Source organism: Herpailurus yagouaroundi, unplaced genomic scaffold (genome assembly GCF_014898765.1).
Source record: "Herpailurus yagouaroundi ecotype Mexico unplaced genomic scaffold, PumYag 188, whole genome shotgun sequence".
NCBI classification, from domain to species: Eukaryota; Metazoa; Chordata; class Mammalia; order Carnivora; family Felidae; genus Herpailurus; species Herpailurus yagouaroundi.
In genome coordinates this window covers 4,078,304-4,366,661 of record NW_024412419.1, presented here as the reverse complement: position 1 = coordinate 4,366,661, position 288,358 = coordinate 4,078,304, and the positions used below count along the sequence as shown (strand labels likewise).

The following is a 288,358-nucleotide window of genomic DNA, read 5'->3' as shown; positions in this document are numbered from 1 at the left end:
TTTTTAACGTTTATTTATTTTTGAGACAGAGAGAGACAGAGCATGAATGGGGGAGGGTCAGAGAGAGAGGGAGACACAGAATCTGAAACAGGCTCCAGGCTCTGAGCGATCACCACAGAGCCCGACATGGGGCTTGAACTCACGGACCGCGAGATCATGACCTGAGCCGAAGTCAGACGCTTAACCGACTGAGCCACCCAGGCGCCCCCCAGGCGCCTCTTTTAAATCCACTGGATGATTCTTCCTGCCAAACGTGGTTATGAAAGAGAGGCTTGCGCTGCCTTATTTCCTTTAAATCGAATCAAACCCGCCTGTGAACCCATCCTCCCTGGCGTGTGGATGGTCAGTCTCCATTGTTTCAGGGGGGCTCCTCTGTCCTATAAAGGGAGCCCCATAAGTGTGTGGGCAGGCTGCACAGCCCCCCGGGATGTTGGCAGGTGTCCTGTGTCCTCCCACCGAAGTCACTGCTGATGTCTTTTCCGTCTCCGCTTGAACAGCGTCCTGAAGACAGCTGCTTCTGCTCTCACAGCTCAAGGTGCACACAGGTGTCGCATGCTGGGATGCAGCCTACCAGGGGGCACTACCTCGACGCCCAGCAGGGTCCTCTGTCTCCCCACAGAGGGAGGAGGGAGGTGCTGTGGTCGCCCCTCTATCCGACCGCCAAATTAAGTAACTTACCTAAGGCCGTATGGTCAAAGGCCCAGGGACTGAATCAAGCCCAGTGGCCGAGTCCAGCGCCCGGATCCGTGCCCTGCCCCTGAAGACGCAGCCTCTGCCCCTAAGCAGGACAGGGCACCAAACGAGGTGGACGTGACGAAAGGCAGACTATGAGCCTTGGGATGAACGCCTCTACCTTGAATTGCAAAATAAAGAACGTCTACATCTCAAGTGCCCGTGGGGATTCAGTGTCAGAATAACCAGTTTACATCCCGGCTGGGCTACTTGCCAGCTTCATGATGAAGAGAACTAACAAACCAACCAACAAAACAAACAAGCAAAAGGAGTTCAAACACAAAAAGAGCAAACAAAGGAAATGAAAGGGAAGGGGGGAGTCTTTGAAGCAACCTGATCGGAGTCTGAGTTCTTGCTTATGTCCGAGGGGACTTGAGCAGTCCCTCACCTGCACTGCACTGCATCTTGATTTCCTCATCAGTGAAATGGGTATATACATACCTGCCAAGGCCCCTGGCTTTGTGCAAGATGGGTGCCTATCCTTCCCCCGTGCCCTTCTACACCGTGGGGTGTGTGCCCGGGCCAGACGCTCAGCGGCAGAGAGTGAGTGCAGCAGAAACCCGATGCCCTGCTCACACTGCCCGCATCACAAGTGTGTGAGCCAAAGAAGCGTGGTCGTCATTCAAGCCACTGCCCTCTGTGGGGGTTTTCTGTCCTTACTCGGCTCTCAGAATCGAGACCGTGCGACGGGATGGCGTGAAAGGGGTCTGTAAACAGTGGAAGCCCCGCTTCCCAGGCATTCATGCCAGTGGCATGAGGGCCAGGTGCGGTGAGAGGGACAGGCGCTGGCCACGTGGTGAGTGTGCAGCGGGGGTGGGGGTGTGATCAGAGAGTCGCCACTGCTGGTCCGGAGCAGGGACGTGTCGCCCGGTCCGGGGATGGTGGAGGCGGGCCCGGGCAGCGCAGGGACACAGAGGGACAGCTGCGTGCACCTGGTCCTCTGTGTGCGTCCTCCAGGATGCGCCCTAGGACGCCCGAGAACCACAGTTTCGTGGGGTGGGGGGAGCTCCACATAGAACACCTGCCCTGCCCGCCCCAGTTTCCAAAGGGCTTTCTTTTTAGCCAACTTCCTGAAAATGAAAAAAAAAAAACAAAAACACCCCAAGACAAACGTTACATGATGTAATCGGAAGAGTTGGCAACTACCGCAGGCAAAGGAGAAAAAAACGCAGCAAACAACGGAGAAAAAGCAAAGAGGCTTCTGCTGGCAGAGACTCGGAGCACGAATGTTCACTGTGCTTGAGCGTAGAGACACGTTTTCCAAGCCGTCTTTATCTCCTACCTTTCGGGAGCCTAAGGTTGTTTGAGCCTGGCCTAATTTCTCTGAAAGACCCTGGGCCTAGGGGCCTGCGCTCATTTCCATAGCTGTCCTACATTTCTTTTCTGATTCCATCGAACGATTGTCTGCTTTGAATCCTAAGCCAGATATACACTTAAAAAAAAAAAAAAAAACACCTAAAATCATATTAAGGATCAGTGGAATGCAGATCTTTGTGAACGTTAATGCCCTGAAAGCGAAGCTTGACCGTTTCTCTACATGTTCCTCTTTGGTTGGATTGATTTCCCACTATCGTTGCCACCACTTTCGACAACTAGACAAGCTCAGGATTTAAGGAAACAAACGAAACGAGGGGCTGAAGGTCCCTGCAGACCAAAAGCAAACCCAAACCTCAAAAAGCCCTTGAAGAATCACAGGGAGGCTGTGTCCAGAGACAGCGCCCCATCCGGGCAGCCTGGCGGGGTCCCGGCGGGGCCTCGTGGGGCCTCCGGAACAGGCCGCCATGGGGATGACAGCAGCGGTGTGTGTCAGAGGGCAGAGGAACCCTGTTGCCCCCATACATTAGTCAGGGAGCACCTCCTGTTGACAGCAAAGGTCAAGATGACATTGGGCAGTTTTCTGTCGTGTGTGAGCCAAGAGCCAGGAGGTTCTGACGGGATCGGCCACGTGTGCACACGAGGGCAGGACTCGGACCATTTTGGTCTCCGGCTCCTGGTGCCCCGAGCTGCTAACCTGCCAGTTGCCGGTGTCCATGAAGCTCGGAACAAGCACCGGGGGGACAAGCAAAGGCTCTTCTCCCAGGCCAGGCACAAGCCACCCTTCGGAGCTTCCTAAAGTTTTCAACAGTGAGAAGGCAAGGCCTTGATTACACCCGTCCCGACCCAGCCGTATCTCAGATAATAACGATAGTTAACGAATCCTCTGAAATGCTAACTTGGTTACTAAGTCTGAACTCAGGGAAGCAGAATCATCCAAACAGCCGTCCAGATAAGAACCTCATGAAAATGTGTTTGGGGGACGAGGGAGGGGACACCACCCTCGTCTTCCCAATCACGTCACCTTTGTATTGCAACGTCTGGGGCCAGTCCCCTTGGGACGCTTAGCTGAATGAAAAGATGGTCCAGCAGTGGACGGTCTGGGGTGGGGGTAGCATCTCCAGGGAAGAAGACAGACTCCTTGGCCCACAGCCAACACGGTGGCCCCGATTTCCAGGGCTCTTCCGCCTTGGGGCCATCTTCACTTGATCTTAGCCAAAAGGCCGAGAAGCGATGGGGCCATCTTCAGAAAGTGCTCTGTCCTCTAGCTGAGAGGCACGTGCTCACTGAAGTCACCTGAGCTTGGCCATCGTGAGCAAGAGCAGGAACTCCCATCGTTGTTTTGAATTTTGAGCTGCCCGATCTGCTGGGGGTGAATTAGAGCTAGAAGCTGACTGTAATGAAACATAGCTCATTAGAAATATAAACAAACAAACAAACAAAAAAAAAACCACTCGGTATTTCCCCAGGTGCCTACCCCATACTTGGTTTCAGCTGTTTGCTCAACAACCATGGCAGGTATTTCTAGCTCTGCACTTGAATTCTGTGTCTACACTCGAAGGTTATTAAGGCATGTTTCTGAAGGTCGCAATGATACATTCCAGCTAGAGAAGGCGTTTTGGTTTGGTTTTCTTCATTTGTGTGGCCTTGTTTTTGTTTTGCAGTGCAGTCACACAGAGTCAAACCAAGATGAGTGGTGGAGCTGGGTGTCGGGGGTGGGGGGGTCGGAACTTTCTGCACCATGATGCAGAGCAGAGCCGACCTCCCCGCTAATCTAATGGTTCTAGAGGAAGTTGCCTAAGGCTGGCCTGTGCCCTGATGCCAGGTGGACGAGTGGGAGAGGGAGCATGTGCCATGGTCTCCTGTGGGGCCCAGGAAGGAGAACTCACATTTCTAAGCTATTTACACAGCATCAGGAGCCCCACAGACTTCCATTTAATTCACGGTTTGCCAGGCGGCAAACCCCGCAAGGGAAATATTTCCAAATGGGAAAACTGAGCCCACGAAAGTGAAGAAAAGAGCCCTCACCTCTTAGGTAGGGATCAGTAGACCTAGGGTTTGATCCCAGGTCAAGTTTAGCTGAACAGTGTCATCCTGTCTGAAACATTTCCTGGACCTACAGGTACAACTGAACATGTTTTGACCCATCACACTTGAGACACAGGTGTTTCTACTATCACACAGTCTGCCCTCCCCCCCCCCCCAAAATCTCTTGTTCTGCAAACCTGAACGGTAACAACAACAGCGTTCATGTCACTGTGGGTTCCCCAACACCGAGCAAGAATGCAGCCTCAAACCAAAGACCTAGAAAACATTATTGAAAACACAAAAACAAAAACAAAAGACAGCAACTCCAGCAATCTGAGTAAACACACACACACACATACACACACACACACACGCCATTTACGTCTCCACTGGGATTTTCATTACTTTTTTAAGCAATGTGTGAAATGTCTTTTCAGCTTTATTAGAGGGCTTAACAACATGGGAAACATCACTGCTGGAAGCCAGTCAACCACACACTGCTTGCACCAAAGGGGAGACAGCCCTGGAGAATTTTGAGCACGTTTCTCAGTCTCGAATTTCGCAAAGCCTCTCTCTCGAGTTGTAAGTTTGGCCCCTCCCACTCTGCATCACTACAAACGTTAGTTACATAGGAACGGAAGGAAGTCCCAGTTTATGCTGATGGCGTCCTCCCTCTGACCGGTGGTACAGGAGCTAACGCACAGCACGGCAAGGCATGCGGTCTCAGTGTGTGTACATTACCCTTGTTTGTCTGCGTGTTCTTTCTCTCCCACTACACCTGTCCTATAGAGGGGCCGTCGGCCACTCAGAGCGCCTCAGGGTGGATGACTCAAATTGAGAGTGTAAAACACAAACGAAATTTTAAAGACTTGGCATGAAAAAATAAAAGGTAACACCTCCTTGACAATTTTCTATTGATATCACGTCGAAATGCTATGTGGGATCTACTGGGTTTAATGAAATACGTTATTAAAATGATTGGACTGACTCTTCACATTTTTCCTGCAAGCGTCAGGACCTGCAATTAGTACCACTTACAGCTGCGTGTGTGGCTCGCTCGCCGGATCTACTGGGCAGGGCTGGGCTGGACCTCAAGCTAATGAAGAGCAGGGACGATGAGTTATTGCTTTGGCAGCAAGGGAGCCAGCCTGCTGCCTGGTCCGTGGCTGGCCCGTAAACATCCACTTTTGACAAGAGAATTCGGTGTGTCTAACTCAAAACTAATGTTCTTTCCACTGGTCGTGGCAGTTCCAAAAGGAAGGAGAAGGTTGGGCACGGGCTGAACGAAGCAAAGCCAGGGGCCTGCTGGAGGGCTGATTTATGGTGTCCATGTGGCCGGCCTCCCGGGGTGGACAGCCATGTGGAGGTGGATGGAGAAAGTGTTCAGGGAGGAGGATAGCTTGCACATGATCCCTTTCCTGGATGTTTTTGGAGAGGGATTGCTCAGCGCCAGGCATTTCCTATTTTCAGTCATCCAATCCCAGTTGGCTTTATGGACGTCTGTGAAGAAATCACCATTTTGCTGGGTGAAATTTTCTCCATGCAAAGATCTTTGACAATGTAACAGGAGACCCACACTAATGAGTAGAAGACAGCGGTGGTGTCTGAGTTTTGGCCTGGCTACGTAGAAGTCATGGGACTTTTGGAGCCCTGCAGTTGTCTTATCTGTAAACTGTGGGAAAATGCCATTTTCACAGTATTTCCTGGGGGGTTCAGTCAGATTCCCATTTGTATGTGAAAGTGCCTGGCACAGAATGAGATCAAACTTGACACAAGAGAAGATATTTAATCAACGAAAGTACTGTTGGATTACAGACGGTTTGACAAAATGCAAAGAGAATGGGCTTCGTAGTCACCTGCGTTTGGTTTCAGCTCCTTGTTCTGTCACTGGGCAAGCTAGATGGCCTTTCTAGCCTTCGATTCCTTCACCTGTAATATGGCAATGATGTCACTTACTTTGCTATTTTTACAAATACATTAAATAAAGGCTGAAAACCGTTAGTCAAGTGCCTGGTATCTAGTAGAGACTCAATAAGTAGTGCCTTCGACACATTATTTCTATCTAATTCTCAACGAGACACTTGGTTTCTAGCCTCAGGTTTGCTACTTGGCTAGAAATGCCGCTCTCAGTACGTCACTTAACTACTAGAAAGACTTACATTGGGGTGGTAATACGTATCGCACTTAGGTTCACGATCACACATAAACCTTCAGCGAATGCTCGTGAGAGGCCTCTGTGAATGGCCCAATGGATAGAGTCTGGGTCAGTCACAAAAATAGAGTATTCAAGGCTTAAATGTATTTTGCATGACATCCTGCTCCGGTTCCTAAATGGGTTGTTGAGTTCTCAGCGCCCATGTGAAAGCGATGAAGGACACTTAAGCGTTTTTGCCTTTGGCGTGGGCCGTATGAATTTAGTGTAGCAACACTGACACTCAGAAACACAAAAATAAATAAATAAATAAATAAATAGCACCAACGAAATGATTAATAGTGGTATTTGTTTGGTAGGAAGGAAAACTCTAGGTTATGCCACCCTCTGATTTTTTAAACAGAGTCACTAAAGAGAGAGAAGCTGTGTGCCCAAGATCACACTTACATTCAGCTAACACTTGAGGCAAGGCAGCTCACTCCTGCCCCCCAGGCCACCACCCCTCCCTATTGCCTCTTCTCCTCACCCCACCCCCATCCCACTGAGTGTCACCGGCAGTGGTCGTACAGCAGCCTCCATGGACAACTGTTCCCTTCTACCATACTTGCCGATGGAACACCCTAACCTATCACACACAGCTGCGCTTCTTGTCCAGTTGGTAACCTTGCTAACTTTGCCTTGGCCCTCATCAGCACATAAAGAGAAGACAGACTAGAATGTGAATACCAGAGTAGAGGCGGTGCCCTCGTGTGTGCAATGAGGAAATGCAGAGGCGCATTTATGAAAGGGGGTGGAGAAAACGCACGGGAAATAAACGGAGCGGAAAACATAGGGGAAGTGTAATTGGGGGGTTATTTATAACATAAATTGTGTAATGATAGCGTGCCCTTGCATGTCTGCCACAGCTGGGCCGCCGTGTCTGCTTGGGACTTATTTTGCCTATAACATTCCTGATCCACAAACCATAGTTAGTAGTTAGGGATACGTCCAGGTGAAATGCATAATGGTATTTTATCAGCTTTGTTAGTCGTGCTACTTGTGGAAGTGTTTATTAAGAAGAACCCATTTATTTCTACTATATGGATTTATATATGGAAACATATCTATTCACCCATCATTCTGTTTTTTGTTTTTTTTTTAACTCGATAGACATTAACGGAGCATTCCACATGGAGCATTCCACTCCGTCTTCCACACGGAGCATTCCAATGTGGTCATTAAATCATAAGATCTGGAATCAGACTATCTTAATGCAACCACAGAACTTTCTAGCAGACAAATACGAGCAAGTTATCTCATGTTTCTGTCTCGTGGTAATTGTACCTCCATTGACTGAGGGTGAGGCTTCAGGGATTTCCTGTCTCTGGCCCCACTGTGGTCGATCTGTGACTGGGAAGGGTCCTCCAAGGATAAAATAACGAGACGATAGATCAAACATGCTTTTAAATAGATTTTGGGCTTTTAGGAAATAAGAAATAATTTCAAGGATTTCTGCTCCCTGTGGGTAAAAATGAACCTAGGGCAAATGTAGACTCTCTCTCGGGAGAAGAATGGAGCAAAGTGGGAACAGATTATACTGAAGGCAAATACCAGTACCAGAATTCCACTTGTCACCGGAATATTGGGCCATAGATAGATGTGCTAAAGTTACAATTCTTACATTGAAGCTGGGGGCCTAGAAGAAGGCTAACGTGATCCTACGTGAGCATCACCGCTGGTACAAACTTCTCTTTTTGGAAGAAGGCATTCTCAGGTTAAGCCCTTGGTATTTCTAGATATTCTATTCAATAAATATGAACTCATCATGAGAGATCACCAAATACACAAAGGAACTGGAAACAGTGATTGATAGCATATACCAGTTTTAGATCGCAGAGATTATAGGTGTTGAAATGATAAAATATAGAATAATAATATGTGTGTATGGAGTGTTTAAAAATAATAAGACAGTCATAAAAGCAAGCAAACAAGAGGCTACCTGCAAGTTCTGAGAAAGACCTTCCACCTGTAACCACCATGAAGTAACAGTTACTTACACTATAAACACCCATATAACTGGGGGAAAAATAAATGAGGCAACAGTAGATGTTGGGTAATAGGCAGAACAGGACTGTGATCTCTGAGGGTGAAGAAGCACACAAGGTGACCCCGACTTTCAGGATTTCTGCCTGGAAGCACCTGTCGGACCCCGCCAAGGAAGGGTCCCAAGCAGAACAGAGAGGTCTCAGCGAGCTAATAAGGCAGAGTCTGGAGCTAGAATGTGGAGAGGAAGGTACCCTTTAGGGGAGGGGCAGAAGCCTTTAATAGTGATTCTCTGTATAAAGGAGGCAAATGGAGAGGTTTCAGAGAGCCAAGAGTTTGTTTCACGAAAGGTGAATAAAATAGTAGAATCTCATCGAGATTGATGGATTAAAAACAGAAAAACACAAACGAACATGAGGAATAAAATAGAAGTTGGCACTAGAGATTCTACGAAATTTAAAGACTAGCTAATATTATAAATAAATATATAACGCTAACCTAAACACTGTAGAGAAAATAAATTTCTTAAAAAGCATGATTTATCAAAACTGACACAAGAAGAAACTAAAAGCCTGAATACTCCCTATGTCTGTTAGTAGAAATGAACCTCTAAATCAAAAGCATTCAAGACACTCAAAAACTCAAGGTATGGATGGTTTCTTTAGTAAATTGTTTTAAACACTTAGGGAAGAAATGCAATTGTGACACAAACTCATATAACAGAGATAGATACAGCATTTTTTAATGTGTTCAAAAAAGCATTGTAACCCAGAACCAACATTTGTCAAAAATATTGAAGGAAAATTAGAGACCAATATCTTTTATGAATGTACAAACAAAAAAAATTTTATTTTTTTAATGTTTGTTTATTGACAGAGAAAAAGAGAGAGAAAAAGAAAGAGAGAGAGCTTGAGTGAAAGAGGGGCAGAGAGAGAAGGAGAGAGAATCCTAAGCACGCTTCATGCTTTCAGCAATGAGCCCAACATGGGGCTCAGTCCCATGAACTGTGAGGCCACAACCTGAACCAAAATCAAGAGGCCACAACCTGAGCCCTAACAGACTGAGCCACCCAGGCACCCCCCCCAAATCTTTAAAATTTAGCAAATTAAATCCAGTAATATAATAAAAAGATAATACATCTTAGCCAAATCTATTCATTGTCGGAATCAAGGTTAGTGTAATATCTATAAATCCATTAATATAATTCTCCACAAAGGAGGAAAAAACCACATAATAATATCAACAGCTGGGAAAAAGCATTTGACGAAATTTGAAAAAGGACACAATTTATTCATGAAATTCACATTTAAGGAAGATAAAATATGAAACACTACCCCAAGAATTATAATTCTATGGAGTTTTCATTTGAGTAATTATGTTAATTGCTATCTACAGTGAAACCAAGGGGGAGCAAATTTGAAACTTCTTTTGGAGACAAAAATTATCACTAGTTTTCTCGATCAACAGAAATATTGTCAAATATAAATAGTAAAAATGCAATATTGACACTCTTTAGAGATAAAACCAACCCATTTTACTACCAAGATGCACATTTACACAATGAACATTTATCAAACACTGCTCTAAAATTATAATCTTATCATTCTTCATTTGATGTTATGTAATCATTTAAATAATAGCAACAAAACTGAAACAAAAATTCAAAATTATTTTATTTTATTATTATTTTTATTTTTCTATTTGAGAGAGAGAGAGGGAGGGAGGGAGTGAAAGTTGGGGAAGGGGCAGAGGGAGAGGGAGAGAGAGAATCTTAAGCAGGCTCCAAGTTCACCACAGAGCTTGAATGGTGGGGTCAAATCCCACAACCCAGGGATCATGGCCCGAGCTGAAGTCAAGAGTCGGATGCTCAACCAACTAAGCCATTCAGGTGCACCGCAAAATTATTTTATAATAAGTACAAAGTAAAAATCTTGCTATGTTTTCAGATTATGTTAGTGGACTTGTTGACCACAATAAAAATACTATATATACTTACCTAGATGAAGAATAAACAAATGAAAACAACTTATAAGAGTCACATTTAAATAATCTCATTTAAAATGATCTCATTTTTTTTTTAATTTTTTTTCAACGTTTTTAATTTATTTTTGGGACAGAGAGAAACAGAGCATGAACGGGGGAGGGGCAGAGAGAGAGGGAGACACAGCATCGGAAACAGGCTCCAGGCTCCGAGCCATCAGCCCAGAGCCTGACGCGGGGCTCGAACTCACAGACCGCGAGATCGTGACCTGGCCGAAGTCGGACGCTTAACCGACTGCGCCACCCAGGTGCCCCAAAATGATCTCATTTAAATGATCTCCTTTAAAACGTTATGTAATAACTATAATCCTATCCTATTCTCACTTGCGCTGTTGAAAACTCACTTTAAAACAACAAAACTGAAAGAAACAAAGAATCAAATTTATTTCAGTAGTGAGAGGAAAAAAGCATTTGCTACGGTGTCAGATCTGCAGAAAGAGGTTCTTTGGAAGGGGGGATCACTCTGAAGATAGCTTACTTGTGTTTTCAGGGTGTGTGAATGGTGCTTGATGTAGACATTTCATCTGACCAGTGCAAGACGTGCGGAGCCAAGCTTTCTGGAACAGAGGGATGGAGAGAGGTCCTGCTCTCAGGAGCTGATCTCTGGGAGCCGCCTGACATATCTGACAAGGGGGTGAGGGGGAGGGCCTGGGTCTGAGCCAGCAGCGCAGCACCCTGCTCGCGTGGGAGGGTGGAAAGGAAAAAAAGACCCAAGTCCCTGCCATTGGCAAGTGCACCAGAACCGACTCTCTTTTGCTTTTGTGGGGGAGTTGATGCATCAGGATGGGATGGCCCCGAAAGAGGGTCTGGGCAGGTGGTTCCTGGTCCACACTGGGAGCAGGACACTGGATTCAGAAACCGTCACAAGCCTGAAGCTCCTCTTTCCTGGGGATCTCGTCAAACTAAGGATCCCCTTTCTGCCAAATACCTCATTTGTAGTATCAAGTTTACAGATGCTCTTTGAAACTTTTTCACTCTTTCTTAATATTACCTTGTTTGATGCATTTGTTTTCCCTTTAATTAAGATAACTGCGCTACCTCTCGGTCAACAGAGCTCTCAACCCATTATCATAAATTTTTCTCCCAGGGGAAGTAAGCTACCTTTGACACGAGTCGGGGATGTTGCCAAGGATTTCTGAGTTAATTTTGCTAGTGTCTTACAGACATCCAGATCTTTGTTTGTGCTATTTCCCTGGCTTTGGACATCTTCTTTAACTTTACAGGGCAAATTCTCTCTAAATCAGGTATTTGGTGAAAATTAACTTTTTCTTCTTGATTTGAAGTTTCCGGTGGGGTTGTTGCTCCTACTTTTCCTTTTTTCCCCTAACTATTGTGTTGCTGTCTCAGTTGGTAGACTTTTCATATCATCTTTAAGTACGTTGGTGATTTCTTCTTCTTTAGTTAATGGGTATACGTTTGGTTTCTTCTTCCGAAGTTTTAAAATAAATATTCAATTCAACCTCACCAACCAGTTTCTTTGAAATGCCTTTGATTCATCTTTTCGTGGGCTCCTTGTCCTGGAGCACTGATTACATCAGGTTCCCACCATCTGTGTTGTCTTTTCCAAGAACGGCGGCCCAAACTTTAAGGTTTCGCAAGGATCCATCCAAAGACTCAATCTGACTTTCCTCAGCGTTTTATAACTTTTTTTTTTCAGTATAATAACTTCATTCATTCTCTTTCCATCCTTCAGCTTCTTGCGAAAGCAACTTTAGACTTCTCAGAATGTTGGGATTTTCCTCCAAAGCAGAAACTGCTGTTCATTGATCTGATGGATTTTAGAGGATGTTTTCGTTGAGGCTATTTGAAATTGAATGCATTCTGATGTATCTTGTAAAGGCTGAAACTTCCATGTAATGTCAATCTTCCACTCACTGTGTTCAAAGTGTTGAGATTTGTCTCCTTTTGCTCCTCTTTCAAAGGGTGTCTACACGAAACCCAAGTAAAGGGTTGGAGACTTCTAGCTCCTTATGGAGGTTTTATGGGTTTCTAATGATTTGTCCTCTGGTCCAGTTTGCATTGAAGTTGACTCAAAGCCTCTAAATACATATTTGTTTTTCTTTGAAATCAGTAAATCTATTTCCTAGAGCAGCTTTAGTTTTACAGGAGAATTAATCAGAAGGTGCAAGGATTCCCACACGCTCCCTGTCCCCCCCTCACCCACCACCACACGCACTCGGTCTCTCCTCTTATTATTTTACATTGGTGTAGTGTTACAGTTGAAGAACCTCAGTATTGATCAATTATTCTGAACTAAGCTCATAGATGCTTAAGAATTCACTCTTTGTGTGGTACCTTCTTTAGGTCTTGTCAAATACATAATGTCATGTGTCCACCATTAGAGCATCATATAGAAGAGTGTCACTGCCATAAAGATCCCATGCTCCATTTCTTCATTCCTTTCTCTCCCTCCCCCATCCAGAAACCCATGACGATCATTGGTCGTGTTACATTCTCCACATTTCCCCCTTTTCCAGAATGTCATAGAGGTGGAATCATACAGTGTGCAGTCTTTTCTGATTGGCTTCTCTCACTTGCAATGTATATTTAAATTTCCTCCATGTCTTTTCTTGCTTCGTGGGCTCATTTCTTTTTACTGCTGAATAATATTCCATTGTCTGGCTGTTCCACAATTTATTTATCCACTCATCTATTTGAGAACATTTTGGTTGTGTACCAGTTTTGGGGTACCAAATATGTTTGGACACCAAATATGTTTTAAATAAACATTGAATTTCCAAAATATTGTTGCTTTTCTTCCAGGAAGGTAGACCTTCTATAGCTAGTTTGCCTCTTCTTGAATAGTCTCTTAATAATTAAGAACATGACTATAACTCAACACCCCATATCCCATAATAATCCATGGGGATATAGGCCTGATGTGCGATCCCTTGGCCTTGCTGCCCCTACTTGGTCCAGGAACTCCTGAAAAGTTGTGACATGGACCATCATGGCCACCAGAAGGTCCCTCAATGCCATGTCACCTCACGTTGCTGAGACCTTACCAGGTACAACAGATGCTGAACAACATAGGTGAGCCTTACACCTGAAACCCAGCATTGACCTCAGGGGATGCTGGGAAAGGACAGGTGCAACAGCCCTGCTTGTGAATAAACTTCTCCTGTGGGGCCCTACAGGCCTCCTATTGCCCACAAAAGTCACAGAAAACTCCCAACTCTCACCTTCCTCTGTGTATCCAATTACCTTGAGTGTGTGTGAGCAGGGATGAGGAAGGTTTTGGAAGGCCCTTCAAAGGATTCCAACTTAATTCACTGTTTTCACCATTAAAGTCTAAGGAAGAACAACAGAGAGGAGCTCCCAGTGACCCAAGCTAGAACAACTTTGGCAGCAAAATAATAACTGAATTGGATTATCAATGAAAGGATAAGATAAATAATGGGTTCTTATTAATATAAATATATGATTGTCTACACGAAGGGGGAAGAGACAAGCCTTCCTAATGGAATAACCGCACATATCACGGAGGTCAGAACTGGTGCCCACATTTAGCAGCACCCCCATACTTGGTTTAATGCCTCTCTGCCACCGCCTCAAAATTCTTCCTAATTTTGAACAAAGGAACTTCTCGTTTTCGTTTGTCCTGGGTCCCGCAAATTATATAGACTGCGTGGAGAGCCTATAAAACCCCAGATCTCTGGGTCCACCCCTGAGATTCTGTTTCATTAGGCCCGGGGACTGAAAACTCGTGTCCCAAACAAGCTCCCAGGTAGTGTTGATGCAGCGGGTTCAAGAACCAAGCCGGAAGCTGCCTGGAGACCCTTTAGGAAGCAGGGGAAGTCCTCAGAGGAAGCTCTGAGGTAGAAGGGGTGGGTTGCAAAGAAGTGGGGGCAATATTGCATAAAACAAGACAAAAAATGGGTATACTATGACGATAATACTATGCACCTTGGTGGTCGCAAACAGAACAAAAATACACGCCAATAAGGGATGGTAGTCAGGAAAAGGGCCAGAGAATCTTATCATTCTATGTTTCTTTTTCAGGGTATACATAAATTTGGATAATGTTCAGTGAAACATGAAGAGTAAAAATTCAAGAGTAACCCCTGGAAAAATAAATGTAGAGTCCGTAAATATCACACCATTATGAGGGAAACACGGAGTGTGCAAATAAAAACAGATAAAAGAACCCAACAAAACAAAATAAAAAAATGTAATTCAAAAAACCAGCAAAAGGCAATATTCAAAAACTGGAAAGAAGTATAAAGCAAAAGTGCAGAAGATTGGAATGAATTTAAAATGTTAATCCTGGGGCGCCTGGGTGGCTCAGTCAGTTAAGCGGCCGACTTCGGCTCAGGTCACGATCTCGCGGTCCATGAGTTCAAGCCCCGCATCGGGCTCTGTGCTGACAGCTCAGAGCCTGGAGCCTGTTTCAGATTCTGTGTCTCCCTCTCTCTGACCCTCCCCTGTTCATGCTCTGTCTCTCTCTGTCTCAAAAATAAATAAACGTTAAAAAAAAATTAAAAAAAATAAAATGTTAATCCTTAGACTTTTAGTAATAAACATAAACTGACTAAGCCTACTGGTTACAATGTATTTTTAGACTTCAAATTATGTGAGAAATCAATTGTTTTTCTGTTCATAAGAAAAACTACATGGAAAGTTGCAAGAAAAAGAATAAAAAATGCTTATACTGAAAAAATATTCAGAATATGTGATATATGTATAATATGTATATTATGACATTATATATGTATATCTATGTATAAATGGTATAACAAGTAACTATGTGATAATAGAAGACTATTTTAATTAGGAAGATATAATAATACTAAACTTGAATGTACTTCAGAAATGTCTCAAATATATTTTTAACTTATAAAACTATAATAAATATTTGACAAAACCATATTTATAAATTTGCATGCTAGGTTTGATTTAGAAGTCAAGTGGATGAAACATTGGTAATATTATGGAAGATGTGAGCAGTGCAGCAATCAAACTGGATTGAATGGTCATATAAAAAACTCTATATTTCAAACTAAATGCATGGAACAAAAATGTTCTTTTAGGGTGCGCGCATAAATACATCCATAAAGATACTTTAAAGCTGTAATAGAAAAAAAGACACAAAAGCCATGACATACGTCCCCTCTGGAGGGAGACAGGGACATTTGAAATGGAGGAATGTGCAAGTTAGGCACAGGTATTAATATTTTCTTAGGTTTAATTTGTGTGGTGGAGTTTAGAGTGTTTGATCTATTATAATATTTCAGAGCATATACATGCTAGATATCTATCTCACTTTGTATGTGTCCTACATTAAAAGAAGAAAGAAGAGAAAACCATATCTGCAGCATAGACTTATTATAAAGAAATCATGCTGGAAAGGACACAGAATCTGGTAACTAAGAATTGCAAAAATGTCAGCTGCCCGTGTTTACCTACCAAATTCCAAAGACTCGTGGTAACATGGCATCCTTGCTTTCAGTCATTTGAGGAAGATGAACCAGAAAGCGATACTGTAAATAAGTCTTTAAAGGTAATTTTAGTCATTTGTTCTAATGACTACTGTCCCCTCTGTGCCGACACCTCCTTTTATTTGGCCTGTATGCTCCCCGAATCCATTGGTCACCTGGCACAGGAACTCAGGGCAACTCAAAAATAATGGCGCTTTAAGTGGGAAATTTCACGTTCGCCGTTGAGTACGTGTGTACATGTGAATCAAAATCAGTAGGATCTGAGGAACTGTGGTACTAGGTGCTCTCATTTTTTCCCATGGTTTTCCTAATCTTCTCCCAGAGGGGTAGTTAGCTTCCAAGATGGCGCCCAATGAATCTTGGCTCTTGGTATTCATGTCTTTGCATTTTCCCATCCCTTCCTGCATAGACTCAACCTATAAAGCCACAAGAACATTGTGGAAATGATGGGATATGGCTTTCAAGGATGGGTCACGAAGGACACTGTGGCTTCTGTCTTGTGCCCTCTCCATCACTCTTTCTAGGGAAGTCAGATATCATATCATATCATAAGGATGCTCAGTTAGCCTTAGGAGGAGGTCCACGTGGTAAGAACTGAGGTCCTTCATGCCATCACGTGAATAAGCCCTCCTATAAGCTGCTTCTCCAGTCTAGTGACTGTACCTGTGGCCACATCTTGACTTCAATTTCCTGAAAGACTGAGTCACAACTACCCAGAGAAGCAACTCCCCAAATTCCAGATCCACAAAAACGTGCATGTCTATAAGTGTTTGTTGTAGGTTTAGGAGTATGGCATTCATTGTGAGGCAGCGGGTAATGGCTATTAGCTAAATATAACCGAGTCGTGTTTTTTTCTATTTCCGACAGAGTTTAATTTTCACTTTTGGGGTAATTTTTTTTTTAATTTGATCCCAGCTTAAAGTCTTTCAAATACCAGTGAAGGTATGAGATACCCTGTCTGTATTTTGACACAGGGTAAACAGTGTGGGCTTTTGAGTCCTTGCACGACACCCTGGATGACAATTCCCAACTCACAGAACAGCTCCAGCCTCAACTGGCCCCGGTCTAGACTGGAATGAGGAAGAGTTCTTGTGAAGTCACTGAGAGGGTGAAATGTGATACAAATATATGGAAATGAAACAAAGCAAGCTGTGTGCTTCACATTGGTGATTTTCGGTATGGTCCCTCATTCTTTCATCCAAATATTTATGGAACACCTTCCCTAGAAGCTGGGCTGTTATAGGAATAAAGGAGAAGCAGTATGATAAAACTCCCCTTGAGGAGTTCAGCTCCTACTGAGATTTTTGGTAAATTAAAAAAAAAAAACCACTCTGGGGGCACCTGGGTGGCTCCGTAGTTTAAGCGTCTGACTCTCGATTTTGGCTCAGGTCATGATCTCACAGTCTGTGAGAATCAGCCCCTGTCAGCAGGGATGGAGCCCGGCTGGGGTTCTTTCTCCCCCTCTCTCTCTGCCCCTTCCCCTCAAGTAAATAAATAAACAATACACTCTGTACAATAAAAGGAAAGCAGGCTTCTACAGAAAGCAGATGGTTTTCATAGTTGTATTTGGTATTTAAACAGACAACTTTTTACAGTTTATTTATTTTGAGAGGGGGAGAGAGATAGAGAGAGAAAGAGAGAGAGAGAGAGAGAGAGAGAGAGAATCCCAAGCAGGCTCCTCACTGTCAGAGGAGAGCCCGATGTGGGGCTTGAACTCATGAACTGTGAGATCCTGACCTGAGCCGACACCAAGAGTCGGCCGCTTAACCGACTGAACCACCCAGGCGCCCCTACACAGACGCCATTTCTTATAAAACGAACGTGTTTGAAATGATTTTGTGCCCCAGTGTAATATTTCCAAAACCACATCCTACTCACTCAAAACCAAAGGGCAGGGGTGGGGAGAGCTCCCATTCTAGAACAGCCTCTCATTCGGACACGGAGGGCCCTTCCCGGCTACTGAGTGCCTTGTGTTTATAAAATTTGAAGCAGGTAAACACAGGACGCAGCCACCGAGTGTCAAAGGTCAGCAAGTGAAAAGGGACAGAGAAGAAAACAAACGATGGTTAAACCAAAGGAGAATCATCTGCAGAATGGAGAAGTTAGGCAGACCAGCCGTGACCGAAACCAGCTCCTGAAGATGACAGGTCGGCCCACTGAAATGACAATACTCATTACTGTGACGTGTAGACGCCAACCCGCCTTGCCACTCTTAGAAACAAACCTCCTCCGGGGCGCCTGGGTGGCGCAGTCGGTTGGGCGTCCGACTTCAGCCAGGTCACGATCTCGCGGTCCGTGAGTTCGAGCCCCGCGTCGGGCTCTGGGCTGATGGCTCGGAGCCTGGAGCCTGTTTCCGATTCTGTGTCTCCCTCTCTCTCTGCCCCTCCCCCGCTCATGCTCTGTCTCTCTCTGTCCCAAAAATAAATAAACGTTGAAAAAAAAAATTAATTAAAAAGAAACAAACCTCCTCCTTGTAAACCACCCCAAGCCCTTTCACACCAGATTGCCCGACAAACAGACGGAGCCTAGAGTCAAGTTCTGATTGCAAAGACTCTCCTCCCAGGGGAGAGAGAGGCCCGCGGAACTGGCAGTGGGGCCGACGTCCCGAGTAACAGATGACAGAGCAAAAGGAGACCTCGTGTTCCAAACTTGCGCCCTTGGCGGGTTCTGGGCACATCATCCCTTCCCTGCCTCAAGGGCAGGTGGTCAGAAGTCAAACCAGGACGCAGGGCAGAGGGGACCAGCCCTGCAAGCTGGGGTCTCCGACTTCCCAGAGGAGAGGCTCCGCCTGGCACCTGCCTGCAGGACAATGACCTTGAGCAGGACAACGACCTTGAGCGGGGCTGAGCCCTGGCAGCCCCTGCTGCAGGAGGCAGGTTCCCAGCTGTGCTTAGGAAGCAAATCCCATTTTTGTGCAGAGGCTTTAGTGCCTGTGTTCCCTGATCTCCCCGGGGCAGCCCAGGGTCAGAAGTCTGCCCTGGCCTTGGGAGGCCCTCCCCGCCTCCTCGGAGACCAGTGGGGGGGGCGCCCCGCTTCCCGGCCCCCGCCACTCCGATGGCGGAGGCCGCCTATGAAAATTTCATGTCTCCAGGTGCTGCATGGATTATTCATGAAGGTTTCCGAGCTGTCGCTGTGGGAGCCGATTGGCTGCGGCGTTTTCAGCATATTAATGACCGGCCCTGATTTAGTGCCGGGCTGGGGATGCCACCTGGATTGGCAGTCACTGGGCCGGGATCAGCTTTTCCATTTGCAGAACACGTTGTTTGTTATTTCTTTCCAGACGGGCCCAGGAGTAATATTTACCTAATTGACTAATCCAAGTGAGCGGGAGGCCCTCCCGGAGCCTCAAAGGCCTCCAGCCCCCCTCCCCGGCTGGCCTCTGGGGGGGGTCGGCCTCAGGTCACGGGCCTCCTCCCTTCCTCCCTCCCCGGCTGGGCTGCCAGGCCAGCAGGCAGGCGCCCTGAGCAAGGAGACATTACCTCAGAAGGACTGAGTAAGCTAGGCCAGATCACGCTTGGGCCTGGCCGTCGGGGAAGCTCCCCTTCACCCGAGGGCACAGCCCTGGACGCCGGGGAGACGCCAGGGTGAGCCGGGCACCAGCCCCTGGTCGCACCTTCCCCGGGGGCCCCCGAGAACCAGTGCCCACGTCCGCCAGTGACCGTGAAGAGACGCAGCTGGGATCCCAGGGCCCCCACCACCCACCCTCAGTGCAGTGGGCGCTCTGGGCAAACCTCAGCTCCCGTGGGGCGAGCCGAGCACCCCCCCCCAGAGCACGAGCAGTGCAGTCAGGAGGCCCAGACAAATGGGCATTGTTAGTCCAGGGAAGACCTTCCAGAGCAGAGATAAATGCCCCCCCCCCCCCGACGGTGTGGAGGAGGGGGCTGGCAGTGGCAAAGGCCTGGGTGCAAAGCCGGGAGGAGAGGGGCAGAGACAGCTGGCAGGAGCAGATTTGCATGTGTCCCAAGGCTTTGAGTGACGGGTCCCAGAGTTTAGAGGTGAGGAAGTATCTTGTCTTGTGCGTAAGAAGGTGGTGCGTTAGGTTTGTACTGTAGGAACGCCAGGGTCAGGCAGCTGGATGAGGTGCCACAGCCACAGCCTGCTCCACAGGGGTCAGCCGCCCAGGTTACTGCTGCGCTATAGCTAAACATCTGGAACCTTCCACGGGCCCCGCAGGGAAGGGGAAGGGGAAGGGGCTGGAGGCAGCTGGCCTTCTGTCCCGTGCGGAGACCACTAGGTGTTGGGTGGCGGAGAGGCATCCCCGACGTGGCTGTGCTTCAAAACACCAGGAGAACAGAAAGTGGGCGATGTGGAAAAGGGAAGCCCCTGCCCTCACTTGGGACATACAAAATGAGCCCACCTTTGACCTGTCCGGGCACGACCTGAGCCAAGTCCTCCGAGGAGGGGTGGCAGGATTGGGAAGGGGGCTTCAGTCAGGGACAACATGGCTGCGGCAATCTCTGACCACCTTGTGAATCCAAAGGGAGGAACAGGAGAGTGAAAGGCATTAGCAACGCTTAAGCCAGCCTGGCGTTTTTAAAACATTGTACAACCAATAAATACCTTTGGATGCCCTGTGCCACGCAGGAAACTACACGAAGAGGCCTCAATAGTGTTAGGTCAGCTGCCTACCCTCCAGCCTCTGAACGCGAGCTCAGGCTGGAAGCCTTTGGCCTTCACTAAGTCTCCTAACTTGGCGGGGCTAAAACGTACAAAGTGGGGAAGGAGGCAGAGACGGGCCGTGTTTCCTAGAGTCAACGATTGCTCTTGAAGTAAAGCTTTGAAGCCAATGGGGGAGGAAAAAAAAAAAAAACAACAACATGGAACGTCTAAAATTGCCCACCATGTTTCATTGTAACCATGGCACCACGCTTCTTGCAAAAACCATTCCGAGGTTCAGCTGCCAACATCCCCACTCCCGCATTCAAGCTTCCCGGAAGTCATCTTTGCGACACTCAGTGTTCCACAGCCACCCCAGGTACTCCGCCTTTGCCACCATTTTAATAAAGCAATTGGGAGCAGATACAGCCACAAAGGCAATATCTATATGGTAAATATATACATACGTAATTAGATGGCTGCAAAATTATACAGGGTGGTGTTTAAAGAAGCAAAGAGTTCAAAATTGAAATGGAAGCCTGGTAAATAACCCATTATGCCCAAAGAAATCCTGATTGCCTATTCAGAGCTGAAATTTACATGCACTCTTGTTCATTAAAGAATGAATAACTGCTAATTTGCGGCATTACCGAAGCAAAGTTCAGATGACAGAATAAAAAACAAAAAACAAAAAACCCACAAAAAACAAAACCCTTTTAAATCAGAAATCTACCAGCTGTCCCCCGTAAACACCCCACCGCAACTTTCTTAATATACTGGAGACCCTATTTTTAAATTCTACTATCTAATTAAAATACCCAGAAGGAAAAATGATGCAGATTGCAGAAATCAAAATTTAATAATAAAAAAGAAAACGGGAGGAAGAAAATCAATCCGTTTGTTAAAGCAGTTTGTTAAATTGCCTTTTTTTCCCCCCCCAGTATTTATTTATTTGTAGAAGTATTTGTAGGAGAAGCTACCTGGGCACGTTTTGGGGGAAAGAGGCTAATTTTGTTACTCACATATATATGTTAATGGTTAAAGCAAGGAGCGGGAAAGTCATGGAGGTATCAGGACAATGTTCTCCCTCTTAGGAAGCCAGCCTTCTGGGGGCTCTTGGTGGGGCTCAGTAAGTTAAGCATCTCACCCTTGATTTCAGCTCAGGTCACAATCTTGCATTTTGTGGGTTTGAACCCCGCATCAGGCTCTGCATTGACAGCATGGAGCCTGCTTGGGATTCTCTCTCTCTCCCTCTCTCTCTGCCCCTCTCCCACTCACACTGTCTCTCTCAAAATAAATATGTAAACATTAAAAAGAAAGGAAGGAAAAAAAACCCAGTAGGCCACATATGCATGGAATCCCGTGGTATTTGTCTTTCTCTGTCAGACTTATTTCACTTGGCATTATACTCTCTGGGTCCATCCATGTTGTTTAAAGAAAAAATACCAAATGATGTCATTCATAGTCCGTGGAATTTAAGAAACAGGACAAATGAACAAAGAAAAAAAGAGACAAACAAAAGACAGACTCAGCTACAGAGAAGGAACTGGTTGCCAGAAGGAAATTGGGGGCAGGCACGTGATGTAAGTGTAGGGGACCAAGGGTACGCTTACCGCGAGATGAGCGCTGAATAATGTGTAAAATTTTTGAATCCTTATACTGCACACAGGGAACTAATAACACACTGTGTGTTAATTATGCTTCAAAATAAAAAGTTCAGTGCTAACAACAAGAAACAGTAGTGCAGCAGAGGAATCAGACACCACAGGGAGGTCGGGCGTGGTGACGGGTTGGTGGGAGTGGTGACAGGTTGGTGGGAGTGGATGCCCAGCTCCCTACAGCTGCCAGGCCACTGCTCCAGGCCCGGAACCTGTGCGTGCAGCTGTGTCATGGCTGAAAGGCAGTCAGGATGGAGTCAGGATGGTGGACATGAACTGCTTCTTTCTCTGGATGAGACACCGAGGGCAAGGACATGGTCATCGTTTAAGCTGGCACCTGATCCACAGCCGATGATCCCGACGTGTTTGCATTTCACTTACAGATAAGAAACGTTGCACGATTTATCACGCAACCGCTAACAGGTGAAGAATGTGAGCCCGGCCCCTCCATCATTAGCACCATGCACAACTGGCCACGGGTCGACGGCTTTCATATAATGAGCTTCTCCAAATCAATACGAGTGGTGTGAATGCCAGAAGAAAGCATGTGGGGGGCTGGCTGGTAGAGTGCTAAATAACAAAAGATTGAAGATGGACTGCAAATTATAAAAAAAAAAAATGTTTATTGTTTGTTCCCAAGAAAATGTAAAGGAGGACACAAGTTAAGGAGCATTTGCCATTTGTGTATTTGACAAAAAGTAAGTGTGAATTATAATAACCAATGTTAGGGAAGCTTGGCAGAAAATGGACACTTTAGCACCTTGCTCGTGGGAAGGTAACTCTCATGGGCTTCTCTGAAGGTACTGTGAGAACATACATGCAAAACCTGAAAGGATATTCATTTCTTCAAGCAATCCTATTTAATATAAATTTACTGAAGGAAAAAGTCAGAAAAGAAAACAGAAAAGATGTTGAAGATGCTGAAGACTGGAAACAACCTACTTGTCCAAAAATAAAGATCAATTAGTTAAACTATGGAAATATACAATTTATACATTCTAGATGATTTTCGTATGATCATGCACCCTACTGTGGCTGAAGGGGTGAGCTATGGAGTTTGAGCAAACCCTGGCTCCACGGGTTACTAGTTAAGTAGTCTGGGGTAAGCTACCATTTCTCTCCCTTGGGGTACCTGTGTGTAACATGAAATTACTATTAACCTACTTCAGTATTAAATGTGTTGGGGCTCCTGGGTGGCTCGGTCGGTTAAGCGTCTGACTTCGGCTCAGGTCATGATCTCACGGTCCCTGAGTTCAAGCCCCGCGTCGGGCTCTGTGCTGACAGCTCAGAGCCTGGAGCCTGTTTCAGATTCTGTGTCTCCCTCTCTCTCTGCCCCTCCCCTGTTCATGCTCTGTCTCTCTCTGTCTCAAAAATAAATAAACATTAATAAAAAAATAAATGTGTCAATGTGTCTCTACTGTAAAATAGTTAAGTTAGACTCTGCTATATCATGTGTGCGGTAGTCAAAATTCTCCAGAGAAACAGAATTGATAGGATAGAGGATAGATAGATAGATAGATCCATTCATCCATCAGTCTATTCATCTATTATCTAATTGATGGATGAATGGATACAGAGGGATGATAGGTAGGTAGGTAGGTAGATAGATAATAGATGGATGGACAGATGGATGGATGGATGGATGGATGGATGGATGGATGGATTGATGGATGATGGATAGATGATAGATAATAGATAATAGTTGCATAGATTGATGGATGAAGAGAGAGGTAGGTAGGTAGGTAGGTAGGTAGATAGAAAGATAATGGATGGACAGATGGATGGATGGGTGGATAACAGATAGATTGATGATAGATACATAGATAGATAGATAGATAGATAGATAGATAGATATTAGATAAGAGATGAATAGATTGATGGATGAATGGATAGAGAGATGATAGGTAGGTAGGTAGGTAGAAAGAAAATAGATGGATGGACAGATGGATGGATGGATGTATGAATGGATGACGGATACACAGATGATAGATAGATAGATAGATAGATAGATAGATAAATAGATACATTTATTGTAGGAATTGGCGGGCTTGGTTATGGAGGATGAGAAGTCCCAGGATCTGCCATCTGCAAACCAGAGAACTAGGAAAGCCAGTGGTGTAATTCACTCTGAATCCAAAGGCCCAAGAACCAAGAGCACCCATACCCGAGGGCAGGAAAAGTAGGGTGGTCCAACCCTAGCAAGGAAAGCAAATTTGTTCCTCGTCTGTCTTATTATTCTATTCAGACCGTTGGCAGTTTAGATGGTGTCCACCCTCCCTGGGGAAGGTGATCTTCTTTAGTCATTCGATGCTGGTCTCTTCCTGAAACGCCCGCATAGACGCATCCAGAAATAATGACTTACCAGCTCTCTGGGCATCCCTTCGCCCAGTCAGACTGACACATAAAATTGGCCATCACAATGTGTTCAAGTTATTATTATTGGAACTATTTTTATTGTTGTCAGGCAGTCTCAGTGAATGAAACTGTCCGAGTGTGTTTTCAAGTTGAAAAAAAAAGCCTAAGGAAATAGGCCAGGATATTGAAAAAAATATTTATGTCTCTTTATGCTTAACTATATTTTCGACTTGTATATTATTAATATGTATTATTTATACAATATTGTAATTTATTATTTATTATTTAATGATGTGCTCTTACTTTCAGCCTGGTCAATGCTGCAGCGACCATTCCTAAAGCAGATTCTCTTTTTGTCAATCTGAAAGGTAAATCTGATGGAACAGACTAGGATTTGAATTCAAAAAATGGCAATATTATTTTTTTAAGTATTTTTTAAAGTGTTTATTTATATTTGAGACAGAGAGAGATAGAGCGCGAGCAGGAGAGGGGCAGAGAGAGAGGGAGACACAGAATCTGAAGCAGGCTTCAGGCTCTGAGCCGTCAGCTGAGAGCCTGATGAGGGACTTGAACACATAAGCAGTGACATCATGACCTGAGCTGAAGTCGGACGTTTAACTAACTGGACCACCCAGGCACCCCTGAAAAAAATCACAACATTATTTTAAGGATTTTTTTGTCTTTCCTGCCACCGACCAGATCTGTATTTATCCTTCAATCGACCTTTAAATGGAACACTTTTTCTTCTGCTTTTGAAGTGTTACAATTTCAAGGCAGAATTAGTTTTGGCTTTTGCCGTTGGGACCTAGAAGCATGCACCCGGGAGGGCTGCCTGGCTGCTTCATGGAATGCATCTTTCTTGAGAGAGATTCTTGGGGGAATATTACACGAGTAGGGTCGAACCCTCTTCAGGCAAGGGTTGGCCAACAGCCATTTAAAAATCATACCTTTCTCAATTTCTCCCCTACACACACACACACGCACATGCACCCACACGCTCTCAGCCACACACCCCTTCCAAGCATTTTCATTTATATCTGTCAGCTCAGCCTTTGGCCGACCGCCATAGTGGTTTTGTGAAGAAACAATGGAGACCCCTGTCTTCCCCGTGTCACTCTACATTTTGAACGAGAGGGTGCCTTAGTGGCTAATGTAGCATCTACCGTGCTAATGTAGAAATGGCCTGAATATGGTTTTTCAACGAATAAAGTACTCACTTGTCTGAAAATGCACGCAAGACCATGCTTTGCCACCCTCCCCTCATGTGGGCTTCAGGCTGACTTCAAAGAGAAACCATCCCATGTGGTGGTTCTGTGGGTTTCTAGGCTGGAATGTGGACAGTGGTGCTGAATGACTCATTGCTTTGATTGTGATTGGTGTCTTGTGTATGTAAAGAAAAACTGAGTGTTCGTATCAAAGGAAAACAAGGGAGCTTGGAATTAATGCAAGATGTCCTCCTCTCCACCCCAAAAATGTATGCTCTATCTTGAAAACATATCTGTTCAGTATAAACAACATTTCATTAGATGACTCAAGAGATGGTTGAAAATGTCACTCCGATTCAAAAATAGAGCTTTTTTTCCCCCTCAATAAATGAGTTCTGCTTTGGAAAGGTTATAACAAGGAAATTGTATTCTGTGTTGGGAAATGAGTCGATGGCCCTTATCAATGAGCATTTACTAGGTAAATTGATAAACCTGGGCACTTGTACCCGCTACGCAAATTTACGAGGATACCAAATAATGACAGCAGGGGCTGCTAAGACTAGGAGCCGGAGAAGATGAGCTACATGGAGTGGGGATGCTAAGCCCTTGAACAGGATGTGGCCACGGCCTGGTTCTGATGCCCCCCCCCCCCCACCATCTCGGTACACAGCAGCCAACCTCCAAATGCCATGCCTTTGGGGTGCTGCCACCCTCCCCTGGGAACCCTAAGGGCGAGTCGACACCGATTCGGAACATGGTAGATGATCGGACAGAGGGGAGCCGGAAGCCGGCGTACTGGCTCTGTTTCAGGCCGAGTCCACTTGGAACAGTGAGGGACGGTGGAGGCCAAATGCAAGCAGAGAGGAGATAAAGGGAGAGAAACCGCTGGAAGCAGCTCTGACTGTGCGGCCAGGGGACGTGAGGACATGGGGAGGATGTTGGGTGCTTGGAGGAATCCCCCATGGAGCTGGGGTTCCGACCTTTGAGGAGCGGGCACTCCCCTGTAGTTTGCGCAGGTGGATGACCGTTCTAGAGACTGGAACCCAAGGGCTTTGGAACAAACTGCTGCTTCAGGAGGGACTACGTTTGTGGGGATGAAGTTGGCAGGAAGGGGCAGCAGACAGGAAAGGGATGGTCTCTTCTCCAGTCTCTAATACCCCAGGGAGGCAGGACCCAACAGGAAGCCGAGTGGAGGAGGAAACCTAATGCAGATGTCACAGAATGGGACACAGACAGGCAGCTCCAGAGCTGAGAGCCACTGACCCAGAAAACTGCTGACACGGGGGCATCACTAATCCACAGGTGATTTTCCAGGGCCAGGTTAGAGGTAGAGGAAAAATACAAACAGATTACAAAAAGCCAAGGCACATTCAACTTTTCAAGAACATTTCTGTTGCGTGTCGTTGGGCACGTCCATCCGTCACGTACTTCACCCGAGCTTCCTTGGGAAAAGCATTTGACTCACTGGGAATTGAGTTTTATTTTAATCTCATGTTCTTAGTTTGTTGGATCTACAGCAACGCCCTCTGTATATCATATTAATATTTAGATATTCTACTCATACATGGTAATTTTTCCATGTGAGAGAGCCTGGGTCTTTCTTCGTGTGACATCGCATTTTTCGTAACAACTAGCTTATTCTGCTTTTTCTTCCTGGGTGAGCCCTTGGGGACTATATTTTCTTCATCATTGCTTTGAGTAGGATTATATAGTAATAATTCCAGGTTTCCGTGTTTCTTTCTTTTTAAGTTTGGTCATTTATTTTGAGAGAGAGAGTGCGAGCAAGGGAGGAGCAAAGAGAGGGAGAGAGAGAGAATCCCAAGCAGGCCCCGCGCCGTCAGCATGGGTTCCGATGTGGGGCTTGAACCCACAAACCGTGAAATCATGAACGGAGCTGAAACCAAGAGTCGGTCGCTCAGCTGACTGAGCCGCCCGGGCACCACAGATTTCCATGTTTCTGACAATAATTTATTTCTTTCAGTTATTTGTTTGCACTTTTAACCATTCATTTTCCAAGGGACAGTGCGTTGCAGTTCCAAACCAAGTTATAACTTCTTTAAATAAGGCACAAGTTGTGCACTGAGTCACAAAATACTGGCAATAGAGGAGGTTAGAAAATTAAAGCAAAATATCTTAAGAGGCCAGGTGGACAGTGTAAATAAATAAAGTGAATCCATTTTAAATGATACAGATTGGATTGTGAGAAATAAGAAAGTTTTTTTTTTCTCTTTTTATGTATTTGCTGACCAAATGAAATCTTTGCCAGCTTAGGAACAGGTCTTGCTTCCATCTTGTTTTCTCACTTCATCAAAATTATTGGCTCTCTCTCTCTCTCTCTCTCTCTCTCTCTCTATGCATATGTGTGTGTATACACATAGATATGTACATGCATAAATTATCTATCTCTCTCTCTCTCTATCTCTCTCTCTATCTATCTATCATCTATCTGTCTATCTGTAGAAAAAAGTGGAATAAAAATTTGGGCTATTTTATTTTATTTATTTTTTTTTTTTTAATTTTTTTTCAACGTTTATTTATTTTTGCGACAGAGAGAGACAGAGCATGAACGGGGGAGGGGCAGAGAGAGAGGGAGACACAGAATCGGAAACAGGCTCCAGGCTCTGAGCCATCAGCCCAGAGCCTGACGCGGGGCTCGAACTCACGGACCGCGAGATCGTGACCTGGCTGAAGTCGGACGCTTAACCGACTGCGCCACCCAGGTGCCCCCAAAATTTGGGCTATTTTAAAATTCTTATTAGTGTTTCTAGTAAGGTTGATTTTTACTATCCCTTTCTTCCTACTTGACACGTTATTTGGAAATTACGTGCAATATGATTTTTGAAGCCCGAAAGTAGAAAAGGACAAGAGGACTGTTTTCACTAGCGTTTGCGCAGGAAGCACCTACCAGGTGAAGGGTATGGATACCGAGAGTAAGACGCGATTTTAAAAATATCTCGTTCATGGAAGATGGGAGAGGAGCAGTGGGGGGTACAGGTCGTGTGGACAGCGAATGAGGCTGCCTTCAGGTCAATGTGTTTGAAATACCAGCGCCCATATCTCCTCTCTGGGAACCGGTCATTGTGTCCTGACCTCTGGTATTGATTTGCTTTTTGAGTAGAAATCACTGAATCTCCCTGGGCACATTGCTTCAACTATAAAATGAGGATTTATCCTAGAATCTGTGATTACCAACAGGCAGCCTGAAGGCTGAATGTTTCATACGGATACTTTGTTCTTAAGATTAACGTATGGGGTGTAGGTAACACCCTTTGGCTACAAAAAGGAAAACACACTCCCCTCCGAAGCCAGGTGATATTAAGAGACACATGTGTTCTAATCAATAACAAGGCTTCGGAGTGTGATGTAGAAAAATTGGTCAGTAATTCACTCTTGCACTCTTTGGTTTTCTTCCTTTAGGCAGGACCTGAGAGAAGGCAGATACAGATGGCACTTAGAGGGTCCTGGATCCGAAGTCAGAAAATAATATTCTACAAATTGGTCTCACCCTAGAGGAAATCCACCGAAGAGCCTGCAGAATACTCCAGGGGGAACATTTCACATAATTCCTCACTCGTGTGAGTTTCCATTGGAATACAACCAAAGCTTAATAGTGCTTTAGAACATAATATACTATATAGGATTCCACCGTAATGAGATTTCCATCCATACAGAGTGGATTATTTGTTCAAATGGTCTATAAAAAGCCTAGAAGTTTCTTTAAAAAGCAAGGCTTAATACACATTTTCAGGTACGTGCTAAAGCCTTTGTGCCAGCTTATGTTTAGAGATGTATTATTGAGGTAAATAACAGTCTCTGCCACTAGTGATATGCAAAGCTACTGTTTTCAGGCAAGAACTTTCTTTCAAGGTAGATCTGTGGTGGGCAATGAAAATAAAGACACGTTTACGCTAATACGTATCAAATATTTTAGTAGATGTTTTGTTCTGTCGTATTTTCAAGTCCTCTTGAAACAAAGCTATTCAGGTTATAATCCACTTAGATATTTTTCCATTGATATTGTAACTATGTGCCTAAGCAAAGGTTCTAGCTGTTTCTATTTGTTAAGTATGCTATTTCTCATTGTTAAAGACGTTACCTACCTACCTATCTATCTATACATCCATGTGCCTACCTACCTATTATCTATCTGTCTACCTATCATCTTTGAAGTTTTCCGACATTCAAAAAATAATGTGAGGCAATCCATGTTTAAAAAACACATGTACTAGAGTAAATCTAAAAATAGAAATTTTACTTGGGAAAATTTCAGGAAAAAAGATTAATAAAGATCAAAAAATTATATAAATAGCCCCACTACTTTTGAAACTCCATTGAAATGAGACTAAGGCATTATTTTGTGGGCTTTTTTAAAAATAATTTTTATTCAACTTATTTAAGCTAAAAAAAGGACATCATTAAAAAAATTTTTTTTAATGTTTATTTTTGAGACAGAGAGAGACAGAGCATGAATGGGGGAGGGTCAGAGAGAGAGGGAGACACAGAATCAGAAGCAGGCTCCAGGCTCTGAGCTGTTAGCACAGAGTCCGACGTGGGGCTCAAACTCATGGACCGCGAGATCATGACCTGAGCCGAAGTCGGACACTTAACCAACTGAGCCACCCAGGCACCCCAATTTTTAAAATTTTTTTTAATGTTCATTTATTTTAGGATGTCCTTTCAAAGACACAAACCCATAAAGACAAAACGTGTAAGAAAGAAGACAAGTATAGAACTTTGCAAGTTGAGGACAGAGGGCTGCGGGATGATTTAGACCACTTGTACAAGGTACAAAAGAGGGCCCTAGAAAATGTAAGTCATGATAAAAGAAAATGTAAAACTCAATACGAAAGCGAAATTAAAGAACTGTGCCAGAATGAGGAAGATAAAGAGATGACAGCAAGAAAGGGTACAAGAATGAGAGGAGGTGGCCAACAGGTGTAACATCCAAATGACAAGAGTTCTAGGATGAGAGAACAGAGTCAATAGGGCGAGGAAATCATTACTAAATCCTCAAAGACAATAGTAAATCATAAACAGTTCAGTAGAATGAATAGTGCTTCTAGATTGGAGGGCCCATCATATGCATAGTAAAATAAATGAGGATAGACTTAACTAATGTCCTTGAGAAACGTGTTAGCTCTGAACCCCAAAATAAAATCATATACATTGCTAAGGGAGAAAAGAAAAGTCACACTTAAACAGACCCAGATTGGATTTCGCCATCTCTCCAGAAATTAGAAAAGCTGAGACCTAGAAGGCAGTAGAGCAGGTTCTAAAAATTCTGAAGGGATTGCTGTGATTTCTTTTAAAAAGGTAAAGTTAATATTGGATCAGGTATGATTACTGGCAGTAGGCGCAGACGGTTGGGAGTTCGACTTGAATTTGTAGTGAGCGAGTAGAAAATTAAGCAAACAAAGAAGCCAGACAAGCAATCGAAGCAAACGAAAGCAAACAGAGGGCACCACGTGGTTCGTGTGACGACCACCCACACTCCCTCCGAGTGTGAGCGCTGGATGCTGTTGGGAAAGCTTCAGGTGGTGTGATGGGGCGGGACGAAAAACAGAGAGGGTGCTCCGAGGGGGCTAATTCCTCGTTTTAATTGGGGATCCTAACTGATCATGGCAGAAACTGAAAAATTTAACAATAGCAGTAGAAGCATATCATTTAGAGATGTAGAAGTGGGTGCAAAAGAATCAGCAAAAAGATCCGAAAGCACCGGGATGTGCTGTTCTGCATGGGACTACACTCGTTCAGTGCCGCAGAGCTGTGCTCCCCACTTCTACGGAACGTTGTGTATCAAGTTATAATGTCACTAATCACCCTCGATGAGACCTCACTATCACCATAGGTGAGCCAATATTCTTTATACTCTGTGGTTGGCACATTTGGATAGAGACTGGCTGGCCTCAGGGAAGATACTATTTTTCTCCTGATATATACATTTTTAACCTTTTGGTCAATTTCAATGGTCTGCGAACAGGAGAATGGGGTAGAAACATGGTCATCCCACCTGCTCGAATTGGGATTGGTTTTGTTTTGTTTTGTTTTGTTTTGTTTTTGAGTGGTTTTCTCTCTTGGTTCATGATGATGTAGAAGGCTGTCACCACCGATAGGTACATAATACCACGGTTCTTTCCTCTTCCACCTTTTTTCTGCTTCTCATTTCCTGTAGGTTGGAAACCAGTTTAGATCATCTAGTATCAGTGAACAGGTCAGGAGTAAGATCTGAGGGAATATTGTGTGAATAAATGTTTCTGCTATGGAGAATGGACTTTCTAACATTGATTTCCACTGCTCTGGAGCCACCGTCTGATTCTGCCCTTTCTTTTTTGATGTCGTAGGAGGCTGGATCCTACGTGGATAAGGACGCTGGCCTCTGTGTGTTTTCCTAGGTTTCCGTGTCTGTGAGTGGAGAATGAACACATCTTGCTCAGTGTCATCCTTACTTGTGTGAACACCCAGGGCTCCCGATCATCAAAGAGCCATTTCTAGTCACTGAGCTGTTGCTATGGCAATAATCTTCCAAATACAACCACGTTGGGTGAGAAGGGCATGAGACGTTTGTTTTAATCCTGTAACCGCAATTGACGAGAGATGGTGTGTTAGCTAAGATGAAATTTGAAACACTTCGTAAGACTTTTATTTTGAATGGTTTCTTACATACTGTAAACAATTTTAGGAGGGCAGTCCAAACATTACTTTGATCGAAAATGACAAACATCTTTCCAACTGTGTCTTGATATGGCCTGACTCATCGCAGATGCCTGAAACTTATTTGGAAGTACCTGTTTAAGGCACACATAGCTGAGGAATCAATTCGTGATGTCTGCAATGGCCACAGGACTGCCTTAGGTATTTGACAGTGTTTCGCGTTCCTTACTATTTTTGTGTGTCTCACAATCTTTGTTGGAGACATACCTCGCGGAGTCCAGTAGAGATCGAGGCAAGAGATCGAGGCAAGTGAGCCGAGAGATGGGCATGCTAGCTCTTTCCAGGCCTTGAGGGTGGAGTCGGGAGTGAGTCTCGTCAGGACTCGAGGATATCTCTCTTGTAGGTATCACTGCATTTTTCTTGGGCTTCTGAAGACTTCTCCTCTAAGACGAACTTGTGTTTAGGTAGGAGGTGTCCTGCCACAGGTTTTTCTCCATGTCTGCTCTCCCCTCAGCCTTAGGACTTCCCTCCCCACCTGCACTCAGAGGTGGGTCCTCCAGCTCCTGATGTCCACCCGCAGGAGCTGAAGCCAGCTGTCACTTGCTACTCCGTCCTGGCGAGTGCAGTCGGCGAGGGGCTCTTCACCGCTTCCGGGCTCGGCTTCAGTCTTAGGCAGGAGCTGTGGACCCCAGTTCAGAGCTCCTGCCTTTGTCTTGCTATAGAGGCTTCTCCTGGCCTCTGTCCAGGACATCTCTCCCTCCACCCCCTCCTCTAGGCGGCGAGACGTTTTGTCTGTTCCCCTCACCTAGATCTCAGTTTTTCTAGACACGATTTTAAACATCTTTGAAAAGCTTCAACGCTGGCATGGAAGTAGAAGAGAGAAAGTTTGCAAGTGAAATGCGTTTGAAATTGGCCTTGAAAAGCTTTTCTTTCCCCCTGATTATGAATATTTAGGATTTTGAGACCAAAATGTAGAGCAACAGGCTCTACAGTGTTTCCAGCTGGGATTCTATTCACAAACTTATTTCAAATTAATAAGCTCATGTTGTAGAATCCCACAAAACGCTAATGAGCCACCAATGCACCCTACGTATTTCTCCTAAGAGCCGGACTGGCTAGCTAACCGCCGTATTACGGAGAGAGAATCCTTTCTGAGCCAAATGACCTTTGTGAATTGACTGCAGAGTCCCCCAGGGCGTCCGCCGTCCTTGGATTCTTCATAAGAGGTAGGTTCTTTTTCGAGTGTATTTAAGGCAATATTATACATCATTTGATTCTGTGATTGAACGCAACACACTGAGAAAACAATACCATCCCCCAGAAGCGAGCCGCCGTGGGACGATGCCTCACTGAGGATGGGCCTTTGATTGCTTCTGTTATCGGCTTGTAGCAGCAAAGCTGTCCCGTCTTCCTTCATTCTGCGACTCTTGTGGCAATGACAGGGAGAGAGTGGGAATGCTTACGTAGAATCTCCCAGATTGAAATTGAAAATACCCCAAGTAGCTCAATCTACCTAAACGGTTTAGGCTCTTAACTGTGGTATTTGAGAAATCCTTTTACTCTCAAACCGCAGTCTTCTCCCCCAAAGACCCATAATCAAGCAATTCTTCAACGTGCCAGGACCTTCACATCCACCCAGCCTGCTGGGATCTCAGCCTCTCCCTTCCTCCCGTCTTACGTCCCAGTTTCCCAGTTCACTCTGCAGTCTATTACAATCTCTTCTTGTACCCCTTTATCTCGATCCAGCTTTCCCAGGAAAATCCAAACCTTGGTGTAATCCCACCTGGTGAGTATCCTCAGCCTGCTCTGTGCAGCTGAGCGATTGAGAGGACAGAAGGGGGTCTCATGTCAATTGCCCCCAATTTAAATGAGCTCCTGGAGCCACCATGATCATTCCTGCACCTCGTGACCCACTCCCTTTTCCACTCCTTGAGACTTCTGGGTAAAACCTTTCCCTTCTCAAATACTTAGCATTTTGTCCTCACGCTCAGGTGATGACTTGATTTCCTATCTCACTGAGAAAATACCATGAGAAAATACCAATCAGCAGGACGGAACTCCCTCGGGCCCCTCCCGCGTCGCACCGCTGGCTCATTGTGTCCCTGCCCATGCGTTCCTTCCCACCTGTCACTGTGGACACCTGCTCCTGAAGCCAGTGCCTGTCTCTCCTGGATCTCGTATTTTCTCCCTTATGTGGTATTGACTCTGCAGTGACTCTCCCCCTTTCTTGTGTCCTCAACCTCTCTTGCCGAAGCATGCAACGTGCATTTACACTTCATGTCTAAATAAAACAAAGTAGGGGCGAAATGACCAAAACCACCCCTTCTGCATTCTTTTCTAAGTTTTCCAGCAGATTCCATGATTTGAATCATTTCCATTCAGTCTTCCCTCCTTTGCTCAAGTGGATTCCAAGGAGGGTTTCATCTCAACCGATCCATCAGAACAGACCCCTTCAAGATTCCCAGTGACATCATGATGCTAAATCAAAGAGGACTTGTCAGTCTTCATCTTTTTTTATTATTATTTTTTAATTTTTTTAAGAAATCTTTTTCTTAACTTTTTTTAACGTTTATTTATTTTTGAGAGACAGGGAGAGACAGCATGAACGGGGAAGGGTCAGAGAGAGAGGGAGACACAGAATCTGAAACAGGCTCCAGGCTCTGAGTCGTCAGCACAGAGCCCGACGCGGGGCTCGAACTCACGAGCTGTGAGATCGTGACCCGAGCCGAAGTCGGACGCTCAACCGACTGAGCCACCCAGGCGCCCCAGTTTTCATCTTTTTTAAAGTTTATTTACTTATGTTTGAGACACACAGAGAGAATGTGAGTGGGGGAGGGACAGAGAGAGAGGAAGAGAGAGAATCCCAAGCAGGCTCTGTGCAGTCAGTGCAGAGCCCAACACGGGGCTCGAACTCACAAACTGCGAGGTCATGACCTGAACTGAAACCAAGTCGGCAGCTTAACCTACTGAGCCACCAGGGTGCCCCTGTCAGTTCTAATCTTAAATGACTTCTGGTGTGGATGAGTACATCCTCCTAAAAACACCTTTTCCCTATGGCTTCCAGAATGATTCTTTCTTCGTTTTTCTTTTCTTTAATTTTTGCCAACATTATTGAGGTTTACTTGACAAAGAAAAATTGTATACCTGTGTTTTTCCTTTAACTTCTTAGTTGATCCCTCTTCCTCTTCTTTCATGGAATATCTCACATCTCCCGCCTCTCGGTGCTGGAATATTGCCAATGCTTCGGTTTTGAGCCCTTCTTTTGTGTGTGCACGGAATCCCAAGGAGATCTCAGTCAGGCTCCTTGGATATCACCCATTGCCTGATGAAACCTACATTTTCATCTGCAGCTTAGATATCTCCTCGAACCCCAGACTCATACATCTGCCTGCCTTCTTAGCATTCTTTTTTTTTTAATTTTTTAAATATTTATTAATGAGAGAGACAGAGACAGAATGTGAGTGGGTTGGGGCAGAGAGAGAAGGAGTCACAGAATCCGAAGCAGGCTCCAGGCTCTGAGCTGTCCGCACAGAGCCCAATGCGGGGCTCGAACTCACACTGTGAGATTATCACCTGAGCCGAAGTCGGACGCTCAACCAACTGAGCCACTCAAGAGCCCCTGCCTTCTTAGCATTCTACCTGGATGTCCAGCATTATTGGAAATGTTAGAACTTAGTTTGTGGTACAGCAATTCCCCTTCTACTAACAAACAACAGCAACATTTCCCTCTCCCAACACACACACACACACACACACACACACACACACACACGCACACGCCGTTTCTTCCATAGTCTTCCACATCTTAGTAGGTAGCAACAACATCTTACCGTTGTTATAGCTGACGATGGGGTCGCAGCTGGCTCATTTATGTCTGTCACGCCCACGTGCAGTCTATCCGCAAATGCCTTCCTGTCCCCCGTACAGATAGCTTGCTTCCTTCGAGACGGTGTTTGGGAAGCCTTTCCTGACCCTCCTCTTTTAAAACAAGCCCTCATTGGGGCACCTGGGTGGCTCAGTCAGTTAAGTGTCTGACTTCAGCTCAGGTCACGATCTCGCGGTCCCTGAGTTCGAGCCCCACGTCGGGCTCTGTGCTGACCACTCAGAGCCTGGAGCCTGTTTCTGATTCTGCGTGTCTCTCTCTCTCTGACCCTCCCTGGTTCAAGCTCTGTCTCTCTCTGTCTCAACAATAAATAAGCGTTAAAAAAAATACAAGCCCTCACTTCCACCCTGAGATTCCCTTTCTCTGTTCTACAGAGTCACCTGCTTCTCGTCCAATCTTCCCTGAAGCAGTGGGCAGGCTCCATAAAGTCAGGCCCTTCGTCTGTTTCATTCATGAGTTCCCTGTGTCTTGAAGAGTGCCTGGCACTTAGCAGGGAGGCCACTGAGATTAACAAGGCACAGAAGCCATTAGATTAGCGTGTGATTTCATTTCAAATTCAAATATACCTTCTGGGTTGTAATCTTGATGAGCCTACGATTGAACGCTCTACCAAAATACGTGCTCCTAGAGACGTTGAGCACGTTTCTCGTTTTTGGAACTAGTAATTAAATTATCTTCCAGAGGGATGGTGATTTCCATGTTTTAATGTCCGAGATTACCTGATCGATCTTCAAAGGCGTGATAGCACAGGGTTTACTGTCACAAGTAGACTCAGCTGAAATGCAAAAGCACTTCTTTCGCCGTGGTGTGCTGTGTTTATCAACTTGAGGAGTTGGTCTTAGAACCGTCCTTCGTCACGATCAAAGAAATTGTTTTTGAGGACGTTCTCATCTGTGTCTGAAGCACTATTCCGCATGTGGGAGAAGTCACTGGCAACAACATACAACATCCCTTGCTTTAGGAGGCCACTGGCGAAGAAAATCAGCAACAGCAAACATATAACGATGGATATTACCAACTCTGTGATACATAGAACAATGGTGGGCTGAAGACAATGCTGTTGAAGCCTAGAGTTACCCGAGGAAATTAGAGATAGCTTCACAGCAGATGCTGTGCAGAAACCGGGTTCACAGAGACAGGGCCTTCGCCAGCAGGGAGTACGGGGAAGGGCCCCCAGAACGTTGCACCATCGCGTGCAAACTGCACGGAGTGAATGGTTTGGCGCGAATGCAGGTCAAGGTGCCTGGGGCCAGCTGTAAGACTCAACCTGGAGACAACAGATGAGACAGCTTGAGGGGTTTGGGTTTGCTTGTTTATCCCTGAGCATTTTGTATGTACGTGCCAAGTCTTTGTTAAGTGAAGAAGAAGGCAGCGGATGTTTCTACTTCTATCCAAATACTTGTAGAGACGTGGATGGAGAACAAAATAAGTACAGCTGTAAAGAAAGGGTGTGTGCGCTTCATGTATCCCCTGTGCCCGTGGACCCCCCTTCTCTTGTCAGCCGGGGCCATTTTGCCCTCCTGCCAAGCAGAAGCCTGGGTTTCCCCATCACTCACCTGGGCGTGAAAGCTCTGTGTTACTGCTTACTCCTTGCCCTGTGTGCCCCACCTACTCAGGTGTTATAGTTCATTCTCACGTGCCGCAAATGTCTTTCGAATCTGTCACATTGCCCTCAGCATTTCCCAACTGGCTCCCTTTGCTAGCTTTCCTTCTCTTCTGTTCCGCTCCCTTCCATTCTCCTAGGTTTCCAGTGTGAATCTCCTAAATCGGCTATACTCCCACTCAACTTCTTTCTAATATGAGCAGAATTAAGTGCAGATTCTTCCAACAATCGTTGTGCCGGGGCTGACACGTATAAGACGCTCACTAGGCTGCGAGCCCCTAACGACACTTGCATAAGTTCGTGGTCTCCGAAGGCGGGGGCTGGGACACTAACTAGCTCCCTAGGAAACAAACCCTAGGTGAGGATGACCAAGCACACAGTCGTCCGAACTGGGACTTGATTATATGATTATTCTCCCCATGCTTCCGTTTCTGTCAAACTATCCATATCTTCAAGGCTTAGGTCAGGTGCTGCCTTTTCCATTTTCTTTTGTGTGACTCAGAACTGAAGTTAAGCATTCCCTCATTGGGATTCACGTAGAATTTTGCATCCCTTAGGAAAGTTCAGCATCGTCTCTAAGGCATTACAATTATTTATGGATATGCTTTATGCATCTAAAAAACACGTAAAGCGATGTTTCGCAGGCATCGAGAGGATGGTGTGTGATTAGAACATAGGCCCTAAAGCAGACGGCCTGACCTTGAATGTTGTTCTGCCACTCCTGCATGCATGACCTAAAATAAATGACTTAACCTCTCTGTTTCATTTGTCTCCGATGCAAGATGGGGATGATAATAGCACCTATCTCTTAGAGCTGTTGTGTGGATTCGATAAGCGGATACATAAAAATTCAAAATCGTGCCTGAAATTCAGTTAACACTCAATAGACGAAAACTATCAATTTGAGTTTACAATGTCTTAGAAAGTAGCACTTAGCCTCTTGCTGGGATCATCCCAGTATATCACTGGCAGGTGACCGTGGAGGCAAATTGGGAAACGAACTCTCATCGATTCAAAGAGGATGTGTAGTGAAATACGACACAAGAGTAATTCTTTTCTCTATGTTTATGTATATGTTGATCAGTGTGCAGCGTCCTCATGTTAGATATTTGGGATTCCAGTGGAAAGAGGCACCCAGCCCTCCAGGAGCTTACGGTCTAGAGGAGAGAGTACAGGTCAGTGCTTCCGGCTGGGTGGTTGAGGGCTGAGGCCGTGGGGAGCAGGGGGAGGGGGAGGGGGGCCATGCAGGTTCTCACCCACCGCCTCCGCTGGTCCAGGTGCCCAGGTCTCGGTGTCTACCGTGCCTGGGCGATTTAACCTTTTCAATCCATGGCCATCTGTTAGATGCGGTAAGAGTTCAGACTACCTCCCAGAATTCTGCTGCAGCAAGTTTAGAATTAAGGGTGCCAAAGAGAACTGATCTTCCCCTAAAACAGAAATCAGAAGGATAACCTAAGGAAGCATGATGCGCACCAGGAACCTTCTAGATAATGACCGGACTATTATTTAGGTACCGAGTTTGCTCTGCCTAAATAATATTACATATTGTTTATAATTAATATCTCATAGTGATTGTTTTATTCAAGACAGAGTAGAAGAGCTGAACATACAGACTCTGAATTACACCCTGCAGCATTTCACGGGATTCTTGGGGCCAGAAGAGGCACCAGGGGACCATTTTCTATATCTGGGGAAAACAATGGCTGTTTTCGTTGGTTGGTTGGTTGGTTTTGTTTTGTTTTTAGCGGTGTCAACTCAATATATCTATTACAGACAACACATCATGCATATTAATATACTCAGTAAATGCATATTATAATAATATAAATAATAGTATAGTAAAACGTATTTAATATGATAATATATGATACGATGCAATGTAATAGACATAACAAACATTTACTTAATGAGTCTGAAATAAGCAATTATCTGAATTAATGCTTGTAATTCCCATATTATTGAGTTATTATACTGCCCATTGCAGATAGAGAAAGTGTTTTGGGAGTTTTGTGTGTTTTTGTTTCTTTGCAAAGGCTAATAAATGATCCAGCTGACTTTCCATCATTCAACGATTCCGCCTCGTCTGCTCTGAGCGGGTCTAGGGGTCTCCCATTCTGGTCTGTCCTTGATGGGAGTTGATCTACACAGAGACCTCTCTTCACAAGGATGGCTGCATATCCTCCAGGCCTGGGAGGCACAGGGGTGGGGTCGGTGCTCCCGCAGAGGTGACACTGACCCGAGCCCTGAGGACACAGAGATGTGGGCCTTGGTCAGAGGAGGACAGAGCCCAGGCTGAGTGTCCCCAGAGGGCGACATGAAGCATACGCACACAGAGCCTGGTCTGGAAGTGCGCGTTGTTCAGGGCCTTCATGCAGATGAATTCAACAGAGTCAGTAAAGGGCCACCACCTGTAAAGGGAAGGACCCTGACATGTAATCGAAGAGCAGCTCTGCTTTCTTTATGAAGGATATTTGCACTTTTTAAAATGTTTATTTTTGAGAGAGAGAGAAAGAGAGAATGAGAGACAGAATGCGAGTGGGGGAGGGGCAGAGAGCGAGAGAGAGGGAGACACAGAGTCCGAAGCCGGCTCCAGGCTCCGAGCCGTCAGCACAGAGCCCGACGCGGGGCTCGAACCACGAACCGCGAGATCATGACCTGAGCTGGAATCAGACACTTGACCGACAGAACCACCCAGGGGCCCTGTGAAGAATATTTTAAATTTTTTTTTTTTTAACATTTATTTATTTTTGGGACAGAGAGAGACAGAGCATGAACGGGGGAGGGGCAGAGAGAGAGAGGGAGACACAGAATCGGAAACAGGCTCCAGGCTCCGAGCCATCCGCCCAGAGCCCGACGCGGGGCTCGAACTCACGGACCGCGAGATCGTGACCTGGCTGAAGCCGGACGCTTAACCAACTGCGCCACCCAGGCGCCCCAGTGTGAAGAATATTTTAAATGAGCAAACTGGAGGCCTCTCCAGTGGATCATGGAATTGTTAGGAATTCTTAGCTCTATAAACTGTCCATTTGCAAAGGGTGATTAAGCTTGGCTTCTTGGACTTAATAACGAAATACGTGAGTATCAAACACACGTTGCACCAGGGAGTTATCTTTTAAAATAGTAATAAACACGTGACTTGTGCTGAGGTTACCTAGGGCCGCCATAACAAATTATCAGAAAGCAGGGGGCTTAGAACAACAGAAATGGAATTCCCTCACAGCTCTGGAGGCTGGGGGCGCGGAGCTGAGGCGTCAGGAGGGCCACGCCCCCAGTGAAGGCTTGAGGAAGAACACTTCCCCCGCTCTTTCTAGCTTCTGGGGGGGGTCGGCACTCTTGGGCACTCTTGGTTTCCAGATACGCCACCCCTTCTCTACTCCTGTCGTCACCTGGGCTCCTTCCCTCCTTGCATGTCTGGGTCTCTGTGTGGTCTCCTGAGAAGGACACCAGTCACTGGGCCCCAGGGCCACCTTAATCCAGTGTGGTGTCACCGTAGCTAATTACACGTGCAAAGACCCTCTGTCCGAATAAGGTCACCTCCTGAGGTTCTGGGGGGATGTGGGTTTTGGAGTGAACCCTAACCCAGTTCATGCACGGAATCTCGTTGTTCAAAGCGAGGTGAAAAAAAAATAGTTCACATGGACAAAATGTTCTAAGTGGACAGTGGAAAGCAAATAGAATCAAGCTGATAATGGCCCTACGAATTAGGACTCTTCATCCTCGGGGAGCTCCACACCAAGTCGCGCGCGTGTGTGTGTGTGTGTGTGTGTGTGCGCGCGCGCGTGTGTTTTCTTCTCGACATCCAAGGATGTTTCTGATTCCAATGGTGTAGTTTATGTCATCATCTGTCGCTGTAATTCACACAGTGGATATTCACAGCCAAGTTCTCTCAGGTTTGCGAACACAATTTTTCACAGCTACGTTTTCTGTCTTCTGCATCAGAGCCTCGTAAAAGTGCAGCTGCGATTACCACGTGTGTTTTTGCGGGAGCCGCGTCTGAGCGTGCGATGCGCGTCCACTCCTGTACCATCTTGTCTGGAAAAAATCAGGAGACATCGTTGTGCGAAGAGAATGTGACCCACACGAGAGTCTAAAGCTCTGAAGTACACGCACCAGCGTGGAGGTCGCGTGGGCGCGTGGGAAGCCGTGACCCCCAGTTCGGGAGCCGTTTCCCCTTCGAGAGGCGACCGTGAAAAAGCAGTGAAACGAGGCCCCTAATGAGTGAAGCACGTGGATATGAAGACGTCTTCACTAAATAGGCGTCAAGGGACAATGTGAGGAGGCTGGGGCGGGCTCCCAGGGCTGTGGGAAAGGACACATGTGTTGGGATCCTGGTGCACCTTGAGTTTATTATGGCTCCCTCTACATGCTTCTTTAAGGAGTCAGTTAATTTTGCTCTTACACCCCACATTCCTCAGGGTCTGGAAGGAATGGAAAAGTCCTATTAGCTTCCCATTATGTCTAGCAATCGCTCTCCCTTCCTACTTCAGAAACCCTATCTTCTTTAAAGCCGGTGCTCCCACTGGGGGGCTGTTCACTGGTCTCTCTCAACTGGAGACCCCATTGCCAAGCCAGCAGTGTGGCTTCCCCCACTACTCTTTCCATGTTTCTGGAAGCTTCATACGCTCGCTGTATGGCCCCGTCAGTTCCCCAGGAGCTTGCCCTGCAAGCTGGGGGCCTGAGAATTAGGTCTACGTTACTTGTGCATGCCTTTTAACACCCCGTGAATCTTGCCACTACCAAACTAAACCTCCATCAAGTCCTGACTATGAGAGTCCTTCCTCTCAGATCGTTTTCCTTACTCCCTTAATGGGACGCCACACAAAGAGCTTTGTCACAGACTTATTTATCATAGTGAACTATTTGAAACGGTTCCATAAATCATGATCTATCCATTTGGCAGATTAAAGTCTATGATGTGGAAGTTTTACTGATGCAGAGGTGAGAAGAATACTAACGAAGCGTTAAATGTTAAGAAGTTAAAAATCAGAACTGTTTGTTGTTGCCGAGGGATGAGTTTGCAGAACAAGAAGATTGAAAGAATGTACAGCAAAACATTAGCAGTGTTTGCACCTGGCTCTTGGAGTCAGGACTCCATTTTACGTGAATTTAAGTAGGTGAATGTAGAGGCGCCTGGTGGCTCAGCAGGTTAAGCGTCACATTCTTGATTTCGGCTCAGGTTGTGATCCCGGGGTCATGAGATCGAGCCCCGTGTTGGGCTCTGTGCTGAGTAAGGAGCCTGCTTGGGAATTTCTCTCTGCCCGTCCCCCTATCACTCGCTTTCCCCCTCTCTCTCCCTCTCTCTAAAATAAATAAATAAATAAATAAATACACAGATAAATAAATAAATGTAATCATATAGTAAAAGAAATGAAAATATTTGAATTTGACAAGCATTTGGGGACCACTATTTCCCAGCTCTCTGGTACCACTGGGGGCACAGAGATAAATGACTTCCCTATGATGTCCTCAGAGAGATAAAAATAGAGGGAGACATCAGTTTATATCATTATCATAAGAGAAATCCAACCTATCATTGTCTTTGAGTGCCCGCCCTGTTCCAGAAAGAGTGAGGTTGAGAATCTGAAATACCCACATCTCTAGGTATGTATATGCACGGATTACGTATATACGTGCATCACGCGTGCGGTATTCCCCACAGCCCAAACTGGACGATTTCATGAATAAAGTGTAATGGTTTAACTCTTTCAAAAGGCCTGTAACAAGGGGGGACTTTGGCGTCCGTGCTGACATTGAGAGCGGCCACCCGATCTGGTCCCAATTTATTTGGGATGAGCGTTCGTTGTAAATAGCGCCATTGACAAACAAAGTGGCCCACAGATGTTTCCTGTTTGTGTGCTATTCCCCGACCACCTTTGTGTCCCCCCTCCATCAAGCACCAGAGGCAGCTTCTGTACAGGGGGGAAGGGGGAGCCTGGCAAAATAGAGTCAGATTCCTTCCACATCCAGCAGGATCAGGGATCTCCGTCCTCTGGGGAATTAGGGGAGGCCTCTCAGACTTCCTTAACGATTTTCTTTCCATAGGAAAAAAGGAAACAGAATGTTCTCCTTTAGAAGTAGTTTACCACTTTTATTGCAAGTTGGTATTAAAACTTGAGTGAAAAGCAGTCCCTGGAGGGAGGTTTCCTACGACGTCTGAAAATTCGTGTCAATACATTGTGTGAATATCTCTGTGAGGATGGTGAGTTTTGATCTAATGAGCAAAATAATAACTAGGAAGAAACTGATGATAAAAGGGGGCAGAATTAAGAAACTGTTGAGGAAACAAGTGAGGCAAAAGGATGAGTCTGAAACTTGTCCTTCTCTGACCAGAAATTCGAGTTGCCCACTTCCTCCTAATCCCCGATCTCCTGTAAACCCTAACTCTGTCCTGCCATAGGCGTGTGTCACCCATTCATCCATTTATTCCACAAACTCACCTTGTACAAGTCACATCGCAGCTGCTGGAGAACCACGGGTTAGGGCGAAGTCCCTGCCGCCGGGGAGGTCACGAGTCTCCTAGCAGATGGAGGTCTGAGAGTCCCTACCCCCCAGATGGCAACACCCGCCCACACAAGTAAAATAAGTAACATAAAAAGGAGAAGAAACAGTGGTGACTGTTCAGCGAACTCGTTAAGAGCGGGGTCTGCAGGGAGACGAGGTAAATAAAATACTGAGCTCAATAGGAACTTCCAAGGAGGAAAGGGCATTTCCGGAGGAGGGTCCGCCCTGCGAAGGGAAGGGCTCCACGGGGAAATACGTGTGGCTGGACAGAGCTGAGGGGGGAAGGGTGTGGGCTGCAGAGCCCGGGGTGCAGACCCTGGACCAGGCTGCCGGGTTGTGTGACTCAGTTCCTCTGCTGTGAGCTCCGGGTTTACTCAAGCGTCCGTAGACTGGAGTCCACCTAAGAGTGACGATGCTTATAACCGCAGTGCCCTCCCTGTAGGGTCTCCACCAGCATCGGCTGAGTGAGGACGGGAGGGATTCTTTCGGGGCAGTTACTGTGTCTTACGTACTGTTATCTGGATGGGGGATGTTGACAGACCCAGCTTCCGGGTGTAGAGAATGAGACCAGATTCCTGAGGCACCTTGAATGCCATCCCGATGGCTTTGAACATTTCCCCTTAAGGAAGAGCGACTGTTGAAGGAGGTGAAGAAGAGAAATGTGAACAGTTTTGTGTTTTTAAAAAGATGAGTCCTGGGGCGCCTGGGTGGCGCAGTCAGTTAAGCGGCCGACTTCAGCCAGGTCGCGATCTCGCGGTCCGTGAGTTCGAGCCCCGCGTCAGGCTCTGGGCTGACGGCTCAGAGCCTGGAGCCTGTTTCCGATTCTGTGTCTCCCTCTCTCTCTGCCCCTCCCCCATTCATGCTCTGTCTCTCTCTGTCCCAAAAATAAATAAACGTTGAAAAAAAAATTTATAAAAAAAAAAAAAGATGAGTCCTACTGCATCGTGTTACCTAGAATGGATACGACTCTGATCAGGTATTGTCTCCTTTGATTCTCAGCTGACAGGATATATGACAAAGTGCTGGTGATATATTTACTGCTACCGCTGGGTTTGTGATCAGGGATGAGTCGGCTCTCCTAGCATCATGCCAGAGGACCTCTGAGATCTCCGAATTAAAAAAAAAAATCTACAAGCAGAAATAATGACGTTGGGAGAACAAGATAGCAATGGGAACTTAACTCATTGAAACTTTTCTTGTGTCATTGATTTTCTTGGCGCTTTACGTTTGGTCTTTCTTATTCTGCTAGGTGTTCGGGATCAGTGACCTCATTTTATAATGATGGCCTCAGGGCGGTGTGATATTTAAGTACCTGGACTCTACCAGCCAGAAGCCGAGGGATGGCGGGCAAGTTCTCAAGTGTCCCGGTTCCCACTGTCTCCATCTGTGACGGGAGAGTCATAATCCTGCCTGTCTCTCGGTGGCTGTGAGGGAAACAGGAGTTAACGCGCAGGTAGCCTGGGTGTTTTGCTCATAGCTCCGGGTAAGCGTCAGCCCTGATCTCTGCTGCTGTGTAGCAACAACGAGCCCGGAGGTTAAGTGCGGGTTGAACTTCACTTAGCTCGGGTGTGTCAGGACTTGAACCCCAACCTTCTCCGAAAACCGTGCTCCGTCTATCGCTCTGGCTCAGACACATGAGAAGGCATGGAAGAAAAGCGGGGAGCCACCCCCTGCTTCCTAAGGAAGTGAATTGACAAGGGGGAGAATGAGATCAAGGGTGGCAATGAGCTTTCTGAGAAACGATGACCTTCTACCACAACAGGACGCTCAACCTACTGGGGCTTTTCTCTGGTGGTTTGAAGCGTGAGCGGCGACTGCTCGGGACGAAAGAGTGGGGGACACCTGGTCTCATGCACAGTGGTGGTGGGGGGGTTGGGCTATGCTACAGGATAGCGTGATTCCATGGATTTTACCGTGGGGGTCCAGCTCTCAAGCACAAAAGCATGATGCTGAAGTAGGCTACATACAAAATTTCAGAACGATTTTGAATTAAAGGGCTGGAAAAGAATAATATTTTCCATTGATGTGGTGGGAAAATATTTGGAACATTTCCCCCTGGGTATACAAAGAGATTGTCGCTGGGTTGTTGTTGTTGTTGTTTTTCTGATAATAAAGACCAAAATGGTCAAAAAGAAAATCTTGACTGTCAACATAAGCCACTTTTGCTCAGTTTCGTTTAGTTTCCCTTTGCCCACCCCCTCCGCCCCGACACACGCACACACATGCACGTGTCCATGCGTGTGCGTAAGCGAGCCTCCCGTGTGCGCGAATGATAAAGAACTCTTGGACTCAAGCAAATAATTATCATCGGTCGGCTAATTATTTTTTCTAATTAAAGGCTTGAAGGTCAGGAGGGCACAAATGTGCCGGGGAGAGGAAATGCTCGTCAGTGCTTTTAATGTCAAAAGCCCGGGATCTGGCTAAATGAACTTGGTCCTTTGTGAGAAAGAGGCAGATAAAGCCAGGCATTTGCCGCAAAGTGAGCGTCTTCGTTGTGAAAGCTTCAAAGGGGAATATTAGGTGCTTTAAAAACTTCTTTGTTCTCTTCTAAGAAAATAATTACGCCACAATTTATCCTAATTCAGATTTTAAGCCTTGATTAGAGATGGGCAATCTTACCTTCAAATAAAATCTGTAATTTGCTGCAGTGCATGCATTCATTCACTCATTCTTCCTTCTAAATTACAGCAAATTGCACCAATTTTAGCTCCTCGGAGTGTGCATTTAGGCCACTCAGAAGCCCGCCTGCCCCTCCACCTGTAGGCGCCACACAGTCACTGACAGCGACTGTCATTTTAATCAAGAGGAGTGAATTCTGTCATTCAGGACGGCCGTCTAACACGACGGCGCTTTGCCACGGAGAGAGGCAGCCGTCCCGGGAGTCATCCTGGTGGGCAGTTCTAGAGCGTCAGGATGTGCCCGTGGATGTCTGGAGATCATGCTTGTTTTCCTCTGCTTCGTAACGGCTTCTGATCCAACAAGACATGACTTAATTTGATGTCAAGTCCGCAAGCGTTTGAGTGTCTCTGAAGGGCAGGGTGCTGTTGGTGGTGCAGGGAGAGGAGGCGGGTTGGGGGGCGGTAGGAGGGACAGGTGAGACACTCCCAGGCCGGTCCTGTGATGCTCAGGAGAGACACGGCATGTTAAGAAGACATCTGTTGCGGGTCCTGGGAGGAGGGTGTGATGTCGTCAGCTCAGCTGTTTCTGGTGATGTGCGAGGTACTATTCTCACGTGTCCGTCTTCCTGATGAGGAAGCCGGCTTGGCGAATAGCTTGTAAGTGGCAGACGCGGATGTGAACTCCAGACTCTGAACCCAGAACCCCGGAAATAACCACCAGGCTAAAGAATGTACGCAAAACCGAAGACTCATGAGTAGTGGGGCTTTTCTGATTTCAAACTGTACGTGTTTCTGGCTGCGTTGGTTTTCTGCAACAGACTTGGATTTATAGTTGGAGGTTGTTGATTCTTCATCATTGTCGTTATCGATACAGATGGGAGAATTCACTCATTGTAGGGATGACAACCTTAGTTTCGCAAGCATCACTATCCAATGCTTCCTTTGCAACCTTATAATACGAATTAGTTTATGTATTCAGTTATAGAACGAGTAGCGGGTTTACGTGATTTAAAATTCCAGGGGCGCCTGGGTGGCGCAGTCGGTTAAGCGTCCGACTTCAGCCAGGTCACGATCTCGCGGTCCGTGAGTTCGAGCCCCGCGTCGGGCTCTGGACTGATGGCTCAGAGCCTGGAGCCTGTTTCCGATTCTGTGTCTCCCTCTCTCTCTGCCCCTTGCCCGTTCATGCTCTGTCTCTCTCTGTCCCAAAAATAAATAAACGTTGAAAAAAAAATTTTTTTTTAATTCTGAAAGTATGAAATTGCTGGTAATGAAAATCCTCCCTCTCTGCTCTCTATCCTTTTGCAGTCACCCAGAATCCGTCCCTGCGAACCATCTACGTCATTCGAGTCTTCTGTGTCCCCTCACTTTGCTATGCGTATGTGGACAAATGAACACATATTTTGCCCAGTTTTGTGCAAACAGTAAAATAGTAGATGTATTGTTTGGGGCTATAATTATTTCACTTAGTAATAGACCTTGAAGCTGATTCCGTATCAGGACATAAATATTTTGCTTGTTCCTTCTTTTATGGCTTCATGGTTTCCCATTTTCTAGATTTACAGAAACCTATCCAATAAGTTCATATTGATGCTATTTAACGTGTTTACCCTCTGTTACGATGTAACAGACAACCTCCCAAAGATAACACTTCATACACATGCAAATATAACCTCAGGATGAATTTTCAAAGGGGCACCTGAGTGGCTCGGTTGAGTGTCCAACTCTTGATTTCGGCTCAGGTCATGATCCCAGGGTTGTGGTTGTGGGATCGAGCCCCATATTGGGTTCCATGCTGAGTGTGGAGCCTGCTTGGGATTCTCTCTTTATCTCTCCCTTTATCTCCCTCTCCTCTCTCATATATATATATATATATATATATATATATATATATATATATATTTCCAAAAATGGAATTGCTGAAAATCATTAAATTACTTTAATTTTAATTGTAATTGATAAAAAATCATTAAATTACTATCTATAAAGGTTATGCCAACTGTCTTCCCATTAACCAAGCATGAGATTACTACGTCTTTCCCTCTACCTTAGGGGCACATGGCATTGAGCCCTACATTGCTGGCAAGTCTAAGATACAAACTTCATGTCTCAATAGTATTGATTTGATTTCTTTCATGATGAACACTGAGGCATCTCCTTATATGTTAAAAGTAACTTGTTTTTCTAACCTTTCAATTATCTAGACATATTTTTTTTACCACATTTCTATCAATTTGTTGGCACTTTTCTTATTAGTTGGTAGAGGTTCTGTGTGTATTATGGACATTCATCTTACTATTTTTTTTTTTACTATTTTTTACATATTTCCCTTCTTTTGTTATTTTTATATTGACTTTGTTTTTTTTTTTTTTTCATTTAGAAAGTTTTATTTTTATGCAATTATTAGTCTTTCATGGTTTCTGGGTTTTGTGTCATGTATAGAAAGGGTCGTTTCACTAAGCTATCCTAAAAGAATTCTGAAATGATTTCTTCTACATAGATTCACACTTTGAATTGTTTCATTTAAATCTTGGATCCATTTGGAATTTATTCTGTTGTAAGCTGTCGGGTAAGAAGCAGATTTAACTTTTTTCCTACATTGCTATCTTCAAACAGTTTTATTCTTTCTTAAATAATGTATCTTTAAAATAGAATATTTAAAATTATATCGTTCCCCTATAATCTGGTATGATATCTCTGCCACATACTAAATCCTTTTATTTATTTGAATCTGTTTCTGAAAGGTCTACTCTTTATATTGGTTTTACCAACTCAGGTGCCACTAAAATAATGTTTTGTTTATCATAACTTGATGACCTTTTTCTTTTTTTTTTTTTTTTTTCTAATTTAATTTATTGTTAAGTTGGCTTCCATAGAACATCCAATGCTCATCCCAACAGGTGCCCTCCTCAATGCCCATCCCCCACTTTCCCCTCTCCCCCACCCCCATCAGCCCTCAGTTTGCAATCTGTATTTGAGAGACTTGATGACTTTTTTGATACCTGATAGGATTGTCTTTTTCTTTTTTTTTTTAAAGTAGGCTCTATGCCCAATGTTGGACTTGAACTCAGGACCCTGAGATCTGCAGTCACATGCTCTACAGGCTAAGCCAGCCGGGTGCCCCAGGACTGTGTCTTAATCTGCTTGAACTACTGTAACCAAATACCACAGGCTATGGGCCTGGAACAACGGACATTTATTTCTTACACTTCTAGAGGCTGGAAGTCCAAGATGGGGTTGCTGGTGGATTCTGTTTCTGGTGGAGGCTCTTCCTGATGTATAGATGGTGGGCTTCTGCATCCTCACAAGGTGCAGAGAGATTGAGAGCTCCGTTCTCTTCCTCTTTCTACAAGGACACTGATCCCGTCACGAGGGCTCCCCCCTCGTGCCTTCATCGAAACTTAATCACCAGAGGTCGTTCTCAGACACCATCACGTTGGGGGTTAGGGCTTCCACATACAAATTTTGAGGAGCTGCGAACATTCAGTCCGTTGCACGCTAGTTTCAATATGTTTCGATAGGTTTACTCTTTCCTGCTTTTCTTTAATTACTGACTATTACTTTTGTGTTTATTAATCTCTTTCTCTTAATTGCTTATTTTATGAGAGGAGATGAGTAGTCTTCCTCTTGGATTGGAAATGCAATTCATTAATTTATATTTCCTATAATTTTTATGTGTATTTGCCTGAAGACTATTTTCTACTGGATAACGCTGTTATCTGTAGCTCCGAGATATCAAAATACACGGTGTTTAATATCGTTATAGTCCAGATATTTTACAAACTCAACTGGATTTTCTTCCTGACACAGGTTATTTCCCCACACCAGGAGTTAAGCACTTTGTTGGTTTTTATCTCTGTATTCAATTACTGGTTTTATTGGCTTGTATTTGGAGTAGTGGAAATAGAAATGTATTTCTACTTTTTTGAATATGTGAGTGAGTGAATGTGTGCGCGCGCGTGTGTGTGTATGTGTGTGTGAGTGGCTATATTTGTGTCCATTTTTGTGAATGGTTTATGTTATTTGAAATACGCATTTCTCTCCTTTTACACCGTAGGTTTTGATACGCCTGTTAGATTTACCTTTTCCGTAGATCTTTCATATTTATTGTATTTTTATTTGACAAAAATATGAATAACAACTTAGTCTTGCAGTTTCCTTCTATTTTTCTTTTTAATCACCTATATTTTTACAGAATGAATATTAATGCTAAATTTTTTGAAGGATAAATACCCATAGTGCTATAACTTTATCTTGAAATATAACCTTCAGTTAATATAGAAAATACATATTCTTATGGTATGATTTAGATAGTATATGACCTTGGTTTGTATTCGGCTGTCTGATATTAACGTAACAATCTTTATGTTGATTTGATTTTTTTCTGATACAATTCCCTTATTTTTATATTTTTAAATATTCATAATTACTTGCTTAGTAGGGCTTAACAGAGACTGACTTTGAGTTTTGCTTAGTGATCCAATTTGTGTGTTATTAAAATGTGGCTTTAGCTTGTCAATACTTGTTACACTTATTGCTACAAGGGGTTTTAATTCTGCCATAATTTTATATTCTCTGTCTTTAGAGATTTTATCAAAATCTTCTCATTTTTAACATTGTTGAGGAATATAAAACGTTCTCTCTGTCACGAAGCCATAATTTCTACAACTTGTTTTATTCTTATTCCCACAGTTACATGTTCGATACTCAGAACCAGTTTGTTTTTCCTTAATTAGCTTGTTATTAATTGAATTTGTTTTCCAGTGTTGGGAACGATATCTCTAAGTTCTTCCACGCTTACAGTAGTTTGCTGCCTTTCAATTCAATGAAAATGTAGCCAAGTAAAATTTCTTGGACCACACATTATTTCCTTACGTAATATTTTTCTGTCCCTATGCTGTCTTCCACATTGAAGGTGGGAGCCGAGAAAACAGTCTGACGTCAGTTTTCCTTTATAAGTGATTTGCTATTTTTCCAGAACACTCGAAGTGATCTTAATTTTGGCTTCTAGCAATTTAATTAGCTTACACCTCTGTGTAGAATGTGTGGTTTCAATGTTCTTGAAGATACAATGTGTCTTTCCAATACACAGCATGGACTGTTGTTATTATTACTTTTTAAATCGCAGGCAAGTTGTTTCACTAGCTTTGTTCTGCTTCCGAGATTTCAATCCTACATATTGCCTTCTAAAACTTTTCTCTCAGCTCTGCAGTGTCCCAATACAGTAGTAACTACCGCATATGGCAACTTAAATTTAATCTTAAATTAACTGAAAATAAGAATTTAGTTCTTCTATTGAACCATTCACTTTTATTTTTGAGAATAGCCTTTTTTAATGTGTGTTTATTTATTTTGAGAGAGAGAGAGAGAGAACGAGAGTGAGGGAGAGAGAGAGAGAGAGAGAGAGCGAGCGAGCAGGGGAGGGGCAGAGAGAGAGGAAGAGAGAGAGAATCCCAAGCAATCTCCTTGTCAGCGCAGAGCCTGCTGTGGGGTTTGAACTCATGAACTGTGAGATCAAGACCTGAGCTGAAATCACGAGTTGAATGCTCACTCAACCAACTGATTGACCCAGGAGCCCCTCAACTATTCACTTTGGAAGTGAAAAGCAGCTGCTTCTCTTGGATGGTACTGGTAGCCTTTGAAGAGTTTTGCTACATTTATATTTTATTTTTCTCACTTCACGCCTCTGCTTCTCCATTATTACGTTTCCACAGAGTTAACTGGATATTTGAAATATTGAAATTAAAAACAAAGTAATTTTTTGGAGGTCGAGGCTGACAAGTTCAAAGCCGTTGCGGGGAAAATACCCTTCAACGAGGGAGTTTTGGAGGAAAAGGTATGTCAGCTCTGACACCCGGCCTTTACCTTTAGGATTTCTCTCTTCTCTGGACTGACGTGCCTGAGGTTGTCTCAGGGGAGACCGCGAGGTCTGCAGATCTCAGCCCTTTTCTGCCATTTCTTTACATTATGCGTTGTTTTCGTGCCTCCCTGGACTTCTCACCCCTCCCTTATTTCCTCTTTGTAGCAGGTTAGGATTTTCCCTCAGTCATCCACATCTTAGCGTGAATGAGCATGGGAAGTTTTTATTCCGAATCCCTTCGATGGCCGCCGTACGAGTTAATTTTCTGTATCAGCCTGCCCGGATCACAGGGCGTCCAGACCCCTGATTAAGCATCATTTTCGCGTGTGTCTGCGAAGGTGTTTCCAGAAGAGATTAGCGTTCGAATTGGCAGACTGACTAAAGCAGAGACGCTCCCCGGTGTGCGGGGTGGGGGTGGGGGGCTCGTCCAATCCCTTGTGGGTCTGCACAGAGCAAAAAGCCCGAGGAAGAGGTTGAATTATTTCTTGGCCTGTCTGCTTGATCTGAGACATATTCTCCTGCTCTCGGTTCTCTTGCTCCTTAGACCTGCAGACAGGGATTGAAATCTGTACCGTCGACCTCCTGTCCTTAAACTTTCCAACTATATCACTGCCCCCACTGGGTTTCCAGCTTGCAGATGGCTGGTCCTGAGCCTTCTCAGCCTCAAAAATTGTGTGTGAGCTAGTTTTCTCAATAGATAGACAGATTTATTATTATATATATATAATATGTATTATAATATATATTTATATAATATATTTATATAAATTATACAGTAATTATATAAATATAATCTATTTACATTATATATATAATATATATATTATATATATATATATATATATATATTATATATATATAATCTCCTAATGGTTCTGTTTCTCTGGAGAGCCCTGACTCATACACATGAGGAAATAAAACCAATCACAGAGCAAATGAGGAAGTAGGAACAGGGTAAATATTATTCACGAGGCCAATATACCTGTTCACTATTTATGGAACCTCAAACATGTTAAAACCTTGGTAATAAAACAGAACTCTTAGGAGGGAATTGAAATAATACCATATGATCTGAGTTTTCCCTCAACAGTTGAAAAAAAAAAAAAAAAGAACTCATCAAAGTAAGCTTTACTGGGCATATACTTAGTAGATATCCATGTGGGTCCAGTGTTGGGTAGAGGTAAAATGATGAATGAGGTCCTGTCTGTACTTAAGAATTCGTTTTTGTTTTTTTTTTTTTTTTTAACAGGAAAATAACAGCTAGTCAGGGAGTTATTCCTTAAGGTTCTTCATACATTTTATTTTTATTTTTTTAATTTTTTTTAAGGGTTATTTATTTTTGAGAGAAAGAGAGAGACAGAGCGTGAGCTTGGGAGGGACAGAGGGAGAGGCAGACACAGAATCTGCAGCAGGCTCCAGGCTCCGAGCTGTCCGCACAGAGCCCGAAGTGGGGCTCGAACTCACCAACCGTGAGATCGTGACCTGAGCTGAAGTTGGACCTTTAACCAACGGATCCCCCCAGGCGCCCTGAGGTTCTCCTTACATTTTTAATCCGGCTGCCGGAGAAGAGTGCTCACCAGCCGTCAGTGACCACAGACTTTCATCTTCGGACGTTTGGACGTTTGGACACTGCAGGCAGATTTCTTCTCATTTGCTTTCACTCTTGACACAGGTGTTCTGCAAACCTTCCTGACCATGTTATAAGCTACTTCCGAGATTAAAAAAAAAAAAAACATGTAACATCTTCTCTATTTTATGTGATACAGTTTATGTATCAAACAAGCTCTTCATATGAACCTCTTCTTTCCCTAAATGTGGGCTTAATTTCAAGGATTTGCCAAGATTTCCTGGAGACAGCATGTTGCCTTGTGTTCCTGGGAAATAATCAGAGTATTTAAATTACCCTCAAGGGGAAATAATAACATCAGTGCACGTTTTTACAGCCCAGACTGTTCTCCGGCATAGCAGGGAGACGGATAATGTTCTCAATACGAGCTGAATGATGTGTTTCTCCTTGAGTGGCTAAATGTCGTGTTCACTGCATTAATGATGGCGGCTACCATTTATAAAGAGCCGATTCTGGATTGATGTAACTCATTCAATGTATATTTCCAACTGTCCTGTAATACAATGTAACATGCATGTTCTAACTTTATTTAATAGATGCAGTTGCTAAAGCTGAGAGAGTCAAGGGACTCACCCAAGGTCACATACTTGGTACTCACACCAACTTCTCTGATCCAGCAGATGTTTTGTATTCCTACCCTGGACCCCTCCGAGTTGCAGTGAATACTTTTAGGTCTCCAGATTTTCCTTTCCATTTTGTCTCTTCAAAAAACACAGACATTGGGGGGCGCCTGGGGGGCGCAGTCGGTTAAGCGTCCGACTTCAGCCAGGTCACGATCTCGCGGTCCGTGAGTTCGAGCCCCGCGTCGGGCTCTGGGCTGATGGCTCAGAGCCTGGAGCCTGTTTCCGATTCTGTGTCTCCCTCTCTCTCTGCCCCTCCCCCATTCATGCTCTGTCTCTCTCTGTCTCAAAAATAAATAAAACGTTAAAAAAAAAAAAAAAGCACAGACATTGGGAGAGAAAACATCTCCCTTCCCTGCATCAATCACCCGGCCCCCTGGTCAAAACCAGTGTTTGTGGCTTTCCCAGGGATTGGCTATACCAGCATGAACAAGTTTCCCACCCCTGTAGACTAATCAGACAGTCAAGAAAGTTTAAATTTGGTATAAGGGGCCTCATCAGACTTTTTCTTACCAAAAAAACACAAAAAAACAAAAAAACTAAAACTAAAACAGGGATACACTTACTTGCCCTCTTCCCTCTCAGGATTGTTGTTAATCGCCGTGAAAAAATGAATTTCTCCGTAAATGAGAAAAGGTAAAAATGAAGAGAGAAGGTAAAAATGACTCTGAAGCTAATGAAACCAGATTACAGTGCTTAAAACGATACAAAACATAAAAATGACGAGAACAAGGGTGTTAGGTACTTGGTCTGCGATGACAAGGACCCTCATGAGTACAGCGGACCACGTCCCCCCACCGTTGATTCCGGCATGATGTGGTCTGGTGGAGGGAGGACCAGAGACGACGCTGGAACTTCGTTTCTGGGCCAAGTGGTGCAAAGGCTGTGTGGCCTCGGTTAGTGGCTGTTTGCTAAGCTTTCGGGTGTAGTGTTGGGAACACCTCCTGGTGTCTGGGGGCTTCCCTTCCGCACGGGTCTTACCGGAGGCAGAGTCCCTTCCTACTGTTACGGGGTTGCACAGTCAGCCAGGTCCAGCCTGCCCCGAGACCCTGCGCTGTGTCCCTGGGCTCCACTGATACTCTTGGGTAAATCCTCATCTTCTCGGAGTCACGTCTTATAAAACGGGTTCACAGCACCAGCATCCTGGACGTAGGAAGCAAAAGACATCGTTCTATGAAGGGAGCTGCGGTGCTATGTGAATGGTAGGGAGGGTCTTGGCTTGACTTCATCTAGCGTTTTGTGCCTTTTTTTGCCTGTTGTCCATTTTTGGAGAATTCTTGCTTTTCCATCATCCTGCCACCCCTTCCGGTCAGGCTCGGAATCACGGCCGATGCGGTGCCTTCGACTGAACCGGGGTCCTGGTAAAAGAGGCCTCTTCTTAGCAGCTGTCCCAACTCACTGAAGTTTCCCAAGAGAAAATCCTCCGTTTGGCTGCTTTTCCAAATCCCATCTCAATGCTCCAAGCTGGGAAAGAAATCAGGAACCTTTGCTGCGGGACTCCCGTGGACATCGCAGGCAGGACAGAGGCCACGTGTGTGCAGAACCACAAGAGAAGGACGGCAGGGGCCGGTGACATTTCCTGAGTCCTCACTGTTTCCCAGGCACCGCGGCGGGTGCCCAACGCCCGTGATTTAATTTCATGGGCTGTTGAACTCTAAAGTCCACAGGAGAGTGGCCTTGATGCTTTGCTCGCTGTCTGAATCCTAGCAACGACGCAGATGCTTCTGAGAGAAGTGGCACTCACGTATTTGCCTGAATAAATGACTGAATAAACAAACAAGCAGCGATTCGTCCCCGGAGTTCCAGTCCCCAGGCTTCAGAGAACTGAAAGGCAAAGAAAGTCTTCCAAGAACACAAGCCAGAAAGTGCCAACCGGGATTGGAGACGAGGCTTGCCTGCTCCAAAGTGCTGAAATCCCACAACATCAGTCCAAAGACAGAGATGTGGAGGAGCTCAGCGTGAAAGACGTGGAGGTCACGGAGAAAGTGTCAACTTCTTCACGCTCAAAATACGTGTGCAGAATGAATGAAGGCCACACTTGCAGACAGACACAGCTCTCGTGCAGTCCTCATGTGTCAGGTGGAGGCCGGTAGGGGGGATGAGACGCCCGGCCTGCTCTCTCCCTGACCTGCCGCCCTCCCATCAGGGCCCAGCGCCAGCTCATGTGACTTGTATATCTCTCCCATGACTTGTCGGGAGGTCGTTTCATGCATTCGTGCTTCTCTGCCCGAAACATTTCTCCCAGGATTTGGCGTGCTGGTGTGTTTTTCTCCCTTCTCAACAATCTGCTTTATTCTTTTATCTCGTCTGGGTAGAGACAAGATTATTAAGCAGGTCTTCACAGCACTTAAAAGTTTGTGTATTTGAGGGGCACCTGGGTGGCTCAGTCGGTTGAGCGTCCGACTTGGGCTCAGGTCACGATCTCATGGTTCGTGGGTTCAAGCTCCGCGTCGGGCTCCGTGCTGACAGATGGGAGCCTGGAACATCCTTCGGATTCTATGTCTCCCTCTCTCTCTGCCCCTCCCCAACTCGCGCTCTGTCTCCCTCTGTCTCAAAAATAAATAAACATTAAAAATATTTTTTTTAAAGTTCGTGTATTTGAGTGAGATTCTCTCTTGAACTGCTTTAATTGTGTTTACTTTTACTACACCTTAATGGACCTCTTCTGCGAGAACACACCCTTAGCCTTTGTCTCAGCTGGAGCCCCGTGGTCACCATCATCTAGCAGAACTATCCCCGGGCCCCAAAATGTCTTTAGAATCAGGGTTTTCCAGATCTAGACTGTGAGAACTACTCAATGGACGTTTCGGTGGTGGAAATAGAATTTGCAAAGGCCTAACACTGAAAATCCATTGATGTTCAGAAAAGATGAGGAATCCAGTTTGGCTCAAGTGGAAGACAGGTGGGAGAGAAGGTGGGGAATATGAGTTGAGGGGATCGAGATCCAAGAAAATTCACGATTCTGGAGAAGTAACGTAGGGTCACATTGTGATGTATCCTAAACACAAAATCAAATACATTTTCAGGCAAAACAATTTTTTTTTCTAGAAGCATAAGGAATGGTGGAGAAAATGAAACATGGAAAACACTAAACAGAATGCTAGTACAAGTCTCTCTATACCAATCAGATGTCAGGAAAGCAAATCATGGCCTAACTAGAAATCAGCACACCTCTTCGTTACCATTGCTGCTTACCACGATTACTATTAAGGGCCACCACCGTTCCCTTCCATCCAGAGCCCATGGTCTAGACGTTGACACGTGAAGCAGCCAGCTTCAGGGGTGCGGGTTCACAGGGCTGCACCATGAACAGGGGAAGACCACAGCAGGAGTATTGCCTGCTTCTAACAGATGTAATAACCTGAAATTCACGGAGGCTCATAACACGTTTTTTCATGAACGACATTTACGTAATTCTGAAAGATACTAATCGTATTACGGTTTTACATAAGATTTTTTCATAAATCTGTGCCGATTGCAAGATACCACTATGTGTAGAAAGAATATTCAGTCTCCTCTTAAACAGGGAAGTTGGTCCAAATCGACATGGGAGCGTTATCTAGCCATTAACGTGTAATGTTTGATGAGTCTGAGAAAAGCCCTGTGAATATCAGACCTAACTCTCTAATCTATACAGACATCCTTTAGCCATGATAATGATAGGTTAATATTTCATTGGCAAAATTATAGACACCATACAGCACTGTGCTTATGCATTTGCGACACTGTCAAAGATGCATACACATTCAAAATATATGGCATTAAGTATGGAATTTTCAACACTCAAAAAGTGAGTTCCCACAGGAATGGCCATGCAGGTAACTTTGCTTTGTTATTTTCTTAAGGCATCATGGTATTGTGGAATTAGCATGGGATCCGGACTTCAAGCATACTGGGTTAATGTCCTCGGTCTTCCCCTCTGACATAGGGAGATTTCATTGGTCTCTTTGAAACTCAGTCGATTCATTTATACGGTACTTATCCTTTAGAATAAGGATTTGGGGCAGCCGAGTGGCTCGGTCGGTTAAGCGTCAGACTTCGGCTCAGGTCATGATCTCACGGTTCGTGAGTTCGAGCCCTGTGTCGGGCTCTGTGCTGATAGCTCAGAGCCTGGAGCCTGCCTCGGGTTCTGTGTCCCCCTCTCTCTTTGCCCCTCCCCTGCTCTTGCTCTGTCTCTCTGTGTCTCTTAAAATTAAATAAACATTAAAAATTTTTTTTAGAATAGGGATTAAGTATTAGGACCTCATAAAGGGCCAATCTGGACAATAACTGACCCTTCCTGATCCCCTGTTGGCTGAATTCGTCAGGAGAGGCGCTTCTCCCAGGCTCTCTTCGATAGCGCTCACAACACCCTTGGGTGTATTAGCTGCTGTTGCGGGAGTTGGAAGGTCACATCGCTTCCAGCTACCCTGCTTCCTTCAAAGCAGGAGGCTTTGTCTCTTCCACCGTAATTCAGGGTCCGTATTTGGGGAAGCTAATCAGCCTAGTATCACTTAAATATTTCATTTTTTTTAATTGATAATACTCTAGGAATAATAGAAAGACCCACTGCTTCCCCTTTTTGAAATTCTATTCAAACCCTGACGCAAATATTAGCTGTCTGGAGCGATTCCAAAAGCCTTAAGATCATTTCTTTTCTCCCTTTATGAAGCTTTTACGCCTTCCCCGTACTTAATCCATGGTGAGAGATGTTCCACTTTCCTACCAGAGTTTCAGAATGAAACCCCCGTAAGGCGGGCTGGACAATCACGGCAGGTGTGGTCATGGCCGCTGGCCTCAGTCCGTTCTTCCGAGCCCTTTGGGGAAATGTTATCAGTCTGCTGAAGGAAAGTAGTGCCCCTTTGCTGAGACTCCCCTGAGACATATGGCACGACAGGGGAACACGGATGGGCAGGGCGGTGAGCAGTTGTTTCTGTACCACTGGCTTGTTTCCATTTTGCGGCTGCGAATGAAGCTAAAATACCATGCTGGGGACATATGCTTGTCGGCTCTGCACTTGCTGTCTGAAGCTCTGGGCTCCTGTATTCTAATGGTAATTCTGCAATCTGCTCTTTGACAGCTCAGGGCCAGATGACGTGCCTGCCCCCGACAGGGACGTCCTTTCATGAAGCGTTGACTCCTGGGCACCTAATATTGGAAAATCAGAGAGAGCCCACGACTCGCGACTCAGACTGAGGATTCAGGCTGGAAAATAGCGGACTGCCATTCCACACAAAGTCCAGCTTCTGCCCAGCAGGGCCGTGTTAAGAGGCGCTCTGTTGTAGGGGTGAAGCTTTCTAAATTCAACGCTGAGGGCTTTCGGAATGGTTTTTCTCTTTCTGGGTTGTCCGGGAGGAAATCACTCTTGGAAGCCTACGTCCGGGGAAGGCTCAGTGGTCCTCAGTGGCTCTAAGCCCAATACTTGGGCGTGAAAATGAAAGGGGGTGCGGTGGGGGGCAGAAAAATGGGTTTCCAGGCCTGCGATGAGAGACCCTCAATGCCCCACACCCTGTGGACCCGCCCTTTCTTTCCAGTTCCTGAGTTCTCTGTTCCATTAGTAGCTATTCAAGGGTACCGTTAAAGAAACCTGACTCACCTATGGATGTGTGTGTATGTAAATAGATCCACTTATAAAATATATCCATCTATGAGAAATATGCATTGGAAATGTGTAGATGCACGCGTATACACAGATATAATTTTTCTCCAATAATGCCTATCCTCGGTATACGCTTACATATCCTGACTCTCGTTTCGAAAAATCTGCAAAGCACACATTCTCATCACCCTCTCGCAACGGAGGGACAGAGACGTGGAGGAGAGAATGAGGCCGATGAGTCAAGTCAGAGGAGAAACCGGACAGCCCCCTGTTATCAGTTCCTTGAAACCCCAGATAGAGCGAACATTCTTTAAGATGCCTCGTTAGCTTGTAAGAAAGACAAGTCTCCATGTGTCGGAACGGAGGGAGGCTCAGACAGCAGAGATCTGAGAGCACAGCAGAGGCCACCCTTCCCAGAGGCCGGCGGGGGCGGCTGTCCGGGGAGGATCTGAGGTGTCAGCTCGGGTCAGGTGGACTGAACACCTGGGCCCCTCGGACGTTTACAAGTGGAAACGGGAGCTTGGAAAAAGCCAGAACTCCTGAAGGACCTTACTCCACGGGAAAGGATGGCCTAGAAAACAATCCGCTCCTGATCCCAGTGGGATCACTGGAGAGTTAACCTATGGCCTACTAGGCGCTGGGGGAAAACAAAAGAAAACAAACCAAAAAAAAAAAAAAAAAAAGAGGAAAAAAAATCCTTGAGAAATCAAAACTCCAACTTGCAGGGCACTGAGCCTCGGGTGAGAATTCACAGTGTCCACACCGTCGGGGAATCCTGAAGTTGACACACTACCATAAAAGGCGTTCTCAAGCTGCTGTTACCCCTGGGGTTTCGGGCAGAAGCAAGAGATTCTCCTTCCTGCCCGCCCAGGCTGTGAGAAGCTTCCAGAGGAAGAAACAGGTGAACGGGATGGATAAGGACTTTGCGTCTGAACGCTGCACCTGCAGGTGGGACCGGCTGGCCGTCGTCCCCGTCAGCTCGGACACACGCTCGGTGCCTCTCGGTTCAGGAGAGTCTGTCCTCTCTAACCTGCTCCACGGCTTCCAGGATTTCCCGCCGCTCGTCAGCAGCGTGCAGTGCAGCCCTTGCACCAGGGTCCCCTTCAGGCCGATTTATTGCCCTGCTTTGTTGGGGACCAAACAGAGCTCCCTCCGCATCGGGAGCTGGCAGAGCGCCCCGGCCTCGGTCTCCCAACACACGCCCCTCACTCTCCCGCTTCCCGACCTTCTCAGCTTCTCCTTTGTTTCCGTGACACAATCTCTGATTCTCCTCCGAATCTCGAGTCTTGACGTACTCCAAATTAAGACCGCAGAAGTGGATGAAGCCAAGCCCCGCATCTGCAGGAGTTCGCCGTCTGAACTGAGCGCACCATTTCGGACGATCCGCCGTCGGGGGGGCCTCACCCCTTATGTCAAGTTCTTCTTGCAGAAGCCACTGGAGGCCTTGCGCGGTGCCCTCGTGGGGCCTCCCAGGGGCTACGTTTCCCCTCGCAGAAGTGAGGCACACTTGAGTGATTCGTCTCTTTCCTTGTCTGGCCTCGATGCAGGAACCGGTTGGCAGGGTAAACCATAAGGGCCCTCTGCGGTTGCCAAGGAGTCCCGGGCACTGCGGTTCCTGAGCCCAGGCTCTGTGTGGCTGGGGCAGAAAAGCCAGAAGTCTCCACGAATGCACGCTGTTCCAGGGGAAGTATCTTGCAAGGGCCAGAACGTTACTGTGAATTAGCTTCTATTTGCAGAGATTAACAAAATATTGTGATGCAGGTGAGTTGAGGGAAGAAGCAGCTGATTCTTAATGACTTCAGGAAGAGGTCCGTTTAGAGGACAGACTAAGACAACTAGAAAGCCAAAATATGGACCTTGGAAGGGTGAGAAAAGACGGGTGCTTCTGGTCTCTACAAAGGAAAAGATACACCTCAAAATGGTCTCCAGGGACCAAAATGGCAATAAAAACATAAACCTTGAAAATCTTGGTCCAACAGAGGGATCTGCTAAAAAAGCAAAGGTCAGGTTGAGAAATGTGGCTTCCGGCCCAAGCCTATATTCTCCGTCGTGTCCAGTGGCCGTCATCAGTGTGAGAGAGAGAGACTTGGGCAAGAGGCAAAGCCAAAGCAGGTTTGGGACTCCCACCTCGTCATGGACCAGTGAGTTTGGATACTGACACATGGAATTAGCTAGAATCAGGGAGATTGAAAGCTTCCCCCTTTCTGGGGAAAGTGTGGCAGCCTAAGAGCTCTGTAAGAAGAAGAACCTTGCCTTTTCATCAAGTATCTCGAGTGCCTTGCACAGCAAATTATGTAATACGTTTATCCTATTATCCATACATACATTTTTACCTCCTTGTTGATTTATGTTCTTGCTTTAAAAACTCCCTTTTTATTTTATTGATTTTTTAATGTTTACTTATTTTTGAGAGAGAGAGAGAAAGAGAGAAACAGAGCATCAGCAGGGGAGAGGCAGAGAGAGAGGGAAACACAGAATCGGAATCAGGCTCCCGGCTCCGAGCTGTCAGCACAGAGCTCGACTCGGGGCTCCAAGTCATGAATTGTGAGATCAAGACCGGAGCCAAAGTCAGACGCTTAGCTCACTGAGCCACCCAGGTGCCCCTAAAATACTCACTTTATAAAAGGGAACATTATTACCAATTGGAAAGCCTGATAATATATATTTTTTTTCATATTTCTAAGTCTCTGTAGCCTGGGACTCTCAGAATTCGGTTCTAATTAGATGACCACAAAAGATCATTTTAGGATCTAGTTCCTGTCTACGTGTTCAGCCTTAACTTACTACTCTCTACATAACGTCCTATATTTTTCCATAAAGAGCCACTTAATCATGATATTGTGCTTGAGGGGGCTGGGTTCTCTCTGTGCCAAGATTGTGCTCAGGGCTTTAGGGGCTTCATCGAATAGCATAGCTAACAATTCCAGAACTTTCCTCGCCCTTTCCCATCTCTGTGTGCTTTCCCCAGGGTACTGAAATTCCATCTTTCTGTACACATGTCTCCTGCTGTTCAATAAAAACTTTTGGAGGGCAGAGGCTCTATTTTTGTTTCCTCACAGAGGCTAGCGGCGCTTGCCATGTGATATGTATCTAATAAATATTCATTGAATGAACGGAGGAAAGAGGTCATGTTCCACGGAAGTGTGGGCCAAGAACGGATGGGAATGCTGAAGGTTTACCAAGTAGCTCCACCATTAAGATCATAAGGAGTGCAGAGAGCCTGACCCCTGAGGTCTTGGAGAGATCACTTATTTCCTCTAATGACCTGCTATTGGACAACCTGCATAGCATCACTGAGCCTAAGTGTCTTCCTCTCCAAAGTAGATACAATAAACAAGTTCTGATTTTCTGCCCAAATCTGTACTAAGAGCCAGAGACACAACGGTAAACAAAACACAAATAAACACACGTAGCGCCTGTTCTAACGGAGCTTACCTTTTAGTTGGGGAAGCCAAGGCCATTCAACAGAGACACGAATACGAATATGCTACACGGCCACGAAGGCCGTGAAGAAAATTACTGTGGGGTCAGGGGATGAGGAGTAGCTAGGACAGTGGGGGCGGGCCGGAGGTCTTTGTCACCCCGGCTGGTGAGGAAGGCCCTCAGCTGTGCGCGCTCGGTGCCACTGAAGCAGAGACCGGAGTTAGCCGAGTGCGTGAGCCTCAGGGACACCCTGGGGAAGAGTGTGTTGAGCAAGCCAGAGCAAGTGCAAAGATGAGAGAATGCACGCAAACTCGTAGAGAGCCTGTAAAATAAGCCAATATAAGACGACACTCTCTTTTTGTATGAAAACGTTGTTTCAGAGAAGTCAGTGAATTAAGTGCACGTGGTGCCCGTATGTAATTAGGCCATCAAACATGGCCGCCGCGCCTTCATTTACAATGGACGTCCCAAGAACGTTTGTGGCTGACCACCCACCACGAAGGTATTTCTCTTATCGTGTGCTCTGGTCGTGGAGAGTCCCCGAAGGTGGACAGGACTCTGGGGGAGCAGGGCGGGTAAGATTCCAGGTCTGTCGTTTGCTGCCTCTCCCTCTAACCTTCCACTCATCGCCCATTTCTAGGGACCGTCCTCAAAACAGCCAACGTGGCTTTTAAGGAACTGAAGCAGTTCCGTCCTGTAACTGCTGGAAACAAAGACACTCTCAACGTGCAGATAATTTGTATGGCCAAAGCCCAGTGCTTAAGTATTTGAGTGTGTCCAGGAGGTATAAATATCGCTAGGCAGAGCTCAATGAGTTCTGGGAAACAAGAGTCTGGTATATGGGGCAGCTGCTACCAATAAGCCTTCTCCCCGCCTCCCCTTCTGCCCGTGGCCTCAGGAGAAAGGAGAAACGAGGCTGTGGCCTTCCTCCCCTCTGGGAGAGGGCCCCTCAGCTGCTGGCTGGGGACAGACTGACTTCTGCCCCCCACCCCCACTGTGCCCTCCCTCCTGGGAGGTGGGCTCAAACAGGAGGAAAGGGGAGAGACTCCGGTCTCCACGGAAGCTGTGACCTGTGCACGGAGCTGAGAAAGAAGGGCAGTGCACACCAGCTAGGCAGCCTCAGGCCGGGGGATCAGCTCCAGCTCTGACATCGGTTATGGGACTTGAGCAAGTCCCTTCCCTCTGTTCCTCTGCTTCTCCTACCGAGAAACTAAAAATCACCGGCCAGTCTCCTTCTAATCCCCTCCAGCCTTGAAAAAGGCTTGCCTCCCTGGCTTTTTTTTTTTTTTTTTTTTTTTTTTAATAAAATGAGGTAATGGACGTGATGGTGTGAAAGAGAAGGGTCACATGACCATGCGGCAGCCTTTGCCGTCTCCCTCTGTGGGCCCCTTTCCGGGAGCATTTTCCTCGTTGACAAACTGTCCTTCATCGAGAGATCGTTAAAGATCCCAATGAAGTCATTACCATAATATGGTAGAAATACTATTACTGCTAAAAATAATACACACGGGATTTTCTAAAAAGGAAATTATCAGCCACGTGTGTTCCAACACAATGTAATATGTGCTCAAAAATAAAGAAAAGGCTCCGAATAACAGCAGACGAACCCAGATCTGGAGACACGTGACCCTGGCATCAACCTCCACTCAATATCTAACCGTGGCACCTTGCTAATTTGTTAACCTTTTTGATTTTTTTCCTTATCTACAGAATTATAATGAACTGTACCAATAGAGGTAAACTATCAGTAGTAGTCAGACACATAGGTGTTCCCCACAGATGGGATTCCCTCTTCTCTCTTCTTACTGTAATGAGCGTTTGTATAATTTGTAATGACTGTTTTTGTTTTTGTTTTTTGTTTTTTGTTTTTTTCTCACCAGAAGGCTATTGGATAGGATATACTGAGTTGCTCTTTGTGTTTGAATTTCCAAGTCATTTCCATTGGAAAACATCACTGCGGACGCCTCCCTGAACATCTTCCTGGGAGTGGGCTGTTGTTTGTGTTGCCATGCTGCATTCTTAATTATGTGGAATCTCAAGGCCACCACAGGGGAGAGCTGTGTCAGTTCTGAGCCCCGGACAGGGCTGCTCTAAAACAATTCAACACGTTAACAGGCATAAAATACGACAGGCCTTTCTTGTGCTTTGAATTTCTATTTTCCTTCATCACTATTTAGACTAGACCAAGTTTTGACATGAGCTTGTTTCTTATTTGCATGAAAACAAAATTGGGGGTGCCCGGGGGGCTCAGTTGCTTGAGAGTCTGACTTTGGCTCAGGTCATGATCTCAGGGTGCATGGATTCAAGCCCTGCATGGGGGTCTGTGGTGACAGCTCAGAGCCGGGAACCCGTTTCAGATTCTGTGTCTCTTTCTCTCTCTGTCCCTCCCCACTTGTTCTCTCTCTCTCCCTCTCTGTCTCTCTCTCAAAAGTAAATAAACTTGGGGTGCCAGGGTGGCTTAGTCGGTTGAGCGTCTGACTTCGGCTCAGGTCATCTCATGGTTCGTGGGTTCAAGCCCCGTGTCGGGCTCTGTGCTGACAGCTCGGAGCCTGGAGCCTGCTTCGGATTCTGTGTCTCCTTTTCTCTCTGCCCCTTCCCCACTCATGCTCTGTCTCTCTCTGTCTCTAAAAATGAATAAACATTAAATAAATAAATAAATAAATAAATAAATAAATAGATAGATAAATAAATAGATAAATAAATAAACTTTAAAAATTACTTAAAAAAGAAAGCAGAATTGAAGAGTTCTGTGGGGAATTGGCAGGGAGAAAAGGAAAGGAAATGTGGAGTGTCTTCTGTTTTCTTGGCCAACAAATGAATCCCTGGAAAAGGGACACACTCAGTCCCTCCCCTGCTCATGAAGAATACACCCATATTATTTCCACAGCACTGTGGGAGCAGGCAAGGATAGGCCTCTTGACAGTAGGCAAGAGTAGGAAGGAATTTCAAGGGATTGAAAATCAAGATCATGGTTCCTGGGCATTAATGCCAGAGATGAGGTGTTTCAGCTGTTTTTTAGAAAGCTCCTTTTGTATTGAGATTTTTTTTAAAGGAAAACCATGGCGCACCATTTTAAATCATCAATATTTCTTTGACAAAATAATAATCATAGGTAGAGAGGCTCAGAATGAAAAGGTCTCACAATAAATGTATGACAACTCTCAGGACTGGGATGCCCATTGACATGGCTGCCTAGTTCTAAGGTAGCAAAGGATCATATATATATATATATATATACATACATATATATATTTGCCTAAATACATTCAACACTCATGAGTATATCATGACTTCCCCCACAAATCTCAAAAAATGCTCTGCTATTTTGCCTCAAAGACTCTGACAGAGACTTTGGTATCTAATTGTGGGTGTGCTGAACCACACTGTGTTTGTGCCCCAGAGGACATGGATAGTCTTTTCTGATTCCCGGGGATTTTGGTTTATTAGTCAGTGTTAGGTTTTTTTGTAACTTTTTTTTTTTTACATCCTATTTAGTTTTGAGAGAGAGAGAGAGAGAGAGAGAGAGAGCACAAGTGGGGGAGGGGAAGAGAGAGAGGGAGACACAGAATCCGAGGCAGGCTCCAGGCTCTGAGCTGTCAGCATAAAGCCCGACATGGGGCTTGAACCCACAAACCGTGAGATCATGACCGGAGCCAAAGTCAGACGCTTAACAGACTGAGCCCCTCAGGCACCCCTTTTTTCTTTTTTCTTTGCTTTTTTAAAGTTTATTTATTTATTCTTAGAGAGAGAGAGAGAGAGAGAGAAAGAAAGTGTGAGTGGGGGAGGTGCAGAGACAGAGGGGGAAAGAGAGAATCCCAAGCAGGCTCCCAAGCCATCAGCACAGAGCCCAATGCGGGGCTTGAACTCATGAACTGTAAGACTGTAACCTGAACTGAAGTCAGGTACTTCACCAACTGAGCCACCTAGTCGCCCCTATTTTGTTAAGTGGTTGTACCTGGGACCCTGTGCTAGAGTAAGTCTGTCAGGCAGGCCGCGGCCAACCTCCAGTTTTTCTCCAGGAAGCGGGGTGGCCGAGGGATCCCGGGCCTGAAATGGCCTGTGGAGAGAAGGAACGAGAAGTTGGGGAGAACTGGGAAATGCAGCAGCAGAGGGAAGACGGGGCCCTCACTGGGGACCAGCAAACACACCGAACAGCAAAAGCAGCTCTGGGGACCGAGTGTGGTCATGGTCGTTCTCCCTGAAGCAACCCTAGTTTCTTCCCCCCACAGACTTTGCGGTGCTCTAGCCTGGCTACCCCCCAAACTCAGAAGAACCCAACTTCCTTGAGCTGCATGCTCAATGGCTTACTTCATTCCGCTACGGTCATCACTAAAATAGAATTATTGTGGAAATCAGAGTGTTTGTATGGGCACATCTTCTCTGTGTGGCCTCCCCCACCGGGGAAGCCAGGTTATAATTAGGGGCACAGGGAGTTACTGGAATGGTCGAAATGTTTTGTAGCTCAACATTTCTCTTTCCAGGGTGGGGTCACTCTGGCCTCAGCGACGAAGGCCCCAGAGTCTATGGACCAACCGTCTCAGGCTCAGCCACCATTTGACTCCATTTTCTAGGCTTCTCATTAAACCAGACCCTGTACAGCAACACGTTATTTCTTTAGACATGCAAATACCTCAGTCTGGTTGCACGCACGCTTTGACCTGTGTCTCTGGGTGACTTTGTGTGGCCCCGCTCGGTCCATTATATGTTGATTTACAGTTGGTTGTCTGTGGACAGCCTTGGAGGTCTGAGCACTGGCCCCGTCTGATCGCCACTTTCGGCCTCCAAGCGCTTCATAGCATCTACCAATATATCACGGTCTGAAAGGGGGAGCTTGAATTCGGTCATGACACCAGCCTCTGGAGTGGCTGAGCACCCAGACCCATTTTCCCCTCCACCTCCCAGCTGTTCCACCAGGCAAAGCTTGGGTCAGGCTGCCAGATTTTCTAGGAAGTTCTGTTCAGTGAACCTTCTGTGACCTGCCTTCTGTCACCGTGTGTACTCTGGGCGGCGGGGGGAGTCTCCACCCCTGACCAGAATTTACACTAAAAATCGATCCTGCTGCTTCACACTGTCTTGGGAGAAGGCAGAGAGGTGAACAAGGTGAATAAAGAGTCACAAGCTACCCCGTCTATGCACAACTGAGACAGGTGCGGCCAGGCGGCTGTGGTCTCTCCCGAGGTCACAGAACTGTGAGGGAAAGTGACAGGCGCCATGGTCAGCAGCAACATGATGTGAGTCTCTGTGAGTCATTTTTCCTTGGAGACTTTGTGACTCAGCCAGCTGATGGACAAAAATAGCTTTGGTCGGGTAGCACCTTCCTGTGAAGGGATTTTGCCCCTCAAGAATGCTGGGAAGGTGACCAGTGTCTTACCGTGACATCCGGTTGGCACAAGACCATCATCTTAAGATAAACGGTGATGGAAAGTGGAGCTTTCTGATCAGCTCCCTTGTGCCAAGACTTATGTGAAACAGTTTACAAAAGCCTTTAATTTCATCTTTCCAACATCCTGGGTTAGGAGTTATTTCATTGCATTTCTCTTGGTGAGCACATTGAATGTAGACATGGGGACTTCTTTTTTAAATGTTTATTTATTTATTTTGAGAGAGCTGGGGAGAGGCAGAGAGAGAGAGGGAGAGAGAGAGAGAATCCCAAGCAGGCTCCCAGCCATCACCTCAGAGCCTGATTCAGGGCTTGAGCTCACAAACTGTGAGATCATGACCAGAGCTAAAGTTGGACGCTTAACCAACTGAACCACTCAGGAGCCCCTGGGACTCCTTTTAACGCAGATGTTGAAAAACATGCGGCTCTTGAACTGGTGCTGGCATTCCAAAAAATTCTGTTCTGTCCTCATGCTGGTTGGCTAGTGAACATTCACCCCCTGGAAAGTGGGAAAGAAACAAGGAAGGAAGGAAGGAAGGAAGGAGGGGAAGGAGGGAAGGAGGGAGGGAAGGAGGGAAGGAGGGACGAAGGAAGGAAGGAAGGAAGGAAGGAGGGAAGGAAGGAGCCAATGAAGGAAGGAAACCACTCATTGTAGGGCTCCGAGGCAGATCAGCGAGTGGACCTCCTACAATGCGCCTCACAGGCACCCTCCAGTGTGTGGGTCTCCAGGAGCCCCTAGCTCCACTCCTAACACCTTCTGTGTGCCAGGTGACCTCCATTCCAGCCCACACTAGCCCTATGACCTGCCCAGTGACATCCTGACAGGCAGATCATACGGGCTCATCCCTCCTACGCGAGAGGAGCTCTTTCTCGCCTTCCTCCAGCCTTGTGGACCCAGGCGTACTGAGAGTAAGTGGCATCACCATTCAGTGTGATCCTCATTCTGTGTGATCCTAAGCTGAGCCTTCATCACATGCCGGAGACCCTGGGAAGATGTTTCAGACGCTCGACTTTGGCTGTGACTCAGAGCCCCACCCGCAGAGACTTAGGTCTCAATCGTTGCTGGACTTTGAAAAACGTCCCCCATCTGTCTGAGCTGCGTGTGGAAACATGGAAATAAGAGGTCCTGTCCAGCGGTGCTGCTGTGAAGAAGAGGCCGGTGCATTAAATGCGTCTAATATCGTACGTAGTAGATACGTACAATGGCAGACGTACAGTGGCTCCATAAATGACGGCCGCTCTTCTTTGTGTTACTATCCATCGCTTACCTTGGCAAAGACTAGTCTGAAACAAGGCTACGTGTTTCAGTTGGGAGTGTCGACCAGAACACTCACCCAGAAACCTCTGTCTCCCGCTTCCTCTTTGCAGGTGACCCTTTCCTTGCCCGGTCATTTCCGCCTTGAGGGTCTTTGCACCGATGCCCTGCTCTCCTCCCCCTACCCCTGAGGAATCGGAGGCCCCCCACCTGCTCCCGTGCTCCCTTATGCCTTGATTTCCCCCACCCTGCCCGCCCCAGCCCCAGCCCCGGGATTTTGGGCCCTATCGCCAACCCCTTCCTCTCTGCCCTCCCTTTCTTCTTAGATGTGTGCGTAGCTATGTGCGAGAGAGACAATCTCAGACAGGCGTTTGAAACCTTGTTGCTACGTGATGGCACTGCCAGGAGCAGTGAGCCCTGGGATCAGGAACTTGCCAGAATATTTTCATTCCTGGGAGTGACCAAACAGTTTCCTGAGCCCTTCCTAACGGCTCAGCTTGTCCTCGCTCATCGATGGTCCGCAGCTTTGTACGAAGGACTCCATATATTTCTGGAATTCACTCTTTGCATTCCACCAAAATTTCCTAGTATGGTGTCCAGTCACGAGGTGAGTTTTTTCTCGCTTGAGCTCGATGAGAATAAGGCACAAGAATCCCCATCCGGGAGTTTCCCGAGCCTTCTGCACCCGGGAAGTCGTGAACCATACATCCGCCCCTTCCTGCCAAAAATGGGAAAGCTGAGGTCATTAAGGGTTGGCTGCTACACGACATTTGTCTGTTTCACAATGGCTCCTGACACCCGGTCCTCTGTCCTGAGCCGTGTGCAGCGTGGCGGCTCCACGTCAGGGTTCCGGAGCCCGAGGTGCCGGTCTGTGAGCTAGCTCAGCCGGGTGCTCGTTGCAGGGAGCTCGGGCAACTCACTTAAATCCGCTGGACTCCAGTTTCCTCATCTGGGAGCGGGGCAGATGAGCTGTATATCTGCTGCAAAGATGCAAGGAGTCAACACTTGCAAATGATCTGGAAAGCGGCCGGCACTGGGGCAGCTTCGGGCTTCCAAGGGGTCATCCGGAAGGCTACGTCGTGGAGTTTGCAGTCAGGGTGCTTTATACTAACTGCCGAAGCAACGGAAACCTCCGTGAGATACAATAGGGCTTATTTTCTCGTGCGTCATACACCATTTATTTAGCAGGTGGCATTGTGGTGATTCCGGGATCCTGGCCCCTCCCGTCTTGCGGTGGCAGAATCTGCTAGATCGTCCCCACGGTGTTTCAATGGATCCTTTCCCTTCAGACGGTCAAGGACAAGAGAGAGAGACAGTGAAAGAGAGAGAGAGAGAGAGAGAGTGAGATCATGAGATCATGTGGGACATTGTGTCTCCAAGCCTTGAAGTCATTTACACTGCATTTACCATTACCACAAGCTTGGTCCCCCGGCCCCCATGTGACTGCAAGGGGAGCTGTAAAATGTCCCCTTCTTCCTGGCTCCAGGCAGGGGGCCTCTGAGGGCACTCGTAACCATCAGAGCCTGGGTTCAAGACCGAGACGAAGAGCCTGAACAACCGAATATGTTGAAGCTTTGGGGGCAAAAAGCCGGGAACAGGTGCCCCAGGAGTGAAGGCCCACAGCCCAAGTGGCCAGACAGCCATTCACACGGGACTAGTTAGACCCCGACACAGCCAAGCAGACGGGTCACCTGCAGTATAAACCACTGAAGAATCATACTGAGTTCATGGACTGGACCACTGTTCACTTTTGCCTGATGTCCCCCTTCCATCCAGACTGTGAGAAAGCACGAGAAGTTAGAATGAGGCACCAAGATAATAACCAGTATTATCATATCATATCACATCATATCACATCATATCATATCATATCATATCATATCATATCATATCATATATCATGTCATACTACATGACATTATAATGTTTATTACATATTATAGTCATATTATTACATAGATAGAAAATAAACTACCTATGCATTGTATCCCTTCTTTATATTGAGAAGACTTGGGGGTTTCTTCAACGTGGAGATGATAAAAGCCATTGCAAATGCAACATCCAGGCACTGTCTCCTGGTGTGCAGCAGGCTGGAAGTTCCTCGAAAGCACTTAGCCCTGCGATGTCCAGGCAGGAGAACACGGTGTCCAGGATGACCGAGGCTTGCCTGGCTTCATACACAGTGACTAGTGGGGTCTTTCACCCAGACGGGGATGAGCAGAGCAGGACAGAACTCACGGGGGAAGCCTGAGTAGTCGCCTTTCCTGAGCCACTCTGGAAACCCCCAAGCGTAGATGTTAGGGAGCTGGGTGGAGAGCACTGTGCATACTGACGGCAGACACAGGCAGGGACACCCAGGTCAGAGGAGAGACGTCCCCGAGGCCCAAGGAGGAAGCAAGGGGTCCCAGCCACCAAGGCCAGAGAGGATTTTAGGAAAGAGAAGCCCCTTCAGCGGATGTTCTCAGGCTTCATCCTCTTTTCTCACTCCCAAAACGGCCCATTGAATCTAGAAAATGTAGTTGGTTACCCCTTAACAGAGAAGGGCTTTGTTTCTAATGGAAGACCTCCATTTGACTTCAGATCTCTATTTCAAGCGAGCAGTCTTTAGCAATCGCTTAGCCTCGCCGAAGCTCCATTTCCTAAAGCACAACAGAGGGGTTCTTACTAATCTCAATCCAGCCCAGAAGGCTCTTGTAGGACAAATGAGACCCTATACAACGATGTGCTTTAGACGCCTACATGAACGCATGTCCCTAGGTATTTGTCCCCAGACTCGGGTTCCTCAAGCTCAGGGGCCACTCTCACCAAGCTGGTACTTTGTAAAGTCTGCCTAATCGGTGGACGCACGAACGAAGTGTGCTCCTGATGTCTTCTTTCCATGTACAGAAGCATGTCAATGCTTGAAAGATATTCCAACAAAGGGCAAGGGGGAAAAATAGCTTCTGTTAACAGAAGGCACGACTAGAAAGTCATCTTCCAACAGGTGACCAAGTAGTTGACACGATTCTCTGTTTCAGCAGAACAGGAAATTCTCCAGGATTGCTTTATACCTGAAGTGAATGATTCACAAGTGCATTTCTACGTAGTTAAGAAGTTTATTTCTCTAAAAGGGAACCTCTTGCCCTGTTGGAGGGAATGCAAACTGGTGCAGCCGCTCTGGAAAACAGTGTGGAGGTTCCTCAAAAAATCAAAAACAGAACTACCCTACAACCCAGCAATAGCATTATTAAGAATTTACCCAAGGGATACAGGAATACTGATGCACAGGGGCGCTTGTACCCCCAATATTTATAGCAGCGCTTTCAACAAGAGCCAAAGTATGGAAAGAGCCCAAATGCGCATCAACTGACGAATGGATAAAGAAGATGTGGTTTATATATTCAATGGAATACTACTTGGCAATGAGAAAGAATGAAGTCATACCATTTGCAACAACGTAGATGGAACTGGAGGGTATTATGTTGAGTGAACCAAGTCAGTCACAGAAAGACAGATCCCATATGTTTTCATTGTGGATCTTGAGAAACTTCACAGAAGACCCTGGGGGAAGGGAAGGGGAAAAATAGGTACAAACAGAGAGGGAGGGAGGTAAACCATAAGAGACTCCTAAATACAGAGAACAACCTAAGGGTTGATGGGGGGGGGCGTGGAGAGGGGAAAATGGGTGACGAGCATGTAGGAGGGCGCTTGTTGGGGTGAGCACCGGGTGTTGTATGGAAGCGATGAATCATGGGAATCTACCCCCAAAGCCAAGAACACACTTTGCACACTGTATGTTAGCCAATTTGGCAATAAATTATATTCAAAACCTTTTTTTTTTTACGTTTATTTACTTTTGAGACAGAGACAGAGCATGAACGGGGGAGGGGCAGAGAGAGAGGGAGACACAGAATCGGAAACAGGCTCCAGGCTCTGAGCCATCAGCCCAGAGCCTGACGCGGGGCTCGAACTCACGGACCGCGAGATCGTGACCTGAGTTGAAGTCGGACGCTTCACCGACTGAGCCACCCAGGCGCCCCTTAAAACCTTTTTTTAGGGTTAGGGTTAGGGTTAGGGTTAGGGTTAGGGCTGGAGCCTGTTTCCGATTCTGTGTCTCCCTCTCTCTCTGCCCCTTCCCCGAACTAAAAAAAAAGTTCATTTCTCCAAAGAGCAACTGTGCGATTTGAAACCCTGACCCCAACCAGCCAAACTTTCAAGCTCTATGCTTCATATTTTGTTTGCATTTTTTCTGATTTATCTTAACATTCGGCCTGTGATTCAGGGACTTACATCTTCAGCTGTTGATCACCTATTTATCCAGTTTTGAAACCACTGACCCATCTCGTTGATCTAACTGGACGCTGCCGCCCGAAGAGGGGTAGATGTCATAAAACTTTTTTTCCATATTCTGCCCCCCTCCGAGAGCTCCGCATGCCCGTTCACATAACATGCTTCTCGAAGAAATGTTTGTTCCATGAATGAGCCCGTAGATCCATGTCGAAGTAAGAGAGAACTTGTGTTAATTTACACTCTTGCTGTTTCTCAGGGTCACCGTGAGCCATAAGACTAATATGATTTATGGCAGTGTTTATATACCGACGGTGTTTTTTTTTTAAATATTATTATCCCACATAGAATGAAGACACATCGAAAGAACTTATCCATGAAAGTGGGTAACTGTTACTCTCTGCTTATTCATTTCTTTTTCTTAGGTATGAAACACAAAACACTCAAGAATTCATTTCATACATCGCCCCAGGCTATAGCTGAGGCACACTGTTCTGCTCTAAGAGAGTTCCACCCCTTTCTGTCGTGTGAGGGTCAGGATTCAAGGCCTTTTTAATTTCTAAGACTCAGTATCAGGTCCAGTCAAGGTAATGCCGTCTGATGACACAAATTCTGTCAAAGGGTCTCTATTTTTTTTATCAGGGTGAGAAGCTTGCCAGTTTAGCAGTTTGGAATCTCTAAGCCTGTTCGAACCCCCTTCGAGTGGGTTCCATAAAGATATCATATTATATGCCTTTTCCCTACTCTCTGATTTATAAAACACAAAACCCTGGAAGATCATTAATTTTCAAACCAACGTGTCGCTTTCTTTACTGAACTTGTTTTGAAGTTTTCTACCCTTAAAGGGGTTTTCTTTCACGCTCAATCATCCTGATGTGGCTTGTGACAATCTAGTGACATTGTTTTAGGTTGGTGGCAACTATCACCCCGCGGAGTTGCGTTTTCCGGCCTGGAGAGAGGGTGATCCTTGATTGTGAGGAACTAATCTTGTGTTGTACCTTATCTTGAACGTTGCACAACATTTCGTCAGATCTGCTTATTTGGCGTGCCAGGAACAACAGGTATCAGCTCTCCCACATCGTAAACAGGGAAATAATGCTCAGAGAGGTTAGGCGACTCTCCTGAGGTCGCACAGCTCTTGGCAGACCCTTGACTGCAACGTGGCTCTTCCCTACGCAGTTCCTGCAGCTGCTTGTGTGGACGGCCTCCCACACCCTGGGCCAGAGAGAGAGTATAAAGGTGCTTCTGTCCCCGGGCTGAGCCTGTGTGAGGCCCGGCTACACTGAATGTGCTTGAGATTCAGCTACCGCCCATTCCCTGTAACGCATTTTCTGGAATTTAAGTGACTCCAGAGGGTTTCTGCCACTTGTAAGTTTATAATAAACTTATGAAAGGGAGTATAACGAAACACAGTCATTTTCTCATCAGTCATAGCCATCCCCGGAAGCTGTGCAGAGGAATAAGTTGGCCATGGATGTTCCTCCAATAAGAGCAAAAATACATATGGTGGTGGGGGGCGGGGGGCTTGGGGGGGCTCAGTCGGTTAAGCGTCTGACTCTTGATTTTGGCTCAGGTCATGATCTTATGGGTCATGGGTTCGAGCCCCACGTCGGGCTCTGTGCTGACAGCAGGGAGCCTGCTTGGGATTCTCAATCTCTCTCTCTCTCTCTCTCTCTCTCTTTCTCTCTGCCCTTCCCGATTCACACTTTCTCTAAATAAATAAATAAATAAATAAATAAATAAATAAACAAACTTTAAAAGATGTTTTTCAATGATAAGGCTAAAAAGGAACGAATACACATGGAAGGAAAGCTGTGTGCTCTGGGAGCTGGGGACATAACGGTGAGTAAGACAGAAAAGCCCGCTGCCAACACGTTTGGGTGGAAAGACAAGCAGCAGTGTAGACAGGCGGGGGAAGGCGATTTGTTTGCACTGTGCTCTCCTGTCAGGGATTTACTCTTCATGATTAACTACTGTGTCGAGTATGCTTAGCACTCGACCATGAATGCCTTAGGACACCTTGGTTCTAATTTCTGTCTTCAGTGAACTCTTAGTTGGGTATTCAGCAAGGTATTTAACACCCCCTGGATCCCAGTTTCCATGAGTCTGAAAGGAGAGGCGTGAGGTCACTCCTTAGTCCCTTCTGTTCAGAACCCCCCTGGTACAGGTGCAGTGGGGCGGGGGGGCTGCGAGCAGGGCTGAACTTGAGGAGCTGAAGCATCGGGGCTGCTGGAGGAGGCAGAGTGGGGGCCACAGAGAGAGATTTCCAGCAAGAAATGGCCCCATGGCCATCCTTTACTCTGTGCTCACCGTTTCTTTGCCTTTCAGTGCAGGGTCAGGGGTGAGATTTCCCCCAGAAGCTCGTTCTCATTCCTCTCAAACAGAACTCAAGCAGGAGTCACAAAAATGATAAAGGACTGGGGAAATGGGACCCCAGGGGGACTTCCGGGCAATGGATTATTTAGCCTGGAGAGAGAAAAGCTGAGGGATGTCTTCTTGGAAGGCCTTGGGTTACAGCAGGTTAAAGGGAAAGTTCCTGGGCTGTAAAAGCCAAGTTTGGGGCTGGAGGCGAGGTCGGCGGGCTCTCCGAGGCGGGCTGGGAGCTGCCTGAGAGGCAGGGCACGGCTGGCCGCCGTTGGGCGCCCCGTGTTTGCATGTGGGCATGAAGCCTGCCATCCAAGGCACAGCCCGGGGCCGTCCAGCACAGCGGGGTCTCCTGCTCTGCGCCCTGCCAGGAAGGCTCAACCCGAGCACAGAGGAGGGCCGGACAGGTTCTCCCTCCCTCTGTAGAACTTCTGCATGGATGTCGGACACCCAGACATTCTGTCTTCTGTTTGTGCTCCGTCCCCGCCACCAGGAGTTCAGATCACCAGTTATGAGTCCTCTGTATATTTCCTATCAACCACTATTTTCTTTTCATACCCTTTGGACTTTCTGGATTTCACCCACACCCCCACCCCCCCACCGCCCCGGTAATCTGCCGAATCAAGAGGAAAATATCCTGGCTCCCACCCTTGCAGAATGATAGTAGTAAAAGAAAGGGTAAGCTGAGTGATTTAAGAGCATGTTGCACAAGTTTGTTATTGTATAGACAGAGTGAGGAATGTGGTGCCCTATAGCTGGTTTGCAGTAGCTCAGAAAAGCCAAAGTCAAATATTCAGGAGCTTTTCTGGCCAGGTAGTAAAGCTTCGGTACCTTGAAATTGGCCTCGGTGAGACTATTTTCGCCACAGAAATTAGCAAATGCTACGAATCAAGGTTTCCTCTGTTTGCCTGGAGACCCAGTTCACTCAAACTTCCCTGGATATAAGTACGTGAGATGAGGCTTAGATTTATTTACATATGTTTGGGAAAAGGGGAAAAAAATCTCCAATGACAATATTTTGGAATTTAGAATATTTCATTGGATATATTATGAGGATAAATATACCATATATCTTTTAAAATTAAAATTAAGTGTACAATTTTTTAAAAAGTGGTTTTAAGCTTATTTATTTATTTTTGAGAGACGGAGGGAGCAAGCAGGGGAGGAACAGAGACAGAGGGAGAGAGAATCCCAAGCAGGCTCTGCACTGCCTGCACGGAGCCCAGAGTGGGGCTCGAACCCACAAACCGTGAGATCACGACCTGAGCCGAAGTCAGGAGTCAGAGGCTTAACCAACTGAACCACCCAGGTGCCCCCAAAGTGTATAGTTTTTTAAACAACACGGGAAACGTGGCAAACGTGCTTTCGCCAGGTAAAAGCTAGGACGCCTGTATGCCTGTGACACACGGGTGATGGTGTTGGATTGTGTGAACGGGTTCGCTAGCTGGTACTCATCGGTCTCGGCCTGACACGGATGCCCGAAGGGCTCCCCACCGCCGGTCCCTAAACCCGTGCCTCCCTGCGGACCGGTCCTGGCCTCACGGCACATCCGTGTGGTTATTTGTGGGGCTCTGCCCTCACTGAGACTCTTCGGTGCCAACCTAGGTCCCCGAGAAGCTCCAGTCCCAGGGCCACGTTCCCTTCAGTGCCCACTTTGCCTGAAATCAGCAGTCACCGGACCCCTCAACCAGCGTGCCCCATCTGGGTGAACCCGTCTCTTAGTGTCATGGCGGATGCACTTTGTACTCCTATCCCCTGCCCTTGTCTTGTTACTGCTTTCAGAGAGATGCGGCGCGATGGTTAGCCATTTTGGAGGTTAAGTTCAGGCTGTAAGAAACCATTTTATTGAAAACGTAGAAACGGTTCTTACGTTATCTACTTGTGTATGTTAACGGCATTTGCCAAGGCTTGATGGTTGCTGATAGAGAAAATTTCTAGTAGGGGCGCCTGGGTGGCTCAGTCGGTTAAGCATCAGACTTCGGCTCAGGTCATGATCTCGTGGTTCATGGGTTCCTGCCCCACGTGGGGCACTGTGCTGACGGCTTGGAGCCCGGAGTCTTCTTCGGATTCTGCGTCTCCCTGGGTCTCTGCCTCTCTCTCTCTCTCAAAAAAAAAAAAAAATACGAACATTGAAACAATTTTTTAAAAAAATTAAAGTAATCAATGTTGGAAGCTTTTGTCTAAGAAGGGAACACAATCTGTAAACTACTCCAGAATTGGTGGACATGATGTATTTGCAGGGGGCGGGGCTGGATTTTTTTGTTGAGTATTGCCGACCCCCCGGGAGTGAAAGCCTCTTCCACGTGCAGTTATTAGGCACCCTGCACATGAGAGAAGGCATAACCCCACCACTCCACTGTTCTCTGTCTGAATGCAGAAACTTTGTCTATTGTTTGTGCCGTGGGGCTCTCAGCACCTAGAATGTGGCAGGCACACGCCCTTGTTTGCTCCATACTCATTCAGTGGGTAAAGAAGACACCGGGCAGGTTATCAGTCCCCTCTGGGAACAAAACGCTCGGGATTATATAATTGGGAAGGCAGTCGCTGGGGTGGGAAGAACACGCAGTGTGAAGTCAGTCAGACTTTTGTTAGAGCCCTGCCAACATATCAGCGTGAATAAGCTGTTTATCGGTTTTGACACTGTTTCGTGTAAAACGGAGATCACGACTAGTGGTCGAAGTCCTCATGAGTGTAGATCAGAAAGAATATTTAAAGTATATGTATAAATGATTTTAGATATAAGCTGTATTTAAAGTATTGCCCCATTCCCTCTCACAGGGGATGCTTAAAAAAATACGGGTCTCCTACTCCGACCCTGGGAATCCAGGACCCCAGCCCAGGGAGGACCGTGTTTTCCAAGGGGCAGGAACATCGCTTGACTCGGGACCCAGGGAGCGTGGGGCTGAGGGCGCCACGTCATTACAAGTATCTGGAAGGAGATGGGAGGAGGCTCGCACAAGAGGAAGCACGCTCATGGAAAATGCTGGTACGTTCTGCTTTAACGACTCCTTTGCCTTAGGAGGAAAGGAGGTGCTGAACAAGTTCTGCTCATCCGGCTCATGAGTTCAACGTCAGTGAGTTGATGGTCGTTTATGGAGTACCCGGGAGAGAAAACAGAGCCCCCTGAGTCAGGATTGAAGTTCTGTGTGCCATGGAAAAGTTGACCCCGATGAGCCTCCCGCTGTGCCCTGATGGCCTTGACCGAACCACTCGGCCTAACTAGCTGGTTAGACCTTGAGTAGCTGCACAGCAATCGTGTCTTCAAAAAGCATCTCGCCAATAACTGTTTCTGTTCCTCAGTTTAATGGTTGTGGACGCGGCTGTGGTTCCATGATTGTCCACGGCCATTGCTAACGATTTATCCCATGACCGTGTGCTGATTTCGCACCTCGTGCCAGGCTCTGGGCGAAGCTCTAAGAACGCGAAAGAAATACACCCCAGCCTTGCCTTTCTGTCTGGTGAAGGCCAGAGGCAGGCAGTCACCAAAGTGCTGCGTGGCCCAGTGACCACGTGTGCAGGGGGCGCCGGAGGGCGGGGGCGTGGCAGCAAAGCCCGGAAGGGAACTGGCAACAAAAATGACACTCAGCGGGGAGACTCAAAGCGCTCAGGGGGAGACAGCGCGGGGTCCCTCAGCGGGGCCAGGCCCCTTGAGGGTCGATACTGCATCTGCCACGGGATCTGCAGACTCGCCTCGGCCAACCCTCCAGCCTTTGGTGTCCTCCCTGGAAGGCTCATCCTATAAACCAACCTGTTTATTTGCATCGTGAATTTCACTAGGGTTTCACATCTCTGTAAGGCGTGTTTCCACTTCCTGAATTCTTTTAAGGGTGCCTATGTCGCAAAGACTTACCTCCCCCCCACCCCGCCCCCCACCCAGGAGGAGAGGGAGCCTGGTTTAGGAAATCCATCACAAATCATGCCTTTAATGCCGGATGCATTTCCGGTAAGTCAGGCTGCCCCCATCTGAACTCCTGACGGTAATAAAATTACAGCTTTATTTATGGTGACAGCAGCACCGAGCTGTCACCCAGCTGATGACACATGAGAGCAGTACGTCTCGGGAGGAGGGCTCTTCTGACGTGTGTCTAGAAGATGGAGGAAATGCTTCAGGAGTAGGTTCAATCAGCGAAGGAGGAAATGTCAGAGAAGAGAAAGCCTGCACGACGAAGACCCAGAGGAAGAAGGCTTTTTTTGTCGTTTTATCGTGTTTTTTTTTTTTTTCCTTTTTACCTGTGGACTATTCCAAAACCATTCAAAGCTAAACTGAATGCCTCTGACCCCTTAGGGAATCAATTTACTTGCCATTTTCATTAAACGGTTAAGATGACCACTGCTGATTTTTTTTTTCCTGGTTCTTAGCCTACAGAAGATGCTTTTAAATTATTAAAGTTATGCCACTGGTCGTAAGGATGCTAACGAGACAGAATAGTATGTTAGGAACGTGAACTTGCCAGAGAGGCGCCTCTTACTTTAGATAGCGACTCTGAAAATATGCTACTGACCTTCCCTGACCTTCAGTTTCCTCGCGTGTAAACAGGGATAACAGTCCTGATGGCAGAAAGTTGTTATCAAGTTCAAGTGACATAGAATGTGGGAAGTGACAGCACGGGGCACGTATACAAGGCGTACTCGATGCGCAGCAGCTTCATTCACAGTCTTCAAGAAAAAAAAGGAAGATTCCCCAATAGAAACTGAGGCTACATCTGTAGACGTTTCTTTAAGGTCTTCAGGTATCTGCTGCGATCAGTTGATTCTCTCCATGTATTAAAAATAGGATAAAGTATAATTATCCATAACTAGTTGGTCCTGGGTTAGCTTTCAACTAAAAGAGAAAACACATCTATAAGAATTTGTAACATGTGAGGACAGGATTTGTTCCACCTTCAGAAGTGATTATCCGTAAAAACATAGAGTTTTGTACAACTGGGGTGGGGGGCGGGGGGCTTGAGGTTACGGGGCCCTGTCGCTTTCTAGCTCTGACTTGGGGTAAGGGGTCCATTGCCTGAGTGCCTCGAACCTTGTTTTCTGTAGCTATGAAATAAGAATGGTGGCATTTCCTTCTCTGCTGTGGTTTCATGATTCAACAAAGTACCATTAACATCTTTGATCTCTGGAGTTATAAAATGAAGACTTTTCATGCTAAAGCCACATGAGACTAGGGGTCACTGAGGAAAGGCCATAAATCAGACCAGGAAAAGCAACGTGATTCTGGTGAAGGGCAACCCAGGAAGAGAGAAAAAATACAAGACAGGGACCAAAAACGTCATCTATGCCCCAGGAAGAGAAGGAGCTTGGTGACTCTCCGAGAGTTGCCGGGATGACCGCAGAAGACAGAACTTACGGCAAGACCAGAGTCAGAGCACAAAGGAACGACCAACCAGGTGATCACAACCTGAGAACGGACGAGACTTCAGGGGCGAAGGCCAAGCTGGGGGGCAGGAAGACAGCCAGCCACCGTTTCAGGCTGCCGTCGACAAGGATGGCCAGTTCTGGCCACGTTCCCCACCTCACTCCTTCCCCCTGTATGGAATCCCAGCCTGTGCACCTGACGGCCATCGGTCCGTAAGTGTCATCCGAACCCCAGTCCCCCTCAGCGCACACACATACCACGTTTGGCCTGTTGATACCAAAGAGAGTGATTTCTGCCGTAAAGAGACAATGGCAGTCATTGTTGGCAAGTTGGCTTCCACGTTTCGAGCAAATTGGGGTCAGGTCTCCTTGTTTGGGTGCTCAGACAAGAACTGGGCTTGTGCCCCCAAAGTGTGTTCTGAGTGCACGATCCCCCAACATGGTCAGGAATCCTGGGGCGGCAACAATGGAGTAATCTGTCTTTTTTTTTTTTTTCCCATGCCGGTCCCTCCACGCCAGGGGCTAAGATTACCCAACTCCGCTCCAGGTGTAGGACTGACATTCATCTTTCCATCCACTGTCCTGCGATATTGTGAAAGGGATCATTTCTACTCAACACTTAAAGCCTGTGTTCCCTGTCACATCTGATGATAGGATTTCCCTCGCCTGTATTAGGTTTACATTATTCAGATACTGTATCAAAGGGCCGTTGTTTTATTGAGTCAGGAAAATAAATTAAGTCTTTGAGTGGTGGATGACTTTGATAAGCAACTCTATTTGTGGACACAGAGGGCGTGGGTGATTCTCGATGTCTCTCTAGCTGAACTTATCTATCCCGGGACCGCTCCAGCTTGCCTAGAATTCAGATGGCTGTGCAGGAAGCCACTGGCTGTGGGGCACAGAGAAGCTTTTCTGCTCTGTTTATTAAATGGGGTGTTGGTTTGCAGCACACTGATTTAAAGCATGAGCTCTCCGCAGGCAATATCCCTCATGTGTGCAGTGAGGATTTCAGCTTGGATTCCTGTGACGGTTGCAAATCCAACCTTTCTTTTGTGGAAAATAGATCGCTACTACTTAGCAAGGATTCTAATGAAAGAACCCTATCCAAGATTACTCAAGAGTGAGACGTCACCGCAGACTGAAATTTGTCGGTCGAGCAGTTTGTCGTGGCAAAGAGTTGACCTCAATTAAGGAACGAGAGACAGCAGAGAAAGAATTGAAGATGGAGAAAAGACATGAAATTAGCATTTATTGAAGGTCTCCTTCAAATCAGTTTCCATGCTAATGATCGTAGATGGATATTTATGTAAACCTCTCAGGAAACCCTCTTTTATAGATGAGGAAGTTGAGCACTGGTAGATCAGGTTACACACTCAGTGTAGACCCGGGAGATGATAGAGCTGCCTCCAATGTCATGCTCCACTATCGTTTTATACAACAGCATGTGATAATATTTAACCCTGCAGGATGGTGTTTCTCGACTGTTTAGACTGGTAAGCGCATCAGTCATACAAGCTAAGGTTCCTTTAAAAAAAATTAATACGCACATTAAAAAACAAGACAAAGGGGGGTGCCTGGGTGGCTCAGTCGGTTGAGTGTCCGACTTCGGCTCAGGTCATGATCTCGTGGTCTGTGAGTTCGAGCCCCGCGTCGGGCTCTGTGCTGACAGCTCGGGGCCTGGAGCCTGCTTCGGATTCTGTGTCTCCCTCTCTCTGACCCTCCCCCATTCATGCTCTTTCTCTGTCTCAAAAATAAATGTAAAAAAAAATTTTTTTTAAAAGAAATATTTAAAAAACAAGACAAAGGTGGTCATGTATGTTTACACTTGGTGCTTTGATAAATAAAACATTTTATGGCATTATTGTTCTTTTTAAAAATTAATCAGCACAACTTTGAAATGAGTAAGAATCTATAAGATTAAGGCAAAAGAAAGTGTATATAAGTACAATAGAGTTGTGGTCGATAAAGTTGTTTCTCACGTGGATAGAGTAACAATTTTGTTAACGCCACGTATGTTTGCTGAGGCCGAATGATTAAGTAGATGGAATTTTCGGGGTTCAGATAAAGTCCGTGGAATTATTGGGGTGCCGATAAGGAAGGAGAGGGGACTGTAATCATTCAAGTGCTAATTGGTTAGAGTTAAAGACGGTGATACTCGACTAGCTTCATACAGACACGTAAGGTGACAGTGGAAATATTCATACGTGTGTGCACACACGGGTTGACATACACACATAAACACATACGTGTTTTTCCTTGCTCTGTGAGCTGAGAGGGCCCAGAAACAATGACACCTGAGTAGCATTTAATGCCCAGAGCTTGGTTTCGAATATCATTCACCAGTAAGAGGAACCAGGACTCCTTGGAGAGATAGTTTGTTTTCAAACCAGGGCTGAGACTTTGAAGGTGATCCGGGAGTATCTCGCAGCCTCCCCACTCCCCAAAACAAAATGCTGTTAAGCAAGAACGAAAAGAAAAACCCACCACCATGACGGGACACAGGAGTCAAGTGGCAGAGCCTGATGGTCAGAACTAGAAAAACTAAGTATCAAAATAAATAAAGTAGGATTGGCGGGGCGCCTGGGTGGCTCAGTCGGTCAAGCGTCCGACTTCGGCTCGGGGCGTGATCTCACGGTTCGTGGGTTCGAGCCCCACGTCGGGCTCTGTGCTGGCAGCTCGGAGCCTGGAGCCTGCTTCGGATTCTGTGTCTCCCTCTCTTTCTGCCCCTCCCTGGCTCACACTCTGTGTTTCAAAAAAAAATGAAGAAACATTAAAAAATTAAAAAAAAAAATAAGTGGTGGAGAAGAGACAATATGTCGTGCAGAAGTACTATGTGTAGACACTGTGTGCTCGGGAAGAGGGGGCATAATTCAAATACCCCTATGTGAGAGCTGCAGAGTGATTTGCCTCCAAAGAGCATAGTATGGTCAGGGGGGTGGGGGACGGGGAGGAGAGAGTCACTTCACCGGAGGGAAACCTGGCAGACCCGACCTCAGCCAGGTGATCGGGGTCAATGCTGACAGCGATCAGTCATGTTCCCAGGAGACATCGTTCATAGGGCGTGACGAGAATGACGCCTTACCTCTGGTCCTCTCCCCCGCAAACTGAGAAAAGCATCAGACGATCCAGACTGAGGGACGATCTGGATATATCTGGATATATCAGACGATCCAGACTGAGGGACGATCAGAAATATCTGACCAGTGGTCTCTAAAATTGTTGGGGTGACAGAAAATGGACAGAAAGAAATGGCAGTAGGCTGGAGGCTTCCCCCAGTAACACGTTGGTACTGGCCCAATGCTCTGCTCTAAAGTGTACCCTTATAACAGGGCACCTCGCCGTGAGGGACGTGGGGACTCTCTACTCTCTTTGTATTTTTTCCAAAAACCTAAAAAGGTTCTAAAGGAAGAAGTTTACTTTGGAAACCAGTAACTCCCAATAGATGGCATGATTGAATACATTTTTAAAAATTTAATGTTTATTTATTTTTGAGACAGAGACAGAGCGTGAGCGGGGGAGGGGCAGAGAGAGAGAGAGAGAGAGGGAGGTGCGGAATCCGAAGCAGGCTTCAGACTCCGAGCTGTCAGCCCAGAGCCCGAATCGGGGCTCGAACCCACGAGCCGGGAGATCATGACCTGAGCCGAAGTCGGACACTCAACCGACCGAGCCGCCCAGGCGCCCTGATAATTGAACACAGTTTTAACTGAGGGTCACTGCCCTTTTTTCACGGTACAGTCTGACTTACAGAGACGACCAGGTAGAGGCCATACCGGAGAGCCAGAGAAGAGAACCCTGGGCTTTTGAGTGCCCGCAGGGGCCTCACAGCCTGGTCACTCTCCCGGTCGGTAGCCCGTGTCCCGTCTGGACTCGACAGCTGGCCACAGCTGTTGGCCTTCCTCTTCCACCTCCCTGCCTGGGCCCTGAAAAAGCCAAGGCTGTGCCATGGAGCACCCGTGATGCCCGAGCTCCTGGGCACTGAAATGGAGAGAACAACATGGAATGTGGTGAGACATGTCCCTGTGTGGAAGGACCCGGGGCCGTGGCACCTGTCCCGGGTCATCTGAGTGGGATTTCACGTGGCTGCTCTGCGCTGTGTGTTTTCGTTATGCCTCTTTTGCTGTGTTGTTTCACTCTTCACTGAATTCTAGTCCGTGGAGGGGAATGCAGACTGACTGACCAGTGTTTATATAACTATTCTCCACGTCCTTACGTGTCACTTCGTTCTTCACAATGTTCTTGGCCTTACGAAATTGCATCCAATGATATTAAAACCGATAAGAGGAACTTGTGTCCAAACATCTGATGAAGGATGGAGGTTATGAGGGAAGATGGGGATGAAATCACTGCAGTGGGAAATTGCTACATAAAAACCTTCTCCGAGGCTCTGGCATCTACCGACGATCAACCCAAAATACGGTTCTGGATTTTCTAGCAAGCAGTAAGTGAAAGGACATATGATTTGACAGATACATCGAATTCTATAATTCCCTCTTCACAGTGAGATAAACATGGGTCAGTTGGAATGAATACAAAGAAGGCTTTCAGGGCTTGGGACTGTTTTGTTTCTTGGTCTGGGTACTGGTCACACAGGTGTGCAGTTTGTGGAAATTCACCGAGCTGCCGAACTCTGTTAACGTGGCGTTTTCTCTATGCATATTCTACCTCAGTAAGTTTTGAAGTCAGTGGAAAGGATTCACCTTGAGTTAAAGTTGGCCCAAAAGCAAAGGAACTATTTGGTGAATAGGTATGACGAGAAGGGTATGTCTTCAAACATCAGGGGGAGACGAAATGTCAGTTGCTTCGGTAGCTTTCTGAAAGAGTCATTTCAAGGAAGACAATACATGATATGGTGAATAGAGCCCATCATATCCACCCGTTGTCCCTGCCTGTTTAAAATAAACGCAATCATGTATTTCAGAGGAATGTTTCTTTGTTTCCCAGTGAACACCCGTGGTGTCATGACAGTCTTACTTGCTAAAAAAATCTAACAAAATGGACTCCGAAATGCTGGTTCGTGTTCCTACAGAGATGCAAGGGGTCTTGTTCCTTGTCTGCTTCCTTCCAAACTTTCAGTTCTTGGCATAAAGACCATCTTCCCAAAACCCTTCCCAGAGAATGGCTCCCTCCCTGCTAATTTCCCTGCTTCTTCTACATGCCTGTCTAATTTTCTTCATAGAATTGATGGATATTTGAACTCACTACATTCTATTACCTATTCAATGTCCATCTTTTTGATGAGAATACATGGTTCCTAAACATAGAAGCCTAAAGATGGAGGCTTCTTTTACGGCTGGGTCCCCGAATTTTAGAATGGTGCTTTGCATGTGGTGCAGATGAAATAAATGTTTGTTGAGTAAAGAAGAATTGACTGGATGACCAATGGGTAGAGGAGGTAGAGTAATGGACCAAACTGCATTTTTTTGTAATTCTCCCCAGTGTTACTCTCAAATACACTTTTGAATATGAAATGGAACCTTGGTTTCAAGATTACTGTCTTTGATAAGTGCCTGGGGGGTAGGTATTCTCAGTTGCTGATACATATAATGCCCCAAATTTCTTAAGTGTGCTGCATGCGAATTCCTTGGTATCATCTTAAACCACTCTTAAATAAATAAAAGCTTGCTAAAAGTAACCTGGAGCATTTCTAGCTTCTCCCTGTGAAGACCTGCTTGACTGAAAACCCTCTGTATACTTGGCAATTTGCCCTCTTGATATCTGTTTTAGAGCTTATGTTGAACCCATGCTTGTGTTTTTGTGCCCGGAGCATCTGACTCCGCAGTCCAAGAGACATCACAATGGATTTCGATTTTCACCATGCTGGAGAATGACTGCTTATCTCTGTTATATGTCTTTCCACCTCCATCCTCCATTTCCTTCCTCCTCTCCTCCTTTCCTCCTTTCCTTCCTCCATTAGGAAAAATGATATTTTTCCTAAGGACACAGCCATACACTGAATTGCTTTTACAACTACTGAAATCAGGAGCGTCTGGGTGGCTCAGTCGGTTGAGCGTCTGACTTCGGCTCAAGTCATGATCTCATGGTCTGTGAGTTCGAGCCCCACGTCAGGCTCTGTGCTGACAGCCAGGAGCCTGGAGCCTGCTTCGGATTCTGTGTGTGTGTCTCTCTCTGCCCCTCCCCCACTCATTCTCTCTCTCTCTCTCTCTCTCTCTCTCTGTCAAAAATAAATAAACATTAAAAAATTAAAAAATAAAAATAAAAAAATTAAACTACTGAAATGACAGGCACCTGGGTAGCTCTGTCAGTTAAGCGTCTCACTCTTCATTTTGGCTCAGGTCATGATCTCAAGGTTCGTGAGTTTGAGCCCCATGTTGGGGTCTACGCTGACAATGTGGAGCCTGCCTGGGATTCTCTCCCCGCCTCTTTGCCCCTCCCCCCCCAAAATAAACAAATAAACATTGAAAAAAAAACGACTGAAATTGTACTGATGGTTAACAAGCGTAGGAATGGAGTCTGGAACTCCTACAACACCCGATCTTCTATAAAGTGGCGAGTAGTGTCACTGCAGCTATGTGTGTGCTGCTGGCTGGATCGTGGAGTCTGTGGGGGAGGGGAGGGGAGGTGGCTCTGGGAGCTGGAGTCTGGGCCCTTGTGACAAGAAGCAAAGCAGGCTGTGAAGTGCGCTGTGTTGTGATGTGATGCGATCATCCAGGGCGTTTGGGGGAAGCAGTGACCCCCATTACGTCTTAGGGTGAGAACAAAGCCCAAACTGAAAATGAAAACATAAGAGGGCAAGAACCACAGCAACAGGAGAGTCAGAGGGTTCTGGGGTTCATAGCAGAGGAGAAATTGGAAGATAGTCATCCATGGTGCATGGGGGCTTATGGAGGCAGCTTTGAGGCGTCAAACAGGGCCTGATAAGTCAACGGTGGGAACCGAACGTTTGTGTCCCCCAAATCCGTACGTCAGAGCCTTACCCTCCCAATGGCAGCATTTGAGACAGAACATTTGGGAGGTAATTATGTTTAGATGAGGTCTTGAAGGTGGACGTCTTGTGATGAGATGAGTGCCCTTGTAAGAACAGGAAGAGACTGCAAAGCCCTCTCTCTCTCTCTCTCTCTCTCTCTCTCTCTCTCTCTCTCTCCATGGACACAAAGAGGCCAGGGGAGGACGCACCAGCATGACACCTGTCTGCAAGTTGGGTGGAGGACCATCACCAAGGATCACATCTACTGGCACCTTGATCTTGGACTTCCAGCCTCCAGAACTGTGAGAGGTAGATTTCCATTGTTTAAACCCCTAGTCTGTGGTGTTTTGTTACGACGGCCCAGCTGACATGACACTGAGGACAGAGGGAGGGGAGAAGTAGTGGGGTATGTGGGCAGCTGGTGAGAGACGATCACTGGGAGCCAGCAAAGTGACTAGAATCCATTAACAAGAGCGATCTAAGAGGGGAGATGTGTTCATGCCATTTGTGAGCATAGGCAATGGACTTCCGATACCCTTTTGAGTAAGAACAAAGAAATTTGGGGTGTGTCAGAGTTTTGTTGTTGTTGTTGTTGTTGAGGGCAGAGTCATAGATTTAGTTTTTGCAACTGCTGTCATCACAGAAGCCATATTTTTTCCCTACTTGGTGTAATTCCGAGAAGTGGGGGCTAAAAATGACGTGCGTAACTATTTCTGCTCTGTGAGCAGTCCCAAGCACCCTTGAGGAAAACATCTTTTCCATCTGTATGTCTTCAGCACCCAGGTGTGCCTAGGCATTCCTGGCGATGAGATGGAAAGTTCAGGAACAGTCATCACCTGGGAGTAGGTCTCTACGGCGATGGTCACAGAGGCAAGGGAGCTTAGCTGCAGGTGCTGAGGGGGAGACAGAACACCAGATCTGAAGGAAAGGCAGCCAGATCTTTGGAATCCTGTTCAGAAGTTTGCAAGTGGAGGCCAGAAGACTCAGAGGGTTCTGCTGCAAGTAACCAAAACCTTGACTCTTCTGGTATTAAAGAAAAGGAAGACTTTTTTATTGTCTCAATTCACCAGCCATCCTCAGGTGACTTAGGGTAAAGTAACTGTCAGTATCTTACAACTTGTCTTTCTGCTCGCTTGCCCTTTTGTGGTTGGGGGATAGATGCTACTATGCTGGACCCCGTATTCAGGCACGTCCAGGTCCAGTAGCAGAAGGGACACTCCCTTCCCTTCCCTTCCTTTTCCTTCCCTTCCCTTCCCTTCCCTTCCCTTCCCTTCCCTTCCCTTCCTTCCCTCTTCTGTGTTTGTTTTAGTTTGTTTTATTTTAATTAAAGGGAAACCACTTCTCAGAAACCCCCAGTTGACCTGCCCTTACATTTCACTGGTCAGAACTACATCACAGAACCAGCAACATAAATCAAGCTCTGGTAGGAAGAATGGAATTGTCATGATTGGTTCAGACAAGTTGGGGCTTTATCAAGGGACACTCTTCTTGTCCTAAAAGGTGGTTATACTCAGCGGTCTGTTAATACAAAATGAGTGAGTCATGTACCTTGTGTAGGACATCGACAAGAGCAAATATGGAGAGTGTCCTGATAGACGAGCATAGATGAAGATCACGTCCTAAAGCCTACAGGCTGAATCAGCCACATAGGTAAGGGTCTGTGGCAGGAGTCTCAGGGGAGAAGAAAACCACAGGCTGATGGAAGAGTGAGCAGGTTGAACACTGACTTCCTTACAAACTGCCTTACTTGTCGTTCCACCGACATCCCATGCTTACTGCTCACCTTCAATTTTTACACTCTCCCACCTTTCCTGTGTGCAGTGAGGACCCCGGTCCTCACTCTCTTCTCTGCGCCCTGGGTTCTATGGGGTGCCTCACTCTTCACTCCACATTAGCTCACCCCTTCCATGACTGCACTTATCACCTCCATCAGAGTCTTGGATTACTTCTTCAGAGCCCTCGCTAGCTCTGACTCTGAAAACGTGACAAATATTCTTTCCCATGGCCCAGATTGTAATAGACGCTCATTAAATCCTTGCTGCAGAAAGACCCAGATGATCTCCCCAAATCTTGAGCCCAATGAGTCCCAAAACTGGAATGTCACTAAATTTTCAGTCTAGGGAGAACATGATCCTGCTAGGGAGAAGATCAGATATAAAACATCTGGGAAGGTAAACAGGATCCAATTCTTATGGATATAAAAGATGCAGTATTTTGACATATTTTTACATATTCATAGCACTGCGAAGCTATACTTGCTTACTGCAAACAGCTCTGGAAAACCCAATTTTGTTGAGATTCGAGACTTTGGAGTTACTGTATCTTAAATCAGTACATAAAAGACTTAGTTCTTAACATTCAACTTTGCTTTGTGAAGCCATGAAATTGCCTTTGTGTTACTTTATTGCTTGAATACATTTGAAAATAATTCAATATCCATTTAAGGAAGATTGAGCAGAGGGGTTCTTTTAGTCTGAATACACGAGTGACTAGTTCTTTAAAATAAATATCCATTAAATAATAGTAATCTGTATATGAATCTTATCAAAATGCTTTAAGGCAACCACAGTTAATGAGTTGATCATTATTACTGTTGCAAAAAAACCTAACTATCCGGGGAAAAAGCTGCTCCTCTGCGTGAAGCTATTACAATCTGACTATGCACTCAGGAACCGATGACTGTTTGTACGGCTTCCTTTTAAGTCTTGATTTTACAAATTAGGAGCTCAAGAATCACCAAGATAAAAATCAACAGCTATGGGTTTGGACATTTGTGGTGATGTGACCTCTCTGAGCTTCTGAGTCCATTTCTAAGCCGAAGTTACTGACCCCTTTGTGTCCCTTCCCAGACCGTACATGGCAATGGACACGAGTGCTTCACATACATTACGAGAGGCTGCCAAAGCTTTGGGGTTATCATTTCTTCTGGAGTTGCCTTACTGGAAGACTCAGAACAAATCTGATAATGCCCTCAGCCCGGAGCCCACCTGAGGGCATAAGAGCTACTTCCAGAACAATTGGTAGGGATTAGGAATACCGTTCTTGGCAATGCTATCCCAAAGCATTGAGGAATCAGCAGAGGATATAGGGCCAAGATTATTACTCCTCCTAGTGCACATCTGTCGGATTTTACCTGTAGAAGAAATACACGCCTCCTTCCTTGTGATACAGACAAGATCCCTGAGCATGTCCCCCATTAGCCACATGAACTCACTAGTCGTAAGCTCATTTCTCAAGTTTTAGTTGATTACCACGTCTCACACACACAGCGAGTTCCGAGGACTGCAGCATGGACTGGAGGCCATGTGACCGGACACAGAATTTTCTCAGGGAAGGAGTTCAGTTTGCAACAACCTCTTCTCCACACCTGACCTTTCTCCTCTGCCTCCATTCTAACCGCACCCACACTGCACACACGGGCACACGGGGCTCCGGTCACATCAAAATTCCGCCATTCCCAACCATCTCTCTGCATTTGTACATGCTGTGCTTCATGCCCAGAATGTTCTTCCTTCTCTTTTCGCCTAGGAAGTCTATATCTCCCCTCAAGATGAGCACAGGTGATGCTTGAGTTCTTCTAAAGGGTCCCCAAAACTCTCCTTTGTTTACTCTCACAGTGCACTTCAAGGACATCAGTCATGGCATTTCACACATTTGTATCGATCCTTCTCTTTTTTTTAATTTTAATTTTTAATTTTTTTTAAATTTACATCCAAATTAGTTAGCATATAGTTCTACAATGATTTCAGAAGTAGATCCCTAGTGCCCCTTACCCATTTAGCCCCTCCCCCCCCACACAACCCCTCCGGTAACCCTCCGTTTGTTCTCCATATTTAAGAGTCTCTTATGTTTTGTCCCCTCCCTGTTTTTATATTATTTCCCTTAGGTTCCTTCCCTTATGTTCGTCTGTTTTGTCTCTTAAAGTCCTCATAGGAGTGAAGTCATAGGATTTTTGTCTTTCTCTGACTGACTCATTTCACTTAGCATAATACCCTCCAGTTCCATCCATGTAGTTGCAAATAGCAAGATTCCATTCTTCTTGATTGTGGAGTAGTACTCCCTTGTATATATAGACCACATCTTCTTTATCCATTCATCCATCGATGGACATTTGGTCTCTTTCCATACTTTGGCTACTGCTGATAGTGCTGCTATAACCATGGGGATGCATGTGTCCCTTCGAAACAGCACACCTGTGTCCCGTGGATAAATGCCTAGTAGTGCAATTGCTGGGTCGTAGGGTAGTTCTATTTTTAGTTTTTTGAGGAACCTCCATACTGTTTTCCAGAGTGGCTGCACCAGCTTGCATTCCCACCAGCCGTGCAAAAGAGACCCTCTTTCTCCGCATCCTCGCCAACATCTGTTGTTGCCTGAGTTGTTCATGTGAGCCATTCTGACAGGTGTAAGGTAGTATCTCATTGTGGTTTTGATTTGTGTTTCCCTGATGATGAGGGATGTGGAGCATTTTCTCATGTGTCGGTTGGCCATCTGGATGTCTTCCTTGGAGAAGTGTCTATTCGTGTCTTTTGTCCATTTCTTCACTGGAGTATTTGTTTTTTGGATGTTGAGTTTGATAAGTTCTTTATAGATTTTGGATACTAACCCTTTATATGATATGTCGTTTGCAAATATCTTCTCCCATTCTGTAGGTTGTCTTTTCGTTTTGCTGATTGTTTCCTTTGCTGTGCAGAAGCTTTTTATTTTGATGTGGTCCCAATAGTTCATTTTTGCTTCTGTTTCCCTTGCCTCTGGAGACGTGTTGAGTAAGAAGTTGCTGCAGCCAAGATCAAAGAGGTTTTGCCTGCTTTCTCCTCCAGGACTTTGATGGCTTCCTGTCTTACATTGAGGTCTTTCATCCATTTTGAGTTTATTTTTGTGTATGGTGTAAGAAAGTGGTCCAGGTTCATTCTTATGCATGTCGCTGTCCAGTTTTCCCAGCACCACTTGCTGAAGAGACTGTCTTTATTCCATGGGATATTCTTCCCTGCTTTGTCAAAGATGAGTTGGCCATATGTTTGTGGGTCCATTTCTGGGTTCTCTATTCTGTTCCATTGATCTGAGTGTCTGTTTTTGTGCCAGTACCATACTGTCTTGATGATTACAGCTTTCTAGTATAGCTTGAAGTCTGAGATTGTGATGCCTCCTGCTTTGGTTTTCTTTTTCAAGATCGCTCTGGCTATTCGGGGTCTTTTCTGGTTCCATACAAATTTTAGGATTATTTGTTCTAGCTCTGTGAAGAATAGACGGTGTTATTTTGATAGGGATTGCATTGAATATGTAGATTGCTTTGGGTAGTATCGACATTTTAACAATATTTGTTCTTCCTACCCAGGAGCATGGAATCTTTTCCATTTTCTTGTGTCTTCTTCAATTTCTTTCATAAGCTTTCTATAGTTTGCAGTATATAGATTTTTCACCTCTTTGGTTAGATTTATTCAATCCTTCTTAAATGTAAGAATGGATTGAAGCCTTATTTTTTTTCCCCCATTCTATAGACACAGAATCTAATAGTTGTTGAAGACATAAGACAACGCTGGGTATAGTATTGTATATTCTCACAAGAAGAATATAGCAATGGAAGATTTGAGAGGCCTTGGTTATTGGAGATGGCCCTAGCATTTAAGCCCATCCAGAGAATTCTTCAATATTGAATGAAACCTTAGCAAACTTTATCAACCTCTCTTCATGACACAAAAGGAAGTAAGACCAGACAAGGCTTCGTTTGTTTGTTTTCTACACCCTAGCAAATATTGATGGAGCCTGCATTAAGAAAACCTAATGTTTTAATAAAATATTCTCTTTAAAATCCAATTTCCTTTAGACATGAATCACCCATCTTTCCCTTGTTTTGTTGGTACCTACCAAACCCTCCCTCAGTCTTGATCATCCATTGGCTCCTGCCTCCTGCTCTGCTCTCCTTCCCCTCCCTTGGCATCTTTTCAAGTGACTTGAATATTAACATAGAGGACCCGTTCCATTGTCTAGAGTCTCATCTTTTTAGCAGCTCATTTCTTTTTTTTTTTTTTTTCAACGTTTATTTATTTTTGGGACAGAGAGAGACAGAGCATGAACGGGGGAGGGGCAGAGAGAGAGGGACACACAGAATCGGAAACAGGCTCCAGGCTCTGAGCCATCAGCCCAGAGCCTGACGCGGGGCTCGAACTCACGGACCGCGAGATCGTGACCTGGCTGAAGTCGGATGCTTAACCGACTGCGCCACCCAGGCGCCCCTTAGCAGCTCATTTCTAACAACCATTCTTCCATTTCTCACCCAGCTACCCACTGTCATGGTGTACCTGGACTTTACCACAGGAATTTCCAGGATCTTTACTTTTGCTCTCTCCACTGCCCCTGTTCATCATCTTATCACACCCCCTACTTGGTTTATCCTCCATTATCCTGCACTGTGTGTCCTCTGGTACAAATACCTTCACCCTGTGGCCCCTACTCCTCTGTCCTCAATGGCAAAATGCAAACCCTGGCCACATCAACTCTCAAATAAGCCCATGTCGCTCAGCTGCTACATGTCCCAGAATACATTCATGTAACTGTGACGTCTAATATCACTACCAGTTTATGTCCAAATGTATTGAACAAACATCTGTATTCTATTCCCCTAGGAAGTTTAACACATTATTCTCAGGGTTGATGAGTTCAACTTCTAGCCCTCTCATACCTCAACTCCTAGCTAATAATCTTCCTTTTCCCCAACAAAAAGATGCTTCAGTCTCTGAATTTTTTGTCCATGTACCATGATTTTCTTCCCATTTCAAAGACGGAAGTATCCTGGCTTCTACCTGCAGCCAACCTTCTCCTGGGTCCTTCCATGTTCCCCCTTGGACTCCCACTTGCTCTGGGCAGGACCCATCTCTACTTTACTGTCAGCATCTCACTCTTTGCGAGGTAATTTCCAACAGCTTTACTGGTCTCACACACGCTTGATACGATCTCTCTAAAATATTAGACCCCTTTTGGTCCCACTTAAACAGAACCTCCATTTGTAACCCTGACCCTTCACGATGCAATTCCTTCCATTGCCACTGCCTCAAATGTGTTTGTCTTGGCCGACTTCGTGTGGATCTTTGTTGCCACTATTGAATGAAATACCCTTATCAAGGTCGGCAATGACCTTTATCTTCTCAAACTTTACCAGTGAGTCATCTGTTCCTGGTCTCACCCAACCATTCAGTAGCACCTGAGACTGTGACCAGTCATTCTCAGGCACTGTCTTCCCTAGGTACTGTGGCCTCAGCCTCCATTTCAGGTCTTTCTTCTCAGTCTCCCTTGCTGGCTTCTCATGCCTGCCAGGACTCCGAATAGGCAGGTGGCCTATGTTTTCTTTCTTCTACTCCATCATTTTTTCTACTGCTACTGTCTTCTTGAGTAATCTTACCCATTCCCATTTTATATTTCATCATCTCCCCAACTTATATTTCCAGGCAAGGCCACTCCTACCAGCTCCAGCCTCATTAGTTCAAAGATTTTGTTCCATAGACGTCTCACGGACCCAATCTCTAGAAAACATCCACAGTATTCATTTAAAAGCATAAAGTGCCCTATGCTCCTCCTGCGCAAAACCTGCCGATACTTCACCATTAGAACTACAATAAAATCTGAACTCTTATCATGTTTCCAGGCTTTTATGAATCGGTCACTATCAGTGTTCTTTGCTTTTATTCACCACAATTTAGCCATATTAGACTTCTTCGTTTCAGGTTCAAAACATCCAACCACCTTTGCATCTCTGCTTCTTGTTTATTTGTGTGTTTCACTTTGTGTCACCTCGTCCCAGAAGACTCTTTCCTTAGATATTCACAGGACTGTTTCCACCTCAATACTTAGGTGTCAACTCAATCATCACGTTCTCAAAGATGCTGACCCTGATGTCAGCCACCATCCAGTCTTCAACTGACTCCCAACCCCATTGCCTATTGTATTTTCTCCATGGCATTTGGGGCTCTCTTAAATTATCTCTTATTCATAAAAGTGTATATTATAATTTTTCCTTCACTTGGAAGTCCCATGAGGGGAACATGTTTTCATACTCAGCACTAAAACCTCACCTGTAAAATAGCCAGGCACATAGAAAGCATTAAATAAACATTTACTGAATAAATAGATGAGAACACAGCTTGGCATAACTAATCAAATTCCATCTATAAATATTTATTGGATATGGTAGGTCCCCAGGCCTGTATTTGGAACTGGGGACCCACTTGAAAACACAACACCCTTACCTTCAAGGAGTCAGTCTAGACAAGAGCACTGAGTGGCTCCTTCTGTGGGCACCTCTTCCTCAGAGGGTCAGAGACAAGATTCAACCAGGATGTGAGGGAGGAGGGGAAGTCCAACTGCTTGAGAAGAAGGAGGTTCTTGTCCAGGGTGCCGACAGGAAAGGGGGCTGTGTGCTCGGGCCGCCATGTGCTCCCGTGTCCCTGGTGTGCATGCAGCTTGGGTCTGAAATTTAGAGAGATACGCTGCAGTGTTCGACTGGTGAGTGACTTCTCACTTCAAAACACTTTTTCCCGTTTACATCCTCTTCGTATCATGTGTTTTGATTTAAATGCATATTTATTATATGTGTTATAAATTTATATGTGCATTCAAAAAAAGTATATACACATATGTATAATTTTATATAAAATACATATATTTAAGATAGAGTGCTTCTGTAAGCACCGATTATTTTTTTAAATGGTTTTAACATTTATTTATTTTTGAGAGACAGAGAGACAGAGTGTGAGAGGGAGAGGGGCAGAGAGAGAGAGGAAGACAGAGAATCCGAAGCAGGCGCCAGTCTCTGAGCGGTCAGCACAGAGTTGATGTGGGGCTTGAACTTGCGAACAGTGAGATCATGACCTGAGCCGAAGTCGGACGTTTAAGTGACTGAGTCCCTCAGGCCCCTGGATTATTTTCTGAAATCTATTTAAACTTGTCGTCCTTGGAATCCACTGCAAATAAAAATTAGGCACAAAATTATTTTTGAGGTCTTTTCCCCTATAAACACCTGCACTGTTGAGAACACCTGAAGACTGGATAAGGTTCCATCCCCCCTACTCCCACACCCACCCTCCCTCCCCGCCCCTGCAGCTCATAGCCCAGCTGTGCAACCAGACGTTGTCTTACACTCAAAAGTAAGGTGACCAGAGTTCATCAAAGTTATTCTCAAGGGACAGTTTAAGAAGTTCAGTGACAAGGACAACACTAATGGAAAAGAAGTCACCTGGGTACAGAAAGTCCCTCCTGAGAAACACGTCCGCACTAGGCACTGAGGCCGAGAACGACGGGCGGTCCCAAACCCGAGAGCAGAGCCTGGCTCCTACCTTCCAAGCCTTCAAACACAAAGAAACCCTGTTCTGTGGCTGATGCTGTAGCAAGGTCACCTTCCTTCTGACCATTTGGCTCGCCCAGCCCTCTATCCCTGTAACCAGAGCCGGCTCAATTATGCCCCGCCACAAAGAACAGATAGCAGGCAGGTCAAGTTCAGGGAGGGGGCTATAATTTTAGAAGCACTTCCTGTTCTGAGTCTGACTTTTGATCTCCTGTGATCACTCTGGCCAGGGAATGGAAGCAGTTGGTACGCATGACTTAACCCTGGTGGGATCACGCCGGGAGCACGGTCAGACATCCGAGGGACTGTCCCTTGTAAGTCCAGGAACACTGCCCCAGTACCCATTCCTCTCTCCTACGCCATTTGGGCAGAATTCACCAGCAATGCATATGTCGTTGAAGTGAGGGTTAGGAGAGGAGACAATCACGTCCTGGACCAGCTTCCTACTTAATCAGAGCAGGAACAAGGAACAAGGTATTTATTTTCCCAAATCGAATGACTAGTCAATGGCAGTGCTGAGACCAGAGCCCAGGCTGCAGGGTTTCACAATCAGTGTGTTGAGGGCACGTCTCCTGGCTCGGACCTTCCCGCATATGGCCGTGATCCCCATCACTCAAGCTGGATGTGACGTGACTCCCGACCAAATGGGGGTGGGGAAACTTTGTGAGGATTTCTGTAAGACAATTGCAATGTGGGATACGGGAAGCCAACAGTGCAGTGTCACAGTTAGAATGCGTCTTCTCTGCATGCCAAACGAAAGGTAGAGGTTTACGTGGTCCTTTCCAAACAAAGGCCATCCCTCTCTCGATTGCCAGAGGGTGTTTTAATTTTGTTTCATATTTAGTTATCTATTTTTGAGACAGAGACACGCAGCATGAGCAGGGGAGGGTCAGAGAGAGAGAGGACAGGGGAGAGAGAGAATCCCAAGCAGGCTTCCCACTCACCGTGGAGCCCGACATGGGGCTTGATCTCAGGACCATCACCTTATTGGAAATCAAGAGTTGGACACTTAGCCAGCTGGGCCACTCAGGTGCCCCCAGAGGAGGTTTGAAAACTCCAGATTTCTGTGTTCTATCCTAGATCTTTCGAACAACAACTTGAGAAACGATGCCAGGAGTTTCTCTCCGCAAGTCCTGTGCGGTTCTAGCGAGCGGCGGGCTAGAGAAAGCACCCTGCGAGGTCAGCCGGAGAGTCTCGCTAGGCCTCAGTGTTCTGCGATGTTACATCAGCGTTTCCCAAAGTTTGCTCCCACGGGGGATGAGTTTAGACTCAAGGCTGAGAAGCAGGTTGGAAGATTGGGCATAGTACATCTCTTGGAAGGCTGACGTTGCATCCCTGTACCTTTGAGGCTTTAGGAAACCTTTGATTAATCGAACTGTGTTTCGCTCACGTTTCCCGAATGTGACAGCTCCTCTGATGGCAGAGGCGAGTGATCTACAGAATACTATCTACAGCGTGATATACGCTTTTAAAAAATTCTGAATTATGAAGACAATGGTTTATATTTGTGCAACCACAGCAATCTTGTAGTTTCAGAAAAGAGTACTCTCGTGTCCCAAAAGCGAGAGGTAAACGAAACAGGCTCACCGGCTTGCTCGTTTAACGCTCTAACGGCAAATTTTCTCCGACGGTGATGTTGGATTTGACGTTAACTGAGCGTTCACAATGAACAATGGCTCTCCGAAGGGTGGGTGCGCACCAGCCCCTACGTCCACCGGGAGGGGTGCTGTTCTGCAGCCGCGTTTTCTGGAGAATTCTTTACTTTCTTCAGACGGCTTTACACATGAGCAGTCCCTCCAGGCACACCTTCCTTTCGGATTTTGCTTCCTTTCTGCAGTTTACTTCATCGGGTTTTAAATGTTTCCTCTGACTCAGATGAAAAATTAGCCTGAAATAAATACCCCAAGATGGCCACAAAGCCCTTCTGTGCAGAGCTCCAGTTCTGCCCGCGGATCTTGAATCAGAGTCAGACGTGAGCGAGAGGCATTTGGGGTCAGGCCGAGAGTGACCCCCCTCTTCTGGTTTCACTTAAGCTCAAATTTTCTCCATGGAGATAACACACACTTCTCAGATTTGGTTACTTGTTCCATGAAGGGATCTCATTTGTCCTAATGTAATTTTTAACCTTTGAAAATGGTTTAAACTTAACTTCCCCCGCCCCCCCCCCCTTTATTTTAAATAGCATACGTTTCTTAAAAGAGGCCTTTTGCAAGGAAGTTAGCCTCCCGGCGTCTGGTAAAGAGTGCTAGTGCTAAATAATCAGATTCCCAAAGATCTGATCAAAAGAACTGTTCTTTTCTAGAACCAAGGGGAGGACTGGCGTCCTGCTTTGGCTGTCACATCTGCATTTGCTTGTGAGGCCTGGAGACCTCCTGCCCCGTTTCTCCGTGGCTGCCTGGCCCCGCGTCTCTGACACCAGCCTCCTGGGTCCTCACCCTGGCCTTTTTATTTCTTGCTGCTCACCTTCCTAATGGCAGAGTCCCCCGAAAATCCGACCTCTTCTTCCCGTCCTCCGGGAACCGGAAGGGGGCACGGGACACCAGCTCGGAAGCTGAGGTTCAAGTGGGGAGTCACCCGGGGCCTCGCAAAAAAGCCAGGGTGTGCCTATGTCCTGAGGCGTAAGGGAAACCCATGGAGGGTAGAAAGGGGGGAGCCAGTCGGAGCCGCGCAGAGGTCCAAAGCAAGTCTAGGAGAACTGAGGCCCGTCCCCGTGGCCTCGGAGCAGCGGGCTGTGTGTGTAAAAACGAGACTTCGGCCAGCGGCCTGGGCGCATGGCCGGGGGCTGGACTTCTGACGGCCATCAGGAGTGAGGCCTCTTTCACCTTGTGACACGGTGTGGACAGCCTTTGTATCATAAACAGTCACACCCAGAGAAACAAAGATGTGTGCTAGGAGCGCACCGTTAAATCGCTACGAAATGTATCCACTGTGCACGATAATGACCTTCAGAAACAATGCACATGGCTACAGGTAGCATTTATTAACGGACAGGGACATCCTTACGGATACACGAGGTGTCCGTACTCAGCAGGTTCAGTCTCGCTTGACTCTCGCTGATGAACACGGGGCCCAGAAGACTCTAGTCATGCCTTTAAACGTTCTGCTGTGCTTCCTTTTTACCTTTGTCATCCATGCAGCCTAATCAAGACTTTTTTGATGCTTGACGACGCCCTCACGATCCCTTTTTCCTCAGCTGAAATAAAATATCGTCTTTAGAATAATTTCTTTGAAATAAAAAAAAAAAAACAAAACGTTGAAAAAGGGGCTCCTGGGTGGCGCAGTCGGTTGGGCATCCGACTTCAGCCAGGTCACGATCTCGCGGTCCGTGAGTTCGAGCCCCGCGTCAGGCTCTGGGCTGATGGCTCGGAGCCTGGAGCCTGTTTCCGATGCTGTGTCTCCCTCTCTCTCTGCCCCTCCCCCGTTCATGCTGTGTTTCTCTCTGTCCCAAAAATAAAAAAAAAATAAAAAAATAATAATAATTTCTTTGGAAACCTTCCCTGTTCATGCCCCTGGCTTTCTTTTTTAACATTTAGACTCGTGTTTTGCGGAATTGTTTGTTTGTTTTTGTTTCTAATGAAGTGAATTTTCTGGTTCAGGGCTTTTGACAGTGTAAAAAAAATGTAATTAAAATCACACTGGTCACAAGAGGAGACTTTTGGCAAAAGCGTGTTTTTATTCCCCTCCTGAAAACACACACACACACACACACACACACACACACATCCAGGACCTTGGCCAACCTGATTTTCATCTAACTGCCTAAAGGCCCGGGAGCTGTAAACTGTCCCCCCCGCCCCAGCTTGTCTGCCTGCCAGCCTTCTGAACACAGAGGCTTCTTCTCAGAAGTTCAAAGACCAACTTCACATCGTCTGCAAAGCTTATTTTGAATCTGCCCGAGGGAAGCACTTTGAGGTTAATCCCAGGGCCTAAGTCCAAATGAGAGTCAAATGGAAGGCTTTTCCAAAGTCTCACCACAAATCGGGTCTCGGGGACTTGCAAGGGGGCAGTGGCTGAGGTGGCCCGCTGAGGAGGGAGGCAGCTGGGTCTGGTTTCCTTGCAGAGACCCCCGGTGGAGGATGCTGCTGTCATATTATGTTTATTTTGCTTAATGATGTGATGATGAAAACATCACCCTTGGCAAATTCCTATCTTAATGCCTCACAAAGCAGCTGGAGACTTTGCTGAAGTAACCAGAATAAGCCGATTGGGAAGTATGTTTGGTTTCCCTTTCTAAGAATTTCCGTGAACGTAAGTCAAGGTAGATTGATCCTCATGAAAATATGTGCGAGGATGTGAGAAGAGCTTCCTGCAAAAGTCCCCATATGGTGAGTCTGAAGAGAGGTTCATGATACATAATTAGCTCCTGGAAAGGAAGGAAGGAGGGAGAAAGGAAGGAGGGAGGGAGGAGGGAGGAAGGAGTGGGGAATACGGAAGTCTATGAAGGTGCAAGGGCACCATCCAAGGACACAACAGTTCTTTGTTGTCCACTTTGGTTCTACTCTTACTTACTGGTGAACTTGAAATAATCCTTTTCTCCCTCTGGATCTCAATGACTTTATCAGCACGAAGAGAAGAATTGGAGGAGACAAATTGGCAAAATGGCTACCACGGTAAGGTTAGTTAATACGTCTGTCTCCTCACATGGTTAAGGTTTTTGAGTGTGGAGACGACTCAAGGTCTACTCACTTTGCAAGTCCCGAGTATCAGATGCAGTCTGGTTGTCTACAGTCACCACCACGTGGCATAACGCATCCCCAGGTCTCATTCGTCCAGCGGGTGCATTTTAGTGTCTCTTTTCTCTCTAAAATGTCGGTAAGTATGTATGTGCATGTTGTCCAGCAGAATTTTAATTTTTTTCTGAAAGAGACAAGACTGCCAGGCCTTCATCCCACATAACAAAGAAAACAAATAGCCAAATATTAACATCTTATTCGATTTTTATTTTTGCATTTGCAGTTTTGCATCTAGAATTTTCTATGTAAATCTTCACTATTTCCGTACCTCTTTGAAAGGACAGAATATTGGTAAAGAAGCAGAGCTGGGTCCTTTATTCAAGGCCTGATTTCTTGAAGCTTCTTCCTGTTTCTTAAAACCGCATGGAATTTCCACATAGATGCCATTATTTAGCTGCCTGAAACACCTTCAAAATGAAGATCTTAATACTTCTAGAAGTTCTAGGGTGTGCTTTTTTTTTTTAAATTTTTTAACGTTTATTTATTTTTGAGACGGAGAGAGACAGAGCATGAACAGGGGATGGGCAGAGAGAGAGGGAGACACAGAATCGGAAGCAGGCTCCGAGCCATCAGCCCAGAGCCCGACGCGGGGCTCGAACTCACGGACCGCAAGATCGTGACCTGGCTGAAGTCGGACGCTTAACCGACTGCGCCACCCAGGCGCCCCTCTAGGGTGTGCTTTTTAATGGTGATGTTAGAGTGCCGATTTCTTCCTTCTGCACCTAAGTGGAGATGATGTAGACAAATGGTCACAGAAGAGAGAGAAATGAGCAGATTCATTGATTAGGGGGATGATGTATTTATCGGCTTAGGTCTCTATGCCTATGTCACAAGGCAATTTTGTCCCGGTGCAGACCAGCCTTGATCCTTGGGTGACAATGTTCGCTAAGAGGTTTGGGTAAGGAGGGAACGCTGGCCACACCAGCCCCTGCTTAGGGACCCTCTGTACCGACTGAGGTCCTTCCCCATGTGGTACCCCTACTTGTCTACCTTGTACCCACTGCACTCCTTCTTGCCTTCCCCTAAACACACACACACACACACACACACACACACACACACACGCTTTCACATACTCTCACGCACTGACACAGACACGCCCTCACACAATACACTCACACACATTCACACTCTCGCACACTTTCTCTTTCACACGCACACACACACCCACTCTCTCCTTGTACGTGATGTTCACCTTGACCGTGAGCTCTCTCCCAACTTCATTACCGGTTAAACTTTGGTTCCCACGGTCTTCTCTGTCTGCTGTCCCCGATCCTGGACCATGACCAGTAGACTCCTCATCTATATTTGCAGTTTGGATCTCCAGGAAGCCCCTTCCGATGAAAAAGCAGCAGGGAACACGCGGCATTTAGGTCCCACACCCCAGAGAACCAGAGAGCCACACACACCAGCGCGTGCCTGCTGCTGGCACCCGTGGCCACTTGGAGGTTGGCGGATCCGTCTGGAACACGAGCGCTGGGACGGCTCTGCAAGTGACACCTGGAGACACGGGCACCCAGAGCCGCGTGAACGCCACGCTTCGGGAGAAAACCCCTGAAATCCACAGTAGCTTGAAGGGTTAACAGAGCCTTGCCTGCTAGTAGGTTGTCTCCCTCCTGGGGAGTCACACACACGCGGGCCGTAAAGACAGGCTGAGATCTTGGGTCACAGTGTAAGGTTGTGTTAAGGAAGAATTAGAACTGAACATAAATTAATGAGGATATGACCTAGTAAAAGCTTTCCCACGGTTAAAGCTCTTTGTGATTGCGTTTTGCCTTACTACGTATTTTTGAAAATCAATAAAAATTAATACTAATGCTTCTGGAATGAATAAGGGGGAGACCAGGCTACATTTTACTTTCCAGGCATTGTGCTGAGTGTGCAGCCTCACGGGGAGACGGGTGACCACAGCGCTCGTGAGCACCGGGAAGGGTGCTTGTGAGCCCAGGCAGAGACTGTGGTTCCGGTCCGGCTCTGTTATCAACAACAGCAAGGTCTTTGAACAGGACCTTCTGTTCGGGCCAGGCTGATGCTCAAAGAGGAAGGTTCTTTTTTCGTACAGATTTAGGTTTAATTGCTTTGGAAAATGTTGCCTAAATTAAGTTTTTAAAAAAAGAAAGTCTGAGGCCTGTTTGAGGTGCCGTTTGATGAGGAAACACATGGCCAAAACCACTCCTTGCTGCTGGACCCCGCGAGGCGGTTTTTCTCTCTGCTCTGCAGGGCCTGACAGAGAGCCAGCTCCTTCTGGGGGTTATGAGGCAACTGGAATGTACTCTGGAATGTACTGGAATGTACTGGAAAGTACTGAGAAGGGAGAAATGTGCGGCCACTATCGTTACCCAACCAAATCCGACAGCGCGTCCATTTGGACTGATGTCATTTCCTGTGTCTCACACCCTCTCGCCTTTCTCACCAAGCCTCCAGGGTCCAACCCCAACATCCCTACCACCTTCCTTCCACTCAGAGTCAAGTATGACCTCACAGATCCTCATGGGCTTTATTTATGCCTGTTTGTTAAGACTCTCCACACCCACGCAACCCCTGATACGTCAAACACCATGGCATTCAAACACACAACTCCGCTTCCTCCGGGATCACTGTCTTCCCCTTCTCTGGAATTCTCTGGAATAGCAGAGGCTGGCTGGGACCCTGGCATTGTACGTGTGCATGTACGTATTTCTCAATTGTCTGTTTGCATTATGGAAACATGTGGAGAATTATATCCAAAGAATGGAGGGTTGGCTTGGGTGCAACTGAGTCTGATCCACTTGTGCAGATATCTGTAAGAAAAGATCACATAAATGAAGAACTGGTTGAGAAGAGGTTTGCATGGGACGTGCAATTTCTATAGAAATTCAAGTCACTCGAAAGCATAATGCATCATGTTCAGTCTTCCGTTGGCTGCTAACAACAGGTGTATTTCCTATCACATGGGGGCAGAGAACAAGATATGTGCTTGAAACACCGTTAGCATTGTTAAAACTGACCACTGCGTTGAGATGAAAATAGGTTTCTTGAATGTATAGATACGGATTTTTCTTTGCACTGGAAAACCATTGGCGTGGTATTACTTTGGCATCAATGACTCAACTAATGATGTGAATCTCTATGCATGCTCTTTGCCTGGGTTAATGTTACAGGGCCTTTGATTGCCAGATGCATTTCCCTGCCTATAAAAGAAGCTGAACGACTCTTCATGCATTTATTAGCTGCTGGGTCTTCTTTCCCTATGGAGTATCTAGAGACAGTCATTCTGGTCCTTTCTATTGGGCTATTTGTGTTTTTAATTGATCCGTAAATGTTCTTTATGAATTTTGGACACAAATCATTTGCCACTTATAGGCACCACAGATACTTTTTCTGAAGTTTAAGCTTTGCTTTCCAAACTTCATGTTGTTTTGGGATTGAAACGATTATTTTTAATTTTGATAGAATCTGTTTAGGATGCTTTTATTTGTAAGTTCTTCTTCTGTGTGTTTTATAGGAAACCCTCTTTCCAGGGTTACAAAGATATTTTTCTAATGTTTATTCTAATTTTGACTTTTCTAACATTTATTCTAATTTTGTTTTTTAAATTTTCCCTTCACATGTTAAGACTTTAAGGACTTCAGTTCTGTGTACGCTACAGGAGAGGGGTTCCATTTCGTTTTTTTAATGTACTTATTTTTGAGAAAGAACAAGAAAGCGACAGAGAATCTCAAGCAGGCTCCACGCTGCCAGTGTGGAGCCTGACATGGGGCTCGATCTCATGAACTGTGAGATCATGATCTAAATTGAAATCAAGAATTGGACACTTGACTAATCGAGCCACCCAGGCGCCCCTAGGGTTCCATTTCATTTTTATTTTGGCCAATTTAGCATTTCCTGAATAGCCTACTTATTCTAGTCACTCTTCAATATGAGCCTTATCTTTATCTTGATTTCCTTAATTTCCCAGATCTGCTTCTGGCCTCTTTGTTCTTTTACTATTTTTTTTTTTAATTTAAAAAAATTTTTTAATGCTTTTATTTATTTTTGAGACAGAGAGAGACAGAGCATGAGCAGGGGAGGGGCAGAGAGAGAGGGAGACGCAGAATCTGACGCAGGCTCTGGGCTCTGAGCTGTCAGCCCAGAGCCCAATGTGGGGCTCTAACTCACGAACCGTGAGATCGTGACCTGAGCTGAAGTCATACACTCAATCGACTGAGCTACTCGGGCGCCGCTAAAGACAATTTCAATTTAAAATATATATAGTGAAACTTTGGATTGTAACTTGTTCTGCAAGACAAGCAAACATTTCTAATAAATTTCCACTTGATGAATGAGCAATGTCTTGTAATAGGAGTATTACATGACACCGAATGTCACACAATTACAACTGAGCCAGTGGTTCGTCTCTCTCTCTCTCTTTCTCTATCTCTGTCTCTCACTCGTTTGCTGCAGGATCGTGGGTGATCATCTCCCATGCTCCGCTGCTGGGTCGCAGGCCGCAGTGTCTGGCAGAGATGAGTGATTTTTCAGAACACTGGGAGGTGCCCACAACTGGCACTGGTGAATTTTTGTCACGTCAAAGCACCTGTGGACAGTCCTCTGCTGTTCCACACAAGAGTGAGCTTAGGAATGGTTCGCTTCGTTCTAGGTCAGGCTGCCTGCGAATATAGACCCTTTCCTCTGCTGCCTTATTGCCACTTACAGTAAATATAGCCTACGACAAGAGTTTATCACTACTGTGCTGTAGTCAACATCCGTGCAAGTGTGTCCATGGCCCCATGCAGAAAAAGATTCCACTGAGCCAATAGATAGCAGTGATTCCGTTAGTGATAATGGAAGTCGTCCTACGCAATAACCCTTCTCTCTCGTGTCTCCCTCACTCCAGCCACGAGACTTTTCAAAGGGAAGTACAGGCTGGTTTGTTTATTTTCTTTATATTTTGTCTTTTCTTTATCATTCTGTATTATACTGCAGTATTGTAATCCTTTTTATATGAATATTTTGGGTTGTGGAACGAATCATCTGAGTTTCCATGATTTCTTATGGGGAAATTCACTTTGATATCCAAGTGCTTTGGATGCCAAGCATGTTTCTGGAATGAATAATGCTTATAAGCCAAGGTTTTACTGTACCTAAATTTCTAGGGGCGTCTTGGTGGCTCAGTTGGTTAAACATCTGACTCTGGATTTCACCTCAGGTCATGGTTTCAAGGTTGTGGGATCGAGCTCAGAGCTGGGCTCTATGCTGGGTGTGCAGTCTGCTTAAGATTCTCTCTCTCTCTCTCTCTCTCTCTCTTTCTCTATTCCTCCCCCTGCTGGCATGCAGGATCTCTCTCTCTGAAAAATAAGTAAATAAATAAAACATTTATCCAAATAAAATATATACCCCTTCCCTTAAAAAATAATTTAAAGAAGGGCACCTGGGTGGCTCAGTCAATTACGTGTCTAACTTCGGCTCACACCATGATCTCGCAGTTTGTGGGTTCAAGCCCTGTTTTGGGCTCTATGCTGACAGCTCAGAGCCTGGAACCTGCTTTAGATTCTGTGTCTCCTTCTCTCTCTGCCCCTCCCTCCTCATGCTCTGTCTCTTTCTTTCTCTCGCTCTCAAAAAAAAAAATAATAATCATTAAAAATAATAACTTAAAGAATTAAATAGTGAAATTGAAATCTAATTACACTATCAAAAAATTCTCAATATAAAATGACCTGTTAAAAAATATAAGATATGACAAAATAAGAGATTTATTTAAATCCAGAAAATTGAGTTAGCATCTCTATGTTTCTACTGGATTATGAATATCCTTTCAGAAACTTTGTTTCTTTAGTAGAGAAGTGAGCATAATAATTTTACTGGAAGACTTTCTTAAGATAAATTAATCCTAAAAGACATACAGCATTTATCTCATTACCTCAAATACAGAAAGTGGCCAACAGATACTCATTTTCTTTCGCCTTTGACAGAATCTATAGCAGTTTATATGTTACGAGACATTAAGGATAAACCTACGTTAGTCGTGCTAGGAAGAGATAACTGGTATCAGAAAGAAGAGAGAAAAATCAGTGGTGTACCTGAGAAATTTGTGGGTTATGTGTGTGGAATGGGATAATGCTTTTGAGGAGTCTCGGCCCTGGGAACTAAGGTGAGGCTTGTCTACACTGAAGATTGCTTTGGCCTGAAGCCCCTGAAGATGGTGTTTCTTCTGTGGACCTCACTCTAGTTTTTATTGAACTTCCTGGGGGAAGAGAGTCTTCAAGTACAATGAAACTCCAACATCTTAGATAGGAAGCAGATCTGAGAAAAGAGCCAAAGGGAAAGAGAGAGAAAGAAAGAAAGAAAGAAAGAAAGAAAGAAAGAAAGAAAGAGAAAGAAAGAGAGAGATAAGGAAAGAGAGGAAGAGGAGGAAAGAAGGAAAGGAGGAAAGGCAAAAAGACAAGAAATCCAAAGAGAAAAGGGGTACCTAAGAAGTAAAGACTCAAAAAAGAACATCTCACACGGACTGAAGACCTAACACTTTGGCTGAGGATCAGGTGTGTCTTTGGCTCTGATACTGAGCCATAATGGGATCCCCTGGTGGTATTAACTGGGAGTCTGAGTCCTTGAGTTTCTGTGGGGGCTGAGTTTTATGGTCCTCAGTGGCCTGGGCCAGAGAGCTGTCATAGAGATGACCATGGCTTCTCTAAGCCACAGGGGCTTTCAACTAGGGCACAGTAGGTACAGAGATTTTTATGGAAAGGACATATATCACTTCAGGGAAGAAATTGTCTTTAAGCTAAATGACCAGATGATAGATAGATAGATAGATAATAGAAAGATAGATGATAGATAGATAGATAGATAGATGATAGAAAGATAGATGATAGATGATAGAAAGATAGGTGATACAAAGATAGACAGAAATATAGATAGATGATAGAAATATAGATAGATGATAGATAGATAGATAGATAGATAGATAGAAAGATAGAAAGATAGATGATAGGGGCGCCTGGGTGGCGCAGTCGGTTAAGCGTCCGACTTCAGCCAGGTCACGATCTCGCGGTCCGTGAGTTCGAGCCCCGCGTCGGGCTCTGGGCTGATGGCTCAGAGCCTGGAGCCTGTTTCCGATTCTGTGTCTCCCTCTCTCTCTGCCCCTCGCCCGTTCATGCTCTGTCTCTCTCTGTCCCAAAAATAAATAAACGTTGAAAAAAAAAAAAAAAGAAAGAAAGATGATAGATAGATAGATGATAGATAGAAATATAGACAGATGATAGATACATAGATACATACATAGAAAGACAGATGATAGATTATTATGCACCTCAGCATTTGCCTGTGTCCTATCTTCTCAAGACACAAGCTTACTGAGAATAATGGAATAGACAGTGGGTTATTAGTTTCCAGCTGGGGATGTGTCAGCTGGGAAGGCCATGGCTAAGATCCAGAAGTCACATGCATTGAGTATTTACTTTGTGCTGGAAACTTTACCTACATTGTTTCATTCAAAACCCTATGAGAAGATAAATGATTCCCATGGCATAGATGAATAAACTGAGGTTAGGAAAATGAAAAATGAACTCCGCCAAGCCCACTGTTTGGAACGTAAGAGAGCCATGATTTCCACGGAACGCGAACCCCATTTTTTCTCCATGAGGCTCACTCTGGTGGCTAGCTTCATGAGGACAGAGAACCTACTGGGTCGGCGGGAGAGGATCTCTCAGGCCAGGAGATAATAGAGTGGGGGCCGGGGCAGAGATAGAGAGCAGGGCAGGTTTGGGAATGAGAGTCAAAGGGGATTCTGGAATCCTCAGAGCGCTAGAGCAGGTGCTCAGAATCCAGTGGGGAATGCGGGGGGAGGGGGGACGGGCCCCTCTCTGCCTCCGCAGGAGACCTGTCCTTGCCTAGGACTCTGCTACCCTCACCAGCCACACATGCAACTCCGGCGTCTTTTGTTCACCTCCCGTGTTCGCAGCTGATTGCAACATCTGCTTGCAAGGCACAGTTCCAGTGAGTGCAAATGTGCTGCGCTGAAATTAAATAAATATCGAGACACACTTCTGCTCCTACCCCCTCACTCTCCTCCCATTACCTTGGTTCGAATCGTAATGGTTCGAGTGCGGGGAGTCCCGGTAGCTCTCTTAATTTCATCTGTTAGGGAAGCCACTCTCCAACCATCACAATCCGGCTTACTCGGCTCCAAAAGACACAAGCAGCTACGGCAGACGAGAAAAATGTGAGAAACCACTCTTGCAGGGGAAGCACACACGGTACAACAGAAGCATCTTCGAACGATTGGCATCTTTCCTGCTTCTGTTAATTTATCACGGACGCTTAACGTGCTTTCACGGAGCACCTGCTGTGGGAAAGATCGTGTGTTAGTGCAGTTCCTGGGCTGCCAAATCAAACACAATGGAATAAAAGAATGACCAAAAGAAGATTCTCTCACGAAGCCACATAGTTATACAGAAGGGAGGGAAACATACGAAGTTTTTGAATGATGCAACAAAGTCACTCGATGGAAGCGATGTGCAGATAAAGGTGACGTACGGATAAAGCCCTCCCTGGACGCAGAGCCAAGATTAAGTTCACTTGGAGGACGACACAAAGAGGACTTCAGATTACATTCTGAGGTGAGGATTCTTTTGGAAGATCTTGATCAGAAGACTTTCCATCAGTTACTACTGTGTTTCCTAGGGCCCATGATAGAGCAAATCGATTGCTTGCCAGCCCCACCTGACGTAGGCTCATAATGGCGCTCTCTTCTTAGCACTCATGATCACCTAAGACCTAAGGGGTTTGCACATCTACTCACTTGGCCCCCTATTACAATTAAACAGTGATCTTTATGAGAACACAGGCTTTGCTTTCGATTATTCCCAATGCCTAGGATAATGCTTCGCGCAGAGTAGATACTTGATACTTGTGTGGCTGGAAAGGAGCCAGTTAAAGTCTGTGCCCCCTACACCCCTCAGAGTAAAGGGGGGGGGGGTCTTTGTACCTGACGTGGCAGATTGGAGTCAGGGACTTTGCGGTGCAATCTCCTCTGGGGCATGAGGACCCCTGGACGCCTGACATCTGAGTAGAGTCCTGCATGGAGAGAAGTCATGGGGACAGGATGTCTCTCCCAAGCCCCTGAGAGCATCTGCACACATGATATAAGCTTTACTGTGCCTGCCTCCATGGTGCAATGGGACCTCAAAACATAACTTACCTTGAGTTAAGGAATAACAAGGAAACTTGCTAAAATTTTTTAAAAACTTTTATTTAGTGTTGAGAGAGAGAGAGAGAGAAAGAGAGACAGAGTGTGAGCCAGGGAGGGGCAGAGGGAGAGGGAGACGCAGAATCTGAGGCAGGATCCAAGCTCTGAGCCTTCGGCACAGAGTCCGACGCGGGGCTCGAACTCACGAATCACGAGAACATGACCTGAGTCAAAGTCGGCGTTCAACCAGCTGAGCCACCCAGGCGCCCCACAACTGAATTTTTTTTTTACAACTGGATTGTTTAATAGACAATAAATGCTCTTGGATATTCATCCTGATGATGTGTGCAAATGTATGAAATGCACACGGTGCAGGAGTGGCCTCGTGGCTCGTGGGAACGGAGCCTTGCAGGGGCTCTGATTGACGAATTAGGTAAGGACGGCGTTTGAGGTTTGCCGACGTCCAGGCCCGTGAGGAGGGTGGGCTTCAGTCTGATAAAGACCCACGGTCACAGCTTAAGCTCTCTGCTTTGCTGTTTAATGTGATGCTGGCCAGTCTGCACAATACGAATGCCGGGAAAACACTTACTGGGTCTTGACGGTGAGTCGAGCAGCAAGGCCCTGCCCTGAAGAGAGCAGGATCCCAACCACGGAAATCGCAGTGCGTCCAAAAGGATTGGAGAACAGTTACGAAATCATACCCATAGTTTTTTCTGGATGTTGGTGGGATGCTAATCCCTACCTCTTGAGCTACATCGTGGGGATTTCTAAATTTTGCACGATAGAGTCCTTTAAAATTACAGACTGCTTTGCTATATTTCTTTTTCAGATTCTAAAACAGCGTGGCTCTGTTGTAAAAAATGCCATAAAGAACATCTTGAATCAACAACTTAAAACTCCAGAATTGTATCCCTCGGAAATTGCTGTTACTAACCACTCCTTATTTCTTTCTACTCCTTTAACTTACGTAAGTACGCCCAAGTACACACGTATGGACAGATGCATGTGTATTTTATATCACAAAGACAGCATCACTCTCTGTACATCTTGCTGAATCTTACGGTTCTCATGCAGCTGATATCTTATCATCAAACATGTCTAAGATATCCTCTACAAAATTTTTTCCCGACATTTCATTTTTAATTACTGCGTGATGTAACATCACAAGCGTGTGTGAGAATAAGTGGTTTTGGCCAATTATTTCTATTAGGCAGTTAATTTATTTCTCTGTTGCCCTTTCAAAGGCAACAACTCGGTGATGAATTTCTAGTACAGATGTTGTTTTACACTTGTCAGATTAATTTTTTCAGACACAGTCTCAGAAGAGAAATTGATGAATGAAAGACGACATGCATTTTTAAGGCTTCCTGATGTGTGTTCAAATTGTCCTGAAGAAGGCTGGTACCAGTAAAATTTTTACTGGAGTTTTAGAGTTCCTGTTGGTCCGCACCGAGGCCAACCTCAGGCTCTACCCTAGTTGTTCACGAAGGAGAGAGACTCAAATGGTTTCCAAAGGATATTCAAAGTCTTGTTTTTGGTTAAAGAAAAAACCAGCTGAACACTGACCACTTGCTTTTTTCCAGGGTATTTTTAGGAGAATAGTTACAATTCCTGTTATGTTTGGATTTTTCCAATCCCAATATCTAATGAGTATCCTTAAAGCAAAGGCAGCAAAGCGTTGTTTTATATTCTATATCAGGAATTCTGATGTCAGTTATCTTGTTTTCAGCACAAGAGCAATGATAAAGTGAAGGTTTCATGCTGACTTTCCTGTCACGGTTTCCCAACCTGTAGGTTTCTGTTTTATTTTATCTCTTGAAGGTTGAGCATGGCTTTGAGAATGAAGTAAGTCCCACCCTCAGTCTTTCCGATGGAACACCGGAGAATTACACCTGCTTCTCCTTCCACAGAGGGAAGGACGCACTAGTGACAGAGGATGACAATTATTGCACGATGCTGCTACGAGAAGATTCCCCTCTTCTCTCAGATTTCTGCGTCTTCGGTGAACACGGCCAGCTCGGTGTAGAAGTAAGCCTTCTACGAACAAACGTCAGCTCCCTCTCCTTCCTCTGGCCCACAAATCTTGTTAGACATGCAGGCAGGCTCCCTGTACTTTATGGAAGAGACAAGAAAAGACAGGCTCAGACTCCTGAGATTTCAGGGTATACTCCGGCCATTTGCTAAAGCAAATGCTTCCTGCCTCAATAGCACAGGGTGACAGAGAGACGTAAAACACGTTTCCCTAATAATGTCAGGATTTTCTGCTAATGTGACCTGCGAGGTGAAAGCCTTCGAATTCAAGGTGAGTTCAAAGCTGTTTGAAGGGGACAGCCACAGGCCAAAGGGAGACCGAACGCACGAGAGAGGTTGAGATGTAGAGCAGACACAGGTGAGGAAGGAAACTGAGCCAGGGGACGAGAAGCTGGAGGAACAGAGGAAGGTGCACACGGGAGAAAGGTCTGGAGGCACCGAATTTGGCCTTCCACCGGGCTGGGTGATTCTGCTGGGCTGGTCATTGTATTTATGGGGCGGCCCTGTTGGTGCTGGTGCTTTTAAGAGGTGAAGTGCATCCATAATCTTTGAGAGCACCTGGTGCAGATGTGACCCTGAGCCAGATACCGTGGGGGACGTGGTAGCGATGGGTCAGCACAAAGGCAGCCGTGCTCCTCAAAGTCAGCAGAGTATGACCGGAAACGCTCTCTCCTAGACAGAGGCTACCATGCAAATCAGGGTTCTGGGCCAAGCTTAACACCCACACCCATCTTCTCTTTAAGACATAATAGCAGGTGTTTGATGAACTCTGATATGTCAGGGCCTATCATATGCAAAGGCCCATTCGCTGATGATGCAAACAAGACGAGGGAACTGTCGTTCTAACCCTCTGGAGAACTTGGTAAATGTGTACTGAATGGGTGAGCGAATGAATGAGTGAATGAATGAGTGAATGAATGGAGTGAATGAATGAAGGAAGGCAGGAAGGAATGGATGAGTGAATGAATGAACGAATGGATGAATAAGTGAAGGAATGAGCAAATGAATGAGTGAATGAACGGATGGCACATTGACACTTAGTGCTTTTTAAGCCACAAATGAATATCAGATTATGAGTTCCAGGATGGGGGGAGGGGGGGCGTCCTTGTCTCTCTGGTTTTATGTCCAGAATCCACATATAATTAGACTGATATTCTCATAACAAAAGTGGAAATAATTGTGTGTTTGCATCTCTCGAGACGTATTAGTCTTTAACTCAGAGATCATACTCTCTGGGTATGAATAAACCAAAAGCACCATTTTTTTTATAACTTAACTTTATTTTTTCTTCTTTTTAAAAATTTTTTTTCTTAATGTTTATTTTTTTGAGACAGAGAATGAACGGGGGAGGGTCAGAGAGAGAGGGAGACACAGAATCTGAAATAGGCTCTGAGCTGTCGGCACAGAGCCCGACGCGGGGCTCAAACTCACGGGCCATGAGATCAGAATCAGACGCTCAACTGACTGAGCCACCCAGACGCCCTATTTTTTATTCTTTAAAATTTACATCCAAATTAGTTAGTATATAGTGAAGCAATGATTTTAGGAGTAGATTCCTTAATGCCTCTTACCCATTTAGCCCATCCCCCCTCCTACAACCCCTCTGGCAACCCTCAGTTTGTTGTCCATATTTAAAGAGTCTCTTCTGTTTTGTCCCCCTCCCTGTTTTTATATTATTTTAGTTTCCCTTCCCTTATGTTCATCTGTTTTGTCTCTTACAGTCCTCATATGAGTGAGGTCGTATGACTTTTGTCTTTCTCTGACTGACTAATTTCACTTAGCATAATACCCTCCAGTTCCATCCATGTAGTTGTGAATGGCAAGATTTCACTCTTTTTGATTGCCGAGTAATACTCCATTGAATATATATACCAAATCTTCTTTATCCATCCATCCATCGATGGACATTTGGGCTCTTTCCATACTTTGGCTATTGCTGATAGTGCTGTTATAACCATGGGGGTGCATGTGTCCCTTCGAAACAGCACACTTGTATCCCCTGGATAAATGCCTAGTAGTGCAATTGCTGGGTCATAGGGTAGTTCTATTTTTAGTTTTTTGAGGAACCTCCATACTGTTTTCCCAAGTGGCTGCACCAGCTGGCATTCCCACCAACAACGCGAAAGAGATGCTCTTTCTCTGCATCCTCGCCAACATCTGTTGTTGCCTGAGTTGTTCATGTGAGCCATTCGGACAGGTGTCAGGTGGTATCTCATTGTGGTTTTGATTTGTATTGCCCTGATGATGAGTGAGGTGGAGCATTTTTTCATGTGTCGGTTGACCATCTGGATGTCTTCTTTGGAGAAGTGTCTATTCGTGTCTTTTGCCTATTTCTTCACTGGATTATTTGTTTCCAAAAGCACCATTTTTAATGGCCCTCATCAGATGCAGTAGAAGAAGAAAGCAGATCTCTGGTTCAATGAGGGGAAAAACTATAAATTCTTACCCCTTCTGATAAGGTTTAGTGCAGATTTCAGCAGTGGGAGAGAGGCATTATTTCTGATGTCTGAGAATCTGGGTTTGCCACATCCGTAAGAGCAACTCTGCCGTTAGAACTTGGAGCGACTCTGCCATCAGACCTTAGCAGCACAGCGGGAATTACATGGACGAGAGAACTTCCTGGAGAGAGTGGGACAGGACTTTTCCTTGGAGCCGGGCTGGCCAGAATCATGGCTCTTAGCTAAAGGACCTAAGTGTGCACAGGCTGGGCACTGTCATGCTCATAAGTCACCAGCCGGTTCTTCAAAGTCACACTGCAAAAGCCCTCCTTCTTACCTTCCAGCATCTCACTTCTGCCAATGGCCAAATGGCACGTTAGAAGCAGTGTGCATTTAGTTCACTTTTAGGGTGGAGGTTAGTGGCTTCCAATAACTTAGGAGAGGGTCCTGAGCAGGGCTTTTCAAACTGGAGCCCGATGTGAATCAACTGGGAGACTTTCAAAAAAACACAGAAGCCTGATTCCCTCTCTAACCAATTGCATCAGAATATGTGCAGGTGGGGGTGGGGATTTCTCAGTTTGAAAAACTCCCCAGAGGGGCGCCTGGGAGGGTGGGTCATTAAGCATGACTCTTGATTTCAGCTCAGGTCTTGATCTCACCTTTCATGAGTTCAAGCCCCGTGTCTGGCTCTGTGCTGACAGTGCGGAGCCTGCTTGGGATTCTCTCTCTCTCTCCTTCTGTCCCCCTCTGGCTCACTCTTGCTCTCTCTCAACATAAATGAGTAAACATTAAAAAAAAATAAAAATAAAAATAAAAATCTCCCCAGGTCGTCAACACATGGTCCAAGTATGAGAGGCCTCAGCCAACAACAATGACATCTCCCCGAAGCTTCTTAGAAATGCACAAGGTCAGGAGTCATGCTAGACCTATGAGCCTAGAATCTGCATTTGTATAGTATTCTCAGGTAATGATAATAACCACCAATGCCTGAGGCTAAGGGATCAGTTCTCACAAAATGGCATACACAAAGGAGGTTGGCACCTGAAGAGGAAATCCGGAGCCCCTACTACTATATTAACAACAGTTCCCTATCAAGCGTTTGTTGAATGAATACAGGAAAGTTAAAGAATGTGAAGGGATGTCAATAAAATAATGTCTTCTCTCCCCTAATCGGTGGCTCTTTTCCCCAGGCCAAGGAAAATGCACAACTAGAATAATGCATTCACAAGAGACGTGTGGAGGTCACTTACCTTCATACCTCAGCGCCAATGGTCGATGGAGATTCAGGGTCATCAGAGGTTCACAGATGGGAAGCCAGAGTGTAACAAGGAGCAGGGTGTCCTGTAGAAGAACAGGCCTCACAGAAGTCCCAAAGGGAGAAGAGGAAGGTGGTGACGTTGGACAGAGCTGACCAGCGTGTCCGGGGGTGGCTCATCCAGCCCACGTAACGCAGTCTGCATCTTTGCAACGGCGAAGTTGCTGGAGGTGTCCTGACTCAGGCGGCGGGGGTAGCACGATGGCTGATCAGAGAATTTTGAACAAATAAATATACTTTTGAACATTGCGCTTAGGGTGAGTATTTATTTTTCATTTTAACCATGTTTTCCAAATGTCAAGTAAATAACATGCTTTCGATAACCACAGGCCATTTTACGCGTCTACCATGTGCTTTGCGACGGGCAAAGTAGCCAGGGTCTCAGTTCCTGACTCGGAGGAGGGGGGGTGCAGTTTGGAGACCTCATGCTAACTTCCACCTGTCTCCGCGTCCATCCCAGGGAGGAACCCTTGCATACACGGAAGGTTTTAACTTTCGGATTACGGAGCAGCTCAACTTGAACCTACAAGTGAGTTCTCTGCGCACGCTTAGAGTTTCATGTAAAATTTAAAAACCAAACCAAATCAAAAACAAAACTTCCGGTGTTTGAAATCAATGGTTTTGCTGGCAGAGCTCCCCCAGCATGTGAGTTAAAAGACACCAACCCTGGCCACGGGAAAGCATTTCCGAATTGCAATTTAATAGTAAGCAATGCATGCGTATTATAGAGAATTACACCATCCCTTAAAGCTTGGGACACGGCTTTTGGTGGTCTATGATATGACAGAAGAGATAAAACGTCATTGCCCAAAGCACAGACATGATCCTTGTTTTCTCACGTTCTCGGCAGGAGGAATGAAGTCACAGAGGGACACGTTTCCATAGCTGTGCCGTCCTGAAAATCTACAGAAACGGGTGGTTCCTCTGATTCAGCGCGTGCCAAGCCAGACTCCCACGGCATCCATCCTTCTAGAAATGGGGATTGGGAAGGTATGCATGCAGGGTTAGAGTTAGGGGCTTTCTTTCCACCGCACTGGAGCTGTCTTGTAAATTCTCTTTCAAACATACATACATAATTCATACACACATAAAGTGTGTACACACACATCTACTTTCCTCATTTTTAGAAACCTATATGCACACACACAAGTAAATCATGCATCCCAACAATAAGACGCGCGTCATGTGCTTTATTTATGGGTGGAAATTTCAAAGTGAATAGTAAATTTTTTTGCCTTATAGCCTGGTTGACAGTATAACTGATTGGATTCATCTCAAATATGCAGCATGATCTTTATGGTTCTGGTATTTGGAGGAGGTATTAGACTGATTCCGTTGCCTTGTGGATTCGCTCGATGTGGCTCCCTTCCGTGGAACATAATTTGCCCTTGCATACGTAAGCTAACCTACATTTTATGATCTCATCTGATCGCGGTTCTTGCAATGTTTACTCGTGAAGCACTTTAAATCACTTCCATTGTTTTTACCCTAAATACCTGAAATGTTTTCTTGTTGCAGTGTGATCGTTCACTCATCTTTTCAACAAATAGTTGTCACTCACCACAAGTGCGACAAAGCGCTTTCTACCGTTTATACTAATCAAACGTGCAGCGCATCGGCTCTGTCTTCAAGTGATTACACGGTCTTGGGAAGAAGTTGTCCGTATAAACACAGCACTGGGAGGCCAGGGAAAGGGGGAAGTAGGAGTGGAAGGTCCCGTGGGCACCGAGGAAAGGAGATCTCCCACTAATAGATGAAACCATAAAAGGCTTCCCAGGAGAAGGGCATTGGGTCCACTGTTGGTAATACTGGGGCATGCAGAGAGGGGAGAAGAGTTCAGCTAGATGATGCAGGACAATGTCAGGAGGCAGTGATGGGTCTTGTCTCTTTGTTAGGCACTTTTCACTAGGGCATACCTCATTTCCTCAGTCAGACCCCTGACCTCTGGGAGGCTCTGTGCCTCAGTGATGAAACGCAAATGCTAGATCCAAATGGCTTTGGTTTACTTCCTGGCCCTCCCCCTTTATGGATGGGTGTCCTTGAGCAAAGTCTCTGGGCCTCAGTCTCTCTTTCCGTGGACGGAAAATGCTAAAAATTCCATCTACCTCAGGTGGTCGTTGTGAGCATAAGGTGTTCGTATTCATAAAGCGGTTGGGGCACCTGACCCCTAAACAGCCAAAGAAGTATCCATCATCTTAGCCAAAGCCCAGCAGATTTTCCAACATTGCAGTTACCAGAGAATCTACTCTTTTGTCCTTTACCCTGAAGATAATTTCTAACATCTTCCCAAGTGACAGATATTGTTTCTGAACCTTGAGATCCAGAAATGACCTCATGGTCCCCAGCCTCAAAGTCACTCACCGTCTGATAAAAGACACCGTTCCACGTCCGGTCCACATTCAGTATGGAAAACGAACATGTTGTAAGGATATAGTGCTACGCAGGAATGAATAGGGGAAAATGGATAAAAGGAGAGAAGTTTGACGGGGAGGGTGGTCATAGATGCCGGCTTTGAAGGATACGTAGACGTTTCCCAGGCAGACAAGTTGCAGAAAGACTGATTCCAGACCTAAGGAAAAGAATCCCGGAAGGACAGAGGCATTCGCCCATCTGTTGCTGTCAGCCCAGGTTGACTAGAAGACCAGAGAGAACACAGTTGGCTTGAGGCTGGAGACGGGGGCTGGGGAGGATAAAGAAGAACTGACTTGTGATGGATTGTGGACAAGACAGAGAGGCAGAGCAAGGAAAGATCTGTGAACCATTTATAACTCTTCTGCTGAATCTCCTAGTACAGCCAGGGTACAAAACTCGGTGGCCAACATCAAGTCATGTCTCTGAGCCAAAATCATTCGACAATTGAGATTAGCTTCTGTTTAGCATACACCAGCTCAGACCATGCCTTCTTACTCCCGTCCTTCAAGTCATAGAAGACGCCATGGAAAGATGCTTACGATTCAGGCAAAGAATAGATATTTTAAATGAATAATCATGGCATCCATACCAAAACGAGTGATAATTTAGCAATTCAGAAGAGCTTCACAAGTATGCGTGATTTGTTAATATACTTTTTCTAAAAGAAATTAAATTCCACACTATGTGATCTCTCTTTATAAATATAAACTGAAATCATGCAAAATTTTCAGAAGGGCACATTCTGTCATACAGACATTCCTGTGTGCTCTGATCTCTGAAGGCATTGAATTTCCCCAATACTTTGCTTACTATTTAAAACCTTCAACTTAAAAAATACATAAATAAAATAAAATAAAATAAAATAAAATAAAATAAAATAAAATAAAACAAATAAATAAAACCTTCAACTTGTTGGGTAATAACCACTCACATGTAAGCTGTGTGCTATCCCCCCATAACAGCCCTTGAGAAAGGTACTAAATATCAGCTTTTTGCTGCTGAAAACCGAGGTTCTCAAAGAACAAGCAGCTGATAATCAGACGATCCATAATTCAAATGGCAGCACTCTGCCTGCATTTGCTCACTGGTTTCCATGCGTCCTTGTCTGGATCATGACGGAATATCTCACCTCCTAGACTGGCTCGCCCGCCCTGCTGTAACCAAACATCACAAACTGAATGTCTTAGAACACGTGAAATTCGTTGTGTCGCAGTCTGGGGCTCAAAGTCCGAGGGCAGGTTGTCAGCAGCGTTGATTCCTTCTGAGGACTGGGAGGGACAATCTGTCCCAGGCCCCCTCTCCCAGCTTCTGGAGATCCATTGGCAATCTTCGGTGCTCCTTGGCTTTTAAAACCATCAGCCCAATCCTTGTCTCCATGGACACATGGTGTTCTCCCTATGAGTCCCTGTGTCCAAATTTTCCCTTTTCATGAGGACACTGTCATATTGGATCAGGGTCCATCCCAATGACATCATTTTAACTAATTCCATCTGCAGTCATCTCATTTCCAAATAAGGTTACATGCTGAGATACAGGGGTTAGGACTTTCACAGAAGAATTTCAGGAAGGACACAAGTCAATCCATAACGCTCCCGAAATTCAACTAAAAGGCCATACAGGTGAAGAATCATGTTTCATGTGTTCCTATAATGTTGGGTCTTAGAAAAGAGCAGGTCTTACAGCTCAGTTGTGGCGAAACCATTTTACCTTAAAGGCTGGCATTTTGGGGTTGAACACGAACGGTCCCTGGAGCGGGCGGGAGGTGTGGCTGAGTTTATAGGTGCACACTGACCTCAATTCTAGCAGATGTAACAAAATCCACCTTCAGAACGAGAAACCTCATGCAGAGTATGAGACAATTCCAATACTCGTTCAGAATCTTTGTTGTCCCACGAGAGGATAAACCAGACACCATCAGGCAACTGAGAGAAGAAGCAGGTGATGAGACCTGAGCTACAGTGAGAGAGAAGCTGTGGGCATCAAGAAAGGCTGCCAGGAGGAGGAGGTCCCCGTAGCCCATGGCAGAAACCACAGGCTTAAAGAGTCTGAGGAAGACAGGACGGTTAGCAGGATCTGGGCCAAAGATCCTTCTTCCAGACATGGCTCTCGGCCCAAAATAGACTCAGCAAGGGGCCAGATGTTGGGTTTATAGCGCTGGCAAAGGTTAAACCCCTTATCACTAGGGGAGATTGGACCCCACCTCCCAAGGGGACGATGTCACAATAGCTGGGATGGGGAGTTGGCCAAGTCTGTTGGAGGTTCACAGTTTCACACCCTCAGGGCACAGGGAGTGGATGGATCCAGAGACACAGCAGAGACACGCCGGAAATACTGACGTGGACACATGAGCCGAGAGGAGGAAGGGGGTTGCAAGGGAGAAGGAAATGAGCAGCAAATAAGATAAGAGTTCCTGGAAAAGCTCTGGCTGAAATACTGGGGAAAGAAGGCTTCGAGTCAACTGGAAATTGGGTGAAGTTCAAAACTGAAATCTGAGTGTGTTGAAGACACAAGTTAAAATATAGACAGGAGGCTAACTAGGAGAATGAGTTTTAGATAGACACAGGTGGGATTGAATCCTGCCTCTGTCATGTTTAGTTAGTGATTTCAGGCAAACCCTCCCCCTGTGTGTGTGTTCGTCCCCTCAGGAGGGAAGTTGAGAGAGTGATGCCTTCTTCACGGTGACGTGTAAGGGTTAAGTGAGGTGACGAATGTCAAATGCGTATTCATAAAAAGAATGTAATGCTGGGTGCAGAGTACAGACTCAGAAACACTGGTTTCGTCTTTCTTCCTTCTCACACTTCCAATTGGAACTTAAAATATAGTCTTCTGGCCTCATTTATGGACGAGTTGATGAAATGTAAGCTGATTAGTGGAAAACAGAACAATGGCATTCATATTAGATCTTAGTATATTGGAGCATCTACTAAAATCACAATAAGTGAAAAGATTAAGATTCTCAAGAGCTGCTCTTGGAAGGGGGAGGGTGATTACTTACTTCTTCCTTGGGAGTAAGCTGGACATATGTGGACGTCAGACCAGCAGACGGACAAATGGGATGAGTCTAGACACCCGAGCCCGGAAGGTTGGGGTCCCTTTAGTGTGGCTTCTCACCTGAGTCAAGTCTGAGGAAACGAGGAGTTAAGCGACCTGAGGAGATCACAACTCTGTCATGGGGGAAGGGTGGACATGAAACGCTGAGGGTAAGAAATTTACTTACACATCTTCAAGTGGATTAGCAAGAATTTTCCCTAATCTGCTCTTTCTTGAGGTGTGTACATATTTCATAAGGAAATCAACATCTGTCTAGCTGGAAATTTTCAAATAAAGAAGAATCACCCAATAATCTGAGGTTTCCAAAGGTCCATGAACGTTCTCTGTGTTTTTCCTTCTGTTGGACAGTCCATTAGGAATCCGTCCCTCCTGAATGTTCTTCACTTCTGGGCAGTGGTGTTGCTGTCCAACTAACCGAGCACATGAGCTCAGCACCCCTGGTCCACTCCCAGGAGATGCTCGCTGGGATTTGTAGCATTTGAAGGAGATCTGCATACTCAGTGAAAATTAAGCTTTTCAAAAATAGTTCAGTGCACAAGCACTGTTCAAGCAAACATCAGAAATGTTAACCTTGTCTGATAAAGGGCATATGCAATCTCTTAGAGGAACATTTTATTGGGTTGAAACTCTTATTGGGAAGGGAAATTCTAAAAGGAAAACCTCAGAATTGCCTTTTGTTTCTCCGATGCATTTGCTGCCCCTGGAAGATGGAAGGGAATACCTGTGAACTGCTCCTGTGGAAATAAAACGATTTCTTCCCCCCCACCCCCCCACCGCCCAAGCCCTTATGCGTGTATATCAGGAAAAATATGCATAAGCTGACAACATTTATTTTCAACTGTTTAAACAAGAGAAAGGAAAACTTTACATAAAAGTACCAAGAGAGGGGCGCCTGGGTGGCGCAGTCGGTTAAGCGTCCGACTTCAGCCAGGTCACGATCTCGCGGTCCGTGAGTTCGAGCCCCGCATCAGGCTCTGGGCTGATGGCTCAGAGCCTGGAGCCTGTTTCTGATTCTGTGTCTCCCTCTCTCTCTGCCCCTCCCCCATTCATGCTCTGTCTCTCTCTGTCCCAAAAATAAATAAATGTTGAAAAAAAAATTAAAAAAAAAAAAAAAAGTACCAAGAGTAAGAAATTTTGACTTCTCAAGACAAGAGGTCTCTGACCTAACCACACAAATACACCTTTAAAAGCAGCCACAGACAGGGGCACCTGGGTGGCTCAGTCAGTTGAGCATCCAAGTTCGGCTCAGGTCATGATCTCCCGGTCCTCGGGTTCGAGCCCCTTGTTGGGTTCTGTCCTGACAGCTTAGAGCCTGGAGCCTGCTTCCGATTGTGTATCTCCCTCTCTCTCTGCCCCATCCCTGCTTGTGCTCTGTCTCTCTCTGTCTTTCAAAAATGAATAAACATTAAAAAAATTTTTTTTAAAGCAGCCACAGGCAATCATTAAATGGCCATGGCAAAATTGGCAAGATGTTTTTCTAGATAAGGGTCTCCGGACATTTTTTTCCCCACATCCCCTTCTACTTATTTATTTATTTATTTATTCATTCATTCATTCATTCATTCATTCATTTTGAGAGAGAGAGAGAGAGAGAGGGAGGGAGTTGGGGAGGGGCAGAGAGAGAGGGAGAGAGAGAGAATCCCATGCAGGCTCAGCACTGTCATCATAGATCCCCATGCGGAGATCGATCTCACGAACCACTGTGAGATCATGACCTGAGCCAAAATCAAGAGTTGGGCACTTAATCGCCTGAGCCACCCAGGTGCCGCTCCCCACATCCCTTTCTATGAAATATTTTTGGGCATTGATAAACAATACATGTATTTTCATTGATTTTCAGTAATAATTTACTGATAGCTTCACATATAGTAAATATATAGTAAATAGGATTTAAGAAGGTAAGGTACAGATCAAATAATAAATCTAACATAATCGCTGAATGGTACATACTTTCTTGTGCGAAATATGATGAAATATGGCCTGTTAAATTTGAAAGCTTGGTTCAACACCGTGTTACGACGCTTGGATTGCATCAATCTGAGATCAGCTTGTTTCGCTGTTTCTTTTTTAGTGACTAGCAGCGTTGAAAAAGACTGTTAGCCAGTGCTATGCCCGAAGAGTCCCTGTCTGTTTTCTAAATTATACTACTCCGTATTAAACCCCATCTGCCAGTTAAGTAGAAATTTGTGTTACAACTTGCCCCACAAGTTTTCATCTTTTACAATGTCAATTAGTTCTTCTCCTAATTGGAAGGTATTGCAATTTTTTATATTATTAACAGATGGATTATAAACCCACTGAAACACTTTATTTGAATTTTTATAAAAAAATAGAAACTATGTTTCTAAGATTTTTAAAAATGCATGAATGAATTTTTTTTCTTGTTTAAACAGGTGAATGACTTATGCTATTTTGGGCAATGAAATCACATAATGGTGGAAATATTTCTCCACACCTGTTTTTATAATGTTCTTACCGACTAACCAGGATTCCGTTAAAGAAAAACTGTTACTCCCGCACTCATCATGCTGTCATGTTAACTTGAAGGAAGGAAGCGTGTTTGCTTTCGGGACAGTATCTACCGGGCAGCAGGCATCTGGGAATCACGGGTTCCCTCTGTGATGTGACCCACAAAAGACTCATGATAGGAGTAAAAGTTTTAGCTCTGCCATTGTCTTGAAGTCCGTGGGTGTGCATCACCGGGACAATCCCAAATCTACTCTTTTCTCTGCAGGACTCTTCCAAAATAATTGTCCCATTGGGAAGGATGTACAGATGAAATTGGACAATACGGTCTGTCAACCCGTAAACAAATAAGGAAAGTTCAATAAATCTGCATTTGCTAGGTCGAGGAAATGAGTGAATGTCTGGCTTGAATCCCTTGTATGTAAATGGTGTCCCTCTTAACTCCTTCCAGGAGCATATGAGGTAACTCTCAGGTTGTACATGACATGTGGTTCTGCGACTTGTGGAAGGGCAGGATAGGAAACAGATATATAGCGCTGATAGATAAGAAAGATAGGTGATAGATAGATGATAGGTAGAGAGATAGATGATAGATAGATAGATAGATAGATAGATAGATGATAGATAGATAGATAGATAGATGATAGATAGATAGATAGAAAGATAGATGACAGATAGATAGATGGTAGGTAGATAGATAGATAGATAGATAGATAGATAGATTATAGATAGATTAACCATTTCACTGCTTTCCTCTGGAACCCCAGCATACCACCTTGAAGATCCTCTGAAACGAGTGTCCCACATCAGACATCACTGCTCTTCTGACGATCAGGTTTCCCAAGTACCTACAGTGCTTCTTCAGAAAAGGGCATGAGAGTCAAAGGAGCCCGTCAGAACTTCTCAGCCTTGGGGCATCCAGGTGGCTCAGTCGGTTGGGCGTCTGACTTCGGCTCAGGTCATGATCTCACGGTTCATGGGTTCAAGCCCCTCATCGGGCTCTGTGCTGACAGCTCGGAGCCTGGAGGCTGCTTCGGATTCTGTGTCTCCCTCTCTCTCTGCCCCTCCCCTGCTCCTCTCTCTCTCTCTCTCTCTCTCTCTCTCTCTCTCTCTCTTTCTCTTTCTCTCAAAAATAAACATTAAAAAAAAAAAAAGAACTTCTCAGCCTTGAACAGCAAATGACTATTTTCTGTGAATTCTTTCCGCCAGGATTCCTGGAATCACATGCTTCTTGTCTGTCCACTTTCTGATGCATTTCTTCAGTTTACCTCATCCATACCCTGCCAAACAATTTGACTTTCTTGTGAGTCGCCAAGACCTGGTTTCTCTTGCTGACAACCACAGACTCTTCGAGAGGATGGAAGGAACCAAGCCTCACAGTCTAGCCCGTGCCTGCTTCCACAGCCCTCCGTCTGGTCACATCCTCACGTGCTCTGTTTTCAGCAGCGCCGACAAACACAGGACCCAAGGGAGCTTTCTCACCTGCTGATGCTTTGCAAAGGCCCACTGCTTCCCTGGACACCTTCTAGGAGCCTCTAGCCCACCGAACTCCTACACATTCTCAACGCTCAGCCCAAATATCATTACCTCCTGAGAAGATTTACCCATCTACACCATCACAGCAGGCTGATTTTCAATAACCCAGGGTGATTTCAGTAATTCTCATACCACGTATGAACTGGATTTTTCGGCGGCCCACCCTTCGCTGGACAGTGGATTTGTGGAGGAAGGGACCCCACGGGAGGCACACGTCTGGAAAGAAGAAAGGGACCTTAGCAGGTGGGATAACATGCTAAGAAGCCCTTCCCACAAAGTATCCCTTTCTGTCCAGTTTTCATGGTAAAATGGCTGATTCTGGTTAAATTACTTTGGCTCCAATCTCGCTTCAACAGTTGAGATATGAAGCCAGTTCCCTCCCTAAGGAGAAGACGCTTGTGGATATTAGCAATATCCAGACCTAGATGCAGAACTTTCTGGAGGCCATGCCTTTCCACTTCCTCCTTATGCGCTCCCCTTGGCCACAGGTCAGGGTGGCTGTGCGGTGATCTCTGCTTTTGTTTTTGAGGTCTTCTTTTGCAAGTTTATAAATTAAACACCGTATGCATTCCGTCCTCTTACTCCCTTTCCTGGTTCCTCGATGAACATACAACACCTGATTGTTCCAACGATGAGAATGCCACACAGCGAGACCTGTATTTCCCAGCTGTACCTGAGCACTCGCAAAAGTTTGGCAAGTAAAGCACTCTTGCCTGACGTAGGGACATAGGCGCTCTAACTGAGGGGTAACCAAGGCCAGGCTTCCGTGACTTTTTTATGTACTTAGTAATTTTGCAGAAAAAAAGGAATTGCATTTAAAAAAATTGTAATATGTATTCCACTGTGTGGACAGATTCTGTCTTAATAAGAATCAATGATCCACAGGTAGAGTCAACAACAATGCCCCTGAAAACTGTTGCTTCTTGAACAGGGGCTGACAAATTTCTTTCTTACTTTTAAATGTTTTATTTGTTTCTTTTGAGACAGGGCGTGTGTGTAAATACAAGCAGGGGAGGGGCAGAGAGAGAGAGAGAGGGCGAGAGGAATCCCAAGCAGGTTCTGCACTGTCAGCACAGAGCCTGACATGAGGCTTGACCTCACGGACTGTGAGATCATGACCTGAGCTGAAATCGAAAGTTGGATGCTTAACCGACTGAGCCGGTCAGGCACTCCTGAGCAGACAAATTTCCGAAGCTCTCGGATAAGGAAGTGCTTTGTTTTTCCACATACCCCGTCCAGGAGAGAATGGGGAGGGCCTCCTCTAGAGACTCCTACAGATACTTGACCAAAAGGAGTGGAGTGGAAGAAGGAAACCAGTACCTGAAGCAAACAGAGCACCTTCTCTTTGCTGTGTGTGTCGATGGCAAATGCGGGCAGAGGCAGGGTCTGGAAGCGGAACGAGGGTGGGAGGATGTTGTCCCACTCTGGGAAAGGCCAAACTGCCATACTTCTTCTCCCTTCTACTCACACAGAGATGGCGGGGGGAGCACGCAGACATCAAGTCTTGCAACCACCGAAACACATGCAGGGCCCTGTTGGGGTGGGAAAGTCAAATCATAGAGTGCAGCCTAAACGGTGAGGAGATAAGACAACACCAAATAGATTACTCGGTTCTCACTCTTCATGGGTTAGGCACCTAGGCCACTGTCATTTAAGTATTAAAGATGACAGGAACCCTGAAATGCTGGGAAATTTGGGGACCTCTGGAGGCTAACGCTTAGATGCCACACAATATGGCCGACAGTCTTCTCAGCCAGTCCATGTGCTAGGCATTGTCATCTTAGTATCCCTGATTTTTAAATAAAATGGGACACCAAGAGGAAATAACTTATCCAAGGTCTTTCTGCTGGTTAATGGAATTTAAAAGCAGACCTATCAAATGTGTGTGTTAACCAGCAGTGACCCCTCAGCTGACGAAGGCCCAGGCACCAAGACCTGGACCTCAGAGAAAAGACGCTCTTGGTAAGAGAGTACGTGTGGGGCACAGAGATGTAGTCTTTAAAAATATATTCACAATTATAATCACATATTTGTACAATATAACAAAGTAAATATCCTTTGTCTTTCAATGCAAGGTAAGGAAGCAAATTTTACCAAAACATTACGTGCCAGTAGGATGTAGAGTTTTAAATTATGTTAAATATTTCATTGATCACATTGCTTTAAAAATTCTGTTTGCACATGTATTATCACTCCTTAACTGTGAGCTCTTGGAGGACAAAAATCAGCTATATTTATTTTTACATCCCTAGGACCTTCCTCTCTGGATCAGAACCTTAAACATGACATACATATTTACCTCACTCTACAAAATCTTAAGAACTCCTTTCAGAGCGAAGCAATCTGTTGCAATAAAACCACTGTTGGTTTTGTCTTTAAGGTGTGATCTTGACTTTCGGCAATGAATCCCTGACCTTTTGAAAAATCTCATTGTATCTTGACACAACGTTCTCCATCTGCTTATGAAGGAGCTATTGACAATATGTAAATCACAATTGTATGAGTGAAGACTTTTGCGTGGATTACAAGCTTCAGAACCCAACTTGAGCTCCAGGAAAATAGAGGAGTTGCACTGATTCCCATCAACCAAACTGAGGGAAGAAAAAATGTCCTGCATAGGACCAGGGATAAATGGATTGAGGACTCCAGTGTCACCAGATCCTGTTCTCCACCTCTCATTCCTAGTTCTTTTTCCAGGAGAGCCCCATTTCTTGCAATGGCTTCATTACCATATTGGAAAAGGTCAATGTTAGCAGGTCACACCCCTCGTGTCTCAAAGCTCTGTCACGAGTTGAGTCTGCTTCTCCCAACTCATCTTTGTCAATTCAGAAAGGTCAGGGGAAGGGGTCTGATGTGCTTGGCTTGGGTTCAAACTCATCTTAGATGGATCAACTTTGGGTTCAAACTCTTCTTAGATGGATCAACTAAGAGGGAGCCATCTTACATATTATGCAATCAACTGAAGATCTTTCATGCTAGGTGAATGTGGAAAGCAAGGAGGGAGAGAGCGGGAGAGAAAGACAGACACTAGTGATAGTGTCCCTGGCATTGCATTGACTATGGGACACGCTAAAGGGAGCACACAGGAGCCCTGAGTCTCCTCTCCCCAGCGCCTCCCCATGTCTGTGTATCTTTCCAAGTTGAGGTTCTACCGTATAACATCATTTATTTTTAAGATCGTGATCCCTAAACACAAGCCAACTAGCTCATTTAAGAGTCACTTGAATAAGCAGCTGTCTTTTCTGATCCTAGAGCCAAATTTGGCTATGTTGACTTTATTAAGAAATGCTATGCTGTTGTCCAACTTGGCATATCAATGTGTCTATCTGAATTATATTTTAAGGACAATTCAAAATAATTTCAAGGATATCTTAAATTATGTGTTTCCCTATCAGTGGTCTTTAAAGCTTATTCCCTTTGAAATTTATACCGACAGGAAATAGATGAGTGGTTTTCTGCCTGTGTTGTCTGGGTGGGAGGGTAGGAAGGGAATTGACTAAAGGATATAAAGTTCCTTCGTGAGGTCATGACAATGTTTTAAATTGTCTGGTGATGGTTGCACATATTTATAAATATGCTGGAAACAATCTAACTGTACAATTTAAATATTTGACTCGTATGACATGTTACTTAATTCTCAATAGCTGTTAAAAGGAACCTTAACCCCATCATTAAATTAGGTGGCGTTTTAACACAGAAGGATGGAGACAAGTGTTAGTCAAAGCCTCTCCTACCTGAAGATAAACCAAAGTTTCTAGGAATAGAAAGATGCTGAGTCGTGTGTCTACTGTTCCGGGTCCCTCTAGACTCCTTCTCTCTGTGACTCTAGGAAAGAGTGCTAGAATGACTACCTGAACACCACAGGAGTGAGCCTGGTGTGAGCAAAGGAAGTCGAAGAAAACACTGTGGTGCATGCAGGGCAAGCCCTCACACCTGCCAAGTGCTAGTGCATAACAACCTGCCTTCGGGCAGAGCAGGACGGGGTGAGTGGAAATGAGAGAGCGCGTACTAAAGGGTAGAAAGCGGCAGTGGAATTTGGATATCAATGGCAGACATAGAGCTGGGGAGCATTTACAGGCTAAATAAGGCAAGAAACATTGTCCTATATTCCTAAAGAGGGTTACTAAGTGGGGGTGGCTTATGCACATCCAATTCTGATCAGGAGAGGAGTAGCTGCTATTAGGCTGGAGAAGGTCGTGCAGACGGGCAAGCAGAGAGACAAGGGCATCCAACATTCACTTGACTGGATGGGAATTTGTAGCTGCCATCCTCACACTATGCCCAGGAGTCATCGCACATCTTGCTCATAAAAGAACATCAGAAGAGGCCACTGGGCCATCAAAGACCGAAGGAAATACCTGTATCTTCTGAAATCAATAAATCAATAATAAATGAACATACACGGTTTAGAGGCTTTGTGAATTCTGGGGCTTACATGATCTTCTCTGCTTTCGTAGCGTACTGAGATTGTCAGAAAGCTTGAATTCTTGCGTGTTATTTTACAATCAATTGCTTTCCCTCAAAGTGCTTGCATCCTTGTAGACAGATGGTATAATGGACAAACCAAAATGGCTCCAGTAGCTGAATGACTACAAGAAGCAGCGTTTTCAAACCTAAGTTGCAAGAAAGCCCAGAGTAAAGGTGGAGGTAGATGCATTGTGTTCATGGCCTCCGCACATCGCCCCTCCCTCTTTCCATCCTCTATGCTATTTAGCCCTGTGCTTCTCTCACAAAAGAGTTGAATCTCTTTCCAGACTCTGTGACTCTGGGTGGTCATAGGACACGCTTTGGCCAGTATAATGCAGTGGCAGTGACCATGTGCCAGTTATACATTTGGGCCATGAGGACTTTGCCTTTCCTCCTGCTTGGTCTTGTGGAAGAAGCTTCGGGTCACCAGCTGGTGGTGAGAGATGGGTAGGATGGGGTCATATTTCATAGTCATCTCAGATGAGGGTGTTGTAGATGAGTTAACACCCTGCTGATTACCAGACATATGACTGAGCCCCATCAAGATCAGGAGAACCCTCCAGAAGAGCCTGGTCAACATCTCTGATGCACAGACTCCTGAGCTCAACAAATGTGTACTGTGTCAATCCACTAGGTGTTGTTATTATTTGTGACGAAGAATTATGGCAGGTAGGGGTAACTAACAAACGAACTAATGAGAGAACGTATATGAATATCTGATTGTCTCTGGTGACTTGCATGGTATTTACACTAACATTAACTTAAAATATCAATGTCATCATCCCCGTTATATAACAGTAATATCACAGATGGTAAGTAATGTTTTTCTAGATCACTTAGCCGGTGATTAAAATCGGGTTCCAATCCCAGGTAGTCTGACTACAAACGCATGGTTTATTTGTTTTTCTTTTTTTTTCTTTCTTTTTTTTTTTTTTTTAATTTTTCTTTTCAACGTTTATTTATTTTTGGGACAGAAAGAGACAGAGCATGAATGGGGGAGGGGCAGAGAGAGAGGGAGACACAGAATTGGAAACAGGCTCCAGGCTCTGAGTCATCAGCCCAGAGCCTGACGCGGGGCTCGAACTCACGGACCGCGAGATCGTGACCTGGCTGAAGTCGGATCGGACGCTTAACCGACTGCACCACCCAGGCGCCCCTATTTGTTTTTCTTAACATAGTTACATCATACTGTACTTCTTTTTCTGCTCTGTAAAATGAGACAATAATCACCTGAGAGCAAACAGGGCTGAAACGTTGGCGGTCTGTGTATGTCTTAGGACTACACATAGGCTCCTCAGTGACCTGGTAAATCATAACACCGCTAACTTAGTAGGAGTGAAATCGAATATGGAGAGTTGGAGAGCTAGTGGTCACAGTCTTCGTGGCCTAATTGTGTGTTGCCAATTTTAAACTCCAGCCGATCACTACCTACCCAGCGATCAGGTCCCATAATTAAAGGCCACCCAGAGATTTCACATGCACACCGCGCTGAGTCTTACCAGACCTTGACTGGAGCCCAGGTTCCGCTGCCAGAGAACTGGGCCAACCTGAGCAATGAGTCCACCTGGGATCCCGTATCAACCTAGAGTGAACTCTGTATTGAAACGCAGGTGTAACTTAGAACTCATCTGAAGTCAACAGATTCTTTCATATCACACACGAGAAGACACGGAACAAGGTGTCAACATCCCACACCATCTGCTTTCTGAGCACATCCACCGAAAGCCTGGGCCACCTCATGCCCTGTTTTCATGGCTGGACTTGAGCACATCTGCAACAAGTGCCTTGTCCCCGTCTGCGACAATGGACAGGAGACAGGAGCGGCTTAGAAACCACAAGGGATTTCCTTCTCTTGATCTGTAACAGGCTGTTTGATGCTTTTATGAGCCGTCTGCTGCTTTACCATTGTCTGGCGTGGTCACCAGACACATTGACTGGTGTGCTTCAGTCTCAGGCTAAGCAGGACGGGATCCGTCAGGAGTTTGTTGCCTCCCTTCTGAGTCTGACTTTTTCTTCTGTGTTAGGCCGTTTAACCTTAACCCTACCTTTCTGACATGATATCAACGACCTGTCTGGAAAAGGATGTTCAAAGTTCCCATGGTAAATAATAAATCAAAGCAATGTAACTGTCAGATAGAAGTATGTTGTGCAGGATTTTTTTTTCTCTTGGTATCATGAAGTATCGGAGAGGGAAGGGAATTGGGACTCAAGATTGCTCAACAATTTCTGTGGTAGAGAATCTGGGAGCTGGAAAGGGAAGGGGCCTCCCCGCTCACAGGGCCAGGTGGACCCTGGGCAGCGGGGGACACAGCTCTCTTGACAATGATGTCGGTATCTTCCTCTGCAACATGACACCTTTTGACCCTCCACTAATATTTCTTGGTTACATACCTGTGAGCTTTCATTGGTGAATGAGTCTGCTTGAGCTGTTACAAGAAACACCATGGCTGTGTAAGCACACAGCAGAAATTTATTGTCCCATGTTTCCAGAAACTGGAAGTCAGAGATTGAAGTGTTCTCACAGTTGGGTTCTGGTCTGAGGACCCTCTCCCTATCTTGCAGATGGCTGCTTTTTCTCTCTATCCTTGCTTGGCAGAGAAAGAGAGCTCTGGTGTCTCCTCCTTCTCTTAGAAGGACACTCAGTCATGAGGGCCCCTCCTTCAGCAGCTCATGTAATACTGGTCACTTCTCAAGGCCCCGCCTCCAAATACCGTTCTGATGAGGTTAGGGCTTCAATATATGAATTTTGGGGGACACAGACATTCAATCCGTAACAACCTGTTTGTAATAGTTCAAGGTTGTCCCATAGCCATTCATTCAATAGTTGTTCAAGAACAACCTGTAATCTCTTCATACTGTCTCTCTTAAAGGGCTCTACTGCAGTGAAATAATTTTGGATATGCCATAGTATATGTGCAGAGGTGTATACTCCCCTACTTAAGTTCCCTCCGGCCAAGCGATCTCCATTGCCATAGTGAGAAGGTATTATCAAGAGGCCCAAAGCATGAGAAAGCTTATTGCAGTCTAGGGTCTAGACCATTCAACCACTTACTTAATATTTTATTGGCTTAATAAATAAGGATTTTCTTCTCTCACAACACAGTCAGAGAAACAGTACTAGAAAATAATTTATGTTTATATTTTACACATGAACATGCGGCTGAAAAGTCAAGTGTTGGGACTGGAGATTCAAGAGTGCCAAGAAAGCTTTCAGCTGGGCAGCTCGCCAGCCCCAGCTCTGACATTGGTTCCGGAAGTTTCTGCTGGACCTGGATGACCTGTGGCAGTAGTTTTGTTGGACACTCATTGGAGATGTGGGGACAAAGTGAAATGTGGAGCCTCCAGTCACCTTACAGGGCACACCGAATGCCCTCTCCAGGAAGAAGCACTTACCACAGTTCAAAGATGCCTCACAGATAAAATCTCAAAGAACATGGGCTCGCAATCAAGAGTCCCTACATATTTCTGGAAAGAGAAGGCCATCAGAAAGGAGAAATAACACAATTAGTACTACATAAATAGATATCAGAATCGTCATATGTAGAATATAAAGTAAGTGTATGTAATTTGGTGAAGAAAATTGTTTTGAAAAACTGATAAAAACCATAAGAAACTAGCAAGAATGACTCACAAGATTTCAAGAAGGGACCAAACAGAATCTGAAAATATGTACTAATTGGCATTAGATACAAATGAGAGAGTCAAACATGAGATTAGACCCCACTGAAAAGAGAATTAGCAGACAGAAAGATAGATTGGAAGAAATTATAAATCAAAAGAAATTGCAAAAAAAAAAAATGCTAAGTTGAGAATTACAGCAAAAAAAAAAAAAAAATTAACAGATAAAATGAGATTGAGTTTACAGTGAGAAAACCTAAATTAGATCTGGTAGCAGCAACTGAGGGAAAAAATGCCCAGAATGAGGAAAAGGAAATACTGAGCAAAAACCTGACTATTTTAAGAACTGATGAAAGATAGCAATCTTCAGAGTTAAGATAGCCAACATATTCCCCAAATTTTTTTTTTCAAAAATTATAGTGATATTGTAGGACCCCTGGGCCAAAAAGGAGTCATTCAAGTAAGCTGGAATTGAAATACAGATTCTCAGCAAAGGAATTACATCGTAGTGAATGTATACATTATATTTCAGTTATACTGAACACTGACCTCTCATTCCCAATAATTATAGCCTGAAAGTTTCTTCAGCCAGTCTGGAGAAGAGTTTACCGTTTCCTTAAAAATCGAAACACAATGCACGATACATACTGGCAATTCCCCAACAGAATTAGCAACACTCGCCTCCACAAAGACGATATACAAATGTGCAAAGCAGCTTTGTTTGAAATGGTCACAGTGGAATAGCCCCAACGTCCATAAACAGGCAAATGCATAACCAAAAATAGTCTATATATATACATATACATTACATAGTATATATATATATATATATATCATATTACATAGAACATACATATTACTTATTGCATAGAATGCTATTCAGGAAAAAAATGAAGTCATGTTGCACCTATGGACAAGGATAAACCTTAAAATTACCATGCTAGGCGGAAGAAACCAGAACAAACAAACAAACAAAAATATGACATTTATTTGGTATTCTAGAAATCTGCAACCTAATGTATTGTGACAGCAAATAGAGACAGTGGTCTCCTGAAGGTGTTTGGAGGAAGGTGTAGGCTGGAAAGAGGCAAAGGAGTATTTGGGGTATGATGGAAATACTCAGTTTCCATCTGGAAATGATGGATCATGTTGCTGATTTAAAAGTGCATGCAGATGACATCATACGGCGTGCTTTAAATATCATACTGAACTAAATTTGTATACAATGACATACCTACTTAAAATCAAAACTTATAACACTGTGATATAGGTTTAGTACGTATGTAGGTACAAGATAAGACAACGCATGTTCGAGTAATAGGCAGATGGCTCTATACCATTACGAGATTTGTAGAACTTATTCTATATCCTAGCAGTAACAATGGGAAACAAAATTAATAAAAATTATGAAATACTTGGGAATAAATGTAATGAAAATTGTTGAGGGGCTCAAGAAAACATCACTGTGAGTAACTGAAAAGTACATAAACAGGAAGAATGAGTGTGATGATGTCTCCCGTACTTTCATGTGTATTTCTCTAATGACTATAGACATTGAGCACCTTCTCATGTGCTTCTCTGCCATTAGTAACCTTCTCTGGTGAAGTTTCTGTACAAGTCTTTTTGACTACTTTTAACTGTTTTTTTTTCCTTTTTTTTTTTTTTTTGAGAGACAGAGTGAGACAGAGGGTGAGCAGGGGAGGGGCAGAGAGAGAGGGAGACACAGAATCCGAAGCAGGTTCCAGGCTCCGAGCTGTGAGCACACAGCCCGACGCGGGGCTCGAACCCAGGAACCACGAGATCATGACCTGAGCCGAAGTCGGACGCTTAACTGACTGAGCCACCCAGGTGCCCCAGTTTTTGACTATTTTTAAAATGGGGTTTTGGTCTTCTTATTGATTGATTTTATCTTATTTTTGATTTTTGACTGACCTTTACATATTACAGATACAGACCTTTTTTTCGATACATGCTTTTCAATGTTCTCTCCCAGACTGTGTCTTATCTTTTTATTCTCTTAATACTGTCTTTCAAAAGCAGAACTTTTTAACTAATGTATTATGTCATGTGTTAAGCTTTTCATGACATATCTAAGAAACTTCTGTCCGACCCAAAGTCTATGTGTTCTTTGAGAAGTGTTGTGGTTTTGTGCTTTGCCTTTAAGTCTAGAACCTATTTAGGGTGCATTTTAATTTATGGAGCGACAGAGGTTTAGGGATGGTTTGCTGTTTTTCTATTTTTACCTGTAAAGTCCAATCATTCAGCACTCAGTTGTTGAAGAGACCACCCTCCATCGAGTTAGGGTTGAAGCTTTGTCAAAAATAAATTGTTCATGTACATTTGGATTGATTTCTGGGCTCTGTTCTTTTCCACTGATCTATGCATCATCTGTTTTTCCAACACCACCTTGCCTCAACTCCTCCAGCTTCTTAATACGTCTTGGATCTGGTAATATGGGTTTACCAAATTAGACCTTTCTTCCAACATTTTGGTTTCTTTCATTTTTAATATCAAAGTTGGGTGAATCGCTTCTATGATCGTTATGTGAGGACAGAGCCATGCCCTGAGTAGAAAAAGTATTCCCCACCTGAGGTAAGGCGCTCTGTCTACGTTACCCCGGGCTCTGTGAGTCTTGAGGGGACTGTAGCTGGGGGGACAGGCACTATTTATTTCAGCCCTGTGTGAACACACAAAACTGTCTCCTTCGTCTCCTCGGTGCTTCATTTCTTTCCCTCAAGGTGTCTGCTCAGGTGACGTGCTGTTCAGCGCTCATCGTAAATGAAGGACCTTCTGCAGAATCCGGGGCTGCTCGGTACAGCGTTCTCCCACCCAACACTCAGCCCTGAGAATCTGAGCTGCTTAGTGTCCCGGACCCTCAGCCTTGTCCCCTCGCCTCGGGGAGCCTGGGGTGCTCTGCCTGGCTTCCCCACCCTGAACCCAGCCCTGAAAATCTGTCCAGACTCTATGTCCGGCGATCCTAGGGCTCACAGAATCTGTTTCCCGCCTCTCGGGGATGCCCGACCTTCTCCGCCTGACGCACGGTGTCCTGAAAAGCCTTGGGTCAAAGACAACCTCCACTTCTGGTTATTTTTTATATCAGAGAGTGGGTCTAATTCCTGCTCTGGCATCCTGGCCGTAAGTGCAAGTCCAAAGTCACAAGTTTCGATGCTTCTTAAACTTTTTCATGTTGTTTCAGCATTCAGTAGGCAATAAACCGTATTTTTTGATCTATCTGAATAAACAATTGATAACTTTTTTTTTGTTCTATGCCAAGGTTCTTTCTCTATCCCAGGAGCCCGTGGTAAAAGCAACAATATAGTACAACTTTCTGCCAAACTACTTACAGGCTAACAGAGGACACAGGCATGCAAATAGACAATTGTTATACAGTTCGCTTTCGTGCAGAACTATCTTCAGGCGGTCTGAGTGGGGATCCGTGGAGTGTGCTAGAAAACCATCCTGGCAGCAGTTTTGAGAAATGAGGCTACCCTTTCTTCCTAGCTTTGACAGACCAAGTTCTCCCACAGAAATTCATGGATGCTAACGTTTTTTGTTTGTTTACATTCCAAGATTCCTGAATTTGAAATGCGTTGTAAATTGAAAGTGTGTTAGAATTTAACTGGAAGGATCTTTTTCTCTCTTTTTTTTTTTTCTTACTGGCCTCTTAAACTGTGGAGTTTACGGTAGGATTTCCCTTAAATGACAATATATTGTAATAATATAAACCCAGGTCAGATGTCACCTCTTCTGCGAAGACTTCTCTCTTTTCCCAAAGCGTGTAACAACCAATTTACATTTTGGAAAGAGTGGATGGAAGAAAAGAGGGAAGGAAAAAGAAAGGGAGAACCAGAGGAGAGACGGAGCTGAGGGAGAGACAGGACGAGGAGAGGAGGGAAACCAAATACCTGAACTCTAGATTCTCTCTCTGAGCCATCAGCACTGGCCCAGCCCAATGCGCAGTCTTTGTCCGGGCGTTAACTCTTACTTCCAGCCTCTAACCCTCAGCTAGGATTTCACTGCCTTTAGCCCGCAGCTAATGTGGAAAGAAGGCTGGATTTATGAAATCTCCAGTCATTTGGAACTTGAGACCATGTTCCCACTAGCTGTCGAAACTGTTCCCAAGCCACGCTCAGGTGAATTTATCACCACATTGAAAATGATGAAGAAATAATTAATTGTTTGAAAAATCATCCCGAAGAATTTTTGGAACTTTCACCGCATCCGTATTTTTTACGTACTCCTTAAATTAGCTTCGTGTGGTAGGTTACATGCTATCTGTCACTCCAGGTTATGAAATACACATGGATATTTTAAGTATACATATTCAGAATATACTTGCAAATCCAATTATATAAATATATAAGTGAATATATGTTCTAAGCACAAATAAATTCATAGAAATAAATTGTATAAATATAATCCTACGATTCTATGTAATATGCTAATAAGTACATAATTTATACATATGCGTATAACAATATACAATCCCAGTCCTCCATCTCAGAATTCTTACTCTTCCGGACTTCCCTCCATATCCCCAGGGAGTCAGTGAGGTTTCATTGAACTTCTGGATTTTTCTTGATAACTGAACAGTGATAATCACAGCTAATATTTACTGAGCACTGATGAGTCAGGCAGTATTCTCAGCGTTTTCCTTGTGCAACGTAATTTAATCTGAATGACGCGTGTATTGTCTGATGAGAAGCCAGAGGCACCTTAGGACTCACAGCCCTGTGCACAGCAGGAAGTACAAAGCCAGGGTCTGGGCTGGGCTGGGCTGCCTGGCTTCAGGCACCATTTTCATTGCCACTAATCAATTATCGGACCTCTCGAGCTCTGTTTCTGGTTTTGAATGCAATTCAGATTTTCCTAAAAACTTTACATAAAAACTGAAAGTTTTTCCCAAACAATGAAGATCTTTTGAGCACCCACCTCCCAGTCTCTTTCAGTCTGGTCGAGTGAATGCCCTGTTTGTATATTTGTGGTTGAAGAGGAATGAGAGTCCATAAAATACTAGTTGAAATATTTCCACTGTTTCTGCTGTTCAGACCTTGGCTTTCAATCTGTTCTTCCCTTCCTCCCTCCCTCCCTCTCCCTCGTTCCTCTTTCTCTACCTCCCTACTTTCAACCTGTCGTGCTGATTTCATTCCGAGTTGTGTCCAAGTAGAGGTTATTATGCAAAAAGAAAAAAATAGTAACAATAAAAAAATCAATATCAAGGTTCTGACATTGCTACTGATGTGGTCAAAATGAGGCTCTGATCTCTCCTCCAGACGCTCCCCTCCCCCACCCGTCACAGGGCGTAATGCTTATGAATGCACATTCATATTCTTGGCTGGGGAAATATTGCCATAGCTCAGGTACCCACTGGGCTTTTCTCCGCTTTTGACAGAAGTTATATAGGGTTTATATTTAAAGAAAGAGAAATGAAAGGTTTTTCTGAATTCCTGACAGAAAATGGTGGGCTTTTTTTATGGTCTTCTCATGCTGGACCTTCATATGGGGGAAGCTAGCGATATCCTTTGCAAACAAAAGAAGCTTTTGGTAGGGCTCTTAATATGAAGGTCAAGGCTTTATTTATATTCACATTCAATTCACAAAGAATAAAAAATCAATACAGATACGAAGCTGACATACATTGTCCACAAGCCTTAGTATTTCTAAATGCAACACAGAAACACACACAAAAGGAAACTTCAGCAGAAGAGTCTGGGTCACCGACGTTCACACAAAATTCTACACTTTGCCCCCAGATCCCAAATATAGAATCTGTTCTACTAATGCTTTGCTATTTTTGAAATGCTCAAATGTATTGCCTGTTCTGCCTGCTCAATGCGTTTTATTAACAGCCTTTAGAAATTAGAGGGACTTCTGAATACCTCTTCTTGCGTTTCAGGAATTTCCTCGTTACAGAGGGCAAAGGCTCGCACTAGGTGTACTTAGTGGGACTTAGGAGCTGTGAGGGATCAGGAGTGCTCCGTGGGTGAGGAAGCCAGCAACAATGCTGAACAGTGGCAGATTTCGACTCTAATCACAATGACAGAAAAAGACCAAGGCCCTGTCACTGGTCACACGTTCAGTTGCAGTGACATCTTTCAGGCTGTTACCCAAATGGTCCATTAAACATATTGAAAATGAGACAGCATCCCTCAGCCAGGCAGAATTCTTTATCCTCTTTTATCCTTGGACGTTTATGACTACAAAGAAATTGTAAGGCTACGGTAAGAATTATCCCATGTCTGTCTTTCCGCCTCTAGCCTCGAAGTAATGTCACTTATTTAAACTGGCCACGATCTGTACACAAGGCCATGCCTACGCGGCGGCAGGGTTTGGATGCCTTAGGATCTTTCGGCTACTTTTTTTGATGTGGTATTTGAATTGTAGGGATGGACACATGCGTGTGTCCATACACACACAGAAAAGGGTGGAAAATGGAATTGTGGGACTTGTCACCATAGTTATTCAAAACACGAAGGGCGGTTTTTGCGGTCGTTCGGGTCAAAATCCAGATAGACCTTGAAAGAGGTGTCTCCCCGGGGCCAATGTCCATGGGCAACTACAGGGCCCAGGAAGGCTCCCTCCTTCCCTACGGATGGCCAGTGGGCCAGGGAGGACAGCTCTCTCCCTGGACTCACCTCCCTGGGCTGTCCTCCCCTCTGCGCTGGACCTCCCCAAGCCCACCCCTGAACAGAGCAAGGCCCCCGGAGGAGTTCTCAATGCCGGGGAACCCGGGCACGCTTGGGGCAGCCAGACAGGTCACACAAATACTTGGAAAACAAGAATCAGGGTATTTTATCCATGGTCATCCCTAGTGGGAGATGAGCCAGAATCAGAGCAGGAGGTAATAAAGTAAAGGAGACCATGTAATCGTCCACGTTTATAGACACAGGTATTCATTGTGATTCCCGAATTTCTGACACCGCTGGGTGGCCTCCCCTCCCCGCCCCGTGGATGCTGTCAGAACCAGACCTTCCACTGCAGTCTGTTCAAGGCACGGATTCCGAACACCAGTAGGTGCGATCGAGGCTTACGAGAACATTCTAATCTAATAAATGTTAAATAATTATATTCTCACTCCATGCATTTTATTCTTGTTTTAAGATAAGCTATTTCCGGGGCGCCTGGGTGGCGCAGTCGGTTAAGCGTCCGACTTCAGCCAGGTCACGATCTCGCAGTCCGTGAGTTCGAGCCCCGCGTCGGGCTCTGGGCTGATGGCTCGGAGCCTGGAGCCTGTTTCCGATTCTGTGTCTCCCTCTCTCTCTGCCCCTCGCCCGTTCTTGCTCTGTCTCGCTCTGTCCCAAAAATAAATAAACGTTGAAAAAAAAATTAAAAAAAAAATAAAATCAGCTATTTCCTTATCATAAAGATACATGACAAATTTTGGACATTAAAAAAAGAGACAGAAAAAATTGAAATTCCATAATCCCACTTTTCGGGAAAAAGAACGAACGACTCTTAAAACTTTGGTGTGGTTCCAGAGTCTTTTTTTTCTTCTGCTCATATTAAGATATATCTTACTGTAATTCATCTTATACTAAAGGTACAACTCTGTGCATTGCGTTTTACAAGCGACGTTGTATTCAATCAACCTTTTGGGCTTTCAAATTGTTTTGACTTTTAATATTATTTTTCTGATAACTATAATGATATCTACCTCTGAAGAAGTGAAAACATCTGAGCATGTAAAGTTCTAAACGCTAATTAATACTAAATTCTTTCTAGAACCCTTTTCCAGTTTCTACCAGCAGGATGCTAGCTTCACTACATCACAAATACACTTAAATGTAAATACCTCATAAGAGCCATTTGAAACTATCACAATACGATTTTTTTTTAATTTTAAGCTTTTCATTTTCTTTTGCGGAAAAATGGAAAACATGTATTTTTTAGAGTTATAGGGGACTTTATCTATCATGTGATGTGAACTCTGCCATCATCACCACAGACTAATTTGTGATCGCAAGAAAATCATTTCACATTTCTGCCCCTCACCTGTCTTGTCCATATCACACGAGTTAATTACCTGCGAGGTCACCAGGGGGATTCAAAAGGTGATGTGTAGACCGTGCAAAGAACAGCCCTGCCACACGGTAAGCCCCCAAGACTGCCGACAGATTTTTGTTGGTTTGCCCCCATGGCTCTGAAGACCGAGGCCCAGAGAGGTTTGCTAAGTCTCTTAGGAAAATGGAATCGAGAAATACAACCCTTTCGGCACAGCGTCCTAGTGCTTAATCGGTCCAAGGACATAAAATATCTAACAGACTGGGGCATTGTGCATCTCAGGAGCTCCGTGTGCACCCCAATTCTGCTAATGAAACATTGACTTAGGTCTTATCACTCCAGACCTCCACTTACTTTCCAACCACACAGCCCGTTGGTGCCGCAGATGTGGCGCGAGCGCGAGTTGCATTTAGATGGACCTGGTTTTGGATCTCAGATCCTTCCTTTACTGGCTGGGTTGTAACAAGACACCTGACCTTTTTCAGCTTTTATATTCTCAGTCTTGCACATGCATTGGGACGACGGTGGTGATGATCATGGCGGTGACGCGACACCCCAAAGATGTATTGTGGGCCCTGGGAACTTCTCCACCGTTCTCCGTAAACCACCCTCCGCCTCATAGGGCGGAGCGCTTCCCATTTCGTGAGCGCTCATTGGTTTTCCTGGTTTTGCTCTCGGCGGTTCGGGAGGATGAGCAGGAGAGGTGTCGTGACTCTACTTTTCCACGGATAAAGTGCGCAGAGCGCCAGGTTGGCTCTGCGATGCGCCTGACCTCCCCTGATGTGTGTGGCGGTCGGGGAGCCAGCGGTCCTCGCTGGTCCCCAGGGGCCCACCGAGCACCACTCGCTTCCTTCCCCGAAGCCCCGTCTGCACCCATGATGCTCGTGAGAGAAGCTGGACAGCAGCACGGAGAGCGACCATCACCTTAATGCTCTTCAGTGACGGTGGGTTTTCCAAGGTCACGTGCTTGTAGTTACATTCCTCAGCGTCCCTGATCCAAGAAGTTATAACCTTGATAACCGCCCCTCCCCTTCCCTCCCCGCACGTAGATCCTGGCTGTTTTGTTACACAACTGGAAGCAGGGAGACTTTTCTCCGGATCAATTAATGGTGATGAGGGGTCCGCTGGTATTGATTGAGCCTCCGGTATGGATTAGGGGCATGAGTAAAACTCCCCATGCCTTCCCTGTGGGTCGGAAACACAGACATGCCCTTCCCACGCCAGACGGCTCACTCCCTGAATTCATTAAAATTCATGACGACGTGAGTGGGTGGTAGGGCACTCGCATCTTTGTGAGGTTTATGGACAATTTTTCCTGCTGTGCCTGTGATGGTAATTCCTCAGTTAAATAATTCATGGTGATATTAAGAAGCTTTTTCCTCCAACTATTATGGAGGAAGAAGGGATTTTTTTTTTTTTCGGAAAAGGTCAAGGGAAAGGCCGTCAATTCCCTTTTTTTTCTTTTTGAAGAAAGTCATAAGATTCATTGAAAATACTGAAATTAAAGAAAACCAGTTTAATTATTGGCTGCTAGACTGAAACATTTGTTCGTGTCAAATGAATACATAAGCCCATTGCAATCGTGTGAAGAATTTCGTGCCCCAAAGCCAAGATGCATAACAATGCACTTGAAATTTTAACAATGCAGTTAAAAAAACACGGGGAAGGAGAAATATTGTGTATTGGGGGTGGCATAAACCAGGGAAATCGGGGGGCGATGGGACGTGGGTTAGGTGTAGACGGAAGAGAGAAGGCCCCTGTGTATGATACATGTCGCAGCGTCAGGGCTGGGTCAATAACATTTATTGAGTGTCTGCCATGGGCTAACCATTTTGAGAGGCACTTGCTACCCAGACTAATACTTAACTCATAAGGTGGTGGTATAAGATGGGTAATATTATGATTAGCATCCTGTCTTATAAACATGGAAACTGGGGTTCATCGAGGTTAAGTCACTTTCCCAGATCATGAACTAGACGGCCATAGTTCTGTTTTTGATGGCTGTGGCCTTGTCTGCCTATTATCCCCAGGAAACCACCCAGGAAGCTGAGGCCCCTGGAGGAGAAGTTTCTCGTCTAAAGGCACGGAGCTAATAAAGTGGAAGAGCGTCCAGGATGCCTGCAGGCGGGAGAGTCCTAGCTGACTGCAGTGAAGCCTCACCCCTGTAATCAGTAACCGCCATCATGCAAGATGCCCAGCAGGTCCCAATTCCTGGAGCCCTCAGCTCACACTTTGTATGACGCTGGATTGGACTTTGTCACCTGCCTCAGCAACCATGGCTTTCTGGAACACCTGCTTGGTCATTAGCTGAGCCCAAGTCCTCAACCTCTACTGGGGACTTGCCTTTCAGATACTAGTTGATTGAAAGTCAACTCTTGGAGCATGGTGGCTCAGTGGGTTGAATGTCCAACTCTTGCTTTTGGTCCAGGTCATGATCTCGTGGTTCATGGGATGGAACCCCATGTCAGGCTCTGGGCTGACAGCTTGGAGCCTGCTTGGGATTCTCTCTCTGTCTTCTCTCTCTTCCTCTCTCTCTCTCTCCCTCCCTCCCTCTCTCTTCCCCTTCCCCACTCGTTCTCTCTCCCTCTCTCTCTCTCTCTCTGTCTGTCTCAAAACAAAAAGTCAGCTCTTCTCTGAAAATGTTATTTTCCCTGCAAGTGCAAACAGAGGCTGCAAACCCACTGGCCGTGACCTCTTCTTCCCAGCCCCGTGCCCCTGCTTCCCTCCAGAGCCTTTGCGGGGATTCCCTGAAGTGCAATGCCACCTACACCACTCCCCCAATGATCCCCAGGCGCTGGGACTACACAATGACCACACAATGTGTCTCTGGAACCAACAAAGAAGATCCTGGATCCCTCCAGGGCCTTGTGGAAACTCGAGGTCAATACGGCAAGACATTCCAGGACCTCTAGTACCCAGAACTTGATCTAGGGGAGGATCAGGCGGAGACCGGTCACTTGTGCTTGGCCCAGCAGTGAGGATCACATTCGTTAATATCCGAAAATTCTGCGAATGTGACTTTGGAGGGGAGTCACGCATACATGTGCGCTATTCAGATTAATTTAGCGTTGGAAACTTCAGTTTCAGAATGCACTTTAAAATGTTTCTGTCTTTAGTTTGTTGAGGCTTGTCAAGATTTTAGGACTAATCATCGTCATCAAGTCAGGTGGCTTTCCTAAAAATGGAGAGCTGTAACTGGAAAGTATTAGCCATACTAATACTCTGTGTTTGCCACATGGTTCTGGGCCCAGCCTTGCACCCGAGTGCAAGAGGCAAGTGGTGAGGGATTCTTGGGTCTAGACTTCCTTCCTTACTCTGTAATCTGATTGTGCGGCTTCTTCTCCGCATTTACGGTCTAAGTAGATGACAGGCCTCTGGCCCATGTTACCTTGATTCTGTGTGGTGTGGAACCCAGTGGTGTCAATGACAGAGAGAGAAGGAGAGAAGGCAGGCAGGCGAGGACACAATTTGGTAACAGGATGGAATAAAGATCCCCGTTTAGCAGCAGGTCTGATTGCTTTCATTTTTGGCCAGAACTATCCAGTAACTTTTGTAAGGAGGCATTATGAGCGAAAACCCTGCACGGCACAGCGGGCTGTCATCTGGGATGTCTTCCAGAAGTCAGAGTCTGATCAAACCCACCCCGACACGTCTGTTACTTTCTACTGTGTTCATTTTCATTCCCCTCGCTGTCAATACACACGAGGATTTCTGCAGGCTCCAGAAGGCCTCGGATGTTTCCCAGTAAGACACATCTGTTGAATTTCTCAGGAAAGATGCCGATTGCTATTATGAATCTTCCACAGAATTTTTTTTTTTATTAAAATGTCATTCAGGCAAGGAGGGTATTTTAATCAGCTACCAGGGCAGCATTTCTGTAAATTTCTTATCTCCATTTGTTACATTCAGGAGTCTGTTTCTCTTACAATTATTGTTATGATACATTTGATCATTTAGAACGATTTTTTAATACATGGAATAATTTCAAAAGTAAATACAGGGAGTTCCCCTATACTTCACACCCAGTTTCCTCTGGCATCAGCGCCTCGTGTTCGTATATGATGCACTTGTTGCAACGAACGCACGACTAGTAATACGGTACCATTAACGAAGGTCCGTACTTAATCAGATCTGTTCCGCTCCAGAATCGTAGGCAGGATATCATAATCCATGTATCGTCATTAGAGAATCCCCAGGCTCCGCTTGGCTGCATGTGAGAATACACGGCATTGGTCTTTCTCCATCTGATTTCATTCACGTAGCAAAATGCCTTCAGGGTCCGACCACGTCGTCACAAGTGGCAAGATTTCATTTCGTTGTGACTGAGTAGGATCTCCTTGTGTGTATATATACCACCATTTTTTGACAGATTCATCCGTCCATGGACACTCGGGTTGTTTCTATGCCTTGGCTATTGTAAATAACGCTGCAATGAACATGAGGGTGCAGATACCTTTTCGAGTCCGTGTTTTCATTCCCTTTGGATACGTATCCAGAAGGGGAATTAATGGATCATATGGCAGTTCTGTTTTTAATTTTTTGAAGGAAGCTCCATACCGTTTTCCATAGCAGCCAGCCTAGTTTCTATTCCCACCAGCCATGCACAAGGGTGCCCTTTTTCTCCACATCTTCGCCAACACTGGTTTCTTGTCTTTTGGATGATAGCCATCCTGACAGATGTGAGGTGACAGCTCATTGGGGTTTTGATTTGCATTTCCCTGACGATTAGCGATGTCAAACACCGTATCATATACCTGTTGGCCATCTTGACGTCTTCTTTGGGAAAATACCTGCTCAGGTCCACTGCCCACTTTTTAATCTTTTTTTTTTTTTTTTTTTTTTTTGCTATTGAGTTATACGAATTCTTTATATATTATGGATATTAACCCCTTACCAGATATAACTTGCAACTAGTTTCTCCCATGCACTAAGTTGCTTTTTCATTTTGTTGGTTTCCTTTGCTGTGCTAAGGCTTTTCAGTTTGATGCGGCCCCACTTACCTACTTTTCCTTGTGTTGCTCAGGTCTTAGAGTCCTATCCAAACACTCAGTGCAAAGACCAACGTCACTGGAGCTTATCACTGTGTTTTCTTCCAGGCATTTATGGACTCAGGTCTTACAGTCAAGTCTTTGATTCATTTTGAATTAGTTTTTGAGTAGGAGGAGGAGAGTGGTCTAATTTCATTCTTTTGCATGGGGCTGACAGGTTGCACAATGTTCCCAATTTTGACCAGCGTATAAGCTTACCATCCTGGTCTTAATTAGCATTTCATTGATTAGTCCTAGAGTGGAACATTTTAATAACTTTATGGGCCGTTTGGACTTTCTTCTGTTTGAGATTCCCATTTGTTCTTTTGGTTAACTTTTTTCTGTTGGACCGCTTGTGATCAAAACAAAACAAAACAAGGGGCGCCTGGGTGACTCAGTCGGGTGAGTTTCCGACTTCAGCTCAGGTCATGATCTCACAGCCAATGGGTTCGAGCCCCGTGTCGGACTCTGTGCTGATGCCTCGGAGCCTGGAGCCTGCTTCGGATTCTGTGTCTCCCTCTCTCTCTGCCCCTCCTCCACTCGTGCTCTGTCCGCCTCTCCCAAAAATAAATAAACTTTGGGGCACCTGGGTGGGTTAGTCGGTTAAGCATCCGACTTCAGCTCAGGTCATGATCTCGCGGTTCGTGAGTTCGAGCCCCACTTCGGGCTCTGTGCTGACAGCTCAGAGCCTGGAGCCTGCTTCGGATTCTGTGTCTCCCTCTCTGTCTCTCCCCTGCTTACTCTCTGTTTCTCAAAATAAATAAACATTAAAAAATTTTTAAAAATTAAAAAAAAAAACCAAAGGCCCAAACCACAACAACTTCAGGATTGTTATTTATCTAGAATGACACACTAATGCGTCCTTAGTTACATCCCTTGTAAATATCTGCTCTCACTCATAGCTTAGCTTTTCACGATTTTTCAATACAAAAATTCTCAAATTTTAATGTGTGAATTTTTCGACTTCCTTCTTTTATGAAGTAGACTTCATATATTTCACTCACGAAAATTTCCCCTGCTCCAAGGTTATACATAAAGTGTTCTTGCATTTTTTCCTAAAATTTGCTTTTGAGTGCATGTGGAACTGATTTTCGATTATGGCGCGAAACAAAGGTTCAATGTTATGATTACTTTTTAGGTAATCACTTGTCTTACCATAAATTTATTGACTAGATCATGTTTTCCCCACTAACCTGCAATATCACTTCAGTCATATGTCAAACGCCCATGTACCTGAGTCTAATTCAGGTTAATTCCTACTGGCAAAGCAACTGAAATTTTTTCACTTGCGAGGACTTTCTATATAAAGAAATCCGTTTCAAAGTTTATTTCAACATATTATTAATCAGTGATATATTTATTATAACAGAATAGTGTAGTTTCCTCATCAAGTTAAAGCTTGATGAAAGAACACAATTACACTATTTATTTTTTTTTTAAATTTTTTTTAACGTTTATTTATTTTTTTGGGACAGAGAGAGACAGAGCATGAACGGGGGAGGGGCAGAGAGAGAGGGAGACACAGAATCAGAAACAGGATCCAGGCTCTGAGCCATCAGCCCAGAGCCCGACGCGGGGCTCGAACTCACGGACCGCGAGATCGTGACCTGGCTGAAGTCGGACGCTTAACCGACTGCGCCACCCAGGCGCCCCACAATTACACTATTTAAAAAAGCAAATTGTTTTTGATTTTTAAATGGGGCAAATACTATAGAAAAAAGTGATTGAAACCTATCGAAGGGTCATTTTCCATTTGAGATGTGTGGAGAAGACTGCTCAATGCGGGCTTACTTTTTATCTTACACTGAAACTTTTTATTTTTATTTTTTTTACATTTACTTATTTGTGATAGAGAGAGACAGAGCACAAGTGGTGGAGGGGCAGAGAGAGAAGAAGACACAGAACCGAAGCAAGCTCCAGGCTCTGAGCTAGCAGCACAGAGCCCGACATGGGGCTTGAACCCATGAACCGTGAGATCATGACCTGAGCCGAAGTTGGATGCTCAACCGACTGAGCCACCCGGTCGCCCCAACAGTGAAACTCTTTCAAAAAGACTGTATGTAGGGGAACCTGGGTGGTTCAGTCGGTTATGTGTCTGATTCTTGGTTTTGACTCAGGTCATGATCTCACAGTTCGTGAGTTCAAGCCCCTCATCGAGCCCTGCAGTGATGATGCAGAGGCTTGGGATTCTCTCTCCTCTGTCTCTGCCCCTCCCCTGCTCTCTCTCTCTCTCTCTCTCTCTCTCCAAATAGATAAATAAACTTTAAAAAAAAATGGGTTGTATGTAAATGGGATTCTCCACTACTCAGCCTGAGAACCAGTAATAATACGGCCAGAAGACAATAACTTAAAATCTGTTGTTACGGAAGACAGAGGAAGAGGAACCCACTGTTGCAAAGCAAAAAATAAAGAAGATCAGGTGGAAAGGAAAAAAGAGGTGTTTACTCATATAAAATTATATTTACGAGAAACCTTAACAAAGTGTAGAAGATTCCGGTGACGTCTAGTGTCAAATTTGTGGTGTTGCCATTTGGGGTTTCTAGTCGTCCACAACCTAACCAGGGAGGAGGTCTCTCCGATGGGTGTCCGTCACTCCTTGTCAGTGTCACTTAAAAGGAGGCAACCTCATGTCAGCAGCCCTGCTCACACAGGACTAGCTGCAAGCCTGAGTGTGGTCACCGAGAGAATTCACTCGATGGCATGTGCAACTAGGTCTAGTTCTGCATTCTGTAACCTCCTTAGGGGCCATGGAATGCCGCCATATGTAAAAAATGTAAATAGGAAGCCAGTAGGATAACCAGGTACAACAGTAGTAAACAACAGTGTAAACCACACATGACAGGAACATTTACTCACTGATAAGTCGAAGGAAATGGAGCCTGTGTGGTGAACACATAGAATATTACAAGTATTCAGAGCGCCTGGGTGGCTCAGTTGGTTAAGCATCCAACTTCGGCTCAGGTCATGATCTCGCGGTTCATGAGTTCGAGCCCCGCGTCAGGCTCTGTGCTGACCGCTCAGAGCCCGGAGCCTGCTTCGGATTCCGTGTCTCCCTCTCTCTCTGCCCCTCCCCTGCTTGCACTCTGTCTGTCTCTCTCTCTCTCAAAAATAAGTAAACATTGAAAAAAATGTGTTTAAATATATAGGCACTGACGATTCACGCTGACTATGCTTGTCTCCAAGGACAGCCCGTGGAGCTGAGACAAACTCGAGAACGAAAAACTCTAACTCACAAAGAAAGTAATTTTCCAAACAATCTTGAGAGGTAGTCTCACAAGGCCCGGCATTGTTATTACATGTTAACGTCTGCTTGCCTTACTCAACACTCACAATATTTGACAGGGTTTTGATCCTCTCGACATCTTCCTGTGATGGATGGATTGTAGGAAGTTGAGTTTGCAGAAAAGCTGAATGATCCGTAGAGGACCCTTCATGTTCCTGGCACAAATTCAACTCTGGAATTTCCAGTTGGGCCTTCCTTTTCGTTAGTGACACCTACTGATGCTGATGTCCTTAAAACATGGTTTCATGAAATCCCGAGAACGCAGGTCAAGTAATCACCTGTGATCTATAAATATAATCCTGAAAGAGTATTTGTAAAGCTCTAGAGTATGAACGATGCATTGCTTTGCAGAGTAAAGAGTAGATACTATTTCTTCCTTGTCCTCATATCCAGTAGCAAGAAACGTGAAATTTACCACATTGAACTGCAAATCAGCAGTGGGTCTAGAGGAAAAGCTCAAACTTCACTCACAAATCTCTAGACTCAAACCTTGCTCTACTGCTTACAAAGTCTGTGACTGACTTCAATCCAGAGTCTTGGATCCTTCCATGACTAGTTCGTTGTGAGTGTAAACTGAAGTCTCCCGGATGGTTCTAGATGAGTGAGTCACACTGCCTCCTTGTCTTCATTTGTCCCCAAGTTCTATGCACCATCTTGAAGGTTTACCAGTCCCAGTTCACAGCCCGGTTTGGAACCAGATGAGAGATGGACACGGGAATTAGAAGGCGGTGGGAGGATTTCTTACACGTAACATCGATAAATTTGGTTAACTTGTGACCAGACGGGTTTGCCAAAATTCCCTGCCTGATGCCCCTCCACTGAGTCAAATCCGCATCTTGGAAAGACCAGCTGGATGAACTCAGTAGGAAGAGCAGGTCTGCAGAACAGACGCACATCTGGAGGCAGGCCGTCTCCAAGATCATTCAGGAAGGCCACTAACTCGGAAGGAAAAGGAAGAAAAGAGTCCAAAGCCCTCAGTGCTCAATGTTCTAACAGAGTGACTCTATCCATTTAAGAAAAAGAGGATCCAACCTGTTACAACCAACCAGTCAAGGCTAAGTCGTTTCTGCACAGGGAGGAATGCATGGGGGGGGGGGAGCAGTAGGGGAAGAGGCCAAGACGGTCACATGGCATCCTTCTTCCCCACAGTATGTGCAGGAAGGGGTGATGACCTCTTCCTTGCGAGCCTCACCACCCTTCCTTCCACTCAAGCCAGAAGTACTGAGATTAGCTGGGACGTGACTTCTCTGTGCATCTAGACCCAACTCAACCCTTACCTCCAGGGTCACGCCCTATGCGGGCTGACCACGCCCCGCTGTCGCTATGGCCTCTTTCTTTCATTTTCTACTTCTGTTCGACCCACATGAGCTCCCTCCCACCTGCCATTTGTGTAGGTCATTCTTCATTCTGTAGCTCATCTCAGTTCCTGCCTGTTCCTTCAGGAAGTGCCTCTCTGCCTCCTGTTTTCCTTTGCTTCTCAGTGACAGGTGCGTTACAACCCAGATGTCACAAGGACCCGGGCATAACAACAGAAATGTAGTAGCTTCCGTTGATCAGGAATCACGACGATGCACCAAGCTCTGGGCCACGCGTTTCTGCTTGCTTACGCTCCACAACCCCCTATGATCTCAGTCTACACTTTGAGGCATTTGTTGAGTTAGCCAAGGTTTGGAAACAGTAACTAAGCCCGGTCTTTGAGGAAGGACCCTGACTAACAGTGACAATCATACAGTCAGGATTCTGCCCCATTCCCTCCTGGTCCCCACGAGGGTCGGCATTCCGGTGAAGCTTGGGGACATTACGTGTCAGCGCCGGGGCGAGACAGGTTGCATTATTGCCATCTTAGAACCAGACTTCCCAGCTCTTGGATCTTCGGGGGATGCTTTGATATCAGAGGTTCGGGTGAAAGAAGCTGCAAGAAAAACACGAGACAAGGCACACGTGTACATCCCGGTTACACACTCCAGGTGTGTGCGTTTATGCCTGTCCAGGGCTCTGGCATTCTCCGAGAGTCCAGAAGCAGAGAGGACAGTAGGCACGTGGCAATCACACTCCCGTGCATTTCCGCACACGTCCGTGGCCGTAAGGGGAGACTAAATAAGGCAGCATTCAAGACAGGTTCCGGGCAGCTGCAAGATGTCTTTTCTGAACACGAGTTTAGGCGGATAAGAGTTCAGTAAGTGAATCTTCATTATCAATCCGCCAGATAGCTAGAGTTACACGGAAGTGTCCCTCCTTCCGTGCGGGGAGGTATGGCCCGCGTGGCAGATCGCGTGCTTTCTTACGTGTCCAGGAGCATCCCTGACACACGTGACCGCAAGAAGACATCTTTAGCCCCAGACAAGCCTACTGGTTGCCCCTGCTTCTGCCCACGCCTCTGGAGGAGGGGCAGTGCGATTCCATGGACCACGTTGTCTGTAACGAGGTCCCCTTCCTTTAGCCACGGTTCATCTTGACGAGGAACTTTTTTTTGTTTTGTTTTTTTTAATTTTTTTTCCACGTTTATTTATTTTTGGGACAGAGAGAGAGCATGAACAGGGGAGGGGCAGAGAGAGAGGGAGACACAGAATCGGAAACAGGCTCCAGGCTCTGAGCCATCAGCCCAGAGCCCGACGCGGGGCTTGAACTCACGGACCACAAGATCGTGACCTGGCTGAAGTCGGACGCTTAACCGACTGCGCCACCCAGGCGCCCCGAAGAGGAACGTTTAAAAGCAACAGCGTAATATGATCAACAGTGTAATACGATCAGCAACACCCATCTTCGGAAAAGGAGTCTGGCTGAAAGCTTTCTGTCCCCATGAATACTGCGGAGCCTTCAGCCTCGCTTCCGAAAAGCTTCGCCGAGCCTTCCGTGGGCCCCCTCGTGCGTGTGGTCCTTCCCAGAGCTCTGACATTGGCTTCTACCTTCAGACAGCACCCCTCCCTGCCCCTCGGACTCTTAGCATGCCACACTCGGCGATGGATCATTCCACCCGGCCCCGCAGAGGCTCACCTCTACGCCTGGAGATGTGGCCCACGTGGCTCCATCAGTCCCGGTCGCTCCTGGAGAAAAAGAAGTTTGCAGCGCACCAGGTTTCCACGCCCAGGATGGACCTGAGAGGCTCTGTTTTGGAGTCCTTCACAAAATTTTACTTACCCAGAGCCATTACCATCATATCGCCCGTCCATCTTCCACTTCCTCGAGGAGCAGAAGTTGGCGTCTTATCCCCAACAGGTATTCTCTTCTTTCTGGTTGAACTCAGCCACACACAACTGCCCTTCCTGCAAAGTAATTGGTGCACAGTTGACTTGGTCCTCAGGACCAAAGAGTAAGACCTCACATCCAGGGAACGGGGAGCCCTGGGGTCAGCAGCGGAGCCCCCAGTGGCTGTGGTCCTGTCTCCGAGCAGGTCTTCGTCATGGATGAACCAGAATGATGAGGGGATGGTGTTAGAAGGCAGCATATTGTTTATTATTTCCTTATTTCGCTGTGACTCTTTTTATACTTCGCTTATTTATAAAACGGACAATACCTGTCCTGTCCATCTCACAGATTTGCTGGGAAGATACCAAATGGGCTAATATATGTGCTGATACTTTACAAATTACGTATCCTTATTCACATATGTGACACCGTTAATGATTCGTAGGGATAGAAGTAGTTGTTTTTTTAGTGATACTAAAACCACCCTGCACTTTTTTCACTGCTGCTTCAGTATGGAAACTTCCATTGTTCATAGAAGAATTATAGGTTTTCTCAATACAAATATTCCATTACGGGGGCGGGGGACGGGTAGGGAATGGAAAGAGTGTGATCACTTTTATTAAAATTTGCTTGGATCCAATTTTTCATGTCAGTGTATATAAACAAGAGTTTTTTCCAGATAGAATGGGTTGATCGGTGCCCTAACCTGTCAGTGTCTCCTGTATCTCATGGTAAGAGTTACCTGATGTCTGTACCAGTGAGTGACTAATTAACCATCCCAACTCTCAGCAGCTGCAACAACAAACCATCATGTCTCATACTTCCTGGTCCATTGGGTGGTTCCTTTCTCGTCCTGACTTAAGTGATCCCTGTAGGCAGCTGGAAGTTGGGCTGGACGGGGCTGCACGATACAGCCTGAGCCTACTCACGTTTGGTGTTTTTAGGCTTTGGGGTCTGGAGGTTTCCGAGTACCAGCTGCAGTCCACGGGTGTCTCCCCCCCCGGAATCTAGCCCACCCCACTTCCCAAGGTGCTCACAGGGATCCAAAGGCAGGAAAAGAAGGAGAGAACTAATAGAAAGTACTCCTCAAGTATCTGGATGCCATTTACTAATGCCTTACTGCCCCGAAGTGAGTTTCAGGCCAAGTCCAGATTCAAGGGGTAGAGGCAGTGATGTGGCCACGTTTGCAAATACTCCCCCACATTTGCTCACATCCCTGATGCCTCAGGGCCGGCTGGAGCAGCTGCCGAGCATTCATCTTGTGGTCAGCCCCAGGCCGGGCGAGGCGGAGCCTGCAAAGAAACATTACATACGGAGCCTGACCTTGTAAAGACAAGGTGCGCAGAAAACAGATATTGGAGAAAGGGCGGCTGGAATAAAACGGTGGCCACTCCGGAGCCGGTTAATATGCAGGAAAAGAACTACAAGAAGCCAGACTCACTGGGAGAACGAAGGAATTCGCTCCCGTGGAGTAGTCACCTTCGACTTGCCTTATATTTTTTGCACGGTTGTGGTTAATTTGTTAAAGAAAACAGTGTGTGTGTGTGTGTGTGTGTGTGCGCGCGCATGGTGGTGCCTGTATAAGTATTTCCTTCGGGGAAGGCACCACCGCTCTCTGCTCCATGATATCCATATCGCCCATGTTTCAAGGCACTTCCGTGTTTCTAACGTCACTAGGCGCCCCCGGGCACACGTGGGGGAAGCCTTGCCTCCATTGTGGAGAAGAGGATGGGAAGAAGGAGGCTGGAAGGAGCCAGCTGGAGGCCGGTGAAGAACCAGCGAGGGCAGAGGCTTCCCTCCCCTGGGGGTGAGGACGACAGCCCCACTGTCACATTAGGAAGTCAACCTGAAGGTCACGGAGATGGAGTCATACGCTTCCTCCGCCACCACTCCCTGAGTGTCTGCTGGATGCCACCATCTCTAATAGCGTAGAATGTTCTAGGGACGAGTGAGACTGTAAAGTAAAAAAAAAAAAATAAACGTTCTGGAAAATAATAAGCTCCATCAATACACTAAATCATGATGATGAGGGGCGCCCGGGTGGCTCAGTCGGTTGAGCGTCCGACTTCAGCTCAGGTCATGATCTCACGGTCCGTGGATTCGAGCCCCATGTCAGGCTCTGGGCTGACGGCTCAGAGCCTGGAGCCTGCTTCGGATTCTGCGTCTCCTTCTCTCTCTCTGCTCCTCCCGTGCTCATGCTCTGTCTCTCTTTATCTCTCAAAAATAAATGTTAAAATTTTTTTTTTTTTTAAATCATGATGATGTGATTAGATACAGAGGGACGAGGCAGAGTGTGTGTCCCAAGGGAGCAGTGGCAACAGTGAATTGTTAACACCACGTAGTCAAAAAAGCCAGTTTAGCCGTTACTGTGTGACTGTAATCAACTTGCTCACGTTTGATTAAGTCTCCCCATCTATAAAACAGAGAGGCATGTAATTGGCCTAGTTTCTTCTCGGGACTTTTTATGAATCAAAGAAGATAAGGTACCTGAGTGCGATTTGTGAAAGGCACACGTCATAGTCTGCTGCCATAATTATTGTGCCGTCCTCGCTACGATGACAGCTGTGGAAACAGAAGCAGAAGGTACATTGTAGACAGATCTCAGAGGCTGAGCAAAAGAGGTGAGGACAGGACGCCTGGGTGGTTCAGGGGGTTAAGTGTCCGACTCTTGATTTCGGCTCAGGTCATGATGTCAGGGTTCTTGGGACCCAGCCCTGTGTTCGGTTACACACTAACATTATGGAGCCTGCTTGGGATTCTCATTCTCTCTCTCTCTCTCTCTCTCTCTCTCTCTCTCTCTCTGATAATAAATAAATAAACTTTAAAAAGATAAAAAAAAAAATAAAGGAGGTGAGGACAGGTAAACTCCAGAGGAGAGGCAACATGGCAGACAGTGGGGTCTCAGTCACAGCCAGCTGAATTGCACTGAACTCAGCGTTGAGAATATGGAGCAGGGAATGAACAGGTGACATAGGCTAAAATGGCGGCCGATCCCCCTCCCCAGCCCAGGCCTGGCCCACCATCTTCTCAAACTCCAGTGGTTCATGTTCTATGGAGGAATATATGTTGCTTTTGGTGGCAAGGGGTGCTCTGGTGACTGAATAACTCATTTGAATCCTGTCCGTCAAGAAGGTTGGAATTTCTGCTTCTCTGGGGTTTCTCAGCATGTCCTGCATGAAGCTGTACACAAGTAACGCCCCAAAATGTCTATGAAGTGAAGCTGGGCCAAAAATGTCTAACAAAACACGCTCCTTTTATGCTCGGTACCCTATTTCTGCAGAAGCCCAGGGATCTCTCATAAAGGTGGTCATCGAGCAAGGTGACCACTGACTCTTTCTGTAGATCTTAGACCTCACCCAATCTCTTCAGCCCTTCTGGGCTTTACTGTCTGCGGCCATAAAGCCCAGCCAATGACACCCACTTTCTCCGTTTGGAAGGATGGATGAAACAGTACCTGGACAGTGTCTGGCACCAGGTAAGGACTAAGGGGGAGGCAGTTGCTTTCATCATTTTTATTTCCTGTCATGGTCAAAGGCAGTCGGATGCGCTCCTGCCCCCCGCCCATCCCGAGAGATCATGAGAGTGGCCCACATCCTCCTGAGGTTGCTGGCCCCTTCCAACCAAACCAGAACCAGCTGCTCCCGGGGTGGGGGAGGGGGGGCTTTGCTGTATTTGTAAGGTGTGCTGAATCTGCCTCTCACCTGATCCTGGATACTCCGCGGGTTTCTCATTCCACACCACCTTGCGGGCAACAGGGCTCAAGCCACATGTTTTTGACAAGGATAATATTATCAGCTCCAGAAGCAAATCAGAGAAGTCGATAGCGGGGCTGGGTTTTACCCAACTTTGGGCCTTTGCAATCATCGAAGACAATATGTTGTGCAAAGTTTAAGTTCTAGAGGCTTGGAGGCTATGATAGTGCGATGCAAATGTAAAACAAACATAAAGTAAAAAGAGAACCAGGTGATCTTGTAAAATATATTCCTTTGGCTGAATCACTTCTTTCTTGCACAGAGATGGTCCGATAAAGCAAAAGACCCTTAAAAACAGAATCGGGGGGGGGGGGGGCGGGAATCATCTCTGAGTCCACACTCCAGGAGACGTACCTGCCTGGGTCCCCCTCCCTCACTAGGATGATAATTGGGACTGTAGTTCTTAGACCACCTACCTAAAGTTTATGATACGAAATTGTAAACTTGCTTATTATTTCACTGTAACTCAATTCCTTTCACCCGAACACGCACACAAGGATCTGTGCTCACTGTCAATGGTAGCAAGACTTAATAGCTTTGACAGGAGGCAGAGAGAATACTGAAGACCAGCCCACAGTCATATGGACGCACGGAGGTCTGAGAAATCTGCTACTGTAAAAGAGAAAAGTGCATGTTTCATCATCCCCCAAGGGGGTTAGGAGGGTTCTGGAAGGAGAGGATACTCCATCACGCGTTGAAGGATGAGTGTAAAACCGTGGGCATAGAAAAAACAGGGAAGAGGGCAATTAATTCCAGCAGAACGAATAGCACGCATAGAATCAGGGCGTGCAAGTTCATGGCTCCTTGGGGAGAGAGCAGGTGTCTGTGCCCTTGAAAAAGGTTTTTGGGGCTCTGGATAGGAAGGGAGCTTGGAGAAGCTGAAAAGCAAGATAAATCCCGGGGTGCCAATCTGGTTCCAAATGATCCTATAAAGTGAGAATTCCAGCACGCAGGTGATGGTTAAAGGAAAGGTAGCGGATTTTTAACAGCACCAACTTGATTTTGAGGTCAGTTCTCCAGAGAGAGGTTTGCTTTGATTGGTAGAATCTGCTCATGTATGCTGATCTAGATTGATCTACACATTTCTGGGAATTTATTGAACAGTTTCCAGACAGCAGGTTTAAGTGGGGCTGAGATCCATCGGTGAAAAAAAAAAAAATCCCATAGTAAATTATCATCCTTTCAAATGCCATCTTGAGTTTATATATCGTTTTTTTTTTTTCTTACAAGTTACTCATATCATTTCGCATATAACATTGCATTTTCCCTAATGTTCCTAAGGCATAATTAGGTACATTCATTTCCAGGCTTATGTTATAAATATTGACATCTGACATATTGGTTAGAGAATCTGCTGGAGAGAACATGACATCAAAACAGTCATCAAACTGCACATTATTATCAGCTATTTTGTGTATAAGTCACCACATAAATAAAAGCATTACAGGCATTTCTCTTTCACTGCATACGTTTAATATTTTTACGTTGACTTTACAGTTTCAAAATAAACTCTACCAGCACATGATACAAATCTCCAGCACTACAGGAAAAAAAAAAAAAAACATGTAACAAGGAAAAATAGGAAAAAAAATAGAAATATCACACATCTCATTACTTAGGTTGGAAGAACTGTCCACACCGTGGTCGTGGGATCGTATTACTTCAGGGCCTGATAAAGTGAAATGAAGACCGAGTTGACTAGGGGAGAGCCAACGGGATGGGTGCCTGAACAGAAATACAAGCAGCAGACCCTGGCAAAATGCACGGAGATTGAAGTTAAAACAACAGAACCCCGTGCGTGCCAAACAATCCATCTGTAGATAAATTTGGTCAAGGACAGTGAGCTTACAACTCCTACTCATATCTGGACGGTTATATGGATGTGAGATTAGATAAACAGAGAAGTAGAGAGATAAACAAATACAGAGGCACAAATAATTTTTTAACAGTAAGACCATGCTGTTATTTTACGAAAATTATTAAAATTAGTTTCACTTTAAAAAAAACTTTTTGAAGTTTATTTACTTTTGAGAGACAGAGGGAGACACAGATTTGGAAGCCGGCTCCAGGCTCTGAGCTGTCAGCACAGAGCCTGACGTGGGGCTCGAACTCATGGACGGTGAGATCCTGACCTGAGCCGAAGACAGACACTTAACCCACTGAGACACTCAGGGGCCCCCAAATTAGTTTCCCTTTTAACTAAAGAATAAACAGTTTTAAATTTCGCAAAAATTAACTCCAAATGGGTCATGAGACCTAGACAGACTTCTTAGATGCACCCCACGAGACAGAATCCATGAAGGAAAGAATTGAAATACTGGCCTTCATTACAATTAAAAAACTCTGCTCTGTGAAAGATAATATCAAGAGAATTAGAAGAGAAAGCATACTGGGAGAAAATATTTGTGAAAGACACATCCAATAAAAGGCTGTTACCCAAACTGTACAAAGAACACTTAGAATGAAACACTAAGAAAACAGACAACCTGATTACAAAATTGGCCAGAGACCTTAACAGACAGCTCACCGAAGAAGGGATATAGAAGGCAAATATGTGTATAAAAAGATGTTCCGTGTCTTATGTCATTAGGGAAATGCAAATTAAAACCACCCTGAGATGCCAGTCCACACCTGTGAGAAAGGCCAAAATCTGGGACATTGTGGAGCACTGGCGAGGACGTGGAGGGCAGGAATTCTCACTCGTTGCTGGTGGGAAAGCAAAATGCTGTAGCGAAATTTGGAGAACAGTTTGATGATTTCTGACAAAACTAAACATACTCTTACTGTACAATCCAGCAATCACACTTCTTGGTATTTACCCAGAGGAAATGAAAACCTGTGTACAATATAAACCCGTGTACAAATGTTTAGAGCGACTTTACTTCTAATTGCCAAAACTTGGGAGCCACCAAAACATCCTTCAGTAGGTAGGTAAATAATAAATAAATAAATAAACCATGAAACATCCAGACAGTGGAATAAAATTCAGTGTAAAAAGAAACAAATTGTCAAGGCATGAGAAGACATGAGAGAAACTTCCATGCATGTTGCTAACGAAAGAAGCCAATCTGATTGAATGACATGACATTCTGGATGATTGAAGCACATGACATTCTGGATGATTGAAGCACATGACATTCTGGAAAAAGCAAAATGATGGAGATAGTTAAGAGGCCAGTAGTTGTCAGAGGTGAGGATATGAATGATGACTAAGTAAAGCATAGAGGGGTGTTAGGAGCAAAACAATACTCTATATGATATAACGATGTATTATGTCCCTACATGTTTGTCCAGACCCACAGAGGGCACGATTTTGAGGATGAACCCTCATGTAAACTGTGGACTTTGCATGTTTGCGATGTGTCACCTGCGGCTCACCCCTGGTAAAAAGTGTCCAATTCTGGTGAGTGATTGCACTCAGTCTGCCAAAGCCTGGACTGTCCTGACCTCATGCTCTGTGTTTAAATAGATTCTTAATCACTGTGAATCCTTCTTCCAAAACATCTTCATTCCACCGATTTCTCTGTCGCTTTCTTGTTTGGGTTTCACCTTTGTTAAGAGCAAGCAGTTGTCTGGAAATTCCGCCTTTATATTTGGATGACTTCTTAGAGTTATAGAAACATTGGATCATGCATCCAGTCCCTCAGAATTTCATAAAAAGTGCTCTGTTCTCTGGCGTTGGGTAGACCATATACCTTCTTTTATGTACTGAAAGATTAGTTATTTCATTAAGTAAATTTTTCAAAAAGGACATATGGGAGTTACATTTCTTGTTTGTTTTTTTTTTCTTTTTTCATGTTTAAGGATGTCTTCCGATTTCCTTTTTTTACAGTTAAAAAAAAATTCAACTGGGCATGTGATATTCTTGGCTCACATTTTCGTTCCCTAAGAAATTAGTAGATATTACAACACTGCCAGATTCCTGTTATTGACTGTAGGTGCCGAAAAGTATGAGACAAGACTAATTTTACCCCTTTAGGGAGATGCATTTTTCTGCTGGTTTATAAAACTTTTCCTTCCTGCCCCCCTCGCTCTCCCCCTCCCCACCTCCCTCTGTCCTTTCCTCCATTCTGTCCCTGTTTCTGCACATCGAGTGCATGTAATTAGATTATGGACGGAATCATTTAGTTTCATGAAAAACACATTAGTCCACATATGGATCACAATCATTGATTTCGCAAATAATTTATTTGGTATCTTTTGGGAAGTACTCATGAACTCGCAGTGAAAAAGAAAAGCCAGGACCTTGAACACAACCTACATTTTGACATGTACGTGCCTTCATTCCTCTCCCTCCAAAACCATGGCGTGTGACCCTCAGTGCCTTGCACACCTGTCATTGTCCTGTGCGCCTTCTCACAGGGCTTTATTTCATGCAGATTTCTGTATATTCTTGTCTCTGTTGTTTTAACCTTAAGAATGTTTTATGGTGTGTGTCATCTTTTACAAGATGGCTCATTGAAAAATTTTTTTTTTTTCAACGTTTATTTATTTTTGGGACAGAGAGAGACAGAGCATGAACGGGGGAGGGGCAGAGAGAGAGGAAGACACAGAATCGGAAACAGGCTCCAGGCTCTGAGCCATCAGCCCAGAGCCTGACGCGGGGCTCGAACTCACAGACCGCGAGATCATGACCTGGCTGAAGTCGGACGCTTAACCGACTGCGCCACCCAGGCGCCCCGCAAGATGGCTCATTTAAAATGATATTGCTAAAATTCATTATGCCATTGTGTGTCACTCTTACTAATTTGTGTTGAGTGCTGTAGCATATATTAGAGTTTCTTCTGTTATTTGCTTGTGATACATTTTCAGATTGTTTCCAGATTTTTGCATCTGTGGAGTTTTGATAAGAACATTCTTATTCAGATTTTTTTCTCCAATGGAATAAAGTATAAAATTTTTTCATGGGGGTCTCGAATTGAATCCCCCTGTCCACTATGAGTTGTGATCATCTCTCTTTGAGATGATAGATGATAGATAGATAGATAGATAGATAGATGCATAGATACATGGATAAGCTATTGCTATTTGTGTTTCCTCTTCTGGAAAATACCTGTCACGTTTTCCCACCGTTCTGGTACATTTGATATTTTCTTACTGATTTGCTAAAATATTTATATGATTTTTGTATTAATTTCTGTCATTTGTATATATTGAAAATACCTTCCTCCATTCTGTGACTTGTCTTTTCACTGCTTACACCCTATGGCTCTGGTACAAGTTTGTGGAAGGAGTCAGTATCTTGACCGTGTTCTCTACTGGCTGAATTTAGCAAGGGAGGGGCAGCAAGAAACAGATAAGCTCGAGGAAAAAAAAAAAAAATAACCCGTTCATAAGAAGAAATAGCAGAAAAATAAAGAAAGTCCTGAAATAAGAGCCTCGCGGGTTGGAAAATCCAATTCCTTATAAAGTCACGAAATATTAAAAGACGTTTAAAATTACTTTGTGGCATGAATATTCAGGCCGGTGAAAAAAGCAAAGCGAGAGCAGTCTGTCTGTTGAAAATGGGAATCTCCCAAGGGTCCCCACCAGAAGAGGCGTTGAACAACCAGGCCAGCAGCCACGTGACTACTGCCACATCTTCTACCCCAGGAGGGGAACCAGGCACTTGAGCGGAGTGACCACGGTGGCAGCCTGTGGCCCTGGGAGGGCTGTGTCCACAGCACAGAGCAGCGAGGGACCAGCCGGCGCCTGGGCGCCCGCACCCCTGACTTCCCCGGACCGTGGCGCTGCCCGGCGAGCGATGTCAGACGCGCAGGCTGTTTTGGGAAGCCGCCGGGATCCTAAGGTCACTTTGTCACAGCAGCTGGCATTGTTTACCCTGACTGACAGGAAATATTTCCAAATATTCCCTGGCATATGCTCTCTGGTGGCACCGATAGCCACGGTTTCTAGGTCGCAAAAAGATGTCACAATGCTGGAGCTTTGCTCTGGACACAGAATTCGATATATTCCGAAGGAACACAGTGTGGCTTCCTTGTTCCTTGTCTCTCAAGATATTAATTAGCCCCTCTGGAATACAACCATAAAGTGGCTCATCGCGTAGCTCTGCAGAGCTTTGCTCTCATATAGGGCAGAGCACTGATTAATTTTTTACTTAGTCTTACGACTTCTTTCTTGAAATGTATGTTGCCGAGTAGTAACTACTGATCATCAGCACACTTCGGTTCCCGGGGAAGGAGGGCTACGGGTCTAGGAGTTAAGACACAGCCGGTGTCCTCCTGCTCGGCCACCCCATCCTCCCCCAGTCCCTGGAGCCTCATCTGGGGATACTCTGCTTTCAAACCCCACTCCAGCAGGAGCGATGCGGTCGCCGTTTGTCAACTGTATATGCCTTACTTTCTCATCGCCATGCCTCCAGCTGCTGTAGGTCTTCTTCTGGAACAACTTTTCTTTCCACCGGTACCAACCATTTTTTGGGTTTTTCTTGAGACAATTTAACCTTTATTTCATTCATTCATTCATTCATTCATTCATTCAATTTTTCATACTTATTATTTTTTATGAATATAACTTATTGCCCAACTGGCTTACACACAACACCCAGTGCTCATCCCAACAAGGGTCCTCTTCGATGCCTATCACCCTCTTTCCCCTCTCCCCCACCCCCCGTCCACCCTCAGTGTGTTCTCATTATTTAAGAGTCTCTTGTGATTTGCCTCCCTCCCTCTAAGACAAGAATAGACACTTTTCCAAAGAAGACATCCAGGCGGCCAACAGACACATGAAGAGATGCTCTCAGTGCCCACCAGTAGCAACTTCTACGTTAACTCTTTTATAAGGAAGTGCTCTGGGTAAATCACTGGCTTATAATAACGGCTCCGTACAGATTCGTTATTATTCTGTCATTATTTTCTGTGATTAAAACCTGTTAAAAATCTTACTGCCCGGGAGCCTGGGTGGCTCAGTTGGTCAAGCTGACTCTTGGTTTTGGCTCAGGTCGTGAGTTCATGGATTGGGGGATCAAACCCCACATTGGGCTCTGTGCTGAAAGCACAGAGCCCGCTTGGGATTCTCTCTCCCTCTCTCTGCCCCTCCCCTGCTAATGTTCTCACTCTTTTTTTGTCTCTCTCTCTCTCTCTCTGCCCCTCCCCTGCTCGTGTTCTCTCTCTCTCTCTCTCTCAAAATAAATAAACATTTAAAAAATCTTACAGCCAGACTTTCTACCTTTATGCTATACCTCTCTTAGAAGAACATTGAGAATTGTATTTACTGTTATCATTTAAAGTGTTATCAGATTACTCTGTACAATTCATGGCATAGTAACAAAAAACAGTAAAAAAGAGAATATTAATTCCCGAAAGAATTAATTCCAGCTCTACCAATTATGGGTTATGTGACTTTGAAAATACAACTTATACCATTTCTGAGGCTGGTCCTTCGCTGCACGGTTACCTTCAGGGAGACTAAGTGGCTGTATGAGTGACCGAAAGGGCGAGTCCCCGATAGACACATATGTGTTCTCCCCTCACTCCTTCTTCTCGTGGAAACACCTCTGTTGATGTCACTCCTCTGTTTACAAACGTTCCTTGTTGGACCGTCACCCATGGGCTGTGCAGTCATCGGTCCTCCGGGTGTGCTGGTTTCCTCTACGGCCCTTTCCATCCGCTGCCCCCCCCCAGGCACCCAGCCCCATGGCACCGCAATCCCAATGGGCTCCACCCTTCAGCCGCCTTTACCAAAGCCATTTTGCCTACTAATTCCCAAACCCCCAAAACCCAAATCTTTTCTTAATGGCACGACTCAACAGGTGTCTTCTCATGCTGCCTTTGCGAGTTCCCTGCCACCCACCTCTTAAAAAGACTACTCGAATATAATTTCTCTACTGAACAGCGCAGTGCATGTAATGAGCCTCACTGTTTGCATCTTATGTTAATTTAAACATACATCTTGAGGGGCGCCTGGATGGCTCAGTCGGTTAAGCGTCCAGCTTTGGCTCAGGTCATGATCTCACGGTTTATGGGTTAGGGCCCCAAGTCAGGCTCTGTGCTGACAGCTCAGAGCCTGGAGCCTGTTTTGGATTCTGTGTCTCCCTCTTCTCTCTGTCCTTTCTGACATATATATTTTTTTTCTTTAAGATATATATATATATATATATATATATATATATATATATATATATATATATCTTGACTTTCAGATACAAAGAAATTGGAAACGGATATCTCAGTCCTATTCAGTTCCAAATCAGGCCTGTATACAGCAGGTACTCAAAGAATGTTGCCGAACGAGAAATGTATACAGCAGACACTCAAAGAATGTTGCCGAATGAGCAATGTATACAGCAGGTACTCAACGAATGTTGCCGAATGAGAAAGGCATACAGCAGGCACTCAAAGAATGTTGCTGAGTGAGAAATGCACAAGACAGAGGGAAGCCGAAAGCGTTTTATTTTGTCGCAGTTTCCACTTACTTGCCCACCTGGTCAGAAGGCAGTTTCGTCGTGAAGGTCACCTGGAAGCAAATGGAGTTTAGCTCAGAGCAATCCTTGCCCACCGGAGTCCCTCCCCAAGCTTCCCCTGGGCTCAGAATCCTCTGCAGGCAATTGCCCATCAGCGCGTGTGTGGGAGGCTGGCGCTCACCGGGGACCACGAGCCTTCCTCCCCTGGGCGGGCCGAGCGGGGCGCTGAACTGTGTAAAGAAACATCTACACCCCTTTGATGATGGTGATGATGAGAGAAAGTTTCACCAAGGTATTTCAGACCGTCCGGGTTATTGCTTTGAAAAACTGCGTGTGTTGGCTCTGATCTTTTCTACTTTATGTCATTTGCTTTTATTATTTTAGGCACACTTTATACATTGGAGATCGGATCGGAGCAATAATAAGAAAATCTCTTTATTTGGACCTGGAGGCAATATTCTGAATATATATTCTTCTCTAGCAGACCCTAACCATATAGGCTTTTCCTAGAACTGCTTTTATTAGATTTCTTGGAAGCAAGCAGAAAAGATTTGCTGAATTACATCTCTAACTCATGATCAGACAGAGGGCAGTCACGGGTGCTTTCAAATGATGCACGCACACTGAGAGCTTGCTTTGTGTCTTTCCTGAGACGGCTACATACATATATTCGGTGTGTTCAACTGATCTCTGAAATGACAGCTCCTTTTATTCAAACAGGAAGCCTTTGAGTGTGTTAGCGGCTTGTTTTTACCTCTAAAATAATAGTAACAAATATTCATAGTGCCTGAGCATACGCAGATTTCACTCTCGTGCCTGAAAGCGTCGGTCTCGTGGGGCGATGCGGCGAGGGAGGGTCCCGCCACGTGATCTCCCCAGACTTCACAAAGGTTCAGAAGTGTTGAGCGTCTTCTCCCAAATTGCGGCTGCTTAGAGACGTGCTACCAGTAGGCAGCGATTTTGTGAGTCTCAACCCCTAGTTGTTTCCTTGGCACAGTCCAAAACGAAGCCATTTTTAGAATCAGGAAAACTACATGCTGTCTTATGCCCTATTGTCCCAAGCCCCTCTCCAAGAACCGGGTCCAACAGTAAGAGATGGACTTCTGTTTCCGGGGAGTTAATTATATGTAGGAGGGCCCTTTGTCTTTTGAAACGCAGTCTATTTATAATGTAGTATTACACGATTACCGGTGTTCCTTAGTACAAAGTTCCATTGTAAGAGGCTTTGGTCATTCTTTAATACCAATGTGTTGGAAGCCCAAACTTCTCAGAGTCTCTTTAATAAGGGACCCCAGACTTCCCCGGGTCGGCTGAGCCGTCTCCAGCCTCGCCCTGGCACCCTGGCTCTCTCCAGCACACGTCAGCCGGACCGCAGCCACACCTGGCTTCTTGTAGTCACCACACCTTTACATCTTTGCCACTCATCCAGGCCTGAAGCTTCAGATAGGAGGACCGAAGCTGGCATACGTTGGGGTGTGTCAACCCCGGCTTCTAATTCCTGGGATCACTCTACTGGCCAGGAGGGAAGGGGAAGGCACAGGAAGGAAAAAGGCCAGCGGTATTAGGGTAGTTTCAGAAGCTGCCATCAACGTTTCTCTTTGAGCTCAGTTGCCAAAATACGCTTCATCGGCCGCACCGAGGGGCCAGAGGGGCTGGGAAATGGCTTTATCCCCAGGGTCGACGGGCCTTTCTGTTTCTACAAAAAACTGGAAAACACATACATACTGGGAATTTGCAAACCATCTCTTCACTCAACCCTGGGGAGAATGACACCGTGTAGGGACACATCCTCCTTCAGGCTTAAGATTGAAGATTCTGCCAGAAACATAAAGAAGACTGGAGGGCATATGGCCATGGGAAGGAGACACTATGACAACTGGGAGAGACGTGAAAGAGACAGAAGACATAGGGCTTGGTGACCAACTAGGGACACACGTTGAGAAGCAGCGACGTGTAGGAAGACACCCAGGCTTCTGCTCTGGTCATTCATCTTCTTGCTTTTATGTCTTAATAAGTATTCTTTTGGCAAATGGCAGCAGGAGGCAATGGTGCTTAAGGAGAGTTATTGTGGTTTCACCCGTCAGTTCACCCCCGGCTCCTTGTTGAAGACGGTACCGCCACCGCCATGGCTCCAGTGTCTGCCATCGTGTCCTGTTAAAAACGCCACCTGGCATCGCTTACATCTTCCCACAACTCACCGGTGCATGCGAACGATGCTTATCGGACCCCCATTTTGCGACACACACAGTAAGAGTTTGGGAAGGAGCAGTGCACACAAAATGCCCAGCACCCAGCTTCCTCTAACGTCACGTCGCGGTCAGCAGTGGAACGGTCTCAGGTACCGGCTTCCGTCCACTCTGTCACCTCCCAAAACTGTCCCCATCTCACTCCTGGGCCAGGGCTGGATCTGACTTTCCAGGTGCTACGATGGCTTGTCAACGTATGATGTCGCTCGTATGACGGCAGCAACTGAGGCCAGCGCGGGCACCGTTCCGACGGGTTTCACCCATTTCCGCTGCTTTGCTTCAGAGCAGCATGAACCCCCTAATAGCGGGGAGTCCAGCAGGACCAATGTCAAAGCCTAAATGAGGACCACACTGATGGGTCATCCCTGATAGCAGCAGTAGGACTTAAAATGGGAACATCTTGGCGGGGGGCCCCGCCCCCCAGTAAAACTCAGGATGCGGAGTCAGAGGCTGGTTACGGGGCTCTTTTCCCTCCCTGCTTTCTGCACTCCTCCTCTTTCCAGGCACCCACTTACAGAGTCTTCTTCTGGAAGGCTCTTCACACAAAATGGCAGCATTGTGTGTTTATTCAGGAGGCTACACCTCAGTAAGGTTCTTAGGTTGGAACTTCTGGCAAGGAAGAGGTAAGCTAATCTATATTAAAGTGGCAGTGTCCACAAACGTCACAGCTTGGTACTCATCCTAAGACAGCAGCGTGGTAGCCAAAGGAACGAATCTGTAATGATGGATTTCCCAGTGTCCCAGGGAGAGCAATTTCTCATAACAACACAACCTAGTCATTTTGAACTGCTACTCCTCATTCTTCTCTTTGCATGTTTCTGATCCCTTTATTTTCAACTCCAAATGGTTCACGGATCCAAGTGTAAAATTTTCAATCATAAAACTTTTAGAAGAAAACATAAGAGAAAATCTCCACAGGGCGCCTGAGTGGCTTGGTGGGGTAAGCGTCTGACTCTTTTTTTTTTTAATTTTTTTTTTCAACGTTTATTTATTTTTGGGGCAGAGAGAGACACAGCATGAACGGGGCAGGGGCAGAGAGAGAGGGAGACACAGAATCGGAAACAGGCTCCAGGCTCCGAGCCATCAGCCCAGAGCCCGACGCGGGGCTCGAACTCACGGACCGTGAGATCGTGACCTGGCTGAAGTCGGACGCTCAACCGACTGCGCCACCCAGGCGCCCCAAGCGTCTGACTCTTGATTCCGGATCAGGTCATGATCTCGAGGTCACCATAGTGAGCCCTGAGTCAGGCTCTGCACTGACAGCAGGGAGCCGGCGTGGGCTTCTCTCTCTCTGCCCAACCCCCCTCAAAACAAATAAATGAGCATTAAAAGAAAAGAGAGAAAGTCTTCAAAGTCTTCAGGTAGGCAAAGATTTTATAAAAATCCCAGAAGAGAGCACAGACAGCGATCTCTATATCATCAGCAAGAAACGTTTTTCTAGATGTGTCTCCTGAGGAAAAGGGAAGCAAAAGAAAATAAACTCCCAGGACTACATCAAAATAAAAATTTCTGCACAGCAAAGGAAACAATCAATCAACAAGACTGAAAGGCAACCTACTGAATGGGAGAAGCTATCTGCAAATAACACATCTGATACAGGGTTAGCACCCAAAATATATAAAGAACTGATACAACTCAACAGCCAAAGAAACAAATAATTAATTTAAAAATGGCCGGAAGACATCGACAGCCATTTTCCCAAAAAAAGACTTACAGATGGCCAGTAGACACATGAAAAGATGATCGACATCACTTATCACCAGGGAAATGCAAATCAAAACAACGGTAAGATATCCCCCTCACATCTGTCATAACGGCTAAAATTAAAAACCCAAGAAACAACAGGTGCCGGTGAGGATGTGGAGAAAGGGGAACCCTTGCGCGCTGTTGGTGGGAATGCAAACTGGTGTAGCCACTGTGGAAACCAGTGTGGAGGTTCCTCAAAAAATGAAAAATAGAACTACCCTTTGATGTAGGAATCATACTACTGGGTGTTTACCCAAAAAGTACAAGAGCACTAATTCAAAGGGAAACACGCACCCTTATGTTCATAGCAGCATTATTTACAATAGGCAAGATATGGAAGCAACCCGAATGTCCACTGATAGAGGAATGGATAAAGAAGATGTGGTATATATAGTGGAATATTCCTCAGCCATAAGAAAGAGTGAAACCTTGCCATTTGTAACAGCATGGATTGAGCTAGAGAGTACAATGCTAAGGAAAACAAATCAGTCAACGAGAGACAAATACCATAGGATTTCACTACCATGTGGAATTTAAGAAACAAGATGAATGAACAAAGGAAAAAAAGAAAGAGAGAGACAAACCAAGAAACAGACGCTTAACTAAGGAGAACACACGGGTGGTTACCAGAGGGGAGCTGGGTGGGGGGAAGGGGGAAATAGGTGACCGGAATTCGAATTCATGGGAATTAGCATGAAGACAAAAAGTAAAAGAAAATGACAGAAGAAAAAAGGTAGGCAAAGATTTTATAGACAAGAAACAAACACACTAACCATAAAAGACAAGGTGTTGGCCTTTGTCAAAACTCATCAAATTATGCATATAGAAAACTGTGGATTTTGCTGTAGGCAAATTAGATCTTGGACAAAATTTCTGGAAAAGAGGAAACTAATACAGCTACTGTTGCATAGGGACTCACAAAGTTCTCTGTATTGTTGTAAAGGTTGACAATGATTCATATTTCTTAGAAATCTCTTAAGGAGAAACTCAAAAAATTTTATCATTAGGTCACTCCTCACTGGAGCCCCACTGAGTCCTGTCCCGGCCCCTGGACATGCCCTTTATAGCATGACTGCTCCCATACCTGGCTTCCCCAATAGCTGCCATCTTACGCACGGTTCATTTCTGTATCCCACGCATCTGGTACCAGGACCGTTCACAGTCAGTGCTCAATATACATTGAATAGATTGGTTATTAAGAAAAAGTATGCAAATAATCGAATCGTATAATCCATATGACGATGAACTGACCTAGGCGACCAGCCTCCCTCCTCCACTGGATGGATGATTACGGCTTAGAGAAGATACCATTTACATAAAAGGGGTAGAAAGGGAGGAAAGAGGAGAGAATATGAGCTTCAGTTAAAAAGAATTAGTTATTGAGACTTTGGTTTCCATATATTCGGGACCAGCATACGTGCTCAGCAGTGTAGGGCTTTGAAGACTGGGGTAGTGTGTAGAAACAGTGGCATTTCTTCCTATTGAAATCTGTGCATCTCTGGTTATATGTGATCATCAAAAACCAAGAGACAGGAACCCCTGTGTGGCTCAGCCAGCTCATCGTCTGACTCTTGACTTCCACTCAGGTCATGATCTCGCAGTTCGCGAGTTCGAGCCCCACGTCAGATTTGGCGCTGATGTTGTGGAGCCTACTTGGGATTCTCTCTGTCTCTCTCTCTCTGTCTCTGTCTCTCTGTCTCTGTCTCTCTGTCTCTCTCTGCTCCTCCCTTGCTTGTTCTCTATATCTCTATCAAAATAAATAAAAATAAACTTAAAAAAATTAAAATTAAAAATAAAAAACCAAGGGGGCTGGGGTGGCTCAGTTGGTTAAGCATCCGATTTCAGCTCAGGTCATGACCTCACTGCTCCTGGGTTCGAGCCCCCCACCGTGTCAGGCTCTGTGCTAACAGCTCGGAGCCTGGATCCCGCTTCGAATTCTGTGTCTCTCTCCCTCTCTCTCCCCTCCCCCACTCATACTCTGTCCCTCTCTCTCTCTCTTTCAAGAATAAATAAACATTAAAAAAAAAAACAAAAAAACAGGAGACTAACAGAACACAGGGATTATTTCCCTTTGCCGCATGGCTTGAAACCCCAGAGCTCTGTGATCTCCGCCCGCCAGTAAGTCAGGAACACTTACCGAAGGCCTGCTGTGTGGGGAGCACATGATTAGCTGCTGGAAATGGATTCATTTACATATTTATCACAAATTGAGAGTACCATGCCCTTTTCTGTTAGTAAGACAAATTATTTAATTCATGGCCCCGCAGACTACTGCTTCAAGCCCTGAATATGGGAAGTCAATTTGTATTTATTAAATAAATACTCTGGGTGGGAACAGCAATGAGAAGGAACAAGAAAATGTTCTGCTGAGATGACCTATCAGGTGAATTTCCATGAAACGGCTGGCGAAAATATAACACACGTCGTGGGATTTCTGAGCTGCTAGGCACACATCCATGCTTTCTCTCTTTAAAGAATGACAAAGGTTGGGGTGCCCGGGTGGTTCAGTAGGTTAAGCCTCCAACGCTTGGTTTCAGCTCAGGTCATGATCTCACGGTTTGTGAGTTCAAGCCCCATGTCAGGCTCCACACTGAGAGTCTTGGGATTCTCTCTCTCTCTCTCTCTCTCTCTCCCTCTCTCTCTCTCTGCCGCTTCCCTGCTCTCTGCCTCTCTCTCTCTCTCTCAAAATAAATAAATAGAGAGATGGATAGATAGATAGATAGATAGATAGATAGATAGATAAACATTTAAAAAATAAAAGAAAAAAGAATGACAAAGGCTACCATGGGCAGTGGGTCATCCAACTGATCCAACTCACACATCCAACTCACACAAGAAACTGTGTGAACATTTGTTGTACTACTGTGTACCAGGTATGCAGGATAACTTGCGTACAGTTGGTTAATTGCATGTTCAAGCTAAAAATTCCGGTTGTCTTATGAGATGAACATCCTGTCTTTACAGGAAATAAAACTGAGAGGCAGAGAGGTTTGCACACGTAATCTATCATTCTTCAGCCAGTAAGGAACAGCACAAGGATTTGAATGTGGGGCCGTTTTCCATACGGTGATGATTCTCAGTTCACTGACTAAACGGTCGTGGGGTTGAAAACTAGGGCCTCACATCTGGGGAGGCTGGAGGAGACTTTTGTTTTTCATTAGCAAGGGAAGAAACTGTAATAATGGCTGGTTTGGAACAGTGTTGGAAAGGGGACCCAGGGAGGATTTGGGTGGGAAGGAGAGGAGGTCTAGGGCTCCAGACTGAAAATCGTGTTGGAGGTTTGAAGCATTCGGAGACTGGAAATTCTCAAGCCAGAAAAGTGATGCACCGACCCAGGCGAAGCGATCAGACTTAGTTGAGTCAGCACGACAGGTTGGTCCTGTATATAACTGAGAGGAAATAAAACCATTTAAGCCATCAGCTAAGTGTTTCCCCCTATAAGTTACAGGAGCCTAATTGGAAAAGATCACTGGTGTCATTGGTTTATGGTTCCTCCTATAGTTTCCTGATAATAGGAGTTTCCTCTTTCTCTTTTCCTGGAACGAGGGATTTAATCTTGGATGGGAAAGATCCAGCGGACCTTTGACTTCCCATTTAAAGAGCCCCCGGCTGGCGACCTCTCATTGTTGGTGGAGGCAGAGCTGCCTTCACAATGGGGCATTTGAGTCCCTCTCAATGGGGAACTGAGCTTTCTTAGGTCGGGAGAGGATGAGTCAGATTGCACAGTGCTTAGCAGGCTGAGCACAGCATCACGGCCCAGCTGTCATCCCTCAAGAAGACTGGGGTTAGGTGCCAATATGTACCCGGAGAGCGAGTTCTCCATTAGCCAGATGGAACTTCAAGCTGTTGCCAGAACTTGCCGTCTTAAACCGACGCTGTGAAATGATCCTCTGCTAGACAGAGAAATATGGATCATCAGCACAACCCTGGAGAGTTGAACAGACCAAGTTGATACTGATGTGACTCCGTTCTCCAGGGAACGGCGAACGTCCACGGGGTGGCCTGTGAGGCCACGGCTAGCCGTCGTCGTCACGTGCCTGGCCCCCTAGGTCCTAAGGGGCGAGCTGGAGTCCCGGCCCTAAGACCCTGGACGGCAGCCAGGTGGAAGCTGCACATCTGGGACCTGGTGTGAGAGGCACGTTGACAGCAGTAGGGGACAGACGCAGCTTCCATGGAGGAGATGGAGGGGTGCGTGCTGGCGGAATGGGCAGGAGGGCAGAGGGGTGGGGTCAGAGCGCAGGGAGGGAACAGCACATTTCTGAGGAGCGCGCCTGCGAGGGCCGGTGGGGTGGGGCTCACGGAGGGGAGGGGCTCCTGCCTTCTCGGAGCGCAGGGACCCCGGGGCTGCAGGGATGCTTCGTCCTCCCGCGGGGCGGGGCCGGGAGGCAGAATCTCAGGTCCTCCCGACTCCCCCCTACGCACATGGTGCTGAAGGGGCCTGAAGTGCCCCTCCAAGGACAAATGCATTTTATGGTGACGGAGGCTGAGCTGTACCTCCCTCTCCTTCGTGTGCTGTGTCTCCTTCACACACACACACACACACACACACACACACACGCGCGCGCGCACACACACGCGCACACAGAGCTACATATTTTTACGAAGCATTTAAAAATAAATTACAGATAAGATGTCCTCTACCCCTAATCTTGCAGTGTGAGTTTTCAACAACAAAGAAACATTTCTCAGAAATACGGCACAGGAAATTCAGGCCCCGCTTCTGTTGTGTCATCAACAGACCTGGCTCAGGTTTTAGCAACCGGAGAACCTAGGCTAGGTCCTTTGTAGAATGGGTCTTTTTAAAAAATTTTTTTTTCAACGTTTATTTATTTTTGGGACAGAGAGAGACAGAGCATGAACGGGCGAGGGGCAGAGAGAGAGGGAGACACAGAATCGGAAACAGGCTCCAGGCTCTGAGCCATCAGCCCAGAGCCCGACGCGGGGCTCGAACTCCCGCGAGATCACGGGAGATCACGCGAGATCGTGACCTGGCTGAAGTCGGACGCTTAACCGACTGCGCCACCCAGGCGCCCCAGAATGTGTCTTTTTTAAAAAAATAAGTTTATTTATTTATTTTGAGGGAGAGAGAGAGAGCTCAAGCAGCGGAGGGGCAGAGAGAGAGAGAGAGAGAATGCCAAGCAGGCTCCTCACTGTCAGTGCAGGGCCCGACATGGAGCTCGATCATGGGAGCCGTGAGATCATGACCTGAGCTGAAACCAAGAGTCAGAAGCTTAACTGACGGAGCCATCCAGGCGCCCCTGTAGAATGGGGCTTAATCTGCGTTTGTGGAATGTTTTCTTGCGATCACTCTGAGTATTCCTATTTGGGCAGGAGCACAGCTGTTGTGATGGGGACCTCTTCCCGGTGCGGACCGTCAGAGGCACATGCTGGCAATCGTTCCCTTTAGTCTGGACTTCTCTGGACCGGGAGCCTCAGACCCACGGCCCAGCCACCAGCCGGAGAGCCGTCCCTCAGAAAGCATTCTTGAAACCCCATTGGAAGCAGGATTCCTCTCCCCACTGCACAGATGTTATCTATGATGGTAACATATTTCATCGTTTTGTAACCCTCATCACCATCTGAAATTCTCCATTTGTTGTTCATGTGTTGGGGTCATGGCATCTGGCTGCTGCATCCAGAGTGCCCGGTAAAGGGCATCGTTCCCAGCAGGTGCTCTACACCTCAGCCCAGAACGAACCCCGGGACCACGCAACCCAGGTGACCATGCACCCAGACTGTGTTCCCCTTCCTTCCTGCACCCCAAACCCTCTCAACACAGGTGTATCGTCATTCTGAGACCATGCCATGAAATTTCACAGCCCCCCCACCCCGAGTTTGACCTGATTTGGCTGCCTGGGGCCATAATTTGTCATTTAACTGTGTGGCAAAACCCCACCCAACTTTTCAAGCGACAGTGCTAATGTCACTTCCTCTGTGAAGTCATCCCTACCTCCACAAGAGAGAATCAATTTTCCTCATCTGTGATCCCAGAACAATTTATTCGTAATTGTGGACTTGTGTGGCACATAGCCCACTAACAGCTAGGTGCCTTCGGAGCCCCTGAAAGCCAAGGCTGTGTGATATCGTCAACCCCAGGCAAAACACAGGAGATGGTCATTTTTTCTTTCTTTTTTTTGTTTTTGTTTTTGTTTTTGTTGTTGTTTTCGAATGACAGCTTCCACCCAGAAAATCAGCAGGAAGCCCATCCAGGTTTTGTTTGTTGTCACGGCAGCCACACCCATTACCTGCTTTCCTCATTTGATAGAACAAAAGGTCCACCATCCCCCCCGCCTTGCTCTGCTCTCCCAATAACGGCTCTACTGTTTGGGCACAAAACAGGAAATTCTGAATTTCTCACTCTGAGGCTTCAAATTCCAAAAATGGCCCCTAAGCAACACTCACGGTTGAGTGTTATTTATTTTGAGCTAATGCACTAATGGGTTCAATAGCATATTTATTTGGTTTTTGGCAGGGGACTGACTGCCTTGACCTCAAAGCAGAAGCACCAGGGGACATTCTGGAGGAAAGATGAGCTGTCTTAAAAATAATAAAGATGGAGAAACCTCAAGGAACACCATGGATTCAGCCTCTGGATAGACTCAGGAATATACCTATGCTCATGGTAGTTCACCCCATGTCTTCCAAAGATCAAAGCCCAATGAGAAGAAATCAGAGAGGATACAGAGGAGGTTACAAATGAGAGTAAGTATTTATTGAGCACTTTTGTTCCTCTGTGAGTTGGCCTGAGATCCTCTCTGTCGATAGTGGAGAGGTAGTTCTAGGGTAAGCTCCGTGCACGCTGGTGGCTTGGGTGGCCTTTCCTGAATGCTGGTCTACAGACACTGCCACACGAGCCATGGCAAGGGTCATAGGCATGACCGAGAACAGGGTGTGCTTGTTGAATGACTCCATATAGAGATAAGATATAATTGACTCCAGTATGTGCAGAAAACCCCCAGATGTGCTCTTAACTTAAAGCAACCAGACTCTCCAAGGACACACGTTTGTTCTGTGGGCCCTTTTCATAACATGGTTTTTATGTAGGAGCCCCTCCCATGCAGACGTGCATTTGAAACATATTTCCTTCTCATGCCTTATCATCGGGGTCTAATTTTACTAGTCCCCTTTCCCTACAAAATGGGTGAGGGAATTAAGAGGTCACAGACTTCCACCAACAAAATAGGGAAGACATGGGATGTGAGGTACAACGGAGGAAATATGGTCACTCATATAGTAATCATTTGGTACGATGACAGGTGGTAACTAGACTTCTCACTGGGATCATCTCATGACGTATGGAAATATCAAATCTCTATGACGTACACCTGGAAAGAATAGGATATTGTATGTCAATTACGTGTCAATCGAGACCAACAAACAAATACAGACACTATTCATTTGAATCAAAAAAACCCCTCACCTACTACACGGCTGCCCGCGCACCATTCCGGATCTGCCCCCCTCTCCTTCTGCGGGAACTCTTTTCTAGAAGAGCCCACCTTCTGAATTGAAACCCACTGCATACATCCACCACCCTGTCTGATAGGCCACCACCTGGAGTCAATTGCTGGCTTTGAAACAGAAATGCAAAGTGTAAAAGAATGAATTTAAAACTGGCTCGTGGAAGAATGGTTGCCCGTGGAAAAGTACCGGGTGCCATTTTTAATGGCGTAGAAAATTGTGTGAGCTGACACATGCACACAGGGACGGAAAGGTAAAGTCAGGTGGCGGCTCCAGAAAGGTTAGTTTGGGAGCTAAGCAGAGGTGGTAGTCGTGCATGCGTACACATCAAGCTTCGCAATACCAAGAAACACTGAATGCTCCTACTGAGTCATTGGGAAACATGGCAGAGATTGATTCCAGGAATTTTATATCCATCTGTGATGGCCCTTCCATCGAACGTATTCCTGTAGAATTAGGAAGAGGCTAGAAACTAAGTTAGGACCGTGTGCACGGCTATATGGGACTAGAGTGGCCCTCAGAGCTCAGATGTCACATCAACACAATGCATGCACAAAAGCTGTCACCAGCCGGACCCCAAGACTTGACCTTTACAGCTCACCTGCTTGTAGCCACCGGCATTTGTCCCACATTTTTCCCTCAGCTCTTCTTTCCAGCTCGCCTCCTTACTCAGGCGAGGACCCTAACATCCCATGACGGAGATGGAAACTATCCCTCAAGCAATAACAGCTCAAGGTTCCCACAGGGACAGACCGGCCAGACCAGTTTGGGCATCCCGCCCACCCCCCCCACACACTCACGCCTGCGCAGATGGACCACGGAGAGACGGGCCGGTCCCTTTACTTCATTGTGATTCTAAGTCTCCACCCCGGGAACAGGAGCCTCGTGTATATAACATACAGCGTATGCACAGGCGGGTCTCCTTAAGGCGCCTGCGTGACCTCAAGCTGCCTCCACCTGCGGTGGTGAGGCCTCCCTACCTAGGTGTTCCTCCTGACCCCGAGTAAAAGGAGCCCAGCCCCCCTTGCCCGGGGAGTCAGCGCTTTGGGAGTCATTCCCCCTGATCTCATTTGCTGCACATACTTTCTTTTGTGCGACAACTCACCTGGTGTGTTTTTACGACTCACCTCGGAGAGAACTCACGTTGGCTCGGTTACACAGCCGGAACCTCACGGAGAAGGGTGATCATCCCCTCCTCTGGGAGAGGGGGGCACAAGAGGGGCACAGGCATCTTGGACCCCAAACAGGTCCACGACCAGAACTGCAAGACAATATTCGCAATGGCAACACGATCCCCCTTATGGAGAACATTCATGATAATAAGATAACACAAAAACTTCATTTTTTAAATTAAAAATTCCCTTGTTTCTCTATGCATTATTTATCTCTTTGCATCCTGAGCTGATTATTTATTCCGTTTATAATTTCCACGCTGTCTCTGTCACTCACTGTCTTCCTATCTCCTTCCCCCTGTCTGGGGTGGAGAAGTGTCTACACTAATAAAAGCCCATGTGTAAGAATCTTTCAGAAATATGCTGATTTCTCCAGCTCTCATGTCATGAGTGGCACTTCTCATTTTGTGTAAGATCAAGATTTTTGTAACAAAACGTTTGTTTTACACTGGCATTGTTGGTATTTGCTTGAGGTCCTATGTGAAAATAAGGGCCCCGTTTCTCTTTAGAGAAGTCAGGATTTATCTTCTGCATAATGGAACTCCTCAGAGGCGCCCTGACCCATCTGGAGGTGTCTCCTTTCCCCCAAGTGTTTTATATTCAAAACAACTGAAGATTGAAAATGTCCTGCAGTATGGCACTGTGAACTTTCCAGACCTTTCTTGGTGAGATGATTACAAACCTCCCGTGGACACCTAAATGTAATGTGAGGTTTGGAATTGATCCAGACCTGGGAAAACATAGCAATGAAGGACATTTCTGAGACAACAGATAACTTTGATCATGGATTTTGAATTAGCTGGTGGTTTTGCATTGTTGTTAAATATCCTGATTTGGATAATTATACAGGGATTATGTAGGAGAATATTCTTGTTCTTAGGATAAACAGAATGAAATATTTAGAGGTAACGAGACAAGTCATGTTCAGCTTCTTACCAAATGTGTCTGGAAGGATAAAAGATAGTGAAAAATAAGAAGAAAAATAAAACTCAGTAAATACACACACACACACACACACACACACACACACACACACACACAGAGAGAAAGAAGGTAAGAACAGTGTGCAAAAGGTGAATAATTGTTGGGTCTGTAAAGGTTGTGCAATGTTTGCAGTGCTCTTACAGCCCTTCTGTAAATTGAACTGATATTTAAGTAAAATCTGCAATTTACAAAAAAACAAATCATTCGAGAAGAAAGTCCTCACTTACTGACTGTGTTGATCATTAACATTTTTCCTTGTTTTCCTAGATACTGCGCTTTAAAAAAAAAAACTGTATTTATAAATTAAATAAAATGTTACTAAAACTCCAGGGAGTTGTGGCTCTCGTAGTTTTTTTGTTTTCCTCCCTCAAAGGTTGCATTGGAAAATAATACCCCCCCCTTCTGAAACAGCCCTGCTTTGCAGGAATCTCAATAAAAATATTTAGAAAATAGAGGGAAAATAGCACAATATTTTGCCGAAGGATATTCTTCGGGTTTGGTCTTTGGCCTTCGCCCGTCTCTCCCTCTGTTGGCTTGAAAACTCATGCCTTTCGGTGTCCGGGTGATGCGGAATCGCAGAGGACAAAAGCAGGGTCTCTGAGCCTCTCGGGTCTGGACTCTGGAGGCCTTTCTCCGTTTGAAATATTCCAGAGACCCGCTCACCATCAGCGAAAACCACGCCAGTGCTGGCGGGAAACGCGGCACTCGAGGGGTGCTGTCTGTGAAATGGCAACCTTGGGGTTCAGAAATGCAGAACCGGCCTGAGTGTTTCCACTGGCTGCGGGTGTGCAGAGGAGGGGTGAGGCCCTGTGGGAGGAACAGCGAGCGACTGGACTGCAATTGTGTCTCCTGGAATCAGAGGGCCTCTCCTTGCTGACCTGCCAGCCGGCTCCCTGGAATCCTCCCCCCCCCCCCCCACTGTGTCGCTGAATAGATGGCAGGGGACCCCTCAGCCCTCGGGCCGCTTAGCTTCAGGCTGGACATGAATTGATTGCACGGATGTACCCTGTTTGCTTCCGCAAAATAAGTCAGCAGCCTTGCGGGATGGGCCGCATGGTAACACCCCCTTTTGCGGGCCTGCCCGTCTCTTCCTGTCTGTTGCTGCTGGCTTTACCGCTCCCCCCCTCCCTCCCCCAGTCCTAAATAAGTCCTTACAAGCAGCAGAGACTGCAGGGCTCTGAGCCATTCACGACCCTGGGGGGAGGAGCGAGCGCTTGAACACGGGGATCTAGTGTTTTCTTCCCTTTTCTTTTCCTCCTCTCCTCCCCCCTCCCCGCCCTTTTAAAGAAACCCACCTTCCCTGCTCAAATTCCAAATCGTTTCAAAGTGCAGCAAAGGCTTCTCCTCCCTGCGTGCCCTTCTCCTTTCAAAGGGAGACCGTCTGAACAGAAAGCGCAAGTTTATTCAGGTGGCATGAATCAAACAAGCCCCCAAGTGACACAAAGCCGGGCTGCAGACAGCAGCCCCTGTGTGTCTCTCATTGCCTGGGTCCTAAGAAGCATAACAAAACCCCAGAAAAACAGGCGGCCAGTAATCTCCTCGCCTTGGCCAGAAGCAGGGCGATGGCAAAGCTGCCCTCTCATTATCGTCTCGGTCTCAAGGTTAGAATTAGACCCTTAGGGTAAGGAGCTGTCAATTAGAGATAACTCCGGCCAATGCCGGCTGAAAGCTGGAGTTATCTCCTAGCAACCCGCGCATTCAGGGTGCCCGTCCGTCCTAAGCGCTGCCGGCTGCTCAAGAGTCATCTCGAAGGCAGTGAAATAACCTTTGCAGTCAGAGCAGACGCGTCGACAATTCTCCTCCCTCCGTCCTCCGTGGAGTCCGGGTGACATTTGGCTGGAAGTGGGTTTGAGTCTGGAAAGAGGGAAGGTTTCCTTGTGGTCCAGCGGCAGATGTTGCAAAGGGAGGATTTAAGAGGGGGAGCTGGCCCGACCGTCAGGAAATCTGAATGCAATCTGGAGGCTAGATACCCTCGGCTTCCAGATAGGAGTCTGTCATGTTTATGTATAAGCGGACGGATTCTTCCCTCGCGTTGCCTGTTTTATGCTTAGGAGGAATTTGCCAGCACTGCAGTGGCTATGGTTACTGCGGGGACTCAGCCTTCCCTTTATCTAGCATGGCAGGGCATATAGAAAGCCGACAAGCATAAATCCTATTAAGAAAAGCACATGGTTATGCACCATTGATGTAGGGAACATCACAGAATTGACTGCTAGAATATCTGCTCGGTGCAAAAAAAAAAAAAAAAAAAATCACATACATTCCTCAGCGTTGTCTCTTCATTAGATTTGGGGATCGTGTTGTTGATTTTTCTAATCTCAAGCAGAGTGAGGATGACAGAATGCTGGGTGATGACCAGGGGGTGGGGAAAAGCCAGCCTTTGATTCTCCATTGGTATCTACGATAACAAAGGGATACCCCAGAAATGTTGTAAAAATAGCAGAGGCAGAATACCCAGCCTGCTGCGGGGTATAAATTAGGCATTGCTCTTGGAATTAAAGATTTGGCTTCACAAAGCTCTTTTGTAGGATAACAGCCTCCTGGGTTCCTGGAGCGGACTCCAAGCACTGGCCTTTTGGTCGGAAAGCTCCTCAGGGCCCACCCCTCGGTCACTCCTGGGGGTCAGAACTGCTGTGGTGAAATAGGTCTCACTCCTGGTGCCATCTTCGCCGAGGCCCAGGGCCACGCCCACATGCGCCCTGCAATTTATCATCCAAATCATTGTCTTATTTTGTTTTTAATTTTTTTGGGGGGGGGGACTTCAGTCATTCTCCGGTATTTGGGGGGCAATGATCAGATAGCCAAGGAACAAGCAAAACCCACACCAAGGAGGCTGACCGATGGGTGTCGGGTGGGAAAACAAAACGCATTCTGGAGAAAGTCAATCTTAGAGCACAAGGGCGCAAATCGTTGTCATGTTGGCGGCTGTGGGTTTATGCAAGGAGAGATCGGTTCTTTATTAGGCAGCACGATAAATAAAAATGTTCCTTATATTCCTTCTCCAACCTGAACTGTTTTGCCGTGGATTTATCTTGACCCTCGCTGCCTGCAGATGAATCACTCATTAAGCTCAAATGCACGTGTCGTTGTGTTACCTCTGGTCGACACCACGGTACCCGGGAAAGATTTGGACGGGGGAGGAGACGCTTGAGGAACTTTGAACAAATCTTTTGTGTGTGTGTGTATCTGTGAATGGGACTTACATACATGTCTGCTTTGGCCGACTCTAAAACTCAAGACGATGGCTTAAAAAAAAGACCTAGCCAATATATCAAACACGGCATGGAATACCCAAGGCCTTAAAATCAAGTTATGTGTGATTTGCAGAAATGGACCCTTCCTCACGAGTGGGGAACGTGGATGCAGATTTAGAAATCGCTTCACGAGGCGGATGGACGCACCTTGGCTATTTTTCCCCGTGGTGATTCTACATCACAAATATTCAAATCTAAGCTGTTGTAAGTAAACACAGGCTTGGAGCATTTTTACAAATACTGCCGTTGTTGATGTTTTTAAATCTCGAGTTCTCTCTAGCATGGAGAATATCCCTGCATTTGTAACATGCTTCTTGGCACTGGCTTGAATACAGTGAAAGAAAAATAAAATTGACTCAAAAAAAAAAAAATCAACAGCAATCAAAATTTACTTTGTTAAACAGCAGACCAGTAATCTCCCAGGACTGTGTGTCGGGCTGTCACTGCTGGTTCCCTAGGAGATGGTTGAAGTTAACCTCTTCACTGCTGTATGAATTGCATAAATTCTCCGAGCATCATCACCAGGCCCTCAGGCCCGCCTACGGCTCATTAATCTGTGGCCAAGAGCCTCAATTTCAAAGGGTTTTCGGTGTGTAAAGAGGGTCAAAGATCAGGCTATATCTAGATGCAAATTTGATTCCTTCTGGGCTTTTGGGGTACCTCGCCTTACTAAGTTTCTATTATTTGATGTTGCAGATACAAGAACGCATCATTAATTAATGCTGGTCAGGATTTGATAGCTCTTTAGTACACAGACTTCTCGAAGAAACTGATGTCTCCTGACTTCCACGACATATAAGACCAGACTGTATTTCCAGAACGAGGTTTAAGGGCTACCATATTTCATTTATGTGCATATGTGTATTTAAAAAACAAAATGCCGCTTTGAAAACAATGTGAATTGCTTTCTGATTCTTTACACATGCACTATTTGATAGACATCTGATATAGATGCCATATGTGTATATATAATGATTTTAAAACAGTATTTCTTAATGTGCTCAGCCATAATTTTCGGTAGATGTCCATCCAGGGTTAGCTGTTGGGGAAACGTAATGGCACGGCAGAGACCGAATCCTTCCTTGGCTCTGTGTTTGCAAAAGGACCCTGAATAAGTCATCCCCTCGAGAGCCCCAGTGTCTGCCTCTGAAGAAAGGGAGGTTCAAATGAAGTGAAATATTTGCAAGGGAACGATGGCGTTTAAACTCTTAAGCAGATACGAGGCATCTCTATAATTTCTATTTCTATGTCTGTTTCTATACTTTCATGTCAGTTTTGCAAGACATTAAAAAAAATATACCTCAGTATCATCCAGAATCGTTAATCTTCAAAAGCATGAAAAGCAGCATTTACAGGCGTATTTTTTATTACCCCTACGTTGCCCACCCGCAAACCGGAAAAACATCCCTTACTGACCACGCTTAACTGAAATAAATTTTCTAAGTGTACAGATGTTCGTGTCTCGTGCGTAGTTTGAGTTTCCTTGTCCAGGGAAGGTACCTAAGGTCATTCGTGAGGTGACACCTTTGGCAGGTGGCACTTCTCTCGCCAATTCGTGAGCACCAGCCTTTTCTCCCTCTTACCGTCGTCCTTGCATCGTTATAGCTATTCGTGGCTATGTTGACCGATTTTCCTTACCACGGTAGGATGTCCCTAATCTGAAAAGCTACTGCCGTGGCTAGAATCAGCCATCGGAAACTGAAAGGCTCTGATAAATCCGGGAAATATAACAAAAGAAGATGTTTATCCCAAGAAAGCATCTACGACTAGACTCATACCTCTCACCTAGGGGCTTCATCCTAAATGCGTTTGGACTAAATTTTGGTCTCACTTTCGGATTCCTAATTTTCAAAACGGCATGCTGCTCTGGAAATTTCTCTACTTGTCAAAGCCCATGCAGCCATGGAAAAATCCAGTTGGAAGAATCAGGCCAGGTAAAAGAGAGTGTTCTGTATTGAGAAGCGCACAAAGACTCAATTATCAAGGCCTTCGCTGATTTTTATTCACCGTTTTATTCTTTTGCGGGTGTCTATTGGAAAAAGCCGCAGCTTGAAATATGCGTGTGTGTGTGTGTGTGTGTGTGTGCATGAATATGCACACGCGCATGTGTACGTGCACACGCACATAGCAAGAGCCAACAGATTAACAGCAAACTAAGAGTAACAAAGCTTTCTTAAAAGTTGCACTCGGTTATCCAAATCCGATTTTGCCATATTTTCATAGTCCACAGAGCACCATGTTTTAATTTATCTTTTCACCATGGCATCACACAATGAGCTCTACCCGGGCAGGCGGAAAGGGGGTACCACATTTATGCGCTAAGGCGTCGCCCCATCGTGTGATAGTGAGAAGGACACAGAAAGGCAACTGGACGACCCTTTCGCTCCTACAATACCTAATCTGATGAACTAAAGTCATTAGAGAAAAGCCTCGCTGGTCATATATCACCCACGCTTTGAACTTAGCCATGCATTAGCTATTTCCGAGATTTATTCATGAAAACAATCCTGGGTCTGAATTTAGAATGGGTGAGGGGCTGCCGAGTGACCCCAGGAGCCTGCGGGACCCTGTGGCCCACTGCTAGGCAACAGCCCATCCCCAGCGCCTGCAACAGACAGACCACAAAAGGAATGACCTCATCTACAAATCAGCTATTTGATATGCAGATCGGACCGCGGGCCTCTTCAGTAACACAGCACTTCGCAGGCAGCAGGTGCAGGGAAGAAGTGAGTGCCTTGTCATCATTTCAAAAGCTGGGCTGCCTTCCTCTCTCCCTCTGGCCCTTAACAATTTCTGAAGCTCGATTATCTTCCTTTTTTATTTAGACGGTCCATTTACACAATCAGGGTTCCTCCTCTGCTCTGGGTTCAGAGGCCGAACCTTAAGCCCAGACACGAGGCCGGATTTAGAAGCCACACGAGCTATTGAGGGAGGATAACATCCTCCCACCTCTTCTGAATACGTAGTAGAACGACACAAAAATACCGGCGAGTCTGTCCACAGAGCCATTCCGTCTGCCGTCCAGTACCTTGCGTCGCCGATGACATACATCTCGAAAATAATGATGGCTGCCTACGGCAGAAATGGAGGTGGCTTCTCCATGTGTGCTGGAAGCAACAACGTAAGTTAAGAGTGAAATGAAAATATTCACCTCGATCCTTTATCAACAGCTTTCTTTTGTGGTCGCAATGGCATTCGGCACAGCGGCTGTGGAGGCCTCCGGTCAGAATGAAGGCTTGCTGGGTCATAGGATGAAGGTGTTTTTTAGCCAAGAAGGAAAACAAACAAACAAACAAACAAACAAACAAACAACTCATTACACCCCACCCCCACTCCCCAGCCTTCACACCAGCGGCGAGGTCTTGTGTGTGCTTCATACGGCTATAAAGTGCAATGTAATATAATTTATATTGTCTGTGGTTGCAGGTTATATCCTGAAAGTCATAAACTATTACGGCTTTATGGCTCTGCTGCAGCTATTAACTAAATGAAAGAGTTATTCATTTGAAATCTGGAATCTGTACAATGCCCGGGCTTAAGTTCATCAAGATCCACGGGTGTAAAATATATAAAAATATGAGAGAGAAAGGATTACACACAGTGGAGGTGGGGGAAGGGGGGGTATCATCTTGTTGAATTTCTGCTCTGCATTTATGTTCACATGTCTGGAGGGTCTCATGTTCTAGTCTTGGACTTGAATCCCAACAGCTAGTTTGGATTGGGTTGTGTCTATGTTTTATGTGTATCAAATACGAAGATTGTGTGCATGTTCCCACACACACAGGACACGTGTGTGTGTGTGTGTGTGTGTGTGTGTGCATGTGCGTGTGTGTGTGTTTAGGTACAGATACAGAGGAACACGAGGGTGCTGAGTAAAATGAACATTTGGCTTTGGCGTAAAAACGTGCCCTGTTTTGCCACAAATCAACTCTTTTCTTTTCAATTGCTTATATACGTATCTCTTTTCAGGGCCTGTGAGTTCACTTTTTAACATTAGCTCTGAAGAAGTCACCAACACGTGCTGCTCCTGCTGACTGGGGGTTGGGACACACAGGCAGCCCCTGCCAGGCACACTGCTGGTCCGAGATATTTTAATCTCCTCCTTAGCATTGGAGGGATCCCTGCATATGAAGAATCATAGATTTGCTGCCGCTGAAAAGCACAGTGTGGGGTCTTACCTTAGCACACACACAAACAAAAAGGTGGAGGCTTGGAAGGAGTGGTGAATGAAGATTAAAATCCTGGGGATACGCCTTTTGTCCATCAACCCAAGAAATAGAGAAAGGATTGCTGGGGCCCCCACTCAAATTGAGGGCATGCGAGAGTCTGTTTTCAGAGGCTGATTATCACCCTTTGTCACCAGCTGAAGCCTCCTGCCCACACCTCCACCTGGAAGCCCCAGTGTGGCTAGATTTGGAGGCCTCTAAGAAAGGAATTAAGGTTTAATAGGGTTCTCATCATAGTAGACAGTATTTCAAATGCCACAAAGCCACTTAAAAACAATACTAATAAGGGGCGCCTGGGTGGCGCAGTCAGTTAAGCGTCCGACTTCAGCCAGGTCACGATCTCGCGGTCCGGGAGTTCGAGCCCCGCGTCAGGCTCTGGGCTGATGGCTCAGAGCCTGGAGCCTGTTTCCGATTCTGTGTCTCCCTCTCTCTCTGCTCCTCCCCCGTTCATGCTCTGTCTCTCTCTGTCCCAAAAATAAATAAACGTTGGAAAAAAAAACACAAAACAATACTAATAATAAATATCTGTGCCTAAGTACTATGTTTACATTGCCTTCGGAGGCATGTTTTTGGGGTCCCGGTAGTATGAAAGGAGGGTAGTGTCTTGGATCTCAAAGAGGTGCCCCATGGCATGGATTAAAGAAAAATAACTAAGCATAGCTGGGGAAGAAAACTGCCAAGTAACACTGAGCGGACAGCAGGCACTCTGCTGGCGTCTTATTTAACCTCCTTCACGGTAACTCTCAGAAAGAAGCACGCATCCCCCCGCTACCCAGGTGAAGAAAGTTCAGGGTCAACTTATCCGAAGTCATCGAAGAGATTGGCAGATTCACACCCACGATGCCCTGTTCCAGGGCTCCCCTAACTGTCTGCTCCAGCTCCAGGTGTGCAGGTGAGAAACGAGGTCTCCCGACTTGACTCTTCAGCCCCCCTTGGCCCCACGTAGATGACGAGGAGGCTGCAGAACATTCTGCGTGAGAAGAAAATGAGCGAACGTAGATTGAGGTCGGAGGAAACACTGACCATGGGGAGGGTATCGGCCAAATTAATTTGGAATCCTATAAGTTTGAACCATGAAAAAGAACGCAGAGAGCAGTTAGCCACAGATTGCAAAGGACCCAACTGAGGACAGAGTTTATTCTTCCGATGCTGGTGAGTCATTAGGATCTCTGCAAAATACAGCTACTTGGAAGGAGCACATTTAGAACTCGCACTAGTGGGGGGGCACCTGGGTGGCTCAGTCGGTTAAGCGTCCGACTTCGGCTCAGGTCAGGATCTCGCGGTCTGTGAGATCAAGCCCTGCGACAGGCTCTGTGCTGATGGCTCGGAGCCTGGAGCCTGCCTGGGATTCTGTGTCTCCCTCTCTCTCCCTGCCCCTCCCCCATTCATGCTCTGTCTCTCTCAAAAATAAATATTTTTTTTAAATAAATAAATAAAAAAAGAACTTGCACTACGGGGGCACTTGGGTGGCTCAGTAGGTTAAGCGCCCGACTTTGGTTCTGGTCATGATCTCACGGTTCGTGAATTCAGGCCCTGCATGGGCTCACAGCTGTCAGCACAGAGCCCACTTGGGATCCTCTGTCCTCCTCTCTTTTTGCCTCTCCCCTGCTTGTCCTCTCTCTCCCTCTCTCTCTCTCTCTTTCTCTCTCTTTCACACTTTCTCAAAATAAATAAATAAAACCTTAAAAAAAAAAGAACTTGCACTATTAACAAAACTTTGCTTTTCTCCAGGAGATAGGCCCCAAGCAGAGATGGGAGAGTGTGTCAAATATTGTCTCACTTGTCTTTACTTTTGGTGTGTTTCTGGTTTGATTCGATCCCGAGTGAGGTACCACCTCGCACCCCATGTGTCTCTCTCCTCCCTAGCGTTGGGCTTCTCTGAAAGCCCCATGAAAACGTAAGGTGGCCATTCGTTCAGGGGCGATCGTAGCTCCTCAAGGCAGAGGCCATGACTCTTCTCTGTAAACTGCAGACCTACCATGGTGCGCACCCTGTCACACAGTAGGTGCTCGGTAGGGACCTGTTCATCAGGGATTTTTAAGGGAACCGGAGCAGGCGCAGAGACAAATGTCCTCCGGTGCTGGAAGGGTGTGTTCGAATCGGAAATCTCAGGTCGGTGCCCTGGGGAAAAAGAGTGGCGGTGCGGAAATGAAGGACCGGTGCTCCCCACAGAGTGAGATTCGTGTTAACCAGGGACAACAGACGGCCAAAGAGTGGCTGAAAGTCAGTTCTGATCCGGATGCCCGTGCCCATTTCACACAAAAAGATATATACATGCTTCACCTGAAGTAGGTCCTTGAGCCCAGGACCAAAGCATTTGGGAGGATTATATTTATTTGAAAGGTATCATTGTTCTGGTTAAAACAAGTAAAAGGAGGGTCACCTGGGTGGCTCAGTCGTTTGACTTCGGCTCAGGTCATGATCTCGCAGTTTGTGGGTTCGAGCCCCGCGTCGGGCTCTGTGCTGACAGCTCAGAGCCTGGAGCCTGCTTCAGATTCTGTGTCCCCGCCTCTGTCTGCCTCTCCCCTGCTCATGATCTGTCTCTCTCTGTCTCAGAAATAAATAAAAACATTAAAATTTTTTTAATTTAAAAACATTAAAAATTAAAAATTAAAAAAAAAACAAAAAAAAAAAAAACAAGTGAAAGGAATGCAAGCTCCCGTGTGCAGGCACAACAGAGGAGGTAAAAAGAAAACCGGACACCGCGGACTGCACAAGAAGGTGTGGCCGCAATTCCTCATCCCAGAGCGTCTCCACCGCCTTCTTGCAGAACGGGACAAGGCAGGCTATTTGCACACACGTACGCTATGTTCCACGTTCCATGTTCATTCATCCCTGCTGGACTACTGGTGACATTCAGGCCAAAACTAACGCAGGGGTGCCTCCCGGGTGCCAACAGGCAGTAAGTGTGTGGATTGGCCAACCAGGGCGCAGCGACGGGTCTCAACTTCAAAGTGAAGCCAGCCCGCCGCACAGGGAAGTGTCTTATCGCTGGGTCTTGCCAAAATATCTACATGTTCACCGTAAGCACTACTGATCCACATGCCACATTTCTCTTCTCTCGTGTATCCAGGACAACGAGAGAAATCTTTCTATACTTTTGCGAAGCTGAAATTATTTATTCAAATGTTTTCAAAGTTGGCACCATTGCAAAGCACATTTTTTTTTTTTTTTTTTTTGCCAGCCATTTTCTCTCATTTTTTTTCCTAAGCCCAAGTGTATTTTAAGCAAAATCTCATCCATATGGTCCTCATTTCTGGTCTCGTAATGCATCTATATGTTGTCCTGTTTGTTATTCGAGATCTTTTTCTTTAGGTTTCTCTTAAGGTTTGTATGCTTATTTTTTTGTTTGTTTGTTTCTTTCCTTCAGAAAAAAGGCTTCCATAGGCGTTATAGAAAATAGTTATATATTAGCGGTTCTGAACATCTCTTTTTCCGCACCTTAAGTAGGGACAGCGTTCATGGTGACTTCATGATGCTAAGCCAGGAACTGGCTGCTTGATGTTCTGTATCTCATTCCCTCTTCCCACAGACCCTGTAAAGAAGTTACCGCCCCCATTTTGCAAGTGGACCCACAGAAAAGAGAGCATCCTGAGGGGTAAGATACTTCACGTAAAGTCTCACGATTTATAGCACAGTGCCTTGCAAAGCCCACACTCGTCTCCATTATACTCCACTGCCTGGTACCATATCTAATTTGGGTATAAGGCAAGCATTATATGAATGTATGTTTATTCATGGTGCAAATAAAATGTGCCACATTCTCCCTTTGGGAGGATTCCATGGAAGATCTTTGCTCCTCTCTGGAGAGTTCTATATTTTGATACCCTTGTTGGAAAGTCAGCTCCAATATGTCTGTTCTTTTCTCACCCATCATTTGATACCTGGATCAACGGTTCGCTGGAGTCCTGGAGACCCTACGGAACTGTAGGAAGCTGGACATACAAATTAGATCCTTCTCTTTGTTGTAATTTTTGCTATGTATTAAAAAAACACTAAATTAAGAGCGTGGGTGCTCTTAAAGAGATGCCAACGTAAGTGGTCACTACAGCAATTGCAATAATGCGAGGGCGACTTTATCCCATGCCCAGGACACAGCAGGCTCTGTGTCTTCACGTCTCACTGTCCTCACCTGCTGCACTGGCCTAATGATAGGTGTTAGTGGTTCTGGTCGCCAACTCCAACGCGCGTGTGTGGGAAGGGTATCCTTACCACCAATCAATTCTTGGACATGAGCTGGACACCGGGTGTCCTGTAATTCCACCCAATTCTGACGCTGTGCACCTAGAGACAGCCTGAAATCCTGCAAGTTGGGTCTCAGTCCTATGACACAGCACCCCCCCAGCCGCCCCCACCCCGACCTCCCTAGATGCTGGCTGCCGGTCCAGGTTGGCACCTGTGTTTGTGACCTGCCAGCTACAGATGGAACGTTCCAACAACCCCCAGCTTGGGTTTGATTCATTTGCTACAGGAGCTTACAGAATTCAGAGAAACACTTGACTTACTAGATCAACTAGTGCACGATACAAGGATAGTACTGAGGAACAATCAGGTTGAAGAGATGCTTGGGGACAGAGGGAGGGGAAAGGGCAAGTCCTGTTCTGTCCAGGTGCACTGCTGTCTCAAACCCCCACGTGTTGCCCAACGCAAGAGTTCTTTGAACCCCACCCTTTTGGGTCCCTCTACGGAGGCCTCATTACATAGACACGATTGATTAAACCTTTGAGCGATGACCGTGGATATTCATTCTCCCCCACGTAAGTCTGCCCACAAGCGAGGGCTGGCGTGGGGAGGAGTGGGACTGAAAGTCTCCACCTTCTACTCGCCAGGTTGGTTCTCCTGCCGCCAGGGCTCCAAAAGCCACCCCGAGAACAGAACAAAAGTCTTTATCACTCTCATCACTTAGAAAATTCCAAAGGTTTTAGGAGCTCTGTGGCAGAACAAGAGCAAATATATATTCTTATTGTGAATCACAATATCTCAGGTACCTTATTCTCCTTGCAAAGAGGTGTTACGAAATCAACACGGGTGACACAAACACCAAATGCTCTCAGTGGCCGACGGCACGATGCGCATGTGAATGGTGCGGTGGATGCCACCTCGGGGTTCCTACCAACCCCTGGGCTGGGGGTTCTATGAAGAAGCCTCCCTGGAAAATCATCCTGGAATTCTAAAGTGTTTGCCTTTCTAAAGGCAGGAATAGACCAGAGAATGTGAGGCTTCAGCGGTGAAGAAAGCATTCATGCTCCTAGGCCAGTGAAGAGCTGAGTTCTGCCTCAAAACCAGGTCTATCTCGGTTCCAAATCCTAGCATGCGGCTGCCGTTGTCGGCGGGAAAGCGGGCAACGCGTGAACTGCCTCTGTTGCTGCTTCTGCCGGGGCTTCCCACGACATACTTGTTGTATTTCAAACATGAACATGACTTGTGTAGGTTGGTTTACATAGGAGTGACATTCAATAAAAGAAATACATTCCTTGATCTTTGATTTGCTTAACAAGCAGCTTTCAACTTTCAGTTTCATTAATTGCTCTGAAAACCTACAATTTAGGTAAAACTAATTACATTCGATTTTACCCATTTGGTGAGCTCTCTTTTAATATAGGTGGGATTGAAAACAATCACTCTCGTCTATACGTGTCATATATGATATGACAATAGGAAATACCAGGAGACATCTATCCACTCCTTCAAAATTAGATCTAACTTGATTTCTAATGAAGGGTTTGCTCTTGCAAGAAATTGCCTTGACAAGTCTTTTCTTCTAGGAATCAATTTTTTTTTTCTCTTGTTTCTCTTTAAAACCAATCCTTCTGATACCTTTTATAGCTTCTACAAGGAACGGCCAATGTTAATTATACCGTGGATGCATACTATGGAATTCACACTTTGGTCAGGACAGACATGGTAATTGTCACACCAAGAGGTGGGTGGCAAGACTCTGCAGAGAAGTTCATGGGGGTAGAGAGTCTGGTTCAAAACAAGAAGCTGTTGTGAGCTCTTCCATCAGAACTGAGATTTTGAAGACACTAAAAGACACAGTTCTGAACACCCTAATTGCTATTGAAAGTGTGAGTCAGAACTCAGAAATTCAAGAGTGTTGGCCAAGACCTAAGATATAAAGAAGAAACCGGAAATCAAAATGGAGAAAAGGAGGAGATCAACCACAAGGGGCCCCATATGTTTTACACCCAAGGCTCACCGAGCAGGTCAGGCTTTCCTGGGCTAGCCAGATCAGAACGATTCTATCCACATGGCATCATACTCCCTAAAGGTCCTTCACACGATAACACAATACCTGACACAAATGCAAGATGTCTCTCCGTGCCACGCCTATTTGGTAGGAAAACAAAATCGCGTTGATGGGGAACAAAAGGCTTAGATTTACAAATCATACTCAAAATATGGGAACCCAGCCTCACTCAAAGCCACTCTGCAGGACGTCTCAAGGAATCTGACATATCCCATAAGGAAACGAACGGCCTTGACTGTCCTTATCCTCAACCTCAGCACACCTTCCTTCCAGTTCTTTCTGCAGATGCGGCGTAGGATTTGGGCAAGTTGGTTCGCCTCTCCCAAATTCATTCCTTCCTTATTTAAATGGCGATAAACATCTTCTCTCACGCAAGGCGGTTAGAAAGTAGTTAACGATAATAAGGTTATCGTTTTCGTGAAGGGCCTCGCAGACAGCAGATGCATATGTGTCGATGGATTCTTTGTCTCCCCCTTTCCCACCGTCCCCTTCTATTCCAGAAGGTAGCTTCGTTGGGCTGAGCCCCGGGTGTTGTATGTAAGTGATGAATCACGGAATCTACCCCCTCAAACCCAGAGCACACTGTATACACTGTCAGTTAGCTAACTTGACAATAAATTATACTTTAAAAAAAAAAAAAAAAGAGTCCGTGAGAAAATGGCAGAGAAGGGCATTCGTTATTCTGTGGTGTCTTCCTCCGCTTCCGGACAGAGACTTTTGTAACGCAGCTCTCGTACTGCTCTCGGTGTCTGTTCCAAGAGGAGCGCCTCCGGCCCCTCCTAGCCCCTTCAGACTGCAGACCAATACATCCAAGTAGGCCAGCAACCGTCCAGTGTGCTTGCCTTCCACCTCCGAGCCCTGAGCAGAGGTAGCAGCTAAATCACACTGCACATGTACTCAAGGTGACCGAATCTCATGGTTGCAGACAATAGGTTTTGTCTCAATTCGCTGATAGTGGTGCCTTCACTCCTTCCTCCCTTCCTTCCAATAACACGACGAGGCCCCGTGTGGCCTGGAATCTCTGCATCGGAGGCCAGTAGCAGCTGCTGCTGCAGATCAATGTGCCTGTGGGCTGCCCTGCGCCGGGAATGGGACCCGACGAGCAGAGAAAGCTTGTCACCTTTGATTACTCGCCTTCTCCCGGTGCTAAAGAAACAAGATGTGAAGAATGGCCTCTCAAGAACATTTGATCCAGCCTGCAAAATCCCTGCAACTTTAACCCTTCCCTGCTGGAGATCCATGTATGGTCCTCAGAGGCGTTTTCAATGGAATGTCATTTCCAATCAATGGCCTACACGCGGACACGCCAACATGGCAGACTGCGCCGGGAAACCATCCCGTATTAAGAACGGACAGAGAACAGGCGGAACGTACTCTGCGTCGTTTCCGTTCGGTGACATGTTGTGGTTAGGACGGCACTGGACTGAGCCACGGGCAATCTGGCTTCTAGTTTGTCTTCAGCGAGCCACGTGAGCCAGGCTGCCCCCATCCATCCAAGGAAGAAGCCAGAGAGGTTGGCATCTGAGGGCCCGTCCAGGCCTGAAATCCCCAACATCGTGCAGCAGCCAAGGTCCAGGGCTGGAGACGCGCAGGCATGGTTTACGGTCAGCTCCATGACTGACCTGCGAGTCACCAGACCTTTCTTTGAGTTTGTTCACAAACATGGGGACCATAAGCGTGCCTAATACGTAGAGTTATTTTGAGGGTTTTAATACGGTAAGTCAAAGTATTTAGTTCAGTGGTTGTCCTATAGAAGGAACTTAGTAAATTAAAAACCATATTCATGATTGCTTAGAGGATCTGTGTAACTGCTGATCACTGTTGATGAATCTACAAATCAGATGGCTTTAAAGTTGATTGTTCGGTAAAGACAATGAACTCGTCGGGAAAGATGTCAGGGTTTCGTTTCGGCAAATGCCCCTGCATTACTCCGCCACAGAAGGTACCAGAAAAAAAAACAAACAAATGGACCAACAAAGAAGCACAGAGCCCGTAGAACGTTGCTCCCTGAATGACATCCGAGGCCTGGCCGCTCAAGGGCCCGGCTGCTCTCCTGAGCGCGTGCTGGTTCCTCTGTGCCTTCTCATTGCTAGCGGCTCTGCTCACACCGTGTAAGCAACTCGTAGAAACCCCATTGACAGTCAACCTGCATAGAAAAGCCAAAGGAAAGAGTCAATGCAATTAACCCAGAGTGAAGTCCTGCTTCGAAAAAAAATTCTCCCACTCTATTCTTGGATTTATAGTACAAGGTTTTCACTGTAATGGCTCTTGTAAATTAATTGCAGACACAATTGTGTACGGGCATCCTCAGAATAAGTGGCAAGTAGTTAATTGCACCCCGAATTAGCCAATTCTGCCCATAATTAACCATTTGAAGACAATTAATTGCATGCATAATATTTGCACCTGCAACTAATTGGAGGCCCTTATATTGTTCCTGGAAGAAAGAAGGAAAGAAAGAACTCTTTAAATGTCGTCTTGCACAGTCCACGGTCCACGGAGCTGGGGGGAGTGGAGCTGAGGGGCGACTGGACCAGGCTACAGCTGCCCCGGTGGCAAAGCGACCTTACACCCTCGGGAGCAGCAAGGTCGGGGGGACATTATTTTTCGCTCGCACTCCCCTTATCACTACTGCCAACTGACTGTACTTAAACTTAATTTCTTCAGCTATCTAATCATAAAATTGGAGGCTATTTAACGTGTGGAAAAATTGAGACCAATTTGCCTTTTGCAATAGCGCTGTCGTTTTAAAAGAAAGGGTAAGTTCTCTCATTTTTGCTATCGTTTTATCCACAGGCAGCTCACTGCTTGCCACGGTCAAGAGCAAACGCTCTCCCAGCCCTGTGGGCCATGAGAAGAATAATCACATATGTATCATCATTCCAGAGGGGTTATGTTTGTCTGGATTAGCGCCCCCTGTCACGCTCAAAACAAAACATTGCTTATTAGTAATAATGACAGTGGTAGTAATACCAAAAACGACAATCTCTACAATCCCCCATAGTAAATAGTAAATTCTTTCCCCCAGTGCTGTCTGCAACCTCGCGTAAGTTGTCAGAGCAATTCAAAGAAGATATTTTATGTCCATTCTGTAGATGAGAAAATTGTGTAGAGAAACTGTCTACTTTAGCTAATGTTGCACAGGTAATAAGGCATTGGAAATATAATTTAAACTGGGGTAATCTAATCCATGTAAAGTGCTTGGTAGAGTGAATACTCCCTCAGTGAGTGATACAGTGAGTACTCAGTTAAGATTAGCCAAAGCACTTCTATCCCCATTAAATTCTAAGTTTATTCTCTTAAACGGCCACATTGAGGATGGCGTTGTAATACTTAGGGATAAATATTAAGCACTCATCGTATTCCAGTTACTAAGTGCTTCACGTGAACTAAATCAATTTGAATTCCACAAGAGCATGAGACGATATCATCATTATCCCCATTTTACAGATGATAAAACTGAGGTGGAGAAATGTTAACTAACTAGCTTAAGAATGTAAAACCATCAAGGGGATGAGATGGAGGATTCCAACACTCGAATTCTGGCTCTAAAACGTGTGTCCTTAACTGTCATCCTATATTACGTCTTTCAACCTGAACAGATGGGTTGGTCTGTAAAAAAATGTGTCTGTGTGTACATAAACTGGACGCGATGCCTCTGTCTGTTAAAAATCAATACGTAAAACAATAACAACAAAAAACCTGTCTTGGATGACGAATGCCTGCTTTCCAAATGAGAGCAGAACCACATCGTCTCTGCTCTGGGAAGAGGAGAGGAAAATCCTGTTTACTCCCCACATAAGAAACTGGAGCCCACTGGCTACAAGTTGGTTCTAGAAGGAGGAGCTCTCGCTGATGACTCAGAAAACAATTTGAAGAATCATCAAGAGAAGTGGCCAGGAAATGAAAGACAGAGCAGAGACAGAGCAAAGTGTGGACGCCAGCCCAAAGCACATGGCATGGTAAAAGAGGAGGGGCTTGTGCAGGTGATTCGCAGGAAATGAGACACCAACAGGGAGGGGTGAGGTCACCATACAGGATGCTGTGCCCAGCACAGGGGCTGCCGTTGGTGATCCAGGTTTGGCTCACCCATGTGGGCTCATCCTGGGCTGTCCTGACGGTCTCAGGAGGACCTGTGGCTCTTTAATGGGCAGAATGGCTTCCTGCAAGGGTCTCCTTCTTCGTGGAGGTGGAACCATGCTATACTACAAGCTGAAAAATACTAATGGTTGATATACCATTGTGTCAAAGAATTCAGGAGTGCCAGTTAGATACTTTGTGAGGAGTCAACAGAACAGGGTTCACACAAGAGGAGGAGAGGGAGTGGAGGCTCCCAGTGAGGTGAGCAATCACCACAGTTCAGCCTCAGAACTGACACCAAACTCCTGGCAGTTGGGAAAACAAATAAATACAAACATTTTGGTGGGGGGCTGGGTATGAGTTTTCTCATGTGACAATGATAAGCTGTAAAGGCATCAGGACCCTTTATGGGTTACCCCTGCCCCCCACCTGGCCCCAGAAATAAACCTACAACATGGCATGGTCAATTTTACTGGTAAACATCTTGAACACAGCAAAGCCAATGATAGACGAGTAGCTACTCAAGTAGCCTGGTCAGAGTGTGGCCACTGATCCAGTCGCCATCATATTGAGAGACTGGTCTCCCAATCGGGTACAAACCCAAATAAATCTTCCTTCAGCTTGTGTTTTCCCAGCTTATACACAGCATGAAAGAAAGGGTGTTCTAACATGTTCCTGAATCATGGTGATCCGCACGTGAGCAGAACCCCACCTTTCCTTCATTTGCTAGTGTAACTCCTGATGCAGACCCAGTGGTGGCAGCATGGTATATCTTCCTTCCTTCCTTCCTTCCTTCCTTCCTTCCTTCCTTCCTTCCTCCTTCATTCCTTCCTCCCTCCCTCCCTCCCTCCCCCCTTTCTTTCCTCCCCCTCTTTCCTTCCTTCCTTATTCTTTCCTTCCTTCCTTCCTTCTTCCTTCCTTCCTTCCTCCCTCCCTTCCTTCCTTCCTCCCTTCCTCCCTTCCTTCCTTCCTTTCTTCCTTCCTTCCTTCCTCCTTCCCTCCATCCCTCCTCCCTCCCTCCCTTCCTTCCTCCCTCCCCCCTCCCTTTCTTCCTTCCCTCCTCCCTTCCTTCCTCCCTTCTTTCATTCATTCCCTCCTTCTTCCTTCCTTCCTTCCTTCCTTCCTTCCTTCCTTCCTTCCTACCTTCCTTCCTTTAAGTTTATTTATTTATTTTGAGAGAGAGGGAGAGAGAGAGAGAGAGCATGCATGGGGGTGAGCCAGAGAGAGATGGAGAGAATCCTAAGCAGGCTCTGCATTGTCAGTGCAGAGCCTGGTGTGGGGCTCAAACTCATGAACTGTTAGAGCATGACCTGGGCTGAAATAAAAAATAAGACACTTAACCGACTGAGCCACTCTCATGACTAAGGGACACCACTAGGCATCTCTAGTATGGGTTCTTTAAAATGCTGTTTTCTACTGGTAAAGTGGTCCTGTCTTTTCTCCAATCCATATCTGTCATTTACTTAATTGTCAATACTAATTTGTTTTTTGGTCATGGATGAATGTGAAATGTATGAATCCACAGTCTACCTTTCTCTTTGCCACAGGACAGCATAGCTAGCATTGTAGTAACTCTTGCGTATTACAGGTTATTCACGGTAACCGTTTGGAGGTAAACAAGAGTGGCCTTGACCTCCAGGACGCGAACCCTCTGCGTCCTGTAAGTTGGAATACCCAGGTCACCGTGGTGGGCAGCCATTCCTCCTGCTTGCCCATTTTCTTTGTGCACAACACGCTAATGTTGCCTAGTGAAAACACTCCAGCACATACCACAGACACTCATTTGCTAGAAGAATCATTCATCTTGAATAATTTGTGGCCTCCCATCGTGGTATGCCAATCAGGAGGGCCACCCCATCAGGCCTAGGGAGTCGCCACAGTTAGCTAACATTTATGTATTACACACCTTTGGGGCTTAAAAAAATTTTTTTTAACATTTATTTATTTTTGAGATACAGAAAGAGACAGAGCGTGAGCAGGAGACACAGAATCCGAAGCATGCTCCAGGCTCTGAGTTTTCAGCCCAGAGCCCGACGCAGGGCTTGAACTCACGAACCGTACGATCATGACCCGAGCCAAAGTCAGACGCCCAACTGATGGAGTCAGCCAGGAGCCCCCACATTTTGGGATTTTTAATAGATGTCCAAGGTGTCAAAGTTGTGGTAAGCCAACATCTTCATATTATTTAGTTTTTTTTTTTAAGTTTATTTATCTTGAGAGAAAGAAAGAGAGAGAGAGAGAGAGAATTGAAAGCGAGCTCCGCACTGTCAGCAAGGAGCCCAATGAGAAAGCCGATCTCACCAACCATGAAATGATGACCTGAGCCTAGATCCAGAGTTGGACTCAACCAACTCAGGCACCCAGGTGTCCCTAGATTCCTATCATTATACACATTTCTTAATGCCTCCTTCCCACATTGGATTTTCAGTCCCTATTCCGTCCCTGGACAGAATGTCAGCGTGGAATTAATGTGCGCTGGGGGATTCATCATCGGCCACCGCGACATCTGTTATACTCTTACGCTTTTTCTCCTATAGCCCACAGAAACTTAAATTTAAAGCTTCCTTAACAAAACTGCCAAGCGCCGTGTCAAATGCATGCTCTATGAAGGGAGGTCAGTGTCTGCCAGCTTCCCCGTCCCCAGGTGGGTGCCCGCAACAGTGAGGGCGTGGCTGCAGGGGAGGGCAGGGGGGAGGACCCAGGAGAGGGAGGAAAGGCGAAAATACCCGTGTCTGAGCTCGGATCAGCCTTCTAGCCCTTCTAAGATTCCTACTTCTCCCCCAGAGCCCCCACCCCCATATTTATTCCCATGACACCCATTACTGTTCACCGAAACCTAGAGACCCCCCTCCCCCTGTCCCTGCGCAGCCCCACAAAAGCACGCAGATCCAGCTAGGATCTGGGAGCCTCCAGACTAGCCCGCGAGCGTGAAGTCATACATGCATAATTTATACAGCCCGATGCCACCACATGCAGAGTCGTACAAAAGCCATGAAAAGAACTGCTCCTAGAATACGAGGCACGAATCAGAAGGCGGTGCTCCCGGTGGCGTCGCGGAACATGGGCCTTCATCGCGTTGAAATGTCTCCCCGGCCTCCGTGGCGCGTCTCAAACTACATCTCTTTCCAGCCCAGCGACAACAACGCCTTCTCTCACATTATTTGCAGGGTGCTCACCTCGCCCGCTCTTCAAACATGACCTAATTGCCACCTGCCAGGCAGTGGCCTGGGCGTAAAACGCGGCTTTTTGTGTAGGAAGGCGGAATCATCGTACAGTACCTCGCATCCGAACAGCCCGATTGGAAAGACAAGGGGGCCGGGGAAGAGGTCAGGATGAGAATTAAGGATTTCTTTCCCATTTACCTAGGAGTCCTTCCCAACCCTCAATACATGCGTTTTCAAAAACGGTTGTTAAAAAAAAAAAAAAAATGTAAGAGAACGAAAACTCACAAACTGGATTTGCCAAAGACAAAAAAAAAAAAAAAAAAAATCTCTCAGCGGGAGGCGTCCCTTGTTGGGAGTGAGTCTGAGTGTCAGGTTGGAGCTTCCGGCACCTTCTCCCAGCTTTCGCCAAGCCTGGCCTTCTCAGTGAATCAACCACGGAGGATCCTTTTTATCAAGATCCCGCTGTTGTTTGCCCCTGGCTTCTGGAGGTCTGGTCTTCGAGATGGAATATTGGTGAAACAGGGAGCAGAAAAGAAAGAAACCTACTGAGTGGATGAGTGTTTTGTTCTGGGATCATCTCCGTGAGAGCGGAGAGATGAAACCGGGCTGAGCGTGCTTGTGGAATCCATTGGGATCTCGCCTGATAAAAAGGCTGGGTTTAAACCCGCCAGGCCAGGGGCATTTTCAGCCGTAGGCTGAGACTCTCTGGTAACTGGTGCATCGTCACACGAGTCCCTTAAAAATACCCAGGACCAGGGGCACCCGGGTGGCTCAGTCGGTTAAGCGTCCGACTTCGGCTCAGGTCATGATCTCGCGGTCCGTGAGTTCGAGCCCCGCGTCGGGCTCTGGGCTGACAGCTCAGAGCCTGGAGCCTGTTTCCGATTCTGTGTCTCCTTCTCTCTGACCCTCCCCCGTTCATGCTCTGTCTCTCTCTGTCTCAAAAATTTAAAAAAAAAAATAAATAAACATTAAAAAAAATATTTAAAAAAATACCCAGGGCCAAACTGAGGTAACAACGTGTGTCAGCTCACACTTCAGCAAAAATTAAGACATAAAAAGTACCCGGACAAAACACTGAGACTTTGAGGAGAGCCTCTACGCGGCACTGTTGCCTTTGCAGGGTTAAAACCAACAGTAAATCAGGGTCACAGTTTATTAAAGATGTGCTCGCTTTATGTGGTATAAAGCCAAATTCTGCCCATAAGGCTTTACATCTAGAATGTCGTTCGGGGCCGCGGCGGGGACAGGAAGACAGGCATTATTAGATTTTTACTGGCAAATAGGAGAGAATCCTGTGACTTGAAGAATCAGGCAGGGATACAGGTGAGGGGGTGGGAACTTACCTTTTTTTTGTTTTTTGGTTTCTGTTTTCTTTTTAAGAGAGGGAGAGCAAGCATGAGTGGGGGAGGGGCAGAGAGAAAGGAGACAGGGTCCCAAGCGGGCCAGTGCAGAGCCCGATCTGGGGCTCGAGTCCATGAACTGGGAGATGGTGACCCGAGCCTAAGTCAAGAGTTGGACGCTTCACCCACGGCGCCCTCCCCCACCAGGCACCCCGAGCGTGCAGAGCCTTGGCAAAGGAAAGAAGCAGGTATTTCAGATTTAAAAGTAAAGTTAAGCTCGGAGAAAAACACCCACTTTCTTAGGAACTGTCATTTGTTTCTGACAACTTTGGTCTGCATGCGGTTTGGAAAAGAACCGTCTCTTTAGAAGATAACACGCGTGTGGCTACACCATATCCATAACATGTGTAGAGCATGGGTTGAAATCATTACGAAGCGGGTACAGTACTTTGTGCTGAGGAAGTTAAATGCACTTCAGGGACTGGAGTGTGCCGGAACCATCTCTGGGCACCTTGGAGGAATGGTCAAATCCAACATTTAACTGAGAGTCGCTTGTCTGTCACTCACCATCCTTACTCCCCTAGGAAAACCGGGAGTGGGGCTGTAACCCTACCTCACGCGGCATTTCCTTTTCCTTTTTCATTTCATCTCTATAGGATATATGTGGGTTTTACCAAGACAGAAGCCTCTGAAAATGAAAAAAAAACCAAAAAAACAAAAAAACCCAAAAACCGAAAAAAAAAACAAAAAAAACCCAGGCTTCGTAACCAGTGAGACAAGGCATCTAAGCTCTGGTGGTCTTCCAGATGCCTTCGAATTACACAGGAACCCGGTAAACACAGGTACCAACATCAGACACGAATGAGGCCACTCGTGGTTGTCCAGACACAGTCTGGTGTCGAGTAAGGTCCTGGCTTCCAGACAGTGCCTGCCCCCGCCCCCACCACCAGACTTGATCTTGACTGGCAGAGATAAAGTGTTCAGAGCCTTCGGACAAGAGTTGGAAAACTCGATCAGTGACCTTACAAAAACAGACATCATTGTTCTTCAGTTGGCCAGGTGATCTAACACAGGGCTCCTCGTCGGCTTTCTGTGAAGGAGCCAGAGGGTTTCAGTTTGTGGAAATGAGCCGCAAGGAGAGGTTCAAGGTGATGCTCAGGTGAGAATGAGCTGGGGTTTTCTCCCACCGAAGGCTTGCCGTTTCCTATACGGACACACGAAGCAAGAGTGCGACACCCAAGGAAGATACCTACTGGGTACATTTTGGGCAAGAGCATTACATGAGGGAGGCAAGTCGCAGGACATTCAAAAGGAAAACAGTAGATTCATGCTGCAGGGGACGATATTTACTGGCTTGAAACAAACAGGCTGTCTTTGTTTCCACAAAATAACATTTTTGGTGTCAGGGAATTGTCATGGCTGTCCACTCGGTGCCACAGGCCATCACTTACCACTTTTTTTTTTTAATGCTTTCTCCAGAGCCAAACAAAGGCAGTTTAACTTTTTTAATGTTTATTTAGTTTTGAGAGAAAGAGAGATAGAGAGAGAGAGAGAGCATGAGCAGGGGAGAGGCAGAAAGAGAGGGAGACACAGAATCTGAAGCAGGCTCCAGGCTCTGAGCCATCAGCCCAGAGCCCGACGCGGGGCTTGAACTCACAAACCGCGACATCATGACCTGAGCCAAAGTCGGACGCTTAAGTGACTGAGCCAGCCGGGTGCCCAAAACAAAGGCAGTTTGAAGGGCAGCCTATGGAAACAAGGCCTGGGCTTAGCAGTTTGAGGCTAACCCCCCAGACTCTCGCTTTGAAGGCCACTTGTGCAAAATGGGTGGAGACAGTAACTTCATAGTGGCACAATTTCTGACTGTGATTGCTGCTTCCCTTGGGGCACGTCGGGTAGAATAAAGTAGGCAAAGGAAGCCAGGACGTGCATGCTCTGGGGGAAGGTGGCTTAGGCGCTCTGGGAAGTGAAGCAGAGGACAGGGTTTGTCTTCCAGGCCAGAGCTCAACACTCTGCACACCGGAGGCCAAAGGCATCCCAGCCCCCGAGTTATGGATGAAGCCTTACAGGAACACAGCCGTGCCCACTGGTTTGCGTGTTGCGTATGGCTCTTTTCAAGTTCAAGTAACAACAACAGAGCTGAGGCGCTGTAACGACGTCCTTGTGACTTGCAAAATCGATGTTATTTACTACCTGGCTCTGTATAGAAAAGGTCTGCCGGCCCCTACTTGTAAGCAAGGGACAACTGCTAAAATGCGTCTTTCCATAATGACATGGGATTAACAAAAGAGGCTAGAAACGCAAGGAGTAGGCGTTCAAGGTCATTTTAAATTCTTCCCGTTCCATAAATTTGGGGTCTCTTGCTGATTTTAGAAAAATTGCACGAGCAACAACAATGTATTGAACCAGCATGCTAGGTAGTAATTGAGTTAAGTTATTTCTTGATCATTGCAATCGATTTTCTTTCATTATTTCTCACTCTTGATTCTCTAAAGAGTTGTGCACTGAGCTAGAGCCAACTAACGTGTGTAGATCACTGCGTGGTTGGGGCACAGTTGATTCCTGGGACACAGTGGCAAGCAGCACATCCTGAGTTCTTCTCCAAATTGCCAAGGCTTTGTTATTTAAACAGACACCTTTTGCATCTTTACCCAAAAGAAGTGAGCCAGGGAGCGTTTCTGGGTCACTTCCTGGGTTTCAAATACTATTGCAATTTACAAAATTGGGGGGCGCACCTCCAGAGCCCAAGTAATACGGAATAGGTTATACAGAGCACTGGTTCTGAATATTTAAGTACGAAGCATGTTCATCCGCTGAGTGGCCAAAAGCCAAGCTTTCGATACGGATTTCCTTAATCGAGAAGACGTGCTGTGTTCCAATTAGACTGTGTACTGTTGTGCGTTCTTAGCACAAGCCAAAGGGACTTATTTTCCATTTGAACATGGAGAGAGCTTCTCCTTTCCCGTGTGATCAGGATCTTCCACTGCGGTTTCCGGGAATCATAATTCTGGGCAAGAGCAGAGCTTGGTTGAGATCTGGGTTATTCGTATCTTGTGGCATCTCAAGAAGAGTTTGCATGATGCCAATGTGCTCTATGTTTTTTATTTGTTTTGTGAGAGAGAGAGAGAGAGACAGCACAAGTGGGAGAGGGGCAGAGAAAGGGAGAGAGAGAATCCCAAGCAGGCTCCGGGCTGTCACCGCAATCTCCACGAACCTGTGAGATCAGGACCTAAGCAGAAACCAAGAGTCGGACGCTTAAACAACTGAGCCACTCAAGCATTCCACTCATTTGTTCTAAGATTTAGTCAGTAACCAAAGGGAATGGCCTGTGGCTTTGTAAGGCTCTGAGGAAGTGAATTTATATATCACCCTCTCGAAACATGGAGTAACGCGTTGCTGAATATTCACTGGTCCTCATGCATTTGGTTGGTTTCTTTTCTTCATTTCTTGTCTCAGGTATCAAAGTTCATGAACAAATTGATCCTGGTTTTCCCTTCAGAAATAAGCTTTTTTTTTTAATTTCTCACTTTTGTAGCACGTTTTTCCAGCATTTTGGAGAATTCTCATAAAGCATTTGACTAAGAGATGCGGGAGAAAGGGAAAGGCTTTTGAAGGAAGTCAAAACGACATGTGCATCCCCAACGCAAGCCTCACTGGCTGGCATGATCTTGGGACAGTAAGCCTCATTTATCTCTTTGACCATCTTCTTACCAACCTATAAAACAGGTAGGATCTGAGAATCACAGGAAAAGCAGCAAAAGTAGCTCGATTCTCCTAGGCTTCCAGAAGCCTGCGGTGGGCAGGTAGGATCAGAACAATACTCTCCAGCCCGGTTTCCTCAAGTCATTGAAGCGGGTGCCGCCACGGAGCATTTGGCTCCTGATGCGCCAACACGGTGCTCTAGACGAAGTCACCTTACGAACCTTCCGACCTCTTGCGTATATTGGGGTGCCAGACGCCCCTCCTCACCGTGCTGTGAGACGTTCGCGGACCATGGCTCTCAGAACCAGGTCACCGTGACCCTGACCCGGCAATCTCCCTCTCCGTGCTGACCAGGGCTGGGTTGGGAGGTAGCATCTATGGAACACTTCATCCTTCTTTCTCATCAGTCACCACTGACAAAGCTGCTTTACACTTCTCTGCATGTTCCTGTTTTCAGACATTGCACTGACTGTATCACCAACAACCCTCGGGCTGAGGTTCCTCTCACCAATTTTTCTAACACTTTCTAGTGTGAGAGAGCCTCGGTGCAAAGCTACCGCCCATCTCTTCTCTGGGGGCAGCTTGGGCTACTGGAATGAGACAGCCGAGACGGGACAGCTTCAAACACAGAAGCGTGTTTTCTCCCAATTCTTCTGAAGACTGGAAGTCCAAGGTCAAGGTGCCAGGAGGGTTTATTTCTGGGGAGAGTGCTCTCTTGCTCGCAGATATCTGCCTTCTCGCCACGTCCTCACGTGGCCTCCTCTGCGTGCGTGTGCAGGGACAGAGGAAGTTCCGGAGTCTCTTCCTCTTCGAATAAGGACATCATCCCTGTAAGATCAGGCCTCACCCCTGTGATGCCACCGCAACTTAGTTACCCCTTAAAGGTCCTGTCTCCAAATATAGTCACATTGGGGGTGAGGGCTTCAGTCTATGACTTCCAGGGGACACATTTCAGTCCATAACAGGGCTTCCGGGTTTCTAAGAATTCTAAGAATTGGCCTCACGCTGGTTCAAATCTCACGCAACCTGTGGCTGTAGTCATGAGAATGGATGAATACATAATCCAGGGTGCAGCATACAGAGCCCGGGCCGTGAAGGTCAGCCTTTTCCACCACCACCCCCTCGTATGCTCAAGAAAGTCTAAACAATGCTTTAAGAAATGGAATCTGTCCCTGGGATTTCTTCATGTCAAGAGAGAGTTACTGTTTATAGATAGCTCTGGAATGATGCCCGCTGTTGCCTGGTTACATCGCCTCCTGGACACCAAGCTACTGACACCACTTCATGTGCCAACTACATGATCACCAGGTGCCTTGTGTCCCTTCACCTCCCTTCGAGGATGACTTCTCCCCATCAGTGTCTGGGAAGGACCTGTGAGGCGGAAGCCAAACCACTCAGAAAAACAGGATGATGCGCTTGAAAAAGCGTGACCCTTTGGCGCAAACAGGGGCTCCCTGCACCCGCAGGTGGGACGCCACAGCTGGCCAGCCTGCTCCGGGAGCACTAGGGTATGGCTTTCAAAGACAGCCATCTCGGGAAGAAGGGCTTGTCTATGTTCAGAACAAGGGTCTGATGATCAGCTGCGTCCACATGAGGGGCATAAAGCTTTAGCTTCAATAAAGGGAGAGATCAAATGCCTACGAAGTCATGAGGAATACTGCGCAAATCAAACTTAACAATTAAAACGTAATTCCTGTCCTTCTCCTGATGCACAGAATGCTCTTTTCTTTTCTGGACCGATGCCAGGGTATGCCATCAGAAGGCAGATCAGATGCTCACATAGAACACCCCGATGCCTGCCTGGCGGATCTCTGTGATGTATGCGTTTTCATGGATGGAGCATGAGACCAGGTGAAGAGAAGAGGGACAGGGCACAGGAAAAGGTGCCGACGGCTTCTTTAAACAGTAGTGAAGTTTACGCAAAAGAAGCCACCGTTTTTAATTCCCCCAAGTCCCTCCTATCACCCACCGCAAGAACAAGGATTTGAAATCAGTCAGAAAAAAACTGGAATGATTATTGATGAAAGGTTCGAAGAAGATATCTCATCAGAGAGCTGAATTTTCAGCATGACGTCAAAATATCCTACCCCAAGGACCCATGCTGGCGGTAAGCTTCCCAAGGAGCAATTTTAGAATGCAAAAATTTACCATGCTGACTGTTAGTCAGAACGCGCTTTTAAAACCAAAGAGTTTTCATTCATTTTTCATTGAAACTGACTGGGGCCCCACAGCAATATTGGCTATACGCCAAGGAGTGGGGACCTGTGTCACCAAATCCAGTCTCTACACTCAATCACCCAGACTCAGGCCAAAGAAAGAGATGTGGAGGTCAAAATTCTCTTTTCTATAAATAGCTTCCTTTCAGAAGAACACGCTTCCTACTTTATTGCTCCCACAGACACCTCCCAGGACTCATGTTTTCAAAACCACTATTCTCTTTAGTTTCAGAATAACTTTGGAGAAACCTTGCAATGCAGCCTTGCTTTTCAGAGACACATGTGCCCAATGCCCGGCCGTGCTCCTTTTGGGCAGGTAGATAGCTCACATTTTGAGATCGTTCTGCCTTTTTCTTGTTTGTGTCAGACATTCCCGTCCTACCAACTTGGGACCACTCGGCTTCCGCGGGATGGTAAGGAGAGAGCAGCCCCGTTGTTCTGGAATCCCATATTCTTTCAGAACACTCGGTTGAGTAAAGTGATGACGATGTTATGTGCAGGCCTGTTGTCACGTTTCATCAAGTTCTTTACCGAGCTATATAACCTCTCCCAAAAACTACCTGAATGGTACAATTCAGAGAAACGTTTAAACAGAGCTATTCTGTTGCTTCCAGAATTCATGAGGGTGGAGGTGTTGGGGTGCAAAGTTTGAGGGGCTCATATTATTCACATGGAGCGATCCTTAAATTCTTTAAGAAAACACAAAACTTAAAAAAAAAAATCCTCATCTTTGACTGTGACCGTTTCGCTATAAAACCTCACTCAGGGCATAAAATGATGCCTATTTTCATTTATTTCCAGAGTGGAAAGAGGCACTTGAAGATGGTACCTTTTTATACTTTTTTTAAAATGTTTTTATTTATTTTTGAGACAGAGAGAGACAGAACATGAGCAGGGGAGGGCCAGAGAGAGAGGGAGACGCAGAATCTGAAACAGGTTCCAGGCTCCGAGCTGTCAGCACAGAACCCCACGCGGGGCTCGAACTCACAAAACCGTGAGACCATGACCTGAGCTGAAGTCGGATGCTCAACCGACTGAGCCACCTGGGCGCCCAAGATGTTACCTTTTAAAAGTTGAAATGTATCCACTGTGTCCCATCTTCCAGGCCCTGTTAGGCCAAGTGTCCTACATGCGTTCGCTCGTTCGATGCCTGTGACAACCCAGGCTATTAATTCCACTCTGGAGACGAGGAAATCAGGGCTTTAGGCAGACCCAATATCATATCCAGGGCCACACAGGAGAGAAAACGCCTCTGGACTTACCACGAATAGGGGCCATTAAGTCTAACCATCTGTCTGCCTCGGTTAGAGTTCCGATGGGAGACATGCTTCAAACAGGAGAACTCAGAAAGTTGTATCCACAAAGGGGCGAATCGCAGAGGTGTGGGCGAGGTGTCGGGGCCTGGAGGCCGCCTTCAGCCCAGCTGTTACCTCCCCGACACGAAGCAGGGGGAGGAGATGACAGAGTGGCTACCAGAACCTGCCAGGAGACACAGGCATACGGACCACGGTGCGGTGGGAGGATCTCCAGCCTCCACGCCTGGGAACGGCAGCCCCAGGCGACCTCGAAGGAGGGGAGCCAACACACCCTTGTCTGCCTCCCCCACTGGGGGCACCCACCACCCCACCCGCCTCCCCCGCTGGGGACACCCACCACCCCAGCCCTCCCGGCAGCCCAGAAGGCGCAGAGCACTGCTGACGGACCCCCAACCAACCCCCGCCTCCTCTGGCAGCTGGGTCTCAGGGTCTGTTCTCACTCCCCACCCACAACCCCCCTTCTCCCCATACGGTTCAGCCGCGCTGCCTACCTGCCTGCCTCCTGCCCGGTGTCTCCTTGTCTCTCCTGGACTCACATAAGGAGGGATTCGGGTGACCCACGATGATGACAGAGAAGGCACCTTTGTTTTCAGGGGCGGACCCAGTGGAGCGGAGTCCGGAGGAAGCTTGGAACGGCACGGGGAGGCCCAGGAAGGCTGGGCCAGGTGGGGAGCCTCTCGCCCTCAGAGCCGCAGGCCCTGGAGGTGATCCTGTCCCGCCTGGTTTGGGTACCGGCACTGGGACGACGTCCTGGGCCGTTCATTCATGCTGCAGCCATCAGGGGTTAGCACTGTGAAACAGAACTCCTGCAGGAGGTTGCGCCACACTCGTGAATTACCCACGTGCGTGTTCTCTCGCCCACTCGCCCATTCGTTCGTTGGCAAACACTGAGTGCGCAGTGAAAACTACACCGGCACCACACGCAGTAACTCACTCCGTACAGGAGCAGCAAAGGTAATTGCCAGGTGGTGCGCCTTTTAAGAATTTTCAGGCTACTAAGAGAGTAAGGAAATCCCCAGAGATCACTGCGATTCACTTTGGAAAGTGGCAAAACCCACGGCCGATGAAATCTATTAATTGTCAAAAGAAGGGGAGATTGTTTCTGTCCGTGAATCAGAGGCTCAAGGTTCAAGTTCATCCCCAGTGGACAGTTGACGAGAAACTCGGGATGATCCCGTCCCTGACGTGGGTTCTTGACTGTGAACTCCTTCAGAAAGGGACACTCTGCCCCACGCTGTCCAGCGCCAGCGGGCACACGGCCTGACCCTGTCCCCCAGTGGGTTCTCGTATGGCCAGCCCCCTCGTGACACTTCCTCCCTCTCCCGAGCGATTGTAGTGCCGTTGCCGGTTCTGGCCGGGACGAGCTCAGTCAAAGACAGTTTTGGCTGCCTGGGAGGGGTCTGAAACGTAAGCGAGCGAAGCCACGTCCCCGGGTGACGCCGCGAGGCCAGGTCAAGGCCAGGTCACGCGGTGTCCAGTGCGGGATTCTGTCTTCATCATCCCACACGGGGCTACGACTGGCCAAGAGGAAGCGAGATGGCATGACGCGGATCTTCCCTTGTGTTAAGTCAAAATAAGCTCATATTGGACACTGACGCTGCAAGGCTTCCGGGTACACTGTCTTCTCTTCTCTTACAACCTCCGTGAAAGTGATCACGACGTCTGAGAAGTGTCTCTCTCCATGTCTGTGTTCCTTACTCTCTCGGGAGCCGCCGGGGACCAGAATCGGCATCTTGTTGGTGCCTGTCGTGTGAACGCCATCTGCCTACTGCTGCTCCAGAGAGCACTTGCGCTGACCCCGCCCCTTTTTACAGCCTTTATAAACCTGTAGCGACTGCCTTTTACCGATGTCCGTTCACACTGTTTCTCAGGTAATTCTTATTAGACGCGGTCAGGATGTTGCGTCAATTGCCACCTTACAGATAAGGAAACGAGGGCCGTGGAACACTGGACAATAATAGTGAACACTTCTCCGCCAGACTACGTCAGGGACTTTGTAGGTCCTGCCCTACTTAATTCTCACGACAAATCTAAGAGACGGTCCAAGTGTGATCTCCAGATTTAAAAAAAAAAAAAAATTTAACGTTTATTTATTCTTGAGAGACAGAGTGAGACAGAGCATGAGCAGGGGAGGGGCAGAGAGAGGAGGAGACCCAGAATTTGAAGCAGGCTCCAGACTCTGAGCTGTTAGCACAGAGCCCGATGCAGGGCTCGAACCCACCAACTGCGAGATCATGACCTGAGGCAAAGTCGGACACCCAACTGACTGAGCCAGCCGGGAGCCCCACTCCACCCCCTTCTTTAACGACAGGCCAAGGGAGCAGAGATGGCCAGCCACAATGCACCCAGCTCTGGTTAACGACTGGCTTTATGAGAAGGTCTCCACCTCTCAAACCTCGGCTTCTCCATCTTTGAGAAGTTGTACTAACACCCACCCCACTCATACGAGTCTGCCTTTCTAGATCGCCCGCCCAGCTTGCCCTGTGTGTAGAACACTTAGATCTATCCGTCTCTCTTCCGTTTTCACAATGCCAGCATCTCTGATTGCGTTCTTTGATCCTCAACCTTTTTTAATACGCCAAGGAAGTAAGCCCACCCTCTGTCCAGGCCTGGACTCAAGAAAAAAATACTTTTTCAAATTTTGAAAGTCAGGAGAATGTTGGAAAAGAACTCACAATTTGAAATCTAAATGCTACCAACACTTCGTGTCTGTGTGACCTTGAGTAGGTCACGTCTTCTACACATTTACGTTCCTTCATCTGAAAAACAATAATGACAGGAACAGTTACAACAGTAATGCCCATCCATGGATTAATATGAAGATAAACGAGAGCCCGGTGAACAGGTTTTAGAAATAATAATGACCAGTTAGATGTAGGATTATTATTATTTTTTTAATGTTTATTTATTTTTGAGAGAGAGAGACAGACCGTGAGTGGGAGAGGGGCAGAGAGAGAGAGGGAGACCCAGAATCCGAAGCGGGCCCCAGGCTCCCAGCTGTCAGCACAGAGCCCGATGCGGGGCCCGAACTCACGAACAGTGAGATCATGACCTGAGCTGAGGTCAGATGCTTAACGGACTGCTCATTATTTATACATATTCATTAGCTCGGCATTATTGGAACTCAGATGGAAGAATGCTGGACTCCCCACCGGCTCCTCCCAGAAATAATCCTTCCCAGCAATGTGATGTAGAAGAAAGGTCACATATTCTAGAATTAAACCCCACGCTGTGACCTTGGGCAACTTACTTGGCGTTTCAATATATCCGTGGATATTTATACTCACAAAATGGGGGTTATAATAATTCTCTGGGCTGCTGTGGGAATAAAAGGTGATGCTAAATATATAGCACTTAGCTCAGGGTTAGACCTGAAGAAATATCTTTCTTCTTCCTCTGGATAGAACTATTTTTGTGAAGCGGAGGGAACTCATGGGAAAATTGAAAGCATGTAGTTACCTGGTGTTGCTGTTAACAAATAAAACCGCTGGTCCTTCTCTCTTCCCCTTGCCAACACTTTGATCATTTTCTTGATTTCAGACTCCATTTGCAAGACGGGAAGTTTCCAGGAGAAACATCCCCAGCAGAATGTTTGCATTCTTACAAAAGAAGAACTGCCTATTTGATGAGAGGAGAGAGGATTTGGAGTAGTTTCCTGGTAGGAGCCGAATTCTCGCTCCTTCTTCCAAACTACCCATGTACTTGTGTGTCTCTTTTCACACCTTATGTAAGAGCCACCCATCTACATAAACCCACAGAAGTGAAATAGGTTTGGGAGCTGAAAGACATAATTTCAGCTCAATGATTTTTATTCCTGATACCATGGGACCATCATTGTCGTTGAATGAGCCTCAGTCTAATCATCTACACAAAGGGGATCAGATGAGGCAAAATGTATAAAAGTTCTTAATGCAATATCTCATAGATAGGTAGGAGAAGGTTTATAAATTTCTATCTCCCGTCGTCTTTCCCCACAGGAGCATAATTTGAATTTTACATAGCTGTATAGACCCCATAACGATGAGCAATGTGTCCTACACAAAATATGCTCTTGCTTAATGTTTACAGAATTAAACTGAATTAAAAATACAGAGATCGTGCGAACGTGGTAGAAATGCAACAATATTCTTTGTTATAAAAAGAACAAGCAAAGCACATAATTTCGTGTATTTTGAATGTAGGCATGGCAATTTTAGCTCAAAATCCACAGTGTTCGAACCTTTTTTTGTTGGTTGGCTTATGTCTTGCAGATGATCTTGAGAGAGGAGGTGGCCTCAAGGAAAGAGTAAACTATTTGGAGTCAGAGTTGAATGTAAACACAACTTGGCGGCTACGTGAACTTGAGGGATTTATAATCTTTCATTGGCTCAAAGGTGCCATTAGTTATAAAATGTATATGTACCCCTGAAATGAAAGAAAACGCTGCCATCGCACTAGGTCATGATTGCTAATGCATGAACTGCAAGACGAATCCTGACTCAAGGATACATTTTATGGAACTTCTGCGATTCTCAGTTTTTCCATTCGAATAACGGAAGTGATGATCACTAAGAGAGTACTGAAAGAATCACATGAAACAAGAGTATGAATGTCCTTTTCAAACTCGAAAATACTGCAAATACTATTTGTAAACAAAGCTGTCTTTTAGTGAAAAACTGAGCTTTGAGATATGAAGCTTCTGTGGCTCTCCTGGTCTATTTTTGTGCTAAATGTTTTTTGATCTTTTTTTTCTCCCCCTGGTCATGCCCTCTTTGGCTGTTTACGGAATGTCATGACCAGAAAGCGATACATTTTGTGTTTATTTCAAAATATAAGCATAGAGATCCCTTGAATTTGTGTTATTTGGCTTAGGTGTGGACCTCTGAAAGTTTTTTTTTTAATTCTCTTTGTTTTTAGTAATTATCTAAATCCAAAATTTATAGTTTAGTGATTACTCAAGAAAAAGTCAATAGCCTATTAAGATTATTCACTTAAAAGCTTAACATCGAATCCAACCAAACCCAGAAAACACAAATAAGAAAGCCAAAGTCTCTCTCTCTCTCTCTCTCTCTCTCACACACACACACACACACACACAGAGAACAAGAAAAATATCCAGATCAGGGAAGGAACTGGATTACTTAGCTAATGAACCATTTGGGGGAATTTTTAAAGTACATCCAGGATATCGTATATGAACACTTTTATGGCACCCTCAACATATTCATTTGACTTCAAATTTTGGGACTGGGGAGAAAGAGAGAGGGAAGGGGGGAAGGTAGAAGGTTTGTGGGATCTCTGTCACACTCAGGGTCGAGTGACACACGTACAGGAGTGCACATCATTTGGAGAAAAAAGTTAAATGTGGCATATTCATGGTCTCCTGGGCTTTGGCCAATACCTCTTGATATGACAGACACCGATGCCAAGAAATACTATGATTAATGCCTTGTGAGTCCCTCCTGGGTTTCTGATTTGGTGACTCCGTTCCTGCTGCCGCTGGAAGAGACGGTAAACATTCTCTAAATCTGATTCATTTGGGGTAAAGCTCAAGAAGCTAACGAAGCTCACACGTTTGGGGAGTTACAAAGAGCATGGAACACTGTAGAATACGATACCATAATGAAGGCGTTAACAACGTCAGGATATTTGACAGGAATGATTTTTAAAACTTTGGAAAGAGCAAGGCCACTGTGCATAGTCCAACATTCGCCCTGGGGGTGAGTCAGGTTTGTGCCCAGACTGCATTCAGGTTAGATTCCGCGTCCGCAAGCATCTGAGTCGCGCGTTTCCTTCACCTGGACTATCGTCCTCCCTGCCTCTCCCCTGCTGGGATCCTAAACACAATCCACATTTCGACTTTGCTTCCCTCCTTCCGTAAAATGTTTATCTCCATGTGTCTGTCTCTTAGAAAGCCTCCCACTTAACACATTCTGGAAGCGTTCGCAACAGCGCTTATTCCAGGAACTCAGGGATGTAGAGATGTCTGTCTCCTTCATAGATGTGAATGTCTGCGTTTCATTCATATTTATAATCCCAGAGCTTATGCATACAATTCCTCAATATGTGTTGTTTCAATTGGACTTTGCGTTATAGGGAAAAAACCACTGATATCATGGGGATCAGGAAGAGGATGTAATTTAATGCCGTCACAGAAAACAATGGAAGACACCACGCGGTGGCTTCACGCTCTGTGCCCAACGACTGGCCTCTTAAGGCCAACTCTGCCTTTTCACTCCCACTAAAGAAAAAGCACAGCTGAATCCAAATAAGTGAGAATGATGTTATGAAAAGAGAAATCACGAAGTCTGCCAACTTAGTATTTTGTTTTAGTAACCGAATACTTGAAACACACCTCAGCTTTGGGCACGCTTGGTTTGGCATTTCTATGCTTGAGAACTATTGCCACGGGGCAGTGCTCACTGAATTTCCCACAGTCACCGTCTCATCCCTCGCTCACTGCCTTCCAGTCACCCGACCCCCTCCAGGTTTCAGAAAATTACTTTGCTTCCTCTTTTATCCATCTAGAACAGGGTTTGTCAACATTGGCTCTATTGACGTTTGGATCAGATAATTCTTGGTTGTCCGGGCTGTCCTGCATATTTGTCGTACGATGTTTAACAGCATCCCTGGCCTCTATCCGCTAGATGCCGGTAGCCATCCCCAAGTCGTGACAATCAAAAATGTCTCCAGGGGCGCCCGGGGTGGCTCAGTCAGCTGAGCGTCCGACTTCAGCTCAGGTCATGATCTCGCGGTCCGTGAGTTCGAGCCCCGCGTCGGGCTCTGGGCTGACAGCTCGGAGCTTGGAGCCTGCTTCGGATTCTGTGCCCCCTCTCTCTCCGCCCCACCCCTGCTTGTGCTCTGTCTCTCTCTGTCTTTCAAAAGTGAATAAACATAAAAAATTTTTCAAAAAAAAAAAAAAACGTCTCCAGACATTGCCAAATCCACCACTCGGAGAGAAGCGGTCTCCTAGGTTTCCAGTGACACAGAGACTCCTCTGATGAGGCTCCCTTGAAAAAGATGATCGAGACTATACAACTAGCAGAGCTGAGGGGAGCCCCAAATCTAGGGGTCCAATCGCATGTTAAGAGAAGCCCCAAACGATTGTGTACAAGAGTAAATTTCTAGAATATAAGCGTGAGCATGTCACTCTTGTGTTTAAAACCCTCCACTAGCTGGGGCACCCGGGCGGCTCAGTTGGTTAAGCGCCCGACTCTTGGTTTCCCCTCAGATCATGATCTTGTGGTTTTGTGCGTTCGAGCCCTGCGTCGGGCTCCGTGCCGACAGCGTGGAGCCTGCTTGAGATGCTCTGTCTCCCTCCCTCTCTGCCTCTCCCCAACTTGAGCTGTCTCTTTCTCTCTCCCAATAAGTAAATAAACTTAAAAAATAAAAATAACCCCGCCCCCCCAGTAGCTGTCACTAGAGAGAGAATGCGGCAGAACATCGGGTCAGGGCTCACGACGTGCTCTCTCAGCATCCTGTCCTCCAGCTCCATTGCCTTCCCAAGCTCCTCACACACACCTGAGTGCACTGTGTTCCTTCGTGCCCACCTTCTTGGAAAACATCTCTTTCTCTAACTGCCGTATTTTGAAGTCTCCTTGTATAAGTGCCTACTCCCCACCGCTAGAGTGTAAACGCCAGGAGGGAAAACAGTGGGAGGACAAAACGCCTTAACTCACCATTTTGTCCCCAGCACCTTACTCAATAAGGATGGTGGAAAAATGGCCGAAAATCTTTCTATTCCTGCGAAGAGCTTGGCCAGCCTCGAATTTCCTTCTCCTCTGCCCCCTCATCTATTTGTTCATTCGTGGAACTTCAGTCTAACCCCACCGAGAAGCGTCCAGAGACTTAAAGCCTCCTCTTTGATTTGAACAGGTCCCCTGTGTGCCTCCCAAGGGTCTTAACGTGCTGATTCATTCTCGTGTCAACCAGATGTGCTCCCTCCACACCGTCCATTCCTGAGAGCGACGACCAAGCGGCACAGCCCTGGGAACCCCCGTGTTTAGTGCTAGTGTTTGGTTCCCAGACAATGCTGTATTTGTTTATTTTTTTTAAAGGACTCCTGCATCATCTCCTTTTAACTTTCCTTTTTTGAGCGCAACATAAGCCATGTCTCATTCTCCTGTGTATTTTCCACAGAAAATACATATAGCAGGACACCTGGCAAAGAGTATACTGTTAGCGAACATACTGGATTGGTGGCTTCTTTATCATTATTTGAAGCTTTGGGAGAACGTGACACTTGAAGTCTTAGTGAAATGCTCTCAGGCGTAGAAAAGATTGCTGCCTGGTGTCAGAGGGATTGGCCTCTATCCTGAAGGCCGTCGGTGCTCCGCCCACACCTGCTCGAGCTCTCTGGAAGTTTAGCGTTTCCCATGCCCAGCTTCCAGGCGCTTCTGTCTCCAAAGGTCTGCCCTGTGACCGTTTCCTGAGGACGGCCCTCGGCGAGCGGAGTCCCCGTGACTGTGCGCAAACGGCTGGACATTCTTGGGCCATCCTCCACACTCGCTACTCCCGCCTCAGAGAATGGGGACTTGGAATCTCAGCTACTCAGTAGGGTCCAGACAAGTGTGAGCACGACTTACCCCCCCACAGCCTCTCAGCCTGGAGCAACCCTCTGGGGGCTTTCTTGAAGTCACATTCTGGTTTTTTGAAGTTTATTTATTTATTTTGAGAGAGAGAGAGAGAGAGAGAGTGTGTGTGTGTGTGTGTGTGTGCAAGTGGGGAAGAGGCAGAGGGAGAGGGAGAAAGAGAATCCCAAGCAGGTTCCATGCCAATAGCACAGAGCCTAGGGTTTCAATCCCCAAAACTCTGAGATCATGAGCCAAAATCAAGAGTTTGACACTTAAGCAACTGAGCCACCCAGGTGCCCCCTGAAGTCACATTCTTGCTTTGCTCCTTCCATTTTCCTGTCCTGGCTCCCCCAATCCCACACCTGCTTCTCCTTGGAACACTTCCTTTATAAATCCCTTTTACACAAACTCTTGTCCTAGGGCCTGCCTCTGGGGAGCCAATTTAGAACAATCTCTTCCTCCCTACTAATTGCTGGCCCACAGGGAAGGGAAAGAGGGTGAGCCTGCCTACCTAGCTTGTGGGGCCCACTGCAAAATGATGGTATGGGTTTTCTTCAAAGGTATTAAGAGTTTCAAGGTCGGCAAATGCAGACCATTCAACTGAGACTCACGAGTTACAGGCCTTGATGTCTGATTGGCCAGATGAACTTATTCAAAAAATTTTTAATGTTTATTTATTTTTGAGAGAGAGAGAGAGAGACAGAGTGCAAGCAGGGGAGGGGCAGAGAGAAAGGGAGACACAGAATCCGAAGCAAGCTCCAGGCTCTGAGCTGTCAGCACAGAGCCTGACGCGGGGCTCGAACTCAACAAACCTTCAAACTGTAAGATTATGACCTGAGCTGAAGTCGGCCGCCCACCCAACTGAGCCACCCAGGCAGCCCCCCATTTTTTTTAAACAATTTTTAAAAAAAGTTTTGTCGATGCTTATTTATTTTTGAGAGAGAGAGAGAGAGAGAGAGAGACAGACAGAGCAAGAGCAGGGGAGGGGCAGAGAGAAGGGAGACACAGAATCCAAAGCAGGCTCCAGGCTCCGAGCTGTCAGCACAGAGCCCGACGTGGGGCTCAAACTCACAAACCGTGAGATCATGACCTGAGCTGAAGTCGGACGCTTAACTGACTGAGCCCCCTGCCCCCCCAGGGGCCCCAGATGATCTTATTCAAATGTTCCAAGTCTGGCCAGCCTTCAACTACTAACAACTAACTAGTTAACAGAGATGTGCAGAGCTTGGATGAATGCTTCCATGTTCTCTAACCAGCTTTTATTTAAAGTATTATCAGTGCAAAATTAGCTGTGGGGGTGCCTGGGTGACTCAGTGAGTTAAGAGCTGGACTTTTGATTTCAGTTCAGGTCTTGCTCTCACAGTTTCTGGGATCAAGCCCCAAGTCAGGCTCTGCTGACAGCCCAGTGCCTTCTTGGGACTCTCTCTCTCTCACACACACACAAAATAAATAAGTAAGCAATCAAAAAGAGCTGTAGAAATGGAAGACATATGGGGACATTAAAAAAATAGGTTCAGCAAAATGATTTATGACACATAGGGAATTCCGGGATTCATCTCTCCCAGCAAAACTCTGGACACATAGTAGTCACTCAGTAAATACTCATTGGCTGACTAAGATGTTTAAAGAATTTTTCGACTTCTTTTTACTAGTTTCCTTTCCACCGGGCGCTGCGAGAAGCACGTAGGTTTGGAATCCGTGAGTTAGAAAAGATGATGGACCTCGGTAATCACAGGGACTTTGCAGATGGCAAACCTGAGGCATTTTCATGAATTCTGCGTGGTCACACACCTGATTTATGGTACCAGAGAATCATGGAGCCCATTGCTTGTGAGGAACAACAGGGTGTGATTTATAATTGTTTGTGGAAATTGTATTAGTGTGAACTTGAAATATTACCGGAGGGACCGGGAGGCTGTGCCACGAGTCTGCACATGCGTGATTAATCTACGCCCGTGGAACGAGTCCCCACAAAATTTAGCAGCTTAAGGCCACACACATTTGGCCTGAGGCGGGGGTGGGGCATGGAGAGATAGAGAAAGTAGGAATTTTGCTGGGCAGGGGCCAGGCGGAGATATGGCGAAGTTCAGGGGCTCGTGGTGTTTGCGTGAGAACAAGTCCCCAGCTTCAGACAAACTGCCAGTCCTTACCTGCGTGACACTGGAAGACGTGTCAGGTGTTTCTGTATGCAAATGGCATGTTTCGTGGTGTTATTTCCAGGTGACGTGAGTCAGCTGCGGGTATGGAAACCTGAAGGGTGTCGAGAAGTTCGCCCGAGAGCCACGCAGGCGATCCTAAAGACGGAGAGGCGTCCGAACGGACAGGACGAGGACGGTGGAGGCAGAAGTGACAAGATTCGGCCTTGGGGTGACCGCAGGACCGGAGGGAGGGAGGGTTGTTAGATGACCAGATGGCACGGCAGCTCAGGTCTGGGCACCCCGTGTCCGCTCCTCCTCTCCCCAGACTCCTCACAGGAACAAAACTATGCGCTAGGGAACCTGTTTCCAGGATGAGGAGAAAATGTAGAAAGAAGGTTGTTTGAGCGAATCTCTCAGATGCCCACGAGAACCCCAGAGAACCCCAGGCTCTGGGTCCAGGAGGTCGTGCACCGGTTTAAAGATTTGGGGGCCAAGTGGGACCCATTAACGATCCACAATGATCAGTCGTGTCAATGGACGGACCAGTGAAGTGATGTCAAAGGATGAGTCCAGGGTAGAGTAGCCGTCCACGGTCTTGTAACAAAATGCCGCCAAACTTCGCAGCTTAGCACCACACACAGTGTCTGAGGTCAGGACTCCAGGAACAACTCAGCAGGATGTTCTGTCTCAGGGAATCCCGCAAAGTTGTGGTCAGGCCGTCGGCTGGGGCTGCCGTCTTCAGGGGGATCGAGTGTCAGCTCCCAAGGAGCCAACTCACATGGCTGGAGGCTGGAGACATAGATCCCAGGGATGGGAGCCCCTCCTCGGTCGGCTGGCTTCCCCCAAAGCAAGTGATGGGAGACAGACAAAGAAAGACAGAGGGGGAGAGACAGGAACGGGGACAGAGAGAAGAGAGAACAGAAAAAGAAAACTAGAGAGGGGAAGAGAGAGAGAGAATGAGAAAGAAGCTGTTGTAGCTTTGTGACCTGGTGTCAGTGTCAGACTCCACCATGTCCCCTTTATTCTATGTGTTCGACGAACACCCAGCTCACGCTCAGGGGGAAGGAAATTTCTCCACCTTTTCAAGGAAAGACTATCAAAGAATTTGTGGATATATTTTGAAAACTACTGCAGGGCGCCTGGGTGGCCAGTGAATTAAGCCTCTGACTCTTGATCTCAGCTCAGGTCCTGATCTCATGATCTGTGAGATCGAGCCCCACGTCAGGCTCTGTGCTGACAGCCTGGAAATCTGCCTGGGATTCTCTCTCTCTGTCTCTCAGCCCCTGCCTTGCTCATATGCTCTCAAAATAAATAAATAAACTTAATAAAATAAAATAAAATAAAATAAAATAAAATAAAATAAAACTAGGACCCAATGGCCACGTGCTCACTGGCCTTTGAGATTAGGCATTATCTCAGGCGCCTGAGTGTTCATCTCCTCTCCTCCGAATTGTTCCAGAACCAAACTCCATCATCAGAGAGTAAGGAAATGGTGTGGGTGCTCCTGAAGGTGCTCCTCTCTCAAGACTTTATTTTTTTTTAAGTTTATTTATTTAGTGGGCGGGGGGTGGGGGGATAGGGGGAGAGAGAGAGAGAGAGAGAGAGAGAGAATCCCAAGCAGGCTCTGAACTGTCAACACAGAGCCCGACGCAGGGTTCGAACCCATGAACCATTAGATCATGACCTTGGGATGCTTAACCCACTGAGCCACCCAGGTGCCCCCTCTCTCAAGACGTTACGTTGGGGATGTCAACACAGACGAGGCACCAAAGTGGGCTTTGCACTCACAGACGTTCTGGAGGGTGGGCCGCACTCATCCCCCGGACAGGCCCTCCTCCTCCTCCGTACTCACCCCTTCCTGGGGCTGCTCGTCAGACTCGCCCCTTCCCGGGGCTGCCCATCTACATCTGCAGCAGCGTGTCGATCCTGCTCCTCCGGGCCAGGAACCGTAATGGACGCACAAAGTACATGGTAGGATGACTAGTAAATAACCGCGTGTAATCTCCTGGTTTCCAGAAGAATCCCACAGCTCATTTAAACTTCTGTGACTCAGGGGCACCCGGGTGGCTCAGTCAGTTGCACGTCCGGCTTTGGCTCAGGTCATGATGTCGCAGCTCGTGGGTTCGAGCCCCGCATCGGGCCCTGTGATGACAGCTCGGAGCCTGGAGCCTGTTTCGGATTCTGTGTCTCCCTCTCTCTCTCTGCCCCTCCCCTCCTCGTGCTCTGTCTCTCTCTCTCTCTATATATATAGAATAAATACAGATTAAAGGAAAGTTTTTTAAATAAAAAAAAATAAATAAACTCCTCTGATTCAGATGCCATGCCGAGACAACATGATCTTATTGTGGCCCCTCCCTGTGAGGCCAGGAAAAAAAAAGTCAATAACTATTGCAGAGCATTTGTCGCCGAAACATCTGAGACCACAAGTTCCATTTCCAGTGGTCAGGAGACAGAAAAGCCGAGACGATGCCGAGGAGGAAGCCTTAGACCTTAATCCAAGCCCGGGTCCACGGGCTTTGCAGCCACCTCACTGCCAGATCTAGAGGGGTAGGTCCCTCGGATCCTGAAATGAACGTGCTCCGTCCTGGGCTGCGGGTCGGTCACGGGCTCTGACTGGTGGTTGCCAATGTCTTGGCCACTCTTGGCCTACGGGCATCTCCCTGTGTTGCAGTTTCTGGGTTGTGCCTCCATCAGCAAGATGGGGAGACTCCCCCCCCCACTGGAACCTCCAGGGTTGCATTATTATTATTATTATTATTATTATTATTATTTAATCTATGACATTTGGCTCCCATATATGAACCTGAATCTTCGTTTGCAATCCCTTCTGCCAAGAAACAGAAATACGTCCATGCTGTAGGATGTGCTCCTGCCTTGAGCCCACTGCACACCTCCAGGAGGCACCTATGACCCTCCACCCCAGCCTCCAACACCTCCAAGAGACTTTCCTGCTCATTCCGCTTCTGCTCCACCTGTTACTCCCAGAGGTCTCTGAGGCTGAGCGGTGTTATTGCACGTAGGGTCCACCGCCCTCTGGTTCGATATCCCGGGTCTCCCGGGACCCACAGGCGGAGCCCCCGCAGAGTGTGGTGGGAGATGCATGCCGTTCGTAGCTGCTCAGTCTTCACGCCGCCCGAGAAAAGAAAAAATAAAGAAAAAATAGGATGCACGGTGTTCCGTTGGCCTCCCGGGTCCCGAGGCCACATTTTTCTTTTCTGCGGGAGGCTTCTCAGAGTGTCGAGAAACGTGTTTCAGCAAAGGGAGGCCAATTTTCAAAACCACTCATTTGGCAAATACACAAGCTCTCGAGCTGGAAAGCCCTGCTTCTGGTTCCTCGCAGCTTACCTAATCCAGAAGCGGTGGTAATCATGTTGAGAAAAAATTATCAGCTCTGCCAATAGCCCTGGGCTGTGCTTGCCGCGGTAATGCACGCAAAGAGGGATGGTGATAACAGGTTGCTGATGCAACGGAAAGGCACGGCCATCCACACAGAACACGGGTGCCTGTTTGAAGAGCAACCGGGCACCAAATTTATGGCGCCCTTTAGTTTACAACTGCACCGCCCTCCCTATAAATGCTTTCATGGGATCAGCCGGTTTATTCCTTGGCTAATAACCCATCCATTCAAGCTGGAACGTCTGAACAAAGGGTTCTACAATATGCAGCATTTGATCAGACAATAATCAATATGTCTCATTTTTCTGACACCGTATCAACGTACAGAGTGAATTGCTCGCTGTTGTACGGATCAGGTCCCCTCCCCAAATAATGAATAACCTGGGAGAACGCTGGCACTTTTAAAAATCGGCTAGCGTTCAAAGTCTGCAAGAATCGCTGTAAATCTGCTTTCCAGCATTATAAAATGATGCGTCTTCAGCATATTCTTTTTTTTTTTCTTGATGTTGTATTGCACGTGCTTACCAGAGCAGAATCGATGAGGGATAAAAAGGCGACAAGGATATCTTACTACAGCCATTCTCTTCTAAACCATCCATTTGCAAGAGATTGACTAATTAAATCATGCCTTGGGTCTTCCTTTTAGCAAGAAAATGCACTTAGCTAATCTGAGCTCGTATGCTAATACTAGAAATAGGTATTTTTCTCGTAGGTCACATTTCCTGAAATCCCACAGAATGTTCTCACGTAGTTGTATTTAGTGCCTATGGACAGGCCCACACGAAAATGGGCTTCTGACCCCTCACATCGTTCAGGGCTTCCATACAAATCACACAGCATCACTCAGCTTCTTGACCTTTATTCATGAATTAATTTGGTAGCTGTTCATGAAGCACGTAAAGTGCACGAGGCAACATTGACCGCCTGACCTATTTTCTGGCTGTGGCTTCGCGGGCTTACAGTTCTGTCTTGTTCCACACCTCTGGCCCTCAGTTTTTGTTTCCTTTCTCAGTGCTTACATGAAGTCAAATATTTTCAACCAATCTACTGTCTTCCTAAAGAAGTAATGAGATGATACAACTAAAGTGATTGACCCTAAGATACAAGACTGAGTATTGGGGTGCTAACACCTTCTTGACTTCTTGGGGGTGGCGTGGGAGTATAGACGCTCACATCCTGCCCGTCTTGAGGAAGACTTTCCGTAGGTAAACAACTAACCCAAAACTAGTCTTAAGATTACGAGGGAGATGCAGGGGACCCAGAATTGCCAGACAACTTTGAAAAAGAACAAGTTTGAAGGGCTCACACTTCCCCAAAGCTTAAGGCAACGTGGTCCTGGCAGAGGGATACACAGAGATCAGCAGAATAAAATGAGAATGCAGTGAACCCTTTTTTACAATCAATGAATACATCAGCATAACGGTGAACCCTTATTTATCATCAATGAATTTTTGACAAGGTGCCAGGCAAACTCAGTGGGGGAAAGAATAATCTTTTATACAAATGATGCTGGAGAACTAAATACCCACACACGAAAGATGAAGTTGGGTCCCTATTTCATATCATATACAAAAATTAACTCAAAATCAATTATACATTGAACCCTAACAGCTAAAACTAAAAGTCTTAGAAGGAAACAGGAGTAAGACTTTGTGACCCTGGTTTAGGCGGTGGTCTCCTAAATAGGACACCAAAAGTGCAAGTGACAAAAGAAAATATGAATAAATTTGACCTTATCAAAACATAAACCCTCCATGCTCCAAAATACAGCACCGAAAGGTGAAAAGACAAGTCTATGACTTGGGAGAAAGTCCTTGTAAATGATTTATGGGATATGAGACTCATATCCAGACTATATAAAGAATTCTTACAACCCTACAATAGAAAGATGATCCAATGCTTTTAATGGGAAAAGAATTTGAATAGACTTGTTTTCAAAGAAGACATACCAATGGCCAAAATTCCCACGATGATAATAAACAATAACAAATGTTGGTGAGGACTTGGAAAAATTGGAACCACTTGTACATTGCTAGTGAGAAGCAAAATGGCACAGTGACTTCGTAGACTCAGTGTCAGTTTCTCAAAATGTGAAGGACAGATTTACCTTATCAGTATTCTACCCCCCGAGGTGCACACTCAAGGGGTTTGAAAACATATGTCCACACAAAAACTTGGACGCAAATATTCCAGCAATATTATTCCTAATAGATAAAAAGGAGAAACTACCCAAATGTTCTTCGGCTGACGAATGGGTAAATAAAATGTGGTCTATCCATACAGTGGACATTTATGCAGCCATACGCTATGACACGAATGAATGAGCCTCGAAAACATGCTCAGTGAAAGGAATCAGACCCAGACGGGCACCTGTTGTATGATGTCATTTACATGAAACGTCAAGAATGGCCGAATCCGAGGGGCACCTGGGTGGCTCGGTCGGTTAAGCATCCGGCTTCGGCTCAGGTCATGATCTCACGGTCTGTGAGTTCGAGCCTCGTGTCAGGCTCTGTGCTGACAGCTCAGAGCCTGGAGCCTGTTTCCGATTCTGTGTCTCCCTCTCTCTCTGCCCCTCCCCTGTTCATGCTCTGTCTCTCTCTGTCTCAAAAATAAATAAAGGTTAAAAAAAATTTTTTTTAATAAAAAAATTAAAAAATTAAAAAAAAAATTAAAAAAAAAAAAAAAGAATGGCCGAATCCAAATCAAGACAGAAGGTAGATGAGTGGTTGCTAGGAGGTCAGGAAGGGGGAATGGAGGTTGATAGCTAATCGGATGACCTTTCTTTTGGGGGGGCAATAAGAATGTTCTGAAATTAGTGCACAGCTCCATGCACAGAATGAAAACTACTATATTGTAAACTTCAAAGAATGGATTTTATGGTGTGTAATTTAGATCTCAGTAAAGTTGGCATAGAAAAATCCCACTCATTTATTACCTGGCCACTCTATGAGTCCAAACGTGGCACGACTGAGTTCTATGCTAGTGACTCACAAACAAGGCAAAACCAAGGCGACGGTGGCTGGGCTTTCTTCTGGATCTCGGGCCCCCCTTCCCTGCTCACTCTCGTCCTTGGCAGAATTCAGTGCCCTATAGTGGAATAGAGCTTTGGGCCCTGTGTCCTTGCTTGCTGTCCATGGCGGTCTCCCACCTTCCTCGCCACTTGGCCCCCTCCACCTCAAACCAGCAATGGAGAAGCTTCCTGTGGGGTGAAACCCCAGCTCCTGCTTCAAGCCTCTTTGTTCAGGACGGGGCTTGTCTCTGTTAAGCGCTCGTCTGAATCAGATCGGTGCTGCTCAGGGCAACCTTCCCTTCCTAGAGCCAACTGTACTATGTAACATAACCTTGCCACATTCACTGTCCCAGGGATAGTTCCCGGTGTGTGTGCACCAGCGGGTTAGAATCTAGGTGGGCAACCTAGAATTCTGCTTACCATGACCCCTGGCTTTAAATGTCCCCGGCCTCATGCTGACCTACCCTGCTGTCCTCTTACACTTCCTCTTACAGGAATTATTCTGTGGATTCTCTGGAGTACCATCACGTGGCCCAGCACGGAGCAGGAAATTATAAAAAGTACTTTCAGGCTGAACGCTATGGGCGATGGGCGTGCGTGTCCTCAGGGTCAGGGGGCTCTGGACCACGTGGAGGTCAGTGGGCCCGGTGTCCCTTCCATAAGCACTCTGCGAACGGTGCTAAATTCCAAAGCTTCTAGGGATGGTCCTACGATTGCTCTAGAAATTGCAATCTTATTTCCTATATTTGGAAACTCAACACTCCCAAGAATTATGCGTGTTTGTGTGTATGTGATGGAGAGAACGTGTGTGGGGGTGAGAGCGACGGAGACGGCTGACGGAACCGTTGCTTTATTGCCGCGATTGCCTCCAGCCATCCTGCTCAAAAATAGGAAATAACACGAAAATCAATAGGATATAATAAAAGTCATCACCGAAGGTGAAGAAGGCTGAAGACAGACAAGCAGCTTTCGTGGAATGCTGGCCATTTTTTGTTTTGTTTTTTTTGTTTTGTTTTGTTTTTTGGGTTTCTCTCTCTCTCTCTCTCTCTCTCTCTCTCTCTCCCCTCCCCACCTTTTCAGATGCTGTGGATTTATCCACAATATGCCCAGATTCTGAAAACCCGAGGGGAGGGGTGAACCTTAATTGCAGCCACATGAAGCCTTGGAGGGACTGGCTTATTGACAAGGCCTCCCTGCAAGCAGTGGGCCGGCCAGATGATGGTAATTGATGCAGACAGCAATCGCAGAGCATTTGAGTTTTGCAAAGTGATTTTATTCACCGCTTGTGATGCAAGAGGAACACTATGACGCGATGATTTGTCTTTGAAGAAAGGCTCTTATTTACGTAGCAAAAACGTCCTTGAGTTCAGCTCTCCCGTCCACCTCATACGGGGGGCTAATATTGACCCGGGTTTTTAGGAGTTAAATGTTAAGAGATGTGTATAATTTAAAATGTGTGTTCACTTAGATAAGAATCTGATTTCAATAAGTAACTTTTTCCAGATTTAAAAGAGAAAAAAATTTTTCCTGTGCACCAGTCAGGGGCTTTTTATCTATGATACACGTGCAAGCCCTAAAATAACTTCTGGAGATAGATTTAATTCTCATTCTTTACGGATCAGAAAATGGCATTGCTACTGATGGAGGCTGAGATGTGAGGGACCCACAAGGTGGCCTGATGCATCGACTGTATGTTTCCTCCTGGAGCACCATAGAGAACATGAGCACCCTTAAGAACATGACTCACTGCTTTCCCACACATTTCAAGAAGATAATGCTGCATTTTTTTTCCCCAGAGAAACCTTAAAAAAAATTTTTTTATCATTGCACATCTTTTGTCTGGAGAAGTCATGTATAACTAAAGACACCTTGGACCATTTTGTCATGGAGAGTCCTAAACATGTGAATTGAGTCTTTATGTCTTCTATTTTTTCTTTTTTTTCTTTTTCTTTTTTTTTTTTTTTTTAATTTTAGGTAGGGTCCATGCCCAACATGGGACTTGAACTGATGACCCTGAGATCAAGAGTCCTGTGCTCAACCAAGTGAGCCAGCCAGGTGCCCCATGAATTGTGTATTTTTAACAAAATTAGCAGAAGTTGTACATTTTTCTTTTTGCAAAGAACCACCTCAGAATCTTTTCAGGTCAAGGTTTGTTATAAATAAATGTAACTGGCTGTTCCCTATTTTTCCATTTTTAGAGCCTTGTTAAGGCCATTGAACTATGAAGAAAGGTAACAGCCCCTCATTTTCTAAAAATGGCAGCCAGACTCAGCCACTGCAGGAATTGCTAAGAAGTGGTCAACCTTGTTCTCAGACTCTCCCTCGATGGCTCTTCTTTGGACTTCAAACAAGAGGACAAGGGAAACAGATCAGAGCTGGAGCGAGAAGAGAAATCCGGGTGTGCAGGGCCCGAGAATCGCCCGCCATCTTAGCAGCGTGTCGGAGGGGAGCCTTCTCAGAACTGCAGATAGGGAGTGGGGGATGTCTGGCAAGGGAAAAGCCTGAAAGCTAACCTGTTCCTCAGCCCCGTTTGGAAATAACCGAGCTGCCCACACAGTGGGGAACAAGCTCATGGGGACACCTGTCTTCTCCCAAAGTGGAGCAGGGAGCGCTCTCGGGAGGTACTTAGGTTTTACCCGGGGGTGGGGGGGGGGAGGGGGCTGCATCACCTTTGGAGAAGACGTGGTTCCTGTCTGAACTTCCTTTGGAAGGGTCTGTGCTCCTATAGGGACGTGTCTGCGTTTCCACCGGAGGTGAACACGTTAACGTTGGGAAGGGGTCTATGGTTTCAGTCCCAGGAGGTGTACTTTCTGTGGGAAGATACCTGCACTATTTCCCTTGGGAGCTCTCTGTCTTTCCCATCGGGAGGCATGGGCGTATCCAGATTCTCAAGAGCAAGGATGCCTGGCACTTCCTATGAACAAGAGAAGACTCCCAGTAACAGCTGGGCCAAAGGGGGTTGATCGTCTATATGGGGAAATGATGTACTCTCAGCTACACGGGGCCAGGAGGCGAGGAGAGCAGACAGTCAATTATACTCCAGGAAACCCACAGCATGTGGCCCAGGGTGACCAAGCTGATATTTAAGAATGCGCGCAGAGGTCCCTAATCACACAGGACCTTGCCCTTGCGTCTCCCGTTCCAGAAAGCAGAGGCAGTGATGGTGTAGGTGGCACAAGATGTGGGGAGAAAATAAGAGTGGATGACACCTTGCTTTCCCTTTGCAGGCAGGAGAGCCCGAGTCAGACCGACACCCTGGACTGGGGTGTGGGGTAAGAGTGCTGATCTAGACCAGCCTGGGGCTTTCATAGCTGAAAATGACTTTGTTGTAATGCCTGAGCCTGATCCAGAAGGCTACGATTGCTGCCCATTCGGGGGTGGGGGGAAGAAGACCAATCAAGTGGGTTTGAAGACCGCAGGACACAGGTTCTTAACTTGTGTCTGTCCAGCTCAGCCGGTGCAGCCTGCCACGCATGCGTACAAACGCATTCGAGCAGAGGCCGCGGAAGTACAAACGGCATGGGAGGAATACTGCTGTCAACACTTGGAACTCAATGAGCCAACACCATCCATGTCTACACCCACTGTCCGTACTCCGCCTTTTTGCCTTCCCCTCCTATCTGCTGCGTATTCAGAAATAGGTTACGGAACTTCCAGATGTAAGAGAATTCTGTCCACTGCGGAGGCAGTGAGAGCACGGCTCAAAATAGACATCACTTCATAAAAATAAGAGATGGGCTGACCATACTCAATGTCTCAAAGATAAGAAACCTCAAATCTTCAAAATTTCTATACAGTCATCATACTGAGGAAACGTGTTTAAGCGCATGACGAGTTGGGATGATTATGCAAAAAAAAAAAAAAAAAAAAGGACTGGAGCTGGGGGGTGGGGAAAGGTCATTAAAGGGACAGCAAGATAACGAGAAAAATATGCGTCGGTCAATCCAGACTTCTTTGAAAGCCTGATTGCCATTTCACTAGAATAGCGATTTACCATTTTTCCAGCTGTGTTTGGGGAGAAAGGAGAGTATGTCGAGTATTATGATCCCAGCTCTGCATTGACTACCTATTTGATCTTGAGGAAGTCTTTTAACATCTCCAAGCCTACTCTTTCTATAAGCAGCGGATCTGAATCTCAACACGCATTCCCAGATTTCCAACGTCGAGAAAGCAGTTTTAATTTCCTGTTTTGCAATCTACATATTTGAATGCTTACGCTGGGTCTTTTCCATGACAATTCCAGGAGGTAAGCAAATTCACTCGTATCCAGCCTCCTAGTGCATCTTTTCCAAAAGATACACCGAATTTTCGGGTAACAGATGTTTGCTTATTATAGGAAGACAATGCCGTGAAATTTTGGCAGCCTGGCGCATTTGTTTCCAAGCCTGAGAGTTGAAGACACTCTGAACGTCCGTAAGGCTTCAGAGGCTCCGGCCGGACAAGATGGGGTCCCTGTCAATGACCTCTCCGCGGCCCCAAAGCCCCACAGAAGTAGTCACGGAGGGGAGAGTGGAGTCAGTAGACGGCATCTGAGGGATGCCTACCACAGTCAGAAAATAGGGCAATTTTTAACGAAGCACGATCGTTTCATTTGAAGTCGCGAACGGCCAGCAGGGTAACTTTTTCCAGCTTGTTATGTTCCGGGTTCTGCAGGGCAGCGAGCCGAGCGCAAATGTGATTGGCATGCAGAGCCCCTGAAAACTGTCAGGCCAGCTTGCAATTAGGCGGGATGCCACCCGAGCAGACGGAGTGAATGATGGCATGCCAGACAGCCAGCGCACTTATCAGCATCGAGCATTCGGGGAGAATTTCCGCTCTCGGAATGTCAGGATGTGGGTCCACGGCAGAGCGAGGACTCAGGTATCTCGCGTGGTATACAAACTGTAGAAGGAATAGTGCTGTTTTTCTGTAGGGCTAGATTCCGAACTGGAGAATCATAGACTAATAGATTCCGTGAGTTCAGAGCCGCTGTGAAGGCCATGAATTTTGGTGACCCATTTGATGCTCCATCCATTCATCCATCCAAGCCGTAGATGTTGGACATCCATGATGAGTGAGGCTCTATCATCACCCAGCCAGGCTCTGACCACATTCACTACTGTTACAATATCCATATCACCCTCCACAGAATAACTTTAAATTTGACCGCACCCTCTTAAGATACAACATCCAGGGGTGCCCGGATGGCTCAGTCGGTTAAGCGCCCGACTTCAGCTCAGGTCGTGATCTCACAGTTTGTGGGTTGGAGCCCCACGTCGGGCTCTGTGCTGACAGCTGGGAGCCAGGAGCCTGCTTTGGATTCTGTGTCTCCCTCTCTCTCTGCCCCTCCCCTGCTAGTACTCTGTCTCTCTCTCTCTCTCAAAACTAATTAAACGTGAAAAAAAAAAAAAAATACAACATCCAGAGCCAAATTCACTGTGATATAGGCAATTGGTTCTAAGATGGCAAACAATAGAGTAGCTTTAAGTAGGATTGTAACAATTTGGGGTAGTTTTTCTTCAAATATGAGTACGGCTTATGATTCAACGCAATCACTTCCTAACTTCATTCCGTTTTTATAAAACACAACGGGCTTTGTTCCAGGAGAGACAGCAAAAAAATTAGGGTTTTAAAAATTGTCCCCGATACGACCTTATGTAGCACAGTGATGTTGGAATCCACGGTTTCAGGGTCGGTTACGGCTTACATCTCAGCGCTGGCGTTTCTTGGCCGGGTGATCTTAGGACAGCTACACAAGCGCTCTGAGATTCCATGTCCCCAGCTGCAGAAGGCAGATAAGGCTGTAATATACCTCCCATCGTATACATCTACTCCTTTAGTGGCAAACGTATTTTGTAACCACTATGTGCAAGGGCACAATCTAGTAATTATGGAACGGGATGCGTTCACGTTATAATAGGCGAATAATAAATATTGCTACTGAGCACCGATGAAGTCATTTGGTTGTCCAGCATCATATGCAGAAAATATCTATGGAATGAAACGTAAACATCGGGCATGGAAGTAACCTTATGACACAACACAGGCATATCTGTCTATACCTGCAATATGGTGTAAATCTTTGCAGGAAGTTACTGGAAGTGAACTCTCCTACAGGAAGAAAAGGGTGAACCCATAGATCTAAATCATTTGGATAACGGGCTATGACGGATCAAGGGGATGATGGCAAGGAACACAGTAGTCCTCGATGAAAGCTGTGAGGGCTCAAACACCCACATGTTCCTTATGCCACTGCCATCCTGTGCTACTGTCCCAGAATACAGTAGACTTTGGACAAGAAGGAGAGGAAATTGAACCAAACTCCCGAGGAATTCTGATGGCCCAAAACCATGTGTGTCTTTTACCTCCCCTGTCTACCCGCCGCAGAAAGCAGGCATGGGGAACATTGGGGCCAAGCAAGGATCTCTTCCTCACTAGGAACCATTGTGCCAACGGTTTGATGCGTGGGTAACGCCACCCTTGGAAGAAATGTCCAATGCCGTGTTGGCACAGGCATTGGTGGACGTCATCCACAGTGATGGTGATGCTCTCCAAGTGGGCTCTTGGTAGTACCTTCCCCACCATTGTTTATATATGTGCTTCTTTGGGCAGTAGCTGGTGTTATGGTTTAAGTTGCATCCCCTAAAAATTCATATGTTGAATTCCTAACGCCCCGTATCTGAGTGTGGGAGCTTCTCTGAAGATAGGGCTGTGGCAGATGAAGTCATAGAGGAGGTGGCCCCAGTCTAAGTCTTATAAAAAGGGGAAATAGGGACATAGACGTGCACACCAGGAGAACACTACACGAAGATAAGGCAGAGATCGAGATGATGCAGCTAAACACCAAGGAATGGCAGAGATTGGAGCAAAGCACCAGCAGCTAGGGAGAAAGCCTGGGAGGGACGGTCCTTCACGGAACCCTACCCTGGATCTCAGATTTCCAGCTTCCAGGCTATGAGATCATCCGTTTCTGTTGTCCAAGCCACCCAGCCCGTGGTAGTTCGTTAGAGGCCCCTGAGGACACTAACACAGGTGGAGAAAGAGACAACCCTCCGGTCGGCAAAGTCGGTCCAGAGGACAATGGCAGAGCCTCCTTGGGACCAATGTTGGGTTTTGCAGTTCTGTGGTCATATTCTGAGACACATGCATGTGTTTTCTCAAAGGCCCCAAACAGAAGCTAGATCGTGGCAATTACCAGTTGGCCGAAGAAGGCATTTCATCAAAAGGGCCACCTTGGTAAGGAAAACGGGGAGAAAAAGCCGACATCAGCTAAATTTCATTGCCCTTCACAAGGGCACCAAAGGGATAGAGGATGGCTTAGGGACCAAGCCCAGTCCTGGTACTTGACACAGAAATTTGCATCACACAGACTGGGATGTGCCTTTCTGCCACGGTCCACGTTCGCATATACTTCCGGCTGGTGGCATGGATCATAATGATAACTGTTTATAACCTGTATTTACGGTGATGACCGCTGTCCCTGGACAATCTCCAATACCGTGACAGATGGGAGCCTGACATTAGGTGCCATATATACAAATATATAAAAATAATATAAGTAAACGGATGCGTATATGAGGTAGCCTCTAGACTAAATCTGAGAGCAAAGGTAGAGGGGGGCATCAAGTTTGGGCCTTTTTTTTTGTTTACCCATTGTGGTTATGTAGTTCTTTAAACTATAACCCAGCATAAACAATCCTCAAGGGTTCACGCGTATTTAACTCCTTTCTGTATCCTAAATAAATTCAGGACGAGGGACAGGATAGGCATGAATTCTAAAAGCAATGTCCTAGATCATAGGGCTTCTCTTGTATTCACTCTGATTAATGGCCCATGCAAATATCGTGTAAAAAGGCACACTCCAGCGATTTAATGAGAGATTCAGTAATTTTCAAAGTGTTACAAATGCAAGTGAAATTCCATCCAAAAAGACAGGTATATGCTGAATTTCTGTGTGCCGATTGCTCAAACGAATAAAAAGAGGTCCCACACCCACAGGGTCCAGGAATGCCTCGTATTGAAACTGGGGGGGGGGGGTCTTCTGCTCTTTGCAGCGAAGTATCCGCTGTCCCCTGCCCCCTCCCTGCGCTCTCCCCCCACACAAGGCAGGAGCTGGCTTCTCTGGAGAGTGGCTAAAGGTTTTCGGCTGGAGGGAGGGCATTGATGCCAAGGCCAAGGGCAGGCGCCTACACTCTGTCAAGGCAGCAGGCCTGGTTTCCTGGGAGACAATGAAAAAGCAGAGAGTAGCCTGCGGTTTTTCTGTATTCAAAGAAAGAAGTTCTGATTCAAATACAATATGACTAAAACCTGTTATCCCACCACTGGATACAGGTTTCACGGCCTTGAAATTGTGTCTGCTAAGCTCCCCTTTGGATCTCAGAGTCAAATCTCTGAGCTTTCAAAGCACGGCCTGATACCCTCTGTAAGTTACACCTCAATTTTGAAAGCGATTACCTATTTGAAGACAGAACAAGAAAAAAATCTCTTTAAATCCTTTCCCAACAGTATATTGTACAGATATACTTGTACAGTACTGTTTTACTAAAGATAAACGAACATGGAGTTATGTTTAAAGTTTTTTTTAATGTTTCCTTATTTTTGAGAGAGACAGAGACAGAGCGTGGGCAGCGGTGAAACAGAGAGAGAGGGAGACGTAGAATCCGAAGCGGGCTCCAGGCTCCGAGCCGGCCGCACAGAGCCCGACGTGGGGCTCGAACCCACGGACCGCGAGATGGTGACCTGAGCCGAAGTCGGATGCTTAACAGACTGAGTCCCCCAGACGCCCCGGACGTGCACTTCTGTGGAAGCCACGTGTCTGGATAGTAGCCTCAGAAATCAGCGCCCTGGCTGCACCTCAGAGAAGATAACGCAGCTTACGCCACATTTAGGAACTGAAGGTACGTTTCCAACAACTACAGTGGAGCCGGATGGGTACTATTTTCATGCACTTGTGTGAGGCCTGTCTGCAAATAGATGACAAGGACCATCGTCCTTGACCCCAGTTTGCTCCCCTGGGCAGAAATTCCCGACCAGGGGCAGCTGTCTCCTGACTTCCTGGGTCCTCTTCCTGAGCCTGTCGAGTGACGCGCCCTCCTGCCACCAAATACTTTTCTTCGATCCCCAATTAAACACTGCACCCTCCGGTGGTATGTGGGGGCATGTTTTGGAGACTCTATGCTACACCAGGGTAAATAAAGAGAAGGGTGGAAGGTCTTCACAACGAAGCGGGAGATTCACGGGCACGTGGAAGGCCAAATGTGCCATGTTTCTGGCAAAGGGAAGGGGTATGTGCGGGATCTGGAACAGGGAGGAAGATGCTCTGAGCCCAACCCAAGAAAAGAGGACAGATATGGTCAGCAGGAATTAAAAACCAAAAACAAGGGGCGCCTGGGTGGCACAGTCGGTTAAGCGTCCGACTTCAGCCAGGTCACGATCTCGCGGTCCGTGGGTTCGAGCCGCGCGTCAGGCTCTGGGCTGATGGCTCAGAGCCTGGAGCCTGTTTCCGATTCTGTGTCTCCCTCTCTCTCTGCCCCTCGCCCGTTCATGCTCTGTCTCTCTCTGTCCCAAAAATAAATAAACGTTGGGAAAAAAAATTAAAAAAAAAAATAAATAAAAACCAAAAACAAGGGGCGCCTGGGTGGCTCAGTCGGTTGAGCGTCTTGACTTCAGCTCAGGTCACGATCTCGCGGTCCGTGAGTTCGAGCCCCGCGTCGGGCTCTGTGCTGACGGCTCGGAGCCTGGAGCCCGCTTCGGATTCTGTGTCTCCCTCTCTGTCTGCCCCTCCCCTACCCATGCTCTCTCTGTCTGTCAAACATAAATGCACATTAAAAAAATTAAAAAAAACAAAAACCGTCAAGCAGTTTCTATGAAGGATCTCAATTATTCATCCACTCACTTCTTCATTCATTCATTCATTTCATAAGGATTTACGGGGCAAGTGCTACTTTCCAAGCAGGCGTCGGGCTGTGGGGACTCACTCGGTGAATAAGGCTAAAGCACCCTGTTCTCATGGTGTTTCCATTCCAGCACAAGTGGAAGAAGGGCCAGGAACAAGCAAGCCAGTAGGGAAGCAGGACCCTTTCAGATCATGATCGGTGCTCTAGGAAAAATGAAACAGGGCAGATGAAGCGGGAAAGACACTAGGGAAACCCTCTAGGTCACCTGGCCGGAGAAGCATGTCTGCCGAAGGGCAGAGGCCTGAAGGTCCAGAAGGAGATAAATTGAGGCAGGCCTGTTCCCAGAAAGGGCAAAACGCGTCCAGAGGTCTTGGGCCAGGAACGCAACGAGCAGTGAGAACTGCCATCAGGGATTTTCCAAAGGCCCGAGTATACAAAGAGGAGCCTTTAAAATGCTTCTCAGATCCGCATCGAGACCGATTCTGCGGGTCTTTTAATGAGAAGAAAGAGTGGCGCAAAATGTCCCGAGTACCCATTCTCCCATTCAGCGTGGGGTGGCGGGCAGGGCACCCCTACAGAGCAAAGGGCCCCCACTGATCTGAGACCCCACCTCGGTAGCAGGTGCGGAACAGTTAGGGGCACAGCCCCGGGGTGCAAACAGCTGCAGATGTGAGAACTAGGCTCAGCCAAACTGCCTTACGCTGTCATCAGATTTATAAGCACTTTGAACCCATATCCACCTTGTATCTTTCTGGAAGATAATAGAGTGTCCTGGGAGGCTGAGGGTGAGTTGGGGGGGAAAAAAAAATCAAAAATCAGTTCCTGGATCTCAAGGGAATGTGAGGTATTATTTTGAAAAGACAATTGGTGGGGCACCTGGGTGGCTCAGTCTGTCGGGCGTCTGACTTCGGCTCAGGTCACGATCTCTGGGTTCGTGAGTTCGAGCCCCGCATCTGAAGCCCGCTTCGGATCCTCTGTTCCCCTCTCTCTGCCCCTCTGCTCCTTGTGCTCTCTCAAACGCGAATAGATATTTAAAAATATAAATAAATACATAAATAAGTAAATAAATAAATAAATAAATAAATAAAAACAGAGGGTTAACCACAGTCTCGGGACCCCACACTGTTCCTCGGGAGTGTGAAAAATCATCCCTGCGACGCTTAGCCTCGTGAGTCGGGCACAGCGATGCCTCCATCAGTCAGCTTGGGTTCACGACTGCATCAGCCGTTTAAGGGGAGTTTCCGCACACATTGTTTCCCCTTATTATACGAACGTTCTGGGAATGAAAGCAAAGAAGTTCATCTGGACGGGCCTTTCTTTTGGACGATATAGACACCGAACGAGGGGCTCTGATAGGACGTGATCTCCAGCTGCGCCTCGGTCCAGTGACTGTGAATGCCCCCATCCACCCAGACTTAGTGGCGTTAAGGCCAGACCCACGTTCGTTTCCTCCCTCGCCGGTTGGCCCCTGGGTGGGCCTCCGTGGGGACAGCTTCACCCGGGAGGGAGGTGGGGAGCAGCGTGTACCCCGGAGCCGCCAGGCCCACACTGGGCTCCTCAGGCTTCTGCACCTGCTGGTGTCTCTGGCCGGGGAGCATCGGGACGGACGGCACCCTGGACGCACGTCCCAAGGTCGGTGGGGGGAGCCCAGGCCAGGGGGACGTCAGGCGGCATGGTGTGGGGGTCCCGCACGCTCCTCCTCAGAAGGGAGCCCCCCAAGGCCGGCACAGGGTCACGGGGAGGCCACCGTGATGACAGTCACGCCGGAGGCTGCACACGGGCGTCAAAGCCACCGGTGCCTGGAAGAAAATGTTGACAGAGAAAATACACAAATGCGACATCAATAGACATTTCTTCGCTCAGTGTGTTTTCTCAACACCCTTCAGTAAACTCCTGCTTTTTTTTCAAAAACTGGTTGAAATGAGGATGGCGATAACTTAGGGAAGCCTTTCTTCAAAATCTGCCCCTCACGCCTCTCCTCCACATCCTCCCTGACTTCTCTCTTCTCGTATCCTGCTTCGGGATCTCCTAAGTGCACTTCTCTCTCTCTCTCTCTCTCTCTCTCTCTTTAATGTTTGTCTATTTTCAGACGGAGAGATGGGGGAGGGGCAGAAAGAGAAAGAGAGAGAGAGAGAGAGAGAGAGAGAGAATCCCAAGCAGGCTCCACACTGTCAGCGCCTAGCTCTACATGGGGCTCGAACCCATGAATGGTGAGATGGTGACCGGAGCCGAAATCAAGAGTCGGTGGTCGAACCTACTGAGCCCCCCCACCCAGGGGCCCACACACCATCTCTTAGAAATAATATATGATCCACGCGGAATTTGATGAGAGCTGGTAACGACCCAGGAGGAGACAAAAACATGCAGGGGGGAAGACATAGATTCACATCCTACCATTCACCAGGTGCATGAACTTGGGAAGTCTGTCCAACTGCTCTGAGCTTCAGGCTCATTCAAGGGAACTCAAAATGCCTCGGTCAAGGGGGTACAGTGAGGATGAGTCAGACAATACTTCCAGAACTCTTGCAGAAGGCCGCACACCCTGGAAGGGACTCAGCGACCCAGGCTGGACTTGAAAGTGTCACAGAGCACGCGGAGGCCCAGATGGCCGCTGTGTCCCTCCAGGGGAGCGCGCGAGAAAGACGGCTCCGTGGGCAGCAGCTTGAAGCTAGCACAACGCTTGCTCTTTGCATTGGGGAGAACACACATGTGAACACACACACACACACACACACACACACACACACACAAAACACCAAAGATAAGGCGGTATTACCATCTTTCCCGACTGGGCTGGAATTTCCAATTTCAGAGCAAAATGGTGTTTTTCTGTCTGTCCAGAGAATACTCATCTCCCAATCAGCGGTTGCAAAAGGAGAAAATTAATATGTAGCTTGCAACAAGCTTGAAGAGGGAAAGAAGCGATCAATTAGTCCACGTGGTGCCCCAAGTAGAGCATGCCAGAAGCCACGGGAAGCATTGCGTGCGAACCCTTTGTATCACGGCAGAAGCGGGCCGTTCTGCCTAATGACGGGGAAGCCCACTGTGAATTAGCAAATTTCACAAATTAGCAAATAAGGAAAAAAAAAACATAATTAAAAGAATTAGGGACATCGGATCTTGGCATGTGCAGCGTTCATCTATTTTGACAAGTAGAATTTAATTTTTCTTACTTAGGGTAATATTTCATAGTGTACTAATGAGTCTCTTGTCCCTTTTGCGAAAGTAATGAAGTATCAGTGATATGAAACCTCACCGCTGCTGTCCGTTACTCAACTGCTCCTGACAGGACACGGTGAGACCACGGGAGGCTGAGCTCGGTGGCTGGGGTGCGGGAGCAGCCGTGGGAAAGGGATCGAGCAGTCACTGAGGGACTACAGTGAAGGCTGAGCCGTGTTCACTGACACGTGAGCGCCCACAAATTTAGAGATGTATTAAGTGACGTGTGGGTGGTAGCCTCCTTCCGGAACTACCTAAAACTGATTCTGGGGGCGTCTGGGTGGTTCAGTCATTGGAGCGTCAGACTGTTGACTTCGGCTCAGGTCATGATCCCAGGGTCATGAGATCGAACCCTGTGTCAGGCTCTACACTGAAAATGGAGCCTGCTTGGGATTCTCTCTCTCTCTCTCTCTCTCTCTCTCTCTCTCTCTCTCTGTCAAAATAAATAAATAAACACTTTTTAAAGTAGATAAAACTGACTCTTCTCTGTGAAATCAGAATTATTTTAAAGGCATTTTAGGGACGCCTGGGTGGCTCAGTCATGATCTCACCATCATGACTTCTGCTCGGGTCATGATCTCATGGTTCATGGGTTCGAGCCCCGCGTTGGGCTCTGTGCTGACAGCTCAGAGCCTGGAGCTGCTTCGAATTCTGTGTCTCCCTCTCTCTCTTCCCCTCCCCCACACATGCTCTGTCTCTCTCTCTCTCTCTCTGTCAAAAATAAACATTAAATTTTTTTTTAATAAATAAAGGCATTTGATATGCCAAGAAGCAATACTTCTGGATTTACCCACTTCTGCTAATGAATCTCTCTTCCTCCAAGACAAGAAGGCAGAAAACTTAGTCAGGCTTCTTCTCTACTTCGGTTCTCCCCAATCATTCATGGACACTATCCTCACGGTTCTCATCCAGTCCTCTGCATCCTAATTCTTTTACTTACCCTTATCGCTGGACTGTGGGACAGCCCCGACCTCAAGTCCAGCCTTCCCAACCTTCGTGTCCCTTCCAAGGCACGCTCATTTATGTGAGACTGATCTTCTCAAAATGTTCTTGTGAACACGTCAACACTCAGCCCAAGGACCTTCAGTGGCTCTATGTTGCCAATGATGGTAGCAATTAACCCAAGTCTGGATTCCTGGCCTGGAGTTCAAGACCTTCCACAAGACCCTGTTTCTTTCCCTCTAAGCATGTTTTCTATAATCCTGCATAGAAACCTGGGTTTCTGGAATACATGCGTCGTTGGCTAACAAAGTCATCGGGCACCGTCTCTCCATCTACAAATGAACCAGGTTAATTAACTTTAGGCTCCCCTCTACCTCCATTTTACCCTCTTGGTCTAGTTTGTCTAGCTTGTCTAGTTTTCAGCCTACTCCTGAATCCACTGACACTCGTCATGCACAGTTCCCATGAGACCTCTGAGTTGCAAGTCCAGTGATGGGGTCCTCCTATTCCTGGAAAGCAGCCAGGACATCTCTCCAAGGCAATCTCTGCTGTTCATTTTTGTGACCTTTCTCTCTTCTGGATCTCCTACTGCCTTTCTTTTTTTTTTTTTTTTAATTTTTTTTTTTAACGTTTATTATTTTTGGGACAGAGAGAGACAGAGCATGAACGAGGGAGGGGCAGAGAGAGAGGGAGACACAGAATCGGAAACAGGCTCCAGGCTCCGAGCCATCAACCCAGAGCCCGACGCGGGGCTCGAACTCACGGAGCGCGAGATCGTGACCTGGCTGAAGTTGGATGCTTAACCGACTGCGCCAGCCAGGCGCCCCTCCTACTGCCTTTCTAACCACTTGCTTCCAATCTGCCTCCCTGGTCTCTTTCTTCCTCTTTTCTTTAAATTTTATTATTCCTAGGATTTTACCATTATCTTTGCACTCCTTTTATTCTCATGGTTTATACCCCTGGTTTATGATTGCTCTGGAAAGTTTCTCATTTATGGGCCTACATTTCAGCCCAGGTCTGGGGCTCTAGGACCTTGTGGCCAGCTGAATGTCTCGGGGACACCCCAACTAAAGTTGACCCACACGGAAATCACGATGTCATCTTTAAAGGCTGTCTTTTCTCTACATTCTATGATTCAATGACAGCATCAGCACAAGGTATCCCAACTAGACTCCAAGCCCCCTTCACTCCACCTGATCCCACTAATGTTATCCTTAAATTACCCTAGACTCAACCATCCCTTTGTTAGCACAGACCTTCAGTGTCTCTTTTCCTTTGAAAGAGTTCCGTCAACTTGTCGAATCTCGCTTTTCTCCCCCATTGAGTCCGTCCTTGAACACAGCCATCAAGGCATGAAGTCATCCTCAAGGTTTCCCTTGGACGTTCCATCTGGAATCGTTTCAATAGTTCCCCAAGTCCTTCGGTGGAAGCCCACGCTTGCACCGTGGACTGGGTGGCCCTCTATGATCGTATAGGCTGTGCTTCCGGTCCTACCTCAATTCTCTTCATTCTTCTAGCTGATCGTCACACAGCTCAAAGGTCACCTTTGCCAATTCCACCCCTCCTCAGCGTCCTCAGGGCTCCTGAGAAGGCCTCTCTCCCAGCCCTCACGATATCATCCTCTAATAGGCTACTTTGTCTTTCTTTCCCTCCAGATTGCGTACTTTCAGAGCAAGAAACACGTCTTATGATTCATTATGGCCCCAATATTTTTCCCAGTGTCTGGCATATGGTAGACGAATAAACAAATTCATCTATATTATATTATATTATATTATATTATATTATATTATATGTCGTATTACCGCATTTTGCACTCCCCTCCTTGAATACCAAGCTAGAAGAATTTGCTCTCCTTCACCACGTATGCTCTGGTTCCTAATCTTACGTTTGGACAATAGCTGTGGCTCAGGGCTGAGCCCACTAGGGTCTATAACCAGGAGGCACCTGGCATGAGTGGGGGAAAATCCAGCCGCGGAGTTCCCAGCCAGTTCCTGAACACTGTCCTTGTTCCCTCCCTTTTGGATTCACTGCCCCACCATTTAACACTTGAACTCACAGCTGCTGAGATTTGGAGTGAGGGGCTAATTAGTCAACAAGACGTGACAACATCCTGCTACGGTGAGATTACATACACCTACGGGTGTTAGCAGACGCAGAGTAAAACCCAGCAACTCGAGAGACGCGAAAACGGTGTTATCTTCCAACAGCACACGCGAGAATGTTCCAGGAGATAAAACACACAAGACAAATGGTGTCTCTAATGGAAATGCAATGGAAGAATGGGGCGCATAGAATTCTAAATACACTCTCTGTTCCAGTGTTCCTCCTATATGGGCATGGTGAACCGGATTAACAAAGAATTGTGAAAATTTTTAAACAGCCAGACGATTGTATTCTTTCTAGAGGGGCGGACCTCAGGGACCATAAAAATCTACAGACATCGCACCACTGTGTTATCATTTCTGCTCCGTTTATAATTTAGTGTTTATTCCTTAATATTAATGCGACATGCATATGTCTTTATTTGGTGAGGGAGAAGTAAGATGTTCAGAGGCCCCAGGGGATAATTATATTTCTAATTATGATAGTACTTGTGATGTAACAGAAAAATGGAGGCCCTGTGGATTCTGGACCGGGTTCCCACGGCCTTGAGAGTGCACAGCTAATCTTCATTCGACCTGGTCTACACCGGGCATGCTCTGTGTTGCTTATACTTTATAACCTTTACATCACCGCCTCCCTTCAGGGACATCCACGTGGGCAGCTGTTCTGGTCAACCGTCAACATGCCGGCCTGGTTGCGACATGGCTCCCCTCTCCTGGTTCGTGAAACACCCTGTAAGGTAGTCTTCCGCCGTGGTCCTGGAGACCCCGTAGAGGAAAGCGCCATGGGATTTGAGCTCTCCCTGGTTCCTGACCAGACAAACTTGGTGGTGTGCCATGCCCAGGCTCTGGGGAGGCGTAATGAACGCTGCCGTCTACTGGGAGAACCAGGGAGGCCCGCATAGACAAGAAGACAGATAACAGAAGACAGATGGTGCCTAAAGACGAAGAAAGTTTAATAACCTAAGAAATGGGGAGGAAGGGGGGCGCCGTATTACGTGAGAAGATCGGGGAAGGTTTCTTTGAGGAGTGATATTAAAGACAAGGCACAATAAAACAAGCCGCACAAACACCTGAGCAAGGAGTTGTCACGTTAGTCTACTAATGCTCTTGTACCTTCCCCCTCATCCATCCAGCCCAGGACGCCCGCCCGCCTCCCTTCTCTCCTTCCAGGGCCCCTGGGCAGCCTGGCAGGCCTTACTCCCAATCTCTTCTCTCTCCCTCTCTCTCTCTTTCCCCTCCTGCTCTCTCTCTCTCTCCCTCTCTTTCTCTCTCCCTCCTTCTTCCTCTCCATCTATCTTTCCTTCTTCCTCTCTCTTACCCTTTGTCTCTCTTTCTCTTTCCCCCTCTGTATCTCCCCCTTGCCCCCTATTTCTCCCTCCTCTCTCTCTCTCTCTCTCTCTCTCTCTCTCTCTCTCTCTCTGTGTCTCTCTCCACATTCTCTTCTTTCTCTCACCAACCCCTATGGACCAACCTGTAGAAAATGCTGTGACCAGATGTAAGCCTTGATATGCAGAAAGGGGGACTGAAAATTTGACAACCTCTTCTGTCTACAAAGCCTGACTTTCAAAACTGAGTCTGGAGAAGGAGATCAAGAAAACCAACATTTCCATTTGGAGTGTATAAGCTCTCTTGGTCCTCACCCGGCTGTCTGCTTTTTCCTTCTCTGGCACCACAAGCCTCAAGGCCTCACCTTACAAGTAACTGCCGGAAAGGAACATAATTTCAGGGGGGACTAAAAGCTCATCAATTTAATATCGTCATACAATTTTCTTATGATTCTACACACTTCTACACAGAGATCCATACACTACCAGGCACACTGACCTCATCTTTGTCCCTAAAAGGTGTTTTTCATTGGAGGGAGTCAGGTTTGATGTTCTCTTTGATCATGTGGGCTCCCGGAGTGACCCTCAGCCATCAGCGTCCCCCGCGGGGAACACAGGGAAGACACGGCCGTCAAGGGGCAGAGCGAGTGCTGGGCTCCTCCTCCTGAGGAATGAGCACAGATGTCACTAACCTTTGGACTCTGCAAAAGAGCAGGGACTACTTACCCGGCCCTTTGGGGCGTCCTCGACAACAATTTGCGCACAGGTAATCAGGGGCCACCTATCTGACCTCCACCTCCATGAACACCGCCCAGAAGTCGACTGCCACACCCATTGTTCCTGCAAATACCACCATCTTCCTTTGTACACGGTCTGCTTTTTCTCTCCGGTGTCTTTGAAGATCATGTCTTTGTCCTTGGTCCCATGCGATGTCACTGTGGTGTGGGTTTGTTTGAATGTATCCTCCTAGGACTCACTGACACTCCTGATTCTCAGACACAAGGCTTTCGAAAGTTGTGGAAAATACGCATTCGTTATTTCTACCCATATCGTCTCTCCTTTTGTCGTTGTCGTTGTCGTTGTCGTTCTCTTCCCTGGGTCCTCTTGCTACAAGGCAGGTTATCTCTAACAGGTGGCAGGTGTAACCTCGGAGTTACAGCTCCTAGCTCTTTGCTCCACGCGTATGCGACGAATGATTCCAATCTATCTTCCCGGACACGGATTCTCTTTCCGTGTGTCAGATATGCTATTCAACTCATTATAATTTTCCTTTTTTAAAAAGTTTCTTTATTTATTTTTGGGACAGAAAGAGAGAGAGAGAGAGAAAGTGAGCACATAAGCAGGGGAGGGGAAGAGAGAAAGGGAGACACAGAAACCAAAGCCAGGTCCAGGCTCTGATCTGTCAGCACAGAGCTTGATGTGGGGCTCGAACTCATGAACAGTGAGATCATGATCTGAGCCGAAGTCGGACGCTTAACCGACGGAGCCACCCAGGCGCCCCCAACTCGTTCTAATTTTCTTAATTCCAGTGATTATGGTTTTTCTTTTTTAGAAGTTTCATTTTTTTTTCTCCAAAATCTGTTCTGTTTTTGGTTTTAACCACTTGTTGTCTTTTCAAATGACTTTCTTTCTTTCTTTCTTTCTTTCTTTCTTTCTTTCTTTCTTTATGAACTTTGGATTTGGGGCTGGTGGGCTTCCTGTGGTTGCCCTGGTGTTTCTAGAGTGGCCTTGCATTTGCTTTTGCCAAGCGTTCTGGGTGCTGCACTCTGAATCCCTGTTTGGGCCCCAGCCCCCCATAAGGTGGGCTCCCAGTGAGGGATGTCCAGGGGACTTCGCACCCTCCGCTCCTTTCACTGAACCCTCATCTCAGGTAGAGACAGACTGGCATCCTTGTCAAATCCCTGAGCAGGGCGGGCAGGATTTTCCTGCCGAACGTTTCACTAAGGTGTATCCCGTCCAGTACCCAGCTTTACTGGGTAGGTGGGCCGGGAGGGGAGAGTGAGTTCAGACTCCAGCGTTCAACTTCCATCTCCTCCGGTCATTACACTCAGGCCCCTTGATGTGTAAACTGCAAGACCGTCCTTGTCACCTGCACTGCCGGGTAAACTCCGAGCGCACTAACACTTTGTTCTTCGTTCTGGTTGCGGCGGCTCCGTTCTGTCTTGTGACCTCAGCCATGCACGCGGATGTGGTTGTAGTCGTGTGTCCAGAATTGCCAGGAGGTTCTGGAGGTGGGGTTTTCAGGCACCACGTCTACCACATTGTGAAAGTTGAAATTTAAAAAAAAAAATGGGTGATACGGATGATTGTCACGGGCTAGAGCGATCTCTGCAAAATTGCCTGTGATAGAGATACGTTAGGAACACGTGTTTCTCAAACTGAAGAGAAAAACTTGCCTATTTCTCAATGGATTACAATATCCTCATGTATGGGTCGTTATGTTTTCCTAAGACATTCACTCTATCATTTGAAAAAAGCAAATTAAATTAAATTAAATTATACAAACACCAATGCACGACGGGTACCTTCTGCTTCATGATTTAACCAATTGCGTTAATTGATTTAATTGAATCTGGACAACAGCCCCTGAGGCAAGTATTCCTCTGTATTTTCTAAGAGGAAAATAAAACAAAGGAAACCAAAACTCGAGGTCAAAATTTTCAAATGATTCTTCCAAAGTTAGAGAGGTGGTATGCGGCCAAGGTCAGATCTGAACTCGGTCCGTCTGGGTGTAAAGTCAATGCTACTCCCAAAAAGGACTTTCAGAGTGAGAGCCCCGTCAACAATGCATACATCAAACCACCAAGCTGTACCCCTTAAATGTATACAACTTTTATTGTCAATTACCCGGCCAGAAAGCTGGATAAAGGGAAGCGTTGCCTTGACACCCCTGTGACTCACTCCATCACAACTGCTGGAGATGAGGCCAATCGCATTTTTCAAAAAGTCTCCCAGGTGGTTCTTTCCCACTGAAGTCAGACCAACGTTGCACAGTATCATGCTGCATTTGTATCTACGCCTTCCATCAACCCTCTCAATTAGTGATTTTATTTTTTTTAAATTTTTGTTAACGTTTATTTATTTTTGAGACAGAGACAGAGCATGAACGGGGGAGGTGCAGAGAGAGAGGGAGACACAGAATCCGAAGCGGGCTCCAGGCTCCGAGCTGTCAGCACAGAGCCCCACGCGGGGCTCAAACTCACAGACCACAAGATCATGACCTGAGCCGAAGTCGGACGCTTAACCGACTGAGCCACGCAGAAGCCCCTCAGTTAGTGATTTTAAATGAGTGTCGTCAAAACCTCTCGGAAGCATCAACTATGACTATTACACATTATTTCGGTCAAGACGCCAAAAACAAATGTGAAGTCAATGTCATATAAAAGGGGTGCCTGGGTGGCTCAGTTGGTTGAGCATCTGACTTCGGCTCGGGTCATGATCTCGCAGTTTGGGAATTCGAGCCCCACTTTGGGCTCTGTGCTGACAGCTCACAGACTGCAGCCTGCTTCAGATTCTCTGTCTCCCTCTCTCTCTGCCCATGCCCCGCTCGTGCTCTGTCTCCCTCTGTCTCTCAAAAATAAATGAAAACGTTAAAAATATTTCAATATTACATAAAAGGCATGGTGAGTCAGAGTGAAGCTGGTCCTACGTGTAGGTGTGCAAGCTGATAACTCCCAGGGGGACTTTGGAGAGGAGGTCCCTTCTGGTGGCCCACTGGCCTCTGTCTACCTGCCGTGTCCTCATATTTCTGCATTTTATGTCACCTGGCACCTGGCGCCGGTCGGAGGAAGGCATGGTGTGGGGTGAGGGAAAGGGAAAGGTCTCAGAGCAGCTGGAGACGGGGCAGGAGTAGGGAGAACCAGGGGGAAGAGGGCCAAGGGGAGGGGAGAGGCAGGAAGAAAGGAGGCAGTTCTCCGACAAGATAGACGGGGTCGGGGGAACGTGGGGTTTAACCGCTGCCTTGAAAAAGCCCTCCTCTCTGAAGCTCTCTCCCGTCACTTGTGTAATGAGCATAAAACCCACGGTCCTGAGTAAGAAAGTGAAGGAGAAGTGCTTTGAAAGGAACAAAGTAACAATGCTAATTGTGTCCTTACAGCTAATAAGCACGTAGCCTACCGTGGAACAATGGTGGCTGTGCACACACCATCCCCCTGGCAAGAGGAAGAATCTGGACTGGGGCTTGATCCCAGGCCCCGAGACAACAGTCACACAGAGGCTTCTGGAACCATCCCAATGTGCGGCATCCAGCCCATTTACCTTGAGCCACGCTAAGCTGCGCAGGAGAAAGGGCAGGGCATCCAGAGCTGGAGACGGAAGTGAAGGCTCCCGGGGAGACTTTTACTTCGATTCACAAACTCCAACTGCATATTCCATAGAGCATAGTATATGGCATATTCCACATAACATAGACCACATAGCATATACTACATAGAATATACCATATGGCATGCATTAAACAGCGGTAGCACGGATAACATTTAAAGAAGGCTTGAAAATGTATTCTACCAAGCAGACAGGAAAGCCACTCCAAATTGCCAAGCCTGAGCACAGCGTCGTGGGCATGGGGTGCAGGTCTTAAAGAGGGCCTGGGTAAGTGGGAGCCTACACAGGTACACGACTGATGTAAAAGCCCGCACGCAGAGCCTCGAGTGACAGGCTGAGGAACTTATTCCATATGTGCTGGAAAAGTCAAGCTTCAATTACGAAACATCAGTTTGAAGGCAGGGGGAAGACAGACTGGAGGGTGAGGGGCGACCGGAGGTAGGGGCGACCCAGAGCCCAGAAGGCGCCTTCGCAGCCACAATGGCAGGAATGATGCAGACCTGAACTTGAGCAGTGAGTGGTCAGAAGAGAGACCACCTCAATAAATCGAAGGGGTGCGTGCAGGAAGGGACTAGGTTTCCAGTTTGGCTAATCACGGGGATGCCGTTGACTAAAGGTGGGGCGATACGGGGAAGCAGCAGGTGTGGAGGACAAGGTCAGGAGCAGAGAACACAGGAGCTCCATCCGTTTGGATGCTGGAGGCTGAGGGGCCTGGGGGCCCACAGGCAGAGCTGGCCAGTGGGCTTTGAAGCTGAGTGTTCAGGACTCCACAGGGAGATATAAGCGAGATACAAAGGTTGCAGAATCACGATCGTAAAACTGGGAATGAAAGCCTGAGCTGCCAAAGCGAATGCTGAGAAAAGCAATAGAGCCTGAGGTGAAGGGAGGGATGGAAGGAATCCTGGAAAACAGCAACTCTTAACAAGCAGGCCAACAGTGAGCAGGACTGGGAAGTGAGTGGAGGAGGAAGGAGGGAAGTCCGGGGATCTCGCACCATGGTCTCTGGATGTGCCGCGGGCACAGCCGTCCTGCTGGACAGGGGAGAGGGAAGGGCTGGGTCAGGGTCTGGCACGGTCACGCCCCCACACAGCCGTGAGGCCAGCCCAGTGCGAGACCCCATCCACCCGCAGGACCCTGGAGATGCCCAGCTTGGCCAGATGTGGTCCCTTTCCTCCAGGAACCCTCTGTTTGTACCCTCCTAACCTGGGTGGGTGTGTGTGTGTGTGTGTGTGTGTGTGTGTGTGTGTGTGTGTGATTTGTGAAATGGAGCCCTCTGTTTCATTGTGGAACGGTGCAGACCTCTCACAGGACGTAAAGAGGTCCCACCTGAGTGTGAGAAAATTCCTTGTCTCTGTTCTCTCCCTCTATTTCCCAGGCACATCATGTGCCATTTGAGAAGCCAGACCTTTCTTGGTGGATCTCTCTCTCTGTCTCTCTTCCTTTCTCCCCCCAGCCACCACATTAGACCCACTCTGGGAGATGGCAGGTACCTGTGCCTGAGAGGAGAGATAACAACCATCAGCCCACAGTCTCCAAAACCGTTATTCGTGGCAACAAGGGTTCACAGTCTATTTGAAACGCTAAAACTCACGAAGCTTATCCAATTTGCAGGTTTTCCTGAATACCTTCAATCGAATCATAGTTTTGTTTTCAAGGTCGCACTGCAAACTCGAAATTCAATGTCAAATTGGAATTGCATTTAACTCTCCCTTTTTCTTTCGACAGCGGAGAACTGAGCCTAGGCATCTTTTCTCTAAATAATTAAAACCATATAATAAAAACGCTCTCTCAGCTTCATAGACCCAGTGAGCTTTGGGCCGATAATGGAATAATCAAACGATCAGCGAACAGGGGTCCCCATGGAGGTCCTGAGCCAGCAGAGCGGTGCTGAATGAAAGGTGACATCAGGGATGACGTAAGGACACAGGCGGAGGGGTGTGTCCAGGGCACGCGTGAGGGGGCGGGGCAGACAGCGGGGGCGGGGCCGGCAGCCTGGAGACAGAGGGCCAGTCTTGAAGGAGCAGGTGTCTAATGGGTGAGCCCATGGGGGGGGGGGGGGCAGTTTCCCAGGTAGGGAGGAGAACCACTTCCTGCTGTTCCCTTTATAGCTTCTCAGGACACAGTCATTTTTCCAGACAGGGATCTCTGACTTGCACTTTCTCTGTATCCTGCGCACATCAAGAAGGACCTCAGCTTCCAGTTGCTCACAAGGGGAAGCGCTTCTCCACGGGGCACCGCAGTAGGGAAGGGCTGGTCCTCAGGAGCCAGCCGCCACAGCAGCTTGGCCTTTCTAGGGTTCAGCAGGCAGCGGGGAAGCAAGTCGGGCTGGGCTGGGTTTGCAGCCGCCTCCCTTAGCTCTGGAGACAGCAGGCCTGTGCGTGAGAGGGAGCCAGCACATTCAGGGTCCCTCCCTTCGAATGCACCAACATCTGTAGGGCGGGGGCGGGCACTGGAACCACGCTAACACAGGTCTGGCAAGGACAGGTTTTCCAGGAGCGCAGACAGGTGCATCCTGCCGCCTCCCGGCAGGACAGGGCCTTATGCCCATAGCAGGCCTGGTGAATGGGAGCCATTTGCAGAGCGGAATAAGCACCAGACAGCCTAAAACAGCAACCTCCACGGCCCCGGCCAACACAACCGGCCTGTTCCGAAGGCGACACGACCCTAAGTCACGGGCCCTGCGTGTGTATCACCCGCCGAAAACAAAAATCGCCTGGTAGAGGAAACTCTGCTGTGTTCCAGCTTTCAGGCACAGATGTAGTTTGGGGGATGACACGGAGACTAAGTAAATCGCGGGGACCCTGGGGTTCGTGCCTCGCACGGAAAGCTGGTAGCGTGCCTGATGTTCCCGGAATGAATACTGTTCCCGGCCTTCTTCCTTTGCTGCACGGAGTTGCTTGGCCCCCACACTTTCTAATGTGGTTTCCATAGAATCGTTCGGAGCAAGGAAGAAAGACAAGGAGGGGGCCAGTCTGTGGGCGCCTCCCTCGAAACGTCACCGTGGGCCGCGGCAAAACTCTGAAAGTAACAGCGCGAAGCTACTCGCCCGCTCCCCGTTTGGGGTGGCAGATGGGAGGCAGGTGTGCCTCTGCAGGATGAGCCGGAGACGAGGGGCTTAATTAAAGGACGAGCTAACAGCGTCCGAAAGATCTTGAATTGCCACCGTGTGGGCCAGCCTTTCCCTTCCCCAGAATCTTTTTAACTCCTTTCACGGCGGGTCATTGTCCTCACGGCAGCCCAACACAGTGAGGCCGGGGCTATTATTTCCCTGTGATCAAATGGCCGGGCAGAGACGACAGTCAGGCCAATAGGCCCTTCGCCACCGACTCTGCAAATGAAATGGCTCCCGGGGACGGGGCCTCAGCTGCAGCCCGCTGGGCCGCCTCTAATTATCACTGGGACCCAGCCTGCCGGTCACCTTCAGCCCTGCCATCTACGCTGACTGCTCTTCCTCCCCGGCTCACGCTGCCCGGGCTCCCTTTTGTTCCTTGTGGGATCCGACTTCTGGGTCCCTACGGATGGAGGAGACGGTTCCTCTGCCACCAAGGCATGCTACCCGGAGTCACCAGCGTCCTGCCTCTTGGCTGCCAGGCTGGGCGTCCTTACTGGCTCTGATTCGAAATGTTTTGGAAGGAACCTGGGGTCTGCTGTCTCCTGTTAAGGGTGTAGGACTCGAGGATCCGGGAGGGGAGTGAGTCGGGGGCCAAACCACAGTGTCAGCAGAGGAATGCTGATTCCCAGGGCCTCAACCGGGGGAGGGTGCAGCCATTTCTGGGAGGTGTGGACTCCCGACCTGGAAGGTAGAGACCCGGGGCTCCAGGTCAAGGGACAGGGCATGCTGAGTGCAGGGGGAGGCATGCTGGAGCCAGGCCGGCCACCGCCCCAAGCCTTGGCTGTCTACTCCCGAGGACCGAGGACCTGGACGAGCCCTGCCTTCGATGGCCTGGAGACAAGGGAAAGTTGCAAAGAAGGGCCGTTGCCTCCTGAGAGGAGTGAGGGGCAGGTCTGCAGGAACCCGTGGGCAGAGAGGTGGGCACACAGCCAACCCAGAGGCCTCTGTCACACGTTGCTTCTACTTGCTCTGGCTGTTTAGCATGATCTAGAACACAGCTCTGTTTACAACGGAAAGCCAGGGCGGTGATAGAGCTCGTTAAGCTTCCGTACCTAATTAGTGGCAGAGCTTCGACCCTGCTATCTTATCTCCTTATTTCAAGCTTTGCAGATGTTCCAAGGAAGTAGGTCTCTGGCATTTTCTGACCTTTTTCCTCTTTAATCCAGAAGAACGTACGTGCTTTCAGTCAAGATGAAGGACATTACGTACATTGATATGCACACACAAGGTCAGTAATAATTGCTGGTCCTTTATTAAGTTTCTTCTATTGTGTGCCACCTGTTTCTCCTACATAAACAGTACGACCCAGCAAGGCGGGCATCACTGGGCGTCATCGCCCCTGTTCGGCAGATAAAGAAATGCTCCCCGGAAAGGCTGACGTAACAGAGAGGGACAAAAAACCAGGCGCCAGCAGTCAGGGGAATCGGGATGAGCACCCAGGCCTACCTGGCTCCAAAGCCCACCCTCGTCACTTCCCTGACGTCCCAGACCTCAGGGAGTGATGAGATTTAGTTTTAACAAAGGAGAAACCCCACCAAATCATTTCAATAGGTTTTCCTCTCTTAAGCTAAGGAATGAAGGCGGGGAGGGTATAAAACGTGGAAATGTACTAACAGCAGCGGAGGTCATTAAACCAAGCCGCCTTCTGAGAGTGGTCAAGCCTTTCTTTCTGCCCCGACAGGGGCCCTGAGGCTGGGTTCTCCTCGGGAAGGTTTTCTATTCAAACGGTCAGAGGGGCTACTTCCTGGGTAATTGTTCACAGCCGCGGGGCAGGGCTCCTGGAGTTAACTGGGCACAGACACACACACACACACTCACACAAACTCGCACACACACCCTTGCACCAGGGACTTTATCTGGCTCTCGGTGCGGCCTTCCAGGATCCGACGTCGCAGCCCAGTTAGAGGGCAGGCAACCGGATAATCCGATTTGAAGGGGGGTGGGGGGGGATCATCTGCTATGTACATACTTCTTGTCTTTCTTAACTGTCTTTATTGTCACTCTTCTCTTCCACTCAGCCCCTCCCATTTACACATATAAACAGAGCCAGAGGAAAACTTTTATTACGCAAGGCTGCATTATCTGAGATTTCCTCTATCATTCCCAGGAAGTGCCTTGACTCATGACCACCCCTGAATACACACAATGCAATTAGAGCCCTTTTAGACCCCGGGCTGCATTTCACATGTGCACATACACACAGGAGGGCCGGTCGGCGGTTTTGCCCCCAGGAATAAACATCAAAGGTTCCCATGGTGATGCAAGAGAAGATAAGGCTTTCATACTGCTGGGATTATGAAAGGGATTGTAAATTTGCCTCAATTAATCATCACTACTTTTCGGAGCAGCAGTGACAATGGTGAGTAGCTTTCACTTATTCCCTTAACCTTTATTAAACGCCAACTGGATGCTGGTAGCCATGGAGTTTTTCCCTCTGCATTCCTCCCGCCGCACACATAGGTGTGATGTGTGCTGGTCGTGTTGGTTTGAAGATTTTTGCACGAAAAGCATCCCTCTCTCGAGGACAGGCCAGAAGATTCCATGTCATCCTGAGGCCATTGGAAAGGGGAGCAAATTTTCCACAGACTTAATTTCTCCTCTTTACATCGAGTTTCCTTTGTGAGATAAAGCCTCAAGGATGGAAATTAGCTGCCTCTGTCCTGAGAATCTTCTCGACCCTATTCTTTCAAAGGGATTGTCCGGAGCACTTGGGGACCACCACAATGCAGCCACGCACGGCTGCCTAAAGGCCTCGCTTCAATAGAGAGGCTTACAAAACGTGCTCCCGGGGTCCTGTCTTCTCGGGGGCTCGGCTGGGGAAAGGGAGGCAGGAGCAGCATAGATTCTGTGCTTTTCCAGGTACGAGAAGGCCCGAGAGCATTAAAAACGTAGGAAATATAACAATCACCTTTGCCCGAGGGGTGGGGGAAAGGACAGGAAGCAGAAAAACAGGCCAGTGAAGGCATCATCAGGAAAACATTTCCTCTACCTTGTTGTCCTTCGGGGGTTCACCCGAGACACATGCCTCCTCCAGACGTGGGGGCGGGGCCCATTCCCAATCCCCCCTTATTCCTAGGAAAATAAAAACCAAGTGGTTAGCGCACGCCGAGAAGAAAAGGCACACCAGCTGAATCAGCAATCCGCCCCAGGTGCGCCCCGACTACCACCAGAGCCCCAGCGATGAGCTCCAGCCCTGTAGACGGCAGTGAATCCTTTCCCTGCGGCGAAAACCCGGCCATCTCTCGGAGGGTTGAATCGATTGGAGGCCACCTTTTGTGAAAGTGATGCTATCATTGTGGTTGTAATTTATGCAAAGAAATTCTGCAGCCCACGATGATTAAATTATAGCAGACAATGCAGGGTTTCTATAGCCTGCGCCCCCTCAGGGCTTCTCACTTTTATCTACATTAAGATCAGGTCTGGGAAAATTCAGCGCACATGGCTTTGGGTCTGAAAAATGCGATGTTTCCACATGTTTCTGTATGTTTCTGAAGCAGAGAGAGGCGCACCACCCTTTTCACATTGAACGGAGTCCGGGAGGCCAGGGCAACGCGATCCCGTTAGAGAAGCGGCCAGCCAGGGTTCTGCCTGAGACATCCGGGGTGAGGCTGTGCACAGACTTGACTAAAGAGCCCTGGGAGTCGGCCCCCACCCCTGGAGCGGTATGCTGACCGCGGGCCACGGGCCGACAGGAGGTGGGCTCGCAAACGCCTGTCCCCGCCCACCGTCCTGTCTGGGCCGCAGCCGCCCCTGTCCCCACCGGCCACCACCTTGGCAGAAAGGGGGGCAGGGCTGCGGCCGGCTCCCCTCCCTGGGTGACGCTCTCGGCACCTGCCTCCCGCGGAGGGTGCGGGAAGCTGGACAGCGAAGGCTGGGCTGGGCCCAAGTCGCCTCCTCCTTAAAGCGTCACGAGGTGGGGTTTCAGCAGGCCATTTGCTATCGGGGGATTTTCAAATGTACCCCTTACCCACGTGGGGCTCGTGAATTCCCAGGCCACTGCCTTTCTGCCTCTCTCCCCAGATACATGGCACTCCGGAAGAGGTCTGTGCGAGCGCCCGGCACCCCAGGAGCCTGCCGGGGGGTGACCGCTGTGCAGGGGGCCAGGGGGCCAGGGGGCCAGGGGCATCCCCCTCCAAGCCCCACGCAGCCCCGGCCCGCACCCTGTGCCCTGCCTCAGCCACAAAGAGGGCTGCTTCCATTCAGCGCAGGCTGGAAGGAGAGGCCGCGGGTCGGAAAGCCCCTGAGAAGTGATGGGCAAAGGTTCAGGCCACTTCTGGCTGTCCTGGGGACCTCGGGCAAAGAATAGCCCCACATTGATTCCTCAATGCGCTCTGACCTTCCAAGCATTGGGTCGAGGCTGCGATCTATCACGGCAGGGAGGAGGAGGAGGTGTGTGAGTGTGTGTGTGTGTGTGTGTGTGTGTGTGTGTGTGTGTATTTAAAGAATATTAACTCACACTGAAGTCTCAGGGAACGTTTAGCAGCTATGGAGTGTCTATCCCTAATGAGGGCAGACTTGGGTCTCAATAAAAGGTTTATGTGGCTGGGTCTGCCCTCCAAGCCACACGCACCTGCATGCACGCCCCTGCACACACACACACTCACACACATGCATGTGTGCAAACCCACCCCTAGTTACTAAAACTAACCTAGGGCCCGAGGAAAAAAAAGCTGACCTTGGGAAATGTAATTTTCACACAAAGTAAAGTTCAAACCAGGAGGCCCCGCCCACCCTTCAGCGCAGACAATCCCCTCACTCCACTTGAACTTGGATGGGGCGCCCCTACAGACAGCAGCTCAGCAGAGGGGGCTGGCCCAGAGGAAGCCGTTTCTGCGGCCCCGGGGCAAGGGCCATAGCCAACTGGACTTTTGAGAACAGTGAAGATGCCGTGGCCTCCCCTCCCCCACACCTGTATCTATAAACGCAGATCTCTGGGGAGCTGAGATACGCTTTCATCCTGCAGGCCATGGTCTCCAGCATTGGAGGAACAGCCCCAGCCGGGTCCGTGGATGAGAGCCGCGTGGGCAGGTGGGTTTGCTAAGTCCACACCCTGACAGCCCCGGAGGGGATGCCTTCCTTTCCTTCTTCAGGCTTTTTTGGGACCACCTCCTCTTTTCCACGGCACTCAAGGAGAGCACTCACAGACAAGCCTGCTTCTCTTCTTTCCTTGATTAGGTTCCAGCAAAGAAAGAATGAATTCTTAGGACACAGGCAGCCACAAGCAGAGACACGGATAAAATTATTAAAATGGAAAAAAATCTGTTATGCGGTCGTCTCTACGCTGTGATTCTCTTATAAACATAAACCTGTAGAAGGTATAGATCTACAGAACATACAGGAAGACTGTGTGCCAACACAAAAGAGGTAGTTACCTTTTTAAAAAAATTTTTTTTAATGTTTGTTTATTTTTGAGAGAGAGAGACAGAATGCGAGCAGGGGAGGGGCAGAGAGAGAGGGAGACACAGAATCCGAAGCAGGCTCCAGGCTCCGAGCTGCCAGTGCAGAGCCCAACGTGGGGCTCGAACCCACAAACTGTGAGATCATGACCTGAGCCGAAGTCGGACGCCCAACCGACTGAGCCACCCAAGCACCCCCAGAGGTAATTACCTTTTGATGGTGTGATAATTATTAATTCTACTTGATGTTCTACACTTTCCATTTTTATTTCCTAAATGAAGTTCAAGGAAATATTGTTTCTACAGTCAGAAAAGTATTAACTTCAAGGAAGCAATCTGAACACTATAGTTTAACTGCTGGTTGCCGGCCATCGTAAAAATTAGCAAAAACACCACTCAAAGTTCCACTCAAGTGACATCGTTCTCAGTGGGTTTTCTGTCTTCTCATTTTATATGTTCTAGGTTTTATCTTGATCCCTCTGGACCGTAAGGGTACCTGTGGTATAGACTGCTAGTTGGTCCCCGATAATATTTGCACGCTGTTTTCTCACAATAGTAGAACCCCCAGTAATCAGGTGGCCATGTGGCCAGTCCAAATAAGACTACATTTCCCAGTTTCCCTTGCGGTCGGTGTGCCCTTGTGACTATATCCAGGGCAACAGGATGTGAGCAGGAGTGGAGTGTGTGACTTTTGCACACATAGTGTCAGGAGAAGCCTGTCCAAATGAGACCTTTCCTTTTTCTCTGAAATTCAAGCTTGGGCTAAGCCACTCAAAACTCATCTACCGCGAAAACACTGTGGGTCCTTGGCACGGTGGACTGCCCGTACCAGCCCTGACTCAGGGCCAGACCCTCCCTAGATCTGGCAGACGGAGACACTTGAACCTCCTGTCAATCACTTCCTGGGCCTCAGGGCCAAATGGGCATACTTAATCTCTTAGGTGTCTCTCGGTGTTCCACTCTGGATTATGTGTACCGTTCCTTGAAATTGTCCAAGCGTTCTTTACTATTCAGATCACGAGTTACGCATCTTCTTTGTTGGGCCTGCCATAAAATACTCATCTCTGCTTCCCCAGTGCCATTCCTGGAAATCACCTGCTACCAGTCCCCGTAAACTGTGTGGGGTCAACGGTATCCTTCCTCAAGGTCTTAGATCTTGTCTCTGAGTTACTTCCTTCACTCGATATCCAAGCAAGTGTGTTTATTTCTGCATCTGCCTTAACTTCAAGCCTCCACTCCCGAGATGAGCTCTTGGGTATGCCCTGACCAACACAATGAATGCAGAGAACAGGTGCGCCGATCACCTTTCAGTAACTGGTGGTCTGTCTGTTGTACCTGACTCTCAGGTACCAGCTGAGGATTGGCCACGCTTGTTTCTCTGAAGGCTTTTCGCTCCCACGATTGGTCCCTGCCTGCCACAGCTGGTGAAACGGAGTCAAAACCTCCTTGCTTCATTTTCCCCTCTTTCCATCCCGTTAGCATCTCCCCTGGTTGGAGATATTTACAGAGTTTAAATACGGTTGGGCTAAGCTTAGGGTTGAGGACCTCCCCAGCTCTGTTTGGACCACACCTATTCTACTGAGGCCTAAACCACACCTCCTGCTTTCGTGTCCCCCTGCTCAGAGCCCCGACGTCCTGTCTCTGCTCTCCGAGCAACACAGAGCCCCGCCCCATAAGTATATAGGCAGGCAACCGGCCTGTTTTCTGATTGCCAGCATGCCTAAGGCCCATTTTAAATTATTCAGACATTCTTTGCATCACGGTCATTGAAGACGAAGTATCTCTGAGTACACAGATACCCTAAAGGCAGAGCCCCTATGATACTCCATTAGCTGACACTTTTCGTGGCCTCAGACACTGACCATTGGCTCAACTTCTCAGTAGGATGCCAGTTAAAGCTCCAATATGTCTATTCTTAGCTCAGGAGTCTCAGCCTTAGGAAACATCTTCGAGCTTCTGCACAACAAAGGGAACAACCACGGTGTGAAAAGGCAATCTGTGCAGTGGGAGAAATCATATATTTGATAAGGGGTCAATATCCAAAATACGTAAGAAACTACCACATATCAATAGGAAAACTTTTTTTAATGAGCAAAGGACATGACTAAACATCTCTCGACGATGTAAAAATGGCCAACAGATACATGACAAGGAGTTCACGATCACTAACCATCAGGAAGTGCACTGCAAAACCACCACAAGGTAGCCTCACACCCCTTAGGATGGTGTCCCTAAAGGCGAAGGATCAATATTGGCGAGGAAGCACAGAAAAAGGAGTCCTGATAGAGTGTTGGTAAGTGGGTACAGCCATTATGGACAACAGTATGGAAGTCCCTTAAAAAATTAAAGATAGAACTACTTTATCATCCAGCAAGTTCTCTTCCGGGTATTTACCGAAACCAAATTATACCCGATCTCCAAGAGATACCTGAGCTCCTATGTTCACTGCAGCACATTCGCAATAGTTAAGATGTGGAAACAGCCTAAGCATCCATCAGTAAATAAATGGATCTGCAATGAAATAGTATCAAACATTTACAGAGAAGGAAAATCTGTTAGTTGTGACAACATGGACGAACCTGGAGGACGTTATGCTAAGAGAAATGAACCAGATTCAGGAAGATAAATACCACGCGATCTCACTTACGCACGGGATCTGAAATCCTGCAAACTCATAGCAGCTGAGAGTAGAGTGTTGGTTCCTAATAGCTGGAGGAAAAAGGATATAGAGTGATACTGGCCAGAGGGCACAAACTTTCAGTTAGGAGATGACTAAGTGCTGGGGATCTGATGTACAGACGGGTGACTAGAGTTAATGATATGGTATTGCATTCTTGGCATTTGCTAACAGGGTAGATGATTAAGTGTTCTCACCCCCATGCATAAAAAGAAGCTAACTATTTCCACGATGGATATGTTAATGAGCTGGCTTTTGAGAATTAGTTCACAGTGCATATGTACATGAAAACCTCAAGTTGTATGTCTTAAATACGTACAATTACTTATTTGTAAAGTATACCTTCATAAAGCTGTAAACAAAACGAAACAAAAGCAATCTTTGGGTTTCAGTGGACTGATGGCTTCCATACTGGATGCACCCAGGCACCTGTGCCCCAGGACAGAGGTCCTTATGCTGGCCCCAGGACACCCCATTCCCTCTCTAGTCAGCGGCTTTGGTTTTCCCAGAAAGTCACACAGGTAGATGGGGGCCGTCTTGTCACCTTCCACGTCCTTCCCTCTTTCTGGAAACTCATCTCAAGGGCAAACTCTAAAGAACTTTAGACCGTAGCAGGAAAACTAATACATGTTGCTCCTTCTCCAAATTAACCAAAATCTGATCCGGTTATCTCTTCAGCCTGCTGGTGCAAATCAATCTCAGTCATGTTTTGAGCCATTCTTCCTGGACTTGAACATAATCCCAGAAGGTTCTATATAGTACACACACTCACAGACGCATTGTTTGTTCTTCGGCACCAAATGTCCCACAGATAAACCCTGCCCCACCTGGTCCTTTTGAGGAAGGCTGTGCTGGAGCTGAGTTGGGTCGCAGAGATACTTAGTTATTTTCCCCAAAGTCATCGCTCTGCGTTCAGTGGCCTCCCGCTTGCCAACATCTTTGGTGTGAGGAGGAGTTTCAGGGACTCACTGGACGGCAGTCACAATGACATCAACAAGAAGCCATCCCACTCCTTGTCCCCAGATGTCCTCTGCACCCGCCTGGCCTGCCAGGCCCCGTCTCTGCGGTTTCTTCCACCGACCTCTCCAGCAAGATTGCACCCAGTAAACCCAGGCCTCCGAGAAGAAGAGTGAATCATTTTCAGGCGGCCTGGACGCTTCTGCTTTTGGTCTTGGGATGCAAAACCATTAGCCATCTCAGAGGGAAGAGCACACACAGTCTGGGGCTGAGTGTTGACTAATGCGATGTCAGCGAGTGGAGCCGGCCAGCAGGGCACGCGGGCCCCGGGGACAGCCTGGGCGTCTCTCATCTGCTTGCGAACTTGCGAGCGGGTCGCATGGTCTTAGGTCACGTCTGGGCTCCTCGGTCCTTTCCCTTCCTCGGCAGTGTCGCAGCGGCTACGGAGGCCGGATGAGTGAGACGTGATTCCGCGGAGGGTGCTGCCCCCCGGATAGCTTGGTCCTCGTGCCCCAGCAGAGCCGAATGTCCACCACCCCCAGCGGCCAACGAAGTTTGCGACAGTGAGATGTCAGCACTTAGTCTCAGTTCTTGTCCCCAGAGCATTTTCACCACATCTGAGAACCATCCCCGGCGTTACGTACGGAAAGTCTCCTGGGTGGCTTGTGCCTTTTCCACACGGAAACCTTGACCCGCACGTCACACGGACAGAGGCCAGCAGGGGCCGTGAGGATGCAGCAAGGCCGGGAAGGCCCGGCTAAGGTGGTCTGGGCGGCCTGGTGAGCAGGCTGATGCTGGGGGAGGCCTGGAGATCACTCCCTCCAAGGCCAGACCTCTTCAGCGGGAACCAGAGAAAGGCCTCAGCTACAAATGAGGCGGCCAAGTTGTGTTCATAAATCGCGGCCTGGAGGCCTTTTAATGTGTCAGCGTAGGCTGGCCCTTAGCCAGGCTTAATTGCTACCTACAGTAAGTTCCGTAGATCATTACCATGCCGGTCATTTTTCAAGGATCCTCGTTAGCACAGGACGAGGGAACACAATAAATAGTGTGACAGGAGAAGGTAGAGCGGGAAGCTTCAGGGTGTCTCATGGAAAGATCTTCTGTGTCCCCACCGGCACCGTGATGGACCCCAGGGACGAACACGAGGTCCCTGAGCCTGCGGCGAGAGAAACCAGCCACGGTGTCACCCCCGCCATGCAAGGCACGTGCTCCCCTCACCCTGACCTGGGGGCCCATGATGCCTGGCTGAGCTGGAGGGCATCTGGAGGTGGCCGCACCCCACTTCTGAACACGGGAGGCAGCAGCTCAGGGCGGACACTCACATCGACGGCCCTGATGTTTTAGCAGCTGTGTGTATACTGAGCATGTGAGGCCATGGAGATTCCAGGTCCCCTGAGGCCCGTCCCCACTCCCAGGGCGTTCCAGCCAGGACAAGACTAACAGAGACCAGAAGACATTCTAGGCCAATCCACTCGCTTTAGCTCAGTGAGTCAGCTTGTAATTTTGTGATTCTCTTTTGAAAAGTCCTCTTGCCGGAATTTTAGCTGGGTTCCTTCCTTTTTCCCTTTAGACTGGGTTTTGAGTGATGGGAAGCACATTTGGATTTGTCCATTATCTGCGGCTCCCTGGACATGATCTCTCCTTACAAGCAGTCTGCTGATGTTCACGGCGGTGAGTTTCCACGGGAGCCAAGAGCTCATGTGCCTTAGGAAGTGTCCTCCCCTGGGTCTCAGAAATGGCAAAAGCCCTGGCCTTCCAGCATCCCGTGCCCCCATCTGCGGCAGCGGGGAGGGAGGCTGGCCTCAGAGGAGTCTGGGAGGGTTGATGCCCCGGCAGAGCTCACAGCACAAAATGGCAGTTGAGCGTGAGCCCCTCTTCCAGAACTGTGTTAAGGAAAGCAGTGGTTCCTTCCAAGCCAACGTTAGAGGTTGGGTGATTCAGGTAACTGTGATTCCCCTAACTTTCTTATTTTTGCTTCTTCTTGAAGCAAAACGAGCTAATGTATCAGCCTCTCCATTGGCCAAAATAATATTTTCCCCCAAAGGCACTCACGTACTTCGGTCTTTATTTCTCTTCTATGTAACTGAGGGTGAGAAGCATTATTTCAAAGTGTGGCTATGAGGCAATGCATGAAAAGCGTTTCTTTTAATACTCGGCACATAGAAATGCTCAAAAATGTCTATCTGTTCGTATCACTATTGCTATAAAATGATGTCTGTGAAAACAAGAATAATATTGTGAGAAAGTCACAATAACGTGTAGCAAAGGGGACGTAACAGTATACGATGGTCGCCCATGCGCCATGATGAGACCAGAGAGCGTAGAACACGACACAGCTCCTGGCATCCTCCTGGGGCTCAGGGAACACGGCTTCCATGCACACGTAACTCATGGGCTGGACTTAGGTCGGGCACCCTAAGCTCAAGCGATGTGGCAGGTGTCGAGTATCTGGCCATGGCGTTGCACAAGTTTGCCCCAAATGGGCTGCATCTGTGCTGAGCCCCCACGACTTTCCTGATAGACTCGGTCCCTCTTGTTAATGGTGGTTCACGTGCTTTGATGCCCAAACAGCAGGAAAAGACCTCTGATGGCAAAAGCTTAATGTCACAAGCAAACACCAGCGGGAGGGAGCGTTTGCACCCACGCGAAGCGGGCTGCCTATTCGGTGCCGGGGGCAGGTTAAGAGGTGAGCCGCGTCGTGTGGATTAATGAGGGACGCATTGTAGCCGAGCGCCAGGAAAGCCCTTGAGGACCTCAGACTCCCCTACAGAGTGCTCTCTGCCCCCCGGTTTCTTGTGTCTGTACCTGGCTCCAGACCCCCTGTCTCAGCAGCCCTGAGGTTAGAACCTCGTTCTGTGTATTTGGCCCAAAAGATCCTGATTTGGGCTCTCTGGGCTCCAGGCTCGTAACCACGAATATGCACCCCCCCCCCCGTGTACCTGGGACACTGTAGTCAGACAGGTGACGTCACCTGCCCCAAGCTCGTCAGCGGCGGAGCCAGACTAGAATCTGAGCATTTCGACTCCCGGTCTCGCGCAGTGTCCACAACCCATCTGGCTTGAAGCACCCCAAGAGCGCAGGCTGAGTCCAGCGAGGGTGTAGACCCACAAAGGCTAACGTGCCGGGAGCGAGGAGAACAGGGAAAGGAAGGCCTGCTGGGCTCCGCTTCCCCTTGTGTGGGGGGAACCCTGCGCGTGGTTGAGCGAGGGGCGGCTGGTGGCCGGAACAGGGTTCCTCCAGAGAGCAGCTCGCGGGGCAGCGGGTCCCCTGTGGTCTCCTCCGCCCCTTCCTGCCGGTTACAGGCACATACCTGCAGCTGCCCGCACACAGTCCCTAGACGCTTCATCTCACAGCCTAGTGAGGACTGAAAAAGACCTTCACGTAGGCCGATGTCCCCATCCCACGATGCGGAGGCAGGCTCAGGGCAGGGAGGCCATCTGCTCAAGTTCCATCAGCTGGGGAAGGGCTGCGCTGGACCAGCCTTCGCATCTGAGGACAAGACTTCTGTGGCTCATCACCCATGAGATAATCAACACATCCCTGTGTGGCCCAGACGCATCCCGCGGTCACTGAGCACAGACAAGCATGGACAGTGTCCCCTCCCCTGAAGCACTCAGTCTTGCTAGGTCCTTCTCTGAAGCATCCTGCAGTGACCTCGGCCTGGGTTGAAACGCAGACCACGGACACGCTCAGAGCCCCTGTGGGCGAGGCTGGCAAACCTGGCTTCTCAGGTGCCCTCCGTGTCCCCCAAAGATGGAGAAACACCAAGATAATACTTCGGAGCTCTGGGTTAGAAAGCGTTATGCGTGATGGGGCGCCTGGGTGGCGCAGTCGGTTAAGCGTCCGACTTCAGCCAGGTCACGATCTCACGGTCCGTGAGTTCGAGCCCCGCGTCAGGCTCTGGGCTGATGGCTCAGAGCCTGGAGCCTGTTTCTGATTCTGTGTCTCCCTCTCTCTCTGCCCCTTCCCTGCTCATGCTCTGTCTCTCTCTGTCCCAAAAGTAAATAAATTAAAAAACAAAACAAAAAAAAAAGAAAGCGTTATGCGTGAGATAGGACCCCTGTTTTTGTCTCGAAGAATTATCTGGTGAGCACTTACTGTAAACCGGACCCTGTCCTCCGTGCTGGGAACCCTGGGCGACAAGACAGCCGGGTCCTGCTCCGAGGGGGCGGATCCAGTGAGGGAGCCCCAGGAAGCCAGACGTAAGTTAGGAGAGCACCAGGCCCCCGAGCTGGGGATATGTGCCGAAGTGGGAATGGAGTGGATGTAGGAGGAGAACACTCTGGACAGTGCCCACAAGGGCAGCTGTCCTCGGAAGCCATGACTGAGCCACATCCACGGACACAAACATCATCTGGTTACTCATAGGAAAGGTGTGGTCAAGGCTTTTCTGAAATGCTTCTGTTCCGAAAGTGGACACCCATTCAGACCCAACCTCCTCAGCTTTGATGGTTAGCTCTTTACTCCTATGACCTCCGGGGGTAACAGTTTAACCTCAGAAGTATTAAACGAGGGACAATAAAGAGATCAGTGGTTGCCGGGATCTGGGGAGAGGAGAGACAAACACACAAAGCACAGAGGATGACTTAGGACAGGGAAACTACTCCGGGTGGCACCATAATGGTGGGCACTTGTCATTATACATTTGCCCAAACCCACAGAATGAACGCCAACAGGGAACCCTAAGTAAACCTAGACTTTGGGCGATACTGACGTGTCATGGGTATAACCGTGGTTTGTAAGGAATGTCCCGCTCCGGTGGGGGTGGTGACAATGCGGGAGGCTGGGGGGCGGGCAGGGGAATGTGTGGGAACTGTCTGTACCTTTCCCTCAGTTCTCTGTGAATCTACACCTGCTCGAATATAATCCTTTAAAAGAGACAAAAATATTAAACATCGCTGAAGCGTTTGTTTTTAAAATGTGTTGTCTGTAAAACGGCGATCTTCTCGGGAATCAGGGTTTGAGACGGAAAGGGTCCTACATTGATCGGAAGGTAGGATCGGGCCCTGGGCGTGAGCTGGTCACCGAATCTGGCAATCTCGGGGACACACGGCCTCTCTGTGCCGCTCACTGCCTCCCCTGGCAGGTGTTGGGAGGAGGGGTGGGGAGGCTCTGGGATGGCCGCTTCCATCTGTGATGTTCGAGGACAAGCCTAAAACGCTGCTGGTAAAAAGACAGCAGACTCACGCGGAAAGCAAGAGGAGACCAGCACAGAGTTTCTACAGACCCATAAAACTGTGCTTTTTGGGCACCAACGTGCAAAGCATGTGCAGCAGGGTGGGGCCCGCAGCTCAGCGTCTGTGAAGTTTGTAAATTAACGTCACAGGAGTCAAGGGAACATCTGTTGTAGTCAAGCCAGCACAGGGATTTGGACATTCGAGAAGGACCCTGTGCGGCCACCGCGGTCGGCCCAGGAGCATCTGGGTGGGATTTACAGGGAAAGGGTTCCCGCTCGATCGTGTTTCTCTAACTGAACACATCTGCCAGACCTCTCGGATCGGGGGGGGGGGGGGGTGCAGACTCTGCCGAAACGAAAGCCCCTCCCCAGGAGGCCGCCTGCGAACGTACTGGGAGAAAGCCACCGGCCCCTGCCTCTGTGCCCCCCACCCCTGCCCCGCCGCTCGCTCACACCACGCCTTCTCTGCCCCGTGGCCGCCAAGGGAAATGGCCCTGGCAGGAGCTGTCCCCACAACTGGAGCCACGGCAGTCACCATCGGTCACCTCCAGGGTGGGCTCATTCGAGGAACCCTTGCTCAATTTGAGATTCTTTTTGCTCTTCGATCCCCAGCAGCTCAGGGACTGTGCAGGCCGTTAAGTAACTGAACGGCTACTCCCCACTTGCAACGACTTCCTCAGGCGCTGGGCCGTGGACCCCTACTCCACGGTCCGCAGTCACGGGGAGGGGGTTATACAGGGTGGGGGGAGAGTCCAAGATGGGAGGAGAGCAGGGAGGTGAGGCTGCCTGAGCTCTGTGACCACCGGCCAGATACAGGGTTGCGCCCCTAAGCACAAGCTTGGGCTCTGGCACCTCTAAAAGCCGGGTGCCCTCTGGTCCTCGAGAACAGGGTGCGGGACCCTGACCCCAAAGGCCACCTGCTGGGGTGCCAAGTGGAAATCTCAGCGCGGGGCTGTTTCCTGGGTATCTTTTCAGGGACGCTGGTGAACGCCTCCCCAGCCTCACAATAGAGCAGTCGCCGCGAGGAATGATACGGTTAAGGGGCCAAGGGGAAGCAGAGATCTGGGAGCAAAGTCCATGCTGGCTGAAACTATGACATCAGCATACGGGTCAGTAGGATAGAGTCATTAGAAACGAACACCACCGAATACAGAGACGGAAATGGGACACGGGAAACCCGGCATGGCGGCCACCAGGTGGGATGCCTGCAAATTTCAGGTACAGGGACCCATTGTCAAGTCCCTCCCTCCAGCCTCGCGCACGAGAGAGACACCGCTTCCTCCCATTCACTTTTCCTCCTGCCACTAAAAGGGAAGGAAGGACGAAAAAAAAGAAAAGAAATAGCAGCCGACCGTTGGTACCGAGCGCCGTTCTGGGTACGGACACAGATTTCCTCATTAGTCTTCACAGCACCCTCTGATAGACAGATACCATCGCACTTGACCAGTGAACTCCGTCTGGTCAAATGTAAATGGTGACAGAGGCCCAGAGACACGGTGTGAGTGGTTCGAGGACAAACAGCTGATAGACAGCAGACCCAAGACTTAAACGAATTTGGTCGAAAACCTTTTTCTCTCTCCCCCATGGCAGTGCACGGGTGCTCGAGCTTCTCATTTATTCTTGTTTGACACTAGAATGTTCCAAACCTATGGCTGGTTCATTATCCAAGAGGGAAGTGGGTCAAAGCTCTGCCCCTCACAGACGCCATCCCGGCGTGGCCCAGAAGCGTTGGGGTGTCGGGGGTTCACCTCTGAACTCCACCTGCTTCAATGTTATCCAGTCTAGCGAACCTGCTTTCTTGAACTGGGGTGTGTGTGTGTGTGTGTGTGTGTGTGTGTGTGCATGTGTGCGTGTGACTGTTTGTACGTGAATCCATAGACTTTAGGCTAACAGAAACATCGAGGGGATACCACAGAGCCATCCCCTCTATCGCTTCCTGTCCCCCAACAGTTTTCTCTATTACTAACATCAACATCTTGCGTTACTGTGCTCCCTTTGTTACGACTGATGAACCACTACTGGTCCCTTGGTACTAACTAAAGTATACAGTTGACATTAGTGTTACTCTTGGTGGTGTTCATTCTGTGGGCTTGCACAAATGTATGAGATGTAACCACCATTACAGTATCCTACAGATTAGCTCCACTGCACTCAAAATCTGCTGTGCTCCCCTTGGGCCCACGGCGACCCCTGATCTCTTTACTGTCTCCATAGTTCTGTATTTTCCAGAATGCCCTGTATTTTATTTGGAATCCTACAGTATGTAGCCTTTCTGATTGGCTCTTTTCACTTGGTACAATGCATTTAAAGTTCCTCCATGCTGGGGTGCCTGAGTGGCTCAGTCGGTTCGGCTCGGGTCACCATCTCACCGTTCGTGAGTTCGAGCCCCGCATCGGGCTCTGTGCTGACAGCTCAGAGCCTGGAGCCTGCTTCCGATTCTGTGTCTCCTCTGTCTCTGCTCCTCCCCTGCTCATGCTCTGTCTCTCTCTCTCCTTCAAAGATAAATAAAAGCATTAAAAAAAAAATGAAGTTCCTCCGTGCCTTTTTGTGAAAAGCTAAGTGGTATTTTGGGGGCACCTGGGTGGCTCAGTGGGTTGAGCAGCTGACTCTTGATTTTGCCTTAGGTCATGATCCCAGGACGAGCCCTGCATCAGGCTCCATGCTGACCCCAGAGCCTGCTTGGGATTCTCTCTCTCTCTCTCTCTCTCTCTCTCTGTCCCTCTGCCTCTCCCCTGCTCACACTCTCTATCTCAAAATTTAAAAATTTTAAAAAGTTAAAAACAAAAGGTTAGGAAAAAAAAAAAAGCTCAGTGAATTTCAAGCTTTCTCTTTTTCCCGTGGGAGGAAATGGCTCTCCTTCCTCCCTCGGACCTCGGATATTTGCAGCACTTTCTGACGCCGAACAGAGATGCCCAAGCTGGTCACCATCTGTATAAATGTCTCACCTTTCAGCTTGGAAATATTGAACTCCACAGCTTTGTGCCCTCATCACAAAGCCTGAGAAAATACCCTGCAAGAGGAGACGTTTCACAGATAGTTTTTTCATAGCTAAATAAAAAATAGATAAGATAAAATAAGATAAGATACAATAAAATACGATAAAATAAAATAAAATAAAATAGGACCGGCAGGAAGGCTGGAGGTGTGGAGACGAGTGGGGGATGGGGACTAACAGCGTGTTTGCTGCAAAACCCACAGAAAGGAGCCGAGCTGTGCCCAGGTCGCCGGGTGGGGGCTGCTGAGCTGGGCTCAGGGCGCTTCCTCACTGAAGTCCTGATTCACGTGTCCATTTTCCCAGAGGACAAGCGGAGGTGCAGAGGTGAGCCCAAGGGGGAGGCACACAGCCTGCCAGTGATCTGTGCTGGCCCGAGGGTTGGGCTTTGCCCAGGACACTGCGCCTTCCTCCAGAGTTGCCCGGAGACAGCAGGTGCAGGCGGCCCCCGGGGCCGTCACTCCCGGCCACTTTCACGCTCATTGTGGAGACATTCACACCCACGGTGCCTGCCGATCTGAAAGGCCTACTATGTGCCGGGAGAAATGGAAGCGTGTCCAATCTCTGGGGCGTCTGGGCGGCTCAGTTGCTTGTGCCTCTGACTCTCCATTTTGGCTCAGGTCATGATGGCAGGGTGGTGGGATCGAGCCACGCAGCTGTGGGATCGAACCCCAAGTCAGGCTCCGTGCTGAGTGTGGAGCCTGCTTAAGACTCTCTCTTCCCCCTGCTGCCCCTCCCCCACCTCCGTCTCTCAAAAAACTGGGGCTCCTGGGGGGCTCAGTCAGCTCAGCATCTGACTTCAGCTCAGGTCGTGATCTCACCGTTTGTGAGTTCGAGCCCCGCATGGGGGTCTCTGCTGACAGTGCAGAGCCTGCTTCGGACCCTCTGTCCCCCGTTCTCTCGGCCCCTCCCCGCTCTCTCCCTCCCTCTGTTTCTCTAAAAAAAGAGTTTCTAATTGACAGTCCATAACCATTTATAGAAACCCAGCAAGGTAGACTTCCTTGTTTTAACTTTTCAGATGGGGAAATCAAAACTTCCCGAAGTCAAGAGATTTCAGGGCAGAATCCCACCAGGTGTGGGAGAAGGCAGAGGAGCAGCCCTCAGACCTGCAGATGCCCTCCTGGCACGGTGCGACCTCCACCAAGGCGTTGAAGCCACCTCACCACCCACTCCGTCTGCTGGGAAGAGGCCCCCAAGGAGCCGGTCCACCCTGGTCTCTGGGGCGGACCCGAGGGGGGCAGCCGATGTCCCCCTGCAAAGAGCACTGTGTGTGACCAACAGGAAAAACTCCGAGCTTTTGATCCACAGAGGACTCCGCTGATTCATTCAACAGGTATTTACTCTCTGCTTATTAGATGCCACATGCTGTCGGCAGTGCCTAAGAGACAAGCATGCACGTCCTCCAGAGCATACAGTCGAAAAGGGCATCACGAACAAATAAAGAGCAGAGCATATGGTGAGCCAGATCGTGGTAAGGGCTTTGGATAAAAATTAAGAGGGAGGTGGGATGGGCTGTGTGTGGAGGGAAGAAGCAAATACTGTGATAAACACGGTAGCCGGGAGACCTGATCCATAGTGATGGGGAGGAGGGAGACCACAAAGCAGACGTCCAGGGGAACTGCATCTCCCAAGGAAGAAGTGGCAAGTGCAAAGTCCCCGGGGCAGGAGAGCACTTGGTACATATGAACAACTAGAAATTGCAGATTATTTCAGAAAGAACAGACATCTTAACCTAACTTGTACTAAGGAATAAATATCCAAGGTCAGTTTTTTTTTTTAATTGTTGATATCACTGTGGGTTTTTTTTAAGTTTATTTATTTACTTAGAGAGAGAGAGAGCACATGACCAGGGGAGGGGCAGAGAGAGAGGGAGAGAGAACCCCAAGCAGGCTTCTCACTGTCAGCGCAGAGCCCGATGTGGGGCTCGAACTCACGGACAGTGAGATCATGACCTGAGCCAAAATCGGGAGTCGGGCGCTGAACCGACAAGGCCACCCCAGCGCCCCTGAAAAGTGTGTTTTTTGAAGGCAAGCATCCTTGCTTTCCTAGGGTGATCTCGGATTGAGCACTGCGATGCACCAGGCGGGCCCCCCCGCCCCAGGAGGGTCTCACTGCTCCCTGGGAAGAAGGCCAGCACAGCAGCATGGGGACCTAGAGTCACCGATGCCGGGAGAGAGGATTGACTGCAGGTGAGGCAGCAGCCCTGGGGAGCCCGTGGTCAGGCTGGCGGAGACGTGCTCACTGTGACCGAAGGCTTTCGAGGACCTCCTTCCCTTCACACCCAACTAGAAAAAGTTACTGGCATTGTCCGCTCCCAGGCCCACGTAGGGAAGAAGATCACGCGTGCAGGTGTGTGAGCGTGAGGCTTCGCACACCGGCGTGTTCGGGATGTGGCCACGACCATCCCATTCGAGTCTCAGGCTAAACTCCCAGGTGGACAAAACCGTACGAATTTTACCGAAAGGAAGCAGAGGCCCAGAGGAGCCCGACAGTCTGCCCCAGGACACGTGGCATGGCGCTAAGAGCCCCTATCTCTCGTGATGCCAACTGGTCTAAAGTCACGTGCAACACCTGAGGAGCTTCCGCCAAGGACCCGTGAAAGCGAGGCGAACCCTCAATTCTGGGCCACAAGGTTAAGCTTTTCGGTGATGTAATTGTGATCATCAAATCAAGCAAACTGGTTCATCACCAACAACGCTGAGGGTTTGATCCAATTCCCGCCTGCGACTTCTTTTCGGGTGTGTTTACCTGGGAAGCCACACGTAAGTACAGAAAATTCCATGGCAAGACTGGGGTCGGGGCAGCCTTCAGTGTAGTATTGCTCCAAACCAGGGTCCAAAGTCCCCAGGCCCCCGAGGTTTGATCGCCTGCTGTTTCTGGGGTGGGGGTGGGGCACCTGAAGGGCCCTCCCCCCACGCACGCACACTCCCCACAAAGGACACCGAGGCGGGCAGAGCCTGGGGTCTGCACTCCAGCTGGAACTTGCAATGGGCAATGGAACTTTCACCTTTTCCGGCACATTCTGTGCCTTCCGAAGGGTCAGCTTGCCCTCCGCCCCCTCGGGCCGAGAAGGGAGGTGAACTGCAATGTTTGTTTCAGCCCAGAGTGCGAGCCAGAAACCCCTCTGGAGCCTGGCAATTGGTTTTTGTTTTGTGACCAGCTCTTGCCACAAAAGGGGGACCCACCTCCTCCCAAGCATTGAATTAACCCTATGTGAGACAGGCAGAGGATTAAGAAGGTTGGTTCGGTCCCCATTCAGAAGGTTCCGAGGGGGGCTTTTGCAGAGGATTCTTCCGAACAAAGGTTCCCAAACTAAGTAGCTTTTTTTTTGTTGTTGCTTCGCCCTGGCCTATTGTTACCAAGGAAAGCGACCTTTTCCACTTAATTGGGGCTTTAGAATTCCACCTCCATTCTGTTTGTATATAAGAAACACTGCTAAGGGGCCATGTGGGTTTATGCATCTAAGCCTTTCTGCACTGAGTGAGTCTAAGGCTGTTTCCCTCTGTATTGGTTTCTACTGACGCAGGCTGGTCTAGTAAAAATAATCCTCGTAAAAGAATACCCCAAGAATCAGTTCCGATTACATGTCAGGCACTAGAGTCAGTGTCTGGCGTATTTTGGTGCTAATGTCACAACTCACGACGGGTTACAGACCAGAAGTCAGAAGTTCCAGGGCAGGGAACCCGTGGCGGACCAACACGCCAGGCCGCCGGGCCCGCGACGTCATTGATAACACTTCTTTGCTTCCTTCGCCTTGTTACCCGATCTTCCCTCGCAGGTCTCCAAGGAGATCGTAAACCCACGAAAGTTAAAGATGCGCACGCCTACAAGCGACAGGCAGGTAACATCCGTGGGTGCAGGGAGCGGTGGGGGACGGGGCGTGCCAGACGACAGGGAGGGGTGAGGTCTGCGGAAAACCGGGCTGACACCTCTCAGAGATGCTCCGTTCAAATGGGTGACGTTTATTGACTTTCAAACCACTGAGCCAAGCGCACAACACAGTTCTGAGTTTGGATTTGGGGCAGGGGTTCCCGGCAAGAGACATCTACTGCCCGCTAACGGTACCAAGCAGACGTGACAACGTTGGGGCCCTCGAGCCGCCTCCAGCCCGCAGAGGTAGGGTCTTACACGGTGTGCCCAAGGGCTGCCAAAGCCAGGAGGCTACGTGTTCCGTTCCAGACCTCTGGCTTCCCGTGGAGTCCTAGAACACGGGTTTTCAGCGGTTCCCCGTGGCTCTGCACCTGGCCTGCTTCCCCACTTTGTGCCGCCTGCCTTTGCCTGCGCGGCTACTTGAGTTTGGGACCCTCTGTGCCGAAGCGGCCGCGTTTCTCAGGGACCACTTTTCTTTGCTCAGGTCTGGGGTTACAGGAGCCCTTGCCTTCGGCTCTTGGCCCAGAAATAATACGCACACCCAATTCACAAACTGAAGGTGACAGGCTTCGATTCAGTAAGCAAGGCGCTGTGCGCAGGGGCATTCAAGCATCCGTTGTACAAATTTAGTGCTAAGAAAAACAAACAAAAAAAAACCCCAAAACCAAAAAGCCACCAGCTTGCACAGACGAGCATGAACATTTTATACCTAAAACATCACATGAACATGTAACTAATGGGCCTATGTAGACAGTATCTTTTGCCTTGGATTTATTAAAACTCTTTAAAATTTATTTTGAGAGAGAGAGCAGAGGAGGGGCAGAGAGTGAGAGGGAGAGAGGGCATCCCAGGCAGGCTGTGTGCTGTTAGCACGGACCCCGATGCAGGGCTTGAACTCACAAACCGTGAGATCATGACCTGAGCCAAAACCAAGAGTCAGATGCTTAACCGACTGAGCCACCCGGGGGCCCCTGCCTTGTACATAAATGAAAACAAAAAGAGAAAAAAACTTGTCTAGCTATCCAGAAAAGGATCACTGGAAAAGCCTGGATGGCCTCTCTGTCGGGGGAATCAGGCCCTTTTCTGGGATGGGGACTGTGACCCCCCCCCACCCTTCCTGGGTGTCTTTTAGTGGCCTAGACCACGTCTTGGTATCAAGGGGCTTAATGCACATTGGCTAATTAAGCAAGTATTGGAACAATTTAATTGAATCTGAATGTTCCACGCCGGTTTATAGACTGAAACATTCACGTTGCGGCTAGGCCTTTTCCCAGAGTCACCTGTTAGTAACATGGACAACGGCCACGAGGTAAGAAAATATGGAAGAATAAGATACAAAATAAGGATGGGGCGCCTGGGTGGCTGAATCAGTTAAGCATCCGACTTCTCAGGTCCTGATCTCGGTGGCACAGAGGAGGAATGTTGAGCCCACTGGGTAGAGCAGGGAAACCCTGGCAGAGAGCTGGGATATTTTATGTCTGGGCTACGAATGGAGGAGGCGGGCAAAGGTCGGACGAAGCAGACAGAGGTGTATGAAGACAGGCCCGGAAGAAAAGTGCCCTGCACGTGCACGTGTGTGTGGGTCTGTGCATGCGTGCCCAGGGCCACGTGAAACTCCCTCTGGTTAGAGTGTGAATTCTGAGACAGAACAGCAAAAATGAGGCATGAAAGGCAGGGCCCGGCCACGGGGATTTTATTTCCCAAGGAAAGCAGCTGGGATTCCCCTCTGTGCCTCCTGTGCAACCCCCCCACCCCGCCCCAGCTCCAAGGCCAGCTGCCCCAGCCCTTGGGTGGGCTTCCCACACCTGTCAGGGCTCGTGCTGTCTAGTGCAGAGCAAAAAGAATCATTCCTCGCACACCCGAGGGAGGTCTCTGGAGAGATCCACTCCACAGATAGGGTCCCCATGTTGGCTCTCCCCAGGAGCTACTCATTGGGCCCAGGTTCCCCAGAGAGAGCCCAGAGACCCACATGCTCTGGTGCCCTGATACCCTTTGCCAGCCAGGCATGGGCTTCTCATCCTTGGATCCACTTGGGGACCAGAACTTTCCATGCGATGGCCACAAGTGGGTCCACTCTGGCTGCGCGTTAGAATCATCTGGAAACTAATAGCACCTATGTGTGCAGCCCAGTTCAATCGGATTTTTGAGAAAGAGGTCCAGCATCAGTATCCCAAGCGCAAGTCCCACGTGCCCGCTGGTTTGGGGGCACTCGCTGTCCACTCACCACCCTCCAGGCCGGGAAAGCGGCCCCGCCGAGTCCCGGCCTCACTGGCAGGTCCCCACCCTGCTGACGCCCGATCTGTTTTACCCAGGGAAGGGGTGTGGTGGGGCGAGACCAGAGGTTCCTTAACTGCAGCGTGCATTCACGTCGCTCCAGAATCTCACCGGGGGGCGGATTCTGATTTGGTAACTCTGGGGTCCGAGCATCTGCATTCCCACGAGCCCCTAGGTGCTCGCACACCTCAAGGAGCCAGTTCTGGCTGCCGGAGTCGGGACAGCATTCAGAGGAGGAGGAGGGCATGGGAAGAAGTTGGAGAAGAGTGGGCCCACGGGGGCTGGAGAGGCAGGGGAGGCTTCCTGGGGGAGGTGTGAGGCAGCTGGGGGCTCCTGGGAAGAGGAGGAGAAGCTGCGAGGGACACAGCGGAGGAGAGCAGAGAAGGGCACACACTCGGGCTCAAATCCGACCCCATGGCTTGGCCTACTTCCCCGCCCCCCGCACGCATCAGTGCCTGGGTTCCTCTAGGGTCGTAAGTTTCGTAACACTGGGCAGACGTTCCTGTTTTTACTCCTGATTCCTGCTGTTTTGGACATACTATTTACTGGTTGGTTCAGGCTTTTGCATGTTGTACAGGATGCAACATACTTCTCTTCTTTTCTGCCTAATGAGCAACTACGGATCCTTCCAGACCCATCTGAAATGACACATTGTCTCCAACCACAGACCTCGGGCCACTGGCTTTGCCCCACCTTCCTCCTGCAGCTGTCAAACCTTAGATTTGTAACAGATCCCTCACTCTGCCTTAGAGTTCATTTTAGTGCTTCCAAATTCCCATGGGACATAAATCTCCCAGGCTCAGGAAACAGATCCTGAAATTTCCAGAAATTCTAACGTATTCCTGAAACCGTAAGTTATTCTGTATTTTTTTTTTTTTACAACACTGTATTCGTGTGGTTTTTGGTGAGTGTCCAAAATAATAAACGGTGAGTCATTTTTCTGTGATTGGATTATGTTAAGAGGGACTTTCTGTTAAACATATATTATAATAAATACATGATTTGTTATTATGAATCTGTATGATGAGACAGATTGTACATTTCAGTAACATGAAAATGATCTCTACCTAATACAAATATTTGATAATTAAAAAAAACCCGCTAAAACAAAGACGCACGAACCCAAAATAAGTGCCAAATAAAAATCGCTTTTAAAATGAAAGATGCCACCATGAATATTTAATATTTGATACTGTTATTCCTGGAGTAAATTTTTTAAACATGCAAAGTATCATTTGACCTATAATCTTGACCTTAGTTACATGACAGATATTCCAGATGCAGCAAAATTTTTCACTCTGTGCTGATGTTGTTTAAATTGCTGTGGGTTTACCCCAAAGCGTCATCCTCTTCGACGTGACCACAGCATCTCACTGTCTAAGCTCGCGTCCAGTTTTAACCCTGAAAATACCGTGTCCGCTTGCCCCAGATTTGGTTTCTGGTTGTTGAAATCAACATTGCCTCTGCATATTCTAATTTTAATGAGTTTCTGCTTCTATGGTGGAATATTCCACCAAAAACGTTCAGATATCCTCTCTGACTTTCTTGCTTTAAAATAAAGAACTACAACGAGTACACAGGTGCCCACGCGCTGCACGCCATGAGCCGCGGAGACCCCTGGGCTCATCTCCAAAGTCCCCAGTGTGGCTCAGCGCCTGCCACCCGCCACTGGCTGGAAAAACAACACGCTGTGCTTTCTCTTTGCGGTGCGTGCACATGTTTGTTTTGTACACCAGAAAGTGTCCCGCCAACTGTAGATGACAGGATTGCGCACCATACAGAGAATAAATAAGCGATGCTGTCGAATCCAGAATCCCCGCCAGCCGGGAGCATGAAGACGTCAGCTCCCCAGGGACCTCGGGGCAGACCCAGAGCCCAGGGAGGAGGGAGGGCCTCCAGGTGGAGGCCGGAAACTGGGCGCCCGGGAGGGAGGCCGAGGCTGAGCAGAGGGCCGGAGGGGGGCATGCGCTCAGGCCAAACGCCGCCAACCACAGGGCTGTGATGTGAGGCTCCCCCCAGACTGCGTGTCCTTTGCGACACGTAACCTGGTCCCCGTGGGACCGTCTCACAGGCCGGCCCCGTCCCCGGCTCCCTGCTGGGAACCACACGGGAGGAGGTTTGCTGACCGTGACTTAGGACGACTCAAGCCATGTGGGAGCTTTGGTGACGAGTTGCCCCTGACCCTTCCTCTCCGGAGCGCCCCCCGTGCAGCTAACTGCTCCTTTCCAGGTCATCTTGTGGCCAACTGGAGGGGGGCGGGGGACGTGGGCCACAAGGGCAGGGGCGTCCCTGAGGGCTGGCACCCGGGACACGCAGAGCAGGAGGCTCGCCCGGACAGGACGGTGTCCGCTCAGCTCTTGAGGGCAACGGCTCTCGGATTGTTCCGGCAGCAGATTCCCTGTCGGTCGCACGCAAATGCCGCGGGATGGTGGTGGCACTGGGCACCAGGGATGGAGTGGTGCCGGGCTCCGCCCCTCAGCGCCTGGGCCCCTGCCCCGTCCGAGCCGCGGGCTTGTCTGAATCTGAACATCGTCTGCCACCCGTCCACCTCTTGCCAATTAAGCAGAAAAGCGGTGGGGCGACCCATAGGTGTCGGGTTGTTGTGAGCGAGACCAGGGAGGGTCTTTGATCGTCCTCTTTCCCTAAACACCCCACCGCTCCGCATCCAGGGTTTGCTCCCGTGGGCTGCGAAACACGTCCGTCCCAGCCACGTGTCCCCGCCATTCAGGGCGCGACCTCTTCCCGCCTGCCAGCAGGATGTATCCCTGCTTCCATCCCTGACCCCCCACATCCTTTCTCCAGGAGAAGCCAGTGTGGTCTTGCAAACATGGACCAGATCGTCACGGTGCTATCCAGCCACCAAACTCCCCAGCAGCCCCTTACTGTAATCAAAACCACACTCTCACTTGGCCTTGCCTGTCTCTGAGCACCGGCCGATCCACAGAGTCCCCCCGCCCCCCGCTTCGGTCACGCTGGCTGGTCTTCCTTCTGCCCCTCAATCAGGCCCCTCATGGGCCGTCCCGGGACATTGGCACTAACTCTCCCCCCTCCCCAGCCGATGCTCACATCCTAAGTGGCCTCTCCTGACAGCTTAGTCCAAAATCAACTCCCCAGCCTCTATCAGAGCTCTCCGTTTTAATTCCCTGCTTACTATTCATCACCATCTGATCCTTTTTATTTTCCTTTGTTTCTTTGTCTAACATTGTGTCCCACCTCCCCTGCATAGCACGTGAGCTCCCCGAGAGCACAGCCCGTATTTTTTCAGGCTTCTTCTCAACACTCGGAACAGTGCCTGACACGGAGCAGGTGCACAATAAACATTTGTTCAGTGAATGAAAATATGGAGGCAGGAGCAAGATCTAGAACTTTCCCCGCCCACGCACCGCCCTAGAAAGAACGTGTGTTTGCACAATAGCCTCCACCTTTACACAGGTTGGGAGACTGTAGCTTCACTGCCCCCATTAGTTACGACCTTCTACCTGTCATTCCCAGTCAGGCCCCTGACGGGCTTTCTTACGGCTCAGGCAGTCTCCACAGATAGAAGGAGAACCTTATTCTGCTAAGATGTGTCTCTTTGTCCTTCAGTTCTTGAAGTCCCCCCAGAAATAAAAAAAAAAAATAATAAGTAAATAAATAAACCCTTTATCATCCTTGCAGATATGGGGGCAAAAGACGGGAGGCAAATGATACACTAAGAACCCGGATCCAAGGACCCAGTGGCTACAAATCTAGGAAAATTGCTTCCTTCTCCCAATCTCAATTTCCTCACCCATAAAAGGAAGGGATTGATTCCAGGCCAAAAAAGAAGTTTAGATGAAGGTGAATGTTCATGTCTGGGAAGGTCATGTTGTCGCTAAAGTATATTTTTAAACATTTTTGAGTGACAAAAGCAAATGATTACGGTAAAAGTCAAGACTTTAAACTATAAATCGGTGTCAAATTATGTAAAAAACATTTTTTCATTATTTTTTAAAGTTTGTTTATTTATTTTGAGAGCCAGAGAGAGCACACGGGAGGGGCAGAGAGAGAGAGGGAGAGAGAGAGAGAGAGAGAGAGAATCCCAAGCGGGCTCCCAGCGGTCAGTGCAGAGCCTGACAAGGGTCTCGATCCCAATCCCATGACTGTGAGGTCACAACGGAAGCTGAAGTCGAGAGTTGGACACTTACTGACTGAGCCGCACCAGCGCCCCCAAATTACATAGAAAACTTTGTAAATGGGGAAAGAGTGAATGATTAGAGGTCTTATGTCTACACTGGTGGGGGACAACACATGGTTTTTATGTTCATCTTCTTCTTCGTTCTCAAAGTTGCCATCGTTAAGTGTATGGTGTTTTCACAGCCCCTTCCCTGCTGAGACACTGAGTTGGGAGAAGCTAACCAGGTGACTGCTAAGCTCCCTTCTTGCCCCACAGCTCGACAGTGAGCTTGGAGTCAGTGGTGGATGGTCTGGGAGTGATTCTCAGCCCGGCAGGGGTGGGGGGGCCTCAAAGCCCACATTCCCTGCACCCTAGCCGCACTTAGCAATGGCCTGGAGAGCCAACGGGGCCAAAAACAGGCCGCTGGGATTCTGCTTGGTCTCTGGGGAAGGAGGCCTTTTACTTCCGCATTGGAACTGTTGGAGGTATCATCTGGGCCCCGCCGGGGGAATGTTTCTTTGTGAATGAAATCAACCCGGAATAAAGCAGACTTGAGAAACAGAGAATAATTAAAACAAAACGTAAACACCCACCAATTTCTGTTGACGTCATTGAACCCCCGTATCCAGCTGGCACCGAAGCAAATCCACACTTGGATCCTTTCGGTCTCCCGACCCGACAAATGTCCGGTCTTGTCTAAACCAGTCTGAGATGTGTGTGCCACAGGGCCGACGTTCTGACTCAGGCGCAGCTTGTGATCCCGCGTTCTAACTTTGTCTTTCCTGCGGGCTCTGCCCAGAGACAGGGAAGTGAAGTGCATCCAAACGGAGCCGTGGGACAGCTGTGTCCCCTCGGGTGCCTTTGCTCACGAGCAGAGCTGTATGCGTACCCCGGTCCCTCAGGGACAGTCTCCTCGCTGTCCATGCGAGGGACGGGGGCAAAGTGAGAGCCATATAGGCTGGTTACAAGGCACTGTCATGTGAGAGCAAAGCAAGGTTGTAATGACTACTTGAAGAAATGTGATTTATTTCCGTGGAGTGCATGACTGCCACTGGCCACCATACGGCTCAGTCTCAGCTTCGATCTTTAGCTCAGTTCTTTGGCCTCCACCCTCTGCAGTCGGGGACAGACCAAGCTGGCAGTCGTGGGGCCTGGAAGGAGGCTCTCGGTGTCGTCAACCGGGCTGAACCTCTCTGCCCACACCTGTTGCACTCGGCCTTTGGAGCTGAGCCCCCTGACTCCTGGTGTCCGAGCCCTGGTTTCCTGCCTTGGTCCCCAGGTTTTACTGTGGTTCTCTGCAGGTTCCCAGTGCCGTGGAGGACCACAAACCTCTCGGAAGCTTCTGGAGCCTTCTCCAGAAGACAGACACTCCCTTTCTGCCTGCAGTTGGACAAGACTCTCCCTACGGTGTCCCAGATTCTGAGTATAGCAGGTGCCAAAGCCATAGCTCCTGCCGTCCAGTATCAGATTAGCGGGGGTGCAGGTAATTATAATACAAGGTTCTGTAATAGAAATAATACAGGCAGCTTTCCGTGTAAGAAGAGATACCCCTAAAAGAACCTAAAAGGATGCCTTTTGGAAGAAACCACAGTGAGTCTTAACAATGAATAGAAGTCACACATTTTGCTGGAGGGGGTGTTACAGGCTGCGGGTCCAGCCCACACAGAGCTGGACCCACACAGAGCCCACACAGAGTACAGATAACATCAGAGAACCAGGAGAAAAACAGAAGCAACGAGCCTGTGCTGTGGGAAGCGTGAAGCTGGCAAGTCTGTGGACACGAGGCCCGGAGGGCACGCACACGAGTGCAACAGAACAGAGCCCAGGAGGCTGGAATCAGCCTAGAGGGTCACTGAAAGAATCCTGAACCTATCTGTGAACACAGAGCGGAGGGACTTTATCAGAAAACTAGCAGTCGCCTTGTGGCTATTGGCATCAGGATATTTCCTTCATCGTGAGCACGTCCTAAGGCCAGAGCCTACCCAATGGATCGGTCATCTTGGAGGTTGACCCCCAGCTGGGTATGGATCCCGGTCTCACACCCATCCAGCCACCGTGAGCCACTGGGCCAGGCTGTTTCCAGAATGCCTTCATCCCAAAGCCCGGAGCTCACTCCCGTCTACTGTCTGTGCCTCAGACCTATCATCCGGGATGCACTTAACCCGACACTCATCAGGCCCACGGGGGCCACGGCGCCTACCACAGCGCCCGCATTAACCTCCCAGCGTTCGGACCTTAACCGATGTACCCAGCGGCACACAAAATTCTGCTCTGCTCTTTTAAAAATGCTCTGAAAGGCTAAGAGCTCCCCTGAGGTCATCAGGGAGACTTTGCGGCTTTTCCAAGTTTGGACCCATCTTTTGCTGTCATTGTTTCCGTCCTAAAGCCCGGCCGGTCCATGGACGGTTTGCAGGCGTGCAGAGCACCAGTCCCGGCACCGAGGGCTCAGCAAACACAGGCAAATGGGGCACAAGGAGCCCAAACCTGTGGCGGCAGATATTTAACGGTCTTTTTCGGAGAGTGGCGACCCCGAGAGGTTGTGTGGTGTTCTCCCCCCCCCCCCCCCGCCACGCCACTCCCTGCTCCCTACAGGAAGGGATGTGGATTAGAACCCCGCTCCCTGGGCACCCCAGCACACTCCCTGCTCACCAGCGAGCCCGGTGTGGATCTGAGGGGCTTCGAGAAGTCTCCGGGGGCTTGCCAGTGAGACTGCTCCGTGGCTGTCACAGGAGCGCCCCAGCTAGAATTCCCCGGCGGCTAGACGCTCTGGGACCGCGTCCCTCTGAATTTCCAGGTGGCTCTCCGAACGAACGAAGTGCGGGATCAGCCCGCTCGTGCTTCTTACAAAGCAATGAGAGTAATGGCAAAGGCATGCAGCGATCTGTCTGTCTGAGAGCGTCATCTCACCCCGCACACCCGCTTCCCCCAAGCCCACGGCCGAGACAGGAGCCCCGCCAGCAGCTGCCCGGCTCATCTCACCTGCGCAGGCTCTCAGCCGGGGTCCCTTTGTCACAGCCACAGTGGGCTCTCGGCCCGGGGACGTCAGTGCTCCAGCGTGGCTCGCCCGGAAAGCAGCGACACAGCCCCAGTTTCCTTGCATGAGGCAGTTGCCGGAACATCCCCCGGGCTGCAGAAGGAAAGCCGGTGTGGGGAGCCTCTTTAGGGCTCCCCGGGGTCCCTGGCACCGCCTGGCATCATCAGCCCCGTCCGCGCTCCTGCCAGACTGTTGACCTGTCGCCAGCGCCGTGTGATAGAACTGGCTCGCACGGGGAGGCTTTAACTGTCTCGTCCCCAAGCGCAGAGCCCTGGCGTCTCTCTCAGATGCTCCCCCTGCCACACCAGGGTTCTGCCGCCCCGGGCTTCTCTCCGCCAGGGCTCCAGCCTCGCAGGGGCTCACAGACCCGGTCCCCTGCAGAAGACGCCAGCCAAGAATTCATCGTCTCTAGCAAAGTAATTATATTAATCCCAGGGCTTCCAAGTCCTTTTCTTTCATGAAACCAATTAAAATACAGTTCCAGCGTTAACACATTTGTAAATATCCTAGTGTTTTTCCATAAATACCTACGGGTCGAAGTCACTGTAATCTCAAAAAAAAAAAAAAAATCCAACAACCATTCCTTCATTCCTGTGTAACATGCTGTTCTCATTTAATTTATAGGATCTGAAACTCCATATGGAAAGGCTACGGTTGACTGGGGAGACATGGGTATTAAGAAACAACGTAACCACATAGGAAATTAATAATGCACGGGAGACGATGGGTCGTGTCGTTGTGGGGTGCGAGAGACGGAGGCAGAGGGTGCAGGATTGACACTAGACAGACCCAGGTTGCAGCTGTGAAGCTAATACTCACTTAGCTGTAGGGACGTGTGCAAGTGGCTGGTTCCCGGGCTTCACTCCCCTCCCAGGCTCGCGAGCAGTCTGGCTCGCTGATCGCCTGCGTCCCTCCTGGTACCAGCCCCTGGAGAGTTGTTCTTTCTTTGAGCCGAGGAAAGAAAGGTCATCTACTTGTACGTTTGGAGGCAGGGTAACCGTCAGAGGGGGTAGCGGTTAGAATCGCTGAAGACTCACGGGCTTGGACTCACGGCCCACGCCTTGCAGCTCCGTAAATTGGACAAATGTCCAGGAAGAGGTTGCCTCAGTGTCCTCATCCACAAGATGGGAGAACAGTACCTCCTCCTGGGCTGGCGCCGCTGCTGTAGGAAGTGAGTGAGCTGTTACTTGCAAAACCACCCAGCGCGGCGCTCGGTCCCTGCTCGGTGAACGTCGTTCGGCCACTGTTCTACCTTCTTGCTAGTACTGGGGGTGCGGTCTCGGGCACACAGTCCAGAGTCAGAGCCTTGCCGAGAGAGGGTTCCACTGACGCTGGCAAAGATGAGGCCACGTCTCTGCGTGTGGGAGGCAGGATCTCGCCTTAACAAGGCAAAAACAAAACCATTTACTGAGAATTGACCGTACACTGGGGCGTTCTGTAAAGTGCTTTTCCTCCGTTAACCGTTGCCTTTCAGGGCACTACGTAAAGTGCTTTCCTTGCAACAGCCATTTAAAATAGCCCCGATCGTAGAACAGGTTCATACTCATGTAGCAAGCGGAGACAATTTGCCCAAAGCAATAGATGCGGTCGGTGGTGAGTCCAGGACGGGAGCCCCGGGAGGGAGGCTGGGGCAAAACCCATCTGCGGGGTGACGTCAGGCATCACAGAAACCTTGGAGGAAAAGTAGGATTTCCAACAGAATGTAGAAACTGAGATGAAGCTTCACGTAGGAGGAAGAGAGGGGTCGCCTTTCTCTCTCCGGTCTTTCTGTTTCCATGTGTAACTGTGATCTCCAACATTCCATTGGTGCACGGACTTTAACAAAGGTTTTTCAAGTACGGACCTCAGAATATGTATTGTGACATTCAATCCGTGGAGATATCTTACACTGGGTAATGATATAAATGACAACAACAACAACAGCCGATGAGGACTGAACGTAGACGGCACTTTGGGGGGTCCCCACACCGACCCCTGTGGATGACGCGTCACGCCCCAGCAGCCAGCAGAGGAGACCCGTGTGCAGGTGCACAAAGCAGGGTGGACGTGTGGGCTCATTACATCCACGTCACCACGATGGAACTCTTCATTGCGGTCCTGTGCCCTCTAGGGGTTCAGCAGCACCCTGGTTCCCACCCACTTAAGATGACCAAAAAAGTCTCCAGACGTTGCCAAATGCCTCCTGGCCCGGCAAAATCAACCCCTTTTGGAAACCACTACTCTAGGCTGGGTCAGAGCTAATATTAAAAAAAAAAAAAAGAGTGTTAAAGAAATAGCAGATTATGGTAGAACGCATTCAATGTAACATAACACGTAGCCATTGAAAACTGATATCCCTCAACTTGTTTCTCTATAAAAAGAGCAAACTCCAGGGGCGCCTGGGTGATTCAGTTGGTTAAGCATCTGACCTGATTTCGGTTCAGGTCACATCTCACGGTTCGTGGGATCGAACCCCGGGTCAGGCTCCACACTGAGCACGAAGCCTGCTTGGGATTCTCTCTTTCCCTCTCCCTCTGCCCCTCACCTGCTCATGCTCTCTCTCTTTCTCAAAATAAACATTTTTAAAAGAAGAACAAACTACAAAGTCATTCATTAATTTATTTATTAGTAAATGTAATGAATATGCTGAATGCTTACTGGTTGGTGTGTTTGTTTGTTTGTTTGTTTATTTGTTTGTTTGTTTTGAGTTCTTTCCTAGCTTCTTAGCCCTGAATGTAAAGTTGTAAGAAAAATAATTGTCCATTTTCACCGAGGTGAGCAGACACATGAAAAAGTCTCTTGAAAACCCCTACATGTGCAAATACACACACATCCCCAGCAAACAAATGCCTTCATCAATCAGTCGATGCGTTGATTGATTCCTTTCACAAATAACTATGGTTTCTGCTCTGGGTCAGACACCCCAGGGCCTAGTGCAGGGATGATGATGCCGTGTAAGACACAACTGCTGCCTTTAGGCAGTAGTAGTTTGAGAAAAATCTAGCAAACTAATGAGAGCAATGAAATATTATTTATTCTTGCAATAAATATTTAGGCAGAGTGCTGTGTACTGAGAACATGACACTGAACAAAACTGATACCGTCTCATGCAGCTAACAAGCTAGCAAAGAGAAGACACAAAATGAGACCTAAGAAAGAATATTATAGGGGAAGTAAGGAACGCCATGGGGGTCTAGGGTGGGTACTCTCCGCATAGAGGAATATTCACGATGACTGTAACATATGCTCCCAAGTTCTTGGACACTCTGTTCAAAAAACGTGGAGTCTAATTCACCTCCCATTAAGTTGGTGTTAGTGACACGCTTCTAAGAGAATGTGACAGAAGTGACACCGTGTGACTCATGACACAAGGGCATAAGGACAATAAAACCCTTTGCCTACTTCTCTCTAGCTCAAGGCCCTGCCCTGGAAACCCACCGGCCATGTTATGTGAACGTTCAGGAGATACAGCTTGACCCATGCTGACACCCGGCTGAGATTGTGGCCAGGGGTCACATTAGTCACCAGACTTGTGAGTGGTGAACGTTTCAATGAGCCCAGCCTCCAAGTCGTCCTGTCTGGGGCTTCATGGAACAGAGAGGATTTGTTCCTAACAAGTCCTGCCCAAATTGCAGATGCGCAAATAAAGTGAATGCTGTCATTGTTTTGTTTTTTTTTTCAAAAGTTTATTTTTATTTATTTTGAGAAAGAGATAGGGAGCACACAGGAAAGGGGCAGAGAGAGAGAAAGAACCCCAAGCAGGCTCTGCGCTGTCAGCTCAGGGACCAATGTGGGGCTCGATCCTACAAACCGTGGGATCATGACCTGAGCCAAAGCCAGAAGTTCAGACGCTTAACCAACTGAGCCACCCAGGCTCCCCAGTGCTGCCACTCTTTTCAGCCGCTAAGCCGTGGGGCCATTTGTTACACAGCCATAGTAACCGCGACACTATCACAGAGATTTGCTAGAAATGTCCACAGGGGTAAGTGGGTGCACAAGTCTACTTTGAGTGTTTGGGGCAAGGTTTCGTGAGGTGGCGATAAGAGTTCTGCCCTGAAACACGAGTGCGTTCTCCAGCAAGAACTAGGCAGAGAGGAAAGCGGCAGGGCTCACGCTTTGAAGCACGGGGAGTCATGTGAACATGGAAACGACGACACGAGGCCAGCGTGTCTAGTCTGTGAAGTATGAGTGAGAGGCCTGGCCTGCTCACGGGGGACAGGCCTCGGGCAGAAGAATCAGAAGAAGTAAAGCTACACTCAGATACAGAAAGCCTCTAGAACATTTTCTTGTTATTACGTAAATGAACCCATGGCATAAAAATTACCATTTTAATAATTCAATAGTGTCCAATTCAGTTGTACAACCATCGCCATCATCTATTTCCAAAACAGCCTTCACCCCCACATTCCTGGCCTGTATTAAGCAATCACTCCTTACATCCCCTCCTCTCCCCACCCCTGCCTCTGGCAACCACTCATTTCTTTTCTGTTTCTATGATTCGCCTTTTCTGGATATTCCGTTTCAGTGGAATCACCCAACAGGTGGCCTTTTACTCCTGGCTTCTTTCCCCTGGAATAACATTTTCTAAGCCTGGGGGCTCCTGGGTGGCTCATTCGGTTAAGTGTCTGACTCTTGATCTTGGCTCAGGTCACGATCTCACAGTTCATGGGATTGAGCCCCACGTTGGGCTCTGCACTGACAGTACGGAGCCTGCTTGGGATTTCGTCATTCTCTCTCTCTCTCTCTCTGTCCCTCTCCCCACTCACACTCTAAATCTCTCTCATTGACTCTCTCTCTCTCACACAAAATAAATAAATATTTTAAAAAATATTCAAGCCTTGTCCACACTGAAGCATACGAAGTACTGTGTTTGTTTGTTTGGTTTATTTTGTAATGTTTATTTGTTTTTGAGAGAGAGACAGAGAGACAGAGTGCAAACAGGGGAGGGGCAGAGAGAGAGGGAGACACAGAATCCGAAGCAGGCTCCAGGCTCTGAGCCATCAGCCCAGAGCCCGACGCGGGGCTCGAACTCACTGACTGTGAGATCATGACTTGAGCCGAAGTTGGATGTTTAACCA

At 47.1% G+C, this 288,358-nt stretch overlaps 3 long non-coding RNA genes and 1 other non-coding gene across 4 annotated transcripts; 1 reads left to right on the top strand and 3 right to left on the bottom strand.

Moving 5' to 3' along the window:
• The first annotated feature begins 85,093 nt into the window (after positions 1 to 85,093).
• TRNAR-UCG (transfer RNA arginine (anticodon UCG)) lies at positions 85,094 to 85,178 on the top strand. The gene has a single exon. It is a non-coding gene; the product is annotated as a tRNA-Arg (tRNA).
• Positions 85,179 to 105,977: 20,799 nt separating this feature from the next.
• LOC121044542 (uncharacterized) lies at positions 105,978 to 111,626 on the bottom strand. The gene is made up of 2 exons (XR_005797338.1): positions 111,540 to 111,626; positions 105,978 to 106,284 (listed from the first exon to the last, which is right to left on the bottom strand). It is a non-coding gene; the product is annotated as an uncharacterized LOC121044542 (long non-coding RNA).
• A 66,685-nt stretch (positions 111,627 to 178,311) lies between these two features.
• On the bottom strand, positions 178,312 to 189,004 carry LOC121044052 (uncharacterized). The gene is made up of 3 exons (XR_005797084.1): positions 187,648 to 189,004; positions 180,192 to 180,347; positions 178,312 to 178,950 (listed from the first exon to the last, which is right to left on the bottom strand). It is a non-coding gene; the product is annotated as an uncharacterized LOC121044052 (long non-coding RNA).
• Positions 189,005 to 192,008: 3,004 nt separating this feature from the next.
• On the bottom strand, positions 192,009 to 285,019 carry LOC121044053 (uncharacterized). Its single transcript, XR_005797085.1, has 2 exons — positions 283,247 to 285,019; positions 192,009 to 197,118 (listed from the first exon to the last, which is right to left on the bottom strand). It is a non-coding gene; the product is annotated as an uncharacterized LOC121044053 (long non-coding RNA).
• Positions 285,020 to 288,358: the final 3,339 nt, after the last annotated feature.